At 33.2% G+C, this 288,358-nt stretch overlaps 4 protein-coding genes across 13 annotated transcripts in view; 2 read left to right on the plus strand and 2 right to left on the minus strand.

Annotated features, from left to right (window-relative positions):
• Positions 1 to 756: 756 nt before the first annotated feature.
• Positions 757 to 9,335, minus strand: LOC128867180 (jerky protein homolog-like). The gene is made up of 3 exons (XM_054108275.1): positions 9,321 to 9,335; positions 2,063 to 2,244; positions 757 to 1,231 (listed from the first exon to the last, which is right to left on the minus strand). Exons 1-3 carry the CDS (start codon positions 9,333 to 9,335, stop codon positions 757 to 759), a joined length of 672 nt encoding a protein of 223 aa, XP_053964250.1.
• A 31,611-nt stretch (positions 9,336 to 40,946) lies between these two features.
• On the plus strand, positions 40,947 to 186,084 carry LOC128866493 (probable phospholipid-transporting ATPase IA). 7 transcript variants are annotated; one of them, XM_054107290.1, is made up of 15 exons: positions 40,947 to 41,409; positions 85,143 to 85,830; positions 114,871 to 114,991; positions 120,856 to 121,039; positions 121,118 to 121,278; positions 123,343 to 123,540; positions 123,623 to 123,900; positions 128,341 to 128,453; positions 128,552 to 128,773; positions 128,855 to 129,616; positions 129,852 to 130,049; positions 130,158 to 130,763; positions 131,931 to 132,184; positions 132,263 to 132,361; positions 147,592 to 150,042. In XM_054107290.1, the coding sequence occupies exons 2-15, from the start codon at positions 85,200 to 85,202 to the stop codon at positions 147,866 to 147,868; spliced, it is 4,104 nt and encodes a 1,367-aa protein (XP_053963265.1). In that variant the 5' UTR covers positions 40,947 to 41,409; positions 85,143 to 85,199; the 3' UTR covers positions 147,869 to 150,042. The 7 variants fall into 7 exon arrangements, with proteins under 7 accessions (XP_053963265.1, XP_053963267.1, XP_053963268.1 ...); XM_054107292.1 differs by having other exon boundaries at positions 85,146 to 85,830; XM_054107293.1 differs by having other exon boundaries at positions 85,197 to 85,830.
• Positions 186,085 to 206,296: 20,212 nt separating this feature from the next.
• LOC128865921 (uncharacterized) lies at positions 206,297 to 209,148 on the minus strand. 2 transcript variants are annotated; one of them, XM_054106331.1, is made up of 2 exons: positions 208,877 to 209,148; positions 206,297 to 207,563 (listed from the first exon to the last, which is right to left on the minus strand). In XM_054106331.1, the coding sequence occupies exon 2, from the start codon at positions 207,262 to 207,264 to the stop codon at positions 206,605 to 206,607; it is 660 nt and encodes a 219-aa protein (XP_053962306.1). In that variant the 5' UTR covers positions 207,265 to 207,563; positions 208,877 to 209,148; the 3' UTR covers positions 206,297 to 206,604. Both variants share the same exon structure in this region, with proteins under 2 accessions (XP_053962306.1, XP_053962307.1).
• A 297-nt stretch (positions 209,149 to 209,445) lies between these two features.
• The window catches only part of LOC128865922 (putative fatty acyl-CoA reductase CG8303), a 79,965-nt gene continuing 1,052 nt past the window's right edge, over positions 209,446 to 288,358 (plus strand). The window contains exons 1-7 of one of the 3 annotated variants that reach the window (XM_054106333.1): positions 209,446 to 209,549; positions 212,171 to 212,280; positions 274,342 to 274,749; positions 283,353 to 283,857; positions 286,566 to 287,007; positions 287,210 to 287,467; positions 287,549 to 288,358. The exon at positions 287,549 to 288,358 is cut by the window's right edge and continues 1,052 nt beyond it. In XM_054106333.1, the coding sequence (XP_053962308.1) occupies positions 274,474 to 274,749; positions 283,353 to 283,857; positions 286,566 to 287,007; positions 287,210 to 287,467; positions 287,549 to 287,681 (1,614 nt within the window). In that variant the 5' untranslated portion in view covers positions 209,446 to 209,549; positions 212,171 to 212,280; positions 274,342 to 274,473 and the 3' untranslated portion in view covers positions 287,682 to 288,358. Of the gene's footprint in view, positions 209,550 to 212,062; positions 212,281 to 274,341; positions 274,750 to 283,352; positions 283,858 to 286,565; positions 287,008 to 287,209; positions 287,468 to 287,548 lie in introns of those variants that run through there. The other 2 variants (XM_054106334.1, XM_054106336.1) reach the window with 2 other exon arrangements.

Consider the following 288,358-nt stretch of genomic DNA (forward strand, 5'->3'; position numbering starts at 1 on the left):
TGTTGTTTTGTCTTGAAATGCTTAAATTTTATTAAAAAAAATTATTAAAAAAAATGATTAAAATTTGTGCTGAATAAAAATACAATAATAATTTTTTTGAAGCATGAAAAATTTTCAATTTTTAAACTATATTACTTTTATTTATTTAACTACTTTCTTAAAATATTTGTGGTTTTTTATATTTTTGGAATGCTAACATTTCATAATAAAGGTTTTTTGTCTCAAAATAGCCTAATTTGAATTTTATATGAACTCAAAACCAATATTTTTTTTGCAGAAATAAAAATATAAAGTAAATCCGCAAACACTTTCTAACGAAAAATATTTTATTATATTTATTTTATAGTTTTGACGAAACAGATTAGACATAATTCTTTTTTTATATTTCTAAAATGCTTTCTTTTTATATATACAGTAGACGCTCACAAATTAGAACCACTTTGGTTTTAGGGTGACTCTAATTTCTGAAAAATTCTAATTCCTGGACGTTTTTTTATTTTAATAAAACCTTAAAATTTAAGTCAATTTGCATTGAAAAACTACAATGAAATTTTGTCTTACTAAATTTTATTCATAAAAACGAGAAAACATAAGGTAACAATCCAATATACATATATGTATTTATGCGCTAAGTCAAAAAAAGGTCCAAAAAACAAAAACTCCAATTACAGTAAATATATTTTTTTTTATCAAAAATACATAAGAGATCGATAAATATACATTAAAACAGCCAAAAATTAATCAAAAACTTCGTAACTAATTTGCAGGCATGTAGTCTATTATTGCTGTTTGCTTCTTCCTTTTATTTGGTTCTGCAATAACAATCTCATTGCGAAGAGCTAGCAGATTGCTTGTGTGCTTTGCGGAAAACGATTCACTATAAGTACACCATTTTATTAAATTATTGACGCTTTCAATGGCTGTAGAAGTAGATACAACTGGTAAGACCTCCCGGTCATCAAATTCGCTGCTACCTGAAGACTCATCATCGCTATTGAGATCATGTGCAGGGTCGTCATCAAGCACATCATTGATCCATATTTCAATTTCTGGTATGCTAATGTTATTAGTTGGCTCTATTTCTGTTAAAAGTGCTTGAGCTGCCTGAAGGGCTCCATTGCAGTCTTGATCTCTTTGCAGTAGCTGTGCTAGTGGCACATTATCGTCATCACTTTCATACTGATCAGAGTCCCAGTTGTTCAACTTTGACCAGGACTTTTTATTACTCTTTCTGGAACATCATACCAAGCTTGCTTTAATAGCATGATTGCATTTCGAATTGAAAAGGAGCAATTAATTGAGAAAGAAGCATACTTCTGTAGTTTAGCTTGGTTAACTTAAGGGGTTATACGCAGCTATGAAGCAAATAAAAGACGGGTTGTCAAGGATTTATCCTGAAGAAACTTCAGAATATTTTAATTTGAAAATTTTTGGCGGTTATAAAAGCATCCTTCAAGAACGTAACAAAATTTTTTATTTATGAAAATGTTGATTATAGAGCGCGCTGCAGGCGATTTCTGGAACCTCCTTTAAAAAAAGACGATTTACGGTGTACATCGTAACTCAGGATTGGATTATCTGAAATCAAAAAACCAAACAAATTTTGTTAATGTATTAGATTATCTAGTAATTAATCGTTCGGCTAATCAAAATAGTGAATTTTCACAAAATGGCAGCTTTTAAAAGAAATGATTTCGATTTTTACGTTAAAATTTGGCCGTAAATTGATTATAAAATGGAAAATAAGTATCATATTTACAAAAGGAACGATTAATTACTAGAAAATGTATCTTTAAAGATTGAGTTAAAACGGTTGACCGATCAAACAAGCCGTTTTCGAGATATCGTGTACACCGACTTGAAAAATGCCGTTTTGAAAAAAACACGTTTAAAGTTTCAATACCTACCTTAAAACGTGCCGAGGCATCTCTACATATTTAGGTATAACTCCGAAAGTATTGCTTAGATCTACTTCAAATTTCGTGCGTATACTTTTGAATATATGTACATTACAAAAATGCAATAAAAAAAATCGATTTTTTTGAAAGTCATAACTGCGTACAACCCCTTAATAGGATTCTGATCCATTGGTTGTAAAGTTGCTGTTACATTTGGTGGAAAGAAAAATGCAATTATATTTCCATCGTCGCTTTGAAGTTTCTCAATTGGTGCATGAGCAGAGCAGTTGTCAATTAGCAAAATTGCCTTCGGAGGCAAATTATTTTCCTGAGAGAAACGAATCACCTGTGAATTGAAAATATTTTGGAATTACTGAACCTAAAAACAAAGTTTTTTCTTACCTCATGAATAAATATCTTGTGAAACCAATCATGAAAAATCCGAGATGTCATCCAAGCATTTTTTGAAAAGTTGTAATGGAGTGGATTATTGAATCCTTGGAAACTTCTTGGTTTTTTTGCTTTTCCAATTACTAATGGCATTAATTTATGTGATCCATCAGCATTTACACCAAGTAACACTGACATTCGTTCCTTCTGGATTTTATACCCGGGGGCGGTTTTCTCGAAAAGAGAGACGTATGTTTTGTCAGGTAAACAGCGGTAAAATAATCCGGTTTCATCTACATTATATATTTGTGACTCCATTAGCCCCATCTCATCGACAAAGACAAAGTATTTTTCTTACGTTTATTTGGCATTTCAACGAACGACTTTTACTTTTAAGGAAACAATGCCGAAACACGTGCACGCGAATCGAATTTCAAACAAAAACTAACAAAAACTGTACAGATAGCGACGAAAATCCAACGGCCACCAAGCGTAACATGAATAAATTTTTGAATTTTCGATTCTATTGTAATTTCAGAGCGTATTTTGTTTTTTTGTTGCAAAATAGATATAAAAAGGGGAATCCCCAATTTATTTATGTTACGCTCGAAAATTCTAATTTCAGAGCGTGTAATGTATTCAAAAAGTTGATTCTAATTTCTGGAAATTCTAATTACTAAGAGTTCTAATTTGTGAGCGTCTACTGTATATAAAACTGTTTTTGAAGAAATAATTTTATATATGAAAATAATTTTATATATGAAAATAATTTTATATAGTGTTTCATTTTTGTAAAATAAAGAACTTCTTTGTACAAATTTTATTTGGAATACATTTTTTTAACAAAATTTTTACAAACAAATTTAGTGGTTTTTTTATAAATTTTATTTTGAATAAAATTTTTTTAATGTTTTTGTTATAAATACTATTTGAATAAATTGTTTTTTTTATAATGTTTTTTATAAATTTTATTTTTAATGTTCTTTCTACAATCAATCTAAAATCAATTAAAAATTAATGGTTTTTTTATACATTTTATTTTGAAAAAACTGTTTTTATAATTTTTGTTTAACGAAATTGTTAGTTCGCTTTTTAATAAGTTTTATTATGAATACATTTTTTTCTATTACCTTTAATTTTTTTGTTTCAATAAAACTTTGTATTAGTTTACAAAGTTTACAAATTGAAAGGAACATTTTTGTAATTAAATATATTTTTTAAGAAACAGCTTTTTTACAGTACATTTTCATTGTTTTTGCCGGAACTGATTCAATTTTTTCCTAATTTTTTTGCATTTTAATTGCTCTATTATTACAAACCTTATTCAATATTGTTTACTTTTGTCTCCAAATATTTTGATTTACCTGAATCAATGGATAATTGAAAAGTTTCATGTGGCGCAATGAAGTCATCAAAGTGCCATTATTTCTAACGCAGTCCCAGCGGTACAGTAATTACATGCAGAGTGGCTGATGAAAATTGCTGAAAATCACGACAAATGACTAACGATTAGGGATTTGACGTGGCAAATTACAGTGAACAGCGTGAAAGGAAAAATGCGTATTTAATATACACACAAAACAAAGAACAAAAATTAAAAAAAAAAAAACAATTTTATAAATACATTTTTAAATCGATGCCTTAATTGGGAATCACAGAAGAAGTTCGTGTAATAGTGTGTGACCAACCATAAGCAAGAGGGCTCAGAGCAGGATAGCTGTTTATGCTATGACGTTCAAAGAGCTGCTGTATAATTATAGGCTTAGCTTGCCAACAACACAACCAATTTTCTCTACTTTCTGTGTGCGTAGCTTCTTTTGCCACAGGCATCCAGTTACAGGATGAACAGTATTTGGTTCATGAGAGCCCATTTTCTTGACTTATCTTTTCTTGACTTTCTAAACTTATATAAATTTAACAAAACAAATTATGCATTTTCCTAGAAATCTAATAAAAGTAACCACTTTATGGAATTATTCTCTGTACGACCCAATTTTCGTGCAGTCTTTTCACTTGTGCAGCAGCAAAATATTAGGCATTGGCGCTTTTAACTTTCAACTAGGCACCATTCCCGCTTGCCACACTTGCAATGATGTGCCAGCCAACCCACCAATTACAACTAATTTTACACCGCAATCGTTGGCATCCTGTTCGAAGTGATTTGCCTGCCGCAAATTCGTATTTTATTGCGATTGCTACGGTGGTTGCCAACTCTCGCACGACGTTTTCGCGCTCTTTCTGCTCTAACAGGCTTTGCCATTGTTGTTGCTACAATTGTTTTGCTATTATTTCGTTATGCCTGACTACAAACAAATTAATTCAATTTCGGATTTTATCGCGCCGCACGCATTTGAAGGTGGATGAGCGACGCCGAAAGTGGCGCTGCGGGGGATGTGGTTAGCACGGAGATGTGCATATCACTAACGCTATGGCAATCAGTCAGTTAGTCAGCCGATAAGGAAAGTGGAAAGGTTAATGTATTCAATCAGGGCAATTTGATGTTATCTGAATTGGTAAAGGCAAATCACAGGAATTGAGTTAAGCTGTGGTAAAGTGGAGAGCGCTTAAACGCGTAAGTGTGCGAGTGTGTGAGCATTTGAGTGTGTATGCATGTAGTTTCAGACAAGCCTTCCATTTGCTGTGCATTGATTGAGCTTAATTTAATTGTAAATAACAAAATTGATTTGATTATTTGCTCACCGAGATCGGTAATATGGTAGTGGGGGGCGTATACGTAATATGCATATAAGTTGATTAAATGGTCCTTTTCAGAGCGTTATTGAAATGGCGACAGAAGCATGGGTTGGCGGAAATGAAATTAACTCAGTCCTTCACCGTCCAATGCTCACATTTTATTCACCGTTGCTTGCTTTTCATGTGCCTGCTGCTTGTTCAAACACAACGGCGAACGTGCTTGGCCTACAAAATGTTTGGCTTTCAGTGGCCATTTCACATTTCACATTTGAAATTCAATTTTACTAATTTGATGATGAAACTGTCAAGCGACTTGTCACTAAGAGAAAACAGCAATAAAAATTGCCTACACCACTAAAAATTTGATTAGCAACAGCTAGAAGTGGCTGATGCTGCTTTTCAAAACTATCACATAACTATTGTAGAGCTGTAAAAGTATGTGTTAGTTGTCGCATGAAAAAAAGCTATGTATTATTAAATTTGACAGAATATAAAATTTCAATTTCCCAGCAGTCAAACTTACTAGTTCTGAATTAACTTACTACTATTTAGTTGGTCTAGCGAACGCATCTTTCATTTTATTTTTTCAAAACTAGGAAATGATATTTTCAGCATCAGTGTTAATTGTCAGCCCCTACATCAGTATTTTAGCAGTTAATGAACTAGTTCATAATAGACTTAAAAACATCTAGTCCAGTTTGGGGTATAAATCACCAGTTTGGGATGAGTTGGAAAAGTGAAATAAAATTAAAAAGTAAGCGATTCAAAATATTTAATATTTAATTTTAAATTATTTTATTTTAAATTTATTGCTAGACTTGTGAATTTAGTTTTAAAAATTACATATATCAGAATTTTATTTATTCTATAACTAAATGAAAGCAAATCAAATTATAAAAGAAAATATTATTATTAGGTATTATTAATAACCCTCCTCACTCCAAAACGGCAAGTGGACCGCAGTGCGCTTGATTTATGTAACATTTTGGTTTTGACGCTGGCCCAAGAAAAGCAGCAGTTTGTGAAGGTCTAAAAATGTTCAGATATAGAAAGAAATTCTTCAGCTTAATAAAAAGCTAGAGATATATCATTGCCAGTGATTTACAGAGAGAGGATAGTATCGTTTTCTTGGTGGGAAAAGCGGATCCGATACATCGAAAGTGCTGGAATGAGAGTTAAAATTTTGCTTAATAGTCAATCTGGTCCACTAAGCTCGTGATTTCTTCAATATGGTTTTAAAAAAGAGGTCTACGGTGCCTTGATACTGGAGGGGAAATATTAAGTTCAAATTCTGTTAGAACAAATGGGCTCGAAATCGACGCTGTGGACAGTTTAATGGGGACAGTTTATTCCCAGCATTTTTCTACGCCTAACAAGAGTTAGATGATTGTTAAACTTTATATGGGTTACGATTAGCTTCGATTAGCTATTCCAATCGAAAATAGGATAATATCAGAAATACAATAATATTTCTTTCTTTGTATACAGCCTTAATTCGTCATTTTGCTTCTGGTACCGATTTAGTTCCTCCCGAACTACTTTGATTTCTTCCTTCAAAGACCACTTCTGATGAACTATTGTAAAATCTTTGCTCATTGTCTTTCAGTGCAATATTATCATAGCTGATGTCCAACCAGATATGTGTGTTTCTTTCAAGGCACATACACATTAGACACACATACTTTTGAAGAGTAAAATTGGAGTACAAATATGAGTAGGGGTAGAAGTAGTTGTGGGAGTAAGAATAGGGAGCGGAGTGGATGTAGGACTAGACGAGCACTGAAAGAAGGTGAAAAATAACAATACAATTTTCAATTAAAATTTTTGTTTATCTTTGGTTCAAAAAGGTCTAGGTTTTATATCAAGCAAAATCAGTATGCCTATAAAAGTGGCACATATACCTTGAAAAGTTTTTTTAAGTGGAGTGGATGTAGGACTAAGAGAGCACTGAAAAAAGATAAAAATAACAAAACAAAATTTTAATTAAAATTTAAAACTTTTTTGGCTCAACAGAGTCTACATTTTATTTTAAGCAAAATCAGTAAACTTTAAAAAGTGGACAAACACCTTAAGGACTCTTTTGCAGTTATTTTTTCATGCGATTTACCAAATTTTTTAAGGGGGTAGTATGGTTAATTCGGTGTAAAACAAGCATATTTTTCGAAATTTTTTTTGTCGACACAGTTGATTTATTCAAAATTTTAAAATTACTTCATTATAAAGTCATATTTAAAGAATATTGTGTGAAATTTTCATTGATTTTTATGAAGAAATGAGTTGGTGGCAGCGAATCTTCGCGGACGTCTCATAAAAAAGTTTTATTGCGGTGTCCCTCAGAACTCATTACTGGATCAACTAAAATCAAAAAACCAAATTGATTTCATCAGCTAATAAAGTTTCGCAGGTAACAACGTCGAATTTTTTTTTACTACCCCCTTAAATCAAGCCCAGTATGATTTCTATTCTAGTAACCTTTAGTGAACTGCAACTGAAACACTACATCGAAAAAAGTTGGGTGGCTGTGTTGGTATAGTAAAACGGACTATCATCTATGTAAATAGTTTATTTCCAAACTGTTATAAAAAGATGTTATTTTATTATTGCTCTGTTAGAAAGGGCGACCTGTACGAACAATAGTGCCTGTGTATTACAATTTTCTTAAGGGGTCCCAGTGCTCTAGACCTCGAAAATTTTCAGGACATTTTTTAACAATAAAAAAAATGAAAAACGAAATTTACATTTTTTTAAGCTTTTTATTTAACTTCCTTGAACTAACTAACTTTATTTAACTAACTTAGATTTTTTTTTAATTTGAATAATTTTAAAAATGGCGCTGAAGTTGACCCTTCCGAAAAATTGGACCTGGACGGTGTTGTCCATTTAGGCTCTTATATTTATCTGAAACACAAAAACAAAAAAAAAAATTAATCAGTATGGCTGTAGCTATGAAGTCAAAAAAAAAAAAAAAAATGGCGCGGTTTTGAATTTGACACTCTAAAAATCGGGTTTTTTTCTGTTTCTTAATAAAAAAAATACGAAATTATTGAAATAATAATATGATTCTATTACGGGGGCGATAGTCATTCATGTTGTGAATAACATATTAAATATCAGACAATTCAATTGAATAGTTTTTCTTTCGTTTCGAGATAAATGAGTTTAAGGAGCACGTGTCAATGGGCAATATTGGGAATTTCCGCATGAAAATTTCACAGTATATTCTTGAGATACCAAACTTTCGAAATATCGAAAAAACAAAAAATCGAGTTTTTGAAATTTCTAGACCACCGGGTCACCTTAAAGTGACTATTCATAGCTAGGTATGCTTCTACGTTCATTCAGTTAACAGTCCATTTGATTTTCTAGAAGAAAAAAAACTGCTCTCAAACCCACTTTAATTAAAATATACACCATCAGTTTAACTCCACAAACTAACCTGATTATCTGCCAGAAGAAATATGTCGTAAGAATTGAAAAGAAAATGCAATAAAGGCTACCCCACATTGCAATTTCCACCGCAATCTAATTGGCCGAGGCGAACATAGCTGTGCGGACGTACCTACATTTTAGCAGCTGTTAACATAAAATTTTATTACCCAGACAGGAAGCGTGTAAGGCGGCGATGCCTCTTTGGAAGGCAAAGCGGTGAATGGCTGCTCTTTTGATGCAGACGATTCTATGTATAGGTACACTTGTGTGTCAATAAATTTGTTTTCACCTGCTACTCTCACCGTGCTTCTCTCCATAAAGGTGTTGGTGATGCTGATGCCAGTCGTTGATGGCCGGTTGTGTTGCTGGATAGTTTGTTCGTTGAGGGGCGCGCGAAGTAAGAGCGAATGTGTTTGCTATGAAGCTGGTCAGGTTGTGCAGAATGAGTGTGACTTGTATGTGTGTGTGTAGAATTTTACTGCAGCTATATGAAGTCATCATTCGACAGTTGGATGTGGGTTTTTGCAATGGGATGGCTATTTTCTTTAACTTTTTTCCTTTGCTCTTTTTCTTTAGAAAGAATAAATTTCTGTGGAATGTAGAGTATCTTTGGCTGAATTCTTTGCAGAAGGTGCTATTTAAATTAATATGTAAAAAATAGTAATTTTTTAAATAAAAAGGAAAATATATAGTCTTGATAGTACATAATGAGTATAGCATTTTTTGTAGAAAAAATTGAATTCAGCACTTCTAATATTCGTTTATAGTACATTGGAGTTTTCAAATTTTGGTTAAATAAATATTTATATTACGTGTAAGCCGATTTCTGATAGAAATATTATTGGCAATGTTCTATAGTAGAATTCCGCAAGGATAATTTTTGCAGAATAATTCAATATCCTAGCTTACCTGTTTAACGGTCATTGTGACTACTTTTTAAGAAAAGTCAAAAAAGTCCTTTTAAAAGGCGCATTTAGGAACTAAAATGTTATACAAAAATTTTGACAAAAATTTTCAGTGGTGGTTACCGAAGCCACAAAAGAAGTCAATAAAAGCACTTACTCATTACTCAGTTGGTCAGTAAAAACTATCCCGGAAAAATAATTGATATGCACGTGAAACTAAAGATTTTTATTTAGAAACGTTGCATACTCAGTTTCTTACTTACTCAAAAATTTAAGTTTCTAAATGACTAAAGTTTCAAAGGACTTAATTTTTAAAAAGTGGCTTTAAATATTTCTACTCAATATTTGATGTTAATATAATGAAAGAGTGATAGGCGGCTTTTCACCAGGTTGAGTATAGCATAATAATGTTCTTTGAAAATGTATCCTTAAAATATCACTGAAATTTTCAAATTAAATATTTTCAAAAAAAAAATGTTCTTTTGCTGTTTTTTAGTTGAACTTACCTTCTGTTAAATAAACTATTCTCAATTGATAGCTTTTTTCCGTTTCCTTTTTGAAAATTTAAAGTTCTTTAAAAACTAAATTAATAATAAAGGGTGGTTATGTTTCAAGGGCCGGTGTTGATTTTGAATAAAATACAATTTTTTTGGCAAATTATTGTCATTTCTCTTTATTATGATAATATTAGTATGGCTCAATTACGTATGGAACAAAATATCGGTCAAATGCCCACCGCGGCCTCGGCGGCACACCTTCATCCGATCGTCCAAATTTTCGATGACGCTGACGCATAATTGAGGTTCTATGCCGTTAATGTGCCGAATTATCTCATCCTTTAGCTCTTGAATTGTTGCTGGCTTATCGACGTACACCTTTTTCTTTCAAATAACCCCAAAGAAAGAAGTCTAACGGTGTCAAATCACATGATCTTGGCTCCCAATTGACATCGCCGCGACGTGAGATTATTCGGTCATAAAATTTTTCGCGCAAAAGAGCCATTGTTTCGATAGCTGTATGACAAGTGGCATCGTCCCGTTGAAACCATATATCGTCCACATCCATATCTTCCAATTCGGGCCATGAAAAGTTCGTTATCATCTCACGATAGCGAACACTATTCACAGTAACTGCCTGACCGGTCTCATTTTGGAAAAAATACGGCCCAATGATGCCGCCGGCATTGGTATTTCGGCAATCACTCTTGGATTATCGTTCGCCCAAATGCGGAAATTCTGCTTATTGACGAATCCACTGAGGTGAAAATGTGCCTCATCACTGAAGATGAAGTGCGCGATATGCATTTTAATTTGAACGCCCGTTTTCATAATAAGCCTGAATAACTTTAACGCGTTGCTCGATTGTGTATCTTTCCATAGTTCAAGTTGAGTTAGTCTGAAATTGAAAAATGTTAAATGAAATGCAGAAAAAACTTGAGATTTAGGTGTGGTTCACATTCAACATCGGCCCTTAAAATTTAACCACCCTTTACAATTCAAACCCATTTTTATATAAAACCTTCAGTTTCACGTGCGTATAAAATTTTTCCTGGATTACAAAAAAAATGAATTTTTGTCGTACGGTGTAATTGATCGAATTCTTGTGCTGTGCAGTTAGTTTGAATTTATTCTATTTGTTTTTTTATAATCGACCCCTCTTTTGTTTTGAAAATTCGTTCGTAATTTTATATTCTCTCAAAAAATATCGGGAATTGTTAATTTAAAAAGCGCACGTTCCACATATGTCTAAATTTTTTTTTGCTGGAATGTTGATACAACAGAGTTTGAGCGTTATCTGTGAGTTAGCTTGTTTTTGTCATTTAATATCAGTCAACCGCAGGAGTGCTCTGAGATTTTCCCTATGGCTAAAAATATCGAACAAAGAATTTGTCTTAAATTTTGTGTTTTGAACAGGATTTCGTGTGCCGAATCGTTGAAAATGTTGCAGAAATGCTATGGCGAATGTGATTTATCAAAAACACGGGTCTACGAGTGGTAAAAGGCTTTTGCAGAGGACCGAGAAATTGTGGAAGATTTGCCCCGATCTGGTCGCTCATCAACGTCTTCAATGGATGAAAACGTCGACAAAGTCAAGGAAATGGTGCTGGAAAACCATTAAGCCATCATTTAAGTTTGAGGGAGGTAGCTCGTGACTTTAGCATGTCTCACGAATCAATTCATAACATTTTACACCATCAATTGGGCATGAGACGCGTGGCTGCTCGAATCGTTCCAAGAGAGTTGAATTTCTTTCAAATGAATTCGGACTCAACGTTTATCCAGCGCATCATAACAGCTGATGAGACGTAGGTATATGAGTTTGACAAACTGAAACCCAAAAAAACCACGTCAAAGTCGGTCAAAAGTGAAAGCCATGCTACTCGTTTACTTTGATTATCCTGGTGTTGTGCACTCGGAATTCATTCCAAATGGCTCTGCGGTAAATAAAGAATATTAACTATATGGAAGTTATGCGACGTTTGAGAGAGAATGTGCTTAGGAAACGGCCCGATTTGTGGAAAGAAAACTCATTGAGCTTGCACCATGATAACGCACCGTCTCACAAGGCTCATATTGTGAACACTTTTTTTACCAAAAACTCGACAAATATCATCGAACAACCACCGTATTCACCGGATTCAGCCCTTGTGACTTTTTCCGTTTCCCAAAAGTTAAATTGCCACTCCGCGCACCACGCTTTGAGTTGATAGAGGCCATTAAGGAGAATTCGCTGAAGGAGCTGAAGAAGATCTCTTCAAACGCGTTTAAAAGTTGCTTTGATGACTGGATCGTTGGCATTGAGCCTATTTTGAAGGCGACAAAATAAATTTTGCTGATTAAACTATTATTGAAAGGGCCCAAAGTTGGAAGACATAAAATTGTTCATGAAAAAACGGCTGTTAGTGTAGGAAAACGTTGGTTTCAACTCCAATCCGCACATGATACATACTTTAGAATTGATAAACAAAATTTTCTTGAGTGACAGTGGCAAGTTTCAATCGTAAATTCTGTCATTAGTCAGCTTATCATATAAATCATTTGCTCTTGAAAGGCGAGTGCAGGCTTCAGAATCATTCTCTTTTAGTATTCACATTACATTTTTTCCCATTTTATATATATTACAAAAATAAAGCTGCATGTGTCTGTCGGTATGTTTTTATAGACTCGAAAACTGCTTACCTAGTATAGCTTAAATTCATAGCAAATATTTGTCTTAGAGTTTATTGTGCAGGTAGCAAAAAAATTCTCCCGAAAAAAGCTTTACCTAAAATTGACTCTATTGGTGGTGTAGAGGGTCGAAATTCTATAATTTTTAATCAGAGTACAAATTTCATTCATATTCATAATATACCCATACCAGCACATTAACTATGGGAGAATCAAATTTATTTTGCGGTCTTAGCAAGAGCCGGATTTGATTCAAATTCATAATATATAGACTGCGTTAAAAAAAACATGTTTTGACAATTTATACAATTCATTCTACGAGACGTGTTTTTAAAGTAAGTACCGTTTTTAAATTACGTCGCCGCAGCGCTGCGGTCGCCGTTTAGCGGATGCGCGTCGTGTAGCTCCATCTGTTGGGAAGCCACAGACGCCATTATAGAACCATCCGATCGAGTCTACATCTGTTTGCGTGATTTTAAAATGCGTCCACCTATTGAGAATCCCTCCGACTGTGAAGTGCGTGCTGTAATACGGTTTCTCTCTGCTCAAGACTTCAAATCAGTTGACATTGATCACCAAATCAGTGAAGTGTATGGTGAAAACATTATGAGTGATGGAATGGGGCGGAAATGGGTTAGGACCTTTAAAGATGCAGCACAAACAAACATGACGAGGAACGAACTGGGAGACCTTCAGTCATTACCGATGAACCGATTCAATAAGGGAAAGAGAACACATTCATTCACGATTCCGTCCTTAGCTGAAAAGTTTCCTGCTGTCTCAAGAAGTGTTCTTTACGAAATTGTGTCCGAACGTTTAAATTATTGGAAATTGTGTTCACGCTAGGTACCAATCCGATGATGACAAAGTGAAAACGATTGTGAAGCAGGCGGCAATCTTCTTTAACGGTGGCATAAAAAAGCTGGTCCCAAGATACGATAAATGCCTCAATAGTAATGGGAATTATGTAGAAAAGTAGAGTAAAGGATGGCCTTTCAAGTGAATAAATTATTTTTGGAAAAAATGTACTTGTTGTTTTTTTATGTCTAAACGGTAGTTACTTTAAGGGGTTATATACCTTGTGTTTTTCAAAAAAATCAAAATAAATTTTATTTCTTTATCGTAAAGTACAATCCCTTGAGAACATTTTCCAAAAATTTCATAGAGATCTGAGCAATAGATCGAAAGTTACAGCGTTTTAAATTGTGCGTCGTCACGTCCTGAGCGTACGGCCTCATGCGGCGCTTGAAACTTTAAACGCGATTATCTCAAAAACGTGTTTTTCCAAAAATGCTTTTGCGGTGGACGCGATTGCAAAAAAAGTATTCAACCGATTTTTATAATTTTTTTTTTAAATTGTTCGTAATTGATGTCGCCTCTTAGTGAACGATCAACTTTTTATGTATAAATTTTTATTTTGCAGATATGAATTTTTTAATGCCAATTTTAGGACTGTAGAAGTGGAGTTTTTTAAAAACATGTTCCTATTTTCACAAAAATCAAAATATTTAATATATTGATCGTTCACTAAGAAGATATAACCCTATACTAATGAAATCTTTTCGATTTTTTGATTTCAGTTGACTTGGTGGACTTGAATCGCGTCCACCGCAAGCCTCTTCCAAAAAAAGGGTCTTGGGGGAAAACGCCATAACTCCGCCATTTTTAAATATTTTTACACAAACAAAGCCTTTTTTTTTCTTTAAACATTGTAATATCCAATAATAAAAACTTTTATACAATAAAATTATTGCTACATATCTTTAAAAAAAACCCAACTCCTTAAACGCCCCGCACTAAAATAAAAATTGAAATAATTAAAATAAGTGTATATTTTATAAAATAAAAAAAATTATAAAAAATAAAAAATTGTTTTTTTTGATTATTTATAACTTTTTTTTTAATTTATAATTTTTTTTATTTTAAAATTTTTATACGATTTTTTTTTAATTAATTAAAATGTATATAATTAATTTTTTCAATAAAAATTCCATGGGCTATAAAACTGCATATCTAAAATTATCATAAAAAACAAGTTTGAAATTTTAATGGAAATTAAAAAACCGAGTTTGAAATTTTAATGGAATTAAAAAGCAAAGTTTGAAATTTTAAAGGAAATTAAAAACCAAAGTTTGAATTTTTGAGAAAATTAAAAAAAAAAAATTATTTCCATTTCCACTTAAATTTCAAACTTTTCATTCAAAACAAAATTTGAGATTTAAATGGAAATAAAAAAAAAAAATTTTTTGCATTAAAAATTAAAACTTTGTTTTTTAATTTTAGGTATGCAGTTGTTAATTTTAGTCCATTGAATTTTAGCATAATAAAGTGCAACTTTCAAGTAGCTCAAAAATTGCCTGGATTTTTGCCAATTATTTTACGTACTGTGCTGGTTCTTTTCTTCCATTAAAAAAAAAATGTGTATTCATTACGAAGAAAAAATGCCCAGACCGCCGCAAAAAACAAATTTCAAAAATACACACTATTTTGAGTTACTTGAAGCACGGACTTTATTATGCGAAATTTCAATGGGCTGCATTTTTTTAAATTCTACCTAAAAGTTCTGACATTTTAATGAAATTTTGTTGAATTTTTTTTGCAATTTGCATAAAGTTTGTGTTAAAAATTATTTATCAAATCTGGCATCACCTTTATTCACGTTATGTGGCGACTTAATTCTTACACATTCTTTTCCTTCTCTTCTTTGTTTTTTCCCCCTAACAAAATTGAATTGTTGTGAAATCATTGTCTAGCGCTTATCATTGAAATATTTGCACAGTTTGAAACTTGGATTCTTATGGTGTTTTTAGGAGAATTAACCATATCGTCATTAAAAAAATATTTCAAAAATTAATTGTCAAAACTTGTTAAAAAGTCCTAGTGTTAATGTTGCTAAAAAAGAAAATAAACCTTTTGGCCGAAAATTGGCCAATAGGCAGCACCAAAGTCGTTGTATTTCTAAACATTGTCTTTATGGCCCGATTACATTTACATGTGGAATGTATGTAAAGGGTGATTTTTTAGCTATTATGTTTTTAAACAGTTGGTTTAAACAGCTGACGCACGTTTCGTGTTTTATTTCGTAACTGTGAATGGTGAGCGCTACCGTGAAATGATATCCAACTTTTTTTTGCCCAAAATGCAAGAGCTTGACTTGCATGACATGTGGTTTCAGCAAGACGGTGTCACATGCCACACAGCACGCGTAACAATGGACTTGTTGAAAGGCGAGTTCGGTGAACATTTTATTTCACGTTCGGAACCTGTCAATTGGCCACCCACATCGTGCGATATAACGCCTTTAAATTATTTTTTGTGGGGCTATGTTAAAGCTCATGCCTATTCAGACAAGCCTGCTTCAATTAACGCGTGGGAAGTCAACATTAAAGCATTTATATGTGAGATACCGGCCGAAACATTGGAAAGAGTATGCCAAAATTGGACTAAGCGGATGGACCATTTGAAGCACAGTCGCGGTCAACATTTGCATGAAATAATCTTCAAACATTAAATTATATGTACTATCGATTTAAATAAAAAGTTCATGCATTTTTCTGAATTTTACGTGTGTTTTTTTTGAAAAACTTTCCTATAGCTCTTAAAAAATCACCCTTTATTTAGTTGTGTGCAAGAGAGTAGTTTAAACCAAAATTTGGCGCTATAGACAAGTTTTTATAAATTTATTTTATTTCGGAACATTGACACATAACATCTTTGTAACATTCGACCTGCAGTAAAAAATATTGCAATATTAAATCGAGGACACCACTATTTAAAAATAAGATAATGTTTTCCTACCACGTACCACCTGGCGGCGCTCAACAGCAGCTAAGATTCCTACCAAAAAACTGTGTCCGTTGGCGAAGAGGAGTGCTTGATGCTCTATGCTCCAAATAGGAGTTAGAGGATCGCATATATACGAATATATAGTACATATATTTCTGAATCGAATTTCAATGAAACCGACATTTCAGATCTGCCGCTTCATTTCAAAACACTACAATTTTCTGTGAATAAGTAAGTATCTTAGCTTCGAGGGTAGGCTCTTCAAGTGTGCGGCTTCAATTTAAATCCATAATTAAAATCCATTTTTCCATTCAAAAATCACATCTCTCAATGTATAGAGCGCAGCAGAGCTCACCGGGTTAAAGCGAATTTTATACGAAAAAAAAAAAACATTTACTCCATTGGCTTTTCATCCAAAAGAAAGAAAGCTGTTTGCTGATAAAATCAGCAATAGCAATGCGTCAGCGTAGCTGTTTAAAAGTTATGTCAAGTTGAAATGCGTTTATTGATTTTTAATATTGAAAAATAGAAATAGAAATGGTGCCAACGTCGTTGCAATGTGTTCGCTTTCACATCAGATCATAACGACTACGATTAAAGTCATTATTGTCGAAGACATTATTGTGCTGGCATATGAATAAAATAATCACTGTCGGTTTGCTTCAACTTTTCCAACATTTTCTAAAATATATGTGTATGTATGCATAGAATCCTTTCACTACAATGAAGTAAGTACGCGCACACGCGCATCCTAAAGACACACCCACAGGTATCCTTAACTTTATAATGATACTGGTTCACAATCATGAAATGCGCTGATTACTACAATGGCAATAACAATAACTATAAAGTGATTTTTTTTCGCACAAACACTCACACACATTCATATGTATGTATCATTCTACGTACATGTTTCCCCATTACTCAAACTGAAATGTGTAGTGCGTTGGTCGCTTGGATGAAATCATATATCTACTTGCATGTATCGTTTCTTTGAAGGTAATAGCCATTTCAGTGGTGAAAGTGTCGTAAAAGCAGTGCAGGCGCGCGGAGGCATATACAGTGAGTTGCAAAAGGGTGTAGACGATGGTTTTTTTTAATGAACCGAAAATTTAGAGACAAAATGTGAGTTTTTTAGAGGCATATAAATCAAATAAGTGAAAACAAAAAATATTTGAAATGTCCTTTCTTGGCAGTACTTCGGAAACCAGTTAAAGGGTTTTATACTTTTTATATTTTTAATTTTGTTATTTTTAATTTTTTTTATTTTAAATTTTTTTTATGTTGAATGTAGGAATTATGAATTCAAGTCAATCGAAGCAAAATTTACGAATTTGCGAGTATTTGGGTGGTCGCTACGACAGACCGGGTTTCTATACCGGCTCGACTCTAAAGCGTTTTTCTTGTTATTTTTGAAATCCGTTTAAGTCATAACACAAAATTTACTAATTATTTTGAATTGTTGCGCAACACTCTTCATATAGATCATCAAGTATACCTGGGAGATGTTTTTTGTTTTCGTTTTTTTAATAATTATTAATTTTACATTAAAAGATGTCCCCACTTTTTTTTTAGCAAAAATCGATTTTTTAGCTTCCACAAGCTATGAGAAATTGGAAAATCGAAAAATCCTTCCAGTTATACCCCGAAAAATACCCCGAGTAGCATCCCTTGTAATAAAGGCATTTTCTGTACAGCCGATTCTGTGCAACTTAGGTTGTACATCTCAAAACATTTTTTTTTTCGGTGCTCCTCCGAAGATTCATTTATCAATCGCTCAATTTTCAATATTTTGCAATAAAAGTGTTTAGAAAAAATTCCTCAAATATTGGCTTATCATATCGAAATTGCCAACAAAAACCCTTTAAAACATCCCTTTTGCACCAATTAATGTACTTCTCAAAGTATTATATTTCATATAAATACAAGGTGGCGCAAATTGGTCATCTAATTTTGTTTTAGAATAACTTTTTACTACATAAAAACAAACATTTTTTGTGAGATGGACATTTTTATTCTGAGCGATAGAAATCTTTATTTTCAATAATTTTTTAATTAAACAAAAAAAGTATTTTGAGTGAATTTTTATTTTGACCTTTACGCGCTCCATTGCTTGTCTTTTCGCATACTTAGCTGTCCAGTTGACAAGTGTCAAATACGAGTGACGTTCTACGCCATTTGCAAAAATTATAAATATTCCCATAGGATGATTAATTTTGCGCCACCTTGTGTAATGCAAATAAATATTTAAAATATACTTTAGGAGAGTCAATTCTATGTCAAAAAGCGTAAAAGTAAAATATATATATTAGAAATTAAGAAAATATTACTTTCAATAAACATTTTTGTGTAGTCCACTGTATACATATATGTACCTATACATAAGTGAATCAGCCGAGCAGGTTATTTGTACTAATAGCGCAAATGGTTCGACTCACATCAATAATGTAAGACATCATTGAATTATGGCCTCGTTTAAAAAAAGGAAAATAATATTTTACATCGAAGGCAATAAAAACCCAGTAGAAAAACTGAACATGAAACTCAACGAGGGCAGTGGTGATTACATAAGGCTCCCATTAAGGTAAGGCTTCCAGGAAGAGAGAAATTCCCAGATTAAAATTCATTTTCAATATATTGTCAACACATGCCAATGACTGACGATTTAACAGCGTGATTGAAAATAATTAAATAAATTAAATGACCATCTGTATTGGATTCCGGAGTATAATTTGGACACCTGCAGATATCTTAGCCGCTTTGCTAACGAGAACTTAATGGAAATTAATGAGGTATACCTACAAAAAATATATGATTCTTTTTGAAAATATTAACTAACAAATGACCTGCATAAGAAGTTCATCCAATGCTTTGAAACAGCGACTTGGTTAGATTTTTGCAGCTGCAAGAATATGAAGTTTTGAAGCGAACACAAATGGATTGACCTACAGTTTTAAACCGATTCCGAAGTGTAAATGGTTTTTTATGAGGAGGCAAAAATACACTCAGAGGTTTGCCATCGCCTTCAAAGTACTCCCCATCCACTGCAACGTACTTATACCAGCGTTTAATCCAGCTCTCGCAACGTTTCTCGAACTCTATTTTCAGAGTAGCCATCAGAGCTGTCTTCGATTTTTCGATTACTTCCTTTCGGCTGTTAAAACGTGTTCCCCGTAGTGGCTTTTTGTCTCGCTCAAACATAAAAAATCACATAGAGCCATTTCAGTTCAATTTAAAGGCTGTTGGATGATATTCATTTCGTTGTTGCTAAAAAATTCACAAATAGTGATGGCACTATGCGACAGTGCATTTTCATGGTGCAAAATCCACAAATTGTTTCCTCACAAAGTCTTTCTTTTCTTGGCGAATTGTTTCACGCAAAGGCCTCATAACGCCCAACTAATAGTCCTTATTAACTGTTCGAGCTTCGTGGAAAAATTTGTGGTACACAATACCGTTGAAATCCACAAAAACCTGAGCTTAATTTCCTTTTTTTACTGAAACCGACACGTTTTGTTGGTTTTATTTCATTTGGAGCTCTTCACTCTCTTCCCTGATGTTCGGATTGCATTTTGTACACATGAACCCACGTCTCGTCACTTGTAATGATGCATTTTATGAATGTTGGGTCGGCCTCAGCCTTGGAAATCATTTTTGAAACTGTAACAAATCGAAAACATGTTCAGAGGTAGATTTACTCAAAAATTTGGTAGGAATGTTAATCACAGATGAGGCAACCTGATACCTAGTGCTTGTTCCGGAAACTTTTTGATCAAGGTGGTAGTACTTGTTTTGGTCGGTTAACGAATTCTCCAAATATTAGCCATTTTTATGATCGGCCGTTGTTCCCCAAAACGGCTATTTGGCGGAATCTCGTGAACTTCAACAGAACAAAAAATTATACAAACTTTCGGACTCAGCGACTAATTTTACATTAGAATTGAATGACCTCGTTAGGTATTAGCAAACCATTGTAATTAGAAAATATTTAAATAGTTCATAAGCCCCTGTAATTTAGGCTAAATGAAGCGCGTCGTTCGAAAGAAAACACTTACGGTCATGCAAGTCTATTACTGCGACAAACTCGGTTAACTTCGGAGAGGAGCGACTACATCGTTCCGACGGTAACATTCAATAGGAATTTTGCCACTCTCTTTCCATATCAGGAGGAATGGAATAAGATATTCTCACTAAACAACTTGGACAATACAGTCTATACAGATTTAAATTGAGATATCTGTGGGTCTCCCTAATGCCTGCAGTGTTTTCCAGGCGGAAGTCTTTGCAATTTTGGAAGTTTGTAGGCTACTAATCGCAGATTTCTCTTTTAAGGGGAAATTTCGCTATTCTTTCGGATAGCTAAGCTGCAATCCATACACTGTATTCGGCTACAACAACCTCTAAGTTGGTGGAACAAATTGGGTCCCGGGACATCGGAACATTGAAGGTAACGAAAAGGCAGATGAACTGGCAAGAAGGAGATCTGCCATGAGTAACGCTCTTACATAATCGGTATTCACACCATTAGGTGAAGTCAAGAATATACATAATTTCCCAAAAATACCTCCGAATCGAATATACATAATTTCCCAAAAATACCTCCCAATCGCAGATTGTAAATGGAAAGACCAGACGAAATGCAAAATTAGCAGAACGTTATGGCCCACTTACAACCTCAAGCAATCGTAGACATTGATAAACATGAAACGACGGGACGCCTGGAGACTAACGACAGTCATAACTGGCTTTAGGTCGGTCTGAGAACAAGCAACCAAAATGAAGATCCCTTACAATCCATACTGTCACAATTGTAAACAATCGGAGCAAAAGGAAACAATCTTCCATTTCTTCTGTGAATGCCACGTCCTATGGAAAGACGGAATGTTAACCCTGGGCAAACTGCTGTCCGGGAGTCTCGAATCTGAGTCGGGCTTGGACGTCAACAATCTAATAAGGTTCTTAAACCGCACAGACCGGATATAGTCTCGGTGTAAATAACCTTTAAACAATTTGGTAACAAGGTGGTGCCACCAAAATGGTGCGGAAGCGCTAGTTGGATTCTGGATAAATCCCCATTTCAACCAACCAACCAAGCCCCCCTGAACTAACGGATAATGCTCTCCGGGATTTTTACTGGTCAGTGCAGTGGCTGCACAATCTGTACAGGCTCGGAATATGATCTAACGGCTCTTGTCAGTTCAGTGATCTGAAGAATCTCCTCAAACACCATCACACCTGTGCCTCGAATGTGATGCTATAGCGAGAAGAAGAAGGTAAATATATTGGCTTGGTACAGTTCGAAAAAAGGCACATACGCTCAGTTCAATCCAGCTGCTTCCTAGAGTAATTGAGGGAGTCTAATTAGCTACAATTCTCAGAGCTAATCGTACATGGAACTGGTGAGGGAGCTAAGGGTTCTTCTTCTGTAATAGGTGGTGATTGGTCGCCGATTTCGATATCCTTGGGAAGAGAGTTTAATGAATGTGGCAATGCACTCTCAGTGAGTGCCTTTTAAGGCTCGTCGACATATACATAGCTGAATCTACGTATCCTGGGTCTCGGCCGGGGGTTTTTATAAGCCAGTACTATAAATATTTTTTTTATTAGTGTTCAAAAAAATTGTAGCACAATTACAAACCGCGTACAGTTTTAGGGTTCTATTGACACATTGAAGTGCTGTGAACAGCGACCATTCCACAACTACAATAAAATTTAAATAGAAATACTTGTTGGAATCACCATTAACAACGTTGACAACTACATATTGACACAATGCAGTGAATGCATACGAAATCGTGCAAGCAAACAGCCGAAGCAACCACAGAACAACCAACCGCAACAGAACCGAATTCAGTACCTTCGCCACCGAACCTACACAACCCATAAAACTGGGCCTACACAGACAATTGACACATTGCGTCATTAGCAGTAGTCGACGAGCGGGTTGTGATTATTTAGATGACCAGAACAACGTTGAGGAAGTGCGAACTAGCCTGATGTGGTTTGGCTGGAAAGTGTCCTCTACAGTGTGCATGCATGTGAGAATGTGTGCGTTCACATGTTATTTCAGCTAGCGAATGTTGCAAAATTTCAGTTCATGTAAGTTTCCCTGTATGAGTGTGCGTGTGTGTGTTTGTATTTATATAATGGGGGTATTTCGCTTTTATATTAAAGTCCTTTTGGCGCAAAGGCTATTGATTTGCTGGTTTTCATGCGTTTAATGCATATTTAATGAAAAAACACAGTCACTTAGCTTTCAATGATTTCATATGAGTCTTAAATTGGATTTACATAGGTGTGTGTGTGTGTGTCTGTGGGTACCACATGTATTGGTATTCTGTTATGGCTGAGAGCATTTCGTTGTAGTGTCACGCTCGTATTAGCTTTTTTCCATTTTTTTTTGGGCTTTGTGTGAGTTCCTGTGCATTTATGGAGGTTTGGCGCTTTGGGGATGGGCAACTTGTGTTGTCCTGTTTTGTTCAAACACTCTGGCGAGATATGTAGCGAAGTTTTCAAAACTCATGGCAGCCTTATGTCATTGTTTTTACATGTCTTTCGTTGCATATTTCATGGCAAATCTGCTGTGAGTGACAGAATTGACTGTAGAGCTTTTTTGATTGACATAAAGTGCATTAATATACAAATATTTTTATGAATTGTCGACATCGCGTCGCAGAAAAAATTATTAGACATGGATTTGAGTGAAAATAAATTATATAATTTAAAAAAAAAAATCTTTCTATTATATATACATATACTACATTATGTTATATAATATAAGCCAATAATAACAAAAAAAACACTTCAGTTAAATGAAATAAATAAAAAATAATATAGGTAAATAGGAAAGTCTAATAATAAGAAGCAATTCAAAAATTATTATTGTAAAAAAAAACGGAAATACTTTTTTCCTCAAAAAAACCAAATAAAAAATTTGTAGAAAAAACAAAACAAAACAATAATTATTAAAAAACAAAAAAAAAAAATATTTATAAAAACTTAAAATTAACCAAACTTCCCTTTAGTATTAATTCATTTGATTAAATTTTAAATAATATTTCAAATAGCTCTAAATGTTGGCTGGTAGCTTTTTTCGGAAGTTATGATGGGAAGAAGAAGAGTTAAAATTTTTATTTGTAAAATTTTCTAGGTTATGTTACTTATATGCAAATAAAACGCACGTGTTAACGGTAAGCGTACTTCATTCAGACTATGACTGTAAGATATAAAAAATTATGAAAGCTATGTAAATATAATAGGGCTGCCATATATTTATTTATTTATATTGTTACTCTAGAAATATTTTTGTGTAAAGAGAAAAGTAATTCTTTTTGGAATCTTATATATAAAATAAAGTCAACTTTTTGTGTGTGTTCGCTAACCGGCCGTGTCTTTGCACCGAATTAAACCAAACTTACACACATTGTTAAGTAGGTATTGAAGATGGTTTCCGTATAGTTTGGATACCTATTGGTGGATAGGGTCTGGAGATATAGGTCAAAACGTGGACCCGGGTAACCTTCGGATGTGTATGTACAATATGGGTATCAAATGGAAGCTGTTGGTGAATGCTTTAGTTCAGAGTATTTTTCATGCCGCTCCGTGACTAGGGTCTCGAGATAGAGACCAAAACGTGGACCCTAGAATGTGTTTGTACAATATGAATATCAAATTGAAGCTGTTGGTGAATGCTTTAGTACAGAGTATTTTTCATGCCGCTCCGTGACTGGGGTCTCGAGATATAGGTCAAAACGTGGACCCGGGTAACCTTTGGTTGTGTATATACAATATGGGTATCAAATGAAAACTGTTGATAAGTGCTCTAATACGGGGTAATTTTCATACCTATTGATGACTAGGGTCTCGAAATATATGCCAAAACGTGGACCCGCCGTGTCTTTGCATCTTAGTTATTCATTTGCGTTGATTTTAAATTTAAAAACAATCTTCTTTTTTCCTGATTTTCAATTTATATTTTATATTTACTCAAAAACAGATAGAAAAACAAAAAATATTGTTTATGCCAAAGCTCTTGAATAAAAAATAAAGAAATAAATAATATGAAAACCATATCTTTTCTGTTCTAAACCATATCTATTCTATTTTAGTGTGCCTAGCGAAGCAGGCCGGGTTTGCTAGTTTTTTATAAAATAAATAATGAAAATAATTTAAAATAGTAAAAATTTGGCAAATTCAAATTAAAATATTCATATAAATGTTTTTGATTATATGGGTTTATTTGTTTTATCTTTTATTGTATTTAATGTTATCTATCCACGAGGGAGTCACACTTTGTTTTGAAATGAAATATACTTGTCTACTAAATATTTTTGCTCTAAAAATATTTATTAAATATAAAAAAGTGGGAAAGAATGTTACAAATTTCGGAACCACATATTTTGATATGAAAAACTGCCTTTCCATAGGGTTACCACACTTCTTACAAAATTAAATAGTTTTTAAGTTTCACAAATGCTTTTGCGGTGAAAATATTTTTGTTCTCAGAAAAAAAAATATCTTCTGAATAGTATTTTAATAGAAAGAATAGTAAAAATTATTAAAAAAGTAAAAATTAATCAAGTTTGCTTCTAAAATTAAATATGTTTTTGATTAAACAGATTTTTTTTTTTAAATTTAAATAAAAAGAAACAATAAATAAATAAAAAAAATTAAATTAATAAATTGATTTTTTTTATTTAAATAAAAATAAATTTAACTTAAATAAAATTACTTAAATTAATTATATTAATTAATTAAAAAAAGTAAAAAAAAATCTCTAAACATATTGAATTATCCTTCACATCTAAAGATTTATTTCCGAGAACTTGAAGAAAATGTTATTTCTTTTTGTTTTATTTATATCATAAAATATAATATATTTTGCTGTGAAAATATTTAGTAAATAAAATTTCTTTAATAAATTAATAAACATGTACAAATATGTATTAAATAAAATTTATTTAATTTTAAAATAATTTATTTAATATTTTAAGTTTCAGTTACTAAATATTTTACAGCTGAATATTATTATATTTAAGAAATAAAAAAAGAAAATAATATTTTCTTTGAATTTTTGGAAATAAATATTTCGATATGAAAGATAGTTAAATATTTTTAGAGAATTTTCTTTTTACTTTTTAAACTTATTTTTTAGAAAAATTTGTATTTTTCCAAACATAATAAAGCTGGAAGTTGGAATATTTACCTATGAAAATATTTAATTTTTAAAAGCATGCTAAATAGTGCTACTTTTCCGTAAAGAGTGATTTCATACGCAAAATTTTTTCGAAATTATAATTTTTATGTTTTTTAAATATTTTTATGTTGAGCTACTATTTTTTTAATTAAATATATGTGAAAAAATATACTTTTTAACATGTTTTTCTGAAAATAATTTTTTTTATTTAATTTTCTTTCTTTAATTATGTTTTACAAGAACTTATAACAACATGGCATATTTTTATATAATTTTTGTTTTCTTCGAAATTAAATTTTTGTATGTTTACGAAATGTTTTTATGCTGCTCTGTTTTTTTCTTATTAAATACATGTAAAAAATGAAGAAAGTTTTTGACATGTTTTTCTGGAAATAATTTTTCCTGTTCAATATTTTTTTCTAGATTTTGTTTTACAAAAAGTTATAACATCGTTTTGGCTTACTTTTATATAATTTTTTTTTTCGAAATAAAATTGTTTTGGTTTTATTAAATATTTTTATATTGCGCTGTTTTTTAAAGATATGTACTTATGTAAAAAACAAATATATTTTTTTACATGTTTTTCTTGAAATAATTTTTTTCTGTTACATATTTTTTTTTTAATTTTTTTACAAAATCCTATTCAATTCCTAAGATTAAAATAACCTCGTTTTGGTTTAATTTTATATGGGTCTTCACTAATTATATTACTTCGGGTATATTAAAAAAATATATATATATTTTTTCAAAACTTATTTTCTTATTTTAATTATTTTATAAAATATATCACTTTGTTGAAAGAAATTTAAAAAGTTATTTGAGTGAAATTATAAAATGTCCTTTGTTTTAAAAGTTAAATTGGAGTAAGCTGCTTTCGTACTTCCAAATTAACACGCGACACGTTTTGTTTAGTTTAAGCTTTGAAAATCTTAAAATCACAATATTCATCAAGCCATTGACTTTATCTTATCTTTTATTAAAAGTAACTTTTAAGCAAAGGTTTTTTATTTGCTTTACCGACGTCATCCGGTTGTCAAAAGCGCCAAAATAAATTAGCGGTTTTCAGAAGGTGCAATCTTCTGCATTCTGTATACCTGTATTCTGCTAAATGAACAAGTTTGTGTTACAAAAAACCTCTAAAGATAAATACATTACGGGAGGTTCTAGTCCAAGGGCCCGAAAATGTGGGTAATTTTATGATTTTGTTTGGGAGTACATACGTATTTTTGTTTTTAAACTTTTGTGGCATTTATTTGTCTATATTTTAAAAAGTTTACAAAAACTTTTCGAGTAAAAATAATACAAAATGGCAGCTCCAGCACTCACTGACGACGGTCGTGCGCGGCGGTGGACAGTGTGCGCGGGGCACTCTATAGCCTTGCCATGTGATCTGAAACGAAAAACCAAAAAAAAATCTTTAAGTAGATGAAATTTGGGGGGCCTTATGAATTTCCGATTTTTAAAAAACCCTTTTTAAAAAAATCAGGGGACTCTTTTTAGGATCTTTTTATATGTTTTAACGTTAAAAAAACAGTACACAATTTTTTTTTTTACAAAATACGCTTCCCGAAGGCCCCCTAAATTGAATAAGCTTTAATTTGAGCCGCCAAAAGTCGAAGTCGGTGTAGTCGGAATCGCGCCCCGCGTTTAAAAAAAGGTGTGACGCGTTTAAAGTTTGACGAAGAAAAAATCTAACTGAATACGGTATAACTCGTAAAATCACTTAGATAGGGAAATATCCTTTTGCCTACACATTTTTAAGACCTTAAGGATGAAAATAAAGCAATACAAAAAAATAATTTTTTTTGGTCGATTTTGACTAGAACCTCTCCTTAACATAAAATTAAAGGCCGAATGTATATCGAAATATTGAAGGAAATTAAGTATTGTCTCAAGACGACCTTCTTAAAAATACCATATTTCATGAATTTAAGCTAAACGTTTAATGTTCAAAACTAATATAATAAAATTTCTTGCTGTATTTTTTATCTGAATTTGCAATGGCTAGTGGTATTTAAATTTCTTAGTTTAGCAATTTTTTATATCATGCGATTTTTCCATATATCAAAAGAGCATTGCAATATAGTAAAATAAAAGTAGCATAAAATTGATCTCAACCGGCAAGAGCGGATAATGCACTTATAAGAGCGTTAAATGCTTGCTTTTGTAATGCAAATGCCACGGCAAGCGAAACTTTTGTATTCTCTCTCTCCCTATATTTGGCCTGCTCAGTCTCACACTCTGCTATTCTACCACTCTGCCAAAGAGTGCTTGACAGTGATTGTCCGTAATATTTGAGTTAGTCCGAATGGAGGTGGTGAATGAGTTGATTGTATAAGTCCAATATGTGTCGGTTGTTGGCATGGAAAAAAATAAACAAAATGGAAAGGAAAAATAAGTGGAAACAAAGCTCAAGCGCGTTCACATCGAATGCGCCAAAATAAACAAACGAATTCAAATAGAACGCATGCACAACCTCTATTAAAAAAAAGCGAACTTTTCATAAAAAGAAACAGCCAGTTTATATTTTAGGGCAATATTATTTTAAGAACGAGCTATTTAAAGGGTGAACAATTAGAGGTATCGGATTTTAAACTGAAATAAAACAATGATTTTTGTGTAGCATTTATTTTTTAGAGGTAATCCCTATCCCTAATCAAATATTGGCCATAACTGCGCTGTAATGCAGCCATCCGTAAAAACTAATTTTGAAAGACTCACTGGAGGACTTCGGTCGGTATCTCGTGAATAACTTTAGTAATATTGGCTTCCAATACCTCAATCGAAGCTGGTTTATCTACAAATCATTTAGACTTGATATACCCCCATAAATATAAGTCCAAAGGTGTGATATCACGTAATCTTGGTGGCTAATCCACAGGCCTAGACGAGATATAAACTACTCACCGAAACAACGATGGAGTAAATCCATTGCTTCACGGGCTGTATGGCAAGTAGCGACGTCTTGTTGGAACCAAATGTGGTGTAGATCAGAGGCTTCAATTTCCGGCATCAAAAAGTCGTTTATCATGGCGCGATATCGTTTGCCATTCACTGTTACATTGGTGTCAACCTCGTCTTTGAAGAAATGTTCGTCGATGATTCCTCCAGAGCAAATGGTTGTTTTCAATGGATGTAATGGCTGTTGCTGAATGGCTTTGGGTTAGGCAATTATGCTTATTGACGTAGCCATTCGTAGCGTTCGGTAGGACGGTTATGTACACCATAAGTTGGCCTGAGCGCGCGATGAACACCTCTTCTAGAACATCGATTTTTGTAAACGATCCATAAACGTTATTGTTTTTAGGAATACTGAACAAATTATGTGTTTAGTTTGACGGTTTTGCTATTGGAAGAAGTACCTCTAATCTGATCACCTTTTGTTATTTGGGAGGCTTTAATCGATTTAAAACGCTTTCCTTACTACGTCTCGTCTATCGCGAAGAAGATAATATAGGTTGATTTAATGTTTGACAGCATTTATTTGGGGTACGTTAATTCTTTTAAGATTTTTTCCAGACAATTGGTACTACAGACTTTGGCAAACGTAGTCATGATGCTATAAACTGCGTCAACAATCAGATGTATCAGAAAAGTTAGAAATTTGGGGTACCGTAAAACCAAATAATATCATTCAACAAAAAACTTTCTACCCATATCGAATCAGTGTTTGGTGTGATTTTTGGGCTGGGAAGGTCATCGGACCGTACTTCTTTGAAAATGCTATTAAAGTGAACGGGGAACTATATCGTGACATAATAACAAACTTTTTATGGCCTTAATTAGATGATATTGACTTGAACAATATGTGATTTCAACAGAACAGCAGCATTGGCACCCAGCATATGAACCAATGGCCCTATTGTGTACGAAATTCCTAGGACGTTTATCCCACGAAATTACGAGCTCGAATGGGCGCCCGGTTTTTTCGATTTGATACCATTGGACTTCTTTCTCTGGACCTACGCGCAAAGTATAGTCTATGTCAACAAGTTCGAGGCGATTGCAAAGCTAAAGAGCGATGCATATGAGAAAGAAAGCTTTGATATGCGTTTCATGTGCTGCCAGAAAAGTTGTGGTGGGTATTTCATTCGGTATTCCTTCAAAACTGATTCGGCTATGCAAAATGGCATTGAGTAACACGTCAGGCTCTGTCCAGTAGGAAAATACCTCTCTTAACTTTTTAAAACCTAGTGTGGTATGAGACAAGGTGATCTATTCTCGTGCGACCTCTTCAACTTCCTCATAGAAGAGATACTGCGGAGATCCGGTCTTCATGGAAATGACACTATTTTTTGCGCATGGGTGATGCAGTCGTTCTTGGGGTATTCGAGAGAAAGATACTTCGGAAAATCTGTTGTTCTCTTCGTGTTGGCGATAACTACTATCGCCGGATGAACCACGAGCTGTATGAGCTCTACGACGATGTGAACATAGTTAAGCGCATTAATATTCAGCGTTTGTGCTGGCTGGGCCCTGTCTAGCGTATGGATGCAGAAACTCTAACAAAGAAGGTTTTCAGATGGCAAGTTAGAGGACAAAGACGTAGAGGAAGACCATGCCTCCCATGGAAGGACCAAGTCGAGGCAACTCTATCATCGCTTGGTGTAACTAGTAATCTGGTAACGGGTTGTGATCCTTGATCGGGCCATAAGTAAGTGTGTGTTCATACATACCTAAATGCCATACATGTACCGGGAATGTTTAATTTAAACGAACCATGTGAGAACCATGAGTACCTTCCATCAGGCCAGACAGTCAATAAAGAATATTATTTTTCCGTTTTGAAGCGTTTGAGAGATACTGTACGTCGCGAACGGCCGAAAATGTGGGCAAACGATTCTTGGATTGTGCATGGTGATAACGCGCCATCGCACCGAACCTAAATTCTGCTGGATTATTTGACCAAACACCAAGTAAATACCATCGTGCAAGCACCGTATTCACCTGATATGGCCACGTGCGACTTCTTTTTGTTTCCCAAGCTAAAGTTACCACTTCGTGGAAGGAGATTTCAGTCGATAGAGGAGATCAAAGAGAATGCGACGAAGGAGTTGAAGGCCATCACTTCGTCGGCCTACCAGGCGTGCATGGAGGACTGGGTTAAACGTTAGCATATGTGTGTTGCTTCAGGCGGATCATATTTTGAAGGAGATAAAGACAATTTGCCTGAAATTTAACTCTGTTTTGTTTTATTTAAGCATCCCTGGTACTTTTTGATCATAGGGTATATGTACTTATATATATAATATAATTGGCGCGTACACCCTTTTTTGGTGTTTCGCCGAGCTCCTCCTCTTATTTGTGGCGCGCGTCTTGATGTTGTTCCCCAAATGGAGGGACCCACAGTTTCAAGCCGACTCCGAACGGCAGATATTTTTAATGAGAAGCTTTTTCATGGCAGAAATACACTCGCAGGTTTGCCATTGCCTGCCGAGGGGCGACCGCTCTTAGAAAATCTTTTTCTTCATTTTGGTCTTTCATCGAGATACGAACCTACGTTCTCTCTGAATTTCGAATGGAAGCCACACATCAATTCATTCGGCTACAGCGTTCGGAGAATAATGCAACGAAATAATATACCTTTTTTGCTGAAACTCACTCACAACTCTTCACAGATCGACAGAGATTTTTGTTCATCAGTTAGTTTGTGTGCCATAAATCTTAAATTGAGCTTAAGAAGACCTAAAGAATCGATGAAAACGTATATAAAATGTTTATATACTATACAAGGTGAAGTCCAAAATAAACAAGATTGTGCTAAAATAGAAACGATAGGAGTTTATTTATTCAAAATAGTCTCCTCTGGTCCCGTGCGCTTTTCCTTTTTCCGAATAGGTAATAGTCACAAGGAGACATATCAGGCGAATACGGTGAGTGATGGTTAAAATGAGATTTCTAGTGACAAAATCAGTCACAAGAGTGGATCGATGAGATGGTGCATCATCATGCAATAAGCGCCAGCTTCCTCCTTCGCGGTAGCGCAGAGCGAATTCGACGAATGCCATGCAACAAATGCTTTAAAATGCCAAGATAGAAAGTTGCATTGACGGTTTGGCCCATTGGCACGAACTCCTTGTGGAGAATTCCCTTGGGGTGGTAAAAACAAATAAGCAACGTCTTGATTTTTAACTTCTTCAAACGCGATTTTTTGAGTAGTGGCTCAGCTGGGTCCTTTCATTCGGCACTTTGACGCTTAGTTTCAGATTCACGCTTCATCACCCGTTACCATGTTGTAAAGGAAATTCTCATATTTTCTCGCCTTTTAAATGAGGCCTTTCGAATGTATAATTCTGAGCAATTTTTGGTCCTGATCAGTTAAAATCAGTTAAAATGCAATAAATCGATGTTTTGGTGATATTCAACTCCGTTTCCATGAATTTCAACGATGATTTCGGTTAATTTTTGATAATTTTAGGAACAATTTCGATGGAGTTTTCGGTGATTACTGATTTTGAGCGGGCCGTATGTTCATTGTCATTTATGTCCTCCATACCATCTCAGAAGCCACTCATGAACTACGATTTTAAAACAAAATTTTATATTAACTCTTTGTTTGAAACTAATTTTTGTACCGATGACACAAACATACTGACACTTTAGACGCAATAACTTCGCTTCCACTGAACCGAATGTCACCGTTTCATAATGTCATAACGTTTTTTTAAATATTAAAATTACGGTTTTTTTTGGTAGGGAGAGTGTATAGGCGTCTAACTGTTTAACTGTATGTAAAGTATATTTGCGGAAGGTTGGGCTTTTGTTGATGCAGCTTTGACATGTGAGCGCGCATAGGGGCCACATACGCGCCACAGAATGCCAGAGGAAATGGGTATGAAAACGAGCTTAATTGGTTTTCAGTGTTTTGGTACAAATATTTTTTTGATTAAGTGTGACGCCATGTAATTCTGTGTCTGAGTAATACTTGCAGATAAACTGTTTTGATTGCCAAAAATACAAAAGCAAAAGCAAAAAAATTATAAAAGTTTCCCAATGGCTTGTATGGGGGACTACTACACGCAACAGCTGTCATATCACACCAATAGTTGGGTGGATATCACTTGCAGCTTATTTTGTTGATGGGGCGCTGAAAGCCTTCGATACCCCATGGCTGCTCGCTGCTTACTTGTTGTGTGGAGGTATAAATGTATGTGTGTGCATAAGTATATGTCTGCACACTTTTGTGTGCAAATATTTAGCAACTAAGGCCTGCTTATCACTAGCGAACGCCATTGCCATATAAGTTTGTTTACCTCTCGATTGTAATACCTTTTGCGCTATTGTGATTTCCCTGTAATCTCTCTACATGCGCGAGTTTTACGCTTTCGCGCTTCCTTTCCGCGCGTCGCCTCTCACTCACACACAAACTCTTTAGTACCTTGGTTTCTATGCCGTACGCAGTTTTTCATTTTAATTATTTAACGACTCGAATTACGTTGCGCTTGATTGCAAGATTCAATATTTGTCGTCGCAAGGTATTTTTAATTACATACATACATACATGCATCCCATACATACATACGTACATACATATGTACATACTTACATACATCCCATACACGCATACATTTATAAACTTATTTTCTTCACGGTTGCGCATCAACTTTTTGTGCCTGCGCGTTGTTGCTGATTTTGTTCTATCCTTGCATGCGTTCATTGTATCGCCTGGTTACTGTAGCTCGTCTCATGTCGCTGAGTGGGCGCTTTTATCTGATGCCTCGCGCGGCATACTTAAATTGCAATTTAAGGTTATCAAATGCCAATTTAACGCAACGCAATCATGTCGAGTAGTGATGATGTGATGTAAAGCGTTTAATTGCCTGCAAAGATGGCATGAGTAAATTGTGTGAGTGTGTGTGTATGTGAGCGTGAATGCTCATTAATGCAAATTGCATGATTAAAATGTAATGTGGCAACAAAAATTATAAATCAGGAGGAAAATTGCACGCCAAAACAATGATTAAAATGAGCTCTTCGCTCAGCGCTTTTTAATTAAATTTTAGTTTCTGATTTGCAATTAATTTTTATTCACGATTCTACCTGCATCTATCAATGCGAACAATTCTATCACGGATATTATAGTAATAACAAAATCTTCCTTAATTTGTTGCTTAAATTACTTGTTATTTTTACACAAAATATTCACATATTATTTTTTTCTCTCTCTTACAGGTAAGCTCCGTAACTTTGAACTTGCAAACCTATGTGGTGGGTAGCTTATGCTATACATAGCTAGTAAATATGTATTTTGAATAAGTTACATTTTAAAGGTAAAATATTTCGGAATATGCTTTACTTATACAGGGTGGGCCAAATAAGACCTACCTATGTTAAACACAAATAACTTTTGCAATAATCATTTATTTTGGTTAATTGTTTTTATACATTGAATACATTTTATGGAAATTATGTATGAAATATTACATCAGACAAATGTCCACCATTTTTCTCGATACAAAGATTGTCTCTTTTTCACGCGTTTTCCATTATTCCACATAATGTTTCTGGTTGAAGGCTCAGTATTTCGTCTCGAATATTTTGCTTCAGCTGTCTAATAGTCTCTGGTTTATTAAGATACACTTTGTCTTTAAAATATTCCCATAAAAAGAAGTCTTGCGCAGTCAAATCTGGCGACCGAGGTGGCCAAGGGAAATCTGAATTTTTGGAAATCAGACGTTCGCCAAAAATTTCACGCAGGAGGTCCATAGTTTGCCTAGCAGTATGCGCAGTTGCTCCATCTTGTTGAAACCTCAAATTAGGATACTGATCCGCCATTGACCGCAAAAAGTTTTCAATCAATGATCTGTAAGAAGCTCCTGAAATCGATTCCGGCGTTTCATCCTCATTTTCGAAGAAATATGGACCGATAACTCTAGTGGCCATAACACCGCACCAAACAGTACATTTAGATGGGTGCAACTGATGTTGGTGTGGTGCCCTTGGATTTTCAGAGCCCCACAATCTACAGTTTTGTTTGTTGACAGAACCATTTAAATGGAAATGCGCTTCGTCTGACATCAAAACATTGTTTCACAAATCAATTTGTGTGGCTAATTGTGTAAAACGAATAGCGTATTGTAGTCGTTGTTGGTGGTCTTACGGTAGGGTTCCATAATAAATTTCCAACAATTCAATTATAACCTACAAAAAGAGAAAAATAAATATGTCAAAAAATATAAAAGTTATTTATGCTTAATATTAGTAGGTCTTATTTGGCCCGCCCTGTATATTGCAAAAAATTTCAACATCGCACAGTGCTCCAGCTCCATTCAGGCAATGGACAAATACATAAAATAAGGAGTGGTCGGAATTTGTTGAAATTTTACTTTTAAAAGGACTACATTCCGACAATTTCAAAAATGAAATCAGGTACCAATTTTGAGGTAAAATAAGGCATAATTATTGTTGGCATGCACAGCTATATTAAAAAATATGAATAAAAAGAACACGCAAAAAATAACTTAAGTTTCCCATAATTAAGAAAATGAAAATATTTATAAATTGATGCTATTCTTTTTTTTTCATTTTCAATATTTTACTTTATACTTAAATCGGAACCCCTTTATGATTTGTGTCCTTGTTTTAAGTTCTTTCCAGATGAACTCTTATTCATAAGAGTTTTAGCTTTCAAATAATACTAAAAAGCCCGAGTTCCAATGAAAATTGAAATTTGAAGGAGCTCCATGAGATTTGGTGGCTCTTAAAATATTCAGGCTGAAAAAACGCATTATATTTAGAGCTCTGGAAAGAGGGTAGATAGTCAAGGAGGAAAGGAGAAAAGTATCAGAGATAGGAAAGAATAGAGACAGAGACAGAGGTAGTTAGTCCTGTGAGAACTTTCCAGATTCTTTGGTAAGTCTGTAAATATTCTTCAGTTTTAGAGAACGAATATTACTCATTCTCACGACATCGGAACCCAAAACTCGTAGCCTTGCTCTAGCAATGGTAGGATACTCACAGAGAAAGTGTTCAGTGTTATCCGCCTCCTCCAAGTAGAACAGGAACATTGGATCCTCAATAATACCGACCATCAACCGAACGTCTTTCCTTCCAAGTTTTAGTAGAAAGTTTGACAGTTTTCTGTCTAGACTTGTCACAAAACACTTTGCAGTTCCGCAGTGTTCTAGACTGGACCATCGCCCTTTATGTAGATTGCACACAAAATTTGCTGATCCAATTCATGATTCCTGCGGAACTGATGTCAATTATTGGCTCTGGCTCTAGTGGGGGAACCGCTGATCCACGGTTGGCCAATTCATCGGCAATTTCGTTTCCTTGAACACCGGAGTGTCCTGGAACCCATATAAGTAAAAGCCTGTTCTGTCTTGGCACACAATTAAGCTTCTTCTTACATTCTTCAACAATCTTGGAGGTTTGCTTCGCGTTCTCCAAGGCCTTCAGTGCAGCCTGACTGTTACTGAAAACTCCAATCTGTTTCCCGCTCCATCTCCTCTCGATTATCCATTCGGCTACTTTTTGAATGGCAAGTTCGAATACTTTCGATTTTTGCATTTTTGTCCACTGTGCGTCGTATGCAAATTAAGCAAATTTTAATCTATGCGATTTTTGAGCGACTTCAAACTTACACTTTATTATACTGAAATTGAAAGAGCTTGGGTAGTTTCCGAAAATAGAATGTGGAAAATTTTGGACTCAAGACTAACCTTCTGGGCACAAATAAAACACGCAGCAGAGAAAGCCGCTAAGATGGCATCGCTACTCAGTAGAGGGATGGCAAACATGGGTTGGATGGGGTCCAACCCAAAAGAAAAGGGAAATAATGCACTATACCACGCTCTCCGTTCTCTTATTCGGAGCTGAACTGTGGACAAATGCGCTAAAGGTAAATCATCGATGCAAGTTCTTAGCATCGGTACAACAAATGGCGGTTGAGAGTCCAGTATCAGGCGCTTCAATACCGATTGACTTATTAGCTTTTGAGAGGAAAAAGCTATGGGCATTAAAGAAACAGAGAATGGAAGTAAGAGTTAGCAAAGCAGTAGCGCGCGAAATAAAGGATGGAACGCTAAGTCTATGGCAAGACCGCTGAATCAACGAAACACGCGGCAGATAGACGGCTAGGGTACATGGTAAAGCAGAAACTTCGGTGAAGTCAATTTTTATATTGTACAATCAAAACGCTTTCGGAGCACGCGTTCAAAATAAGGAAAAGCTATCACCTCACACGCATATACGAAGATGCTGCCGAAGATGACGCTGAACACACATTTTTCCAATGCATGCGTTGGGAACAAGAACGCCGAACGCTGGAGAATATAGTTGGCCGCAAAACCACCGAAAATGTAATCCACAAGATGCTCAGCAGCGAGGAATCGAGGGAAATCATTAGTGGGTTCGCAGAAAATATAATCCGAATGAAAAAATCGGGACCTGGACGCAGGTCCTTGACCTTGTAATGAGGTAGATGGAACGCCACTCTGAAGTAATACGAGTAATGCGACAGCAGCTTTGATGTTGGTTTAGGCATTTTATACCCCGTCGTCCCAAAAAAAAAAAATCAAAAAGTCAAAGACTGCTGGCTTGTTCTTCTATAATTTGATGCACGTTTACAAATATATATTTATTTATTTTTATTTTTTATCAAAATCTAGGTTATATGATACTATTGCAAAAACCATCTAATTCAATTTTGAAAAATATCTTGAAAATATCTAAACATTTTTAAAAAAATTCTGGGTATGCAGTTTTTGGTGCAATTCAATTTTGGTGCAATCTTGTGCGATGTTGCGCATTTTCTTGAACATAAAAAAATTTCGAGCATTCGTTATATGGCAGAAGGGCATAGTAAACTCTAAAAGAATTTTCAAAACAATAGAAGTATGCAGTATACTAAATACGGGGGAAACGAAAAGTGGGAAAGCAAGGGTGAAGGGGTGCTTCCCAAAAGGGTCCAGTGAGCTTACCTCCTGTACTTTATATTATATGTTATAAGGGAGGTAACAAACCCCCTGATTCTCCAAAATCTTACAGACCAATCAGTCTATCGTCGTTCATGTTAAAGACAAAGGAAAAACTACTCGAATACCATCTAAGAGAAGAAGTAATCTTCAAAAAACCCCTTCATAAGCTGCAATTTGCTTACCAAAAAGGGAAATCCACAGTCACAGCACTGCACACACTCGTTGTCAATATAGAAAAGGCTCTAAATCAAAAAGAAATAGCCCTATGTTCCTTTATGGACATAGAGGGAGCCTTCGACAACGCAAATTACAAATCCATGGAAACAGCACTCGAAAAAAGAGGTGCAAACCCAATATTAACACACTGGATAAGCCAAATGCTTAATCAGAGGATTATTAAAGCCTCGTTAGGCCAAGATGAACTTAATGTTACAACAGTAAAGGGATGCCCGCAAGGAGGAGTTCTTTCTCCACTGCTATGGTCCCTACTAGTTGATGACTTGGTGCAGCACCTAAACAATAAGGGATTTATAACCATTGGTTATGCAGATGACATATCTGTTATAATAAAAGGCAACCATGAAAGGACACTAACAGACTTAATGCAAAATGCCTTGAGCGCAACATGGGAATGGTGTAAAAAGGAGGGGCTATCGATCAACCCTAACAAAACCACAATAATCCCCTTCACAAGAAAAAGAAAGTTAGAGTTTCCTGCGTTGAAAATAAATGAAACAGTGATAGAACTAAAGGAAGAGGTCAAATATCTAGGTTTAACCTTAGATAAAAAACTCACTTGGGAATCACATATAAATAATATAACAAAAAAAGCCACGAAATCCTTGTGGACAACCAAACAATTACTAGGGAGATCCTGGGGCCTCAGCCCTAGTATGGCCCTCTGGATATACACCCAAATGGTTAGACCAATCATACTGTATGGGGCACTAGTATGGTGGAGCAAATCTATCCAACAAACAGCGATAACCAAACTGGGAAAAGTACAAAGGCTTGCTTGCCTATGCATCACAGGGGCTATGAGAACTACCCCAACAGCTGGCATGGAAGCACTCCTTAATCTCCCACCACTTCATATAGCAATCCAAGAGGAAGCAGCTACGCAAGCACTCATGCTACACATGAAAGAAAATTTCAAATTGGGCAACCTCACCGGTCACCTAAATATCCTAAATAAAATCAAAAACACCATAAGCATGGCTCAAGTTTCAGACCACATTGACCCAACCCTCTGTTTCACAAAAGGATACTCAGTTACCTTTCCTGAGAGGATCGAGTGGAAAACAAACCCGAAATGGATGAATGATGATTCACAAAAATGGTACTCTGATGGATCAAAAACACCTTATGGTGTAGGAGCAGGTGTAGTGGGGCCCAGAATCCACAAATCATACACTCTCACCAGGGACACCACTATCTTCCAAGCGGAACTATACGCAATAATGGAAGCAGTAAACATCATGCAACGCAGAAACCACAAGAGAGTAAAGATTAAAATACTCTCGGACAGCCAATCAGTTCTAAAAGCTTTAGATAGCTATACATACAACTCAAAAACCCTTTTAGAATGCCACAAGGCACTCAATAATCTGGCATCCAAAAACAATGCTTCATTAATTTTGGTACCGGGACATGAGGGATATGACGGCAACGAAAAGGCAGACTTTCAAGCCAAAAAAGGGGCAGATGAAAACTTCATCGGACCTAGTCCTATGTTCGGATTCAACAAAAACAACCTAAAACAAAAAGTAAAATACTGGCCCAAAACTCTATTAAATCAGCATTGGAACAATGTAGAGGGTCTTAGACACTCCAAAAAGTTCCTAAGTTTCAACGCTAAAAGAGCCAACATGGCCCTCACGTTAAACAAAAAGAGCATTCGCACTCTCACAGGCGCCCTCACGGGTCACTTCACCTGCAACAAACACTTACATAAATTAGGCATAACTAACACCAGCACCTGCAGATTCTGCTGCGAAGATGAGGAGTCTATAGAACATCTCATTATCGAATGTCCGGGGTTGACGCATAGAAGGAAAAGGTTTTTAAACAAGTTCATGCTTACAGATGAAGACCTTCAATCACTCCCTCAGAAGGAGCTGGTACATTTCATAAGCATACTTAACAGTCAATAGACAGCATAGGGTGCACAATAGATCAATATGGTCGCAGTGCTAAAGGGCCACACCTTAACCCTTTACAACCATTAATTATTAACCATTATATTATATGTATAAATTTTTCAAGTGACAATAAATTTTAAAAAAACTTATATAAAAAAATGAAATAAATAGAAAAACGCAAATCGAAAGAAACAAAAAGAAAGCGGTTTTTCTTCGAAGAAGTCTTTTTCTGGACCAACTATATTTGTAATTTTTTATTTATGGCGAACAAAAAAGAGTTTTCGGTTATGAATGTTAATAACTGTGTGCAGAGATGGTCACAATAATAGCACAGCCACTTTTTGCAAAGGTTTAGCAATTTATATAATTATATTATACTATAATATAATTTATATAAAACAACAAGAACAAACTTATTAACCGCAGCGAAAGGAGATTTAAAGTAAAAAAGAGAATCAGTGAAATCCCTTAAGTGGAAGGAATCCAAAAAGTGTTTAGAGTCGGCTTTTGTTTCGTGATCGGGGTAGGTTGAAAAATATTACTCTAGTTTTTGGAGGCGTGTGGAACTACTGTTTATACTTTGAAAATTATGTTTTTATGGATAATGGAGCAAAGTATGTTTTTAATACAATTTTTTTTTATTTAAAATTTTTTTTTAAATAAATTTCTTTATTTTCATACACACATTTACTTAAAATACTTACATTTGCTAGTCAGTGGGAGATTAACAATTGATAATGAAAATGATGTAAAGTTAGACTTCAAAACATTAAAATCTAATTAACCTCCTAATACTTAATGCTGTCAATGCATTTAGACACTCATGAAAGGTATCACAGCACTTGTCTACTGTCTAAACTTAGCTAAGACCACAACCACCACTAAAAAATATCGCATGCTACGAAAGAGAGCGAGAGGCAATATAATTGGTGTTTATTGTAAATATTTGCGCTGTGAGAGTAAAAAAATACCTGTCTATAACTAAACTATTGTGAATACTGAGATATTAGCCGAGCTGAGGCTATTTGCTAGCTATTAGAAATAGCAACAATGTGGTTGAGTTGAGTTTTCGAAGAGAATTTCAGGTTGGCCAACTAAAAGTATGAACAGAATCAAATTGCTGAGCGACAGTGAAATCGACGGAGGAAAGTTAGCTGTTAAAATTAAAATACACTGCAGTATATATACATACAAATTCTATATAAGTTCGTCGAGCATAGATTTATTTTTCGACAAAATTGATTCTGTGAACAAAAAAAAAATTAAATAAAAAAGAAAAAAAAAAAGAAAAAAAAATATTCCGCACTAGCCGAAATGCTTTGCCCATTTTATCTAAATATGATATTTAAAATTTTGAAAATTTGAATTAAACCACAAATTTGGGTATTCACCTTTTCGCTTTTGATATGCATTTTGTTTTGGTTTTGGAAATGTTGCGCTGAATATCATCATCAATTAATCGTTCGACGAAATTCGCTCATACGATTTGGTTCTGTTCATACTTTAACCTGTTCCTCGAGTCATATACTCGCACATACATACATATGTACACGTGCATATGCAGCTGAGTAGCATATAGAAATTTTATACAATTCTCTGCTAAAAGTTAATAGTATTGAAAAGTATACTCGTTGACAGCTAGCCAGCCGCCAGCGTGGGTATGCGAGTCTGACCAAATAGCCGGTTTAGCGTCACAGTACTTGCGAGTGGCTCCCCAAGCAGCTAGACTGAGTTAGTTTGTTGTGCGCTGTGAATGCGTTGAGGTGATATTTATTTTCATAGGTCCAATAGACGCGGCAAATTGGTTGACTCGGCAATCTGACGTACGATTAGCACGCGTGATTCTGTTAAGTTAAAATCTAATAGAATTGTTTTGTTAAAGGTGTGTTTTATATAAATTTTTAAAACAAAATTATGCGCGTGAAGGGAAAGAAAAAATAAATTTCATAAGAGAAGAAATAATCTGTAAGGCAAGTGAAGTCCGTGAAAATGTTAAGCGGAATGTGTGTTGGTGGCTTTATAGTCGCTTAATTGATGCAAATTTCATTTGTTAGTGCCAAATTGAAATTGAATTTTATTATATTAAAATAGCCGCCGCTAACTAAATAAGGCTATAGCGACATTCAACTGCTGTTCGTGCCCCCAGTGTAGTGAAGTGAAAAATGTAATAAATTGTTTATGCAAATCGCATGCAACTGCCCATTTTTGCAAGCAATAATTTTAATATGTGTGCAAGCGCGTTCGTTGAGCATCGAAGCATCAAAGTTACCTGGAGAGTGATTCATAAAACGTGAATTGTTGGCATTTACCTTCTAAGTGTCTCTGCGTGTTTTTGCTGTATTTTTTTTTTCAGTTTCTTTTAAACGAGTTTCTGAGCGGCAAAATTGCATGTGAAATGAGAGACGTCAGTGATTAATAACAGATGCCAAACAAGTGGAAAAATAATAAAATTATATTTGATATACACACATACATAGCACTTGATGCATTTGCGGGAAATTTTTTAAATTAAATAAAAATAATCTACCTTTGTTAACAAACACGGCGTTAAAATGTTATAACCAGAGTAGCTCTGTAGCGTTGCTGACAGACGTTAAAATACAGCTTACAATTACTTCGCGCTACTCTTTTGCACTTCACTGCCGCCGTCAGTGTATTCGCATTACACAGAGATAATTTTCAAGTTTTTATTTACTGCTCTCACTTGATTTGTGTACTTATTTATGTATTCGCAGGTAAATTATTGTGTTTTTTTTTGCTTTTATTGCGGCAATTCTCTTTTTTGTAGCGCGACCGACTTAAACTGGTCTTGTAATGCATAGTAGGTTTGAGTTTGTATTACGTCACGGTTGTTTGTTAGCGCAATGAATTTAATGTTTTTAAAAACTATTCTCACTTTATTGTAAACTGTTCCCACTTGAATGTAAACTGTTCCCAGTTGAGTGTAAATAGTTCCCAGTTGAGTGTAAACTGTTCTCACTTAAGCGTAAACTGTTCCCACGGCTCAATGGTGCACTTTCAATGCAACTGTTAGTTTAGAGTATGGCAACTTTTTATTTCGCAAATTAATAACGGGAAAATAAAAATTTTTTCTAAAAAATTCAAATAGATGCGAGTTCTCGATTGTTTCTTGCAAACTGCTTATAGTCTGCAAAGAGATCAAACAGAGTTGCGTATTTTTGCCAGCTTAGTGTGAACAGCTAGACGGCTTTTAGAATGCGTGCACTCAGTGGCTAGTATTCTGTTCGAAGCTGATGTTTTAAGTTAAAAATGTATCGATTGTTAACTCCTCCTAAGTGCATACAACTTGGCTTGGTAACCGCAAATTTCACAAGCGCAACTAAATCTTTCAGGCCTCCCCGTTTGAATCACATTTGAGTCGCGGTCAAGCGCCTAATTCTGGTTAATTCTAACAACCGTTTGAATTTTAATGTTTTAATGGTAGAAAATGTTTTAATTATTGATGATTGAAAATGAATGGATAAGGCAATGGAAGCAACTACTGATCACGTAGACTATTGACTTGAATGTTTATCGGATTCCATATAATCGTAATTATCGCAATACCCCCGATAGTCGGTTCTACCGGTTACTTCATCAATCCGGACTTTTATCCGGCCAAGAACTGTCTCTCCAGCAAAATTCATTTTAATACTTAGGGAGAATGTTTATGCAGTTACAACAACAACAAGGAAAACAATGACTTCTTTTATTATTTTTATTTTTATTTTTAAGTTTTTTTTTTTTTTTTGGTTTTGATTTTTACGGTTTTATATTTAAAAACAAACTTTTATTCACGAGTTTTTATTTATTTTTTATTTTTTAATTTTTTTATTTATAATTATTTATTTATTTATTAATTTTATTTATTTATTATTAATTTTTTTATTTATAATTTCAAATTTTTTTTTGATATTTTTGTTTGTTTTTATTTACAATTTTTTATTATATATTAGTAATTTTATTTATTTTTATATTATTATTTTTGATTTTTTATTTATTTATATTTTTTATTTATAATTTAAAATTTTTTTGGTATTTATGGTTTTTATGTTTTTTTTACAATTTTTTTTATTTATTTTTATATAGGATTTGGGTCTTACGTAATTTTTTTGTCGAAATAATTTATTAGCGCGCTAAAAATTAAATATAAATTTACTGCACATAGTAGCTGTACCGTTAATAAAAGCCTAAACTTTTTTTTTACTTCTTTTTGAAAAAAATTAGTTCTCTATGTACATATGTCTAATTTCGGTCATTCCCTTCCGATTATGAATTTTTATTTTTCGTAATTATGCAAGTATTTTCAGAGAATGTCGATTTAAAGTTGCTCCACGTGTTATTGCTTCCTTTACTTCCAATTACTTTCCACTATTTGTGCAAGCTATCCAAAAAAATGTAAGTAGCTGAGACAGTTATCACCACTCTGTACACATCGAATAAGTGTTCGTTCATTGAACTTAAGGAACGTATTTGCCACTGGCATTGAATTAGTTAAATTTTTGTCATTTCTGTCTTTCTTTCAGTTTTGGCAAAAATTGATTGTTTATTCTATGAATAAATTTCGTTGTATAAGTGAGCATAGAAATATTTCCACTTTCTTAGTAACAATCTCTGGAAATCTTCTCCGTTACGAGTTTAATATTTGTTTTTGTTTTACTTTTAAGCTCTGCTCTATATTTAACATTTTTAGATATTTAACTTATTTTCGCTAAGTAAGCAATAATTAATAATGCAAATTAGCAGTGAAGATTCAAGTTTTTATATGGAATGCGCTACGCTCATACATACGTACATTCATACATACATACATACGCATACAAGCAATCATATTTACAAACATTCTTGTTAGTACTTACGCCATGGCTGATGTTATTTTGTCACAGTAAATAGATACGCTTCATTGCTGACATCAGTTTGAGTGGTAATTATAATGTCGACATAGAAACTAAAATACATAGCAATACTCGATAGAAAATAACAATACGAAAAAATAAAAATGCGTAGCAGCAAAGCAATAGCACCGAAAATGGGATTTTAAATGGCAGAGAAGTGGGTTGGCAAGCTTCAATGTAACGAAAAGTGAATGAGCAGGTTAAGTAAATTGATTTGTATTCAAAATTATGGAAAATAGAGTGAGAGAGACCTGTCAGCGTGAAGTGATAAAGTAACAAAATTCAATGACAATAACAATCCCATTTAGATATTTTCGAATATCACTCTTTTTAATTTCTGCTGTGTAGACATAGTAAATTTTACCAAATCTGTTATTCAAAATTTTAAGTTGCTCATTTTGGAATATACCGTCATTGCCGCGGTGCATTCAGTGTGGTAACGTTTTCGACCAGTTTAGCAAAAAATTTCATATATTTACAAACATATACATGTTTTTTCCTGTTCTCATTTTATAAAAGTAATTTCAGTTTAAGTCTTATGTTTTTCATTGAATTCCTTAAAACTTCTTCGGCGAAAACTGTTCTCACAGTACAAAATAAAACTGTTCTCATTAACAGGAATCAAATTAAAAAAACTGTTCTCATTTTTTAAAACTAATTTCAGTTTCAATTTTATGTTTTTCAGTGAATTCTTAAAACTTCTTCGGCGAAAACTGTACTCACAGTAAAAATAAAACTGTTCCCATTAGAAGGATTTAAATTCCTTGATGATGGTTTTAATAGAAATTTTGTATTTAACCACTTTCGAGTGTGGCCGTGTTCATGAAAACTGTTCCCAGTTCGGTTTTTTCAATTTTTAGTCAACTGTGACAGTAGAGAATGCGAAATTAATAAAAAATGTTACAGAAAGCTATTAGAAAAACTGTTCTCACTTTTTGAACTGATTGCTAGTTAAAGCATTTGCGCTTTTCATTGGTCTGCTGCTGCTGAAATATTATATAAAATTATTTTGGAAACTGTTCCCACTTCATGAAAACTGTTCCCACTTCATAAGAATTGTACCCATTTAAATGCTTTTCCATTTTATGAAAAAAAAGAATTATCAGAGTACTTGACTGTTCCCAATTCATGACAACTGTTCTCACATAAAATTAATATAATAACTAAAAATAGGTTGTTAAATTACTTTTTCCGCACTGAAACGTTAAATAATTGAATCTCATATCTCCAATGAGATGAAACAGTTGCTCACTTAAATAAGTATACGAGTATATACATATCTGCTTTTTCACTGTGTAAGTTATGATTGATTACGAAAATGCTTGTTTCAATGTCACAGACAATATTGACTTTGCCGCCTACAACGCATACCTTCAAAATATTCTATTTAAATTTACTTTTATGTTACCGTAAATTTTAACGCGTGCATAGTTTATTTCTTGCCTATATAATTTATTTCTAATCTAAATTTTATTTCTATTTACTAAGCTTACGGTTGTTTGCTATGCATACATATACATATTTGTGTGAAAGACTTGACAGGCATATTTTTGTGGCTTGACGTCATATTTTAGGAAAATTTAAAATTTCGACCTTATTTTCTAATTTACTTTTGCAGTGTCTGCGACTGTTGCTTGTGTGCTCTTGAAAACTAACCAAGCATTTACAATAAGTGCATTCACACCCATTTCGGTATGCGGTAATGAAAGTTTTGGTCTTTTAAATATGAATTCCCTCGCGAAACAAGTTAACATCGTTTTGCTTAGTCTAATTGATTTTTTCATGCTTTCTTCTTCTGTACCCCTAAAATATATATTTAATGCTAAATAAGTAAAAACTTGAATGAACACCAAACAACTAAGGCAACTGTAAGAGGCGATCAGATTGGAGGTACTTTTTCCAATAGGGTTTTTGACAAATAGGTTTTTTTGACAGATTACGATGTTTAGCGCTGAGACCCATTTTTGGCTTAATGGCTATGTTAATAAGCAAAATTGCCGTATTTTGGCTGAAGAGCAACCCGAAGCCATTCAAGAACACCCATTACATCCATAGAAGACACCCATTTGATGCGGCCTATGGACTGAAGGAATCATCGGCCCATATTTCTTCAAAGACGAGGCTAGCACCAATGTAACAGTGAATGGCTAACGCCGCTATCGCGCCATGATGAACGCTTTTTTTGACGCCGGAAATTGAAGCGCAAGCTACAAGTATTATTCTTTGTGCGTGAAATTGTATTGTCGAAGCAATTTCGATATTTGCTATTGGCAGCCTCAAAGGAGAAGAAGAAGACAATGATGTCACTTTCTCCGAGTATCAAGAAGCAAAAAACGAGTTCTTCGTGTGAACACCCCTAACATCATTATTTTCTGCAATATTCTGCCATCTTTTAAATGATTTGAAAAATCATTTCTCGACCGTAAATTGCGACTGAGGCTATTTTTTTTAATTTTGTAAAATTTTAATATGCACTGCTTTATTTTCAGCGATTTTTTGTTATTGTTTATGATCTTCTGCTTGCTAAATTGGTTGCAAAATTTCTCGTTAAAAATATATGTATGTATATTTAATATTCTAACGACTTATTTTCCATGCCAACTGTAGACATTTGGGAATTTTTATATTTAGCTAATTTAGCTGATTAGTGTCTTTGCCAGTAAAATAAAAATTCTCAGAATTTCTACTTTAGCCAATATGCACTTAACTAATTAACAAAATTTCGCATCGATAACCGTCCGTACCTTTGTCGCGTCACACCCTTCAAGCGCTCAACAACATTTTTAAAATAAATATTGCTTGTGAAGTGAAATTGCAGTGTAAACTGTCAACAATTACGCCATCAGTGTGAACCACAGCGATTGTCTGTTGTTGTCATCAATTGCTTTTGTTGCCATTTTCAATATTATCAGCTTTATTCGCTTGCACTTGTTTCCGTGGTATTTCAGTTTATTGTTCCCCTTTTGCCACTATAAATGAGGCCCTTTGTTTTGTTCGCTCTGTTCACATGATTTTGCTGATCGCACATCTGGGAAACATAACATTATTTCTCCTCACCAGTAGTCTCTGTATCGATTGATTATATGCGCACTCTCAGACTCAGAGTTGAAGGTAGAGAGGCAAGTCACGGCGGTAATTCCCAGATTGCCTCATGCCGCGTTGCATGCATGTTGCAACAAAATCAACAACAAGAATGACGAAGTCGATCTTAACACAAATTGTGCACTCTGTTTGTTGTTCGAGTTTTTTCTTTTATTTTTGGCACATCCCTCATTGGGCCAATCTGCTGCGCGTTGCTTCAGTCGTTGCATACCCACATACAGACATACATACTGTTATATTGCCTGTATTCATATGCATCGCCTGAAGCTGTGCGGATGCTTTTGGGGCCACATGTGTTCTTTTTTTGCATGCATGTATGTGTGTTTATTTATTTCGGTTTATGTGCTCGTCTTTTTTTATATTGTCATTCGTACATTGTAACTAATGCCGATGCCTCATGACCGTCATTGTTTTATTATTGTTCGAGTTTTCATTTTCCTTAATTGTTCTCAATTCATGAGAATTTATTTTATTTAGTCATTATTATTGTGGGTAAACAAATATAACAACAATTGTGTAAATGAGGTATTAAGTTGTCATGTTCGAATTCAATTTTGGTATTCATTATCACATGCAAATATTTTCTATTTATAACTAAAATATTTTTATTTATTTGTTGGTCTTAATTTACTTTAACCAATGCCTGTCTGGCGTGTCATGTGACTCATGATGACAAATATGTTTTCAAGAAAGTGGGTAAACGTGTTTACATATAGTTGCATGATTTTGGAGTTTCTAAAAAGTAACTTAGGTATTTGGCTCCTGCAATACCGGTAAAAATAAAAGTATATACATATATTTCTATTTAATATTTATTTTACACAGAATATAAAAATTTAAATTCATTCAGTCATGTCATCTTCTTCTGGAACATCGCCATAAATAAAAATCTGAATTATATTCTGATTTTCTTCCAAATTCATTTCCTACTTTTTATATATTCATTGGTTTCCATCCACAAATGATCCTTGAATGCCTTGTTTATTGCAATGTCAAGTGTCTGGAGGTAACCAGTCATTCTTGCCGAAATCATTGTTTGATCAATCTGCCTCTCAGCAATCTGCCTGGCAGCATATATATTACATAATCAACTCACTTTTTTATAACTGCTGGCTCACCCAGGTTTTTTCACTTTTAATGAAATAAATTCCAGACACACGTTGAATCTGGTCTTTTTTACCTTTAGTATTTAAAAGTTGCGTTAATATCTTGCCATCTAGACGAATCGCCAAAATACAGGGTAACACGTGGACTAGGCCGGGTCGATTTGTGGGGATGCAAAAAAATCACCCATTATATATATATATATATAATTGGCGCGTAAACCCTTTTTGGGTGTTTGGCCGAGCTCCTCCTCGTAGTTGTGGTGTGCGCCTTGATGTTGTTCCACAAATGGAGGGAGCTACAGTTTCAAGCCGATTCCGAACGGCAGATATTTTTATGAGGAGCTTTTTCATGGCAGAAATACACTCGGAGGTTTGCCATTGCCTGCTGAGGGACGACCGCTATTAGAAAAATGTTTTTCTTAATTTTGGTGTTTCACCGAGATTCGAACCTACGTTCTCTCTGTGAATTCCGAATGGTAGCCGCGCACCAACCCATTCGGCTACGGCGGCCGCCAAATCATCAGAACATCAGACATCAGATATCAGAATTCGTTTTAGAGGTATGGTTCCTTCGGCAAAGTTTCTTATTTTGATCCCTAGAATACGATTTGCACAGAGCAATGAGCGATTTTTAAATCGACCCGCCCTAACGTGCACTATTGTAACCGGTAGAAGGAACGTAAATCGATGAAGAAGCCTTGTGGTGAACTGTCGTTTGAGCTCCTTGGGGATGTCTTATTTTACAAAAAGTTCCGAAAATCACGATAATGCTTATTTTCGGAAAAAGACGGTTCTAGGTTGTTCAATAAGTTTTGCGCTTCGATAAGAAAAACACAATTTCATAGTTTGAAATGCACTCTATTATTCAATAAAGTCTCCCTGAGCATCAATACACTTATTCCAACGAGATTACCATTTATGAATGCCATCCCTGAAGTGAGAATCTGGAAGCGCTGCAAAATACGCTTCCACAGCCGTTATGACCTCAGCATGAAAAATGATGAAAACGCTTTCCATGCATGCATTTTTTTAGGTGTGGAAACAGATAGAAGTCCCTAGGAGCCAATTCTGGTGAATACAGTGGATACTCCAGAAATTCGAACTCTAATTCATGGATTTTAACCATTGTCAAAATGTTCCTGTGAAGCGGGTCATAGTCCTGATGAAAAATATTCTTTCCTTTGCAAACTGAGTCTGTTTTTACGAATTTTTTCCTTCAGTTGGTTTAAAAGGTTACAATAATATTCAGAATTTATTGTTTTACCAGTTTGCAAGTAATCCATAAACAAAATTTCGTTCGTATTCCAAAAAACTGATGCTAACACCTTCTTGGCTGATTTCTGTATACCAACTCCTTTCGGAGCCTAAGAATCAAGCTCGCACTACTGTTTAGCCGCTTGTTTTGATTTAGGGTCATGGTGATAGACCCAAATCTCATCCATAGTGATGAATTGGCGCACAAAATCCACTTTGTCCTTTCGAAAATGCTCTAAATGTTGCTAAGAAAGTCGCATGCGAATGTGCATTGTTAGCGAATGCAGCACCCATTGTGCACACAGCTCTCTGAAACCCAATACTTCAGTCAAAATTGCTTATACCGCCCAATGAGATTCTTAGGGCTTCTACGAAATCTCTTTAAGTCACTTGACGATTTTCCAATACGATATCCTGTGTTTTTTCTACGATTTCTGTTGTTGTTGCTGTTTTTGGACGTCCTTGGCGTGGATCGTCGTCACACATTCTTCTTGCACGACACACTTTCTTTTGTACTAATTGAGTCCTTAAACACTTTCAAAGTTCGTTCATAAATTTACGTTGCTTTTAAACCTTCCAAAAAGTCACGTTTTGGCTTTATAATACGATTATAAAACCAATATTGCTGTACGGAGCCCTTGTCTGGTGGGTAAAAAGGTCTGCCCTCATTGGAATCAGTGGGGCGCTCCGTACCACTCCGTGGGCATTGTAGGAAAAACTACCGCTGCACGCTCCGCAATCAGACCAAGGTATTCGGGCTATAAGCCAGACTTAAGCTACGGACACTCTAGCATTCTCAAAATTTTGAGTTCGTCACCAGGGTGCTGGATCATTGCATAAACACGCTAGGTCCGAGTGGACCTTTTTCCACTCATATTCCCTCAAGGGATGAGTGGGAGGGGTGTAACATTTGGCGGCAAGTTGACATGTTCACAGATGTCTCGAAGTTGGACGGAAGAGTTGGTGGGGGAGTATTCTGTAAGGAGCTCCTCGTCAAGCTCAAATTCAGGCTTGCGGACCACTGTATTGTTTTCCAAGCGGAGGTAGCCGCAGTTAAGGAAGCAGATAGCCAAGCGGCAATTAGGGCCTTGGGTGCTTTGTTCGTGCGTTCGAGATTGGTCAGAGAATGTCTGGCTTCTCTCTCGATTGCATACTTCGATATCAGGCTCATTTGGGTTCCCGGTCACAGCGTTATAAAAGGAAATTCCTTGGCTGATGAGCTGGGTAGACAGGGAACTTTGGAGACGGTTTCGTCGCAAAATGAGAGGATTGGGGATCCTTTAAGAGCCTGTGGTCTGCTCCTGGAAAGATGGGCCTTGAGTCAATTCAGCGAGTGCTTGTAGTGAACGAAGACAAGACGAAGTATGTACCTCCTGTCTATCTGCACCGTATCGGTTGACACTATTGACAGTTATGATTTTGTAATAGTATGTAAACGACTTCTTTTATTTAGGAACCAGCAATAATATCGATAATAATGTCAGTCTGGAAATCCAACGGAGAATATCTTTTGCCAACAAGTGGTACTTTGGACTAAGTAGGCAATTGAGTATTAAAGTTCTCTATCGACGAATCCCGGATGCATATCGGGATCCCGAAATAGTCGGATAAATAGTTATCGCTTATATTGGCATCCCTATAAACTATTTGTACAAAAAATTTGTTGGAAACAATATTTTAAAGACATCCCCTCCACTTTATAGAATTTTTTTCTTTATTTGCTGTTCGTAATAGAATGTAAGCGATTATACAATTTAAAAGTAATAAAATTAAAAACCAAAAAAAATTGTAATACAAATTTTGAACTATATTTTAAAATAATTCGCGGTCTCTAGCTGCTTCCATGAGGAGATCCACACGTTGTATAGCGGTCCACTGCCTTACGTTCCTCAATAAAGAGAATACCGATACCTCTTTTTCGTTCAATTTTGCCCCGCAATATGAGTTGCAACAGTGCATATTTCGGGTTCCGTAGAATATAAACTTTTTCTTCGTTTGATGCTTTTGAATAGATGTTTAAATGAGCTGAATTGCTCTTTATTACTGTTTAAATCGCCGTGCCAACACAAATTTTTTTATTGTAGAATTTTTGAAAATATCACTACCACTTTCATTATCATCGTTTCCTTATCTCCCATTGGAGCAAAGAGCCTCACTAAAACTTTACTCGATTTTAAATGTCAAAATGATTGAGTGGCCTTTTATCCTTTTTTATTTTGAAAAGTGTAGAAGCTACAAGTCGGCAATAACTTCGGGATCCCGAAATTTTGTTGACCAAGTCTTTTGGGTGGTTGTTTAGCATTTGGAAAATATCACTGCTACTTTCTGCAATTTTACTTCTGTTTACATTTTCGGGATCCCGAAAACTCGAGACCACCAAACAAATTTCTGGAATTTAAAAAAATATCTCTGCGGCTTTACAGGATTTCAAATTTCTGAATTTATACTTTATCTCTTTATTTCTTCTTATTCGCTCACATCTTCAAATATATACACCGTTCATCGCAGTTTATTTGAAATTATAAATTCTCTGTGATTATAATTTCTTTTACTATTGCCAACTTGTTAATGACGTCTTAAATTGCATTGGTCAATTGCCAATTGAACCAAACGCGAAGGCTTTCAATTGGTTGGCTACAGCTCCTTATGTATGCAGTTCACTAACACAAATGAAATTTACAATACAGGTATAAGAACTCTGCGGCAAGTGTTTTCTTCTTCTATTGCTTTTATTGCTACTTGGTTCTGGTTTTTGCATTTCTTTCCAATTCTCTTTCTTCGTATGTTTTTCTTTATAAATTTTGTGTGCTGCTTTTTCGTTCTGACTCGCTTTTCGGCCTTACTGTAGTACATACATACATATATCCACATTTCACCTTCAATTATAATGTCACACACGATTGTGTCAAAGATTTACGTCATTGCCATGACAAAATTCACAAGAAAACGTTTGCTAAATTTAAATTGTTAAATAAAATTCGTTTAGAGTCGATTGAAAGTGTGGATGTATGAGAGAAGAGTGAATTCTGTTTGCTTTCTTCTTGCATTGAATGCATACAAGTAAAAATAGCATAATTGGGGCAAACTTGAAATGTTGAGAAGGTGAAGGTAAATTTCGTTAAGTCTGTGATGATGATGATGAGTTGACAAGCAGAGCGATGACAGTTTTTCGATGGCGCTGTAGTGAATGAGAGATTTACAATTTCAAAAATTAATTTAAGCAATCATGAGAAAATAATTTGAAATAATATAAAATCGGAATCTTTTCTGTAGGTGGGTATGCAATGCTGCTACTGCTAACCGATTGTATGTGAGGATTTTCACTTTTTGGAGATATCTTATTTGCACAGAAAACTTTATATTTTTGTATCGAGTCTGCTGTTTGCTGCAGTTTTAATAGTAAATGATGTAATTCACTTGAATTCAATATAACTTCACATGCTTTTCAGTCAGAATTATTATTAATAAACCTGATAAGATACAAGAAGTTCAAAAAAATAAGACTGAGCTAAAATAGAAACGACAGGAGCTTTGTTCTGATAACTTTCTTTATTCAAAATAGTCCCCTCTGGCCTCGATACATTGTTTTGCGTGATCTAAAATCTTTTCGAAAGAGTGTTTCAGGTCATTGACCGGATTTATATCCGGCCAAGGACTGTCACTCCAGCAGCAATCGCTGTACATGTATGGGGTTTTTTTTTTGCTGTTACAAAAACGTCAACAACAACACATAACTCTCTTTCCATCAAAATCCAGACAGCTTTGGTGTCAAACCTTAAATTTAAAAGAAAATCAGTTTGTTAACTTAATTCTGTTGCGTTGCAGCTGTTGGTGAAGTTAAGTTCATGGGGAAATAAGCGATAGCACTGCAAACAGACATTCTCAATATTCCTTCAATTCTGGATTTTATTATTATTATTATTTATAGGGGATATAAACAAAATACCCCTAACTTAAATAGTACATTGGCTACTAGGGCCTTCGGTGCTATTCTGGATTTTATGAAAAGCTTTTCCACTATTTTGAAATCCTTATAGCAAGAAAAGGTTAAAACACCGTCAGTCTGTTCTGTGGAAGTCTAGAAAATTTGAATATTTTGGCCTTATACGAGTACAACCAGATTTTTGCCAATGTATATGAAAACGCTTCGACACTTGTTTGATTGTGTACCCGAAAACACAATGGCTTAATTTAGGTGAGATACCATACATTAATTACAGATAGTAAAACAATTTTTTTTATTTATACCTACATTAGCCTTTTCATGGCCAAAACGAATTTATTGATTAAAATCTCATTAGCTGGCATCTAACGATGAAGTCAATAAACATGCGAGTGGTATTTATTTTTAAGATAAACACTTAGTTAAACACTAGAATGTCATTCGGGTGATACTAAAATAAAAAATATTACCCCCTAATTGATGACCAGCAGCACCGTAAGGCTTAAAGCGTTACAAAAGTCAACGAAAGTAAATAATGAACGACACCCGTGTGAGATTAACAATTAGTAAAAAGGCACCTTTGATATATTTTCATGCCCACAAAAGCAGACATTGTTCGAGGTTCAGTAAATAAGGCCATTCATTCATGCATTGCACCTTACGCACTTTCGACTCATAAGAAGAAATTCAATAAGGCGCTGTATCATTTGCTGTCGTATGCAGCCGGAATGTTAACTTAACAGTATGTTAGTTAGATTACATGAATTAAGAGTGTACGAATTTCATATGGAATTCGAAATGTAATGCTAGCTTAACAGTGTCATATTTTTATGAAATAATCACAACATTTCTTAAGTTTACCAAGAAATCTAAAATCTAGTAATTGTCACAGATAAGAGTGTTAGTAATTACGGCAAGACAGGTGCAAGTACTACAAACTAATAATCATGCTAATAAACTATATTTGCTTGATAAGGAGCTTTTTAAGTTGTTATCAAATTTCGTGTGAATTTTTTTAAAACATTCATAGAAACTCGATGAAAGCACCTGCTTAGCTTGAAAATAATGAGAAATAATTTTTCGGGCCAGCAATAGTATCAGTGGAATAAAATGACTAAATAATTGACAATATTACAACAAATCATTTTCATATAACAGCAATTGAATGATTGAAATGAAATGGAAATTAATTTATTAATCAGTAAATCAATCAAATTAAGCATGTCTAATAAAGTTAGAAATATTCAATATAGGTATGTAATTTATTCGTGGAAAATATGAAAAATTGTAATAGATATAATTCATTTCTTTAATTTAGCTTTAGCTGTTTTTAAAACTGGAAAAGGTAGAAATATCACGCATAGTTACTTAAGGCGCAATTATCATTTTTTAGTTTGAAGAAATTTCATTCAAGTCAAAAATTTATTAAGAAAAAAACCCATAAATTTCAAAGAGAACAATTCCTTAAATATCAAACATTATTCAATAAGGCTCCATTAAGGGGACAGATACCTGTAAACGGCCATATTTTCCATGATTTTCATTAAAATTATTTCAAATGAAGAAGTCAATATATTTTTTTCAAAATTGGCATATTGTTTATTTATACATACATTGCATGCAGTTTATTTGTACATTAAAATAAAATACATTTTTTTTTTTTTATTTTAATCATTTAAAATGACGGATGTACATTCAATTCTTCCTGGAAAGTCGCAGCGGGGCTTCTCAATTATGATGTGAATACAAAAAACCAAAATTTTTTTTGTTTTATTAATTTCATAATTTCTATATGAATTTAAAAAAAAGAATGGGAAAAATTAGCGGAATAAAATGCTTCAAAAAAAAAAAACAGAAAAAAAAGAATTTTGGGGCGAATTTTCCTACAAATAGTAGGAAAACTTGTAAATTCACATAGAAAGTAATATCATAAAAAATATGTGAGCAAAATTTCAGTGAGATCGGTCAATATCTTTCCGAGTTTGAGAAAAACGCGTCTAAAGTTAGAATACAACGTAACTATACCTTTCCCAGCGCTCGAACGCAAATAATAGAGTCGCCACGGTTGACGATCTATAATAGCACTGTGGAACAAATTCAGGTTAGCAAAAATTAGGTCCATTCTGAGAGTGGCGGGTGAAAATAGAGGTGAAATTAGAAGACCCATATCGCGCCGTTTTTTTATGTTAGTTCGAATTTTTTTTAATCGGCCTTCGAAGTTTGCAGTCAAATGCCGATTTTCAGTATATTGTTTCATAAGTACCACAAAAATTTTCGAAATCAATTTTTTCAAAAATTGTAATTGCTGCAAAGGTCTCTAGCAATAATTTGGCTTTTACAGATTGAAAAAATATCAATTAGTCGACGAGGTATAGCCAAAAAACCATATAAACAATTTTGCTCCGATTTCGAACTTCGAATGCCGATTAAAAAAAAATTCGAACTAACATAAAAAAACGGCGCGATACGGGTCTTCTAATTTCGCCTCTATTTTCACCCGCCACTCTCAGAATGGACCTAATTTTTGCTAACCTGAATTTGTTCCACAGTGTAGTTATAAGAAATATCTACTTAAATTTACGTTCTAAAATTTTTTTTAAATATTCTTAAATTTTTTTTCGAAATTTTACAGTTATCTGCCCCTTAAAGCTTGTTGCATATTCAATCAAGTGTCAATCACTTTCTATCTCACAATTTATTAAAATAAATAATAAATTATACGATTGAATATTAAAAATACTTAAAATATGACGATTTTGCGCTGTAAAATGATGTGCTATGCATGTTCAAACAGCTTTCAATCATTCGTACTTGGTCAAAAGATTTAGTTAAAAACTTTAGATTGTGTTTTTTTAATAATTTTGATTATTGGATATTGCAAAGAGTTCAAATATGACAACTTCGTGCTGCATTATGATGTGCTAAGCATATTCAAGCAGCTTTCAATCATTGAGCTTAGACAAGGAATTATTTAAAACGTTATAGATTGTTTTCTTTTCAATTTTAAGTATTGAATATTGCAAAGAATTAAAATGTGAGGACTTTGCGCTGTAATATGATGTGCTAAGCATATTCAAGCGGGTTTCAATCATTCCTTCGAATTACTTAAAAAATTTTGGAATGTGTTTTTGATACTGTTGAATATTGAATATAGCAGAGGATTAAAATATGACACCTTTGCGCTGTAATATGATGTGCTAAGCATGTTCAAGCAGGTTTCAATTATTCCTTCGAACTACTTAAAAAGTTTTGGAATGTGTGTTTTGTATTTTTGAATATTGAATATTGCAAAGAATTAAAAAATGACGACTTTGCGCTATAAAATGCTGTGCTGAGCATATTCAAGCCAGTTTCAATCATTCGCCATTAATAAACGAATTTGCTAAAAAATTATAGATTGAATTTTTTAATATTTTGAATATTGAATATTGCAAAGAATTAAAATTTGACCACTTTGCGCTATAAAATGCTATGAGAACCATGTTCAAGCACGGTTTCAATCATTCGCTAATTATGAAATATATTTATTTCAGTAAAAACAAGGATAAGAAGATAGTTTTACTTGAAAAGCAACCGTCAAGCATGTTCAATCATTTTATATCACACTAAATTAAGCATTATTTTTACTATATATCAGTAAGAAACCAATGCAGGAAGCTTCTAACTCATGAAATGAGTATCAAGCATGTTCAAGCAAGCATCAATCATTTTGAACTAAACATGAAATTGAGTTGCGCTATCAAAAAATTTATGTGACACAAACATACAAATATGTTTTTAAAAAATTACCTTTGCCTGACTGTCAATCAATACCAAGCATGCTTTACAAGCGATACGTAGTTACTGTTTTCAATTTTTCGGACTTCAGGACTACCTCACTTGATTTAAAATTAAATATATGAAAAGGAACTTAGTCCCGTACGAGCTATTTAAAATGTTTGTATTAAAATTTCTAAAAGTTTTCGCAAATCCCCTAAGCGTCTCTAATAACTGTCCTAGCAAAGTTTCTGCTAAACCAACTTCTGCTTTACCAGCTTCATATCCACCTGTGTTAAACGATCCAAGTTTGATTTTCTTTGGTTTTATTTTGCTTGCAATCGCATTTGGCAATGTTTTATACAATTTTATATGATTTTTTTTTTACATAGAACTTTGGGCTCCACAACAAACGCTTCACTCGAGCATAGCAAAATGAAATGTCATGTACGAAAGTTGAATGGGAGTAAAAAAGTGCAAAAACGTGACCTGCTTTAGAGTATGTGCAACGGTTTTCTGTGTATGTGTGCTTGTTTTTTTTGTTTTTGTAATATTCTTAGTTTTGCTGTAGCAAATCTCAAAGCAGAAAAGTTTTGAAAAAGTTAATGGCTGCATCGTAGAAATGAAGTTGAAAAGTTTGAAAGGGAAAGAAAGTAATAAAAAAATTAAAAAAGTGTGGTATGACAATAGAAAACTAGGCCGGCATTAAATAAGAATATTTGTTATTATTATTAAAAAAAAGTACTAAAATTTCATTTTATCTTTAATTTCTATGAATAAAATTGTTTCTATTAGCGCCGCTTTTCACTGCTAACAATATCACTGTCTAGCCACTGATCAGTCAGCCATAACCATTTGTCTACATGAATTGAGTGTCGGCATTGCCATCTGTCAATCAGCAAATTCGCCGTTTTGGTCTGACTCATGTTAGTAGATCGTCTGTCGAACACGAGCTGCATATTGAAATTAGTATATTTTTCACTTGTTTTTTGTGTTTGTGAACATTTGCATACAGTTATTTGTGTGGGATACTCGTATAATTGTTGCCATTTTATTATCACACCCATTTTGGCAACGTTTAGGGGTATTTGAAATTGTTGCAAAAATTTCAAAGATGTGGGTTTATTTCAGTAGCAGGCGGTGAATAATTTGCAACTTTGATATTTTAAAATTTTTTTTTGCAAATTTATTTTTATCGCCTTTTCAGAAATGTCGTTGTTAGAATGATCCAGTTGCATTAATATGGTTTAATTTTTTGTTTTATTTCTGAACACTTTTGGCTGCTTTCCAAATTGTTTCTACTTAACGGACTTTTTGTTATAATTTTATTTTATTTATTTATTTTTTACTTTGTGATTCACTTTGAATATTTAGCGGACGAGGAGTTCAAAAAAAAGTATAATAAAATGTAAATGCATTGTTGTTTGTGTGGAAAAACAATCTTCAAAATAGTGAAAGGAATATTAATCCTCTGCGACGCGATGAAAGTGTGGGATGTTGGGTAGGAAAAACGTAGTGCTGATGGTTTTCGGTCAAAATACAAATCTTCTTTTATGACGTCTCGTATGTTTTAAAATTTTCACTAGCGAAATAACAAACAGAATTCCATATTACTCGACTTTTTGATGATTTTACCAATTCGTGTTTCTCTTAGAACAGCGATTTTATTGCATCATTCTTCATAACCACCAAAATTGTTTCAATTTAATTTTTTTATGATTCACTCATTGCCTATCACCAGTGGCTTTGAAGTGGCACTCACACGCTTTGATAGAAGCACGCCGTCCTTCGAATAACTCATTAGCTAGGCATTCCCTCTTCGGCATGCTTCTTTTATCGCTCTTATTTTATCGGTACTTCTACTAATTGGCACTTATAGTACGCCTTTTTGGGTGTTTGGCCGAGCTCTTCCTCCAATTTGTGGGATGCGTCTGGATGTTTTCCACAAATGGGTGACCTATAGTTTTATGCCGCCTCTCAACGGCAGTTGATTTTTTATGATTGGCTTTTTCATGGCAGAAATATACTACGATGTTTGCCATTGCTTGCTGAGGTGCGACTGCTTTTCCATCTTTGAGCATTGGTGTGGAGCGAATTGTTTGCAATCGGAGAATCACACCTTCGGTTACCTCGTTCGAGTATGATACTCTGAAGTATTGCTTAGCAGAATATCATTCCTGCCCGAGCTTCACTGTTAGGTCGCCTTATTTACCTTCTCTTTTTCGTAGCTTGAAAGGTAAATCTTTAATGCATACCAATTTTCCATATAAAAACGTCGATGAGCTTCATGAGATTTGCAGCACCAATAAATGCCAACCAGTTTTCGTTTTTTCTTTTTTTTTGACGATTAGGTAAGGTTAAGAATACCTTCGCACCATATAGTAACCGTCATTACTACGGATTGGTGCCTCAACTAAAAACATTCCTCCTCTTCTCTTGGATTTTTTCCTCAACCCGTGACTGCTTCGAGTAGAGGTCGTAAACGGCGTTCTGAGAACATTTGCATACAGTTATTTGTGTGGCGGCGAATAATTGCTTACTAGCCCTGCGCAGGATCGCCTGCGGAGGCACACGCCTCTTCTTCGGATAATATCCTCAACGAAATTTGCGTCGGCAGTCCATTTTTTCACCTATCATCATTTAAATAGGGTATTAGTCTCGCTGGCAGAATGGGCTCTGAGGTCAACTTTCTTGGCTGTCATGTCCAACCGATTGTCGCAGCTCCTCCTGACACTAAGCACTAAGCAGGAGGCTGGTTGGACTGATGACGGGACACTTTCATTGGGCAATGCACATGGAAAAGTTGGGAATTTCAGACTGTGCATTCTCTGCCCAGCATGTGGAGAGGAGGATGATATGGCGGATCACTTTCTGTGCGTCTGCCCTGCCTTCTCATGAATCACGCTTGAGGTCTTAACTCCAAAATAGAATCGGAAGTCGGAGCATTGGTTTTCTCAAAGTCAGCCAACTTATCCGAATACTCCTACAGGCATGCAAAATGCTTAGGAAAAGTGGGCGGAAGAGAGATATTAACGTCTTTTCCGATAGTCAAACCGCGATCAACGCTGTGACGATGCAAATTAGTGTAGATCCAAATTAGTCAACTCCTGTAAGGAGGAGATCAAATCTCTTGGGTGTGCAAATAATATTTCACTGATCTTGGCTCCAGGACATAGGAACATAGAGGGAAGTGAAATTTGTCGATGAGTTTGCGAGGAAGGGAACTGATTTGGTATCAGAGAGCTCCTACCCGGTCATCGGCATCCCCCTGACTGTTGTTGAATTAGAGGATTTACACAAATTATTTCTGTGGAAAGCGCAGAAACGAAGTAGCTTCATTTCTTCATGTGCTATTTCGAAAGCCCCAGTACAATAGGACGCAGGATGCAGCAAGTTCTGGGGACTCCTCGCCATTTAATTTCCGAGCTCGTAGCTGTCATTGGATGATCGGCATACACGCTGAAAAGCTAGGTTTACCATTTAATATCCATTGAAGAAGCTATGGGGACTTCTCAGAAAGAGAGGCTTAAGACTGGGCACTTTCTCTGTAAATGTCCAGATTTGGCAGCTAGGCGATTAAGGCCACTGGATGCTCTATTATTCGACAGCTTGGGGCTGTGCGTCGACCGAAATCCCATCGATCTTCTCTATTAAACCAACAGCTCTGGCTGGCTGTAGACATCTTCCTGTTGGAAGTCTCATCATGGTATCAAAATAGCGCTTTAGTACAACTTGGGGAGTGCCAGAATGGTACTTCAACCATTTCACCTACCCACCTACCTGCTTTGTGTTTGGTCTTTGCTAACCCAGATAATATTTTTATCTTTATTGTCACAAGAATTATAAAGCAATTCTCTCACATTTTTACCACATCTAAAATTCATTGCGAACTTCACACTTATAAAATAAAGTACGAAACATTTTTATTGCATCTCACTTTAATGGGCGAAGTAATTTGCGCAAACCAGTCGCTAATTAAATTAAAATAAAATAAAAAAGTACGTGCCATACTCGTATATACATTTGTGTGTATGTACAAAGCTATAAAGTAAAGATTACGGAATGACAAGTTAATGTAATTTGTCGATGATATCAGCTTTGGTATGAAAAATAAATAAAAAACTTCGACTTTGAATGTGGTAAATACAGGGTTCGATTGAAAAGTAATGAGCCTTATTTTTTTTAAGCAGTTTTATTAAACCTTTTGGCTTATACAACTAATATTCTTCAAAATAGGACCCTTGAGCGTCAATACACCATGTGTAGCGGTCCTTCCATTGCAGGAAACATTTTTTAAACTCATCCGCCGGAATCGGCTGTCACAGTTTTTTGCAACGCCTCGATGGAGTCGAAACACCGGAGGGGACAGGTCTGGGCTGTAGGGAGGGTGGGGCACATACAATACATCTTCAGGTCGAAGTGCATGATACATAACTATCTCTTCTTCTTTTTAATTGGCGCGATAATCGCTTACGCGATTTTGGCCGAGTTTAACAAAGCCCCAGTCGCTTATTTCTTGTGCTAACGGGTGCCAATTGGACACACCAAGTGTCCTCCACCTGATCTTTCCAACGCGGAGGAGGCCTTCCTCTTCCTCTACTACTACCAGCTGGTAGCGCATCGAATACTTTCAGAGCCAGAGCCGACATGACCCAGCCAACGTAGCCGCTGGATCTTTTTTCGCTGGGCTATGCCTATGCTGTCATACAGCTCATCGTTCCATCGCCTGCGATATTCGCCAATGTGCAAACTATCTCCACAATTATAAAGCACCCTATTGTATGTTGGATTAACCGAAACTAAAATTACTTTTTATATGAAATGCACTCACACATTTCGCACATTTTTTTTAATCAATAGTTTAATATTGCATTAGCTTCGACCACACCTTTCTTATCTTTCACACCTTTAATTATAATGGCATTGCTCTAGTCTGCTTCTATATTCTGCCGCACGCCTTTTTCATTGCATTTATTTTCAAATTTAATCAATTCTGCTACAATAAATTCAACGGCCCTTAATCAATGCGTCCATCTAACGCCTCCCTCAGCGCGTACATTTATATATATACATATAGAGATATACACATATATGTATGTACTATATACATCTGCGGTTGTGCATATATATAATTAGCGTCGCCTTAGTGCTTCTATACAATGCCCCTTCAAAGCCAGTCGCTGGTAATTACGTTGGATTTTGAACGCAAATTAAAGACCAGAGACTCTATGTGGCCACACAACCCCACTTTTTACTTCTCTCACTGGTCAGAGTACCCATTCACTGCTTCTTGTAGATTTGGCGGATAGTGTACTTAAGTGTTACCTGCGTCAGGGGCACAGGATTTGTTGTTATTGCAATTGGTATTTATGTACGTTGCAATTGGCAAAAGCAGTTGATGTTGCTCATACGCCGCGCTGACCCGGTAATGCCACGCGCAAATCGCCAAACTGTCCTTCACCGTTATTATTGCCTATTCAGTGCTGCATACCCTAGGTAGTGCCCAGACACACACACACACAAACACATGTTCACACACACTCATGCATCGACGCGGTATTGTAGCAGTTTACTATAGTTGCATTTCAACATTCTCGCGAGTGTCGAATGACCGCCAGCAATTGCCAGTGTCAGTGTAATTTTTCTGTATTATTGATTTTTTCGTTGGCTAATTTTCTACTTTTTTAATGTTATTGGGTTTTATGCGGCCGATTGGCGCAGTTTGCTCAATACGAGTGTTTGTGCTTATGAGAGTGTGTGCGTGCTATATTTCATAAGCACGTGCGTTGTGTTTGTTTTCCTTGTGCTTTTGCAGCTCCAGGCTTGCACAGCCTTTTTTCATAAATATTCATAAATATTTCATGCTTGCACGTGTGGTTAACTCCTTTCTAATAATATTTACCCATTCATTGTTCACTATTTTACTTACGAATTGATCCTCCTTCTCACATTCTCACTTTATTTCCTTTTTCCAATTACCATTTGCCTTTATCGCTTTAATGCCTTGTTTTGATTTGTTTGACAAAAGTTTACAGCAAGGACATAGCTCGTGCTTTATTTATTATTTACCCACCTTTCTTAAATTATTATTCTTTATTATTCTTTTACCTTTTCACATACTTGGTTGTTAGTTTTGTGTTTGTTAATGACCTCTAATGACTATATTCATACTACTCAGTAATTGCTTTTGTCTCCATTTTGTTGCTACGTTGTGACGACAGTTTTGTTTATTTACAGTTGTTTTCGAATTTTATAACTCTTTGTTTTTGTTTTTTGCTACTTTCTTTCATATACCTGTGCATATAGGGTCATATGTGTGGAAATGGTGAAATCAATTGCCTCCTTTTATTGATAAATTTAGGAGCCTCTCACATAAATTCATCGATGGGTTTCTTGAGAAGTTATAAAAGTAATATTGCTATATGGTCAGCTCTATAGATAAATTTAACATGGTTGGACAGCCAGAGAAGATGGAAAGGAAAGACTGCTCTCTCAACCCCTCCCACTATTGCGGTGAACGTATGTGTGTGTATTCATGTATTTCTAATATAAATACATTTCCTCATGCAGGTGAAAGTGCTGCAGACTGGATCTCAGCATCGGTCCAATAAGAGGATAAGAAGGCGGTTTTCTTGTCTGGAGTGCTTAAAAGGATTCGGATTTACTTGGAAACTGTAGAAAGAAATTCGAAAACGTTTTTCAAATACGAATTGTTTTTTTTTGTGCTTTTTTTTCAAATACTTCATACTTTCACTTAGTTGAGCTTGAGCAAAAAGTTAGTACATTTTTTGGATTCACTGCAAATTTTGGGAGTGAAATTTTGAAATATCTCAAAAGTGTGGCAATTTTATATTAACAAGATTGTTGATAAAAAAGTTAGTTAAGTTATTAAGCAAAAAATTAGTAAACAATTTTTTTAAATTGTGAAATTAAACAATTTTTTTTCAATATTATCAAACAAAATTTTGTGATTTTACCAGATTGCAAGTGGATAATACATCATGCCGCGCTAAAAAAATTGACTACCTTTGGCCGCAAACCAATCATTGAGCCATTTTTTGGCTTTTTCGTGAGAATTGAAGCGCTGCTCGGAAAGTGCGTGGCCCATCGATCCAAGTCTGGCGAGTAAGCCGCATGCACCAGCGGTTCCCAATCGTACGTCTCCATCAATTCCCGAGTCGCTCTTGTGTGGCGGTGCATTGTCATCAAGAAAATCATCAAGAAAAGATACTTTGTAACGCCGATCGGCATATTCTGGGCGTTTTCGGTGTATAGCGCTGTTCAAATCGGCCAATTTTCGTTGGTAGCGTGCACCGTTAACTGTTTCACCTGGTTTTAATAGCTCGTACCAAATCATACCACGCTGATCCCAGAAAACACACAGCATTGCCTTGCGGCCGAAGTGATTTGGTTTGGCCGTTGTTTTTGGCTTGTGGCCGGGCGGACCATACGATCGTTTACGCTTGGGATTGGAGAAATACACCCATTTTTCATCACCCGTAACGATTCGATGCAAAAAAGACTTCCTTTTGCACCAGGAGAGCAGCATTTCACAAGTGGTTTTTCCGTAAAGGGTCCGCAAATAGTAGTTTGAAGGCACGAAATTCGACATTTTTAAGAGCGACAAAAATGCATTGTTGTATGAAACGTAACAAAAAATGAACTGAATATTGTTAACGAAAAAACAAGACATTTGGGAAGGTTTAAAAATACTCCTAGTGACATCTATGGACTAATAGGTAGATTGATAAAAAATAATATATATAAAATAATTTGAGTGTTTGTTTTTTAACTTTGAAGTTTAAAAAACTTTGTTTAATACTTTATGGCAAACAAGTTTGATTCTTCTAAGATTGGAAATTGAGAAACAAATTTATGAAATAATCAAAATATTAAAAAAAGACAAACATTTTTTTAATATTTTATCGGCAACGTTTTGGTGATAAATACTTTTTTTTGATCTAAATTAAATATTTAAATTAGAACATGATACTAAAAATTTTGGTGAAAAAAAATGAAATAATTAAAAAGTTTTACTTCTTTGAAATTTTAAATTAAGAAGTTTTTTTCTGGGAGTTGATAAACAAATTTATAAATAATTTAAATATTTAATAATTTTTGGAGTTCTAAATTTAATTTGTTTGTTAATATTTTTTCGCAAAAATTTTGTTGATTTTACTAAGATTAGGTGATAAAGAAATTTATAAATAATTTCAATATTTTTCAACTATAAAATTCAAAAAACTTTGTTAATACTTTATAGAATAAATGTTTGTGATTTTTCTAATAATAAAAAACTAATAAAATAATTAACATATTTGTTTTTTGAAATAAAAAAGTGTTTTAACATTTCATCAGCAAGCTTTTGGTGATAAACCAATTTATAAAACAAGTAAAAAAATTTTGAAACAATAAAATAAAAATTTTGTTTTTTTACAATAATATTTTATCGCAAACATTTTGATGATTTTACCAGGCTTTTTTTTTTGTTTTTTTTGTAATTGAAATATTATGCCATAATATTTTCTCTCCAAAATTTTAGTGGTACAGAAATTTGAAAAGGAATTAAAATACTTGTTTTTGAAAGTGCAAAGTTTAATATTTTCTCGAATGTATTGTATGTATAAATCAATTCAAAATATTAGCCAAATCGGATATTTTATTTAAAAGTTAAAAATGGTTTTCGAAACTTATATCCAAAAAGGGCATACTTCCTATGCTTATCTCTCTTTGGCTTTTAGACTTTGGAACAACTATAAAGAATTTCCTATAGATGCCGCCTAGATTGACGAATTAGTCGATTGACCGGCATCTGAAATCAATAAAAAGTGATAAAAGTGATACGCAAACGGCTATTGAAGACTTAGGATCGTTAACTTGAGGTTTGTGGACCGCAATTTTTCCATAACGGGGCAATGACAGATGAGCTGAGCAAGCAGGGCACACTTAAATTCATGACAGAATGCTGCTGAACTGACAGTCTTTGAATGGAAACAAATTCGGGTTGTTCAGGTAGCATAGAGCCGACTGTCGTGGGACGATTAATATAGGGTGGGCCATGTAAAATTTGCTTTTTGAATCAGCTATAAAAAAAAAAATAATCAATATATTTTCAAACTTTTTTTTTTAATTTTGAAGATTGAACATTGGCATTTATGAATGAAAAATAATATCGTTCAAATGACTGCAGTATTTCATTCGATCAACCCAATTTTTAAGCACATTTTCGATTGTTTGCGCTCCAATTTCATGAATGGCAACTTCGATTTCGTGTTTTAGAGCATCAATCGTCTCTGGATGGTTCGCATAGCATTTGTCCTTAACAGCTCCCCACAATAGTCCAACGGGCTTAAATTACAGCTCCGAGGCGGCCAATTGATATCGCAATTTCGGCTGATTATTCGGTTTTCAAAAACGGTAGCCAAAAGCTCGAGTGAAACTTTGGCAGTGTGACAAGTTGCACCGTCCTGTTGAAATCAAATGTCGTCCATGTCATCCTCTTAAATTTTTGGAAACAAAAACTCGTTGAGCATGTCACGGTAACGCTCGCCATTTACTGTAACCCTGGAAGAAGAAGAAGACTCACCACTTTGGAAATAGGTTTTCAATATTTCCCAATTTTGGGTTTTCCTTCTTTGCCTTCAAATGTATTAACTTTCCTCTGAATTCTTTGATAGTTAATTTAGACAAAATCCCCTCATGGCTCACCCTTCATAATTTATCAAAATCATTTACGTCGCACAATTCGCAGTCAAATTAATTGCCATTAAATCTTTGAAAATTGTAATCAGTATTATAAAATATTTTGTTTTGTAGTGAAAGCATTATTTAAATGACATTCAGCTGAGCTAATGAGCTTACAAAGTAAATTGTGTATGTGTGCGTGTATACAATTTAATAGTACATAATTACTGTAGGGATAGTTGAATTAATGCGCCATGGGCAAGAAAAGGGGGCGCAAAGCTAATTGTTGTTGAAAACTTGACAAACTAAGTATTCAAGGAAATTTCTTATCGTGCCTCTGTAATTAAGTACTATGTATAGTCACTTGTACGTATTGTATATATATATATGTATCTACTAATGTATGTACATGAATCACGGAAATGTTTTCAATTTTCTCATATTTATATATATATGTTTTATTATTATTTAGACAGAAAGTCTCTCATGAAATAAGAAGTGCACAACTTGAGTCTTGAGAATTTTAGTTGTAAATGTTGTGCATAATTAAATGAATGTAGCCACTAAGTAAGTATTGATGTAACTCAAAAAGTTATCGATTCATTACGAAACTTTCAGGGGTTACTGAGCCTGGTCTAAAATATTATTAAAAAAAAAGGCGGCATAAAAAATTTTAGAGTGTTTTCAAAAAGAACTAAGAACAAATTTCTTTTCAAAAATATACAACAAAAAAACGCAACTTTTTTTTCCAAAAATATTGAACAAAAGCAAAATATTTTTTCAAAAAATCATCTTTAAGTACATCTTATTCAAAAAAATAAAATAAAAAGTAAAATTTTTGGAAAAAATTGTATGAAATAAAAAGAAAACAAAAAATTGTAGGTAGTTTTTCCAAAATTACAAAATATTTAAAAAAAAAAATTATTTTTAAATACATTTTATTTTAAAAAATTAGATTTTCCAAAAATTTTATAAAATAAAAAACAAACAATTATAAAAAATTTTAGGGAATGTTTTCCAAAATAACAAACAACGAATTTTTTTTTCAAAATATACAAATTTTATTAAATAAAAAAAAATATAAAAAATTTTAGGGAGTGTTTTCCAAAATAACAAAGAATCAATTTTTTTTCAAAAATATGAATAAAAATCACAAATGTGTTTCGACAAGCATTGAAAAAAATGTTTTCAAAAAATTATTTTTTATGTTTTCATTTTATTCAACAAAAAAAATATAAAAACTTTTAGGGAGTGTTTTCCAAAATAACAAAGACTAAATTTTTTTTCAAAATATGAATCAAAATCACAAATGTGTTTCGACAAACATTAAAAAAAATGTTTTCAAAAAATTATTTTTTTTGTTTTCAAAAAAAAAAAAAAAAATAAAATGTACTTAATTATTCTGATAAATTCGAAAAAGTTATGATAAAGCTAAATTTTTTTCCAAAAATTTTATGAAATGAAAAAAAAAATGATAAAAAATTTTAGGGACTGTTTTCCAAAATAACAAAGACCGATTTTTTTTTTTAAATATGCATCAAAAACATAATTTTTGTTGCAAAACTATTGGAAAAAAATGTTAAAAAAAATTTTTTTTGAGAACTTTTTATTCTAAAAAATTAAAAAAAAAATGTATGAAAAAGTTAAATTGTTTTCCAAAAGTTTTATTAACTAAAAAAATTATAAAAAAATTTAGGGAGTATTTTCCAAAACAACAAAATATTTTTTCAAAACATTGTTTCTAAATACATTTTATTCTAAAAAATTAAAAAGAAATTTATAAAGAAGTATGAAAAGTAATTATAAAAAAGTGAAAGCATGAAATAAAAAAAAATTTTTTTTAGGGAGTTTTTCCAAAAAATAACAAATATGCATCGAAAACACAAATTTTTTCCCAAAAATATTGAACACAAAAAACAAAAGGTTTTTTCCGAAAAAAAAAAAACTTTTATATATTATAAAAGAATTATTTTGAAGCACATTTTATACTAAAAAATTAAAAAAAAAAATTATAAAAACTTAAATTTTTTTTTAAATTTTATTAAAAGAAATTATGAAAATTTTTTAAATTTTTTTTTCAAAAAATTATTTTTAATTACATTTAATTCTAAAACAATTAAAAAAGAAAACTATAATAAAATTAAATTTTTTTCCAAAAATTTTATGATATAAAAAAAAAAGATAATAAATGGTAGGTAGGTAGTGTTTTCCAAAAAATAACAAAGGACGAAAATATGCATCAAAAACAGAATTTTTTTTCCAAAAATATTGAACACAAAAAATGTTTTCAAAAAAAATTTTTTTATGTTTTCGGAATTTTTTTAAGTACATTTGATCGTAAAAAATTAAAAAAATTATGAAAAAATTAAATTTTTTTCAAAAATTTTGAGCCAAAAAATATTTGAGAGAATATTTGAGAAAGAATATATTTTTTTAAGTACATTTTATCCTAAAAAATGAAAAATAAAAATTAAAAAAATGGAAAAAATTAACTATAGATATTTCGCTTTTTTTTATTTCCACACATTTTATACTAGCAAATTAAAAAAAAAAAATTTAAAAAAAAGGAAAATATCCATATATATTTTCCATTTTTTCTCATCTCAATTTACTTCTCAAGCCTAGAAAGAAGCCAATTCTTGAAAGAATTGACTTGTCACTTGACATGAAATCGATCATCTACAAATAGTTGGAAACTATAGGATGGCGCAAAGTAGAACATCAAATTTCGTTCTTGAATAACTTTTTTCAAAAGTGTCAAATATGATTGGCGTACGACGCTGTGTGCAAAAATTATAAATCTTCCGATAGGGCGAATAATTTTGCGCCACCTTGTTTATACTGCGTCAATGAACTATGCTTTTGATAATAGAAACTATATTCGCTATCTGAAAAATTGAAAAAGTAAAATATTTTTCCCCCAAGAAACTTCTGAGGATGAGTCAAGAATAACTAAGTTTAAACAAATGACATTGAGCATGGGGTCGTTCGTAAACACGTCACTGCATCTACTCTTTATTTTAAAGTGATGTAAAATTTAATTTTAAAATCTAAACTTTTCGTAAATGGATTTTTTGTGTAATAAATATATTTTAACTGTTTGTTGGTCTCGCCCAATCTTTTTGCTAAATCGACAATGCGTTGTTTTGTGTTTACAAATGAATCATCGCCGTGAATAACGTTTTGAGCGACAAAATTATAAGCATTCAGAAATGGAAAATAACTTTTTAACGACGCACATAAAGTCATTTAAAATTTATGTACATACACGTCTGCTAATTTCAAAAAATTATTTACAAATTTTAATGCTTGAAAAATGCTTCATATCCAAAAAAAGATGGATGTTAACACGTTTTTCCACTAAGTGGAGCAGCTTCGCTGATTGCCACTTACAACGTTACACGCGGTGACGATTCAAATGTTACTGATTTCATTAAAAATTTGCATGACAATTATTAAAAGCAAAATATCTCTCTATTGTTATATACTTATGTGTTTGTATGTAAGCCGACAAAGGCTTTTTATGGTTTTGTATAATAAAAATTTATTGTGAGTCTTAAGGTTTTTACTAACCTTGCACAAATTGCTTTCTTTTAAAGCTTTAAATTACTAAATCAACATAAAGATAATTCAAAGCAATAAATTATGGCTTTTATTGAAAACACAAATTTAAAGAGAAATTTGCTCAAAAATTAATTATACTACATTTCGGAAGTTATATATTTTAATGCTTTTTGAGCTTTAGATTCTTAAAATGTTTCTGAAAGTTTAGAGGAATATTTACTAGCTTATACGTTTTATATTTTAGGTTTCGATGTCATGGGAATGAGATAAATTCATTCCCTCAAACTGGGAGATATTTTCAGATTTACCAAAGAATCTGACAAATTCTCACATGTCTAAAACTACTACTCCTATCCTATCTTTTTCCTTCAGTTATTTCTCTCCTTTTCTCCTCGACTATCTGCCCTTTCACTTTCCAGAGCTTTAATTACAATGGGCGTTTTAGCTTAAGTTTTTTAGGAGTTACCAAATTTCTTCGTGCTTCTTGGCTCGACTTTTCAAATTTCAATTTCAAACGTTTTATTTCTGTAAGATTTTTTGCTGACACTGGCAAGCTGGTTGAACGTAATGGAAATAAGTAAATATTTTTGGTCTTCCTCTGCTAGCTGAAAGATCCAAAATGTAATATTTAGTATCATCAGAAGGTGGTTTGTATGACATCTTTTAAGTAAAATTTCTTACTCTTCGAGTCATCGAGTTTTCAGGGAAGAATTTATTGAAGTTGAGCTAAAAAAGGACCTATCATGGTGTTGCCTCATTGATATTATTTTTTTTTCCTTAGACTATTTTGATAATTCAACAGTAAATGACTTTTACGCACTGCTAAAATATTACACACTGTTCACGGCTTCATTTTCGACATACAGTGACCGTGATCGCCTTAACTTAGAAACGATTTGACCACTTCGTTCTGACAAACTGCATTTTATGGGCTAATAATGTTTATTATACGCAATTTACTCAATGAAATGTATAGTCAGCATCATTAGCCTTAATGGCTATAATTGCCGGTCACACTTCCATTAGACAGACTGCACTTTGTTTTTTACTTAGACACTTTATGAGGCTTGCACTTCGATTTTTTACTTAGTGACTGAGACCATCTTGACCAACTATGGGCACAATTAGTTGCTAAGAATAATGGTGGACAAGTTTGATCATCATTCCCGCCAATAAGTGTTTCTAAGAATATTTTTTAGTTTTCATAAATATTTTTTAAGCCAACTATGTAAATTTTTTGCTTATTATTTCACAAGCCAAATACTCCTTATTTGTAGCCAAACAAAACTTGGCAGTAAAAATAATAAAATTTCTTTGTTACTTCACAAAAAAAAAACTAATTTTGTTCAAAGGAAAAGGGAAAGAAATGATTTATTTTATTTTATTGGACCAGAATGCGATCCGAAAAAATTCAAAAAGTTCCTCTTCAATGCACTAGACGTAAATGAGTGATTTTTTGTCAAACCACCCAAGTATTTTAGGCATTACCATCAATTCGTGTAAGAACTCCTTTGTAGGCTGGAGTATAATAAGAATTAAGATGAAGAAAATTTAAAAAAGAATTTAGTAGTTTTTAGATTTATTTAATGTTAAAATTAGAGTGTTTTAAAGTAAAATATCATCAATTCCTTTTAGCTTCTTTTTAAATTATATTACATTATTTTTATTCTGGAAATTCGTGTGTTTTAAAGTGAGATATCATAAGTTCCTTTTAGCTTTTTATAAAAGCTAATTTTGTTTTACTTTGTATTTTAATGCTGCAAATTAGAGTGTTTTAAAGTGAAAAATCATCAATTCCTTTTAACTTTTTTTTTAAATAATTTTTGTTTATTTTTATTTTTTATGTAGAAAATTAAATTAATTTTTTTGGTTTTTACTTTTAATGCTGAAAATTTGAGTGCTTTAAAGTAACGTTTTTTTTAAATTATTTTTTTAATATTTATTTTTAATATTGAAGACTAGAGGGTTTTAAAGTAAAATATTATCAATTAATTTCAACTTTTTTTGATAAAATTTTTTTTTCATTTTTATTTTTTTTTTCAAAATTATAGTGTTTTAAAGAGAAATGTCATAAACTCCTTTTGACTTTCTTTAAATAAATTTTTTTATGTTGAAAATTAGAGTAGTTTAAAGTAAAATATCATCGATTCTTTTCAACTTTTTTTTAAATTCATTTGTTTGGTTTTTATTTTTAATGCTGAAATAACATCAATTCCTTTTAACTTTAAATTAATTTTTTTGTTAGTAATGTTGAATGTTAGAGTACTTTAAAATAAAATATCATCAGTTATTTCAATTTGTATTATTATTTTTTTTTTTATTTTTTTTTTAATGCTCAAAATTATAGTGTTTTAAAGGGAAATATCATGAATTCTTTTTAACTTTTTTTAAATTAATTTTTTTAAATTTTTATTTGTAATGTTGAAAATTAGAGCCTATTAAAGTGATATATAATGCGTGCATTTTGAACCTTTGTATAAATAAATTTTTTTATGTTTATTCTTAATGTTGAGAATTAGAGTATTTTAAAGTGAAATATCATCGATTCCCTTTAATTTTTTTTAAATTAATTGTTTTAATATTTCTTTTTAGTGTTGAAAACTAGGGTATTTTAAAGTGAAATATCATCAATGCCTTTGAACTTTTTAAATTATTTTTTTTTTTATTTTTATATTGAAAATTACAGTGTTTTAAAGTCAATATCATCACTTCCTTCTAACTTTTTTATAATATTATATATATGCATTTATTTTGTTAGAATAAAATAAAATTAAATTAAAAAAAAAAATTTAAAAACGAAACATGTTTAGGGAAAATATTTTTGTTGTTGTAATTTTTTCAAAAATAATACTCGTTCGACCATGGCGGACGGGTGTCTTAATGCAGATAACTTAATATTTTGAAAAGGAAATGCGGAAGTTTTTTATGGGAATTATTTATTAAAATAAAATAAAAAATACAAAAAAGTGATCGAAAAAAGCTGAATAAATTAAAAGTTTGACAAAAGCACAACAATCCTTTCTATTGCTTTTTACGTTTTTACACTTCACGCCCAATGCCATTCGCCCGCTGTACAAATACCACACATACATATACGTACATACCTATGTACACTCATACATTCATATGCCTACAATATTTTTATAGTAAAGCACGTACAAATTACAGCGTTTTTATTGCTTAAGTGGTATTAATGTTGAATGAGAATGGAGGCACAAATTAATGCATGCATATTAGGGTGATTTACCAAAAAAAGGTTCAAGTTTTTCATTATAAGCAGTTTAAGACTTCCGCCAAAATATTTCGGAAAAATATGAAGATTTACGTGAATGGAATGGATTTTAAAATACAATCAAAAATGGTGTTGTTTTTTTATAAATATTAATTTTTAATACAAATTATTTTTCAAAAAATCTTGCCAGATCATACAGTAGCTTATGTTTAAAAGGTGTGCATAAAAGTGTTGAAAAATTTGGTAATGGAGTCAAGGTAATGAGATTTATCGAAGTACTTTAAATTGATCCAGCTCAAGTAAATCTTAATATTTGTCCAAAATATTTTACATACTTCTGTTAGAAAAACAGTGTGAAGAATGATGCACCCTAATATACGTATGTACATATAATATTTGCACAATAAATCTAGTCCTGTAATCTGGCATATTTGGGGGCAGGTTAGCGTGGATCCTCTATTGTCATTTAGGGCTGTTGACATCAGGTTTCAACATTTTGTACTACTAAATCTTACTACTGAAGGGCTGAGACTCAGTGACATTAGACAGGAATTTTAAAATAGCTCTTCGAACGATGGATGTGCTGGCTGCAACCTTTGCTATTTCTTTAATTGTTGCTGTTGGAAGGGCGGAATTCGATGCAATCCTAATGAGTGAAAGCTATCGCGCTTCTGCATTTGTAGTTCTTACCATATGAGGCACCTTCTTTCACTTAAAGATCCACAAAATTTGGACTTCGGTCAATCTTTTTTTTAGTAATTTAGTAGTTCGAAATCCCCTCTGTTAGGTCAAGATATCGATTTGTCCTTTTTCGCGATCTGTTAAACCTTTCTGCATTCTCATTTGTTCTCGACCAAACCGAATGAATGCTTTAAAACACAATCCCTTTTCATATCTTTAAGGGGGGGGGGGGGGGGGGGGGGGTAGGGTTTAGCGCTAAAAAAAAACACTTTTTTTTTTAATTTTTTACAGAAATATGGCTTAAGATACTTCAATAAAATCAGTTGCATGTTATTGTACATCTTTTCAATAAGTTTTTAAAAAATATTAATAATAAATTTTGACAAATAAGCCCATGACAGAGTTTTTTTGGAGATATGTTTTTCGAGAGGTGCTCTGCGGTGCCAATCGGCATTCGTCGTAGAATCATCTGAAACTAAAAAAGTCGAATTTTTCAGTTAAAGTATGACGTAATGCTCCCCCCTACATTAATAAAAATTTTTTTTTTTCATTTTTGTAGTTTTGGTGGCAAAAAAACGTAAAACGAGCATTTTTGGCGAAAAAAGTCGCCATATTTGTAAGTGAAAAACAACCTTAAAAAAAAAAAATTAAAAAAAACAGTGTAGGGGGGAGGTATTTTTGATTTAGAAAACGTGTGCCAAATTTGAAAAGAATCGGTTGAATAGTTTCGGAGTTGTGATTGGCACCGACTTTTAAGAAGTCGTTTCGGGAAAAACGCGTTTGAAAAAATGACTCTGAGAAATTATCGATGCTCCGCATTCGAGGTAGAGTGCCTACAAAGGCTATAACTTTGAGAGTTCTGCTCCGATCCACTTAAAATTTTGACACAACATTCTTGAAATGATTTACTATAAGATGAGTGAAGAAAAAAAATTTCGATTTTGTGACCCTACCCCCCCCCCTTAATGCACAAATAATGTAGACAAACTAAGCACCTCTATGCAAGTGAGCCAAAAAATCAAGCACAAGATTACAACTGCTGAATTTTTACTGCTGCTTAATACCGTTAGATAGGATAATATTTTGATGCATGTTTATTTTGGATTAAAGTACACTCTTCGCTTGAATTATCAGAAAACCTTGGATTATTAGATCAAATATGTTTGCTTTAATAACCATTTTCATCCATAAAAATTATTGCCTCCAATCAATTGAATCGGGCTGTATCCCCGATGTGTTTTCGTCAGCGACCGCTACTTGAAGGAAATCAATCGGATTTTCGTCATAGCCACTGCTATCAGTGCTTTTGCCCAAGCTATCGAAATGGGTCGATTCCCGCTTTTGGTGCGATTTCCATTAGGTTCAATAGGCTAATAAATTGCTTCTGTTCCTTTATCCATCACTTTACATTGCTGCCTAAACTGGGGGAGATTTCAGCGATAAATATTTTATTTTTCTTATTCTTTTTTCTCATCAGAAGCTGGGAAAAGCTATTGCTAATAACATAGTAGAAAGAAAATAGTTATTCTCAGGCAGACAAAGCAACAGCTATTCTTCCATGAAACCAGTACTTAGAAGCATAACGCAAGAGTTCAGCCTAAGTATTTGTAGGTTTCATATATGTATCGCTATTGTTATTGGGTATGGGAATAAGTTTCCGCGCTCGTAAAAGATGTGTCGCTGCTGATACTATTTTTTCGTATTTCAAAAATCAAATTTTTTGTATCTTGTATGAAATACAACTTGTAATGAGTGGTTTCGACGCTTCCAAAGTGGCAATTTCGACGTGAGTGATAAAGATCGCAAAGGGGCACCGAAAAAGTTCGAAGACACAAGACTACAACAGTTATTGGATGAAGACACATGTCGAACCCTTGATGATATGTCTAAAGAATTGAATGTTGACAGATCAACCGTCGGCAAACGTTTGCACGCGATGGGAATGGTCCAGAAAACAGGTAACTGGATGCCACATCAATTGAAGGAAAGAGATATCGAGAGACGTTTGGGGACGTGTGAGATGCTTCTTGAACGGCAGAAAAGAAAATGTATTCTGCATCATCTATTATGAGGCTTATCATAGCGGTAACAAGCGTCGAAAATGTTGGGGTCTGCCAGATGAACCAGATCCATCGATAGCGAAAAAAAATATTCATGCTTCAAAGGTTATGTTGTGCATCTGGTGGGATCAGAAGGGTGTCATCTATTATGAACTCCTTAAACCATCTGAAACCATCGCTGGCGATCTGGCGATCGTTACCGACTGCAGCTAATGCGTTTAAATCGAGCTCTCAAAGGAAAACGGAAATGGCCGAAATGGGACGGTAGACATGGCAAATTGATTTTCTGCATATTTAAAGGGCCCTGAATTGAGAAATATTGCCCCACCTGCCGTATTGCCCAAATATTGCACCTTCGGATTACCATCTGTTCCGATTAATGCAGTCAGCCCTTATTGGTGAGCGGTGCACTTCTTACGAGAGCATCGCAAACTGGTTCAATGAATGGATCAAGTCAAAAGAACTCGAATTTTCCGTCAGAGGAATCCGTATGCTGTCTGAAAGATAGAGTAAAGTTGTAGCTTCCAATGGCACATACTTCACATAATGCCATATATTACTTAATTGTTCAAATAATTCGTAACTTTGGCTAAGAAATGACGGATGCTTATTCCCATTTTTCTTCTCTTTCCGTTTCGATTCTCCTATTCGTTCGTTAAGTTCTCACGCTTTTTGTCGTCAACGAACCAGCTCAATTAATTATGACGCACAATTTTTCCATAAATAATGCATACGCGTAAATATATGTACACAGTTCAGATGTTCTGTAAAATTGTATAGGCTTACATAAATACGTAAACATATCATACAAACAAACAAAGGAATCCTTTATTTGAACCTCATGAATAGAAGGAGACAATATTCCAGTATTCAAGCACTCGTACTGACATACAGTGACCGACAAAAGTCTACGAACAACAAATATCTTACTCCAGTGTGAAAAACTTCACTTAACTCTAAGTAATAGTGCTTCTTAGTATTTAGTTGGCCCACCATTAGCATCAATGACAGCTTGAAACCGCTGTGGCATCGAGATGACTAAATTTGTTAACTCTGCGGAAGTTATATTGTTCTAAGCTTCTATTAGTCGTTCTTTGAGTACTGAAGTGCTTGAAATCGGATTTTTTCTAATTTTTCGATCTAAAATTTCCCAGACATGTTCAATAATATTCACATCTGGGCTTTGTGGTGATGTATTTAATTGCCTTGGAGCATGATAAAGCAGCCAATCCTTCACAATGTGTGCTGTGTGCGTTGGATCGTTATCCTGTGGAAAGACCCAACCTGGACCTTTGGAGCATGATAAAGCAGCCAATCCTTCACAATGTGTGCTGTGTGCTTTGGATCGTTATCCTGTGGTAAAACCCAACCTGGACCAAACTCCAAATCATCCACCAAAGATTTCAGATTGACTTCCAATAGTGATTTTTATTTATAACGATCCATATTAACTTGAAGAAATACTAACCTTCTTACTCCAGATGTAGCAACAGCTCCCCAAACCACTACATTGCCGCTACCATGATTCACTATTGATACCAAATTCTTCGGACTCAGTGCAGTATTTTTTTTTCTCCACACTTTTGCTCTACCATCGCTACCGAATATATTAAATTTCGACTCATCTGTAAGCAAAACTTTTTTCCAAAAATCCATTCCTTTTTCTTTGTGTGCTTTGGCGAACTACAGGCGAAGTTTACGGGGTTTTTTCAGAAATAACAGGCTTTTTTCGTGGTGTTCCACTATGAAAGCCGTTTTTGTTCAGAGCTCTTTGAATTGTTCTTGGATGAACACACATGTTGGATAAGCTTGCTATATTCTCGGCCAGTTTCGGAGCAGAAACTTTTGGATTTTAGAATCAATTTGCGAAATAGTTTGCTCGGGCGGCCACTGCGCGGCTTATTTTCGGTGGAACCACCAGTTTTTTACAATGGTCTGGGCTGTTGCACGACTTAAGTTTAAGATTTTTGAAATTTCGCCATATGATTGCTGTGCTGAATAACTAAATTTCTAACGTCAACTGATATTTCTTTTCGAGGAGCCATTGTAGATGCTTAAGTATTAAAATTGCAACTAAAATCAGTATTAGCAAAGCAACAAACATAAGAAAAGGAAAGAAATAGACAAACGGTATTTTACGGTTGTCACAACATAGGATATCAGAGTACAAGATAGGAAACCGGTTCTGTATGTACACTTTTGTCAACGCTGTTTTAGCGTTTTTTTAGCATAATTGTGTTGTTTTATGTTAAAGAATGGATTTGTTTTAGTTAAGTCGATTAGAAAAAGATTTCAAATGAAATTGCATAAACACATTTTTAAGCAAAGTGTTTGTACTTTGTAAACAGCAAAAGGGACGGGTGTATGTAGACTTCTGTCGGCCACTGTATATCTGTATCGCCATTGGCCGCGTTTATTTATTTTTGGTGACGTGCGCTGTATTTTAATATAAATAAAAAAATATATATTTACTCTACGCTTATCTAATTATGCTTGTGAAAATTAATTAATATGTAAACTGTTGGCACAGGCATAGCATATTTATGTACATAGGGGGAAGTGGCAGACGGTCTTCAAACGAATTCACTCAGAGAGTTGCCGATCCATTGTGATAACTTATGCACATAGCAAATGTATAAATATTTTTAAATGTGCCGAATAAATGTATGAATAGGCTATTTTATAATAGCAAAAAAAAGAAGTGTTTTTTAATTTTACTCTATCGTCTTTTCTTTTTATATAATATAAAAATGAATGTTTGTCTGTATGTCCTCGATGAACTCAAAAACTACTGGACCGATTATTATAAAAATTGGTACCTATAATATATATTATATATGTATTTTTCCACGGAGAAGGTTTGTAAAATATGCTCATTGCGGCCACTCGCCATCAGGTGGTGTTGCAGAGTATCAACTTCTGTCCGGTTCAACCGATTGTCATAAAAATTAGTAAGACCAAGTATTTTTACACAGAGGAAACGAATATGACATGTCTACACAATGTATCACCCTGCTAGCAAACTTCTGTAAGATCACAGAAAGCATCGACGAATTGGCGCTAAAAGTTTTCCCAAACATTGCACAAAACTACAAAAACCATCAGTGGCTCAGTATGCGCGCTATATTAGCAGCCAAAAACATCAATGTCAATACCATCAACTTCACCATTCAGCATGGAATACCCAGTGAAACGACAACATATAAGTCCATCGATACTGTTGAGAATCAAGACGCGGTTGTCAACTGTCCAATTGAATTCTTGAGTTCGCTTGATGTGCCAGGCATGCCGCCGCTCGTTCCTACATTGAAAATTGGCGTATCCATCATTCTTCTTCGAAACATAAATCCACCATGACTTTGAAACGGAACCAGACTCTCCGCCAAGAAAATTATGAACAATGTTATCGAGGCAACAATTTTGACTGGAAAATTCAAAGGTGAAGACGTACTGTTGCCATGTATCCCAATGATCCCTACAGATATGCCATTCGGATTCAAACGTTTACAGTTCCCGGTGCGACTCGCTTTCGCAATGACTATTAATAAAGCACAATGACAATCGTTACAAGTGTGTGGTTTAAATTTGTAGAATCCATGCTTCTCACATGGACAGCTCTATGTGGCTTGCTCACGTGTCGGAAAACCTTCTGATTTATTCGTCTACGCACCAGATGGAAAAACAAGAAATATTGCGTATCCCACAGCACTTCAATAAACATCGAATTGAAACTAAACTTTGTAATGTCACAACTTTTTCTAAATAAACAAAATCAATGAAATGGATGAATTGAATATTTGTGTAGTGATGTTTCTTTAAAGTTATTTTTCTTAAATTTATTTTAGTTGTTGGCGTAGCAACGCGCGCCGGGTACAGCTAGTAATCAATAAAAAAATAAAAATAAATAAATAAAAACAAAATTACAATACATTCTGGTAGAGAGGACAAAAAAAAATATGCAGTGGTTCAGAGCTGTTCATTTATTGCAAAGAAAATGGATGGCATTTTTTGTAAATAAAAGTTATATTATCAAAAAAATTTAAATATCCGTGCACAGGTACATTTATTTGAATTATGTACACCCACTCCTCCACTACTTTCACTAAAAATTCATTTACAACCTAAAGAATATCTTTTCAATGTTTTAAGTTTAATAGGAAGTCTAAGAAGTCCCTATAAAGTCAATGCAGTGATGAGCTTTGAACGAAAGATGGGTAACAACGAAGACTTTAATTGCGTTTTTCTGGAAATACGTTTTTTTCGCGCTGTTGAACATAATTAAAAAAGTAATCAAGATATCAACTTAAAATTTTGCAGGGATATTCTCTAATATATTGATCTTTGCATGTATCGCAAATTTTATATTAATTATCACTAAAAATATTGTTTCGATCAATTTGTTTATAATAAAAGTGCAATTTTCTTTAAAAATTAAAATTTTAAATTTCTTTATCACTTGGAAATTAAATTTTTTTGGTTAAAAATAGATTACTGTAAACCATAATAACATATTTTACTGAAAATTTTTGGTATCTATGATTTCAGTTGATTACAAGAGGTTGTACATTTCACGCGCAAATTAAAGGAGCCACGTTTGAGTAGCTGTAGAGCCGCCATTGTTTTTTTTTTTTGTATTTAAAAAAATTTTTGTATATTCATTAAGCATGAATATTAATATTTAATTTATTTTAAGATAATAAATTTTCTCAGTTTTTCGTAAAATCTTATTAAAAAACTCGATGTCTGGAGGAGCTGCCTTCCTTAATTTAAGAAGACAATTTGTAACAAAAACCAACTACAGCGTAAAACGACTTGACAACTTATTTCGTGTGCTTAGATAAACTTAAAATTTTTGAAAAAATTGTATACAGATTTTTACTAAGCTCTGAGCCACATTGCGTGTAAGGTGAATTTTTAATGGAGGTCAAAGTTCCCATCTTTTCTACATTCTTAGGGTAAATCGGTATAGGAAAATAGGTGATACTCACATTTTAGATATATCACGCGTAACAGTTTTATGTAAAAAGCAATGGAACACATTTTTGTGGGACATTTTAACCCTCTAACTGCTCAATAAATGGGTGTTTTTCTGCAAAAAAATACTTATAACAGAAGGGTATAACGGGTTAAAATGTACTATACAAATATTTACCGTAAAATTCTAATCGAAGTCTCTCAGCACATTAAAGCTCTAAAATCAACCTAAATGCAAGAAATAAGTAAAAAGGAAAAGTGTGTTTATGGATTAATTTCGTTTGTTGGAAAATTGGTCAAGGCTCTTTGAACAGGTGGTACGAGTAGTAATAGAGCAAAAATAACAAGAGCAATGTGTTTTGTTTTTGTTGTTGGCCCCTAGAATGTCAAATTCGATAAACGAATTTTAACAGTTTAGAGTAATTTAAAAAAATAAAATTGACTATTTAAAGACCAAATAAATAAAAAAATTAAATGAGCTGCTCTGTTACTACTGTAGTACCTACCTACTATACTACCTGTTCAAAATGCCTTGGTTTTGATCACAATATGAAAATAAATGAAAAATTTATAATATGTTAAAGAAAATATTTCACCGCATTAGTAGAGTAGTTTTTTCACGCACATCGATTATAGCAGAAAATGCGTTTAAATATAATATACATTTAATAAGGAGAGTGGAGAGCCTTCTCAGTATCAAATTTTTCTGATGCCTATAAAATACTGGTAACAATGCGGACCCCGTGGTCTATGTAAGATCTATTCAGATCAACCAGATTACTTAACCTAACCTAATTATCATTCAGAGGTCCCCAAAGAGACTTGAAGTGTAACTTGGTTCAAAAATTATGACACTTCGAAAATTGACCTCATTGTTCGACCATTTCAAGCAGGTAATGCTGACCGTCTTGTCAATGATATTGGTGCGATAGGATACATATACTTTTACATGCATACATACATGCATTCTGTCCTATGATTTCTGCAATCAATTTTCTAAACACCTTACTTCTTAGTTTCAGAAAGACTTTCGCTTCTTTTCTGTTCGGTGAGATTGTTCTTAATAATCAACTCAATTTTCCTGGCAAAGTTCTTCAGCTTTAAGTGTGTTGTTGTTGTCGTAGTAGCCCATGTAGCCAACTCATTGTTTCAGCAATCACATAATTTCAAGCCTATTTATTCATCGCGCTCAATTATTTCAGTCTATGCTTATTTTTTCGTTAGTTTTAAGATAGTTACAAAGAGAGAAATGAATGTCTTAGCAAGCAGGAATCATTTTTAAATTTATTTTTTTTTTCATGATAAAGGTACCCACACTTGATATTTAAAAACATAACATTGAATATCGTGCAAGAAACTTAATTTTTTTATTTTATTATAACAGCTTCTGACTTTCTCCTCCAGCTTCAAATTTTTAAGTACATTTTTTTCGTTTCGCCTAATATTCATATTATTATAGTACTTCATGGAGTTTAAAAATTTTAATAATTGTTTGATATTTTGGTAGTATCTGTTAAAAAAATCTTTGCCAAAACTTCTAAAAATATTTTTAATATTTTTTCTCTAAGAAAAAACGTGTCTTCAATTATTTTGTAGTCATTAGCAAGAAAAACTTTGGCCAAATATCCTAAATTGGCTCTTAAGGGGTTCCGGTGGACTAGAGCTCGAAAATTTAGGGTATTTTCAGGAATTTTTTTTTAAAACAAAAAAAAAAATGAATACCGATATTTTAATTTTTTTAGCTTCTTTTACATACAAAAATAATTTTTTTTTTTTTATTTAAAAAATGGCGCTGAAGTTGACCCCGCCGAAAAATTGGACCTGGACGGAGTTGTCCAATTTGACTCTTCTATTTAACTGTATCACAAACCAAAAAAAATTGTTAATCAATATGACTGCAGCTATGTCTAGTACTAGAATACAAAAAAACAATTGACAAAATGGCGCGGTTTTGAATTTGACACTCTAAAAATCGGGGTTTTTTCGGTTTTTTTCAAAAAATACAAAATAATTGAAATAATATAATAATTCTAGCGATAGCCGTTGCTGTTTTGAACAATATAATATATTAAAATTTCAGACGGTTGAATAGATTTTGTTTTGACAACACCAGACCGAAAAAAGTCGTTTCGAGATAAATGAGTTTAAAGTTTGAGGACCGCTTTTTACCTAGTTAATAGGCTGTACTCGTAGAATCTATAATATTGGGAATTTACGCATGAAAATTTCACAGTATATTCTTAAGATACTACACTTTCGACATATCGAAAAAACAAAAAATTGAGTTTTTGAAATTTCTAAACCACCGGGGGGTCCCCTTAATAAAAGGTCTTTCAAACGTGACGCCTGGATGTCAGTAGTGAATAATTCCTAGACGGTCACTTATTTATTTCATCATCTTTGACATTTGTTAAGCAGACAGATGTAAAATTTTACGTGATTGAAATTATTGAAATTTATTATGAAAATGGTCGATATTTAAGAACAAAATGTCGCAAAATTTCTGATTTTCTTGGTGAAATGATTGCTAATTTGTTTGGTCTGAAAAGGTCGACAATGTATAGATTGGTGAAGAAATGAAAAAATGTCAAGAAACTGGTTTTGTTGAGGACCGAAAAAGGATTGGCAGACCAATAACTGGATGTTCTATTGAGAATATTGCTGCTGTAGCGCAAAGTCTTGCTGAAGAGCCGTCAGCATCGCTATTTTTATGTTCAAACTTCGCAACAATTAAAGATTCATGAATCGACTGTTTGACGCAATGAATCGACTATTTACATTTTTACACGAATTAGAAAATGAGCTGATGGGAATTTCTGTCACAAAAACCAATTTTGGGGTTATGAAACTCTTCCAGGAAACGGTGTATGCTTCCAACACTTGAAAAGAATATGTACAATGAGCTGGATTAACTTAAATTAATAAAAAATTTGGAAAAATAAAAATAAAAATATATTGTATTTTAATACTTTCTACGTTTCTCCAGTAAAACAAAATAATTACATCTAAATAAATATCGATAATAGAAAATAAAAAACTAATCGTAATCAAAGTAATGATAACCAAATTAATAAATTCAATCAAGTCAAAGGCAGGAAATAAAACCCAACAAATATTCAATAAAATATCAAAAGTAGTAAATGAAAAATGAAAAAATATGTGAAAGTCAAATAAAAATATTTATAACGAAAATGTGTTTATTTATCAAAACAGCAGTTGAACAGCAAATTTATTTACATTAAACAATCAAAAAGTATTGTTATGAAGAAATGTGGCACCATGTGAATTTGCTAAGAATTTATAAACCCTGAAGCGTTTTTTTTTTAGTACCGCAACTCTAAAAATCCCCTTTTCTCTACCAAAGCAGCTGCCCAGCGCACCAATAAAAGTTAAGTAATCAAATTGTTTACGTTCGAAGGAAATGGGAGATGAACCCGATCGCAGAAGCACTCTACCAAATGGTAACAGTGATATCAACGGCCCACACAGCATCATTAATCGTACTAGTAGTAGCAGCAGCCTCAATACCGGCAACAACAATGTTCGCAGGAACGAACAAATGGCTAACACAACGGTGGTGAGTGACGACCGCGCCACAACAAGCCGCGATGCTGCATCACAAGCCGCTCATTCAGCGCCCAATGGGAAGGAAATAAATTCGAAAGGCATTTACAGAGTTGGAAGTCGTGTCCTATATCGTGCCAATTCCATGGCCACCACTGCGTCACAGCTGCCCAAGACATGCATGCAAAATACGAATACCTGGTGTCTAAGGCAATGGTGTAAATTGAAGCGATTGGTGGGGCAAAGACGACGCGTGGCGGATACGCCGAATACGCAGGTGATTTGTCAGCTTTGCCGTAAGGTTTGTGATCGCGTCGTAGAAGTTCAAGCAACTTCGGGTGCAGAAAATCATATGGAGCCGGCAACAAATACGCCAGGTGGAGAGGACATGACGGACTTTGTGACGCGAAGAGTGCGGCCAGATTTCTTCTGCTCTGCCTGCATGGCAAAGAAGAAATGCCAAATTGAACGGGATCCGGCGTTTACCTGTAAGTGGTAGTTTAAATGTTTTGTTTTTCCATTTCACTGTAAATTAGTATTTATAAGTATTTATAATTTTTTAGAGAATTTAGGGTTAGAAGAATTTCTCAAGTTAGTGCTTGACTAACAGTAATACTTATTTAAGTATTCGAATACTAAAGTAAGCGCAGGAAATTTTTTTGAGAAAATCAGCAAACAATTTAGTCTAACTAAAGGGGTGCACTCTATATTAGCAACCTTAGTGTTTTGAAGTTTTTGGAGTTTTGTTAGAAACTTATAAGCCAGGTAGTTCAAGAGACCTGTGGCATTAATTGTTGTTGCGGTTTTTGGAATTTATCTAATAAAAGTTCTGATAATAGTTAACGAAAACGTTCTGCTCAGAAGCTGAAGGAGAGTAGCTTGCCAAATATTGAAGGTATCTGCTAACAAAATCCTCTTACATAATTGATTAAATAAAAAAATTTATAATAATGAATAATTATGTATTTTTTTATATTTTTTTATTATTATTTTTGATTAAAATAATTTAAAAAATGTCGAACTATTAATGGCAACACCTTATGTGAGAAAAAAATTCTTAATATTTTGTATTCTTATTTTTGATCGAAATAGTTAAAAAATTTATCTGACCTGTTACTGGTAACAGAAGCATGAAAAAAAAATTCTTAATATTTGGTTGTTCCTTTTGGTCACTAAAATGCCAAACATTGTGTCTTTTACTTAAGTCTTAAGCCTTGAGAAAAATGATACTAAATAAGCTTTTGAAAATGCCTTGAAATAGAAAGTTTAAGAGTTTATTAAGGGGTTAGGGGTAGTCAGAAGCCCGAAAAACGATGATTTTCAATATTTTTTTTTGCTAGTCAAATGCTTCTTTTTACAATAAAAAACGTCTCGACTTGACTGTACTAAAATTTCAACAACAAAAAAAATTAATAATTGTAAAAGTTATCGCTGTTTGTGTGGAACCCGTTGCTCCAGAAGTCTCTTGCGGTGATAATCACAAGTCTCTAAGGATAAATCGGACAAGAGAAACTAGTTTTATTAATAGATAATCCTGTGCCTGATCGAAGCTTTCTTTTTAAATTATCAATATGGCGACCTCAGGAAATATTTTTAAGATTTTCGAGAAAAAAACCGACAATTAATTGTTAAAAAAAATTGAAATTTCGGGGAGGAAAATCCTTCGACCAGGCACGAGTTTTTTATGTTTTTTAAAAGCAGTATAAATTTTATTGAAATCTGCCAAGTAGTTTTTAAGATACAGTGATCACAAGTTCAAAAAACATAGTTTTGAGAAAATCGCATTTAAAATTTTGCTATCGATTCCGGAGCGCCCGCGCGACATTTCTTAATTCTTGAATAAGTCGAAAAGTATTTGTCGGATTCACTTCAAATATTCACACAATAGTTTTAAGATATTATACTTTAAGAAAATGCAAAAAAATCCAATTTGAAAATTCTGACTACCCCAAACCCCTTAAATGTTTTGTTTAATTTTGTTTTTTTGATGTATTTACAATATAATAAATTAAATATTCTGCAAAAACAATACGACTCGCAGCACTGACGACGGAGGCCTTCTGCTGTTTACCTACAATTTTTGGTGGTATACTATTTTAAACCAAATGACGGAAAGAAAAAACTTTTTTACAGAAATTATATACCTAACCCTAATACCATGCCGATGGTCGTTCGTGTCCGACCCGTTTTTTATGAAACTACTGCACGGTACACGTTTCATACCATTTGTTTATGATGAAATATTATTAAAATAAAAATTGAAATAATCTCCTCGTATATGTTTAGTTAAAGCTTAGAAGATACCCAAAGAATTTTTTCTAATTTTCTGCTGGCGTTATATCGAAGTAATCCCACCCATATAGAAATAATCCCATCGACATGAGATTAAGGTCCCAAATGGAACGACATGCGATTAGGGCTAAAGTTTGTAATTTAAGCTTCCAAAATTTACTACCTACCTATTGAAAAAATTTATAAAAAAATAATATAACTTGGCGCTAAAACATTCTTTCGATCGCCTGTAACTTATATTATCAAACAGTTGCTTTCCCGATACCTTTCTTTTGCTCTCTGTTGACACTACTCATTTGTATATCATTTCAAGGGAATCTATACAAGGTGTTGTTACTACAGCGACTTGATTCAGCTCAAAAAAATAAACAAAAGCCATAAGAGTACTTTCGAAACCTAGTGAGCAGCATTCAAAAATGTATAGCAGCGACTCTTATACCAAATAATCCAATATACTGTACATAAATGTTCTCTGCATTTACTACTTACACCCACACAGACGCATCTTTGCATTCTGCTACAAGTATTTAACGTTAAAACGATTTGTTGTGTTTTTTCACTTTTTCTCTTGATTCACTGCTTCAAATATGTATTGTTTATTTTTCGTTGCCTAATTTTCTCTCTCCACTTAAATATTGAGTTCTCGCTCTCTCTCTTTTTCTCCCTTGCTGTTAATACTCTTGTGTTTAGTTTCTCTTCTACTTTAATTGCTCAATCTACTCTCATGCGTTGTGAAGTTGTAATTATTTTCCTGCTCTTCGATAGCATTTTGTTCGTTTTTGTTTTGCTACAGTTGTTCGCGTCCAGTTAAATAAAGTGTTTGGTTTGCGTGTTATTTGCTTAGTTTTTCGTCGCTTAAACAAATCCTATTTGTTGTCATTTCATTAACAAAATGTTTTAATTAATATTTTTTTATTGATTTAAATTTCTATTGATTTTACGTTTCTTATTAATTTTCAATTACTAATTTTCGTTTTGTTTATATTTTCGTATTTTTCTGATTTCAAATCAGGGTATTGCGTGGTAGAGTTTGAGGCTGTGGTATTATGTGTTTTATGCTGGAAGATCTATTATTGGAAATAAATCTTAGGTCATTTAAGCTCCACAGGCTTATACTTTATTATTTTTTCTCTTTATTTCAAAGCAAAAATTATACTCGAAAATGTCGTGAAAGAATCCTAAAAAAGTGCTACTCTTCCTTTGATGTTTTGTTTTAGTAATAAACTTTTTCCGAAAAGGTTGAAGCCAGCTCAAGTGAGCACTTTCGATTCGAGTAACCCTTTCTTCGAAGAATGTCTGAGGAACCACTGCTTCGAAGACCTTAACAACATAGACTTAGATTCGATGAACGGACTGCTTGGGTTTGCCTGCTTGTTTTAATGACATGTAGGGTTGGCAAAATGGAAACTGTGGTTAAACTATTTGTAAGAGCAATCGGTCGAGCCTAAACCTTCTTCCCAAAGAAACCTAGGTACACAAAGGACTTCTCTAAAGCTGGCCCGTCTCTTTACAAGCTTTCTTAACGCAAGTTACCCGAGAACTTGTTTGAATAAATTCAGCTATAATTTTTATGCAGTTTATTTAAAGTGTGGACATAAGTCACCAAAAGGCGTTTCTTTCGATCGTTTTAATTCAAGATTCCTCTCCCCCTCAAGTTGTTTTATTTCTTCTATAAGCATTCACAAGGATGATGATGCCTTCTGCATATCGAGGGGATTCATTACTTCTTCATCTTATATTTCATCCGTGGCTGACGTTTACGAGTTCTTCCTCCTGTTGTTGCGCTCTCTCAGAAGGTGTACTTCCGTTGCTCGGTACTCTTTGCATTCGAAGTTGAGAATGTAGCTCCTTTCATGATGTGATACCTAATTAATATGTGCTGCGCGCACATTTCTTGCACCCTTTCCAGTGGCTAAATTTGCTAGATGACTACCATTTCCGAATAGCCAATTAGGCTGATTCCTTAGGTCGGTTTAATTCAAGAATGATAGATTATCAGGTTTGGCCAATCTGCTATGGTGAAGAACAGAATTTTGCTAGGAACTTCGGCTACAGAGTACCCGGTATTCCGAGTACGAGTGTGTGAAATAAGCGGACAGAATTCGGCTGCCGAGCACCCGGTGATGTGGCACGTATTCACACACTCGTCCAATCAGTCGTTGTTCAGACGGCAACGAAGTAAGATGGCGAATGCTGTGTTAATTTTTTCCCGTATTTTACCAACACAATCTCAGTTTTTCGTAAACAAAATGCTGTCATGACCCCAGTGCCGTCAGGCAATCAGCTGATTCTTTCAGATTCGCTGAGAGCCGGTTAACGGTTTGATCTTGGCCACACCTTCTGAATTATTTTCACTATGGTTTTAACTTATCATCTTCGCTTAGATATATATGTAGCTCTATCGTGAACTTAGGCTGGGAAGTCGTGTAGGCCAGAATCGGACTCTCATACGAATATAAAATTATTCCTTTTGAATTTCCGGGTTCTTTCTTACAGAGAGGGGTTTTATCAGTAAGTCAAGGTTTTGTCCTGTGAAACTATTTACAATCCCTCATGTGATTGCGTAAGTAAGAACTTCTGCTTCTATTATCTCTGTCAAGCTAGTGAATCGCTTCAATTGCAACACCGATTATTGACTTAGGAAGTAGGGAATTGATTCCATAGCTTCTTCAACTTGAGAATTTCAGATTCTGGCCATATTAGATTTGAAGATTTCGTATGCGTATGAGAATATTGATATTTTCAAACAACGTAAAAATTATCTATTGAAAATTCCCTCTTATGCGCCAAGAGGTTGTATGCCACTCTAAGCCCTTCCCACGGTAGTCGGTTCTGCGTTACCGGAACGATCCGGATTTAAGTTCCGACGAAAGACTGCCACGACAGCAGCTTTCCAAACGTTTATGAGGAATGTCTACGCTGTTAAACTGCCACGACAGCAGCTTTCCAAACGTTTATGAGGAATGTCTACGCTGTTAAAACAACAAAATATCGCTCTAAGAAATATCAAATATTGCAATAAGTCAAAGTTTCGTTCTTTTTCACCACTTACTGCCCCACATAAACTTTAAGAAATGCGGCAAGTTAGCAAACGAATGGTGTCCAAAGTGTGTTCGAGACGCATTTATTGCAACACTGATCATTAATATAGAAAGAAGGTAGTAATTGAATTGAACCAGTTCATTATTCTAGAATCCTTCTTGATGAACTTGAACCACCTTATCTTCCTATATAAAGTTTGGTCCCTTTAAATTTTCAATTTTCATGAAAACCTTCTTTCGTTTTAACTCTATTGGACGTTTTACTCAACTCGCATTCATGTGATGACGTCAACACATTCTTTGTAATGAAATATTCACATTCTTGAATACGTAGCAGTGTTCTCGCAAGCGCCGACATTAATGTGTACGTATGCATGTATGTTCGTGGCTCCAACGATGTGGTTGGAAAAAGGACTCAACATGTGGTTTACAAAAGTTCCGAAGAAAATAGGTGACCAGAAAAAGCAGGAAAAAAGTGGTATGCAAATATTTCACAGTCATGCAAAGCTTCACACATACATACACACGAATACACCGAGTAATAAATGTAAACGGAGAAATACGAGTATGCAAATGAGTGTAGTGTAAGGATGCTTACATGAGCGCGTATTAAAAAGAACAAGGACTGAAGGGCTATGAAGGAGGAAAATTGCATAACTTAGAAGTCAATAAAAAAAAAAATACAAAAATTTAAAAGGCTATTAACGATGGGTGAGGGAGAGAAAGGAAAATGAAATGAAATGAAATAAAGTGGTTATTTCAGCAACTCACAAAGGATGAGTATGTGCGTATTCATATACAGTAGCGAGCATAATTAAGTACATACATACATGATAATTTTTTTATATATTTAATGTTTACAATGTTTTTTGGGTCAAACTTTTTTTGTTTACTTTTTTTTTCTTTAATGTTGTTCAATCTTCAATCGAAAACCACATAAATAAAACTTTCAAACTTTATAATATATATTACAAAATTTAACAAATTTTTGTTTAAATTTAAAAATTTTTCATTTCAAGTTTTAGAAAAATTTCGAGTGTGTAGTTTTATAGCTCATTGCATTTTTGTACAATGAAGTGCAAATTTTAAGCAGTTAAAAAATCGCTTTATACAAAATTTGAAAAAATAAATTTTGATTTATATTTGTAAAATTTTAATTTTAATTTGCAGAAAAATGTCAAGCGTGTAGTTTTATAGCTCATGGAATTTCGATATAATAATGGTTAAGTTTAATGCAGCTGAAAAATTGCCTGCATTTTTGATAATTATTTTTTTTGACGGTTCATTTCACTTTCTTCTATATAAAAAAGATTTTCTGGTGGTATATAATGTGCAAGGCCGCTTGCAAAAAAAAATAAACTAAAAAACGTAAAAGTCATGAAGTTTGAGTTTTAAAAAATTCACTTTTTATATGAGATAAACCACAAAAGCCATCACTAAAAAGATGCTTAAAAAAATTAAGAAGCATGAAATCCAATTTTTAAAAAATTTCACTTTTCATATGAGAAAAACCACAAAATCTGTCGCCAAAAAAATGCTTTAAAAAATCAACGCGATTTTTTGGTCGCTTAAAACTTTCAGTTATTATACCAAAATTTGATGAACTACAAAATAAAACTGCATATTCAAAATTTTTCAAAAAATTAAAATAAAAAATTTTAAAATTTAGATCTAATTTTGTTGAATTCTTCATAATATTATATGAAACGTGAAAGTTTGATTTATATGATGTTCGGTAAAGAATGAAGAATATTGAAAAAAAAGCCAAAAAAAAAATATAACTCGAAAAGCATTTAAATTATTAAAAACAATTTATTAATGAAATCTCAGTTACGCTCGCTCCTGTTTATACAGGGTAGTTTATCTAGTGTTTTGTGTAAAACTTAATTTCCTACGATTATAAATAAAATATACAAAGTATATATCTATGTCTATATAATTGGCTCTTACATTTTTAACTAGATGCGCGACCGATCTCCTATTATTTGTGATATTCGTCTTTTGCGTTTTGTGCCAGATTTACAGTTGGACAGACCTACAGTTTTAAGCCGACTCCAAATGGCAAGTGGCTTTTTTTATGAGGAGCTATTTCGTCACAGAAATACACTCAGAGGTTAGCCATTGCCTGTTCGCTATTAGAAAAAAAAAAATTCTTTTCAATCATTTGGTGTTTCATGTACGGAGATTCGACCCTTCGAACACTTCCGCATAGTAATCACGCACCAATCTATTCGTCTGAGACATGTACCCTTAACTGCTTCCGACAAGGGTAATAGATCACAAGGTTTGGTCATGCGAGGCAAAATTGTGCAAGTAACTTCGGTTGTTACGTAATAGGCGATTCGGCAGAATAATCCCCGCTTATTGCCCGCTCATTTCACACGTATTTTTACGCTTTTCCAATAAGTCGTTTTTCAGATGGCTACGAAGTAAAATGACCAATAGCTGCGTTGACTTGTTCTTACATCACCAGCACAATCTCAGTTTTGTCGTAAATAAATCACTGTCACATTCCCTGTTACGTTAGCAAATCAGCTGATTCTCTCAAAATCGCTTAGAGCTGGTTAATGGTCTGATGTTCTGGTTAACGGTGCTTCTAAATTCTCTCCACTGTGGCTTCTAGTTGATCAATTAACATTACCGATTTGAAATATTATTCGATTTTCGAATGTTCGTAAAATTTTCCAACTTTGTGCAAGCCATGAAGTGAACTTCGGATACATTACGGCTGTTATTTCAGCCGCCAAAGGAAAAAAAAAATCATCAATTAAATTTTCGAGGCCCACTCTGTATTTGATTTTCTCATAACACCACGTGAAATACATAAACAAAAATTAAGTCTCTGCTTTCCTGTAATTCCTTCACTAAATTCCTAGTCTGTCTTAACTTGCTTGCTCCTTTCTTTGCGTGCCCATCAATAAACGTGAGCTAAGTCAATTTGTATTCAATATTTTAAGAACGGAAGGATATATGAAAAATGTATACACAAACGCACACGTATATGCACATACATACATACACACATGCACTTTCTGAGAACGCTGTTAATATGTAGAGAAAACACACAAACGCAGCTGTAGCGCAAGGACCAGGCTCACAGCAAAAGGAGGCGAGCGAGCGAGAAGATGTAAAATTTATATGCAAACGCACCAAACCAAATGCTTCCACAATATTAAGTATATACGTACATATGTATGCAAGTATGCGTGTAGTTATAAACAAGTATTTAAAATCAAAGGAAAAAAGTCGTTTAGTAAGCAGCACAATTTCGTCATACACACAAATAATCACAAACAAACATATTTAAGTGTACACAAAGGACTCGTTTTTGCCGCGCTCGGGTGACTCGGTTGCGGTGCTTGAGTTGCCGTGTTGTCGAGCGAATGTATGCGAATAGACGCGTAAATTCCAAAAACGTAGCTGTCTAAAGTACACAGCGAGCGGTGAGCAATTTGAATATGCACGGCGCGAAGAGAGGTGGCTCAGCACAATACCCGTAACAAGGATCACAACAAGAGATAAAATTGTTTGTGCTTTTTCCATTTGCTTGCAATTCACGGTGTATGTATAACTGCGCGAAGGCAAAAGCGAACGCATATACATAGTTAGTTAACGTGTCGTTTAGCCACACATTTCTCCAGCGCATTTTCAGGCAGTACCTTTTTAGTGAGTGTCCTGTGCGGTGGCTGTCGAGCAGCAGCAATGGGTGCGCTGCTTTCACACCAAATGTTCTTGTATTTGTGCAGTGTGCTGAAAATTTTGCAAATATGCTATACAAAGTTGAATCATTTCTAAAAGTAAAATTATAAAATTAAGCGATTATTTGCAATAGCAGCTTTCCACAATTACATCACAATCTTACAAGGATAATGAGTATGCTCGCCAATCGTCTGCCGAGCCAAGTGTTTTAAGGTGCCAATGCTGCAGAGGCATACCTACATAATTGTCTGTGGTGTGGTGATAAATCAATAGCAAGGCCAAGAATGTGTCTTGGAAGTGATTAGCCTTGCAGTTGAGTTGCCAAATTGGCAAGCGGAGATTTTGCAAGTATTTTGCTGCCACAGGGAAGGTATCCGCCAAGGTGTGAGATGGTTTGGAAAATGAAAAAATTAAAGGAAAAGTGTTGAAACGTAATGAGAATTGGTTAAAAGTGAAGTGGGTACATCGTCTCGTTGCGTAGTTTTTATTTTCACTTTTGCGCCTGGGCGTAGCCACCTGCTGAGCAATTGTTCGCCTTTGCTTACATGTGAAATTACGACGCATATGTAGCCTTTTGTGAGTGCCATACATCCGGTGTAGAAGGCTATTTTTATGTCTATTTACTGCTCAAATACAATCAAAAAAAAAAAATGTGAACAGCCGGACGTTGCTGCCAAGCGCCAACAGTACCTATGAAAACAAAAATGCGATGGCCTTCCACAACAGGATATGTGCGGCTAATTGGCGCTTTTCAGGCAGCCCAGCATTTTCATACGCCGACCGACAATGCTGAGACCATTTCCTTTCTGAAGTGAACTAAAAATAGCTAAAAATATCAAAAGCCAGTTGATGGAACTAAGCTGGGCCAAGTGGTGATCAAATTATTTTACTGTAATTTTGTGGTTAAAAGAAAGGCTTATCAAGAAATTGTTTTTAAAAAATTAAGAAAAAAAATTAATAAAAAGTAAATAAAAAAGTGCAAAAGTGAATTAATAAAAAATATGTAAAAAAAAAAAAACAATTAAATAAAATAAAATAAAAAATACAATAAATTATATCTTTAAATATGATTAAAATTTAATGCACTGCAAAAATGTTGCACTTTTAAGAATATAAATTATCAAACTTGAAATACAAATTTATGGATTTGGACCGCTCAAGTTGGTCGCTGTTTCTGGTTTTTTTTTTTCATAGTGTTCGGAACAACACTTAGAAATGTGAAATTACTTAAAAAATTACCAAATATGAAATTTCAAGCCGTTTGGACTAGATTTAAAACTTTGAGACTTCAGCCCGAAATTAAGGAAATTAAAAAAATCGGTATCGGTAGTAAGAATGTGTAACACAAATCAAATAACTTGTGTTCTAAACTCTTCTAGTGGCCTCCAAATATTTAGTTTTCATATTATTATTTTATGCGCTCAAGGGCGAGCACAGTCGAGAGCTTCTGAAGATGACTTCTGATAGCGTCGAAAATATGAACAAATAAATACAATAAATGAGATAATTTAATTTAATGTTATATTGTTTATTAAAAGCCAAGAAAACAAAATTAACTTTTTTGCTTTTGTTTATTTTCTAAAGAAAATTACTATGAATTTTCAATGCATTCGAAAAAATCTGTAAATTAATCAGTGTTAAACAAATATAATTAGCGTCACTTCAGTGCTTCTATACAATGCCCTATGAAAGGCAGTCCCAAGTAATTACGCGAATTATAGAGTAGGGATTCCATGTGTACGTGCAAAAAGCGTAAACGCCAGAAGACCATTTTAAACAGGCCCCAAATTTCGTAGTGCAAAAATCTAAATTTTTATTACTTGCTAAAAATTATACACAAAATTTCAAAAATGCTCAAAGTAATCAGTCAGATAGAAGCTGGTTGGTCAAAATGCTCACTAAACAACAAAAAAAAAGTGCTAAAATACTACATTTCACTAGAGGTAGATAACTCGAACAAGGTTTGTTAGATTCTAAATCTATTTTTGTTAGTGTTCTTAATGATGTTACTGTATCCTTAATTAGGTTTGCAACCAAAAAATTTAAAATTCAACCCTCTGTAAAGAAAAATTGTGATAAAGTGATTTTCCTCCACTTTGCTCTGTGGAGTTTGTCTATTTTGTTTGGTTGCTAGAATAGCTGTTCAACTGTGTTTTTTAATTCCGAGTTTGAATTTTGAATTTAAAAAACTTTCAACACTATAATATTTTTTTAGTGCGTGAATTAGTGAATTTAGGAATTCATAAATTTTTCATTTTATAATCTTTAGAATTAATAAAATCATAACTTCATTTATTTTGTTAAATTATTTAATAGGACTATGAATAAGTTCGTGCGGTTTTACAACAGATGGCGTAACTTGATTATTATTCCATCGATCCACATTTCCAAACATTCATTGGAGAGCTACTGTCGTAAGGCACAAACGTCAGTATAAGTTTTTTATTTGAAGCGTAAACAACAATATTTTTACCACACTTGAAAATGTCGAATTTCGTGCCAAATAATGTGTTTTTGCGGGGAATTCTTCTTCATTATTTTAATATGAAGAAAAAAGCAGCCGAAAGTCATCGTATCTTGGTGGAAGTTTATGGTGAGCATGCTCTATCTGAGCGAACGTGCCAGAAGTGGTTTGCACGCTTTAAAAGTGGTGATTTTGGCTTGGAAGACGAAGAACGCGAGGGTGCGCCGCCAAAGTTCATGGATACCGAATTGGAGGAATTGCTCGATCAAGATCCGGCTCAAACGCAAGAAGAGGTTGCAAAAACTTTGGGAGTTGATCAATCAACCATTTCCAAACGTTTAAAAGCCATGGGAATGATCCGAAAGGTAGGCCATTGGGTGCCGTATGAATTGAAGCCAAGAGACGTTGAACGCCGTTTTATGGCATGCGAACAACTGCTTCAACGGCACAAAAGAAAGGGTTTTTTGCATCGAATTGTGACTGGCGATGAAAAGTGGGTCCATTACGACAATCCAAAACGTCGGGCAACGTATGGATACCCTGGCCATGCTTCAACATCGACGTCGGCGCAGAATATTCATGGCCTGAAGGTTATGCTGTGTATCTGGTGGGACCAGCTGGGTGTTGTGTATTATGAGCTACTGAAACCGAATGAAACGATTACGGGGGATGTCTACCGACGACAATTGATGCGTTTGAGCCGAGCACTGCGAGAAAAACGGCCGCAATACGCCGATAGACACGACAAAGTTATTTTGCAACATGACAATGCTCGGCCACATGTTGCACAAGTGGTCAAAACATACTTAGAAACGCTCAAATGGGATGTCCTACCCCACCCGCCGTATAGTCCAGACCTTGCGCCATCCGATTACTATCTCTTCCGATCGATGCAACATGGCCTGGCTGACCAGCACTTCCGTAATTACGATGAAGTCAAAAAATGGATCGATTCGTGGATTGCGGCAAAACCGACCGAATTTTTCACAAAGGGAATCCGTGAATTGCCAGAAAGATGGGAAAAAGTAGTAGTAAGCGATGGACAATATTTTGAATATTAAATTTGTAACCATTTTACGTCAATAAAGTTTCAAATTTCGAAAAAAAACCGCACGAACTTATTCATAGTCCTATTAAGTTATAATGATTTCTACAATATTTAATTTATGCTTTATATTTATTTTAAGAAGTGAAGTTATAGCTTTAAAAATTTATTGATGAGTTTATGATTTTCACTAATTTGCTTTTAATTTAAGTAATTTTAAGCTCTAAATTTTTTATGTGGAAAATTTTGTTTTGATTTAAAATTATTGAAATTTAATAAATTTTTTATAATTTTAAAAACTTATGTAAATTTTTATGTGGAACAATTTTTTTTTTATTTAATATTATTGAAATTAAAAAAAATTATAAGTTTCAAAACTTATTTCAATTTTCAAAAATTACAATTATTCCATATTTTTAATATAAGGTGGCGCGAAATTAATCATCCAAAGTTGTTTCTGAATAACTTTTTTTCTAAAACAAAAAAAAAAATATATATATATATCAAAAGATTGAAATCTTTATTTTCTATTATTTTTTGCTGAGCTTTCGTGGGGTCCATTCTCATGGTATGGCCTAGCTGTCTTAGCCTATATCCTGTTAAGTGATTATGTCGTATATACATATGCGTCAATTTCAAAAGTTCATTTTTTAGTTAATGTCGTATATGTGCGTCATGCCGAAAAATGAAATTGCATTTGCTATGAAATTTAAAGTTAAGCCAAAAACGAAAATTTCCCTGTTATTTTGACATCATAAAGTAAGTATGAACACTGAATTTCCTTATAATCGTTATCATAATCGTTCAGCCAACGCGCACGGTGAGTCCAATATTTGGCTGAAAACCGGTTTTGCATCCCGGTCTTCGCTTGAAATTAATTCAGCACAGTAAAACGAGCTGTCTAAGAAAAACTAATCGCTTAACAGGTTAAACTTTGATGAATCGCACAACATTTTATCCTCTTATAAGTTTGATTTTTACGCGCTCCATTGCTTTTCTGATTTTATACTTCATAGGGTGATTAATTTTGCGCCACTTTGTATTAAAATACTGAATTGAATGTATTAAATTAGAAAATATTATTAAAATTTCTAAACTGCTTGAATGAAAAAAAAAAATGTTTGTTTAGTTATTAAATTGATTAATGAAATTTGTTAAAATGTATTTAAATTTACTTAAATTTTTAAATCTCTTTAAATAAAAAAAGTAAAAAATAATTTTATTTTAATTATTATACTTTTATATGTATGTATATATGTATAATTGGCGCTTACTCCCTTTATATATTTATTTATTTATTTTTTTATTATTTTTTTTCATGTGTTTTAAGCACAATTTTTTTTAATTGAATTCATTTAATAATTTAAAAATAAATTTAATAACTAAAACATCGAAAGTATTTATTTAAAACTTATTTCAGATTTACTTAACTATTGTTCTCTGTTTTCTAATTTTTAAATTATTTAAATTCTTAAATTATAAGCCAATTAATTAGTGAATTTAAGAAAAAAATTGAAAGCATAGTTTTTAAAATTGTTAAATTAGTTAATTTTATTATTAAAACAAATTATTGATTTCAAATTTATTTTGCACATTTAAATTTAAATTTTATTAATTTTTGAAAAAACTAAAACTAAATTCATTTATTGCTTTTATTAAAACTGTTTGTTTTTTTGAAAATATTTTTTTTTTAATTATTTAATTCACTTATTTATTCGTTAAAAAAATTCATTAAAAATATTAATTAAAAATATTTTATTGTATATTTTATGTTTTGTTAAATTATTAAAATGTGTTTTCTTTTTTATTACAATTTTTTAATTATTAATCAATTAATTCCATTTATTGCATTTATCAAAATTGCTTAAATTTGAATTTTTGAAAATATAAATTGTTTATTTTTTTGTTATTAAATTAACCAATTTATTTATTAAAATGAAAAAGTATTAATCTCAGATGTTTATTTTATTTCTTCTTCAATTATAAATCTTGTTTTTTATTATTGAAAATCTATTTTAATTAGAAATCAATTCATTTCATGTATTGAATTAAAAAGTTTTTTAAATTTATATTTTTAAAATTATTAGTAAATTTTTCATCATATTTATAGCAATTAACAAAAATATTAAAAGTAAAAAAGGGGCTACACACGACTTCCAAAATAAGCAACTCATTTTTTTAAATAACAGATTTGTACAGATTAACAGATTGCACTGTATTGTTGAGTGTGAAATTTTTTTTTCTGTTATTATCAGAATTCGATATTCAGAGCTGATTGCTGGAATTAACGCACCCGGGTCCGAAGACCAAGGGAGAGCGCAACCACTGCTGTTATTAGTTGTCATCGCTTTCTTTCATATCAGAAAACAATAAGTTTACTATTCTAAAGTCTGATTATATTTATTATGTTTTTATTATTTATTAAAAAAACAACGATTTTTAGAATTCGTAAATTTTAAATTTCATTATGTTCATAATTTATGGGAACTTTTGTAGTTCAGATTTTTTTTTCTTGTTCTCGACAAGACTTGTCTTGCGTTGGCTTCGTTAATCTATTTGATTTCTAACAGGATAGGTGATTAGCCTGCCTGTAGTTCACATTACAGAAATAATAAGAATTTGAGGCTTAAAAGCCTAAATTTGAAATTTGACAATTTTTGTGTGAATGAAATGGAAGTTGCCAAGTAGAAGAAGAATAACAAAATTTTTTCGGCAAAATCAATTTATTTATTAATTTAATGTAGTCGTTCACCTTCCGCGGTTGAGTAGATTAAATTTTAAACTCCAGAAGCTTGTCGAATGAGTTTTTAGGAACAACATCCAATAGTACTAAATAAAACATACTAACAAATTTTTAATAATTATACTGTTGAATTAAAATATTTTAAATGCTTTCGTTGGTTTGAAATTTTGGTCCAAAGCGCTTTGTGTTAAAAAACAAAATTAACAGTAAAGCTGCGAATAACTACAGGCACAGGTGAACTTAGAAATAAACTAAAAATATATTTTCATTAAAAATTAATGAATGTATTTTTTTTAGAAATTACTCCAAAAGGCTTAATTAAAAAATAAAAATAACTGAAACTAATTTAAAATTCGTAAAAGCTAAAAATATTGGAAAATTCATTGCAAAAAAAAAAAACAAAATATGAAATACAACTCCTGCCGTCCAAAACAAAATGTCAAAGGTCATGCGCCACTACTCGTACACCGGAGAGGTTGGAGAGAGAGAGAGAGAGAGTGGAAAAAGTAAACGAGCGATTGGTATTAAAGAGAGTGCGAACTAGAAAACAGAAGAAGTTAGCAAAACAAGAAGAAGACGCGGAAAATAACTACACAAAAAAGTGCTTATAAAAACAAAACCCAGTGAAGCAACAATTGTGCAAAAAACGGAAAAGAAAAGAAGCGCGAATGTAATAGAAAACGTGATGAAAAAGAGAGAGAACTACTACTGTAATACATTGCGCAAAGATAGTGAGAGCAAGAACTTTTGGCAGTTTGAAAACAAAATACTACAATAATAAAAGGAAAACAAACTTGTATATATATACCAGTAGTTACGAAAAAAAGCAAAAACAAAAAAAAATTCAAAGGTTTACATCTGCTCAATCCTCAACTGCCTCGCTTACACTCTTCATCCATACAACCCCCATAAGTCAACGTACAATCGTTCAGCCTGGGTTTCGTCAAACGTAAAAGTTCCTCCGCGGAGAGTATCGCTTTTGCGACTGTTGGTGAGAGTAACTACGGTGGTGCTGAGGGTGGCGCTGGTCCTTCGTCGTCGTCATCTTGCTACGCAACGGGGCGCCGGAAAAGTAGCGCCACCGTTGCTGAAGAGGAGGCAACACGTCGTCAGAATCGTATACGCGAACGTGAACGTCAAGCGGAGGCACGTCGTCGTCGACGTGACACAATGTCCTTTCGCAATGTTTATCGGGCGCTGCGTATGCGTTTGAGCAGTAAGCAAATTCATGATTTTTCACTCTCCTAATGTTTATTTTGTGATCTACGTATGTACACCTATGTTTACCCATACATTTGTATGCATGCATTTTCCTCCGTTTTTGGACCATCATCTCCTGCGGCATTTATCAAATCTCGTGCCAACAAGTTTTTTTTTCGGTTAAAATTTGATTGTTTTGGTTTTCTCTGTTTGTTATCATTTCCTCTGAGTTGTGTCTCAATTGAGTTTTTGTTTTTTATATTTGTTGTTTGTTGTTTATGGTATCTTGGCGCTCATTTAATTCGTTTTTCGTCACGCACTTCTATTCTTTTAAGTGCTCCACAGGGTTTCAAGTTTGTGTAGTTTCGCATCTTAATTCAAAGTTTTTTTTACCACTTTGTGTGTTTGATTTGCCTGCAATGATTTATCAACTCTTAGAATTCAAATAACGTTTATGGAAATTTTTGTACTCTTCTGCCTCAATAAATTATAGAAGAAGAAGAATGGGAACCAGATCTTCTCATATCGAATTGTCTTATGGTGGGTTCCCTTTATATACGTTTAAGCTTTGGCATTTTAGAGAACATGGAGGAAGGGTGCAATTGATAATGGCCTTGGTAGGGAACTCGAGAGTGTTTTTTTCACCTTCATGAGGCACATCACATTTATTACTTTACTTGGAGCAGCTTCGGGCATACGGCATCAGAATAATATAATAATTTTTTTAACAGCAGCCGCCACTGGGAGTGCGTTTACGCCTTGAAAAAGTTTCTTGAGTAAATTTTTTCACTCGGACCGCAGTTCATAGACATACAATTGAAGAACCCCGTATATATAGGGTTTTTTAATAGGTGCGCTTCAACTTTTTTCCGATAGGGAGGGCGAACGACACAATATTTTTTATTTTTCGCTTGTCATTTGTAAACTTCATTAGTATACATTTCATCATGGAACGCTACACACTTGAGCAACGATTGCAAATCTTGCACATTTTTTATGAAAATAATCGTTCTGTTGCTGCTACTTTAAGAGCATTACGGCCATTTTACGGTCCATTTAACAAGTCATCCCGTTCGACAATCGACCGTCTAGTGAAAAAATTTGTATCTACCTTTTCGCTACATAATGTTCCGGTGCCAGAGAGAGCAAGAAGTGCACGAAGTGTTGAAAATATTGCTGCCGCCAGGGCTTCAGTTCAAGAAGACGCAAATGTGTCGCTCACACGACGTTCTCAACAATTGGGCCTTTCTATGTCGTCATTGTGGCGAATTTTGCGAAAAGATCTTGGCCTACATCCGTACAAGATCAAGCTGACACAAGAACTGAAGCCGTTTGACCATTTGAAGCGACGTCGATTCGTAAATTGGGGTGAAGATCAACTCGAAAATGATCCAGATTTTTTCCAAAAAATCATCTTCAGTGATGAAGCTCACTTTTGGCTCAATGGCTTTGTCAACAAGCAAAATATGCGTTACTGGGCAGAAAGCAATCCACACGTGATTCATGAGGCACCGTTGCATCCCGAAAAAATCACTGTTTGGTGCGGTTTACATGCCAGCGGCGTAATTGGCCCATATTTTTTCGTTGACGAGAACGATTGCCACGTTACTGTGAATGGAAATCGATACCGCGACATGATAAACGATTATTTTTGGCCGCAATTGAATGGTATGGACTTAGACGACATGTCGTTTCAACAGGACGGGGCCACAAGCCACACAGCACACGCTACAATTGATTTGTTGAAAAGTAAGTTGGATGAGCGCATTATTTCCAGAAATGGACCGTTCGAATGACCGCCGCGCTCGTGTGATTTGACGCCTCTAGACTATTTTCTTTGGGGTTATGTGAAGTCATTGGTCTACAGTAACAAGCCGGCGACGATTTGTGAGCTCAGAGCCAATATTGAACGCGAAATTGCTGGAATTTCGGCCGATTTATGCAAAAGAGTGGTCGAAAATTGGGTTCAACGATTGGACTTCGTAAAACGTGCACGCGTTGGTCATGCAAAAGAAATCGAATTTCATACTTAAATGTATATGTTCAAACTCGATAATAAAAAAAAAATTAGTTAAAAAAGTCAAACCGTTTGTGTTTTATTCAAAAAAGTTCAAAAGTTGAAGCGCTCTTACTGAAAAACCCTATATATAATATGTAGGCAAAAACGACAAGAATATTGAAAATTGCATAAATAGCTTAGCCATAGCCTTGCCACATCAAAAAAACTTAACTTAACTAAACCTATTGATCATTTGGAGTGTCGAAATTTCCCCGAACGGGCTCTGTAAAAGTTTGAGCAAAGTGTTGAAAAATCCTCTTCAACAACAAATCTCATTTTTGGCCTAACAGGTGTACCAATAAGCGAGGGGTGAGATACCGTGCACTAGACAGGACTAGTTTACTGGAGCGGCAGCCCTTGGTCAAGAAAAACCCGAGCCATTCCGGTAACGTAGAACCGGCTTCCACACAACCGCAACTGCTGCTAAAGTCCAAAACCGCAACAGGGCCCGCAAATCGCTAACCGACCAGTTTTAAATTACACTGCGCCTGTTAAGTCACCTGGAACTAGTGATATGCAGTGGACAATGAGACATACCAAATCCCTGCTATAGAGACGTGATGGCTCCTGAGGTCCCCTCCACAACGCTTACATAACGAGGCACAGAGGCTTCCTGTAAAGGATCACAACAAACTGCTCAGCAAACAGTTTCTACTAGCGTGTTACCGTTGCTTTCACCCAGTTAGATATCCACCTGAAACAGAGCCGCCTCCCAGGCGCGTCAGGAGGCACCTCTTCAACTACTCCGCCGAGATCCAGGACAAAACATACTAACAACTACTGGACAGTGTTTAGACAGAGAATTAACGACATTCATTGGGATACTCTTACCACCTTCTAAGCTCCCGACCTTCGAATGTCGTAATCGGAGTCCAACCACCACCCACAGCAGATGAAGAGCTTCAACTACCCCGAGAGACCCGCATAACTTGGGAACAATTACGTGCTTAATACTGTAGCACGATACTAACCACCATTTCACATGCCCCATAAAACCCACTCATCTAACGCCCCTCTCCCTCTGGACCAAACCTGGTGAAACAGCAAGTTTCCTGGGCCTAACGTTAGATTGCTGCTACAACAGCAACAACCAATAAGCCAAATAAGCATTACTAAGCAACAACAAATCCGCTTGTGTTTTAAGAGATCCCATTACAATCCGTGGAGTTCGCTCGCATGCCATGTTGGAAGACTATTTTCGACCGAGAACAGTTGGTCAATTAAAGGGAAATTTGTGAATCGTGTAATCTCCAAAAATGGTTCAGTCGATTTGGCATCCATGGACTTTATTTTCTGCCGTTAACTCGTTTTTTTTTTGTCGATTAACCATCAGCATTTGAGGAGCTTATTAACAATGCCGAAAAAGTCAAACTTATCAACTTTCCGGCCGACTTGTGTGGTTTAGTGGTGGTAGATTGATCCCAAAGTATAGTTCGCGGCCATCCTGCTTGCGGTAGTCATATCCAATATTCTTGGAATAAATTTCGCCCCATACAAAATCGTTAGGCCTCCATTAAAAACTTCCTTCCTTCCATTGATACCCTTTTGGTTTCATCAATCTCAAGTACTTTAAAATTTGTTATAAATTTGCTTTTCGGCTGCTTTATTTGTACCTCCCAATTTTGGGTAACTGACCCAAGTATGTCAAAACGACTTTGTAGCTAAAAAGGACATAGGAATGAAAAATAAAATCTTCAAGACTACAAAATTAAAACATTTGGCTGTTGCAAATCGGATAAAAAATAGCTGAGTTAGAATAAAATACATTTCGGCGGTAAAAAAAAGGTTTTTTATGGTGCCGAATTCCTGTCAATGTAAGCTTTAAATATAGGAAACTTTTGCAACTTTTTCTCCACCCAGCCTAATATAGATTTTCCGGCAAATGCCAAATCCTTTGCCCCACATTTCAAATAAAGATTTTCTCATTTTCATAATGACGATTTTGCGTTTCCTCAATTCATTGCCACAAATTGCATTTTCTTGTGCTGAAGGTGATTTCCGACCGCCTGCGGTGGCAAACAACCAAACACAGAAAATAAATGGCAAGGAAAATTTTGAAATACTTAAAAAAATATAAAAAGCCATGCGAAGAACTACAAACCAAGCAGAACCACGAAAATTGCAAGCCAAGCCTTTAATGGACTTCCTGCGGGCAAACGCTGTGAAGGACATGCGAAGTGTAACTACAAATGTATTCAAGAGCTAACGGTATACTCATGACATAAGTGCAGAGTGAATGGGAGTGATAAGTGCAATGCACAAAAGCTTCTAGTGGTTACTTGAAAAGCAAACTTAGAATGCTGAAAGTGCATGCTGAGTTAGGCGAAAGTGGGAGAAGATTAATGACAGTACAGATTGTGGTTTTGACAAAAGGCGGAAAATAGAAGAAAATTTAAGGTGCCGAAAAGTTTTTTGACAATAACATAGTAAATATTTAAGATTTCAAAATAATTTTTTTATGTCAAATCTCTGTAATCTATCGAGCAGCCAACCGCAATCGTTGTAAATCGAACAATAGGTAAATCTGATCCGATCATTAGAATTCGCTTCGATTAGATTGTTCTATAATTTTTTACTTAAAATTTAGTGCTAGTCTGGATGGGTCAATGTGCCGAACTGAAATATTTTTAGCGCCGCCTCTCGAGTCAATTGGAGAAAAATGATATATTTTCGCGTAAATAATATAGTATCTATTTAGTATATTTGAATATGAATCCGACCGGACCGTAAATACAGTTTTAATAAATACCTCGACTTCAGCGCCACCTATTGAACAATTATACTTCCAAAAGTTTGTTTTCTCTTTTAAATATAAAGCTCGGGAAAAAATATAGCACCCCACATTTTGACCAGCTTTGTCTATTTGTTTCTTTTTTTTGAAGTTCTTTTTTTGTTTTATAAAGTTATAGTTAACGAAAAATCATAGATATACACATCTCAAACTCATTTAATTTTAGAGCTATAAAACTGCGTACGCATTTCTTTATTCTGATTAGAAAGTTTGAAATTTTCAGGAATATTTGCACACTTTTTCTAATTTTTGTTGCAATAATAATAAAATATAAATTCAAAGTTGCTATAAAATCCCGTTGATTGGTTATACTTTTTTTCCTTCACGTTGTTGTGCAGTTTTTGCATTTAAAAAATTTATGGATGGAGAAAATACGCAAGAACTGACAGGAAAAAAATTATCAAAAATCATCGAGAATTTTGAGCTATCAGGTCAGTCCATAAGTTCGTGCGTTTTTTAAAGGTGGTTTTAAAATTAATAACAAAGATGTTTAAAGTAGTTATTAATTAATAATATATTTTCCTTCATTATTTACAATGTCTTCCCAACGTTTAGGCAAATTTTTAACTCCCCGCTCAAACAATTTTTTGTCCGTGGAACCAAAACACGCTTCGATATCCCTTTTTATAGCTTCTTTTGAGGAGTAGTTCTTGTTACTCATATGGGATTGAAGTCCACGGAAAAGGTGATAAAGGTGCAATATCCGGAAAGTATGGTGGATGCGGCATTAGCTCCCATCCGAGCTCGTTCAGCTTGCCTAATGTTTACCTTGCGGTATGAGGTCTTGAGTTGTCGTGGTGAAACAAAACTTTGCGTCTATTCACTTAATACGGTCGATTTTTTTAAGTGCCTCATTCAGGTTTGATAGCTGAATCGTTAGCAGTTATCGTCTGGTTTGGTTCCAGAAGTTCATAATAAACAAAACCGGCCATATCCCACCAAATAGACAGGAGAATCTTCTTGATGTGAAGGCCATCTCTAAGGGCCGGTTCTGGTGTTTCATCTTTATCTAATCATTGGCGTTTGCGAACAGAATTATTGTAAAGGACCTATTTTTCATCACCAGTAACAAAACGGTTCAAAAAACTTTCATTTTCAAGCCGTCGCAGCAGCTGAGAACACACATTCACTCTCTGCTGAAGGTTGGCGACGGAAAGTCTATGCGGTCCCAGCTTTGAAATTTTTCACAACTGAACCAGGTGCCTGTGAACTGTTCCATGCGATGAATTTAACCTCTGAGCTTTCATATCGACTGTCAAATTGGGCTCAGCTTCCACGAGTTCGGGCAAGGCGTCGGGAGTTAAAGACTTCAGCACGACCAGCGCGCGGGGCACCCTCCACGTCGCAGTTACCACTTCGGAATTTTGAAAACCACTTTTGCGCAGTCCTTACACTCACGGTATCCTCTCCGTGAACAGTGTTTATTTCTGCAGCAGCAGTTGTTGCATTTTTACCACTTTTATAAAAAAATACGAAATATGCCTCTTATACGCGTTCGAAAATTCCATTTTATTTTTTAACAGCACGTGCTTCTATCCGCGATTAAAGTCACTTGTTGAATGCACAATATATCAAAGAAAATATAAATAATTCCGTTATATTCCGCGAATAATTTTTTGTATGCAAAAATCGTACAAAAGTGAAATTATGAGTAAAATACGCACGAACTTATGGACTGACCTGATACTTCAAGCCGGCTGTTTCTTTGCTTATTTTCCTTGGGATATAAAACTGCATACTCACATGTTTTTATATGGTTTTTGTAATAGAATAAACTAAATATAATTAAAAATAAGAAAAAATATTTTATATTCAAAAATAAGTAAATAAATAGTCAAAACTGGTGAAAATGGTTTGGTGCTATATTTTGTACTAGTACATATGTATATATATAGTTGTGTGCACATAAATATATTCAAAGCTATGACGGAAGGACTTATTGACAAATTTTGACAATTTTTTATTTTTTTTAATTTACTTGTAGTACTTTTTTATGAAAATATAGCTCATCCTACAAAAAAAACCACACAAATTCGAGTTACAGAAATTGTGTGAATTAAAAAAAAATTTAATAAATTTTCAAAATATTTAATCTTTAAAAAAATGTTGAAAATTTCTTACATCGATCAAAAACAAAAATTGTCAAAAATTAACTGTGAGTTTTTTTTTGTGACTTGAAACTTGCACTACTAAAATTCAATGTACTACAAAACTGCATATTCAGAAAAATTTCAAAAATTCTCGTTCAAAAGTTAAAGTTTTGATGAAATTTTAAAAAACTTTGCAACAAGGCTGGAAATTTGCATTATAAGGTTTTTGTTGTGGAAAGCACCGTATTTGTATAAAAAATAATAGCGGTGTGTGATGGCAAGAAATCGTAGGGGTATGAGCTCATAGTGATTAGAGCAGGTATATAAAAAAAAAAAACAATTTAAAATTTTTATATTTTATTTAGAAATTTCTTAAACTTCTTTTGGTACGAAAAATGCCAGATGCTCTCACCTTTTTCCCATGGCAAATACAACATTTACATACATTTGCGTGCACCGGAAATGTCATTAGCAGACGAGTAGTTGTTTGGTTTACTTTTGTATGAGCAGCTGCTTTCGCTCACTAAATAAAAGCAAAAATAATAAACTTTTACAAAAATGCATAAAAATTATGCTTGTTCTCAGTTCATCCCACAAGCTGTACATATCGTAGGCACATTTATTTAAGCTTGTTGAAAATTTATATTTGTATGTCCTCCTCGGCGCAAATTTAGTGTTTTTGTATACACTACATTTTGTGTAAATTTTCCAATAATAAATCTCGGCTGGCAATAAAATACTTTTGGACTACACTTGTGTATGTCTGTGTATATATGTACCTATGTATGTATGTATTTATATATATGTGTGTGTATGCACATCATCTGTAGCGCAAATTTATTTAGTTGGCTTTTTCAACCTAAATTGCGCCATAAATCCTAGCATTTCAAGGACACGTCGGATATGAGACCACACCTTATGTCTGAAAAATGGCTATGTTACTGATGCAGAATTTACTATTTCATGATTTTCCTTATGAAAATAAATATATAAATTAAGATTAGTTAAAAAGCTTTTTTTCAATAAAATTTGGCAGTGTAACTCTGGCTCTCCAAACATTATTCGCTCATCAACGGCTATATTTATAGTATACAGGTTTCTTATTTTGTGGTAGAGCCATTTGCACTCTAGAAAAGTCACCTGCAACCTCCAATTACTGAAGTCTGTCCAGGCAATCATATTGATTTCATTCCACTTTCTGACCACCGTTCCCACTTTCTTGCTTGCTGCGCGTGGTTCGTGTGTTTCTTAATAAGTTGCCAAATATAGCATGCGCAACGGCTGCCTTGTTTCACATTAACTACTTCGCAACGCTTTGGTATTGCAAAGAACCAAGGAAGCTACTCTCACGCCAATAAAGATACACTTCTCACCGCTTTCTTTTCTAAGGCATGTAACATATAAGTACTTATATTTTGACTGCACCTCTGCAAAATTATGAAAGCACCAAATATTGACAAGGTGTGGTTATTAATTTTTTTATTTCTTAGTTTCAATTAAGTGTTTTTTTTTATATGATTCATTCTATCTATAATAAAGATCGTATTAAGCCAAGTTTAAATTTTTTTACAAGATTTATAAACAATCGACAAATTTTCATCAAAATTTCAAACGTTTTACTGAGAATTTTATAAAATTAGAAAAATTTTGATTGCGCAGTTTTACAGCTCATTCTATTTGGGTACAATAAAGGCCAAGTTATAAGTGGCTCAAAATTCTCGCTGATTTTTAATAATTTTCTTCCCTAATGGCTCCCTCACTAGGAGGCGCTCCTCTGATGCTTTCTGAGAAGGTGAGACACCTAGGTATTATCCTTGACAGCAAGCTTACGTGGAAGCCCAATATTGAGGAAAGAGTGAGGAAGGCAACAATAGCCTTGTATGGGTGCAAGGGCGCAATTGGCAAAAAATGGGGCCTTTCACCTAGAGTTGTTTTTTGGCTATATAATACTATTGTAAAGCCTATCTTGTTGTATGGGGTCATAGTCTGGTGGAACTCACTAGAGAGGACGACATTGGTCAAGAAGCTGGAGAGAGTTCAGAGGTCGGCACTCATTGGAATCAGTGGGGCGCTTCGAACGACTCCTACTCTGGCGCTCAACGCAATGTTAAATGTGGTACCCGTAGACATCGCAGGCAGAATTGCCGCTACACGTACCGCAATCAGGCTGAGGGGCTCGGGCTATAAGCTCAACCTCACTTATGGGCACTCAAGCATCCTTAGAAACTTCGAGTTCATTCCGCTGTCAACGGATCAGTGTATACCCCCGCTTAGTCCAACCGGAACCTTCTCCACTCATATTCCATCACGGGAAGAAGGGGACCGGGGGCTACACTTGGGGACAGGGTCTGGTGAACTTGTTCACGGACGGATCGAAGTTGGAAGGAAAGGTTGGCGGAGGAGTTTTCTGCGAGGAGCTCCCCATTAGATTCAAATTCAGGTTACCGGACCACTGTAGTGTGTTTCAGGCAGAGGTAGCCGCAATTAAGGGAGCAGCTGAGCGTTGGGCAAGTACACAAACTTGTAAGGTCGCGAAATCCTTCTGACCACGTGTGGACCGGGGGCGCTCGGGTGAGCTTCTGAGGTTGACAAAATATCAGCTCTCGGGTTTTCTCACAAGTCACTATGCGCCAGAAATGCATGCTGTGAGGCTTGGAATTACCTCAAGTCCCTTTTGCAATGGATGTATGGAGAATGAGGTGGAATCATCTCAGCACCTACTCCTTAGCTGCCCTGCTCTGGCGGGGCTAAGATCCAGGCATCTTGGCGCTTACTTCTTTGCTACGCCTGCTGATATAGCAGGCGCTGACATTAGAAATCTGATGAATTTCATCAGTAGCACAAAGCGGTTGACGCAAACGCAGCACAGTCATCGTTCGCATTCCATACACTCTAACCCACCCTCATAACCATCCCAGCACCACCTCTCCCCGCATCCTATCCGTCTTTCTTTCCACCTCACCTCCTTCATAATGGTATCACAAAGGACGAATCCGTTTTTCCTCGTCCAAGTGTGCTCATTCCTTGGGCAACCATACCAACCTAACCTAACCTAGTGGTATAGCGCATTTTCTCCATTTAATGAATGCATTACATTTTTTTTTACATGGAGAAAACTTATGTTACGCGAGAAAAAAATGATCAAAAATCAACAAAAATTTTGGGAGACTTCAAACTTGTACTTTATTATGTTAGAATTAAATAGGCTATAAAATTGAGCACACAAAAATATTCTACAAATTCAGAAAAAAAAAATAGAAATTTGAATGTGAATTGGATGAATGTTTGAAAAATTTGAGCAAAGTTTGAAGTTTATTATTTTTTTATTTTATAATTATTTTTTATTTTATTTGTGGTGTGCGCCTTGATGTTGTTCCACAAAATGGAGGGACCTACAGTTTTAAGCCGATTCCGAACGGCAGATATTTTTATGAGGAGCTTTTTCATGGCAGAAATACACTCGGAGGCTTGCCATTGTCTGCCGAGGGGCGACCGCTATTAGAAAACCTTAATTTTGGCGTTTCACCGAGATTCGAACCTACGTTCTTTCTCGTTCCGAATGGTAGTCACGCACCAACCCATTCGGCTACGGCGGCCAAATATTATTATTATTATTATTTATTAGAAAAAATATATAGATATTAAACCTAATTGCATACAAGAGTTCAAGCTACAATGGCCACCGAATCCAAATAAATAAGGAAGTCTTAGTATTAAAATTATATTAAATTACCCAAGTTACATTCTAGTAAAAAAATAAAAGTTCTCAAAATATTTGCATAGGATGGTGTGCTTAGCAATTTTTGATACTGATTAGTAATTAAATGTTATTGCCTAATACTCTCTAAAACCAAACAAATGTTAAATATATGATCGACGGACATAATATTGCTGCAAAAAGGGCATGTTGGTTTTGGACTTCAGGTGAGATGATGTTTGTGAGTTATATGCGTCTGCCCGATCCTTAGACGTGTAAAAATGGTTGTTTGCAGACGAGTGATATTGCTGGGGTAGAGAAGTTTATCGCGAGTCGGGTTAAGGTTGGAGTATCGATGCTGGTAATTTTTCCATTCTCTGAGTTTCTTTTGGTGGTTGGTGTTATCGTTGTATTTTCTTCAGGTCATTATAAGCGTTTGTCTCATATTGAAAAGTAGGTGCTAATCCAAAGTATTTCGCTGCAGTATCAGCTTGTTCATTACTAGGAATGCCGACAAGGCAAGGTTAACCAGAGCAAAACAATTTTTTTTCTATATTTAATGCAAAGGTCACGGATTCTGTTTATTATTATCGTATTGTATCTTGTTTTGTAGTTATTGACAATTTCCAAAAAAAAATTAAAAAAAACTTTCATTACTGGAGTTGGATTTATTTAAAACGTGCAGAGATGTTCAAGTTTAATTATTGTGGTTTTTGTTATAGAATGAAATACATTTTGGTAAAAAAATAATTGAAATTAATCTTAAAATAAATAAAATATTTCACTCACTGTATCCGTGATTTATCTTCAGTCATCTCCGTTGATGATTCTGTTTGATACAGACGTATTTTTTCGACTTGCTGTGTGCAATATTCGCTAGATTGTACAATTGCAGTGGTGGTGTATAGATGCCTAAGTTAACAATGGATCAATTTCTTGTCTATGTGCGATCTAGAGGATCAACCAACCTAACCTAAGTTAACAAAGTAGCTGGAAAAAGGTTAACTAAAAATCAGATCCAATTTGGCCTGAACTATTCTCAACTAAATTTAGTCAATAAACTTCCAAGGCAATCGCGATATTATTGTAGATAGAAATCCATTACTGCCTAGTAACTACTTTGCGTTAATCAATCGATTTGATAACCCAAGCTACCAATAAATTATTGTAATGTGCCAATGAGAAAAAAATCGTGTTGATTGGGGGACGTAAAGATGAGCTTAATTGTGAAAAAAGCTCGTATGATAAATAAGAGAGCAGTAGCACAAGTTGAGAAGGTGTAACTTTCATAGATCGTGATTATAGTTAAACATCAAAATCACAATTTCTTAAAATACCTAATTTAATTTTGTTTTACATTTCTGTCAAAAAAAAAAAAAAAATACCGACAATGGATGATTTAAAAATACAGCTTAAAGGAATTGTTGAAATAAAAAATAATAATAATAAAAATAAAAAATATTATTGAAGCGTTATTCGGCATTGGAAAGCGCAAATTCGCTGAAAAATAATAAATTGAAAAAAAAAATTTTTTTTGCACGACGAAAGCAACCTTCTCTCGGGCTATAATAATGAATGCAGTTTATTTTAAGAGCAACAGCCGAATCCTCCTAAATGACTAACTTTTACCTTACCAAAACTTAAATTTCCACGTCTCGACACCCACTTAACCCTCCCTTGCACACTTTTTAAACCCTTCGGTTGAAACCCGGGTTTGGCCTTTTTTCTACTTAGGCCAGGAGGATCTCTTTTAAAAGGTTATAATCGACAAAAAATTTAATTTTAGGAAGCTAAGTGGAAGCTCAAGTCGTTAGCTATGTTAAATTCACGTTCAAAGTCGAAAAAGTCTGACCAGATCCGGGTACCCAACGGAGGGTTAAAGGCGATACTCGTTTAAGGCTTAGAAAATGCGAGAACTGTAGTTGAATCAGAAAAATGCATTTCAAAAAGATTTTGAAATAAAGGATTGAATTATACGTTGACAAGTGTAGTACTCGTATTTCGAAATGAGCCCGCTGTGAAGGCGATAATAATGAATTTGAGTGAATAAAAAATAGTTTATGCTTTATTGCCCAATTCCCGGAACTTTTTGACAGAATATGTAATAGTATTTTCACAGAAGTATTACCGTGATCTAAAAAAACAAAAACCCATCAGAAATTTTCTTTATTGATTGGTTGCTCAAATTAGTTTTGTGAGACTTTTGAATCCTTTGACTTTATGTACCTACCACTGAATTTCCTGTAAAAATCAAACTTTTACATATAAAAGAAATAAAAACAAATATATATGTAAAATGTTTAAATATATATTAAAACATAAAAATACATACTTTACGCAGCTCAAATATGCTTTTAGTTTTATTTGTTTTTTTTAAATTAACATTTTTGCATTTTTCTCTTTCTAGATGATGAGGACCTCACAACTTCGGCGGCAGCGGTCGATGATACGGATAGACGAGTCATATTCTTGAATCGACCACAAGTACAGAAGTTTTGCAACAATCACATATCAACTGCGAAATATAGGTGAGTTGGAGTTTCATATGCTAGAGGTGTTATATATTACATAATATTTTTGAAGCTAAATTTGTTTCATCGCTTAAGAAAAACCTTATAAATCAAAGTTCCAAAGCTTGTACAACATTTAATAAATTTTACTAAATTGCTATCAAAATTTTCAGTAGGCAGTCTTGTACTGGAGAGATTCCTTTCATATAAAGCACATATTTGAAAATTTTTTTATACAGAAAGAAGTGATCAACATCGTTTGCAAAAAATTGTCAAGAATGAACTCGATTTTTGAGCGACTTTAAATTTACACTATAATATACTATAATTAAGGTTTTAAATCGAAACATTTTCTGGGTTAGAGAACTCAACAAAATAGGAAATACTTATGACCAAGAAGTTGGAATGACAACGTCGATGATGACGAAGTAATGCTGAATACCAGCTGAAACAGCCAACAAAGAAAAAATGTGACAACATGCAATGAACAGTACTGACAGGATATATCAGGACATAATTACTTTAGGGACGATTTGAATAGGCACAGGATTTCGTTGATTTTTAAATCGAGGAGTGGTTGCATTATGCTAAACGGGCTGTATAAGAAAAACCGCTCCATCTGTATCTTAAATGAAATTTAAACAATCCAGCATTTTCTAGGCAGATGCCCCATATTAAAATCTTATCGACACGCAGCTTTTGGGAAACACTTTCTAGTGCAATCTGAAATTGTACAAATTCTGAATTCGATGATGCAGTTGGAGAAATCTTACGAGTTTTGTTATTGGTGCTTTACGACGTAGGCAATTCATTTCAGATGAATAATATTGATCTTTTTTCCGGCAAACAACTTAATATGTCAATGCTGTATGTTAATTTTAAATGTAATCTTTTTTTTTGAAATTTACTACTTTTTTATAAGCTATATAATTAATAGGAACTTCCATCTATCTATTATACTAAAACTGGAATGACTATTAAACTGCATGCCTTTAAGTTTTCTAAAGATTCTGATCAAAAAGTTGAAAATTTTGATGACGATTTTGTGGAATTTTTGTTAATAGGTCTATTTATAAGTTCGTGCGGTTTTACAACAGATGGCGTAACTTGATTATTATTCCATCGATCCACATTTCCAAACATTCATTGGAGAGCTACTGTCGTAAGGCACAAACGTCAGTATAAGTTTTTTATTTGAAGCGTAAACAACAATATTTTTACCACACTTGAAAATGTCGAATTTCGTGCCAAATAATGTGTTTTTGCGGGGAATTCTTCTTCATTATTTTAATATGAAGAAAAAAGCAGCCGAAAGTCATCGTATCTTGGTGGAAGTTTATGGTGAGCATGCTCTATCTGAGCGAACGTGCCAGAAGTGGTTTGCACGCTTTAAAAGTGGTGATTTTGGCTTGGAAGACGAAGAACGCGAGGGTGCGCCGCCAAAGTTCATGGATACCGAATTGGAGGGATTGCTCGATCAAGATCCGGCTCAAACGCAAGAAGAGGTTGCAAAAACTTTGGGAGTTGATCAATCAACCATTTCCAAACGTTTAAAAGCCATGGGAATGATCCGAAAGGTAGGCCATTGGGTGCCGTATGAATTGAAGCCAAGAGACGTTGAACGCCGTTTTATGGCATGCGAACAACTGCTTCAACGGCACAAAAGAAAGGGTTTTTTGCATCGAATTGTGACTGGCGATGAAAAGTGGGTCCATTACGACAATCCAAAACGTCGGGCAACGTATGGATACCCTGGCCATGCTTCAACATCGACATCGGCGCAGAATATTCATGGCCTGAAGGTTATGCTGTGTATCTGGTGGGACCAGCTGGGTGTTGTGTATTATGAGCTACTGAAACCGAATGAAACGATTACGGGGGATGTCTACCGACGACAATTGATGCGTTTGAGCCGAGCACTGCGAGAAAAACGGCCGCAATACGCCGATAGACACGACAAAGTTATTTTGCAACATGACAATGCTCGGCCACATGTTGCACAAGTGGTCAAAACATACTTAGAAACGCTCAAATGGGATGTCCTACCCCACCCGCCGTATAGTCCAGACCTTGCGCCATCCGATTACTATCTCTTCCGATCGATGCAACATGGCCTGGCTGACCAGCACTTCCGTAATTACGATGAAGTCAAAAAATGGATCGATTCGTGGATTGCGGCAAAACCGACCGAATTTTTCACAAAGGGAATCCGTGAATTGCCAGAAAGATGGGAAAAAGTAGTAGTAAGCGATGGACAATATTTTGAATATTAAATTTGTAACCATTTTACGTCAATAAAGTTTCAAATTTCGAAAACAACCGCACGAACTTATTCATAGTCCTATTAGTTTTGTACAAAGTTTGAAATTTTAATTTATGTATTTAGTTTTTGTTATAGAATACCTTTATACAAACAAAAATAAAAATTAAATACAAAATATATTTAGACTTTGGTAAATATTTATCGCGTTGTTGTTATTTTAAACGCTGGTGTATAGACAAAAGAAATAACAAATGAAAAAAAAATTGAAAATATTGAGGAAATTTTTTTTTAATAGGTCTATTTATAAGTTCGTGCGGTTTTACAACAGATGGCGTAACTTGATTATTATTCCATCGATCCACATTTCCAAACATTCATTGGAGAGCTACTGTCGTAAGGCACAAACGTCAGTATAAGTTTTTTATTTGAAGCGTAAACAACAATATTTTTACCACACTTGAAAATGTCGAATTTCGTGCCAAATAATGTGTTTTTGCGGGGAATTCTTCTTCATTATTTTAATATGAAGAAAAAAGCAGCCGAAAGTCATCGTATCTTGGTGGAAGTTTATGGTGAGCATGCTCTATCTGAGCGAACGTGCCAGAAGTGGTTTGCACGCTTTAAAAGTGGTGATTTTGGCTTGGAAGACGAAGAACGCGAGGGTGCGCCGCCAAAGTTCATGGATACCGAATTGGAGGAATTGCTCGATCAAGATCCGGCTCAAACGCAAGAAGAGGTTGCAAAAACTTTGGGAGTTGATCAATCAACCATTTCCAAACGTTTAAAAGCCATGGGAATGATCCGAAAGGTAGGCCATTGGGTGCCGTATGAATTGAAGCCAAGAGACGTTGAACGCCGTTTTATGGCATGCGAACAACTGCTTCAACGGCACAAAAGAAAGGGTTTTTTGCATCGAATTGTGACTGGCGATGAAAAGTGGGTCCATTACGACAATCCAAAACGTCGGGCAACGTATGGATACCCTGGCCATGCTTCAACATCGACGTCGGCGCAGAATATTCATGGCCTGAAGGTTATGCTGTGTATCTGGTGGGACCAGCTGGGTGTTGTGTATTATGAGCTACTGAAACCGAATGAAACGATTACGGGGGATGTCTACCGACGACAATTGATGCGTTTGAGCCGAGCACTGCGAGAAAAACGGCCGCAATACGCCGATAGACACGACAAAGTTATTTTGCAACATGACAATGCTCGGCCACATGTTGCACAAGTGGTCAAAACATACTTAGAAACGCTCAAATGGGATGTCCTACCCCACCCGCCGTATAGTCCAGACCTTGCGCCATCCGATTACTATCTCTTCCGATCGATGCAACATGGCCTGGCTGACCAGCACTTCCGTAATTACGATGAAGTCAAAAAATGGATCGATTCGTGGATTGCGGCAAAACCGACCGAATTTTTCACAAAGGGAATCCGTGAATTGCCAGAAAGATGGGAAAAAGTAGTAGTAAGCGATGGACAATATTTTGAATATTAAATTTGTAACCATTTTACGTCAATAAAGTTTCAAATTTCGAAAAAAAACTGCACGAACTTATTCATAGTCCTATTAATTTTTGTTTTTTCTTCAAAGTTTAGAAATTTGATATATGTTGTTTTAGTTGTACAATGCACTATACCTTTATAAAAATATATAAAAAAAATAACAAAAAAAAAAAACAAAAAAAAAGAAAATAAGGTTAAAACTTGGTAAATCGTCGAGCTCCTATTATTTTATACACTAGCATAAAAAAATATTACATAAATAAATAAATTTTTAAAAACTTTGTTTAAAGTCAGTTGAAAAAAATTTCTGAAGCCATTTATTACAAGAATAAGTTGCATTGAAGCAACAGATTGTCGTAAAATTAATTGTTTCTTCAATATGCAGGAAATTAAATTACTCTTTAAATATGAAGGAGCGCAACTTCTTTATTTTATAATATTCCCTAGTCCCTTTCATTGGGGAAGGATTTTTACGTGGCGGGTCCCAAATCCAGCGCACAACCAGATATCCTGGAATGCTTCGCCATCTCACATTAGCTCGTCTTCAAACGGATATTCGGGAGCTACACAGAGGATACTTGGGCAAAGCCCGAAAGTTGTGAGATGCTTGAACCATATGCAGAAGAATCGTCCTGGGAACTCCCAAGTGAACGGCAAAAACGCGTTAGCGGTTATCGTACCAATCACGAAGAAGAGAAGTCTGTTTAGATATCAAAATTTTTATTTCCACCAATAAATATAAAAGGTTTCTTAATAGGAATGTTTTGCCGACGTCTGCCAAATTTGTTGTTCATTACTCAGACACTGATACTAAATCAGGCCAAAGTTATGAAACCAATAGCTTTTTGGCCCAAATTGAACGATACGCGTGTGGATGACACAGGATGGCGCTGAGAATGGAAAATCGTGAGCTTTTTCTTGCGAGGTTTTCTGAAGGTTTAGAATTATGCCAATAACTCGCAATCGACTATTTTGCATTCAAGTCAACTGAAACGAGGTCAACGCTTAATGCAGCCGGCTCTATGCAGCGGAGACAATGAACATTTGATCTCTGCGATCCCGGTTTCTAGCAGTCGTGTACGACTAAGTATGTCACTATGTCATAAGGATATATTGCAGTTTTTTGAATAAAAAAGAATTTCGTTAATATCTCTCACACGGTTTATTATTCCATTTCGATCCGCCTTTAATAGAAACCCTATACTAAAATGCTACTTTTCTGCTTAAAATATTACTATTAGTGCATCTTTGACAATTAATGAAAACATGGTTGTATACTCGTATGTGAAATACCTATAAATGTCTCTACAAAACGAAAAAAAAAAAAATTTCGATATTTTCTCTAATTTTCTTAAAAATTTCCTAAGTCTTAGTCGAGTAGGAACTTAATTTTGTTAAAATAAGTTTTTGCGCTTTGTTTTTAATTTTTATTCAACTTTGAATAGCGAATCAAAGTAATCGTAAATTACAAGCAATATTCTCTAACTTAACGACATTTGCGTGACCGGCCACTTGCTAATTGGGCAAAGTCACTATTCAATGTTATCTCCATCTCCAGTATATCAGCTTCATATGTGAAATTCCGTGAAATTACAAACAAGGTGTGTTTTTTTTCTAAGAATCAAATGAGTTAATTATAGTAATATTTTACATAGCTACCTACTTACATCTCATGCATGGCATAGTTAAAGTTGTATGCGTTGACCACCCGCACAGTGTAAAAAAGTAACTTTTGTTTTCAAGTCCAACTGCCAGTGACCTCAGTACCACCCATATTTTTCAATAAATAATCTATAATTGTTAATGAACTTGCGTGAACTTCCGTGCGTCGATTTATATGTAGTATTTTTAAAATACAATACAACTTTTTCCTGCTTCCTGACGTATGAATAACTAATCGGCTTGAGTTGTACTTAAATACAGTAATAAAATATTTATGAACTGTATTGCTTTTCTAGTAAGGTTGTGGGAATTTGCTATTTTAATATGGTATTTCCCTAAATTTTTAATTTATATTTAATTTGTCATAATTACTTATTGCTGAAACATTTTTTACTACTGCTTTGCCACTATTTGCTCACTTTTTTCCGCCTTTTTCTCTTTACAGTTTTATAAGCTTTTTACCATCGTTCCTTTTTGAACAATTTAGACGTTATTCGAATTGTTTTTTCCTATTAATTGCATTACTACAACAAATTCCTGATGTCTCGCCGACGGGTCGTTATACAACATTGGTACCATTAATATTTATTTTATCGGTGAGCGGCATTAAAGAGATCGTCGAGGACATAGTGAGTATACGTGGAAGGAAAAATAAAAATATTTATAATTTTATAATTTTTGCTTTTTCTTTTACTTTACTTTTCTAGAAACGTCATCGTGCCGATAATGAAATCAATCATCGAATGGTGGAAGTGTTACGCGATGGCGCTTGGACATCGGTACGATGGCGGGATATCGGTGTGGGTGATATTGTAAAAATACCAAATAATATATTCTTTCCCGCTGATATAATGCTGCTGTCATCGAGGTGAGAATTTTCTATTAATTTTTGAAAAATATATTTATGTATTGCTTGAGCTTAGAATGAAAGTGAGTGGATTACGATTTGAGCACATATAGGCTTACAAGGCAAGTGGTGGTGAAATATCTGTGTGGTTGAAAACAAATTCTCTCGAGCTTCATTTGAAATTGCCTGAAGGCGATATTTTAAACAAATATAATTGGAAAATTTTGAAAATTTCCAGGCTCGAGCTGACCAGGGTTTTTATCCGGCCAAGGACCGTCAGTTCAGCCGCATTCCCCGTACATGTATGAGGAATATTTTTACTGCTGCAAAAACAATAAAAACAAAATATTCTTGAGGTATTACTTGAAACTTACATGTTGTCGTATTCAAATAGGGTTACCAATATTTTTTTTTCTGATGCCGAAATACAGGAATTGCATATAGATATTTATTTAAACACACGTTTATGTTCGTTCCTTGACTAGCAAACATTTTGTTTGTAAAAATAATTTTTTGTGAGAAGGGTTACCATCGATGATTTGAAATGTAGCAATTGATAATGAATTGGACAAATATTATATTAAGATAGTGCGGATATAGAGAAGCTTAAATTCGGCTTTACATTCTATAGGGTTGCCATGTATACTTTTTTATTAAAATAAATGGGTCTCGCAAATTATATTTCTTGTCTTTTGCACACATATTTATTGTGCGGTCGCCGTAGCCGAATCGGTTGGTGCGTGATTACCATTCGGAATTCACAGAGAGAACGTTGGTTCGAATCTCGGTGAAACGAAAATTAATAAAAAAAAGCATTTTTCTAATAGCGGTCGCCCCTAGGCAGGCAATGGCAAACCTCCGAGTGTATTTCTGCCATGAAAAAGCTCCTCATAAAAAAATATCTGCCGTTCGGAGTTGGCTTGAAACTGTAGGTCCCTCCATTTGTGGAACAACATCAAGACGCACACCACAAATAGGAGGAGGAGCTCGGCCAGGCACCCAAAAAAGGTGTACGCGCCAATTATATACATATATATATACAGATTTGTGAGCAATGCAATTTTTGTGTAGGGTTGCCATATATTTTGTCATGTTTTAATATATCTTTACTGTTACTCAGAAATGAGGTACTGTAGAATTTAAAAATTAGCTTCTTCGAAAAGTACAGACCAATTTTCAAACTATTTTATTACTACTTTGGTGGTAACACTTCGAGAATAGCAAAGCGCTTTAGTTGGGAGTCGCCTCTATTCCACTTAGTTCTTCATATTTATTCCTAAAAATAGCTAATGGATATACCAAAGAGAGTCTCGAAAGCCATAGAAGGCAAATAATATATTTTATGCTGGATCTAAAATTCCGTCATGAAATTTTTTCTCTCCATAAAAAGTTATTTATCAGTTTTAAAGAAAAACTTCGAGCTTACATTCAAATAAAGAAATAAAAAAAATATGTAAAAATAAAACAAGAAAAAATAAAAGAAAGAAAATTAATGAAAAAAAATATAAAAATAAAGGGGAAAACTACATAAATAAAAGAAAAAATTTCCAAATTAAAAAAAAAATTTAAGAAAAATGTTCACCAAAAATAATATGTAATTTTTTTTAATTTGTATCGAAAAGTACGGCAAAAGTTCTTTATGTATATAAGTAAGTTCCATATAAATCTTTCTTTTGTTTTACTTTTTCTGATTTGACTCGTAACTCAAAAAATAAGATCTGAATAAGAAAATCAAAACTTTGAACCTCTATTTCTCCGCAATCAGGCAATATTTGCTCCCTGTCTTTGACACATTTTTTTACGGCAGAAATTTTTAACACATTTTATGAAAAGTGAAACGCTCAAGGCTTTAGGCGGTTACACTTCATATATGTTGATCCCGAAAGGCATTTAGACAAATTCTACTGCTGGCTAGAGAGAGATGAGATAGCAGAAAACTCGGTTGCACAGCCAGTGAATTGGTGCTAGTCTTACCCATTTCGACTGTAGCTCTCCAAAAGTTTACCTTGCTCATTTTTTAGAACTCAATTATCGGCTATTACAAACATAATTTCACGTACTTAATTTTAAATTTTCCAATCGTAGTGAGCCGCAAGCGATGTGTTTTATAGAAACTGCGAATTTGGATGGTGAAACAAATTTGAAGATACGCCAAGGTGTGCCGGCAACAGCGAAATGTCTGGAAACCAAAGATCTACTCCAGTTAGATGGCACCGTCGAATGTGAGCTGCCTAATCGTCATTTATACGAATTCAATGGTGTACTCAAGGAGAATAATAAGCCGTAAGAATTCTGATTTAATAAATTTATATTTTTTAGTAATGTTTATTTTTATTTTGCTCCTCTTCTCTTGCTATCTTTTTAGCACCGTTGCGCTCGGTCCCGATCAGATATTGCAACGCGGCGCCGTTTTACGCAACACCGCCTGGATATTTGGCGTCGTCATCTATACCGGACACGATACGAAACTTATGAAAAACTCTACCTCAGCACCGTTAAAACGTTCAACCGTTGATACCGTAACGAATACACAGATATTAATGTTATTCGTTATTTTGGTTGTTTTGTCATTGACCAGTGCGATATTAAACTTTTTCTGGACGCGCGACAATGCGAAAATGTTTTGGTATTTGGGCATAAACGGTGAGTGTGAGGAGTTTTCTATCTTTTAATGAATGGAATTAATTTGAAGTTGAAATAATTAGGTTCGCTTGAAGAGCGAAATTTTACTTGCGTTTTAATGTATAAAATATGTTTTTTTTTACATCCTAGGGGTATTCACGAAAATTATTTTTTGCGCGAGTTGTCATTAATAGTTGGCTTACGAAGAAGTTTTGCTAAATTTTTTATGTTTATTTAATCCTCATTTTTTTCGGCTTCAAATGAACTTTAATAGAGATTTCCACATTCTCTTAAGCTGGTAAAATAAAATGAAATTATAATTTTTTGTATCAATTGCCGTATTCAAGGAAATGTATAATTGACCATTTTTATAGCTTTTGGGACTTCAGCTTGATGCATTTGCTAAAGAACAAAAACCAAAAACAAAAAGAATGTTTCATGAGATTACTTTATTTCAACATTTTCTGGGATTAGAATAGGTTTATCGCTGCATTTTTTTAACAACGAATTGAAGACATTTTTAGAAATGCTCTGGGGTATTTCTCCTAGCAAGGTTCTATGGATCTACACGGCTATGATAAGACCTGTCATCACCTATGCATCAGTCGTCTGGATGAGTAGACTGTCTCTCGTGGGAGTCAGGAGAACCGTATCGAGACTACAACACACTGTGATCATCTGTTGCACCTGAGCTTTTCCGACTACTTCAGGCCCGGCATTAGATGCTCTGATTGGTTTGCCACCACTGATGCTTTCATCCAAGGAGAGGCCTTGAAGGCCATCTGCAGGCTGAAGCTGCACTTTGCTCTTGGAATTCATGTATCTGTGTTTCAAGCGGAGGTGTATGAAGTTCAAGAAGCGATGAACTTTGGTGTGGAAAACCGATGGAGAGGCAGATCTATATGTGTCTGCAGCGACAGCCAAGCTGCGCTTATGGCCTTAAACAGCCCCCAACCACATCAGGGGTAGTCGAGTCTTGTAAATCTAGGCTGAACTATGTCGGTAGACATAATAGCCTTATGCTAACATGGGTCCCGGGACACGTGGGTATAGTGCGTAACGAGACCTCTGACTCCTTAGCAGAGATGGGCTCTGAGGCCAACTTCTTCGGCCCATAGCCCACTCTCTTCTGCGGCCATCAAAGCCACGGTTAGCAAATGGGTTACTACAACCCTCAAGCGAGCTGGGCAGGCTGAGAGAGGCTGCAGATGGACTAAACTGATGTTACCTGTCATGTCCGATCGACTTTCGCAAACCCTTTTGTCATTAAGCAGAAGGGAGTGCAGACAGCTAGTTGGACTGATGACGGGTCACTTTCTGTGGGCGAAGCACAAATAAAGATGTACATTACTCAAAATCCTTTTTTTTCTTATTTATTACAAAAGCTATTCCACAACAAAATTATGTGATTAATTTTGCGCCACCTTGTATTTGCGAATTTTTGTGAATGGCAACCGTTTTATATTACTTGAGATTTGGTTATAGTACATTAAAATGTGGTGTTATAAGTATTAAACTGGTCTAAATTTTTTTTTTTTTGTATCCTTGTTCACTCTGCTCGGGTCTCGACAAGACTCTACCATCGTTCACGGTTGTGGGACGTTGTTTTTGTGCCGTCCCACTTGCCATCGGCATCTTCTAGTTCACGCAACATCAACCTTTTCCAAGTGATATTTGGCCGACCGCGACTTCTGCTCCCTTGCGGGTTCCATTCCAGTGCCATTCTCGTGATGCTATTGTATGTGGTGGTTTTCTAAGCCTGGGACCTATCTATCGCCACATCTAAAGTGAATTTATTACAGTATGGTGTTTTAGGGTTGCCAACTGTAATCTTTTTGTTATAAACGTTTCATAAACGATTGTATTCGATTTGTGCACTCATCCGCCGCCTTGCAAATTTGTTGGCTTATTACACATATAAATAAATAAATAAATACACATGCTCGAGTTTTGGGTGCTGCGTACAAATTCATGTTCTTTGTTATATTTTAATTTTATGATGTATCCAGTGTTCCCATAAAAGTTGGCTCAACGCTACAGTAGCGACCCGGAGTTCTATCCAGCCGGTGACTCTCATTTTAGTAGCGTTCTCAAAGTATTTTTGGGGAGTGTTTTATGCTGGCACAACAACTGGCTTGTTTTACAATAAATTATGAATCTCTGACTTCGGTCAGTAGGTATTAAACACCTGGGAAATTTCTGTTATGTTAATAGCAAGGCATTTAATTTTAAATATGGTTTGGGCAAAAAGAAACCCATTATTTTGTAGGTAGATGGCTGTAGTGATCGATATCTCATAAAGTATCGATTAAACAATTTAAAAGTTTATGCTCGTTCTCAATATGGCATTTCACATTCAAAAAATTCTTTTGCTATTTTTTGTTTGTTCCATTCAGTAGTTAGTTCCATGGTGTGGGTGTTAGCAATGGAAGTCAACAAAGAGAAAATTCGGTATATTTTAGAGATTTTCTTGGATAAGGGCGAAAATGCAAGCCAGGTCGCTAAAATTATGAATGGTGTTTATGGTGCCGATACTGCAACAGCTAATTAAGTGCAATTTTGGTTTTGTCGATTCCGTTCAGGCATTTTTGACGCCAAAAAGTGTCAAAAATGTCGATAAAATCACAGAAATAATCGAAGTGGATCGGCATGATAGTAGTCGTAGTACCGCCTAGCAGCTAAAAATCGACCATAAAACAGTTTTAAACCATTTGCTTAAGGGGTTAAGGGTAGTCAGAGGCCCAAAAAAATTATGATTTTGAATAATTTTTGTTTTGCTAGTCAGCTGCTTTATTTTACAAAAATAAAAATATAGCATTAATACATCATGTTTCGACTTGACTTAAGCAAAATTAAAAAAAAATAATAATAATTGTAAAAGTTATCGCTGTTTGTGTGGAGCCCGTTCCTCCAGAAGTCCCTTGTGGTGATCATCACAAGTCCTTGGAGATTCATCTAAAATCAATCGGACAAGATGCATTAGTTGTATTAATAGATTATCTTGTGCCTTCGATCCGTCACGAGTTTTTTTTTTAATCTGGCAATTTTTTTTTTTTTGTACCTGCCATTTTATTGAAATCTGCCAAGCGGTTTTAAATTACACTGATCGCAGGTTCAAAAACATAGTTTTGAGAAAAACGCATTTAAAGTTTTGCTATCGATGTTGCTTGCGGCTGTTGCTACTTGCTACTTACCTCGAACGCTCCGGAGCGCTCGAGCCCCCTTTGCTAATTGTTGAATAACTCGAAAAGTATTTTCGGATTCACTTCAAATTTTCACACAATATTTTTAAGACGTTATGCTTTAAGAAAATGAAGTTTTTTGAAAATTCTGACTACCCCTATCCCCATAAAAATTGTACGCAAAAATAATGGAATCTTTTTCCCAAACAATATTTTTTTCGCCATTTGAATAGGTTACTTCTGGCTTCCAACTCGTCATCACCTCTTATGATTTTCATCTAACTCAAATGATTCCTTTAACTCCAGTAATTCTTCTTCTAATCAATTTGAAGCAATCTTTTTTTTTTCTTTGAAAAAAATTTTTCTTTGAAAATATGGTCAAATATGCAAAAACAACCTCTGGGCGTGTTTACCTCTTTGAGGGTTAAGATTAGCTAACTTTTCATTTTTTCTAAGTGAAAATATTGAAATCATAGAAAGAAATGCAACCATACTTTTGTATATCACATTTAAGAAGAACCTAGTCGATGACCCACCCTTTATTAAGATTGTATAACTTTTTACTTTCAAGGAATTAAAATCAGGAAAATCATGAAAGATATGCAACCATATTTTTTAATATCATTTTTAAGAAGAACCTAGCCGATAACACACCCTTTAATAGGATTATATAACGTTTAACTTTGGAAACATTAAAATTAAGCAAATCATTAGAAGATATGCAAACATATTTTTGTATAGCATTTTTAAGAAGAACCTAGCCGATGCCCCACCCAAGTTTCAACTTTATATGCTTCCAGGCAAAATACGATTTAAATTAGTTTTATAGAGAAATTTCGGTAAAACTCTGGTTTTTTTATTCAGGCATTGGCACATTGCCACAGAAATCTACATAGTTTTGCACACAAATTCTTTTCTTCAAATTTTTTCTAAATTTAACTAAATCGTAATTTTAAATTGTGCTTTTAATATAAGAAAGGAAATTTGTTTCACTTAAAAAAATGTTCAGTGATTTCAATGATAATGGATTTCTCTTTCCCCAGACTAACATTTTCAGCTTTTTTTCAAAAACAACAAACAGTGGGTTCTAAAGAATTAATATCTCTCAATAATCTCTCTATCGATAATCGCTCTATTTTTAATATACGTTTTTTTTCTACTAAATTAACCTTTCTTATATTCGTGAATATCTCTATTACACTGAAGTTGACTTCATAAATTTGCTCCAAAAGCTCTCAGCATGTTTTGCTCATATTCTAATACTCTTTCTTCATTACAGAGGATATCAAAAGTAAAAACGCTGGCTATAATCTGCTGACATTCTTTATTCTTTACAACAATCTCATCCCGATATCCTTGCAAGTGACGCTGGAGTTAGTGCGTTTCCTACAGGTAAGATGATTTTTGTTTTTGAGCGTTTTTGAAGAATTTTGTGTGTACTTTTCCAAAACATTGTATTCATATAATATTCTTTTATTCCATAACTTTAGGCCATCTTCATCAATTTCGACATAAATATGTACTATGCGGAAACGGATACACCGGCTATGGCGCGCACTTCAAACCTCAACGAAGAGCTGGGTATGGTGAAGTATATATTCTCCGATAAGACTGGCACACTCACGCGTAATGTTATGGTTTTCAAGAAGTGTTCGGTAGCGCGTTATATGTACGAACCGGGCAACACGCCTGAAGAATCGACTATTGTACAGGTGCGTCTTTAATCACCAAATACACCTCTTAATCATACTAATAAGGCATAGATCAACACCTGTAACTCTTTTCTCACACAGAATCTACTCGGCAATCACAATACCGCTCCCGTTATCAAGGAATTCCTCACGCTACTCGCCGTTTGTCACACTGTCATACCCGAAAAATTCGACGATGGCACCATTATCTATCATGCTGCCAGTCCCGATGAGCGCGCCATTATCGAAGGTGCACGCATGTTCGGCTATATCTTCGAATCACGCACACCACACTATGTTGAGATAAATGCGCTCGGCACCATCGAACGCTACGAAATACTCAATGTGCTGGAATTCACCTCGACGCGTAAACGTATGTCGGCAATAGTGCGCACGCCAACCGGTGAGATCAAACTTTACTGCAAGGGTGCCGATACGGTGATCTATGAGCGTCTCGCACCCGATGGTCAGATGTATCGCGATACTACGTTGCATCATCTGGAGGAATTCGCTTCGGAGGGTCTACGCACGCTCTGCTGTGCCGTCTCGGTGATACCCGAAGATGTGTACAATGAATGGAAGGAAACGTATCACAAAGCGTCGACGGCGTTGCAGTATCGTGAACGCAAAGTAGAGGATGCCTCGAATTTGATTGAGAACAATTTGATATTATTGGGTGCGACGGCGATTGAGGATAAACTGCAAGAGGGTGTGCCCGAGACGATAGCCTCACTGTTGGATGCAGGAATTTATATATGGGTGTTAACGGGCGATAAGCAAGAGACAGCGATAAATATTGGTTACTCATGCAAACTCATCTCGCACTCGATGGACATCATTATACTCAATGAGGGAAGCTTGGATGTAAGTTGAGCTGTAGTAAAACGAATCTAATACTCAGATAGCTAATATAGAAATTTAATTTTCGAATTGAGTACTTTCCACTGAAGCCTGTAAGCTGAGAGATATTTGATGGGACATGAAAAAATCAGTTTAAAGCTTTTTCGAACAATCTGTACTCATTAAAACGAATCCGATTTACTTGCTTCAGTTACATCTTTTCTTGCTTTAATATTTAGTTTTAACACCTATTTTTCAGGCCACCCGCGATATTATCCACCGCCATGTGGACGAGCTGAAGAGCTCCGACATGAAGGAGTGCAATGTAGCGCTTGTGATCGATGGCCAAACACTGAAGTATGCATTAAGCTGTGATCTGAAGCAGGAATTTCTAGAACTTTGCTTGGTGTGTCGGGTGGTGATTTGTTGTCGCGTTTCGCCAATGCAAAAGGCGGAGGTAAAGTCATTAAATGCTTTTAGGTCTATTAAGTCTTTCAAATTCTTGCAAACAAATTCACGAAACCTCTCTTTTTGTTGTTGTGTTTTTCTTCCATTCTCCGTATAGATCGTTGAATGCGTTACACACGCTACGGGTGCCGTTACACTCGCCATCGGTGATGGCGCCAACGACGTGGCTATGATACAAAAATCCCATGTTGGCGTTGGCATTTCAGGTGTTGAAGGCTTACAGGCAGCTTGTGCCTCCGATTATTCCATTGCACAATTTCGCTATTTGAAACGTTTGCTGTTGGTACACGGCGCTTGGAATTATAGTCGCATCACAAAATTAATTCTATACAGTTTCTATAAGAATGTGTGCTTGTATGTGATTGAGTTGTGGTTCGCCATCTATTCTGGTTGGTCGGGACAAATTCTCTTCGAACGTTGGACTATAGGTTTGTATAATGTTATGTTTACCGCTTTGCCGCCCTTCGCTTTGGGTCTCTTCGATAAGGTCTGTTCGGCGGAAACGATGCTAAAATATCCTCAACTATATAAGCCATCACAAGATGCTAAACTCTTTAATGTGAAAGTGTTCTGGGTGTGGATACTCAATGCGCTGTCACATTCGGTGTGGCTGTTTTGGTTGCCGATGTTGATAATGAGAGAATCGGTATGGTCTGATGGCAAGACGAGTGACTACTTGGTGTTGGGCAATATAGTGTATACGGTGAGTGGGCGGGAGGTGCAAAAGGTGAAATGGGGAGAATTTTTAAAGCAAAAATGTTGCGATATTAAATTTTTGTTTTTGAATTGGTCCAGTTGGAAATTGTAAAATATATTTAGAAATGAATTTTTTTTTATTTTGGAATATTGGTTTTTTACTTAAAAAATTATTTTTATTTAATTTTCAAATTAAAAAATTATTTTCATTTAATAAGTTTTATTTAATACTATAATTTTTAAAGTTAAAAGGTGGAATGGTGAAAATTTTAAAGCAAAAATGTTGCGATATTAAATTTTTGTTTTTGAATTGGTAATTGGATTCCGTTGGGAATTGTAAAACATTTTTAGAAATCGAAAGTTTTTATTTTGGAATATTGTTTTTTTACTCAAAAATTAGTTTTACTTAATAATTTTTTATTTATTCCTATAACTATGAAAGCTCCTTCAAATTGTTTGGTCGACTCAAATAAATTCTATTATTTCATTTAATATTTTATTATACTATATATCGGGTGTTCTTTTAGCTGCATGAGCACTATCGATATCTGCATATAACTATGATTTCATAGCTGAGATTGCCAAACTATGTTCACATTTCTGTGCAGTAAAGCTTGGCTAGTCATCAAGAATCTTTTAAACCAGAACAAATTTACCAAAATTGGAAATTTACATAGAAAAAAAAATAAATCTTTTTGCGAATTTTATTGAGCGCAGTGTTGAAGAACACGCCGAGAGCTGGATTCCTTGTCGTTCTCAACTTATTGGGCTTTGTTCTTCAACTACGTGGAAATATTTACCTAAGGATCTTGGCTTACGGACCAATAAAATATAGCTTGTACAAAAAGTGAAACGAAATGACCTTTGTTTGCGTCCCGTTTTTACTAATTGGGCTCATTTAGTTTTATTGGAAAATGTAGTCAAAAATTGAACTGATCGAATGCAGCATATAACTCGTGGACGCGGCGGACTCGTAATTCAAAAAATAAATGCCATGCAACAATTTCCAGATTATAAAAAAACACTTCATTCCAACAATATTTGTGATTTATTTTATCATTTTAGGCTCTCAAGCCCTTAAAAAAACACCAGATATATTGTTTTATTTTAGAAATTTATTGCAATTTTTTTTTGTTTTGCAAAATTTCTAACACTCCTCTCTTATCTACATCAGTATGTCGTCGTAACAGTTTGTTTCAAAGCCGGTCTCATCACCAACTCCTGGACATGGATGACGCATGCCTCCATTTGGGGTTCAATCGTTATGTGGTTCATTTTCATGGTGATCTACAGTAATTTCTGGCCCACCATTATGTTGGCACCAATTTTCTTGGGCATGGATCGCATGGTTTTCTCAACGTTCGTTTTCTGGCTGGGTCTTCTGCTCATTCCCATCACGACGCTGTTGCCCGATGTGCTCTTCACAATGTGAGTTGAATTTATTCAAATAATAAAATATAAAAAAATGTATTCAAATAATAAATAATTTTTTTTTTCGTTAAACAGCGTACATAATACTGTATTCAAGTCACTCACAGAGGCTGTACGTGAGTCGGAGATACGTCGCTATGATCCAGAAAATGTGATACGAGAATCGAAGACATCGTAAGTAGCGATTGATTGAAATATTTTCTTATGAGAGAAAAAGAAAAAAAAAATAAAAGAAAAATTGGTTGATCATTTTTTTGAAGGCAAATGTGTGGTTCGCGCGTGTTTTTGCAAGTGGTGGTATAAAGAAAGTGTTATAGGTGATTAAGGCTCTTTTTGTTTTCAAAAATAGTTAATACATTTTATTAAATTTTTTGACCAAAATATTTCACGAAATATTTGACTTGTTCTCGTTATTACCTATAAATAAGGTCGAAAATCGTAAAAAAGAGGAAGTTTCTAAAGAGTTTGAAAGGTGAATAGAGAGTGTTTGGTCCTCTAAGATTTTTTATGTGTTTAAAATGCTCTTCATAATTTCAAAAAACAAAAAAAGTGACCAAGTCAATTCGTACGATATAAATTTGCTCCCAAAACTAGTCAATATGGCATTATCGTGCACAAATATGTAGCGAGTTGTCGATTACAACTCAAAAATTTTAATTTTTTGAACTAATTAGGGCAGCATTTAGTTTTCTTTAAGAAAATAATTGTCAAAAATGCTTTTTAATTTTTTAAAATATTTTAGGGTAAGTTGTCGATTACAACTTAAAGCTTTTAATTTATTGAACTATTTAGGGCAATATTTACATAGTTTCTTTAAGAAAATAATTGTTAAAATGTTTTTTAATTTTTTAAATATTTTCCAAAATAATTTTGAAAAAATATTTTTTTCCAAAAATACTGATAAGAGAAATGTATTTATTGTATTTACTTTTTTTGTGTGATGTAAATGCGAATTGTACATTGTGCCACCAAAAACTGCCGCGCTCCACACTTTGCCTTCCTTTGGTATTTACCGGCTGGGCGCAATGCCGAAATAAAATTTTGTTTTTTGTTGGTTTTTTTTTCAATACCTCACTAAAAATTTAATTTTGAATTGTTCTGCATACTAGTTGACACACATTTTTTTATTATTAAAGACCAATAAATAATATTTAAAATAAAAACCTAGACGAGTGTGAAAATATCTACCAATTAAGCTGAACCAACAAAAGTTGTGCCACTATTTTTTGGTTGTTTTTTGATTTTGCGCAACTTTTAGGCATACAATATTGCTTATTTTTAGAACATCAAAGAATTAAAAAGAAATGCCTTATTGCTTTTTTCGTTTAGCTTCGTTCTAAGTTCCTAAACACCGCAATAGCAGTAGTGCGGCTCTTACCTATTAATTTCACACCTTACCCAGCATTTGTTTGGTGGAAATTTTAAAGTTATAGAATAGTGTTAGTGTAAATATTTGATAGGTTTATGTAGTTTTATTTAATGTTTTTGGAAATTAAAGTTTCGTTACAGTTTCTTTATGACTTAGAGTTTTTTCTGGGAACATTTTTACCCGCTAACAAAAATGTGTTTGTTGTATTTTTTGTACAGTGCCCTTTGTTTGCTTTAATAGATTTTTGTTACTTTGTTTTAGATATTAAAAAAAAGAAGTTTTAGCTCCAAAATTCACTAATTTTTAACTTGTTTGGTTTTAATGAGCACAGCTTAGCTCCTTCCTCTTACACCGCTAATCATATTACCGTTATTGCTAATGTATGTATGTATACCTGCTTGCTTTCTTTACTTAATTTACTCGCTTAATTTTGTTTTTGCTTTTAAATGAAATTGTGGGTTGCTTACTTTCTATTACTTGCTGAGCAAACTTATTGTTGTTTTTATATTATATTGGACAAGCTTGTGGAATGGGGTACTTTCTTTAACTTAAAAATGAAATTATTTTTATCGATACAAAAAAAACAAAAAGACAACAAACAACCAATCTATGTAGCTAAAGGTATAATGAAAGGCAATGAATGTTCCTAAGTAATAATAATACTATTGTAATATACTTATATATGCAAATAGTACGAACAAACAGAAATAAACAATAAAAGACAATTTCTCAAATAACTAAAAAACGATACTCAAAAAATTATAAATAAATGAAAAATAAAAAAATAATAAAAAAATAATAAAAAAATATATAGAAAAATGTATAATACTATAAAATAGCAAAAATTGCTTACTTTGAAAAAAAAAATGTTTAGGACTACAAAAAATGTATTAAACAGAAATATTGGATTTAAATTTTTAAATAAGAAAAAAATTTATAATGAAAGAATTATACAAATGAATAGCAGTAAACGAAATAAATTAAATAACATAATAACTAAAAAAACTAACTGACTACCACTATACAAAATTATTAACCCATACAATTATAAATAAAGAAAAAAGAGATTAATGTACGAAAAATCAATAACAATAAAATATGTGCAAAATACGAATTAAACTAAATCATATACATAAGTAATACATAATAATTTAAAAAAAATTTACTAGCACTATAAAAATTGATTAAACCAAAAAAATTTAAATAAGTAAAAGATTAATCATAAAAAATTAATTGCAATAAAAAAAGTAAAATAAATTACTTAATAATCATAAAAAACTATCACTATAAAAAAATTATTAACCCATAAAACTATAAATAAACAAAAAAAAAAAACAAAAAATAAATAAATAAAAATAAATTATATGCATAATAATTGTTAAAATAAACTATATAAATAATACACAACTAAAAAAATTTACTAGCACTATAAAAACATTTTTTAACTAAAAAAATGTTGAATATCTAAAAAATTAATTATAAAAAAAATTATAAGAAAAAATAAGAATAAAAAAATAAAATAAATTTCATAATAACTTAAAAACATAACTAACTAGCACTATACAAAATTATTAGCTCACAAAATTATAAATAAGCGAATAAGTTATAGGTTATGTTTGACAGCCGCATCGCACATAGAGACAACGATGCCACTTAGACCACGAAATGGGTTCGTTGTGAGCCGCGGAGACTGGGCTACATTTCCCTTTCCATAGTGAAGCATCCTGAGCTTTTGACAAAAGGTTGTTGATACCTAAAATGTATAGATGATCTATATTTGTTAAGAAGTAGGATCTTAAATATCGATTCCTGCTTCTGGCTAGAGCTGGGCATGTGTCAAAAAGATGTTGAATTGTTACCAACTCCTCATTTCTGCAGCTACAGCAGAAATCTTGCGTGCAAAGGCTCAATCTCCTTGCATGATTTCCTATAAGACAATGTCCTGTGAGTATACTCAATTTTATAATATTCTTGGAAAGACGTAAATTTAGCCTTGGCCATATTTGTCCAGCAATTTCACAGGTATTGGCATCAATCCATATTTAATTTACAGCATTGATTGGTGCGTCCATAACAAGAAGCTTACAAGTTGCGGTCGAAGCCCCTATAAAATAACTTATGCTTAGCATACAGGTACCTTCTCCTGCAAGTTGGTCAGCTCTACAGTTTCCTGGTATATCTCTGTGGCCTAGGATTCAGAATAAGATAATACGCTACTGTTCAGCCACCCCATTAAGAAATTGGCGACAATGTAAGACACTCATTGATATTATTTGGAATGCATCCAGAGTCCGTAGGGCAGCTTGGTTGTCTTATAGAATGCAGATATCTGTTGATAATATTTTGTTTATCTCTAACCATTTTAAGACTTCTTGAAAAACACTACAGTGATCCGGTAGGATTCACTGATAGAAAGTTCATCGCAATATAACCCTGATCCTACACCGGTGTCCATTTTAGATCCGTCCGTGTAGATCTTAACGGGTGTGTTGGGTGGGTGTTGGATAATCACAATCACTGGGTATATCCGTATAGGTGTCAAAGATGGTTGAATGTCCATGTGTGACAGTTTTCCATTGTGAGCTCGATTTGAGCCTTAAAGCGGAAGAAGCCGCTGAGTATTTGCAGAAGAGATCTACGGGTGGCAGATGTAGCATGATGTCCAAAGCCATGGATGGCATGGTTTTCATGACCCTACATATTGCTAATTCTGCTGATATCTGCACCTTATTCGATAAATTAGAATCGGTTTTTTTCTGCATAGCACACCACCAGACAACATTTCCATATAGAATAATGGATCTGACGACAGCAGTATAAAGCCAAAGTTATAGCAAAATTATTAATTTATAATTGTTTTTTGAAAAACCAAAAAAATTGAGTATATGCACAATGTTCATTAAAGTAAACTATATAAGTTATACATAACTAAAAAACATTTAGTAAGAGTATACAAAAATTGGGTAAAACAAAAAAAATTTAAATAAGAAAAAAATTCATAATAAAAAAATAAAATAAATAACATAAATAAACAATATGAAAAATAAAATAAATTACATAATAACTAAAAAACAAAACTGGCTAGCATAATAAAAAAGTATTAACCGATAAAATTATAAATATATGAAAAGTAAAAATAAGTAAAAAATAAGTAAAAAATTAATAAAAATTATAATTATTAAATATATACAATAAATAAATAAAAAGTATAATATAATTATAAATAAGTAAATTAATTAATTGCTTCGCTAAAAGATAAATAAAAAATTGAAATCAATGAATATCGAACCAAATTAAAATTAATATACAAACCGACAAAATTTGCAAGTGAAATATAAAAGCAGCCTTATTATTAAAAACTAAAGTTGTTTTCATGAGTCTTTACGAAAATAACACTTCTATAAAAACAATTCTATTTCTATTAAAATATATATAAAAAATTTTAATTTAATAAAGTTTTTAAATTTATATTAATTTTTAAGAATCTTTGAAAAATTTATACATTTTATTTTAAAACTAATTTAAAATTTTTTCAATATTACATAGTGATATATAAATGAATTAAAACGAAAGATGAATTAAAACAAAAAAAGAATTTAAATGGGGAAATACACACATATTTGAAACCTTCAGACATATTTTAAAATTTAGTGAGCTCTTTTGGTCCATTAAAAGCCTTACTTAAGCATAAAAAGTAAAATTATTCCAAACACTTGTAGTAAATATACGTACACAGTTTTGAAAATAAATATTGTAAGTGGTTCAACAAATAAAACTGTTTATTAAAAAAAAACGACAAAAAAAGCGAAAATTTTTTTTATCAATTATGTGAAAAGTAATTGAAAATTCAAAAAAGCAAAAAAAAAGAAGAAAAACCAAAAAAAAATTTTATCAGTTATGTGAAAAGTAATTGAAAATTCAAAAAGAAAAAAACCGAAATAAGTTTTATTAATACAATTATTGCTTAAAACCAAATACTTATTAAGAGTTAAATTAAAAATTATATTTTTTAAGATATTTTTATTTTTTTTTTTTTAATTATATTTAGTTATCTCATTTTGCAATGAAAATTCATTATTTTTTCTACTCAAAATTGTACTAATAATGGTTTCGTGGGCAATATAATACGAATATTATAAAGAAAAAAACTTAGTATAGTCACATGGTTGCCTTAACACAAATACGCACATTCAATGCTTAAAGCACAAATTAAAAAACGAAAAACAAAAAAACGATTCATGGAAATTCTTTGCAGGCTACAAATCAAAAAAGAAAGTTTAAAATATTCACAAGCGTGAAATAATAATACAATTATTCTTACACCTAAAACAGAAGCACTGGCTGCCAGGACCTTCGGCTCGAAGTTTAAAATGTCTTAGCTTAGGTTAATTTAGACTGAGGCGGGCTGAGTTTGTTTAGGTCACGCGGCATGCATGAATAGCGAATATGCCCAAGGAGTCAAATGCTTTGCTTTTGGTTGAAATATTAGAAAGAAAATAATTGTATTTTAAGCAGCGCTCTACATATGCATATGTATACATGAGCGTAAAAATATATATATGTACATATGTATATAAAATATGCAAATATTACTTACCTGAAAACAACTAGAAATTATTTTAGTAATTTTAATGATTCTAACATTTTTAGTGATTTTAGTGTTTATTGAATAGTATTTTTTATTAGTACTACAACCATTGTTTTGCCATGCAAAATAAGCCAATTTGATTTTTTAGCAAATAAAAAAGCAACTGTATACAAAAAACCTGTAATAGCAAATATTTTTCATAATTTCATTTGTTTTATGTATAATTCATGTGTGTTTGTTTTAAAATTACAAATATTGTTTTTTTTTTACTATTCAAGAGTAAAGCGTGTCCCATTGTTCATTGTACTTGTTATGCTAATGCAGCTTTTTATCCATCTACCAGTTTAGATCTATTTCAAAAGTCGCTACAAGAGCTATTATAATTGGCATCATTACACAGAAAAATATATTATATATTAAATGAAGGCATTTTCATAGCTGATAAAATACTTACTATTTCGTTTGTTGGCGGCCGCCGTAGTCGAATGGGTTAGTCCGTGGCTACCATTCGGAATTCACATATTGAACGTCGGTTTGAATCTCGGTGAAACACCAAAATTAAGAAAGAGATTTTTCTAATAGCGGTCGCCTCTCGGCAGGCAATGGCAAACCTCCTAGTGTATTTCTGCCATGAAACAACTCCTCATAAAAAATAATTAATTTATAATTGTTTTTTGAAAAACCAAAAAAATTGAGTATATGCACAATGTTCATTAAAGTAAACTATATAAGTTATACATAACTAAAAAACATTTAGTAAGAGTATAAAAAAATTGGGTAAAACAAAAAAAATTTAAATAAGAAAAAAATTCATAATAAAAAAATAAAATAAATAACATAAATAAACAATATGAAAAATAAAATAAATTACATAATAACTAAAAAACAAAACTGGCTAGCATAATAAAAAAGTATTAACCGATAAAATTATAAATATATGAAAAGTAAAAATAAGTAAAAAATAAGTAAAAAATGAATAAAAATTATAATTATTAAATATATACAATAAATAAATAAAAAGTATAATATAATTATAAATAAGTAAATTAATTAATTGCTTCACTAAAAGATAAATAAAAAATTGAAATCAATGAATATCGAACCAAATTAAATTTAATATACAAACCGACAAAATTTGCAAGTGAAATATAAAAGCAGCCTTATTATTAAAAGCTAAAGTTGTTTTCATGAGTCTTTACGAAAATAACATTTCTATAAAAACAATTCTATTTCTATTAAAATATATATAAAAAATTTTTATTTAATAAAGTTTTTAAATTTATATTAATTTTTAAGAATCTTTGAAAAATTTATACATTTTATTTTAAAACTAATTTAAAATTTGTTCAATATTACATAGTGATATATAAATGAATTAAAACGAAAGATGAATTAAAACAAAAAAAGAATTTAAATGGGGAAATACACACATATTTGAAACCTTCAGACATATTTTAAAATTTAGTGAGCTCTTTTGGTCCATTAAAAGCCTTACTTAAGCATAAAAAGTAAAATTATTCCAAACACTTGTAGTAAATATGCGTACACAGTTTTGAAAATAAATATTGTAAGTGGTTCAACAAATAAAACTGTTTATTAAAAAAAAACGACAAAAAAAGCGAAAATTTTTTTTATCAATTATGTGAAAAGTAATTGAAAATTCAAAAAAGCAAAAAAAAAGAAGAAAAACCAAAAAAAAATTTTATCAGTTATGTGAAAAGTAATTGAAAATTCAAAAAGAAAAAAACCGAAATAAGGTTTATTAATACAATTATTGCTTATCTGCCGTTCGGAGTCGACTTGAAACCGTAGGTCCCTCAATTTGTGGAACAACATCAAGACGCACACCACAAATAGGAGGAGAAGCTCGGCCAGACACCCAAAAAGGGTGTACGCGCCAATTATATATATTCACTGACCGACAAAAGTCTACATACACTGGATTCACTGGATTGAAAGTTCAAAAACTTTACTAAAAAATGTGTTTACACAGTTTTATTTGAAAGCATTTTCTTATCATTATAAACTTAAAAAAATCCATACATTAACATAAAATAGCAAAGCTATGGCAAAAAAACCTAAAACCAACGTTGACAAAAGTCTACTTACAGTACATAAATATCTTACTCCAGTGTGAAAAACTTCACTTAACTCTAAGTAATAGTGCTTCTTAGTATTTAGTTGGTCCACCATTAGCATCAATTACTGCTTGAAGCCGTCGTGGCATAGAGGTGACTAAATTTGTTAACTCTGCAGAAGTTATTTTGTTTCCAGCTTCTATTAGTCGTTCTTTGAGTACTAAAGCGCTTGAAATCGGATTTTTTTTAATTTTTCGATCTAAACTTTCCCAGACATGTTCAATAAATAATCAAATCTGAGCTTTGTGGTGGTGCATTTAATTGGCTTGGAGCATGGTAAAGCAGCCAATCCTTCACAATGTGTGCTGTGTGCTTTGGATCGTTATCCTGTTGAAAGACCCAACCTGGGCCAAGCTCCAAATCATCCACCGAAGATTCAGATATAACGATCTATATTACCTTCAATAAATACTAATTTTCCAACTCCAGATGCATCAACAGCTCCCCAAACCATTACATTACCGCCACCATGCTTCACTGTTGATACCAAATTCTTCGGACTGCACTGTATTTTTTTCCTCCACACTTTTGCTCTTCCATCGCTACCGAATATATTAAACTTCCACTCATCTGTAAACAAAATTGTTTGCCAAAAATCCATCCCCTTTTCCCTGTGAGCTTTGGCGAAGGGTGAAGTTTACGGGTTTTTTCAGAAATAAGAGGCTTTTTTCGTGGTGTTCTACTATGAAAGCCGTTTTTTTTCAGAGCTCTGAATTCAAAGCTTTGAATTGTTCTTGGATGAAGACACTTATTGGATGAGCTTGCTATTTCGTCGGCCAATTTCGGAGCGGAAACTTTTGGATTTTTGTCCACTTCTTTTAGAATCAATCTGATGTCTCTGCGGGGTAGTTTGCTCGGGCGGCCACTGACGGCATATTTTCGGTGGAACCACCATTTTTAAAGTTTTTTACAATGGTCTGGACTGTTGTGCGATTTAAGTTTAAGATTTTTGAAATTTCGCCATATGATTTGTTTCTTTCCTGTGCTGAATAACTAAATTTCTAACGTCAACGTAGAAAAAGATTTCAAATGAAATTGCATAAACACATTTTTAAGCAAAGTGTTTGTACTTTGTAAACAACGAAAGGGAGGGGTGTATGTGGACTTCTGTCGGCCACTGTAGATATTTCGTTTGTTTTTACTTTCGTTCGATGTATTAGTTACATATATTATATAAAGGGTGTTTTTTTTAGAGGTTAGGTTTTCAAGATGAAATAAAACGTATATAATTTAATGTTATGGCCAAGAATTTAGCTTTATTATAAAGATAAGGGTTTGCCATTATGTTTTCAAAATGATTTCGGGCAAGTGGCCGCCGCGGCTGGCTCGAATAAATTCCAGCCGAGAGGCCCAATTTTCGACCACTTTTTGCAGCAATTGGGGCCGTATGTCAGCAATAACGCGCCGAATATTCTCTTCCAAGACATCAATCGTCTCGGGCTTATCTGCGTAGACAAGCGACTTCACATAGCCCCACAAGAAATAGTCCAGCGGTGTTATATCGCTCGATCTCGGAGGCCACGCCACAGGTCCACGGCGCGAGATAATGCGCTCACCAAAAGTTTCCTTCAATAAATCGATTGTTGCGTTGTCTGTATGGCATGTAGCGCCGTCTTGTTGGAACCAAAGGTCGTCCACATCAACATCGTCCAATTCAGGCACGAAAAAGTCATTAATCATGGCCGGCTTCATTTTTAAAGAAATATGGACCAATGATTCCCTCTGCCCATAGAGCACACCAAACAATGACTTTTTGAGGATGTAACGGCGTCTCAGCAATGGCTTGTGGATTATGTTCACTCCAAATGCGACAATTTTGCTTATTGACATACCCATTCAACCAAAAGTGAGCTTCATCGCTGAACGATTATGTCGACCGAATATTGGACGCAGCGCGCGATGCGTCGCGCGAACCGAACCATTATTTTCGTAATAAATTTGCACGATTTGCAAACGTTGTTCAGGTGTAAGTCTATTCATTATGAAATGGCAAACCAAACTGAGCATAAATCAAGTGACAGCTGTCAAAAAGACCATCTACGAAAAAAGTAGGGCCAACTTGAAAACCTAACCTCTAAAAAAACACCCTTTATATATAATATTCTTAAACCCCGTGTGCGGCGTAGGACCGAAATTAGTTACATACAGAATTAATTTCTTATGCTTAACAACTTTTATTACTCAAATGCCTTAAAAATGTGAAGATAATATTTAAGACAATTAATTTTTAATCCAACTTGGATTTCATTGAGATCATTAATTATGTATTGTACAAAGGATACGGCATTTATTCTTAATTTACGCGTACATCCCTTGTTGGGTATTTGGCCCTCAAATGCGAGGACCTACTTACACTTATATGCCGCCACTTTCGAACCGCCTTGGTTTCTTAAAAGAACTTTTAAAAATCGCGGAAAAAATATCGAGCTTCCATTAAATATATTTATTACTTCTGCTTTATTTAGCTTGGCTGCGTTTAGGTATCTTGTTTTGATATCTTTCAGTACCGGACATCTTACTAAGAAGTGCTGCATATCTTGCACTAAAGTGCATTTATTTGGGAAAGCCACTAAGCTGCAAAAAGTCGGTAGTTTAGTTTCCTTCAGAGTTATTGGTATTTAAAAGAATATTGCACTGTTCCATCTTTAGATATTTAGTCAATTCCTTTTGCATTCCTTATAAGAAGTTTTGCCAAGGTAGATATGCATGTATGCCCTGCCTAGAGCGACTGAAAAAAAACTCGTCTCTATTATTTGATGCTTCATGTGGGTTTCGTCAGACCGACTACTTTATAAAAACAAAAAAGATTTTCTTAAATATGAAAATCTTATAAATCTTAAAACTTCAGTGCCTTTCTCTCATCTCAATAATCAATAAAGTAAGCTTTACTTACCGAGCAGATTAAAATATTCCTAACTTAAAATTTCCATTTAAGTCATTTCGTTTTCTCAACTGTCTGTCAAAGAAAAAATTTGCAAGTTTCAAAGCTGTAGTAAATAAAAATTATCTAGCCTTTAAAGACGTGCATCGGTCCTAGAATTGAAAAAACATACCATTTAGCAGAGTACCATTTTTGCGCTTGAGTTAACTCCAGCAATTCAACTCAATACCAACAGCTCGTTGTGTCTCCCCATTTTCACCTTTCAACAATGAAGCAAAATTAAAATATATACGAATTTTTTTATATTTTTATTTGCTTAAACAATTTGCTTAAACTCTTTCATAATTTTATTTAGTTTATAATGCAATTAAGTATTTGGGTGCTTCCCAACTAGCACTAAAACGCCGTTTTGATAGTTAAGTTATTGGAATTGAAGAATTTTATTGTGGCGAACTGCTTGATTGCCTAAAATATTCGAAATAAAGGTTAATAAATTTTTTTTTTTTAATTTTGTTTTAAAGCTGCTTATATAATAGTAGAAAAAGAATTCAATGCAAAGAGTATTAATACAGTAAAACCTGGTTAAGCACCCCTCATAAAAATCTTAACTACCCGAGGCATTCAACCGAATCCGCTTAAGTAGCTCGAAAGGCTTAGAATAAAACTTTCGACTCTGTTAAATGCAAGCAAACCAATTTGGAAAATTTATTAAAAGCTTTCATTTTACTGCTTACGAGTATTTTATGAGTAATAAATCTTTCAAAAGTAGTTCAAGAATTTTAAAAATGCAACAAGATGTCTCTGCTCTTTCTTATATTCGATTTCAAATGGAAGCGAGGATAAATAATTAGTCCGCTGAATTAGAATATGAGAATAAAAAAATTTGGGTATCAAAGCTATTAGTGCAGTATAGCGGATTAGGTACTTAAGTGAAATCTTCAAGAGCCTTATACTAATTTTATTTGAAATCTCTTCAAATACTTATGCCGAGTTCCACGGAAAGCATTACTCTATCTTTATAAGGTAAGGTGTGCAGTGAAGCGAGTAAGGTTCTTAGAATAAAAATTTTGTATGAAAGTTTATGAAATATGCAGAGCTCCGCTAAAAGCAAGTATCTCAAAAGGTTGTGCAGTTAAGTGAGTATGAGTTTTAAATGAAATTTTATTTAAAGGTAATAAAAGTTTCGCTAAAAGTTTGCATTTAAATGAGATGTGCAGTAAAGTGTAGTGCAGCGAAAAATGTTCTTCAAATAGAAATTTTGTATGCAATTTTATGAAACATGTAGAGCTTCACTTCGCTGAGATGCGCAGTTAAGTGAGTAAAAGCCTTAAATGAAATTTTACAAATATAAAAGATATAATTTTGCTAAAAGTCGCTTGTACTAGATATAAAATATAGGCAGTGAAGGTAGTAAGGCAGTTAAGCGAGTTAGACTAATTTTGTTTGATATTTTATGAAATATTTTGATTTTTTCTAAAAGTTTGCATTTAAATTAGATGTACTGTTAAGCGAGTAAGTTATTTAAAGCGCTAATTTTGTATGAAATTTGATGAAACCAGTGGAATTCAGCTAAAATTTCATATAAATTCACTGCGCACTCAAATGCAGTTAAATGAGTAAAGCACTTAAGGGAGATTTTTTTTAAAAGGTATACTCCGTTGAAAATCAGGTTTTTTACATAAAAATCTATATTTAATAAAGACAGTTATGGAAGCACATCACTCAAAAAACTAATTTTGTGTGGCTTTTTATGAAATATGTGAATGTAAGGCTTCGTTAAAGGTTCCGCTGGCATATAAATGTGATGTGCACTAAAGTGCATTTAAAAGAGTAAAGTACTTAAAAGGCTAATTTTATATGGAATTTGTTAGAAAAATATTGAGCTTCGCTAGAAGTTATTGTCTTATTGAGATGTGCACTAAAGTGCATTTGTTTGGGTAAGCCACTTTAGCGTAAAAGTTGGTAACTGCGAAAATTTTTTTTAATTAAAATTTTTTTTTTCAAATTTAAAAAAAAAAATTGTTAGATTTAAAAACAAAAATTTATTTTTTTTTATTTTTTAAGTAAGGTTTTTAACACATCAAGGGATTGAAACTGTAGTACTCACCACTCAGCATATTTTAAATAGATTTTTATTTTCTTTAAGATTTATTGATATTTAAAGATTATTGCATTGTTCCATGTTTAGATGTTTAGTCAATTAAATATATTAAGCTAGTTTTCTATAATTAAGCTTTGCTTAGAGAAAAAGGCATTCATGTTTAGAAAAAAATATATAATATATTTATAATTCTATTAGCAAAATCCATAAAAAATGAAGCACTACATAGCTTTTCTCTTTATGAACAAGTCTGTAGATCTATCCAACTTACACCACTCTTGTGTAACAAAATTTTATTTTCTTCGCATTATTATATTTTTCGCGAAGATTGCATTGAAATAGAAAAAGAAATGTTTAATGCCTTGTTTAAGTACTAGACAAAAAATATGAACAAACACAATTTTGTTAAAAAACAACTATAAAACTTGTAAAAAATTCAGACTCAGATATATGAAAAAATAAAAAAAACAAAAACAAATATACATTTATGGTTTTGTTAGAAAAAATTAGTTCGTTTGAATGTAATAATTTATTAGAATAAAAGATTTTGCAAACTTTAGAGTTAACTACAAAAATTCACTCACTATCTTTCCATGTCTCTCTGTCAACTCAAAACTTACTTTTCCTACACTCAAACTGGCGTAATACAAAATTTAGTTATACACATCTACATGTATGAACACTTGCATACTTACATAATAGGACTATGAATAAGTTCGTGCGGTTTTTTTTCGAAATTTGAAACTTTATTGACGTAAAATGGTTACAAATTTAATATTCAAAATATTGTCCATCGCTTACTACTACTTTTTCCCATCTTTCTGGCAATTCACGGATTCCCTTTGTGAAAAATTCGGTCGGTTTTGCCGCAATCCACGAATCGATCCATTTTTTGACTTCATCGTAATTACGGAAGTGCTGGTCAGCCAGGCCATGTTGCATCGATCGGAAGAGATAGTAATCGGATGGCGCAAGGTCTGGACTATACAGCGGGTGGGGTAGGACATCCCATTTGAGCGTTTCTAAGTATGTTTTGACCACTTGTGCAACATGTGGCCGAGCATTGTCATGTTGCAAAATAACTTTGTCGTGTCTATCGGCGTATTGCGGCCGTTTTTCTCGCAGTGCTCGGCTCAAACGCATCAATTGTCGTCGGTAGACATCCCCCGTAATCGTTTCATTCGGTTTCAGTAGCTCATAATACACAACACCCAGCTGGTCCCACCAGATACACAGCATAACCTTCAGGCCATGAATATTCTGCGCCGACGTCGATGTTGAAGCATGGCCAGGGTATCCATACGTTGCCCGACGTTTTGGATTGTCGTAATGGACCCACTTTTCATCGCCAGTCACAATTCGATGCAAAAAACCCTTTCTTTTGTGCCGTTGAAGCAGTTGTTCGCATGCCATAAAACGGCGTTCAACGTCTCTTGGCTTCAATTCATACGGCACCCAATGGCCTACCTTTCGGATCATTCCCATGGCTTTTAAACGTTTGGAAATGGTTGATTGATCAACTCCCAAAGTTTTTGCAACCTCTTCTTGCGTTTGAGCCGGATCTTGATCGAGCAATTCCTCCAATTCGGTATCCATGAACTTTGGCGGCGCACCCTCGCGTTCTTCGTCTTCCAAGCCAAAATCACCACTTTTAAAGCGTGCAAACCACTTCTGGCACGTTCGCTCAGATAGAGCATGCTCACCATAAACTTCCACCAAGATACGATGACTTTCGGCTGCTTTTTTCTTCATATTAAAATAATGAAGAAGAATTCCCCGCAAAAACACATTATTTGGCACGAAATTCGACATTTTCAAGTGTGGTAAAAATATTGTTGTTTACGCTTCAAATAAAAAACTTATACTGACGTTTGTGCCTTACGACAGTAGCTCTCCAATGAATGTTTGGAAATGTGGATCGATGGAATAATAATCAAGTTACGCCATCTGTTGTAAAACCGCACGAACTTATAAATAGACCTATTACATACATATGACTGTATATATGTGTACGTTTGGTTTTCTTCTTTTGTAATTGTATAAGTACATTTGTATGTATTTGCCGTTTATTTATTTGCCACTCACTTTTCTTTTCTTTTATTTTCCCACTTTTGTACGCTTTCCCCTCACCGCGTGTTTGTGTCCGCTACGATTAAACAAAAAAATGTAATCGAAATAATGAAAAATTTTGAAATGCAAAATTATGTGCTAAAATTTTGCATCACAACAACAACTTCGAATTAACTAACAAACAAAAATCAACTCCACTCTGGACCACTGCAACGGGAATCCTGTAACTTCTCACTCTCATCGCATTCGCCTAGCAGCTTATCAGTTACCGTAACCGCTTGGCGTCGCATTACATCCGTAGAAGCGTTTCGTCGACGTCCAAATCATACAACTCGCCAACAAAACCAACAACAACAACCTGCGGAAGTGTTACAGGAACATAATTACCATAAAAAAGGCAACGCGGCCAATCAAGTGGCAGGTAAACGCAGTTCAGTCATCACTGTAGAGAATTTAGAAACTGATGATGAGCAGCAATGTAAAAGTGATAATACGGCATCAGCTTCCACGACAATGACAACATTGCATATTTAGGGTGAGGAAATTTGGGGACTAAAGGAGAAAAAATATTAATAAAAGAAAGCAAAAATTGAGACCAAAGGATGTAAAGGATGTAGAGGTTGCAAGTGGGAGACAAAAAGAAGAACAGAAAGACCAACAACAAAGTGTTGTGCAGAAGCAAACAAAAAAGAAAAAACACTTGTCAAATATAAATAAGCGCAGCTGTTTTTATAACTTTTGTGGTTGGTAGTTAGAGGAATTGTTAGTAGTTACTAAAATATAGTCAGAGGGTATATATATACATATAGGTGGCCAATATAAATGTTTTTAGTAAGAATTTGTAATAAGTGTGATTGTTAAATGTTTATTGTTGTATATCAAAAGCTTTATGGTTTATATTTTATATAAAAAAAATTAAATTTTATATATCTAAATATGTAAATTTTTTTGTAGCTATACAGCTGTACTTAATTTAATTTTTTCTTTTGTGATTATTATTAAATTATATACTAAAGGCTATATTGGTGAAAATATGCCACAGACGCTCGTCCACCGGAGTGAACGACAGTACTTGCCGACAAAGTCTCTCTCCCACAACAAATCCGAAACCGAGTTTGCGCTCCTTTACATGGCAGCTGTAGTAGACGTCGCAAGGTCCTATGGTTTTCTTGCCCTGCCCCGTCCATAGCAATGATGTCAGCCTTTACTCTCACGAGGGCATCAACCAGCCGGGCAGAGGCACCTTCCCCATTAAGGGACCGCACATTCCAGGTGCATGCCCTCAAAACATAGTGCTTAGTTCGTTCGCAGGGGTCGCCATCAGTAAAGGTAGTTCTCATCCGAGGCTTTGTAAATCTTTTCATTGGGGGGGGATTTTTAAGTGGCGGGTCCCAAACCCAGCGCACAACCAGCTATCCTGCAATGCCTCGCCTTCTCACGTTAGCTTACTCCCGAACAGGTGTTCGGAAGCTACCCAGAGGATACGTGGGTAATACCGGACGTTGTGAGCTGCTTGTGCCATATGCAGAAGAATCGTCCTGGCCACTCCCAAGTGAATGGCGGTCAGTAACTTTCCCCACTTGCGTGGACTTCTACACATTGAACCATCCTCCTTTAGGCCCGTTTACCCAACTAATGAATGTGAGGGATGTGAAAAAACCCTGCAAAAAAAAAACTACATAGATGTTTGGGACAAACATTTTTTTTTTTTCGACATAGTCAAGGAGACTTATAAGCTTAGACTTATACACTTTGTCTAACGCTGTTCTGTTTTGTTGATCCCTTTAGAATAATACGATTTGTCCTAATCTGACAAGTAGCCATTGTTTTCTATAATCGAATCTTTTTTCCGCCCGCCATTTCTTCAAATTGAGGCGCAAGTAGTAGTTCGAGTCATCTGTGAGTGCCAAGTTGGTATAATAAGAGAGATGTGAAACGAGTTAATACCTTATTTCTATTAATTGAGCGACCATAACCGTTGAGGCGAGAGCTGATGCGTTGTCGTATTGGAAAAGAAAAATCACTTGACTTTCTTCATTGAAACGCATGCCAAATATAACTTGGTGTGTGTTCTTCCAAGAGATGTTACTATGTAACTAAACATAACCTCGATATGTGCCAGTAGTGCAATCTCTCTGACTTTGCGCGAACTTTTCAAATGACCCTCGTAAGTAGCGTGTTGCCGTGGGTTATCCAGCTCAGTAGCGCGAACAATTCCACTTGGAACGCTGTTTGGTAGCTCTGATGTAAGACTTCTGTTTTTTCAGTACGAAGAAACATAAACTATTTGTTACATTCTTCCACAAGAAGTGTCGAAAATGCGTTCGGGATACGCCGAACCAGATTCAGATGATTACTTCACTTAAAAAAAATAGAGACTCGGATTTTAACGATTGAATCTGATTACATGCGGATGTATTCTATACAATATTTGCTGTTTGGAAGATGACAGACTTGAAAATTAAGCATGAATAGAAAATGAAGGAACTACAAATAAATATAATAAAAATTTTCAACTGAAAATCCGGAGCTAATCAATTAAAATATTATCAACTTTCCGTCAGAGCTTTCGCCTAAGAGCTAGCATTAAAATTTTTTGCAAAAAAACCTCCTTCAACATGGAATTTAGCTCTAAAATAAAAGATTTTTAATACATTCACTTGCCCGTGCTGCCGTTTATAAAAGGATGCGCTGCCAAACGAATGGTAAAACGAATAAAACGGATTCTAAATTGAATCAGATCTCTATCAAAATCGCGTCTTGAGTGCAACATTTGTATCCGGATCTCAATCACTGACCATTGAAGCAAGCTAAATTGAGCTTTACTAAACGAACCAAAAAACTGTTTCTTACTTTAAAGTGCACTTTAGCGCTTTTCGTTTTCTCAAGTGTCTGATGAAGTGGCTGGTTTGCTAGTCTAATGCAAAAATCCACCTCTTTGTTCAACTATTGTATTTTCAAGGCTGGTAATGCCGGTGAGCAAAATTGGTTGCGATAATTTATTTCACTTTTCTTTACTTGACTTTAAACTTAACCACAAATTTTAAAGTGCACTTTAATTAATCCTTAATATAACAGGCCAAGCTTTGAGAGCGCAAAAATATGTTTATCGGCATTTAAAAGTGAGCTTTAATGCTGGAGGTTAGTTGAGAAAGCAACTATTGAAGTATTTTCTAACTTTCTATTTAATTTTTATTTTTATTTTATTTATTAAGTCAGTTGTGATTTGTACCTCAATGTGGGATAAAGTTTTTATAGCTGTTAATTCACACATCTACGTACCTTAAATGTATGACATTCCATTTACAAGTAAAAAATAGCAGCTACAATAACGATTTTCAAGTTGTAAGAGTTTCCAAAACTAACTTTAATGGAATTACAATTTTATGCTTTTGGTTTTTTAGTTTTTATTCATGAGCAGCGAAAATGGTGACTTTAAGTCTTGGATGGTTTAAGAACTTAACTTAGAAACGAATTAACGTCGCCATTAATTTATATTATATTTTTTTTACTTTTAATGTTCATATTTGTACAAAAATATTCAAGTGAAATTGCACCAAAATTTCCTTAAATTTCATGAATTTATTCAAACCTACTTGTGTGCCATAAAATTAGCACATTTGAATATACAAATACAACATGTATATAAATAAATAACTAAAAAATGTATAACAATAAAAAAATAAGTAAGAAGAACAAAAAATAATAATTACAAATAAGAAATACAAAAATATTTATGATTTCACGAGATCGCTCCGATGCCGTCCTGAACTAATGAAAAAGTTAAAAACAAAAAAAAAAAAACAATTAAAATCATGATAATATAAAATTATTCTATTCTATTTGGTTAACAAATTTTCTACAAAAAGAAAATATTTTTCAATAGGAAATATTTTTCATAGAAGCATAAACTAAAGTCTTTACAAAAATGTTCAAGATTAAACTCTTTTCTGGTTGCCTGTTGCACTGCTTCTACCAGCCTCTATTTTGTATGTGATTTTGTGTATGAAATAGTTGCCGTTTTCGATTCACCCCTTCTCTGCTCATCAAGCCACTTTGAGTTTAGTCGCTCAGCTGTCAGGCAATTTACTTAGATCAGTGCTTCCAAACATAAGTAGGAATGGTTTTCTTTTTTAATATTTTGTATACTTTAGGCGCAATGCTTTGCAATTGAGTGACTAACAGTTTAATCGACGTGTTGGGAATTCTACGATGAGATCAAACCGGAACGCTTTGAAAAGCTTTATATCATTCTTGCAACAGTTTGTCAAAACGAAAATAATGCAGTGCTGCCCAATCATAAGCAAATACTGTATTCAAGGGAAATTTTTTTGTTTTATTCACTACTCACTTGGGGTTGGAGAATCGAAATCAGCTATGTAGTATATTCGTGCCATTAAATTCAATAAATTTCAGGCGTCCCAAGTAATTTTGGAAATAATAGTTATTTTATTCCTTTACTATGCCAAATATGTCTTCATACTGACATTTGAATCACTAGGCTCCGAAACATAGAATTAAATTTTTTAAATCTAATGGCAACACTACAGTTTTAAAAGCACCACTTTCTGGAAACTGTCAATATTATCATTGAAAATAAAAAAATGTATTCTGACTAATGCCAATTCTACTAAAAAAAATTTTTTTTTCACAAAATGTTTTTTTGTGTGAAAAGTTTAAAAACATTTTTTTGTGTGAAAAATTCTATAGGTTTTTGTAAAAAAAATTTTTATATACATACTTTGTTATAGTTGTATTTATTTATTTCGAAATATATAAAAAAACTTGGCATCAGCATAACTTGGAAATTTTCAGATAGATGATATTCCCTGATTAGTCGGCAAAGTTATACTGCACAGTCAAGAATTATTAGGTAACCAGTTAATATTGTGAATAATCTTATACTATTTCTTTCTAAGCTATTTATATCCTTTTCAACGAGGGTGTGACTATAATTTTTTTCTGATTTAGACTCCCACCGCTCGTTTGAGTATCTTTGGTACCTTGAAAAGGTATAAAAAACTGAGTGCAAAACCACGCCCTGCTCAGGTTTTGAAGTTTGTATTATTCAAGTTTATCCAGACTTAGTTTAGTTTTAAAAATAGTGAAGCACTTCAGTTAATTAAACTACATTTTGGTAAGCATTTAGAAAAGTTTAAAAAATGTTTGTAATACCTTTTCAAATGTAATGAATTAAGTAATTAAAAATAACCAGTGACTCCCAGTGCTAATTCTTTTACTTCAAACCACATTTTTTGTGGAAAATAATGCATGAATATAATAATAAATTAATACAATACATTTTCAGTAATCAATTATCCACCTAAAGCTTAAAGCACCAAAAGAAAAAATGAGAACGGCTCTTAACTTTTTTCTCTAAAACTAAACAGAAACAACTGCAAAAAAATTCTAATAAAACATAAAATGAGCAAAAACAATAAGAATGAAATTTATTAAATTTAAATGTACCTAATTTGTTTGCATAAGAGTTATTTCATAAAAAACGTATGTGTAAAATTAGTGTTTACTGTATTTTTAAGGCAATAAAAAACGATAAGATGGGGAAAATAAAAATACAAATTTAGAAGTGATTAACTACTAACTCTGTGTATAAAAGAACATCTAATATACATATATACTCTAAGCTGTATGTAAATTTTTTCAAGGCAATAAAAGCATAAGCAAATACTAACTCTTTATATACACACACATATATACATAGATATATGCTACATATACATAAGCATAAAATGAGGGTAACGAGGAAATCAGTGAAATTGTCAACTAAATCAATCAAATCAATTAATATTTAATGCTCACTCTATGACTTGCTCAACTTTTTTACAAAAATATCATATATTCGAAATTGCATAAGAATCGAGTGCAAAACTTGATAAGTACACACATACATACATAAGTATCGCTAAGGTTAGTAAATCTTTACACTGACAACGAAGTATCAACATATACCTACATAGCACATAATATACAACTTAAATATTGTACATAGACATACTTTACATAAACATAACTGTGATAGTTAAAAATTTGATTGTAGTACACTCCAGTGAAAGTTAAAAAAAAGGCCTAAAATTGTAGCCTAGCAAGTTAATAGACCTGCTCACTTAGTATACAAAAAATGTATGCATTTTCGATACAATTTTTTTATCTCAAGGCTATTTCCTCGAATTCTGCGGATAGAAAATAATCGTTTCGGTATTGAAAACAAAAGAACACAAAGATAATCGGTAATTTTGCTTTCAAACCGAATTGGAATGCAGGGGATAAGATAAGATGGGGCAAATAAAAATACAAATTTATTGGAGACCAGAATCAGCCTTATTGCGAACTCCATGTGAAAAAAATTCTACAAATAAATTACAATGTAATATAAAAAAATAAGGAAATTAAAAATTCTCATAAATTAAACCATGCAGCAAAAATCAACTTTTTTTGTTAATCTGGAACAATTGAGAAATTACAAATTCGCGTAAATTACACCATGCGATAAAAATCAACTTTTTTTGCTACCCAGCAAAATTTTATATGCACGTGAAACTACAGATAATAAAAATTGAGAAATTAAAAATTCTCATAAATTACACCAAGCTACAAAATTGAACTTTTTTGTTACCCAGGAAAAATTTCATATGACTGTGAAACTACAGATAATAAAAATAGAGAAATTAAAAATTCTCATAAACTACACCATGCGACAAAAATGATTTTTTTTTGGTTAATCTGGAAAAATTTCATATGCACGTGAAACTACAAATAATAAAAATAAATAAATTAAAAATTCTCATAAATTACACCATGCGACAAAAATGAACTTTTTTTGGTACCCAGGAAAAATGTCATATGCACGTAAAACTACAGATAATAAAGATAGAGAAATTAAAAATTCTCATAAATTAAACCATGCGACAAAAATGAACTTTTTTTGTTACCCAGGAAAAGTTGCATATGCATGTGAAACCATAGATTTTGAACTCGTTTTGTTTTTTTATTACAATAATATAAATTTTGAAAGGACTAAATTTTCAAAGAATTATTTTAAATACTTATACTCACTCTATGATATTAATATGAATATAAAATGGAAGTTGAAAAGTGACCCACAATTTTTTTTTTAGCTGGTTACCCCCTGCGTCGTTTGATATCCATACTGATATCATGGAGTTTGTTGAAACCATTTTTTTCTTTAATTTAGTCCTTCCAAACTTTAAGTTCCTTTAAAAAATTTAATTGATGGGAAAATGAGAAACTGAATATGCAGCATTCCTACAGTGCTACATATTCGTTTAAACGCATTGCATTTTTTTCGTTTACTTTAGAACTGTTTTAAGATTACAACAATAACAACAACAAATATTCTTCCAAACTATTCGTTTAGGTAACAGTAAACCATCGTTGCATTTGTTTCTTATCTATTGCTTTTTGTTGTAACATAACGGGTCTCTATTTAAAATTATGCTTAAAAATGCTACATATTCGTATAAACGCATAGTTTGTTAAAGACTGCAGTAGTGAAGTTAAAAGTGATTAACTTGTGAATATTGTTTGTAACTGAATATTTTGGTAAATTCTTACAATGTTTTTACACATTCATTCAAATTTCTTAGTTAAATTAAATTTTTTAACCTAATTTTTTCAGATTTTCTAAAATGCCTAAGGCAAAATACTTAAATGATGAGGAACGGGTATTGGTCAGTGTTTACCATGAGGAGGGCTATTCCAATCGTGAAATTGGACGAAAAATTGGAAGATCGGAAGGAGTTGTGCGTGCTTTCTTAAAGAATTGCTCCTTAAGCCAATTTCGAGACTCTCTTGGCACATGGATGGAAGCGTTGTCTTGCTGAAAAATGCTGTCTTCGTCCATTTTTTCATCTAAAAATGTGATGAGGGCATCTTCTAACATATCGGTGTACGTTTTTGAGTTCATTTTTGACGGCACAAAGCACAGTTGAGCCTTGCCAGCTGACGAAAATGCTGCCCACACCACAACACTGCCACCACCAAAGTCACACTTCGACATGCGTACATTATTTTTTTGTAGATCATACCAATAACATGAGTGTGAGTCAGGGCCATCTAAATTGAACTTCTTCTCGTCCGAAAACACAACTTTCATCCATTCCGTAGTCCAATGAATGTGTTTACGGGCAAATTCCAAACGAGCTTTTTTTGATGTTCCTTTAACATTGGCTTAGACTTTGGTTTTTTCCATTTTATATTTTCATCACTTCGTAAAATGTGTAAAGTGTGTTTTGCCGTTACAGGAAGACCCAATTTATTTATTATTTGTGTGCAATTCAAAAAATTTTTCGTAGCCTCATACTTTATTTTGTTTTTGTCACGCTGTGACAATTTTGTGTTGCCTCTTGTTGCTTTCTTTATTCCATAATTGCCTGCTTTCTTTAAGAAAGCACGCACAACTCCTTCCGATCTTCCAATTTTTCGTCCAATTTCACGATTGGAATAGCCCTCCTCATGGTAAACACTGACCAATACCCGTTCCTCATCATTTAAGTATTTTGCCTTAGGCATTTTAGAAAATCTGAAAAAATTAGGTTAAAAAATTTAATTTAACTAAGAAATTTGAATGAATGTGTAAAAACATTGTAAGAATTTACCAAAATATTCAGTTACAAACAATATTCACAAGTTAATCACTTTTAACTTCACTACTGCAGTCTTTAACAAACTATGCGTTTATACGAATATGTAGCATTTTTAAGCATAATTTTAAATAGAGACCCGTTATGTTACAACAAAAAGCAATAGATAAGAAACAAATGCAACGATGGTTTACTGTTACCTAAACGAATAGTTTGGAAGAATATTTGTTGTTGTTATTGTTGTAATCTTAAAACAGTTCTAAAGTAAACGAAAAAAATGCAATGCGTTTAAACGAATATGTAGCACTGTATATAAAATTTATGGTTTCACGGAGGTACATATGAAATTTGTTTAGGATAACAAAAATAGTTGATTTTTGTCGCACGGTGAATGTATTAAAATTTCCAATTTTTTGTTTTTTTTTTGTTGTTTTGTATTATATTGTAGTTGATGTGAATAGTTTCTCCTCTGATAGTTCGCGATAAGGCCGATTCAATACAAAAACAAGTAAAAATTTATTGTTTTTCGGCAATTGGGGTTATCGTGAATTGCATGTGAAAATATCATTCCCGTAAATTGAAATCCACAAAAAATAAAAATAAAATAAAATAAAAATAGAAAAATACATATAATATAAAATAAATAAATAATATAAAATAATAATAATAAAATAAAAATAAATAAAAAGAAAATACATTAAAAAATTAATAAAAATTAAAAAAAAAATAAAATGGGAACATTTTTCACATGTACTTCACGATAAGCTCAAATGCAAGGTGACGCAAAATTAGTTATCCAATTTTTTCTCCGACTAACAATTTTATGAAATAAAAAACAAACATGATTTTGACTGACGGAAATATTTATTTTGACTTTTACTTGATCCATTACTTGTCTGTTGGCTGTTATACGGCAGCTGTCTTCTTCACAAGTGTCAAATATGACTGTTGGACGACGGAATTTGCAAGAATTATAAATTTTCCAATAGCGTGACAAATTTTGCGCCACTTTGTATATATGGGCATTTTCACAAAAAGGTCAACCACGAGTGCAAAACTCAAACTGTTCCTGAGAACTTTTTGTTGATGAATAATAAATCTCAAATGTGTTTACTTTATAAATATAAAAGAATTTTTCTTTTCTTTTAATTTTGAGCCGAAATATACAACGAATATTCAAAATTTACAAAAATCTAACTCTTTTGACCAAATATACCAACTTTTTTCCTTGTAATATTCCCTTATTCAAAGCAATACTATGATGTTTTTATAATTTAAAAATCTTCTACTGATAGTAACATAATGTTTAACAAGCAGAGAGAGTTAGTGGAGATCGATTAACGGTAGTTTTTTTTTTATTACTTCTGCTTATATTCATATGTCGCGTCCGTTACCGAAAAATAGCATTTATTGTTCTCATTAGTGCAAAAAGTGTTGAAGTATAAAATGCTTTCAGACTTTAAGCAAATAACTTATTTCACTTAAGAAAATTAGCCATTGACTCTCGACAAAAACGATTAATAAAATTTATTGGTGTTGTCGCGTCCGTTACCGCGAACCTTAAATTTTAAATAAAGTCTTAGAGATTGCACAAGATTAAAATTTTATAGATGGCAAAAACGGCAAAAGAAACAAGAAAAGCAATAACAACGAAATATAGAGAGATAATGAAAGAAAGCGTCGAGAAATGGCATGAAGACAAGAAGAAAGAAGCTAAACGAAAGCAAGAGTACCGAAAAAGATTATCACAAAAAATGAAAAGTGATAGCAATTTATTAGAAAAGAAGAAAGAAAAGGACCGTGTTACATCAGTTTGCTGCGACGTTATGAATGAAAAGTGCATGGCTAATATTTGTAGCAGCTGTGTACGCGATATTAAAGACGATCTAGTTCCAATACAGTTTATTAATCAATTTGATACGCAAATCAAATGGAAACAGTGGAGAAAAGTAGACGATCGCATAACTTTAAACTACACTATTGGTCCTTTAAGCGACTTAATTCATGATGTAGAGATTCCGTTACCAGCTTTTAAAATGCATTGTTTTATTAAACGCCACCAACAAAATTACTTTGAAATTAAAAAGAAAAATTTAGCACCTAATGAAATTGTTATTCAAGTTGATTTTGCTGAAAATTATCGCTTGACATGTCAAAATGAAATTCAAGATGCCCACTTTAGTTATTCCCAAGCAACAGTGTTTACGTGCGTAGCTTGGGTTCTTGGTGAAATCAAGTCCTATTCTGTTATCAGTGATAGATTGACTCACAGTAAATTCGACGTTTACTGCTTTATTTCCAAAATTATCAATATCTTACAAAACCAGTACAAAGGAGTTACCAGCATTTATATTTTCTCTGATGGAAGCACTTCCCAATTCAAATATAAATTTATTCTTTCTAGTATTCCAAGACTTGCAGCTGAATTTCATTGCGGTATCTTAGAGTGGAATTTTTTCGCCACTTCACATTTTGTATATCTCTGGAACACAAATTGATAGTTTTTCTAATCAACTGTCAGAATTATGGCAAAATGTTCCAAATATCAAAGGAGTTAAAAGTATGCATTGGTTTTCATATTTCGACAGTAAATATATTGAAGTTGCTCGGACGGTCTATTCATTAAAGAAAATAATTAAAATAGACCATCCTAAAAACTAATAACTTTCTTCTTCATTTTTTAAGTCGTTTTTACTGTAATATTTCTTGAGTTTTTATTTTCAATAAAATAGAAGTGTTATAATGAAAAAATTCTATTTCTTAGCTCATGGAAAATTTTGTCGCGTCCGCTATGTCGCGTCCGTATTTCTTCTATACTCAATTAAAAAAAACGAAGAGAAAATTATGATATTTCATAAACCTACGAATAACAGTCATCTGTTCGCATTTATTAACATATATATTGTATATATATAAAAATCCTTTATTTGCTGAATTTTGTATATTTCTGAATGCGCCTCAAAAAAACTTATATTTTTTGTCGCGTCCGTATGACTTTATAATTGCTTATAACTACGTACTTATTTGTAAAAGATCTTTCCCGTATATATTAAAATCTAGCACTCCGTCAGCCCTTTAAAACAATATCAATATATATAAACTTTTACTTTGTCTTCATTGTTTTGGACGCACTTAAAAGCGTACAAATGTCGCGTCCGTTACCGTGAAAATGCCCATATACAAATTTGTAAATATTCCACGTAAATAAATAATTCCCTTAAATTAATAAAATGAAACTGTATTCCCTTTAGCCCCTTCCATTCGAAAATTTCTAAGGTATATTTTTTTTCTCAGAAATTACCGCAAATCTAAATGCAGAATTCAATTTACAATTATTGGTCCATTATTACCACTTCTTGTAGTTCAAATTTCAGAGTTCTATTTTTAAAGACTTTTCATATGCTTATACATTGTGTCTCAGAGGGATTCAACTATCTCAATTCTAAATCTGTACTACAATAAAACTGCACGATCTCCATGTCTATGCATTGGCAATATTAAAAAAATTTAGGGAGTGCGGCAAAGTATATTTGTGTAAACATTATTTGTCAGTTTTTCTGTTTCAATATGCTAATATTGTTGTTGCTGTAACAGTTTACGTTGCTTAATATTCGGATTGAACAGGAGTAGTTTTCTGAGCAGATTCTGGGTTAGTTTTTATTCTGAACATTTTTTTTCCTAGTTCACTCCTCTCGGGAGCATAGGGCCTCGACAAGACTCCTCCATCGTACACGGTTCTGTGCTATTATTGTTTTTGCACCATCCCATAAGATGTCGGCATCTGCTAGTGGGCGGCGCAACATCGATCTTCTCCAAGTGTTTTTTGATCGATCGCGACCTCTGCTCCCTTGCGGGTTCCAGTCCAGTGCCATTTGCGTGATGCTATCTGGTGGTTTTCTCAACGTGTGACTTATCCATCGCCACTTTCTCCATTTGATTTGCCTCATTCGTTAATCTCCACAGTTTAAACATGACATCTACAGTCTCATAAAGCACCAAACGCAAAGTGATCTTCTACGCGAGTGAAGTAACTATAACCATCTCTACTCCTTAGTTAATCCTAAGCGTGTAAAATCAGGTGTTAGTGAGTCAATCCCAACGAATCCCATACACACGCCTTCGGCTAGGCCACACAATACTTACACTCTCCCATATACTTTAAGGCGTTGCACCTAATCTATGCTCTTTTTGCAACTCCACTCTGAGTATAAATCACTTTCTGTCTTCATGCGTTGAAATATTTGTAAAAATTGAAAATAACATTTTTTTCCAAAATGATCCAAATATTTCTAAAAATTCATAAAATCAAAATTCTTAATTAAAAAAAAAATAAACAGTTTTTTCAGAAAGTTGCTCAAGTAAAGGTCGTATCTTTGTTAATTCTTTAAATGGCGGTAGCTTCCAAATATTTTTACAGACTCAAAAAATAACTTTAACTCTTATTTGGAGTATAGGGCGATGGCACTAGCTCCCAAAATTTCTAAACACTGAAAAAATGGTGGAGGAAAAAATCCGCAAAAAATTGTTTTTTTGTTATTCTTTAAGGAGCTCTATTGTAGATGATAGAGTGAGACCATTTAAGAGTTGGCTTGTGGGCTAACTTTGCTTATAAATATAAATGCTGATGTTACCTGGAACTAGCTTTCTTCCTAGCATCAAATTTTTTAGGTCAAAACTAGTAAAATTGCGTATCGTTTCACAATAGTTGGATCGCTTTGAGTCATACTGTATGTTTGTACCTTTATTTTTTAAAATGTATAATTAAAAACAAAATTATTTGGTAATTAAAGTATGAATATTAAGTTCGGAAAATACTTTTGCATAAAACGCACAAAAAAATGAAAGTATATTAATAAAAACAGCATCACTAAGCAAATACTGCGTCGCAATTACATAGCATATACTTACATACACTGAAGCTATAGGGTTGTGAGCTTCTCAAAACTGAAGGAAAAAATCAAGAAAATTACAACAAAAAAATAAGAAAAAAACTTTTTTTCATAAATTTAGCCATACATAATACAATATGCCGCTATTTGTAACTAAACTACTTTATGAGAATATATGTATATGTTATATTCGTAAATGTTATATGTTTCAGTAAAATTATTATGTTTTGATGTTATAATTAGCGATAATGATTAATATAAAGAGTTTCCAGTGAAAACTTAAGCGCTCAAATGTTTGTGTTTAGAAATTAAATAGCTCCCATGCGAGATAATTCTTACATATAAATATAATATAAGTATATACCCGTGTATTTATAAGTAAAATATAACACCCAACTGAGAGTGGTCTCCAAATCAATAGTGTATTTACCGACGTCTAAGAAGTGTAGCATCCACATGCCATACCAATCAGAGTAGGTTTAGTTCAGGTATCTCCTCTCCGACTAGTGTTGAACAATGGAAAACTTTCCTTGCTAGAATTCCACTATTTCTACATGACAAATATTTTTCAAGTGAAAAATTCCCTCATATACTTGCACTGCCCGCTGAGGGAGATATTAACTAAAATTTTTTTTGTAATTTTTATTGTTTCTACAATTTTTCATCGTTCAAGTGCTGCAACTCGTTTGATCTTCTTCGTTTGTTTTTTATAACAATAAAACTCCATTCTCACTACTCGCTCTTGCCTTTATCCACTGCAATGGCATCACAAGAGAAGAATTTCATTTCTCGTTCAAGTTGGCCCTCTTACACGGCAAAACCGTTCAGCCAAATCTATTCTAACGACCCTTTGTTTCTCTCTGGAGTCATAGGAAATAATAACAATTCTAACTGTTAGAAGGCTAATATAGTTAGTAGTTGAAACTTAAGTACTTAAATATATTCGCTAAGGCTAAAGAGAAATGTGAGAAGTTTACTTAGAAGGATGTTAACAGTGCAGTTAGTCAGTTTCTTGTACTTTCTTTCCTTTAGGCAAGGATAGATAAGGCGACCGTTATATATAGAACTCGATCCTCTTTTTGCAATGTCCCGCGTACAAAGTTCAGTCGGTTTCTAAAGGCTATCAAACATTTTTAAAAATTGTATACTTCGTTGTTGTTGTAGCAGCATAAGCATAAATATTCCCCATACATGTTTGGGAAGTGCTGGTGGAGTGACAGTCCTTGACCGTAGTCAGTCCTTAGTACCATAGAATCGACTGCTGTGTGTACTGTGGCTAGAAAGTGTCGGTCCCAGACAGTGAAGGCTTAAATTGGCTTCAATAACTTTTACATTTCGAAAAGTTTTATAAACTCCTCCTGTAGGCACATTGTCTATAAGCATTCTCACGGTAGGCGATAATAGGCAGAAATTTAGCCAAAGTAGATATGGTAGTGGTTCACTAATCTCCAGATAAATTTGGAGCCATCCGTTTCTATAGTTTTTGATCTTTCTTATTTTAAAAGTTCATAGAGTTGGTGGTTCAAACTTGAATTTTATTTTCTCTTCGAGACTAAAAAGTCATGTAATGTATACAAATCGTTTTTTTAGTTTACGGTACACAAAATAGTCATCCAGAAAGTAGTTTTTTTTTTTGTTTGCTTAATCCCCCTTTATTGGTTATTTGACTGCACTCCTCCTCTAATTTGTGGCCTGCGTCTTGATGTTGTTCCACAAATGGAGTGATCTAAAGAACTTTTATGAAGAACTTTTTCATGGCAGAACTCCACCTGGAGGTTTGCCATTGCCTGCCACTATTATTTCTATAATTTTTCTGTTTCGTGCGTACAGGGGGTTTCGAACTCGGGCACTACGGAGTGGTAGACATGCAAAAACTCATTCGGCTACGTTGGCCCCACTATATTTACATAAAAATTTGGACACGTTCTAACAATTATTGAATCTCTGAAACAAATGCCTGCCGAGTATTTCAGCGCTGCGGCTCAAAAAAGACGGACTCCGATCGAGTAAGCTGTGAGTTCTTCTAATCAGTTTCATATCACATGAACTTCTCTATATGTAGATATCTTTACTGCATATATACCGCCTCAGGAAATTATTCAATGTTCAAGTTACTATGATGGGTTTTCCAGCCTCTCAGATAAGATTCGATTTATTTGAGTCATCAATTGTTATGAATTGGGCGCGCGCGCTTTTTCACTGCTATTCCAGCCTCTATGCTTCCGAATGATGGTATGAGCAAGAAGAAATCTTGCAAGTATTTGTGAATGGAAGTTGTGATTTATAAATAAAGTTTGATCTGTATGTGGATTTCTAAATGTTTTGTTGTAAATGAAGATGTAGTTTTTTATTTCCATCCATCTTGCAGAGGTGTCGCATGCAGGTGATTGCGCATTGAGGTTCATAGAAAAGACTTTAAAAAATTTTATTCACGAGTCAAAAATGTAAAAACTCTTAGATATCTAAGCAAGCGAGTTGAAAGCATACCTAAATTGTATTATTTGTAGTAGAGCTCTCAAATTGTTTCGCACATTACCGAACAGTCCGGCCAAATGAGCACGAGTGCTCGCACAGCTGTTCAATGCTCATTACTAGAACATTTTCGAGCATGGTTTCGAATATATCGAGCTTTTTTGAGTAATTTGATCAATAATTTTGATTTATACTTTTTTTCAGTTTTCAAATTAGTCAAATTATTTATACACAGTGCGAGCGTCTTTGGAAAACTAAATAAATGCTGTTAAATAAAATTGACAATTTTTTGTTTAACGGCTGAAAATGTTCAAAAACTCGAAAATTTCGAACAAAAATTTGACCAGTTGAGCAATGACCGAATTTCGAGCGAGTAACGAGCTACTAGCCCTGCTTGATACCCGGATTCGGGGCTCTAATTTGTAGTCGCAAGCGAATTGTTAGAATTTTGCTTGAGTCCTTCTCGTGTGCAGAAAAGCAAGTGACAGCGAATTCTCATGTGAGAATCCAGGTTGATCGAAAATTTTAAAATTGTCTTTGTCATAATATCCGAGCCTTTAAAAATTTTGAGCCATGTACGAATGTAGTTGTAAGTGAGCAACTCTCAGTTAGTTAGTGAGTAACTCTCTGAGTTCCACTTTGCCCACACTAATTTAATTGCAACCTTCACTAATTCCGTCCCAATGAGTTTTGAATGCCAATTTATGTCAAGTAATATACTTATACTTACATATGCGGTTATAGCTCTGCATATGCATGTGTATTTAGAATAATGATTCTATTAAAAGCAATCAATTCTAATCAAGTCTTCTCAACTGTGGTCAATTAGCGTACTGTCGCCTAGGTCAAAGGGTCTTCTAAACTTTATGCAAATATTTTATGCACTTTATATACAAACATACATATACAATCATACGCATGTAGAAATATAATATTTTTGACCATGCATACCTACAGTGCATATAGTCACTGCAAACATTCCATGTACTATACCATAAGCGAGTAAATATATTTTGTAAGTTTTTCTTGCTTTACTGCTGTCTACTATACCATTTTACACTAAATTATAAGTACTTATTCTACTTTAATGACTCTAATGTACTTAATTTTATGTACGCTATTATGTACCGACTTTGTGAGCAAATATAATTGCAAAAATATATTTCGTAAAAGTTTTATGCCATGGCGAATTAAGTTTGCAATCAACGAATTGACATTTGTACCTCAATATGTTGTTAATTTTTACATACTTACAAACAGATATGGATATGTATTTTATTTACAATATTTGTGTAATATACGTACTTCCATTTATCGACATATGCACGATTATTTACTAACGTAAATGTGTATGAATTTACTTGAATAAGATTTAAGATTTTGTTAACAATAAAAGTAAAATATTTTTTTTCGCTTTTGAATGTACAAAACATTGATGTGTGTATTTTTGGGAAATTTTTAATGTCAAAATATGAAGAGGCAAGCGTAAAGGAAAATAAATTAATTAATAAATAAATAAAAATAAGTAATAAAAATAAATAAATCGATATAAATAAAATAATAAATAAATAAATAAATAAAAATAAATAATAAAAATAAATAATAAAAATAAATCATTAAAAATAAATAGATAGAAATGAGTAAATAAAGATAAATAAAGTAAATAAATAAAACTACAAAAATTAAAAAAAAAAACCAAAATATTTGATCAAAATAAGAAAAAATGGGAAAAATATTTATTGAAAGAAAATGGAAAAGTGCATAAATTATAAATATGAATAAATTTGCATAGAAAATAAATAAAAAATAATAATAATATACTGGGCACTTCGATGGGGAAAATAGAGCCAAAATATTCTATAATAATAAAACAAAAAGTATATATGTATATATAAATCTAATTTTTTTTAATGAGAATACCCACACATATTTCTTCGGTAGTTCTCATACACACTCCACGACAAAATGACGGCACACCAACATTTTGAATAGTTTTACCTTTTGATACATAAAATGTTGTATAATAAAATAATATAATAAATAAAAAATAAAATGACGAAAATGGGATTTATAATTAGCTTATAATTAAAATAAATGTATTCAATTTTTGTAAAAAGTGCAAAAATAAGAATTTGTAATAAATGCTACATTTAACAAAATTTTAATATAAAAACAATTATAAAAATATGAAATGCGAAATAAAATGGGTCAAATAAAAAAAGATTACAAAATTCTAATTATTTTTGAAAAATTACTATAAAAACAACTATCAAAAGATGAAATAAAAAATAAAGTGAGGAAAATAAAATTTACAATTTTTTGCAATTAAACTAGATTACATTTTATAAAAAATATAAAAATAACAATTTGTAATGCAATTTATAAAAAAAAATTAAAAAAATTAAATTGAAATCTTTGGCACTGATGTTAAGAAGCGACCACCTTGGCTTCTTGGCACCACAAGATCTACTCAGATTTCTTTGGTCGTAGAGGTCGAGTAGATTTAAAGAAAATTAAAAAGAGGATACGAGTGTGTCTGAGTGCTGTACTTCCTATTCTGTCCCGACAAACAAAAAGGAAATAAAAAATTGAAATCAAAAAAGTTAATACTAAAAAAAGCTATAAAACGATGAAATGACAAATAAAATGAAATTTTTATACTTTTTTACAATTAAAGTAAATTAATTATTTTTTTATAAAAACTGCAAAAATAACACTTTGTGATAAAATACATATTTATAAAAAGCAATTTTTATTATTTTGAAAAAAATATATACAGGCACTGTTTGTGGCCAAATAAGACCTACTAATCCATAGATTCAGGTCCATAGTTTGCCTAGCAGTATGCGCAGTTGCTTGTTGAAACTTGTTGAAACCTCAAATTAGGATACTGTTCCGCCATTGACCGCAAAAAGTTTTCAATCAATGTTCTGTAAGAAGCTCCTGAAATCGATTACGGCGATTCATCTTCATTTTCGAAGAAATATGGACCGATAACTCTAGTAGCTATAACAGCGCACCAAACAGTACATTTAGATGGGTGCAACTGATGTTGGTGTGTTGCCCTTGGATTTTCAGAGCCCCACAATCTACAGTTTTGTTTGTTGACATAACCATTTAAATGGAAATGCGCTTCATCCGACACCAAAACATTATTTAAAAAATCATCATGTGGCTAGTTGTGTAAAACGAATAGCGTATTGTAGTCGTTGTTGGTGGTCTTGCGGTAGGGTTCCATAATAAATTTCCAACAATTCAATTATAACCTACCAAAAGAGAAAAATAAATATGTCAAAAAATAAAAAAAAGTAATTTGTGCTTAACATTAGTAGGTCTTATTTGGCCCAAACTGTATAATTAATATAAATATAAATATAAATATAAATATAAATTTAAATATAAATATAAATAATAAAAATTCAAAAATAACTTTTTATAAAATCTTTACATAAAAATTATTTAATCAAGGCAAAAGTGATAATAAAAAAATTTAAGTAATATATTTTTTATAAAACTATGGTTTAAATATGAATTACTGAATATCTGACCAAAGGCCGATTTTCTTTACTTTTGATATAATAATTTATATACTAAAAAGACAAAATGAAAAATAAATTGAAAAAAACATATTAGTTTTCGAAAACGTAATGAAATATAATTGTAAAAAACTTCCGCATCTTTGCCCTCCCGTATTTAGAAAACAAGTTTTATACGTATAACTTATTTTAAAGATTTATCCCAGAGAAGGAAAGAAATACGAATTGGATACAGAGAACATTTTCTCCTTTACAAATATCAGCTTTGGTTTTTTCTTTTGTTTGTTTTGTTTAGAAAAATTTGAAAAACCGAACAGAGAACATTTTCTCGTTTACAAATATGAGCTTCGGTTTGGTTTTTCATTTGTTTGATTTGTAAGAAAATAAAATTATTAGTTAAAAAAAGAAATTTGCTAAAAATTTAAATATATGTACATATAAGTAGATATAACTGAGTCATACATCTCTTATTAGCTGTTTAGCCGAGCTCTTTCTCCTACATATACATATGTATGTGGTGTGCCTATTGATGTTGTTGCACAAATGAACCCACAGTTTTCAGCCGCCGCCGAACGGCAGATGGCTTTCTATGAGTAACCGTTTCATCCACAAATATTCTCGGAAGTTTGCCTTTGGTTGCTGAGAGATGAGAGGCAATAGAAACAACTGTTTCTATCATTTGGTGTTTCATGTCCACCCGGGCTCTACCGAGTAGTTGTCCCACACAAACCCATTCGGTTACTGCGGTCGAAAAACTCGCATGGGAGCCTCAAATTTTACCTCATCGGAGTACTGCTTTCTTATACGGGTATTTTCGACATCCAATACGTATACTCTCATTTCGCTCACTTTTTAGTGCCGATCGAGCGTTAATAGTAGTCTACTTATATGGGTACTCAGATTTCACGCGCTCTAAATAACACTAACACAAATTTAAATTCTTATTTATTTTCATATTTCTTGTGCTGGGATCGCACTGATTTTTAAAAATGCACCTTAATAGAATTTTTGTTGTTGTTTTAGGAATTTGCTAATGTAATATATTTGTATATGAGAAACTGATTTGTAAAAATGTGCGTTATAGAATATTTTTGTTTTTAAGAATCTACTAATGTTTTTATATAAAAAGAACGGCAACTGCAATTTGTTGTTTATTCAAATGTTTAGTTTTGCAACTTATTTTTAGCACGTTTGTGTAAATGTAGCCCCTGTAAAATTTTAATTTTCTTTTCTAGCTAAAAAGTTATGTTAGAATAAATTTTTGGAATGTTTTGCTATTTCTTACACAAATTATGTATGTAGTTACCTGTTGTTTGCACCAGCAAGACTTTTTTCTTAAAATTAGATCCACCAAGAAACTCAATAACACTAAAATTAACACCCACAATAACCAATAAGCAATAATTGACAATAAAAAGAATTTAAACAACGTAAATACTTAAAAAAATAAACACAAAAATAACAAATTTAAATATTCTAAAAAATTTGCAAATATTTTGGCATCATTGCAGCACAATGTATGCACTGGGATCGATAGTTCGGTGTAAGTAAATCAATAATTAAAAAAAAATCAAAAAACCAAAAAAATCAAATGAGTAGCTAAATATACCAAAAAAAAAAAGAAAACAAAAATTCAATCGAACACTTAACTGCACAATTCACATCATTTCAATGGCGGTCATCTCACTTAATTACTGCTTATCAAATTACACACATTGGTAATCATTCCAAAATATGTCACAAATAAGACAACAACAAAAACAAAACAACTCACTACTACCACTCAACACATTAAATGCTCAAATACTGAGAAAATACCCAAATTATCCAATTTTCAAATTAGCTGCATATGGAATGCAAGACTTTGCTAAAAAAAGTCTACAATCAATGGGACAAAATGACACAGAAAATTGCTGTTGCAAGTGGACATTGTGAGTTACCACACGACTCGGTTGACTGATTGACCATGAACGCACTAAATCTAACATAGAGTAAAAAGCGGCAAAAAAAAAAAAAAAAATAATAAAATAAAAAATAAAACTACCAACAAGTGCAAGTGCACTGAATTGTATTAAATGAATGAATGAAAATGTCGCAAGTGGAGGCAATTACATATGCGATAGCGCAAACAAAACGCATCAGCGCATATACGATACTTTTTCTAGCCTCACATACACACATACATGAATGTATATGGGCACACTATTCTGGCAAATGGATGGTCAACAACTCCCCAGCTTAGTTTGTGTACATGTAGGTGTGTTTGTTGTAAATAACAGCACTGCTGTAGGGCACGTTCTCTCCCCTGGGGAGGCGCGATTGAAATCTGCATTTCTACAGCAAAACAACAATCAAGTGCATTGCAATCGTCAGCAATCTATCGCAGAGCCAATCATTGTTAACATAAATCAATGGACACACGTACATGCATACTTGCGTTTATAGTACATATACGAGTATGCATACAAATCCACACACACATGCATTCATGTCTGTGAAAAAACAGAGTAGATTTTTATTAAGATTGCTTGGAGCTGCCTTGTGGAACATAAAAATGCTTTCCGCTTAACAGTCTATCTAAAATGTATTTTGAAAAGCACACACGTACATATACACAAACAAATGCATATCGGCATATTTACATACGAGTCTACATACCTTAATAGATATACCGGAAAATACCGTACAACATGAAAACAATGTAATTTAAAAATGCATTAGTGCAGTTAGCTCCCTTGAGATTTATTTTCGAAATTGTCCATTTCTGTGAGTAGTTTAGCAAAGTAATTATTAAAATTTAGTATTTTCGTAAACTACTCATTTGATCCTTAAGGATTAGATACAAAGTATTTTAGTATATTTACTTTAGTCACATTTTATATTGTTGGTGTTGTTGCTAGCACATTGTAGACTGTGTTGACAAAGTAAATGACCTTGTGATGCACCGTCTTTTATTTATGATATAATGAAAATATCTTTTTAAAGGCATGCCAAAGGCATGTGAGTGTGAAACGAGGGCAGCTCTGAATCTTTTCTTTATGAAATACCAGATCAGGACTGCGTTTTAAAATGCGTAATTTATAACAATAATAAAAATACATTTTACATATTGCGGAAGAAAAAATAATTAAAATTTAGGAAAGCAAAAAATCGTTTTTAAGAAGTTATACTTGAAGATAATATTAGGCTTCTTTCCATCTGTGGCTAAAATATATATGTAGAATAATGATCAGGCTTTTTGATGTCAAAGCAAGATACTGCTATTCCTTTGACCAACGCCAAGACTAACATTAAATGATATAATAAAATTTTATTATATCATAAATAGCTTAAATTAAAATAAAGCGTTTTTCAAAAGACACTTCTAGATGCTAATTTAAAATAAATTAAATTAATTAAACAGAATTATGATATAAATTTTATTTTATTGGGTATGGGAATAAGTTTCCGCCCTCGTAAAAGAGCTATCGCTGCTGAAACAATTTTTGTGTTCGCTTTAGTAATCTACTGGTGATTTGAAAGTGTGTATGTGAGGTCTGGATCGCACTAGTTGACATTCGTTTGTAGCATAAAGATCCTTTTTATCTGACGTCAAAAATTACTACGTTCGTCCTGAAAAAACAGCATTTGCGTGAAGTGGTGCTTCGTTATTACCTTTTAATGAAAAGTGCAGCTGAAACGTGTCGTATATTGATCAATATTTACGGTAATCACGCTCCATCAAATACAACTTTTAAAAAGTGGTCTGTACGCTTCCAAAATGGCAATTTCGATGAGTGATAGAGATCGCGTAGGGGCACCGAAAAAATTCAGAGATACTCAAGTACAACAATTATTGGATGAAGACACATGTCGAACCCTTGATGATATGTCTAAAGAGTTGGATGTTGACAGATCAACCGTCGGTAAACGTTTACACGCGATGGTAATGGTCCAGAAAGCAGCTAACTGCGGCACTCAGTGCCATAATTGAAGGAGAGGGATAAAGAAAGAAGTTTAGTGACGTGTGAGATGTTTCTTGAACGGCAGAAAAGAAAAGATTTTCTGCATCGCATCGTTACTGGCGACAACAATAAGCGTAGATAATGTTGAAGCCTGCTAGGTGAGCCAGCGAAAAGAAATATTCATGCTTCAAAGGTTATGTTGTGCATCTGGTGGGATCAGAAGGGTGTCATCTATTATGAACTCCTTAACCATCTGAAAACATTGCTGGCGATCTGGCGATCGTTACCGACTGCAGCTAATGCGTTTGAGTCGCGCACTCAAAGTAAAAAGGAAATGGTGAGCGGTTCACTTCTTACGAGAGCATCGCGAACTGGCTCAATGAATTGATCAAGTCAAAAGAACTCCAATTTTTCGTCAGAGGAATCCGTAAGCTGCCCGAAAGGTGGAGTAAAGTTGTGACTTCCAATAGCACATACTTCAGATAATGTCATGTATTATTTAATTGTTTAAATAATTTGTAACTTTGGCTAAGAAAGAACGGACACTTATTGCCATATCCAATATTTTAAAATTTATGTCAAAGTATTTCGGAAAATGTTGAGATTTACGTGAGCTGGATCGTTTCGAATATAAAATTGAAAACGGAGAATTTTATGTACTTTATAAATAATTTGTTTTTAATGGTTTCTCCAAAGAATTACCTCAGTAGATAGAAGAGGTTAAATTTAAAAGGTTTGCATAAAAATTAATTAGAGAGATTTTTTGAGATACTTTCAAATCGGTAAATCGGTCCAGTTCAAGTAAATCTAAATATTTTTCTGAAATACTTTATCCAAGGTCTTAAAGTACAATAGATTTTATAATTCCGATGGAAAACCGGTATCGACTTTTTTGTCTGTGGAGTCATCCACCCTAATGCATTCCCATACTCACGTATGCTCGTTGTCGTGTTCACATATTTATGCAAATACTGACTGATCGGCTGATAATTTAATTAATTATTCGTTATTAATTATGCGCTCTTTATGTCTGAACCTATGTGCATATGTATACTATATATCCCCATCTTGAATGTATTATTATGTTATAAAGACCAAACAATTCGTATGCTGCATTTATGTGTTTTCATGAGAAATGTGGGTATATATCCGCGCAAGTCTAGTTGTTGGATTCTCTGTTGATTAATAGGTTTTTTAATTAATTGAAATATCTAAGTTTACATGAACTTCACAGTACGGCACTTAAAGAAACGGTGATGAAATCGAAGATACGTCGGTCTATCGACATTAGGATGGTAGAACATTTTTTTCTTCTTGATGCTATATACTAAATTTTTTGCTCTATAGCCAAAAGATCAGACACCTATTATTTTTACTTAATATTGTATTTACCCGTACGCCAATGCTTTGAAAAATATCATTGAATTTCTCTAAAAAAATGCACTTTTCCGTAAAATTGGTACAAAATTTGGTACATTTTTAAAGAAGCTATACATATAAACATTTTGTATAATGGTGCTCCACTGCGGGCTTAGATGGACGACGATTCAAATTTTGTTCACTCTATATACATATTATACAAGGTGGCGCAAAATTAATCACCCTATCGAAGAATTCATAATTTGTTCAAATGGCTTCGTACGTCAATCATATTTGACACTCGTGAGCTAGAGAGCTGCAGTATAAAAGCAGGCAAGGAATGGAGCTCGTAAATGTCGAAATAAGGATTAACATTACTAAAAAACTATTTTATTTTTGCATTTCATAAAAAGGGTAATCAAACACAAAATTGGATGATTAATTTTGCGCTACCTTATATAATACAATACATATTTCTTTTATTCCTCGATAGCAACACAAAAAAAAATGTTTTTTTATTTAGTTTAAAGTTATTCAAAAACAAAATGGGATGACTAATTTTGCGCCACCTCGTATAAATACATTTTTTTTATTCCTCGATAGCAATAAAAAAAATATTTTTTTTATTTAAAGTTGTTCGAAAACAAAATCGGATGACTAATTTTGCGCCACCTTACCTATATAATACATTTTTTTTTATTTCTCGATAATAATAAAAAAATACATATTTTTTTATTTAAAGTTATTCGAAAATAAAATTGGATGATTAATTTTGCGCCACCTTGTACTTACAAATTGATATAACTTATTCTTCCTCTTTTGATACCCAAAAAATATACTCCATACTTCATTTTAAAAAATAATAATGATAGAAACTTTTTTTTAGGGACCTTCATTTTATGTTAGCTCCAGCCACCTGTGTGCTTCGCAAAGTCCACCGACATATTTTTGATTATACGCCTCCGATGAGGGATGACGAACGTGTGATTCTGCATCAGGCGAAAGTTTGTTTGTTTGTTTTGTGTTTTTTTTTTTTTTGCTAACAGAAAATATTACCCTTTCACTTTCTTTTGCATACCGGTGGTGATATTTTTGATGCGGGCAGAAATCGTTCTGATAATAGAGTCACTCTTCGAAAACCCTTTCAGAGTTTACTTTTTTGCGCTAATGCCTCCTCTCAGTTTCAAAGGTTGAGGAGTTGATGCGTCTCTGATTTCTCCACTATTTACTAACACGAATTTCATTTGCGATTTTGTAAAGCAGGTTTTAGGACTTAGTAGAGCTTTAGGACGCAGTATTTGTATAAGGTGGCTCAAAATGACTCATCCATTTTCTTTTTTTTTTGATAAAAAAGAATGGAAATCTTTATTTTGACACCTCTCTCTCTCTCTCTTTGCCTTGCCCCTATTTGGGGTTGGCCCTCTTTGTCCTCATACGAAAGGTTCCTCTGTCCTGCGTCGGCACATCATCATTTACAAAAATTATAAATCTTCCGATAGGGAGATTATTTGTGCACCACCTTTTATTATATTAATTTGTCTTCCCGAGCAGATGTGCTGAAAAATGCTAGGTAATTTTTTTTAATATTTCCAAAAGCGGTGTATGAAAATATCGTTGTAAAATATCTCCGAAAATTCACTTCTACTTGTTTTAGATTTTTTAAACATGTTTTTTTAATTACACTATATTTTATAACAAAAGCATAGATTTCATCTGCTGTAAATCCTTGAAAGCCCTAATATTACTCTCAAATACCGTTCAAAATCTATAAAATATTTTACAAATAACTTCAAGAGCCACTCAATTAAACATACAAAATATATGTTCTATATAATTTTAATGTTTTTTTAGAAAATATATTTCACATTGAAATTGCATGAGCAACCCTAAATAATAATTATAAATTTAATAATTAAAATATTTGCATGTGTAGGGTTTTAAAGAAATAAATATTTATATATGTAATTGGTGAGTTAATTTTCTCATTATTTTTACTAATTCATAATTAATCCACTTATGTTTTTAAAAAATGTAATTATTTTTGTACTAATTTGCGTAGAACTGTTTGGAGTTAAAGTTGAAAAATTGCTTTCAATAGTCGAAGTAAATTTCTTTTATTTAAAAAGTAGAAATTTAGAATACCAGATTGTAAAGACAGTAAGTGAAACAAAAAACCGTATAGCTATTTTTGACAATGTATTTTTTATAAAGATGTTGTGCATATTTTAATAAAAGCAGCATAAATTAAAGCAGCGAAAGTTTGAAAAATTTGTACAATATAACAATCCCAAAAAATTATAAAAATTTCAAATATTTTGATAAACATTTTTTGTAGAATTTTTTCGGGTATGCAATTTTATATAATATGATTAAAATTCAAAGTTTACTAGTGGTAGACGAAAGTTGAATGAACTGCAAAACTGCATATCCGAAAAATTAAAAAGGTATGGTTAAAGTTTTGGGATTTCTTATTAAATTTTTTGTAGGCTTTGAAAATTTGTGTAAATTTGCCTCTTCGGAAGTTTTGTTTATTCTGCTTTTGTTAGAAGTTGAACAATATTTTTCTAATAAATTAACAAAACGCGCCCACTGTAAATGCCGTTAATTTTAAAAGTAGCATAAAATGTAAATTTTTAACATTTCTTCTTGGTATTTATGTAGTCCACATGGAAGATTCTTGAATAAGCACTGCAGAAATTGCTCTAAAAATTAGTTTTAGATACTTAAACTTAATAGCTGAATATTTTTGTTGCGTGAGTTGTTTAATTTGTTATCATCATAAGAAATTGTGAAAAATTATTTTTTTTTTTATTCTTAATTCGCGTTTTCTCCGAAAGATGTTGCCACTAATTTGATGAAAAATGTAAAAAAAAATTTAAAAAAAAAAGAATTTAAAAAAAAATTTTTTTCAAAACAAATTTAAATTTTTTAATAAAAAAAAATTAAAAAGTTTAAAACTAAAAAAAATTAAAAATTAAATTTATTCTTATTATTAAAAAAAAAGAATAAAAAAAGGTTAAATTTGTTTTGGGAAAATAAGGCATCAAATAGGTATGTACTTCATATACATTAATAAAAATTGAATGATTTATTTTTGTAACTTTGGGTAAGCGTTTTTATTTTGCAGCAAGAAATTACGCCATATTTGATGCCACAACAAAAATTAAAAAAAACTATGCTTTACAATTTTTGTTGAGTTAGTTTGAAAGAAATCCACAATTTGATGTTATTGTACATTTTTCTAAGAAAAAAATGGCTACTAATTCAATACCATGAAAAATGAACAAAAACAAAACCTCGCCACTTATTTAATGCCATAACAAAAATTAAAAAACAGGTTTCAAATTTTCGGTTAGTTTTTTTTTAAGGAAATGTCACTAATTTGGTATCATAACAAAAATTTAAAAAATCTAATTTTATAAAAAAAACAAAATAAAAAATTTTAATCACGTGTTTTTGTTTTTTAAATTGGTCTCTAATTTAATACCATGAAATATGAAAATAAGTAAAAAAATTTCACTATTTTGATACCATAATAAAGAAAAAAATTTAAAAAAAAATTATAACGCTTGTTTTTTCCCAAAAAAATTATGTCACTGCAAAAATTAAAAAAAAACATGGTTTAAAATTTTTGTGGAGTTTGTTTTAAAGAAATGCCAACAATTTGGTGCCATTTTTTCTAAGAAAAAATAAAAAAAAAAAATATTAAAAAAAAAGTTACTAATATTTTCCCTAAGAAAATATAAAAAAAGTTTCTAAATTTTTTTCTACTAATTCGTAATTCGTAAGATAATTACTAATTCGTTCCCTAAAAAAGAAAAAAAAAGCGTGTTCATAAGAAAAACTGGTCACTAATTTGATACCAAAACAAAAATTAAAAAAAAAATAATGGTGCCAAATTCTTGATGATTTTGTTTTTAAGAAATGCCACCAATTTTTTATACTAACAAAAACTGAAAACCGATCCTATTTTATAAAAAAGAACTAAAAAATTTTTGTTACGCGTTTTTTGGTAGCAAAAAATGACCACTAAAGCAAAAAAAGCCAAAAAATTGAATTTAATAAAACATATATTAGTTTTTTCTTTATTTTTGTGGCGTGTTCCTCAGAAAAGCTAACTATTTTAACACCAAGGCAAAAATAAAAAAAAATAATGGTTTCAAATTCTTGCTAATTTTTTTTTTCAGGAAATACCACCAATTTGTTATCATAACAAAAATTGAAACAAAAATTTAATTTTACAAAACAATATTAAACAAATCTAGTGACGCATTTTTTTAGCAAGAAATAGTCACTAATTTGATTCGATTAGATAAAAATTAAAAAAAAAACAAAATTTATTTTATAAAGTAACGTTCAAAACATTTTTATGGCATGTTCTTTCAGAAAAACGTTGTTACTCATTTGATACCATTACAAAAACTTACAAAACCAAACATGTCACATTTTCAGTTAGCTTTAAAAACTAAAAATAATTTTAGCTTTGTGAAAAAATAAGAATTAATTTTCTTGTCGGACATTTTTTTAATTTGATACCATTACCAAAACTTAAAAAACAGAAAGGGATTTTAAATTGTTGGGAAGTTTTTTTTAACAAAGAAACACCCACCGATTTGATACCATTACAAAAGGTGAGAAAAGAATTTAAAATATAAAATAAATATCTCAAATTTTTTAATGAGTTTTTGTTTTTTTTCAATAGAAAACATTCCCACTATGCAACTTTTAAACTTACCGGCATGTATGTATGAGTGTAATACCTTAAAATACATATATGTATGTATGTAGTTAGATACAATTAAATTGCATTTATTTGATGTTTTGCTAAACCAAAAACAATATTGAAGAGCATTTATTAACTCATAATTTCTGGAAACGGTGTCACTTTTTGTTCGAAACACTTGAAACGAAAACTAATTACCTCAATTGGACACTATGGCTGACAATTCAAAATTAAATTGAAGTGTTTATTTATTGAAAATTAACCAAACCAACAGAAATAAAACAACCTGAAAACCTGATCAATTTTCCTTTAACTAACAAAAAAAGCCTTGTTAATTTCGTAAACTTTTTTCCCTCACCATTTGTTTTACCACATAATCAACAACAATCAACTGCCCGCTTTATATTTTCAAAAATATACGAAACTCCAAAATTTATCAAAAAAAAAAAAAAATAATAATAAAAAACAAACAACTGCAGACTCAGTGAAACTGCAAGGCTGCTGCGTAGCGTCTTTACACGTCGTGCCAATACCAGAGTCGAAACGGAACTAGAATTGTCGCGTGAGTACAAATTCACTAAAACCTATGAAAAAATGAAAATAAAAATATTTATGGTATACTCGTATGTGCAAAGTGATGCAGTGGGTCTGCGAAGGATGATAGGTGTACACTTGGTAATTTAGGATAGCCACAGAGGGAAACAAACATAGGTATACCACATATCCATATACACACCTAAGTGTAAGTAATATGCAGGGGTGCGTGTGTAGCTGGTGGTAGACTGCTTGTAAGGGGAAAAGTACTTAGTGCACAAATATAATAAAGATAACAAGCGTACAAATAATAAATAATTTGCAATAACAGACCAAGTAGAAGGTACCAATAATATCCTATAGTAAATAAAAAAAAAACAATAATGACAAGTAATAAAAGCAAAAAAAAGCAAAAAAGTAAAAAAAAACAATAGCAAGTAATAAATAAATATTCGATTAAAGAATTGACCCGTCAGTGTGATTGTGTAATTTTTTTTACTCGTTTCAGTATACTTGAACCTACAAATGAAGAGGCTCCAAAATAAAATAAATATTTTAGTACTTCGAATTACGTTTTGCGTTTATTTCATAACTGGTTTTCGTACAGAAATTATTTGGGAAACTTACTCTGAAATAAGTAATGACAATTACTTTCTACCGGAACTCGTTTTGAAACTTCATTTTGAGGCTTAAGTGCATTAATTACACTTAGCACACGATTTCTGAATTTGATTTTGAGTTGAACGTGATACAATATTTTTTAGTTCCACAGAACATAATTTCGCGCCTATTTCGGAACTACAATTCATCTAAAGGGTGGTTAAGTTTCAAGGGCCGGTGTTGATTTTGAATAAAATAAAATTTTTTTAGGAAAGTATTGTCATTTCTCCTTATTATGATAATACTGGTATAGCTCAATTCCGTATGGAACAAAATATCGGCCAAATAGCCGTCGCGGTCTCGGCGGCACACTTCCATTCGATGATCCAAATTTTCGATGACGCTGAGGCATAATTGAGGTTCTATGCCGTTAATGTGCCAAATTATCTCATCCTTTAGCTCTTGAATTGTTGCTGGCTTATCGACGAACACCTTTTCTTTTTTTCGGCAATCACTCTTGGATTATCATTCGCCCAAATGTGGCAATTCTGCTTATTGACGAGTCCACTGAGGTGAAAATATGCCTCATCACTGAAGATGATTTGCATTTTGATTTGAACGCCCGTTTTCATAATAAACCTGAATAACTTTAACGCATTGCTCGATTATTTATCTTTCCATGGTTCAAATTGAATTAGTCTGAAATTGAAAAATGTCAAATGAAATGCAGAAAAAAACTTGACGTTTAGGTGTGGTTCACATTCAACATCGACCCTTTATATTCGGCTTCGGATGACGTTAAAATGCCCATACTTTAGGATTGTCAATTGCGTTTCACAATTAATTAAATATATTTCAAAACAGTCAGTTATAGCTCAAAATCTCTTAGACGTATTTCAGAAAGCATCAAATGTACTTCGGAAATCATGAAAAATATTTCAGGGTTGTCAATTGTATATCAGAATTCATTAAATATATTTCATAATAGCCAGTTCTGTCTCACAATTCATTAGGCGTATTTCAGATACAGGTAAAAGATACTTCAGAATGGTCAATTGTATTTCAGAACTCATTAAATATATTTCGGAATACTCAGTTATGCCTAAAAATCCATTGGACGTATTTCAGGAAGCATCAAAAGTATTTCAGAAAGCATAAAACATACTTGAGAGTTGTCAATTGTATATCAGATTTCATTAAATATATTTCAGAATAGCCAGTTATACCTCAAAATTCAAAAGGCGTATTTCAGAATCTATCAAATGTATTTCAAAAACCTTTAAACATACTTCAGAGTTATCAGCTGTATTTCGGAATGCGTAAATAAATAAAATAAAACCCATATGACATATTTCAGAAAGTTTTAAATATACTTTAGAAGGTATCTAATCCAGGCACTATTATTTTAAAATTTAAAAATATTCCCAAGTACATTTAACATGCAAGCTACTCATCCTTGAAGAAATTGTAAAGAAAGCAAACGAAAGATGACGTAATGAAGCCACCTGCAAAATCGCCCCTCAACTGTGGCCGACTTTAACCCTTTCGGTACGGAAAGCCGCTAACGGAAATACAAATTATTTTATATGTTTAATAGTTGCAATGGGTGAAATAAAAGTCTTTTGTCCCATCAAGAAGAGATAATCTCGCACCTACTGTGCCACTGTTCTGCTCTATCCAGACACAGGTTTACTATTCTGGGTGAACAATTTTTTGATGAGTTGGAAGATCTCAGTTCTACAGAAGTCAGAGATATTTTAAAATTTTTGAAAAGCACACACTGGTTTTAGGAGGGATAGGGACAAGCTTCTCACGCGGCATCACAATGGGCTATAAGCCTGAGTGTGTCTCACAGGACAACCACTTCAACCTAACCTAACCTAACCTACATTTAACATCTTCTAAAGCAAATTTCAGGCTCTCTGACGTACATTTGATACTTTCTGAAATATATTTAATACTTTCTGAAGTACATTTGAACAGTGTTAAGTATAGTTAACGCATTCTGAAGTATATTTAAAGATAATCGACACGGTAAAAAAATCTGCGGATACCTTCTTGGAATAGTTTTTGAATGTAGCTCGAAATTTAATTTAGACAAAATTTAAAATTAAGCAGAAGTTTCTTTATTATTCTCAAAATCCGGTTTCGAATCTCTTGCCTCTGTATTAAATGACTCTATTACAACATGACTCTGATACAAAGTAAGAGAAATAACACTGTGCAAACTGAAAATTGAGCAAATTCGATTTTAATAGGTGATTTTAATTAATTTGAACATTAGTAGAAAGTTAGCTAAACATTTAACTCAATTGTGCAGCAGTGAAAGAGAATATAATGAGGGCAAAATTTAGTAATATGCCAGTTGATTGAAACTCAGCTTGTTTTGAAGGTTGTGCACACAGTTCAACTTCAATTCAATTTTTCATCTCACGGAAGTCTATCACACTTCAAAAGTCAAGTCTACAGAGCAAATCAAAGACCAGTTCCGTGTGATAAGTGATTTTGATGAAATGGCAGCATATGAATACATTTTCAGAAACAAGATGTGATTTATGATTTTTCTAGCATTTTAAATAAACTTCGATCTCTATAAGTCGCCACAAAACAACATTCGAACACAACTTTTACTATTATTGATAAATTATTTATTTGGAGATATTTGTATATAATATTTCAGCAAACAAAAAAAATCTATGTATTTAAGGACATCCCTAATATTATCTATATTCTAGGAGCACAAGGGGCAAGATTGGTTCAATGAGATATCTTTGTTTCTACTCATATAGTGCACCCATCTTAATCTCTTTGGTTTGTTTTTGTTTGTGTAACCATTTCATGTACCACTAATGACCCTTTGCCGTGATTCTTTAAGCAGCCTTTCATGCCAATGTCTGTGACATAGAAAGCACAGGTTCACGGATTTTTTTCTCATAAATTATGCATTTATCAATTTCACTAACTACGATTATTAGTCAGCCAACCATTTACGAATGTTGCTAATTAGGGTTTTCCACTTCTGACTGCTTATAAAAAATCGCCTTCAGTGTAGTTCACATTTCCACACGGTTAATGTGTATGTCACTACCACAACTTTTACTAAGATTTCAGGAAAGTTGAAACAGCACAAAAGTGAAATAAATATAAACAACGCAAGCGGCTTAGGATTTTTATTGAAGCAATTTTTATTGAAACAAAGCATTAAGTTTCCATTAAAATTATTATTAAAAAGGCCCCCTTCCAACTCTCTTCTTCAAAGCCAACGCATTTTTTATTTAGTTTTATGAATTCAGCAGTCGCTGTAGAGTGGTTTTGTGGCGCTATCGGGAAATTTGTCCATCCCAGTAGTTGATAATGTATTTTTGTATGGTATTCAGGTGCACTAGTAGTTCTTAAACGAGAAAGGAAGGGTAAAGTTAGACCGAATCCTACACAAATCCGGAATAGGGCAGACATACGTGTCTCCACTTCGAATGAGGCTGTTTTTAACAAGCAGGGTATTCTCTCCTTATTAAAAACTGATATTAGGTATACTCGTTACTACTGCGAGTCTGATGCGAAGAGTTCTGGTGTTGAAGTAACATACTGGTATATACAAAAATAATTCATAAGCTCGTTGAGAATTGCTGGCATGCAAGAAATTCAAATGAATCAAAAGCATAAGTCACAAAAAGCTAGACTTAGAAAAACTTTATATATCTCTGTTATTTCTGCAACCGCTTCAGGTACGAATAGCTGTAAGTTTTGCCTGCCTGTGCATAAAACTTGGGTAAGGAAAAGCACAAAATGTGTGGAGAAATTGATTTATAAACTAATATTTGAGAAAAGTTTCATGCGGCCTATTCAAACTTTAGTTGGTTATAAACATTTTAACGCAAATAAAGCAAAATAAATTTGAGTAAAATATAAGGAAAATATACATACATCGAACTCAAGAAAGGGAGGTGGTCAGAAAATTATACAATATATTCTACACAATTCAACAGAAAACTGTTCAGCAGTTTTTACAATTATAATATAGTTCATCGAAATTCTTTTCTTATAGTTTTGAGTCGTTCGCGTACAAGACCTTCATTGTAATCGAAAAAAAAAAAATTATATATTTAATCTTTCACTCTTCTCTTCGCTCTACAAAGAGTTAACACAGACAGTCTAGTCGTTTGCTTATGATAGCTTCTTTTGAGTGAAAGCGTGTTAATATCAATGAGCTTTCTCTCGCCCAAAAAAGCTTTCATATGCAAACATATAAAAGAGTGATACTGAAAGCTACATATTTGTGGAGTGAAAGCGAGGACAAAGCTTTCACTGACAGCGTGAAAAATGTATGAAGCTTTTCAGAGCCAAGAAAACGCAATACAAGCAAAACCAAAAAACTTTATTTTCAGAAGGGAAAGTGACCATTATGCTTTGTAGATCTTGCAAAATTATAATATTTATTCACACTAAAAAACTATTAGGTGCGGAACTAAGTTCTCGCTGTTTTTTGATGAGAATACAACTTTATTCTGAAAAATGGTTACAAGTGAATCATTGAAAGTATTGCCCATCGCTGGCTACTACTTTCCCCCATCTTTCTGGTAAATCTCGTATACCGTCGTGGTAGAACTGTTCATCTTTTGAGACTATCCACGGATCAAGCTATTTTTGATGTCTTCATATGAATGGAACAGCTGGTCAGCTAGACCATGTGCCATGTGGAGAATATGGTGGGTGGGGTAGGATTTCCCATTTCAGTATTTCCAGGTAGGTTTTAACGGGTTTGGCAACGTGAGGCCGAGCGTTGTCATGCTGTAGAATCACTCTTTCATGCCTCTCCGCGTATTGCGGCCACTTCTCGCGCAGTGCTCGGCTCAATTGCATCAATTGAAGTCGATACCGATCCCCAGTGATGGTCTCGCTTGGTTTTAACAGTTCATAATAAATAACACCAACTTGGTCCCAACAAATGCATAGCATAACCTTCGCGGCGTAGAAGCATGAACGGGCAGTCCCCATGACTTTCTTTTCGTTGGATTGCTTTTTTTCGAATGAAAGAGGAAAATTAACACTTCTCGCAAATGAAGATTATTCGGCACAAAATCAGATATTTTCACAAAACCAAAAGTATTTATACCAAAACAAAATCACTAATGCGTCGAAGCAGTTCGATTATCATATGTCTAAGCTTGGTTTATGACGTTTAGGTTATGTTAAAACCGACTAGCACACACTGCTGGCGGCATCTATTGACAAACAGCGGGAACTTAGTTGCGCACCCAATATATTTTTTGATTCAATGCCAATTGTTATCGAAAAAAATTTAGAGGTGTCTAGATGAAGGAATTTGTATAAGATAGTTTAATTTTAACTTTGATTGAAGAAATCTTATGAGTCTTAGTCGTTGTTCTCAGTCTCTATAACGAAACTATTGAAAGTACATCGTCTGTGTTTTTAGAAAATTTAAAACAACTGAATTTTTAGTGTCACACAGAAAACTACACAAGTACCACATTAAAAATAATCTTATATCTCATAATCATTTTATCATAAGCTCACAATCAACATTAATCATGGTCAAACATCGAAAGCACAAGACACTCTACTTGAATATAATATAACGATTTATAATTTGATTTAGTCGATTCCAAAGAATTTTTAAATAAAAACATAATCATCAAATATTTTTTTTAACTATGAAAGCTTCTATCTACTAAGTGAAAGCTCATAAGCGAAAGCTCCACTTCATTTCTAATTGAAATAAAAAGCAAAAAAAAAAATATTTGGTTCATGAAAGTTTAAATTAAGTGAAAGCTCCACTTCAATTCAAAACTAAACAGAAATCTAAAATAATAATTTAGTTATAAAAACTCAAACTAAGTGAAAGCTCCATTTAATTTCAATTCGAATTAAAAACCTGTAAAAAATATTTTGGTTATGAGAGCTTAAAATAAGTGAAAGCTCCACTTTATTTCAAATCGAAATAAAAAGCCAAAATAGTAATATAATTTAGTTATGAAAGCTCAAACTAAGCGAAAGCTCCACTTCATGACAAAACGTAACGAAAAGCCCAAAATAAAAACTTAGTTATAAAAGCTTAAACTAAGTCAAAGCTCCAATTGAATTCAAGCCGAACTGAAATCTAAAAATTATTATTGTGTTTGTTGTTACATCTTCACTGAATTATCTTTACAGAGTAGTAACATTTTTTTGTCTACATTCTTATTATTAGTGGGAGCTTTAACTCAGTGAAAGCTATACTAAATTTTAAGATAAATTATAACGTTTGAAATAATTAGAAGTGAAGAAATCGATTTAAATTTCTCTGTTCAAATGTTAGAACCTAAATTTCGTATGCTTTTGAGAAATTTTATATTTCAAGTGCTTGGAAATCGAATATAATATTTTCGAAAGCTTACAAATTTCATGAAAATTTAATTGAAAATTTGAATTTTTTAACTTTAAAACTTCTTTAGAACCTAAATTTTGTAAGTTTCATAGAAACTTGAATTTTTATGTTTTCGAAAATCAAATGAAACATTTTCGAACGCTTGCAAATTTCATGAAAATTTAATTGAAATGTTTAATTTTTTAACTTTAAAACTTCTTAGGAACCTAAATTTCGCAAATTTCAAAGAAAATTGAATTTTTATGTTTTCGAAAATCAAAGGAAACATTTTCGAACGCTTAAAAATTTCATGAAAATTTAATTGAAAATTGGAATTTTTTAACTTTAAAACTTCTTTGGTATCACTTTATACTAATTAGAAAATATAATGAAAACAGTTACTGATATTTCTTTTATTTCCTCTCTCTCCCTCTCTCTCTCTCTACCTTTAACCAAATACTTTTAGATGGTTACGCATTCTCACAAGAGGAAGGTGGTGCAGTTCCACAATCGGTCGTTATACGCGCATACGACACGAATTTACCGAAACCGGAGGGCAATTAAGCTAATACAGAGTATTTTGCATGCAATGCAAAAACAATTATGAAGCCTGGAAACAACTATGGAGCCTGGAAACAACTATGAAGCCTGGAGACACCTTTGAAGCCTGAAAACGGAGTCAATGTGAAGCTGACTCCTCACTGGATTAGAAGTAAAAGTGCATTGAAATATATTTGAGGAATGTGTAGATAAAAGTGAAGCAAAAGGAGGATTGTGGAAAGGATTTTCTTTAGCTAAATTCACGAATTAGGGGTGAATCGAAGCTAATGAACTATCTATAAAACTGTCTGAACAATAGCATGGAAATAATACAATAACACTTAAGTAGCCAACCAGTGAACTCCATTGACTAAACGAAGCATTAAAAATAACATCAAACACAAAAAAAAAAGAAAACGGAAATCGGATTTGATTCATCGTAAATAGTATGAAATTTAAATTGAATTTCCAGCATGGCATAGAATTTCGAACAGTGTTTCAGGAATAGGATAAAAGATATTGCACTTTTAGTTCCATGATTTTGCGGAATCCTCTACGAGAACTATTTACTTTGGATCAAATTTTTTTTTTCATCTCAAAACTACAAACCATAAATGGCCAAAATCTTCAAAACCAAACTACACGATTCGAGTACGAATATTAGGCGAAAAGTATGTTGGCGAAAAACCAACAAATTAATAAACTGAGAAAAAAATTTACATTTTATTAACAAAAAAAAAAGAAAACAATATTAATAATAAAAAAGTAACAAAAACAAAAAAAAATAATAATAATAAATAACAAAAACAAAAAAGGAAATAATAACAAAAACAAACAAATTTTTGGAGCTTTAAGTTTAATTGTAAAAAAAAACTTTAAATTCTATTTACATAGACTAAGCCAAAGATGAAGAACGCATTCTATTTGTATAAAGCAAAATTATTGTAAAGTGAAAACGTCTGCTAATGAAGGCGACCTTTAAAATGGCATTATTACTACTATTATTATTATTATGATCATTATTGTATGTATTATAAACTAATATTCAATACTCGACTTTTATTATTAACCTTAATATATAACTAGCCAATTGTTTTTCTCTTAATTTGTGTATAGTAAATCTATTTGTAAAAGAACAAAAACATAATAAATCACACATAAAGACATATTTCATAAATTCATGCACTAATATTGGGCAAAATACATGCGAGTATGTAAAGAAGTGCTGATATGAGAAATGAAAATTTTAAAATCCAGCTTTCTAAAGATGTTTCAGTGTAGTGGGAAGAGGTAAACGGAGGTATAAATAACAAATAAATATATAATATAATATAATAATATTAAATATAATATAAAATAAATTTTAGAATGAAATGTCAAAAAGAAAACTAAACAAGAAAAACTGTATGCGTAGAAGTTAACAAAAAACGGATTCACCATCCGGCAAATCGTATTCTGTAAGTCGAAGCAGCGATTCATCTGCTGCTGTGTCTCCGAATAGGTTAGCATACCTTCAGGATGAAATACAGAGCATTAAAGTTTTGAATATATTTTTTGTTTATTATTTATTTATTTTGAAGAAGTCAAGAAAACATAATTCATAAAAATCATAATAACTACTAAAACTAAAGAATAATGAAAATATTACATAATTAAATTACAAACAAACATTTCACTAACTACAATAAAAGATTGAGTTCAACAGTACAGAAATTGTTTCTTAGAAACTTAGAGAAATTTAGCAAGTTAGAATCGGAGATCTCATTAAAGTGACGAAGTGCACGTTCCATAGAAGAAATATAAAGGAGGAGCATTACGAAAAATTCTGGGAAATGTAAAAAATCAATAATTTGCAGCAGATGGGGCAACCAATGTCACCTTTAAGGGGAAGCGCCACTGTGAAGGGTAAAAAAATAGTCGATTTTTGGGAATTTTTTTATGTAAGTACGAATGATAATTGGAGGATAGAAGAAAAGGCAATTTATTATATATGTATTAAACTATGTTGATGTAAATTTTTATTAAAAAATATTGAAAATTGACAAATTTATGTAAAAAAAACGTAACGAGTTAAAAAAAAATGACGTCAGCTGGTGGCAGCGATACAGCAATGAATAATCATCTGAAATCAAAAACCCAAACAATTTATTAATCTACACAATAGTAGCTATCGTTGTACGTAGCCTAATTTATATATATATATTTTTTTTTTTACAAAATGGTGGTGATTTGAATTTCGATGTGTGTTTTCACCATTTTTTTTGATTTTCAACAGGCCCAAAAAAATAGTTATTTTCAAAATTTTGAAAATCGGATACGTATAACGATAACCAATGCGATAACAAAAATTTTGAAAAAAAGAAACTTAAAATCGGTTCATTAGTGTTCGAGAAATCGTTGCCACCGTATCAAAAAAAGTCGTTGCGAAAAAAAAGCGTTTGAAATAAAGCGCTACGGGGCCGAACCGACGGCGCTCACTTAAGTGCACATAGAATCGGGAATAAAGCGAGTTTCGCTTTAAAATTTTTAACACATTTTCTTGAGTAGTTATACTAACAATTTATGCACAAAAATCTATTTTTTTGAATTTTCACTGTGGCGTTCCCCTTAAAACATTACAAACAAACGAGAAAGCAAGAATCGATTCAAACTAATTGGGCAATCTTTATTTCTAATGTGAAGAAAAGTTGAAAAGTCAATTTGTTTGTTCGCAAGCAAGCGCAGGCAAATAATATTCGATTTGTGCAAGAAAACCCACAAAATATCAATAATTTAGAAACAAATTGTTTTTTTTTTTTGTAGCAAGAAGCTTCAACGAGTCGCTACAAAAATATAGCAAACAAAACGATTTCACTATAAGATAAATTTTATTGTGATCAAAAAATGTTAACTGAAAACCGTGCCATCGCGATTGTGTTTAACCGACCGAATTTTCCGAGCCTAAATTTTCGCAATGATTTGCCTTTCCTCTTCTTTTTATACCTTTTATTCAGACCAACATGAGACGCCCTTAACCCGTTACCCGACATCTCAATTCTGATCCGAGCCTAACTTTTCGCTATGATTTGCCTTTCCACTTCTTTTCATATCTTTTATTTAGGCCAAAATGAGACGCACAACATATTTGGGTAGAGATTGGATGCCAGCACTGGCACCGTTGGCTCTTTGTTGTTACTTACTAATTACTTGATTTCAAATGCTAATAAATGCTCAACTCCATCTGCCTTGTGTTCGCATGTAAACTCTCAGTTCTAGTAACTTTCCCTCGCAGCTATACATGAAAATTCCGATTATAGACTATGTTACTACTTGGCGGCCGCCGTAGACGAATGGTTGGTGCGCGACTACCATTCGGAATGTGGAGAGAACGTCGGTTCGAATCTCGGTGAAAGACCAAAATGAAGAAAAAGTTGTTTCTAATATCGGTCGCCTAACGGCAGGCAATGTCAAACCTCCGAGTGTATTTCTGCCATGAAAAAACTCCTCATAAAAATATCTGCCGTTCGGAGTCGGCTTGAAGCTGTAGGTCCCTCCATTTGTGGAACAACATCAAGACGCACACCTCAAATAGGAGGAGGAGCTCGGCCAAACACCCAAAAAAGGTGTACGCGCCAATTATATATGTATATACTTTCAAGAGCTCCCTCCCTTTCATCTCCCATGCATCCGGAAACATCAGAGTTTAAAGCCAGAATTGAGTGCGTCGATGGCTTGCCGGTAGCATTTTTAGCAAAGACAGAGAAAAGTTACGGGATTAGGTCGCTGTGAATGAAGTAAAGTCGAGCTTGGCAAGCTGCTACAACAACAACAATATACTTGATATTTCATGTTTTCTGAGGTCATCATCTTCGGTTACAGTACTTTGTCACTTTTATTGACCTATTCAGTGCTCCTAAGTTGTTTTGGTTTATTAGCAAGAAAATTTTAAACTATATTTTTATTTTTACTTTCAGATTATTATTGCTTTCCAATATTCTTGACATCATACTCGTACGCTGGTTTTTCTAGATATTCATTTTGGTTTTTGTAATATAAAAATTTAAATATTTTTTTTATAATTTGGAGATATTAAATTAACTTTTAAATTAATAAAGTTTTTTATTATATGGAGATATTAAATTAAAAACAAAAAAATTATCGAAAAAACTTAACACATTGGTACCTTACAATTAATTGAGTGCAGCTTACAAATTATAAAAACTACTGAAAACAATTAAAATTAAAAATTTCATTAAGATAAGCTAACGCATAAATATGTATTCATTATATAAAACTTACATAGCTACAAAACGTACAACATGTATTTAGTATTATACACGAATATTTGGAAAATATACACACTTTTTGCGAAATTGCCACTTCAATGAAAAAAATCAATTCTTACAAATAATAAATTATGCTTAGACGGAACCAAAAACAGGACTTACATATAAAAACTATATGCGAAGCAGAAAATGCAGTAAAGTAGCTTTGATGTAAATTTATATCTCTAAATGTAAAGTAAAGCAGCGAAAATTTTAAATTAAAGAGCAAAATTTAATAACCTATTGAATATTGAAAACACAAAAAATTTATACGTATGAATTTGCACGAACAAATCAGCTTAGAAAGGCTTAAATCTCAAATTTAAGTTACTCTGACTTTTTGAATTTTTTTTTAAGAATCATTTTTTGCAATTTGGAAACCAGGCATCAAATAGTTGAAAGAGATTACAATTTCACAAACAAGAAAATTAAATTTTTGGTAAAAAAAGGATATGAAAAAAAAAATGTATTGAAAAAGCCTAAACACATATTTAAATTACAAAAAATTGTGTACGAATTTGCAAGATTTTTTTCGTTGTTTTTATTGAAATTAATATGTTTTCATTTTATAAATCATAATGACTAATTTAGTTGAAATGTGTTACAACTTCCTAAACAAAAGAAAAAACTTATTTTGGGAAAACAAAAAAAAACTTAAAAAAAAAAACATATTGAAATATAAACAAATATTGATATTAAAAAAAAAATGTTAATTAACATTTAATTAATTAATTTTTTCATAACATTAAATTATGCTAATTTAATAAGTAATAATTGAACCTTTTTCGAATTGAAAGAAAAAAAAAATATTAAAAAAATTTAAATTACAATGAAATAAAGAGTTTCAAGGGCCGGTGTTGATTTTGAATAAAATAGAATTTTTTTAGGAAATTATTATCATTTCTCTTTATTATGATAATATTGGTATGACTTAATTACGTATGGAACAAAATATGGGCCAAATGGCCGCCGCGGCCTCGGCGGCACACCTCCATCCGATGGTCCAAATTTTCGATGACGCTGAGGCATAATTGAGGTTCTATGCCGTTAATGTGCCAAATTATCTCATCCTTTAGCTTAGCTCTTGAATTGTTGTTGGCTTATCGACGTACACCTTTTTCTTTTAAATAACCCCAAAGAAAGAAGTCCAAAGGTGTCAAATCACATGATCTTGGCGGCCAATTGACATCGCCGCGACATGAGATTATTCGGCCATCAAATTTTTCGCGCAAAAGAGCCATTGTTTCGTTAGCTGTGTGACAAGTGGCACCGTCCTGTTGAAACCACATATCGTCCACATCCATATCTTCCAATTCGGGTCATAAAAAGTTCGTTGTCATCTCACGATAGCGAACACTATTCACAGTAACTGTCTGACCGGCCTCAATTTGGAAAAAATACGGCCCAATGATGCCGCCGGCTCATAAACAGCACCAAACTGTCACTCTTTGTGGGTGCATTGGTTTTTCGGCAATCAGTCTTGGATTATCATTCGCCCAAATGCAGCAATTCTGCTTATTGACGAATCCACTGAGGTGAAAATGTGCCTCATCACTGAAGATGATTTTCTTCGAAAATTGGTCATTCTCTGTTGATTTGAACGCCCGTTTTGGTGATAAACCTGAATAACTTTAACGCGTTGCTCGATTATGTATCTTTCCATGGTTCAAATTGAGTTGGCCTGAAATTGAAAAATGTCAAATCAAATGCATAAAAAACTTGACGTTTAGATGTAGTTCGCATTCAACATCGGCCCTTGAAATTTAACCACCCTTTATATATGCATTTAAAAATTTTGGTTGCTAATATATGATTTTTCGACTTTTTTTAACTCAAATTTTTACATTTCATAAATCAAATAGCAATTAAAATGGATAAGAATTTGTAATTAAAAAAATTTATTTGGGGCAAAAAAAAAAATATTTTCAAAAAGAAATTTAATTAACAAGAATCGTTTTAGTTGCGATTTTGGTTGCTATGGTTTTTCAAGTTTTTTATTACATCTCACATTTTTACATTTCATAAATCAAAGAGCAATTTTGTTGAAATGGATAACTTTTTCATAATAAAAAAATATTTTGGACAGAAAAAAATTAAAAAAAAGTATTGAAATAAAAACAAAAAAATGTTAATGCATTTGCACGAGTTTTCGTTGCGATTTTGATTGTTATGATTTTTAGAAATTTTTACTGAAAATCATATTTTTACATTTTATAAATCACAATGGGTAATTTAGTGTGAGTAATTTTATACATCAAAAATTAAATTTTTGCTAAAGAAATATGAAGAAAAAATTAATTTTAACTACAAAAAATTGTGTAAGCATTTTTTTTCATTTGCGATTTCAGTTGCTATGATTTTTGGAATTTTTAGCAATCAAAAAGCAATTGAGCAATTCTGTTGAAAGGGACAACAATTTCATAAATAAAAATAATTAATTTGCTTGGAAAAAAATATTTAAAAAAAATTTCAATAACGAAAAATTCTGTGTGAGCTCCCACGCTTTACTTAAAATATTGCAACGACGTTTTCATAAAAATTTTAAATACAGGCAGTCATAAATACTATAAATATATAAGCATATATGTACATATGTGTACATAGATATTAAATGTGTTTTTGTATTGCAAATGTTTACGAAAATGTTCATGTGTCGCATTTCAAATCCATTTTATTTTTTGCAAATTTTGTTTTTTAAATTTTAAATTAAATTTTTATGATTATTATTATTTATTGTGTTACATTATTATTAGGTTATTTGTGGCTTAAACTCGTTTTTTTGTAATTTCTCTTGCAAAAGTCATTTTATAAGTTCGCTATTGCAAATTAATAAAAAAAAATATTAGGCTATCAGTAAAACTTTAAATCTCGAATGCAAGTATAAAATCAATTAAATACTTTATGCGAGCTTCGTAACTCGTTCTATAACTTGACTATCATTTTTCTAGTAGCGTACAACTTTAATAAATGTATTTAAGGGAAGCAGAAAATATAAAAATTAGTAAAAAAGGTTGGAAAAAATTAGCAATTTTTTTTAAATTAATTTTAATCCAGTTTTCCAAAAACAAAATTAAGGAAAGACACAGTTTGGAAAAAATTTAGCAATTTTTAAAAACTTTAATTTCATTTCAATCCAGTTTTGTTGGTGTTGTAAAATACCCATACCGCGGTACAAAAGCAAGCAGCGCACTCTCTTAATGAAATTAGGAGGAAAAATTATGAAAACCTTTGCTGGTGTATTTATTGTACAACAAACACATATACATGCATACATACATACGTACATAACTATAGAAATAATTACACAAAATTTCTATTTCAAAAATAAAGTATAACTTTATATGTATTATAAAAGTATACGCGTTTTATTTACGTTGATTTTTGGGAATGAAACAAGTTGGGCAATAAAAAACAAACAGGAGAGAACTTAAAATAAACGTTCTATTAGACTAAACGTAAAAAATATTGTAGTTCACAAATTAATACGACAAAGCCAGTTTTTAGTAAAGACACGTCAAAATAAACTGTCAAATAAATAAGTTATTTTCATGTTTATTTCGATAACTTTTCAGCAAAGTAGCCCCATTGTATGGGAATTCAATTACAATTGAAATTTCCTTACGTTTTCTAAGAAAGTATGTCGAAAAATGCTAAAACATTAGCATGACAGCGCATTCTCAGCACTCACACACAGGTGTGCGTTATCGAAAATCGAAGCCTATCCACGTGTGCTGCTAGTCAAACCGAAAAGACACACGCGCAAACGCCCTGCATGAATACATCCGCATAACTCTCCCACTTTTAGAGCTACAAGCTTAGAATTTAGAGCTCTATTGGCTTAAAGTTTTTATTTCAAATAATTTAAGTTTCTCAATTTGAGGCGTAAGAAAAAGGCAATTAATATACTTATGTAGCAAACCAAAAGCATTTGTAGGATGTCATGTCAGCTGTATTACCCATATTTAGAAAAATAATACTTCTAATTTGGATTGACATGAAAACAGCGAAGAGATAAAAAAATGAGGAATCGAATAAAAGACTTTATTTGCATTTGCTATTTACTCACGGCTTAAAACTGTAGTCTGATCCATTGGTAGAACAACATAAAGAGGCGCAACACGAATAGGAGGAGCTCGGCGAAACACACAAAAAGGGGGTAAGCGCTAATTATTTACATATGTATATATCTACATATATTTACTAAAATTCACTTCAAAGTTAACATTTTGCAACCTGTGTAACCTTTCCAACTTTGTCTGATTTCATCACCCTCTCTGTCCACTAGTTTTTAGAGGTATTTGAAACAGGAGACTGATTCATATTCTTTTGTGAGAAGCAGGTTTGAAACTTGCATATGCACTATATAGTAAATACGAGTTTAAAACTGATAAAAAAACTGTGATCCAAAATGACAGGAATTGATGCAACTGTTAAATAGTACGCTTTTTGTATTTCGAAAATTTTCTATAAAAATCTTAGTGCTGAAAGCCGATCACATAAAAAATCAAATATACATATATACAATAGATTTCATAGAAGTTTGTTGGCAAAAATTTGTCGAACAAGGTAAAAGAGAAGTGATAAAATTATTTTCATCAGCTGAATTGTTTTATGTATAAAATTGAAGTCTATCTTCAGGGGCTACTTCTAAAGAGGTAAGCGCAACTGCTGAAAATCGCTAGGCCCCACTCACTCTGCCTGCATCAAAGCAAATAATTTACGCAGCTTTACAGTTGCACATGCACTAAATTTGCACGAATGTGTCTAGCTCAAAGCTTTTCATTTGAAATAAAGAAAGTTTTGCAAATATTTAAAAAATAAAAATAAAATTTGGAAAAAACTGATAAGTTAATTTAGTCGGAATTTTTTTTTTTGGTTTTTTATAAAATTTTAGTGACATTTTCTATAAAAAATTTTTATGCAGTTACTTTTTGCTGGTTTGCGTCTTAGCTTTTACTTGAGTGGTGTTGAGCTCTGTCGGAAAACTATTGCAAGCGGCTTGTAGCTGAGTTCTACACCTGGTACGAAACGTGTTTACTGATACACACAGGGCCAATGTGAGAAAATATGAATTTATATTTCACATACTAATATAAGTATGTGCAATGTACGCGCAGAAGAAATAGAGGCAAAGGCTAAGGCTAAAACTCCGATGGCTGGATGGCGTAGATCGGGGCACTGAACCATTTGGTATACGTTTCTGAAGAACTCAAGCAAGAGATAAATGGAATTGGAGACAAATGTTTCAGCAAACCAAGATACGGACCAGGTTGTTGAGCTAATAATAATTTTTGCATGAGGCTGCGCCACGATCTTATCAGCATTAAAGCAAGCATATAGAACCCACGAAAAAACTACAGCACCTCAACATTTTGACAAGTTTTGACTATTTATTTATCTTTTATTCAAATTCAATATTAGGTGTGCAAGTAAGTTCTCGCTGTTATTTTTGATGAAAATACAACTTTATTCTGAAAAAATTGCTACAAGTGAATCATTGAAAGTATTGCCCATCGCTGGCTACTACTTTTCCCCATCTTTCTGGTAGATCTCGTATACCGTCGTGGCAAAACTGTTCATCTTTTGAGGCTATCCACAGATCAAGCCATCTTTGATGTCTTCATATGAATGGAACTGCTGGTCAGCTAGACAGTGTGCCATCGATCGGAACAGGTGATAATAGAACGGCGCAATATCTGGAGAATATGGCGGGTGGGGTAGGATTTCCCATTTCAGTGCTTCCAGGTAGGTTTTAACGGGTTTGGCAACGTGAGGCCGAGCGTTGTGCTCTCTCGTGGGCAGTGATGCTCTCGCTTGGTTTTAACATTTCATAATAAATAACACCAACTTGGTCCCACCAAATGCATAGCATAACCTTCGCGACGTAAAAGCATGACCGGGCAGTCTCCATGATTTTATTTTCTTTGAATTGCTGTAATTAATCCATTTTTCATCACCCGTCACGATGCGATGAAGACAACCCTTCCTTTTTCGCCGCTGGAGCAGTTTTTCACAGGCGAAAAAACGACGTTCAACATCCCTTGGTTTTAACTCATAAGGAACCCAATTCCCCTGTTTCTGAATCATTCCTAAAGCGTGCAATCGCTTGGAAATGGATGGGCAAGCTCTTCTTGCATTTGACACGGATCCTCGTTGAGCAATGTCTCCAATTCAGCGTCTTCGAAGGTTTTTGACCATCCTTCTCGTGGACACGCGGACGGTCGTCAACATTAAAATCACCGTCTTTGAAGCGAAGGAACCAATTGCGGCACGTTGTTTCACTTAAAGCAGCATCTGCATAAACTTTTTGTAGCTCTCGATGATTTTTTTTTTTTTTCGAATGAAAGAGGAAAATCAACACTTCCCGCAAATGACGATTTTCGGCACAAAATCAGACATTTTCACAAAACCAAAAGTATTGATACCAAAAAAAAAATCACTAATGTGTCGAAGCAGTTCGATTATCATATGTCTAAACTTGGTTTATGACGTTTAGGTTATGCTAGAATCGACTAGCACACACTACTGCCGGCAGCTATTGACAAACAGCGGGAACTTAGTTGCGCACCTAATATTTTTTTCATAAAAACATAGTTCGATCTACCATAATTATAATATTAAAGCATGTTTCAAGCTTTGTACAAATTTTATAAAAATGCAACAAATTTTCATCAAAATTTTAAAATTTTCTATCAGAATTTTTAGAAAAATTTCGAGTACGCAGTTTTATGACCCATTAAATTTTATCATAACAAACTGCAAATGTGAAGCTGCTAGAAAATTCGGTTGATTTTTTAAAACTTCTTTTCTCAACTTTGTTCGAAAATCTTAGAGAAGGCAATTTTCGACAGAGTTTAAGAATTTTTTACACCGCAAGGACAAACAGACAATGAATTCGTACTAAGTAATCCCAAAAGTGTACAAATAAATTTTTGGAAATTTTTTCGATGAATATTTTAGGTTTCTGCATGAAATAAATTGAGTTTTACATTTTTGGGTAGTTTGGGGAGGGTTTGGAATTTGCGTAATAGCTCTGATGTATTACCGTTGATTAGAACTGCAATACAAAATTCTAAGCCGCATGTGAAAACATATAATTTTTTGATTTTAAAGTTTTTCTGAATTTGTCATAAAAGTCCCTAGTCGAGGGTGTGTTTTGATTTAATAAAAAAGATTGAAATTTGGCCTAGACAATCTCTTCAAAAATCCTTAAAGAGTATTTAACAAAAACTATGAAGGTTGATCGAAAATTGGATCCTGCAGGCGTTTTTGAACTAAATTGGTCAAGAAATCCCCACTCTGCGTTGTTTCGCATTTTCTTCATATAACAAATCTACGATTTTTTTCTTGCTTTAAATCAAGTCAGTCAGGCATACACATATGAGGTTTGCGTAGTAGTGGCTCGAAAACTTCTATTTTATAAATTTTTTTAGCCAAATCCAACAAAACAAATTTCAGCAGATTTTAATGAGATATTCAAACTTTTTAATCAGAGCTTTTAGAAAAGTTTCAAGTGCCCAGTTTTATTGCTTATTGAGTGTTCGTGCAATAATACAATACAAGTTTGAAGTGGGCCAAACATTACGTTGCTTTTTGAGAATTTTTCTTTGTTGGCGGTCTTACGTCTTTTCTCCATTTCAAAATATTTTCGAGCTTTCTTTATATGGACGAAAATGCATAACAACGTGAAGAAAATAATTATCGAAAAGCAAACGAATTTTTGGCAAAATATTAGACGAAAATGTGGTACAAAAGTGCATATGGGCATTTCCATTATGCGGCTAGGGGTAGTCAGAGGCCCGAAAAATTGATGATTTTCAAGAATTTTTTTTTGCTGGTCAAAAGCTTTATTTTTCGAAAATAAAAATATAGCATTAATACACCATGTTTCGACTTGACTTTAGCAAAAAAAAAAAAAATTAATTGTAAAAGTTATCGCTGTTTGAGTGGAGCCCGTTTCTCCAGAAGTCCCTTGCGCCGATCATCACAATTCCTTGGGAATTCATTTAAAATCAATCGGACAAAATAAATTAGTTTTATTAATAGATAATTTTAAGCCTGATCGAAGCGTTTTTTAAATTATCAATATGGCGGCCTCAGGAAATATTTTTCAGATTTTCGAGAAAAAAACCGACAATTAATTGTTTAAAAAAATCGAAATTTTTGAAAAAAAAATTCTGCGATCAGGCACAAGTTGTTTATGTTTTTCAATAGCAGTATAAGTTATATTGAAATCTACCAAGCGGTTTTTAAAATACAGTGATCACCAGTTTAAGAAACATAGTTTTGAGAAAAATGCATTTAAAGCTTTGCTATCGAGCTCGGCGCCCGAGCGCCTTTTGTTAATTGTTGAATAACCCGAAAAGTATTTATACTTTCAGAAAATGCAAAAAAATCCAATTTTTTGAAAATTCTGACTACCCCTAACCCCTTATGTCGAACGTGACCATAGTAAACCATAGATAAAAATAGTCTTCTGAATTTTTATTTTTATTTTGGCAATAGGCTGACCTTATAGTTATTAGCCATTTATTTGGTTTTATTCTGTTCAATATTTCGTTTTCCAGATAATTGAAAAATATGAAGCAATTCGCACGGGACAAAATCAGAAGTGGGTTTCGCGGCATTCAAACGCCGATATCAGCGTACGACAGGCAATGTCTCTTGAAAATGGTTTTGATTTTACCAAAAATTATTTATATATTTTTTTTTTTCAATTAAATTTTAATCACTGTTGCGCTGCTCTTTTTGGAAAGCAAAATATTATAAGTAAATTTTGTAACTATATTATGGGGGTAGTTTTGAGCGTCGATCCAAAGGTTGGTCTTGTAAATGACTGGTATCCGAGTTAATGTTAACAATCTTGAAAATTTTATAAAAACATGCTCTAACTCTTAAACATTTTAAGAAAAGTGTAAATGTAAAGAGAAAAGAAATCCAACCAGACAACATCAAACGATGAACTCTTCCACTGGGGTGAAACAAATTCTGCTTTGACTTAAAAGCAATTATTAGAAAAAATAAACCTGACAACTTCTTTTGAAGCAACTTGTACCCAAACTAGTTCCTGAGAAACTAGTTTAGAAAGCACTTTTTCGTATTCTCATTTGCAAACTTGGCTTAAGGCTTACATGAAATCTACATAAACTCAGTTGCTGTTGCCTCAAACTACTCCAATTTCTTACTGGGTGTTAATACGCAGAATACACCAAAGTTGTCAAGTGTTGTTGATGGTGGCAACAGCGCAAGCAGGATTTCTAAATCCCTTCATCTTCATCAACAACATCAGCATCATCATCATCATCAAGATACTCGAAAATCATGCAGATGAGCTGTAGCATTAATGCTAATGAAGCGCCAGCAGCGCTTCGTTGGGGAGCGCACTGTTTGTGGCATTGATGCATTCAACAATACTTCACTTTACTCCACTCACAAGATGGACCTCCAAAAAAGTAAAAAGTTTGTTTCTCCAGTTATTGTTAATGTGTCTTCGAATGTGAGTGATATAAAGGGTTTTTCAATTGGCGCGGGTCGATTTTGGCGCCCTGTGACAGCCATTTTGTTTTGGTGACATCTGTCAAATCTTTTGTTTATTATTCAGTTGTTTATGCCAAATCATCATGGCAAGTTACACGATTCAACAGCACGTTCAAATGATAAAACTTTATTATTAAAATGAGTTTTCATTAACGCAAACGTTGCGCGCATTGCGCCCATTTTTCGGTAGACGTGGTGGCCCTTCCAATTTCTTATGGCCAATATTGAACCATATGGACCTAGACGATATGTGGTTCCAGCAGGACGGCGCTACGTGCCACACAGCAAACGCCATTTTATTCCATTTCAACATCTACCCGCCCTTATTGAAAAACCCTTTACAAGTTGATTTTGCTGAAGTGTTACAATCTCAAACATAGGAAATAGAGTGTGATCCACCCGCCGGCTATTGAAGCACCGCACGGTTTGCTTTTTTGGTTTTAAATGGACGAAAATTGTACCTCAAATTTTTTTGTTGATTATAATAAAGTATGAAATTTGATGAATTTTCAGCCCAAAAAAAAAGAAATTCTTAGAGCGCTTTTTGAAAAAAGTGAAAAAAACGAAAAAATCCAATAATATAAAATATCCATATAATTAACGTTACATAAAATAAAAATATTGTATTGTGAAAATATTGACTATATTTTTTCATGTAATAATTGATAATATTTTAATATCTATTGAAAATATTGACAATTATATGCAAAAGAAAATATATATCTACGAAAAACAATAATTAAAAGATTGTTTAACTGATCATCTTTCAAAACTTTATACATCTTGCTTATGATTTAGAACTTAATACTTATTCCTAATAACTTTCCTAATAACTTATTCTTATCCTAAAGATTTAAAAAGTTTATATATAAGACATCATGCTCTTTGTTTACTTTCAAAATTCTGCATATGATTGTGATGCGCGTGGAAGCAAAACAATGCAATGCGCTGTTGACACCCGGTCGGTATCTTTAATGTTGTTGAGTGAACCTTCCTTGCATAAGATATTTTATTCTTTTAAGCAGTAAAATTTTATTTTGTTTTTTGCTATGGTGAAAAATACATGTCCTTTAAGTTTTGCAATATTCTTCGTTTGTTAAAAAAGTTGACATTCTTTATTTTATAATGGCGCGGTTATCGTATAAGAAGGCTGGAACTCACGAACAAAATCGTTATAGATTATGTTTAATTTGTTTGAAAAAGGCTCAAGTACTTATTGAAGTTAAAGGAGTGCTAAAAACAAAAATTTTAAATTTGTTGAGTGGTTACAATACAAAGGATGAGAGATTACCAGCTGTCGTGTGTGCTAATATAGTTGCAAATTGAAAGTGTATCGTTCATCTAACAATAACTGTGACGAAGAAAAATATAAATTGAAGTTACCTGATTACTGTGAATTTATGCCGCTGCAAAGAAATACTCGAAATTCTGTCATAAAAAAATGCGAATGTCGTTTATGTGAATTAGTGAGAATGCCAACAATTGTCGCAAATTTTCACAAAAATAATACTCTAAAAACAATAAAATCGACAAATAATAACAAACAATGTGAAAACTGCCTAGGTTATTTACGATCAGGACATAAGTGTACTCCTAGTATTTTAATCGCTAATGTCAAAGAGAAAATTGAAAATAATTGTAATGTAACAGAAAAAGAACAGTTAATTAGTTCATTGTTGAAGAGTGTTATAAATGAGAAAAATACCAGCACTAAAAAGAAGACGGAAGATAAAAATCTGGTTGTATTGTCACAAACTCGCGGTAAGCCGTTAATTTTGGATGTTAAACCAAAAATGACAAAAAATTCAAAAATTTCTAATGATGAGCTATATAAATTACAGAGTGATTTAAATTGCAGCAATAATACGATCTATAAGATAGCAAAAGCAGTTCGTAAAGGATCAAACAGTAATCGAATTATTGAACCACATTTGAGAAACAAAATTGTCGAAAAGAATCACAAACTAGATTCATTCTTTGAAGAACGCGATTTTCCATTTATACGTGAGAAGGCTAAAAATGTAACTCAGGAACCAGAGCGAGTTATAATTTGTAAAGATACAAAAGGTTTCATAAATTTCGTATTTGGAGAGCGTGAGCAAAACGCAGATGAACTACATTTTAAATTTGGCATCGATGGAGGAGGTGGATTCTTAAAAATATGTGTCTCATTACAGATTAAAGAAGAATCAAAAACAATGAAAATTCAAAATTCTACGAAAAAATTTAAATCTTCTGGTGTCAAAAAAGTTTTACTTCTATGTGCTGCACCTAACGTTCAAGAGAATTTTACAAATGTTAAACTCATTTGGTCAGCTTTGGACATAAATGATCTTCTCGGCACCGTTGCAACTGATCTTAAATTAGCAAACATCATCACTGGATTAATGACTCATACTAGTACACATCCATGCACATGGTGTGACGCTCAGAGTGGTAAATTAAATCTTTGTGGTAACTCTAGAAGTATTGGAAACTGTGTAAGAAATTATGAATGCTGGATTCACGAAGGTAAAAACTATAAAAAAGCCAAAAATTACAAAAATTGTGTTAATCTTCCAGTTTTTTCATCGCTTGATTCACGAAAAGAAATTTTAGACATTATTCCGCCTCCCGAGTTGCATTTGATGATTGGAGCAGTAAACACTATATTCAATGACATGATGATAAAATTTGAAGAAGTAAGTTTACTGTGGGCCAAAAATTGTCACGTTGAAAGGTCGCTAACTTACGGTTCTCCTGCCTTTGAAGGTAATCAATGCAAAAAACTTTTGGATAGTGTCGATAAACTAAGAGCTATATGTAATTTGGAGTGCCTTAAATTTGTAAAAGCTTTTGAAAATTTAAAGAAAGTTGTTGACAGTTGCTTTTCTTCAGTATTAAAGGGCACGTATCAAAATGATATCGACGAATTCCAGAAAAGCTTCCTGGATCTTGGTACTTCAGTAACTCCAAAAATTCACGCTTTGTTTCATCATGTGCCACAATTTTGTTTGAAAAACAAATGCGGATTAGGGTTTTACAGTGAACAAGCTGTAGAATCTTTGCATCATGACTTTAGTGCAAGTTGGAACAATTATAAGGTATTAAACAGTCATCCAAATTATTCTAAGCATTTGCAACGTGCTGTTTGTGAATACAATTGTCATCATATTTGAATTGGTTATGATCAAAAGTTTGTAAAAAAATAATAAAATATCAAATATATTTTATGTTCATGTAAAAATTCATAATAAAAATAATAGGTCTATTTATAAGTTCGTGCGGTTTTACAACAGATGGCGTAACTTGATTATTATTCCATCGATCCACATTTCCAAACATTCATTGGAGAGCTACTGTCGTAAGGCACAAACGTCAGTATAAGTTTTTTATTTGAAGCGTAAACAACAATATTTTTACCACACTTGAAAATGTCGAATTTCGTGCCAAATAATGTGTTTTTGCGGGGAAATCTTCTTCATTATTTTAATATGAAGAAAAAAGCAGCCGAAAGTCATCGTATCTTGGTGGAAGTTTATGGTGAGCATGCTCTATCTGAGCGAACGTGCCAGAAGTGGTTTGCACGCTTTAAAAGTGGTGATTTTGGCTTGGAAGACGAAGAACGCGAGGGTGCGCCGCCAAAGTTCATGGATACCGAATTGGAGGAATTGCTCGATCAAGATCCGGCTCAAACGCAAGAAGAGGTTGCAAAAACTTTGGGAGTTGATCAATCAACCATTTCCAAACGTTTAAAAGCCATGGGAATGATCCGAAAGGTAGGCCATTGGGTGCCGTATGAATTGAAGCCAAGAGACGTTGAACGCCGTTTTATGGCATGCGAACAACTGCTTCAACGGCACAAAAGAAAGGGTTTTTTGCATCGAATTGTGACTGGCGATGAAAAGTGGGTCCATTACGATAATCCAAAACGTCGGGCAACGTATGGATACCCTGGCCATGCTTCAACATCGACGTCGGCGCAGAATATTCATGGCCTGAAGGTTATGCTGTGTATCTGGTGGGACCAGCTGGGTGTTGTGTATTATGAGCTACTGAAACCGAATGAAACGATTACGGGGGATGTCTACCGACGACAATTGATGCGTTTGAGCCGAGCACTGCGAGAAAAACGGCCGCAATACGCCGATAGACACGACAAAGTTATTTTGCAACATGACAATGCTCGGCCACATGTTGCACAAGTGGTCAAAACATACTTAGAAACGCTCAAATGGGATGTCCTACCCCACCCGCTGTATAGTTCAGACCTTGCGCCATCCGATTACTATCTCTTCCGATCGATGCAACATGGCCTGGCTGACCAGCACTTCCGTAATTACGATGAAGTCAAAAAATGGATCGATTCGTGGATTGCGGCAAAACCGACCGAATTTTTCACAAAGGGAATCCGTGAATTGCCAGAAAGATGGGAAAAAGTAGTAGTAAGCGATGGACAATATTTTGAATATTAAATTTGTAACCATTTTACGTCAATAAAGTTTTAAATTTCGAAAAAAACCGCACGAACTTATTCATAGTCCATTACAATAACCCATTTTTACTTTATTTCATGTTAATTACTTGCTTATTTTATACTATTCCATTATCTTTCGTTTTTTTCACTTTTTACAAAAAGCGCTCTAAGAATTTCTTTTTTTTTGGGCTGAAAATTCATCAAATTTCATACTTTATTATAATCAACAAAAAAATTTGAGGTACAATTTTCGTCCATTTAAAACCAAAAAAGCAAACCGTGACCTACTAATGTACAAATTTCAGAAATAAATGAATAATAATACAGGGTGGGCCATGTAAAATTTGCTTGTTGAATCAGCAATAAAAAAAAACTAATCAATATTTTTTTAACTTTTTTTTTAATTTTGAAGATTGAACATTGTCATTTAGGAATAAAAAATAATATCGTTCAAATGACTGCCACGACTGGCTTTACAGTAGTCCATTCGATCAACCCAATTTTAAGCACATTTTCGATTGTTTGGACTCCAATTTCATGAATGGCAACTTCGATTTCGTGTTTCAATGCATCAATCGTCTCTGGATGGTTCGCACAGCATTTGTCCTTAACGGCTCTCCACAAAAAATATTCCAACGGGCTTAAGTCACAGCTCCGAGGCGGCCAATTGATACGAGTATCGGAATTTCGGCTGATTATTCGGTTTTCAAAAACGGTAGCCAAAAGTTCGAGTGTAACTTTGGCAGTGTGACCAGTTGCACCGTCCTGTTGAAACCAAATGTCGTCCATGTCATCCTCTTCAATTTTTGGAAACAACTCGTTGAGCATGTCACGGTAACGCTCGCCATTTACTGTAACCGCGGCTCCTCGCTCATTTTCGAAAAAAAAATGGCACGATGATGCCGCCAGACCAAAAACCGCACCAAACAGTGACTCGTTGTGGATGCATTTGCTTCTCTACAGTAACGTGTGGATTTTCTAAGCCCCAAATCCGACAATTTTGCTTATTGACGTAGCCACCGATGTGAAAATCAGAAAAGAAGAAGAAGACTCACCAATTTGGAAATAGGTTTTCAATATTTCCCAATATTGTTCAAGCGTATAGCGTCCCATTTCGTAAATGTCAAACCTTTAAGTAAATTATGAACACATTTGACATGTCATTTGTGTTACCATTCTCAAAAAAATTGGTGGTTCAAAAAGCAAACGCTATATGGCCCACCCTGTATTATCCACTATTATTGTACGTAATTTTATATTGTAAAAAAATCATTTCAATCCTCATTAAAATATTTAAATTTAATCCAGAAATTAAAATGTTAAGCGTTCGAAAAATGTAACCTTAAAATATTTACATAAAATTAAAAAGGAAAATTTACAAAACAATTGGATTTTTTATGCATTTTCAATTTCAGCACGAACTGACGAATAAAAAGAAAAAAATTCACCAACTTTCATAAAAACTTTTTTTTTGCTGAGCCGTCTTAATGTTCACCCGTATGTGCTTGTACTCATACACAGAGATGTAAGTATTGAAAAGAAACCACGAGGAAGGCAGATATTCGCCACCAGCTTAACCCTAGCTCGGGGTCATCCCATATGTATGCCTAAGCGGGTTTTAGAGCTTTCTTTTTACGAATATGTCTAAGTACAATATTAAAATATGTATAAGCAGCGAATAGAAAAGGAATTTCAAATCTGCCAATTTGCAAAATGGAAATAAATTATTTAAATATGCAAAACGATAAGAGGCAAAAAAGTATCGAAATTAGTTATGCGGTGAGGCGAACGATTTGCGAAATAGCGAAAACAGTAAAAAGATGAAATAACTAAATGGTTAGTGTGTGAGTGATTAAATAGAGATAAAATATAACCGCAACTAACAGCAAATTATGAAATACAAATGAGTTACTAAAGGTGTATATTTATTTTGGGAAGCGGTGAATGAGTTTTGAAAGCATTTGAAACCCATAAATACTCGCGCGAGATAGAATGCGTGAAGTTATTTAATTCGTACCAAACGTTTACGAGAGGTTGTAAAATTCTTTGTACGATTGCAGGAAATTAATAAAGTGCATTTAGATATGCGCAAAACGGGCATAGCCTTTTTAGACGATTTTAAAATAAAGTATTTAATTTTCGCTGCCAGCCCTATTCCCAGTGCTTGCAGATGATATTTTTGACATTTACCGTAATCGCTGTCAAAGGAAGTGAAAATAATCGGCAGATTTATTACTATTATATATAAGTATATAATTAAATACGTTATTGCATTGCTTTTTGCTTAATAGTTTAAACTTTTATTTAATAAAATTTATGTATTTTGGGGCTATTAATATTTTTATTGAAAATTTAAAAATCAAATATAGTCCAAAGGTATATTAATATTTCCCACCGTCATGTCATCTTTTTATATTAGCTCAGTGCGCTTTTAAGTGCGGATGCCAGAGTCAATACTTCTTCAAGTATTTACGGGTACAGACATATGAATAAGTGAACACTTCACTACACTACTTACACTAAGTCGACCAAAAGTGATTTTTCTTTGGCATGCTATTTTTTTCATTATTTCTTATTTACTTAAGTTGTAAGCTGTTCATCTGACTTTCCTTCTTGCAAGCTCACATGCCCAAATAAAAAAATTTCCTTCGGAAATTTGCAACTTTCCCTTAAACAAGTCGAGTTGTTACTCTCTCAAACAAGTTGATGTTAATGAGCAAGTATGCTGTTATTAACAGGTAAATGTAGTGGGTGCTGTTGCTATAAGCGCCGTTGTTAAGGCATCCACCTCTGTAAGTAACACTGCTGATGCTAAGTTACTTAGACTATCGAACAGATCTATGGAAAAACTCGCCATTTTTTTTTTCATTTCCAATTTTTCCAATTTCCAAACAATTATAAAGAAAATATTTTCATAGCATGAAGAAATAAATGAAAACCTTTTACTATATTAGCAAGCAAATATTAATGGTGGAGCCATCTTACCATTGCAGTTGAAAATCGCCTGCGGCTAAAATAATAAGTATTTTTATTTTTATTTATTTATTAAAAGAGTAACAATTATAAATAACTATTCCACTTAAAGAGCTAAGCACTGGCTACTATGGCCTTCGGCTATTAATTAGTATAATAAAAAATGACAGCGCGTCTTATAGCCTTAACTTACATCTAGATACATAATCACAAATCTTATTTAAATTGCATACCGTTGTCTGTTTGAGGAGTTCCGATGGTTTGATGCTTGAGAAAAAGGATGTTCTGATATTTTGTAGGGAAGGACAAGTATCTATCAGATGAAGTGTAGTAAATTCGTTGGAGCCACAAAACGGGCATGTAGGCTTCGGTGAACCGCTGAGCAGGTGGGCATGTGGCATGAGTGTGTGACCGATTCTCAGCCGAGTAAAGGTTTTTGCTTGGTGACATAATGCAGATGGAGGGTAGATATTTTTTCCCCAAAGGGGTTAAAGTTTTTATAAGGATGCTGATAAATGTTCCATTTAGTTGCTGCGTTATCTGCGGCAAGTTCTTTCGCTAGTATCTTTATGTCATTGCAAGTGATATAGTTAAATGTGTGTAGAGGTTCCTTATTCGCCTCTTTCGCTCTCTTGTCAGTTTTTTCGTTACCATTTATCCCAGAGTGCCCAGGAATCCACATAATTTTGATTTCACTTGTGTGTATTGAAATTATATTGCGGATTTTTGTTACCATCGGGGTGTCATTTGTGGGGTTTAATATAGCTTCGATTGAGGATTTGCTATCGGTGCAAATTAAGTGCTTGCTACATTTCTGGGAGGCAAAGATTACTGCTTCAAGTAACGCAGCTGCTTCAGCTGTAAATATTGAAGTGAATCTTGGCAAAATTCCGGCATAGATGGTAACACCTTCTGCGTTTGTCACTGCAAACGATGTGCAGGTGTCAGTTTTTGATCCGTCGGTAAAAATGATCTCCCAATCTTTCTTTAATGGGGAAATGGTTTCGAGGAAAATCTTGTTGTATTCGTTTGTATTAGTGGAATCTTTTAAATGTTTGGATAGATTGTTCAACATCATCGAGTTGGGAACGACCCACGGTGGATGTATTGCAGGTTCTACAAGTACTGGCTGAGCAATGATATCCAGTTTTTCGGCTTCTTTTAGAATGATGGAGATTGTTGATTCCCGGCTCTTTCTGTTTAATTTTTGAGTGCTCGAGTTGATGTGTTTAAACAAAAATCTGTTTCTACATTGAATTATCTTCAAAATACTTGTCCTTGTATTGTTGGCCACCCTTTCCGAGATGGTGGGAAGTCCAGCTTCCGCTAAGGTAACGTTTAAGGGGGAAGTGGGGAAGGCTCTGATGCTTCTCCTGACTGCAAATAATAAGTAATAATTAATAATAAATTTATTTTATTGGATAAATTAAAATAAACAAATAATTGGCTCGTAGACTTCGGTTAGCTGTTTGGCCGAGCTCCTCCTTCTATGATATTTGGCGTGCGTCTTGATGTTGTTCCACAAATGAAGGGACCTACAGTTTTAAGCCGAGTCCGAGCGGCAGATTTTTTTTGTAGAGCTTTTTCATGGCAGAAATACACTCGGAGGTTCGCAATTGCCTGCTGAGGGGCGACCGCTTAAAAATTTGGATAAATTATCGTGAATAAATAAGGAAATATTTGCTTGCTGGTGCATAAAACTAGATTTCGACGTCTTTAGATTTCATTTTCAAATGAAATTTAAGAGTGGTTGATCTAGTTTTTATTTATTTTTATTTATATTAAGAATGCTAGGCAGCAAATACACATTTGACTGAAATTGAAAAGGAGTGTTTTGAGATTTGAGAAATAATTTGGAAAATTATGGATGAAGTAGAACAGAAGGTCCAAGATCAAGTGACCTTGATGTGATAAATGCAGAATTTATACGCATATCCCTAACAATTTGAGGAAAGGTAGGATCAAACTAACACGCGAATGCGCGTTAAGTTAACCAGAACAAGAATTGAAAGTGCAAATACTTGCGGTTAGAAATATGTTATTTTACGTGAGTCAGTAATACAGTGGGGCTTATCTAACATTTGGGGTTTAAATACCTTTTTTTACTTTAGCAGCTAAAATAGCATTGGTTATATTTTAGAAAATTAGGTTAGACACTTAAAAAATTGTTTGCCTCCTTTCACAGGGGCAAAAACGAGAAAAAAGATTTAATATCGAAAAGCGATAACCGGTAACCGGTATCCGATAATCGATTTTCAGCTATTCGTGAAGCCCCATTAAGTTTAAATGTTACATCAATCGTCCGAAGATGATTCTGGAGTTGAAACATAGAATCAGAGCTTCCATTTGTGAGATAAATACCGAAACTCGTGAAAATGTGCTGTAGAACTAAGTTGACAGGCCATTTGAGTGACATTTTGTTGTACTTTTAATAGCAAGGCCTACTCCTTCAAATAAAAGAAAATTGAAAAATATTTTTGCATGCTTTATTTAGAGCCGAATTAAATTCAATTCCCAACGCTAAATTATAATGGTAACCATAACTAAAAATAAATAAAATAAATATACATAAAATACTTCCTTAAAAGCACAGCAAAGCGGCCCAAAGTGTTAGTCTTGGCCACAGTGTATGTACACATTTCTGTTAGCTTTAATGTACGTACACTGTTAAATTCACACCAAACTGTTACCTTAACATTTCCCCATAACCCAATTGAGGCATTTCTTTTAACTCCATTACTTCTGTTGCCCATAGCATAACTGCTAGTCATCACTTTTGGCCACTTGATACGTCTTTGATGTTAACCCGTTTATGAGCGAAAATTTGAAATTGAAAACCTTCGCTTCTGGTTAGCTGGTTGGTCTCAATTCCGACTTCGCCATTGCTAAGTGGACTACAACTTTGGTTTGGATTACGGCTGCGACAGCAAGTTATAATGCTGCCTAGCACCCGCCGCGTCTCTGTGACTTCACTTGACTCTGCGTTGCTCAGCACAACTCAGCTAATTTTTCGAATACCCCTACTTCTGAAGCTTTTTTGCTGTCGTTATGTATTTTGCATTTATTTATTTTTTCACAATTTAATTTTTTTATTCATTGCTTGCTTTACTACGCTGTTTTCGTTTGTTATTTATTCTGCTTTGGTGTTATGCTGCTATGGCTGTTGTATTTGCCATTGTGGTTGTTGTTTTGCTTCTTCTTGTTAGCTGCTTGCGCGTCTGCGCTTCAGTTTCGCTGATTTGAGTTTTTAATGAAACATTTCTTACAGCGATCAGTCACAATTTAGCGTGCGGTGGTTAAGGCTGCGTTTAAAGCTTAAGAAAGCGAAAATTTCAAAGCGTGAAAAAAGAGAAGAAAAAATTGGTAAAGAATTTAAAATTCAATCGAATTAGTATTCAACTTAAAGGAAGCATTCGGCTTAAAGGAAGTGTTCTCTAAAACAAATCGATTTCGAATACAAATGCAAAGTGTCTAAGCGTGTGGATTTTGATTTTTGTTGGCCCAAAAGCACAGTGTATTACCAAACTTTTCGCATGCGAGAGCAAAGCTATCGTTTATTTACTATTATATATTTCCTTCATTTCCTACTTGAACCAATCGCAAGCGCACAAATCGAAAAGAACGTAGTCGAGAACTGTAGAAAAACGTGAAAAATTAATGACAAAGAAATTATTTCATACATTTTGCTACCGAAAATATCGATTTTATTAAATAAGAAACAAAATGCAATTTGTTACATTGAATTATTACACCAGCAACTTTCTGGCGCTCTAAAAATTGGCGAATACATCGCACCGAGCAGCCTGAGAGATGAGCTGTTAATGAAGCGAACCAATTTCTGTAAAAATTTTAAATCAAACGAAACTTTAAAAATATTTTGTTCACGAGGAATTTTTATTTAAATTTTTAAGAAATTTGCAAATACTGTGTTTAAAAAAATTACTATAAACTTAAAAAAAATTTAATATTTTTTGCCTCACGTTTTGTTCAAAAATTTTACTATAATAAATTTTTAAATTCTTACTCTTAACATTTTTCACTAATTTTACATAATTTGTTTTCTTGTTTTTATTATGAAAACATTGAACTCAATTCTTAGTAGACTTTTTCATAAAGTTTTTTGTTTTTAATTTTTTCTTTAAGCTCCTAAAAATGTTACTTCAGTATTTTAATAAAACTTATATAATATATTATTATTGGTAAAAAGTTTACAACTACATTTCCCTCTTTTTTTTAGTTTTTATTCAAACTTTGTTTACCAATGTTTTGGTTTTTTTTTATTTAAACATGGAAACGCTTTTTGTGTAAGTACAAAAATGTGTGAGTGCAATTAATAAAAATGTTACCATAAATTTTGCTTTGCTTTATTAAAACAAAAAGTGACCTCAATTTAAAATAAGACTATAATTTCTTAGTAAACTTTTTCATAAAGTTTTTTGTTTTTAATTTTTTCTTTAAGCTCCTAAAAATTTTACTTCAGTATTTTAATAAAATATATATTTTGAGTAAAAAGTTTACAACAACTACATTTTCCTCTTTTTTAAATTTTTATTCAAACTATGTTTACCAATGTTTTTGGTTTATTTATTTAAACATGAAAACACTTTTTGTGTAAATACAAAAATTTGTGACGTCATTTAATAAAAATGTTACCATAAATTTTTAGTAAAGTTAAAAAAACAAAACCTTTTTTTTATTTTTGCTTTAAATGCTGGAAAATTTTACTCAAATCTCTTGTTAAAATAAATACTTTGAAAAAAATTTAACTTTAACTTATTTGGAATCGTTACTCAGTACTTTTTTTGTTATATTAAGTTTACCAAATATGTGGATTTTTATTATGAAAACACCTGTTTTGTAAAAACAAAATATGGAAAAACCTTACTATAGAATTTTAGTAAAAATTTGTCTGTAATTTAACAGTAAATTTTATTTATAGTTTTTTTGTACTGATATATTGTTTGAAAATTTTACATTTTTTATTTGTAAAAAAGTTTTGAACAAAAACATAAAAAAATTTTACTATAAAATAATTAGTAACAATTTCGCCGCAATTTTTCAGTAAATTTTATTTGTAATTTTTTTGTACTTAAATGTTGTTTGAAAATTTTACTTAACTTTTTATTTGTAAAAAAGTTTTGAACAAAAACAGAAAAATTTTACTATAAAATAATTAGTAACATTTTCGCCGCAATTTTTCAGTCAATTTTATTTATAATTTTTTTGTACTTAAATGTTGTTTGAAAATTTTACTTAAATTTTTATTACAATAAACATTTTTAGTGAAAATTTAATGCAATATGTTTTTAAACTCGCCAAATATTTTTTTCGATCATTTTACAAAATTTGTTAACTTGTTTTTACTATGAAAACAAATCTTTTGTGAAAAATGTGACTTGAATTAAAAAAAAGACATGGAAAAATTTTACTACATATAAAATAATAAGGAACAACTTTTTTTCTATAATTTTACAAAGCTTGTGGGTTTTTATTAAAAAAAGCTGTTTTGTAAGATTAATTAAAACAAAATTGTATTATAATATTTTGTTTTTTTTTAATTTTGGATTTAAATGTGTTTTGAAACTAAAAAATCAATTTTTATTACAAAATAAATTTATAGTAAAACGTTTACCAGAAATTTAAAATTTTTTTTTTCATCTTTTTATGACAATATAAGTAAAGTAAGCTAAATAAAAATTTGCTCTACCAATTTACTTCACACTTGTTTTCCACAAATTTACAATTTATTTACAATTTACAATTTACAATTTGAAAACAATTTCTTTAACACAAAAATTATGACTTTAATTTTTCACGTTCTACACACGAGCGCTATATTTGAATAAAAAATTTTTATAACAATTAAAATACCAAAACAATAAAAAGTTGAATAAAATAAATCGCAATAAACAACTCAAAGGCGGAAATATCTGCAGCTTTTTTAGTCCACCACTCAACTGCTCGCTGTTGTTGTTATTTTTTAGTATTATTTGTCATCAGAGCAACATCAGGCATCCTACACCAAGAAAAGAGAAAATAAGCCGCAACGCAGTACTCCTTCCCCTGACCGCCGACTGTCATCATACGCTGTTAGGTGAGTTTTCCCAAACTCTTTTTCTCTTCTCATTAATAAGTTTTGTTATGAATAACTACTTTTTTATTTTATTTTTGCATATTTGTTGTATTTTTCTCTTCTCCGCTGTCTTAGACCAGTTTATCTCTGCTCTTTTGGTTTTTGCTGGAAAATTCGCACGCGCTCCAACGATTTTTCTCGTCGCGTCGGCAGTTTTCCAGCCAACCGGAGCAGCAGGCGACATTGCCTAGCTTTTTTCTCTCATTTCTATTTTCTGATTACCTCTTTAAAGTTGTTTGGATTGTTTTTCTTTTTTTTTTTTTGTATTTTAGTTTGCTATGTTTCCTCCACTTCTTGCGTGGTACACTTCTCAGTTTCGTTTTTCAATTTACCACTTTGTAAGCCATGTTGTTATTCGGCCAAGTTATTTGGCCACGTTGTGGTATTGCCCATTTGTTTGGCTTTGTTGCTGTTATTATTATTATTATTTTTGTTTTTATTGTTGTTTTCGTTGTCACTTCTGTTGTCAATGTTGACTAAAACCACTTAAATTTCCATGCTGCGGTTTTGAAGGTTTATTTACAGTTCATTCATTGCACATAACCGACGGACATACCCACATATGTACCATACATACCTGCATCTATAGTAATATAAATATATTTGTTAGCGCTCATGCCAGTCTCGCAAGATCGGAAGTTCGTGAGAGCGAACAAGTTCTTTGATAAAGTGCGTTTACACTGCAGAATCGCCTCGTAAACAAAACAAACAAAAACAATGTTCTAAATTAACTCCATTGGTTAAAACCCGTTTTAATGGAAACTATTAACTTTTTGTTTACAAAAATTACAAAGATTAAAACAAAAATCTATATTCTATGTGTTGAGCAATCGTCGATACGTACACTAAACTGGTTACACAATACGACGTTTGGCAATTTTATTATTGGCTAGGAAGCAACATTCTAAATTTTTTAGTAGCTGTAGTGCCAACTCCTCAAGGCTACTACCGCATTTACCACCAGTCTAATAGCCGAGCTACTCCAAATGAAATATGAGAAATCAATACGTGATCGTAGCTGCTGAAAAATGAAAAAAAAACATAATTTTTACATAAAAATTAATATTTGCTTTATAGATCTAAATTGTGTATTCCTATTAGAATCTGAGATCATCAAACGAGCATTTCAGGTGAACTCACTTACGAGTGAACGATTGCCTCTCATAGCTGCTTACGCTTCTGTGTATAAGCATCATTTTTGATAGGAGAGCGAGTAGTGAGAAAAAGATCAGTTTTCCTCTTAGATGGGCAATGAGGAAGCACTGCCAGAAGAACCAACTCGCCAACCTCACACAAAAGTAAGAAGTGACAACGTCTATAAATCTCCTTTTCAATTAATGACAGACTAGAACCCTAAAGAAACTAATATTCTTAAATGCATTTGTTTAATTTATTTTTACTATATTTTGATTCTAAAGGCTTTTTCGCATATATTTCTCGCGAAAGAAATGAGAGTAACGCCCCAATTGAGTATTCTGTGTGATTCAGATATTGATGATAGCAACGATTGCGATAGTAACGAAAAAATAGAGTTACATTTACTAACTCTTAAGTTATTTAAATAAATGTAAAACTTCTTTAAAACTACATCTTGACTTAAGTACGCCACCTCATGTAAATTTTTCTAGAGAAATATATTTTTGCAAGAATATTATCGACTTATAGGTAGGTAGGTAGGTAGGTAGGGTGGTTGTCATAAGACACACTTAGATCTTTCGCAGGTCCATTGTGCAGAGCAGAGCTTCGTTAGTTTTAAATGGGCTATGTCCGCTACATCGGTTAGAATTGCAGCCTTCTCATAGCTAGGCCTTCACACTCACATAAAAGGTGTCTGACTGTTTCTTCTTCTTCTGTATTAAGACAGCTTCTACAGAAATCGAAGTACGGGAGTCCTAACCTTCTAGCGTGGCTGCCTATTAAACAATGACCAGTTAATACACCTATCATTTTTCTTATAGATTCTCTGTTGAATCTTAGCAAGATCTTCGAACGACCGCTGTTCCAGTTCGGCCATGTCTGTCTGCTTAGTTCGCATGTTGTGAGGTTTTGCCAGCTTGTATTTACCTTTTTGATGGTTTCCCTGTCTATAAGTAATTTACAAGTGGCTATGGGCATGGGTATCAGCACCTTATCCGGTTCGAGATCGAGCGTTGTACCGGTTCGTGCAAGTTCATCCGCCTTACAGTTTCCTACAATGTTCCTGTGGCCTGGTACCTAGATAAGGTGCTCATGTAAATCCTTTCACGAAGAAAATTCCGAGCAAGTAGTTAAGCACAATCAAATTCTTTTCCAAGACCCTAAAAATGCAATTACCAACACAGAAAGCAGCTTTGTGCATTCGAACTGTATGTACATAAATGCCTGCCACGGAAAGCATGAAATGTGCCGAATACCTTAAGGAAACTGGGCTATTATTTGCTATTTTAGTTTCTGTAGACTTTGATGCTCCCATTACGCAAATATTGCCTGCGAAGACCTTTAGTAAAATTTTCCAGGGAATAATTTTCTAGAAGATTGCAAACCTCTAGCAACCTTAGAAATGTTAATAGTAGTAGTAGGAATTCTTTATTTAATTTATAAACTCATGATTAAAAATTGATTTAATTCACAGCTCTTAAATTAATTAATAATTGAACTCTGCTAGAAGAAAATCTCTATAGTGCCAGGCTGAGTATATGAAACCAATTAGCGTTCTCCAATTTTGGACATATAGGTATATTACTTAAGCGTCGTGTAGCTTCTCTGCATTTAATTATCTCTGTCTGATTTCGTTCAGTACAGGGCACTTTCTTAAGAAGTGATACATAACTTCTTCTTCGTCTGAGTTGCATAGTATGTAAATTTTTACCGCGTTGCCATAGGCTATTGCATGCAGTTTTAACAAACCACATCTTGCTTTAAATATTGTTGTTATGTCACCTATCCGCATATCTTCTCTAAAGTATGATTCTCCTCTTGAGTGATCTAAGTGTTAATATATTCGTGTCGTGCTTGATAATGCTTTTTGTTTCGCCATGTTTAAATTTTGTAATTTCATGTTTGATAAAAGCTGGATACAGCGATATTGCCAGTCTGTAGGAGTTATATTTTCGTCAAGCTTTAGGCCGAACTCCATACCTAAGTCATTGAGTTGCTTGAGCGAAAACACGATTTGTCGTAATATGCACTGTGTAAGTTTGTGCGGGAGTCTACTGCTGTTGTATTCATAGATAGTTTTCCAAATGTAGTTCTAACGAATATAACTAGCTATCTTCTACGTTAGTTTTTAGCGTTATTGCATAATTCGGGGTGAAGTTAGGTAATTTGAAAATTCGTTTAATAAAATAACGCCGAAGTTTATTTACTTCGTCAAACAGCGTACATATAACCCCAGATTCGAGCTGCGTATGTTTGTTTGGTTCTGCACACAGCTTCAAACAGCTTCCGTTTTGCTTTATATGAAATGTATGGTTTAGCTAAGAAATTGCTTCATGTACAATTAATGTTAGCTTTTGCTAAATTATTTCAGGCTTTCCACTCAGCGCAATATTTTTCTTAGAACTGCATTGTTTTTCAAATTTCTCGGAAAAAGCGTCACAACAAACCTGTTTTGAGAAAGCTGATGGTTTGAAATATTATACAGAAATATTCCTCGTGTAATTCTATTATATAAAGTATGTTCAAATAGGTATTTCGCTCAAAGGCATTCCAATATTCTACATCTATTCCTCTTTTACAATTACTACACCGCATTCTTGTCTTTTTTGGCTGCTGCACAATGCTATCGAACGTATTATGGGGAGAATTTCAAGTTTCTGTTCATGTGCCGCGGCATTACAAAATTTTTATTATTTCTAATATTTTATTATAATTTCTTGCCGTCTTCATAACATGGGTGCATAAAGAGACCACTCCACACAATTACTTGTATTATTCATTCAAATATGTTTCTTAAGTGCTGCACATCTTCTCATCACATTAGCAAATCTGTGTAATAAAAATATTGAAAAAATTTACTCCGCAGACTGTTGACGATTTAAAAATTAAGCAAAACTTGTTTTCAAATAACCGGCAATGAGTGAATGAATATATAAAAAATCAGCTTTAATAATAACTGAAATTTTATCATCTGCAAGCAAGCAATGTTAATATTAGCGAATAAAAATTCTTCAGTCTATTTCGATACAATTACAGATATACCGTTTTTTGCTCTCTTTCCTGATAGAAAATTTGAAAATTAAATTCATAATTTTGAAATTTATTAAATGTTGAAAACCTTGGTATGAAGTTTTTTAAAATCAAATATCATGGGTCCTTTTTAATTTTTCTTTTTTTATTTATATATATATTTTTTTTGTTAGAATAAAATATACCTTTTAAACAAAATTTACTTTTTCATTTTCATCTTCTCTTGCTTTTGTGAAAAACCCTCCCCTCCGATTTTGTTCTTCCTTTTTTCATTGATAGCAGCAGAGCCCGTGCAAAATACTGCTCTAACGAAGTGCTCGTATAATACGTGCGTTTGCACATCGATTGAAGCGTCGCTACATATAGACGTACTTTAACATTAGCAATCAGATACACTGGTTCGCTATATTTATCTATCTGAATAGAGGCGACTCGAAAAGTTAATGGAATCCCACCATTAAACTTTCAGGTATTACTGAGTGTAGCATCAGCTATGAATGAACAAAATTGAGAAGGGAGTGTTTTTCACAAATGTTAAACAAAAAATTTTTGTTTTCAAAATTAAAAAAAAAATTATTTATTAAAAATTCTTTTTTTTACAGATTAAATTTATTTGAAAATTTTTTTTTCTTTTTTTTAGGATAAAATTTATTTCTAAATTATTTAAAAAAAAATTAAGAAATTCTAAATTTCTCAAACTTTTTGAAAAAAATAATTTTAAAAGAAAAAAACAAAAACAATATTTCTGAAAATTCAAAAAAAAAGTGTTCTCAAAATTTTGAAAAAAAAAATTTCATAAAAAATATTTTCGCAAACTTTTTGAAAAATCAAAACAAATAAAAAAAATTGTTTCCTGAAAACAAAACAAAAATTTCTCAAAATTTAAAAATGAAAAAAAATTTGTGGAGTCCCACCATGGGACTGTGAGGGATTAGTGAGCAGAGCTTCAGGTAATTTTATAAAAAAAAATTTAACAGAGAGTTTTTTTCGCAAATGTGAAGCAAGCAATATTTATCAAAATTAAAAAAAAAATTAAATTTATTTCAAAGTTATCTGATTTTTTTTCTAAATTTCTCAAAATTTTTGAAAAAAATTATTTTAAAAGAAAAAAAACAAACAAACATGTTCTCAAAATTCAAAAAAAAAAACATTTTCTCAAAATTTTGAAAAAAAAAATTCATAAAAAATTTATAGAAAAAATGGAAACAAACAAAAAACATTGTTTCCCGAAAACAAAAAAACAATTCTCAAAATTTAAAAATAAAAAAAAAAATTAAAGGATAACCTCATTATGGGATTAGTGAGCAGAGCTTCAGATATTTCTATAAAAAAAAATTTTAACAGAGAGTTGTTTTCGTAAATGTGAGTCAAACAATTTTTTTCAATTTTCAAAAATTTTTTTTTTTAACTAAAAAAACAAAAAAATTTATAATCTATAAATAATATATACAAATTTTATAAACAATATTTTCTGACAATTTTTATTGGAAAAACTGAAAACAAACAAAAAAATTGTTTTCTCGAAAACAAAAAAAAATTTCTCACAATTTAAATATAATATAAAAAAAAATAATGGAATCCCACTATGACACTTTCAGGGATTACAGAACAGAGTTTTAGGTATTTTTATAAAAAAATTGAACAGAAAGTTTTTTCGCAAATGTGAAGAAAACAATTTTAATTTTCTCAAATTATTCGAAAAAAACTTGACAAAAACCCAATTTCTCAAAATTAAAAAAAAAATACTCTAAATTAAAAAAAAAAATTATAAAAATATTTTCTCACAATTTTTGAAAGAAAAAGTTAAAAACAAACAAAAAAGAATATTTCTCAGAAACAAAAGAAAAATGTTCTCAAAATTTACAAGCAAAAGAAATTTTAAGTATATTTTTTCTTAAACAAGAAAAGAAATTATAAAAATGTTGAAAATAAACGAAGTTATTTGACTTTAAAAAACTATATATCAAAATTCTCAACATGCCATAAATCTCAGAAGTATTTGATTTTTTCTTAACTTTCATTTCACTTGTTATTATACTCAAGCCTTTAAATAAATAAATTTTCGCAAAAATGTGAAATCTTGTCCAAAAGGCTATGATCACTTCACATGGAATCACTCACCTAGTGATTACCCTTATTTCTCGTTTACTGGAAAAACGTCATAACTCAAAAATCGAAAATCAAGCGAAAAACGCCTTCAAAGCATTCAATTTACTAAGCCTCACTAAGTAACAGTAAAGACAAATTTATTCATAATGACTTAAGATTTTTTTGGCACAGCATAAAAGACGAGCTGGAGTAATTTCTGCATGCTTCTCTAAGCAAAAATTGCTTTTGGGTTATGACGCTCTCCCAGCGAATGAGCCTTCCTACATCCGAGTCACTCTCAAATTTTGCGCATACTTATACATAGATAATTTTTAAAATGTATTTTTTACTGCTATCTCTGATTGACCCAGAAAAAAAAATTAAAAAAACTCGAGTTTGCAGAATTCTGAGACTGCATATGGAATTTCAATTAAGCCTGCCAATTGCGCGTCACCTACCAAACGCTAATGAATGGCTTTGTTTTTTGTCTATGATTTTTTCTAGTTTCGTTTTTGCAAGTATTTCCGAATCCTCACAATAAAGCCTAGAAGAAAGCTTAATAAGACAAAAATGCGCAGGAAAAAACGCCTGCTCATTTTTTTTAATTAACACAAAACAAAATGCGAAAACATTGTTGACTGAAGCTTAGAAAAAATTACAAATAAATTAAAAATTGTATTTAAAATTAAAAAATGTGTAAAAACTGAAGCTGTGCTGTAGCCGAAAAGCTGTTTTGAATATCAATAAGCTGTAGCGACTTTGAATCGTACGATGCCGATATACCTACACGTGCATAGATACAATACGATATATGGTATGTGTGTATGTGTGTATGTATGCGTTTTTGCTAGCTGTTGTTTTGTATTTTAGTTTATTATTATATGCCAAAATGGCGGTGCCAAACTTGTCATCAAACCCAAACACTCAAACGGACATTCATTGTTATTATTATATTTCCTACCGCATATGTCTGTATGTATGTATGTATGTATTGTTTGTATAATATGTATTTTTTTAATAATATTGTATGTATATGTGTGCCCATATAACTAGTGGATCAGGCTTTGTCTACATGCCAAGTGAGAAGGAAGTTATTGTCAAAGGCACATTTTGCTCGCTTCCTTTTCTCACCTTCACAAGTCATTAGACGCTGCTAGAAAAGGTTTTAAAATTAGCATTTAATTTAGATACGCGTTGATTCTACCTCGGTGGCGTATACAAAACTGCTCAGGCAAATGTTAATTCTTAATTCGCGCGCCAACATATACTCGTAGCATATCTGTGTGAGCTATAAATAATATGGTTATTATTTAAATAAAAAATTCATTAATTTTATGAACGGTCAATACGGCTTTTAAATAGAGATTAAGTTTGTTTGAAATGAAAGTTTTTGCTAGCAAATAAGCTGAGTAGGAGATGAATAGAGGCTTTTTCTTTTAGCAGAAGCCAACATTCCCATTATTTATGTATGATGAACGATTTAATGCGCGTGGCTGCTATGGTTGATTATAATCATCAATCCTATTTTATAAGATTTCGCTGACGTCGCATGCAAAAAAAAAATGGTCAAAAAACGGTGCCATTTTTAAACGACTTCAAAACTTTTATTTTATTACAAACGGTGGCGCAATATTAATCACACTACCAGAAGATATCATAATATTTCTTGTTGCAGGTCAATCATATTGAATACTTGTGAACCAGGCAGCTGGTCCATCACTCAAAGTCATATTTTTTTATTTAGTTAAAAAGTTATTCAAAAACAATTTAGATGATTAATTTTACATCTCCTTGGCTTGTATTATTTTTCGGGCTCCAGAAATCCCGGTAACCCGAATTTTGGGGATTCAATTTTTCTGCATTTTTCCACCAATTTTTTCGCAGTTTCATGTCGCCTCCAAACGGTAGACGGGTTTTTATGAAGAGGTTTGCCATTGCCTGCCGAAGAGTGACCGAGTACACAAAAAAACTTTTTCTGTCATTTGGTGTTTCATGCCCAGAGTTTCGAACCCTGGCTTAGTGATTTGGGTCTGACTAAAAAATTAAACTTTTTTTCTAATTAAAAATAAATGAAATAAATAGAATAGGATCCACAGAATGAAATTGATATCTTTTGTATGTGTTTTATAAGAAATTCCCGCTATATAGCACATTATTTTGCAAAACCTGACATATTTGAATAAAAGCTTACCGACACGGCAAAAAAAGCTTACCTTCTGACACAAAGCTTCATAATTTCTTGCTTGGAGACGCTTTTGCGAAATTTGTAACCGACAAATTTTTCTATTTCTGAAAATAGAATAGATCAAAATTTTTAAAATTTCTGTTTATGCTACTAAAGCGCTTTTTACAACTCTCAACTCTAGTAGATCGATACTGGCCGTTCATCTGGAGCCCGCAATACCGAATTTACATCAATAACCTAGAACTCATTATTTTTCAGTTCAGTTCTTACTTTATGCATCAAAAGATTTTCTAAGGATTCCTATACTCCTTTCATTAGTCGTCTGAAGCTTTTGCATCAATTTTCCCACATTTGCTAGTTATAAAAAAATGCTGGAAACAATATTTATGATTACTGCTCACAGAGCCACGTCGAACCCCATTTATTCTGAAAGAAGTTAACCTTAAAGTTCCTTCGCAAGTTTTAATGTATTTTAGGCCTCTTGAAGCTGCTCACAGAGTCGACTTCTAGCCCATTTCTTTTGAAGGAAGTTAACCGTAAACCTACATAGAAGTTTCCACTCAAGTATCAAGGCACTTTAGGCCTCTTTTTTTGAAACCATGTAAAACAAATACGAACTTAATAAACCATTTCGTTTCTTATTCCAAAATTGGTATTCTCAATCCAGCATTTTCCTATATCGGACCAACTTTTCATCATCAAGAAAGCGATACTATCCTCTCTCAATAAATGATTAACGACCTTTCATCACCAGCTTTTTATTGATCAGATGAATTTTTTTCCAAAGCTGAACAATTTTATCGACGCTTAATAAACTCCTGTGCCTTTCTGAACACGGCAAATTTTATCAGCCAAGCGCCGTGTTCGTTCACCACTTTGCGTGTAGCATTTGGAGTGATTAAGGAAGTTGGCTTTTTTCTTATTAGAAAGGCGGGATACTTGTCAAGCAGATACAGAAACTCTTATGAATGAAATAAACGCTTGCATATTTAGTTGTGCACGCTGCTTATTGCCCTTTAACATGTAACGGTAAATGCAGCTTAGACTTAAAATTGAAAGCATGCTTACAATATTTAATAGAATTTGCCATACCTAAGGTTGAGTGTTAATTTCTTGGCTATTTGTATATTTTATGTATATACATCGATAAATTAGCATAACAGAAATGCATAGGAAAGTCTAATGCGACGATGGCATAGTTCGCCAAAGGCTAATGTAGCAGCGAACTAATTACATGAAATTGCATTCATCGTATCAAATTTTTGCAGAGGCCTTTATTTCATGTCTACGAGTAAAAGGCGGTGTTGCCAACGGAGCGCTAAACATTGCATTTGGAAAAAAGCGTTTTACCAGACTAAAAGCACTAAATTTGTTTAAATCAACTAATACTTTTTTTCATAAAAGTTTATATTTAAGACATCTGGCAGAAAACACTTGACTTTCCTTGTTGCTAAGCTCGTATTGTTCTTACTCACGTGTTGTTTTTTTACCTCCTTCGAGTAAAGGTTGTTCCATCAGTCTAATATTTTTTTATTCATTTTTTATAGTCCAAGGTATTTGGCTATTAAACACACCTTAAACGAATATCCATTATATTAGCAAAGTCCAGGTGCGTCGTTGTGAAGCTTGCTGCTGTTCTTACTGCACATTACAATATTGAAACCAACACCAAAAGGCTGGGGTATTTCGCAGTGCGACCAAAATTTCTTTGATTACGTCTAACGCTGCCATATCATTGCCTCACCTCATACCATATATCGCTATAATAACACTTAATATTCTCTTTTCACCCTAACATTTTTGTCCTCTAAAATCAGTCTAGAGTCTTAAGGTGATTACACTAAACTGACCGGGCAAAGTTAGTGCTGCAACAACGACAACAACAACAAAAGTCCATTTTATTGTTCAAGAATTTTCAAGGCTGACATTGTGGAGCACAAAATCAGCTGTTTTCTTATTTACTTTTTCTTAATTATTTTCGCTTTGCTGTACTTCACTTTAGACTTCATTAATAAATTGGAAGCCCACAGCAACTAGTCTAGAAGTAGATCGATGTGAGCAAAATTTTTATGTGAAGGAAAATATGTTTAACGGCAGATATTTTTTATGAGGAGCTTTTTCATGACATGCAGATGAGTTTAGTAGTTTACTTTACTTTACTTTAAATAATTTGTTTTAATTAATTTTTTTATTTCATTTTTTTTATTTAATTGAATTTTATTTTCTTTTATTTTTCTTGCACTTTATTTAATTTAGTTTTATTTTACAATATTTTTTTATTTATTTAATATATTTTTTTTTTTTTTGAAGTTATTTGTTTCAATTAATTTCATTTTTATTTTGTTTTATTTTTAGTGAATACATTCATTCTGTATTTAATTTAGCTTAATTATACTTTCTCTTGGGGCTCATTTTATTTATCTTGAAAAAATTTAGTGTTATTTTTTATTTTATTTATTTTACTAATATATTATTACTTGTTTTAATTTATTTCATATATTTTAATGAATTTAGTTTTTAGTTTTTTTTATTTTGATTTTATTTTAATGTAATCTAATTTTGTTTTCGATGACAGATGAACTGTCTCATTTTGATTTTATTGTCTTTCAATTTGTTTGCTTTCATTTTATTTCCTTTTATTACTTCTTGTTTTTTTGCGGGTGAAAAAGTTTAAAGTCCAAGTTTCCAGTTCTTTCCAGTTTCTTTTTATTTTTAATTTTCCTTTATTTAATTTATTTTTGTTTTTGTTCATTTAATTTAAATTTATTTTATTTATTGTAATTTTATTTTGTTTGAATCCAAATTAATTTTGTTGGTCAATTCAACTTAATTGTAGTTTTCACTGTAGTTTTTTTCTCTTTTCTAATTTAATTTTAGTTAGTTTTCCTTTATTTTAACTTGATTTAATTATAATTTTTATTTCAGTTATTTTAATTAAATTTTATGAAATCTTTATGTTTTAATCAGTTTTATTCAAGTTTATTTTTTATTTAATTTTAGTTTTTTTTTAATATCAGTTTCATTTTATATTTTAATTTAGTTTATTTTATTTCCGCTAATTTAATTCTTTATTTTATTTATTTTCATTTTTTTTTTTTAATTTAATTTTTATGTTAGTTATTTTAACATTATTTTATTTACTTTTAGCTATTATAATTTTTATTTTATTTTTGTTAAGGCACTTTAATTCAATTTTATTTTTTAGTTAGTTTTGCTTTATTTTAGCTTAATTTAATTATAATTTTTATTTCAGTTGTTTCAATTTAATTTCACTATTTTTTTATGTTTTAAACAGTTTTATTCAAGTTTCTTTTTTTTTAGTTATATTTGTTTAATATCAGTTTCATTTTAAATGTTAATTTAATTAGTTATTTCAACATTATTTTATTTATTTTTAGCTAATATATTTTAATTTCTATTTTATTTTTGTTTAGGCACTTTCATTCAATTTTATTTTTTTATTTATTTATTTAATATATTTTTATTTAACTCAAATGTTTTCATTAATTGTATTCAAATTTATTTTATATTTTATTTTAGGTTCTTAATTTAGTTTTATTTCTTATTCATTTTTACTTTACTTTGTTTCCGATTATTTAAATTAATATTAGTTTTTATTTTAATTATTTTAATTTTATATTATTTTATATTGTTTATTTTTATTTTATTTCTTCCAAATTAGCTTTATTTTATTTTATTTCTGTCAAATTAACTTTATTTTATTTTATTTTATTTAAATTTTATTTTATTTGGTTGGTTGGTTGGTTTAAGGGTGACCCCGCATCGGAGTGCCACATTTACCGCAAGTTGGGTCCGTTGTGTGGCCCTAGAGCTCATTATGTTATATGATTTCCCCACCTAACCGAGATTTTTATTGTAGATTTTGGTCAAAGATATTAATTCGTTTCGAGGATTTGATGAGAGATTCGATTCAGGTTCGAGAGTACTGAAAGATTGTCAATTGTTGGAGAGCCTAGAAGAGCGAGTCGACTTCTGGCTAGACCGGGACAACTGCACAGCAAATGTCTAATCGATACTTCCTCATCTTCGTCCTCGCAGTATCTGCACAGGTCGTTTTGAGGAACCCCGAGCCGACGTGCGTGAGTGCCCAAAAGGCAGTGGCCGGTGATACGAGATATTATATGCCTTAGTTCGTGTTTCGAAAGACTTATAAGGGTTTTTGTCTGTTTCAGGTTGTAGGATGGCCAGATTTGTCTGGTCGTAACGCAAGTAGTTTCCACTCGCCACCTCCGATCAGCAATGCTGTGAAATTCTCGATCGATGAGCATTTTACATGTTGAGAGCGGAATGTGGATTGTGGGTAAGTTACTAACATTTGATTGCGCAGCTCCATTTGATTGTCTTGCGAGCTCATCAGCTTTGCAGTTACCTTCGAATCCACTGTGGCCCGGTATCCAGATAACTTGACAGAATTCTGAACACTTATCTCGTTAAGAGATAAGAGACAGGATCGAACCACATCTGAGTGGGTATAAGAGGAGCTGAGTGCTCGAACGGCCGCTTGACTGTCGGTGAAAAAGCGGATATCCTCTAGTGATATTCTCTTTTCTAAGATAGTTTTCGCAGCATACCAGATAGCGCATACTTCCGCTTGGAATACGCTACAGTAGTCGGGTAATCTAAATGATAGATTGATGTGAGGGGAATTGGAAAAGATTCCAAATCCCACTTTGCCGTCTTGTTTTGAACCATCTGTATATATAATCAGCGGGCCATCGATTTCGGTTAGATTTGTCTTCCATTCTTCCCTAGTTGGGAGTGAACATGAGAATAGCAAAGGTGGTGATGGAAGACTTACATGATAGTCTATGTCGGAAGAGATAACAGTGTTCCTGTTCAGTATGGCCGAATGGCCAAGATACTTTTTCCATTTCGATATAGCATTCATGCGTGTCGCTGCTTTCGCTGCAATCGCTTTGCCAGCCAGATCGATAGGGAACAAGTGAAGCAACGTATTTAGAGCCTTAGTAGGTGTTGTACTTAAGCATCCTGTTATTAGGAGGCAGGCTGTTCTTTGGACTCGATCAATTGTGGCTACTCTACACCGTTTTTCGAGTGCTGTCCACCATACAACCACACCGTAGAAGAGTATCGGTTTGATGATCGAGGTGTATGTATATCCAATAAATGATCCGAGATGAAAAACCCCAGGTTTTGCCTATAGCTTTCTTACAAGTATAAAGAGCTATGAAAGCTTTTTTACATCTGTTTTCGATGTTCAATTTCCAACTCAACTTCCTATCTAGAATAACTCCTAGATATTTAGCTGAATCTGATAGAAGTAATGATTCCCTTTTAAAGTTATTGTTTGCAGTGGAGGAGATTGTTGTTTCCTATTGAAGAGAACAAGATCTGTCTTTGCTGGATTCGCATTTAGTCCGCATTCGGTGCACCATTTTGACAGAATATTGATTGAGCGTTGCATGAGCTCAGTGAGGGTATTTATTTTATTTAATTCTATTTTATTTAATTGCATTTTGCTTCATTTAATTCATTTTTATTTAATTGTACTTTGTTTTGCATAATTTAATTTAATTTTTTAGTGAATTTAATTTAATTCTTGTAAGAATCATAGCAAGCCAATTACATTTAGGTCATTCGTTTTCTTAGTATAGGTACATAATATAACATACATACCGTAGCATTTACACATGCGTTTTCTTTTTAGGACATAGGTATAAAGGTCACATAACCTTTCAATTCTACTCCTATTTAAATTTATTTTAAATTGTTGTAATTTATTCTATTTATTTCTACTTTTTATTTAAATTAAATTTTTATTTGCCCTTTATTTTATTTTATTTATTAAACTAATTCTGCTTGCACCACACATTTCTATACACTTACACCCTTTTTGGGTGTTTGGCCGAACTTCTCCTTCTATTTGTGGTGTGCGTTTTGTTGTTGTTCCACAAATGGACCAATTGCACCAATTTTGAGTTACTGCAGTATTATCATGCTTATGCAATTACATTTTTCACGTGTTTCAATTCGCTCTTGCATTTATGCATATAATAAATGTAATTAAATGGCCTCTTTACTCACTAATCCACCCATTTTGTTTTCCTCGCTTGCAAGTTCATTCCGATTAAGCAAAATCATCCGACATACTTTAGCGAACTTTAGACGTCGTGTAGCTTGCATTGTACTTGTGCTTACAACGGTTAATTATGCCAAATTCAAACAAAAAAGTAGATTCATGCGAGTTCGCCTCTGCTAAACAAATAAATAAAATGAGGGAAGTGCATTTACTGCAAGCGATTTGTGCGCTTATTTGCATAACTAATTAGTGTGAAAACCACTCTCTCACTTCAATGCCTACCTACTTACACAAGTGGATAGTGGATATAACATGCACTCACTTGCCTAACTGAATACTTCGTGTGCTTACTCTAATCGGTTCGTGTAAAAAGCATTTCGCACTAAAACTATTTGCAAGTCACACTTGCCGTTAATCGTTAACTATCTACTTAAAATGCTATTAATTTTATTTATCCGATGAGCCATGATGAATGTGTATTTTTAAACTTTTGTAACTGTAAAAAAGCTGAGCTGAGCTGCTTTGATATGCGAAGCAATTCACAAACAAATGATTATACACATATGTAAGTATGTATTTGAAAAAAATTGCCGACAATATACAGCGGAATGCGGCTTATCAGACTAAACTGGCGTGTGCTTCTAAAACCAGTCGAAGCTATTACAAGTCACAGAAACACTACCCTAGTTTGCACAAAAAAAGAGCAGAATATCTAAAAAAAGTAACACAAAATATTGATTACATCAACCAGTCCTTCAGTTCGGTGCATTGTCACTAACCGAGCAAGATGTTTCAAAAGGCAAGTTCAACCTTTAGGCAACGACTCAGATAGATGCTAATATCCTATTATTTTCATATATTTTCAGACTCTTATTAAACCTTTAATGCTAATTTTTAGTTTATCCATTTCTTCAGGATGAGTGTTTGAAAAAACTTTACTACTCAGATTCTCAAAAGTAGAAAAGAAAATGATAATTCAAGTTATAAACCAATAGCTAAATTAACAACAACTGCCATAGTTAAATTAAGGGCAAAATGTGGTAAGGTATCCAAGCTGTTATTTGCCCGAACCAGCATAGTTTTGTCACAGGACCATCTACTGTCTCATATTTCACTATTTTTAAAGAAGATTGTCATGCAAGCTTTGAGGCTGTTAGCCCAGTTGATACTGCATATATGTAGCAACTTTTGTAAGACATTTGATAAAGTCTCGCATAAAATATTGATCACTAAATTAGCGCACTTAGATTTTCATTCAAAGCTGATTGATTGGATTAGCGTTTACTTGCGCTGTTACACTTCAAAATACATTTTCCTGTTTATTTCATGCGGGCTATAGAGTTCCTCAGAGTAGTTACCTTGGCCCTCTTTTGCTTGTCATTTTCTTTCTTATCCACAAAATTTCTAATACTCGTAGAGGAATCAAAATCGCCATTTTTCGAAAAAAATCGATTGTGGAGCGAGCTGTGTGTGGTGGAGCGCCGTCTTGTTGAAACCAGAACTGCCTCATACGCTTTCGACGAATAATTGGCATCACAAAAGTGGTTATCATATCGCGATAACGCTCCTGATTGACGGTAACAGCTTGACCATATTCATTTTCGAAGAAAAACGGCCCAATAATCGTTTTCGCACTAACGCCGCACACACAGTGACTTTTTCGTCGTAAAGAGGTACCTCTTGAATTTCGTGAGGATTTTCAGTAGCGTAAATACGGCAATTTTGCTTGTTTACTGTCCCATTCAATAAGAAATGAGCCTCATCGGACATGATGATTTTGTCCCAAAATTGCTCGTCATCTTCAGCCATTTCGATGACTCTTTGGGCCCATTCCAATCGACAAGGCTTGTCCGCAGTCAACAATCTTTGCGTCAATTGAATCTTATACGGGAATAAATGCAAATCAATGCGGATAATTCGTTGTAAAGTGGTTCGAGCAATGCCCAACTGCTGAGAACGGCAATTTTAGGGTGTCCTTGGCGACGTCTCAACACTGGCCCGTACAAGAGCAATATTCTCATCCGATCGCCTTGGTCGGTTTTGATGGTTTGGATGACGGTTTGGCCTCTTTGGATTAGAAAGAGCATCACCAGTTGAAAACCTTTCGTACAAACGTTTAAAAGTGTTCTTAGAAGGCGCATTTTTCACATTATTTAATTTTGTATACGCACGTTGAGTTTTCAAAATTGACTTCTTTTGTTGAATGTAAATTTCAACAATTTTAATGATAGTCAACCGAAACTAAGGCGGTTGCCGTAGCCTTCCACATCATACAATTCAAGCAGTTTGCTGAAAAATCACGTTGATTTTTTATATTTTCCCCCTTCAAACAAAATTTCATATCAAAAAAAACAAATTTTTACATTCGCTATGTGAGAAAATCATAAGAAAAAAATTATAATAAATCAACGGAATTTTTAGTCACTTCAAGCTTGCACTTTATTACACTAAATTTTAATAAGCTATAAAACTGCATGCCAAAAATCTTTCTAAACATTATAATTAAAAGCCGTGAAATTGTGATGAAAAGTATGTAGAATTTTTCAAATTTTTGAATTAAATTTTAAAATTGGATATATGGTTTTTGTTAGATAATGCGTCAATGAGGTAATGATACAAAAAAAGGAACATTCAAAACAAAGAAAAGAAAAATAGTCAAATTTGGTCGAAATTTGATTGAACTTCCAGCATTTTGTCGCGAGGTGTAGTTGCATATTTAGTACGATTTTGGTTTTCATTGACCGAAATGAATAAATATTATTTATCATATAAATTCGCTTAAGGAGTTTCTAAGAATTCCAATTCTCTTTCGCAATTCTCTAATCCAAAACTGTTTTCTTGCTTTATAGCTCAGGGATTTCACTTCTTACTGGAAGTTTTTTTTTTTTTGTCAATTGCTTACTGTCAATGCGTCAAAAAAATAAAAAAATGCTAAATGATATATACGAAGGGTAAATTAAAAAGTCTGTGCAAAGCCAAAGAGATGCACTACTGGCACATATCAAGGTTATGTTTACTTAGTAGCATCTCTTGGAAGAGCACACACCAAGTTTCAGCCAGATCGATCGATTTGTATTTGGTTTTCGTTTGAAATAAAGAAGTCGAGTGATTTTCCTATTTCATCACGACAATGCACCAGCTCTGTCTCAGCAGTTGTGGTTGCAAAATTAATGGAAATAGGGTACCATCACATTTCACATCTCCCCTATTCTATAGACTTGGCTCCCTCGAACTAATAGTTGTTCCCCCATTTGAAGAAATGGTAAGACAGGAGGAGGCCATTCATGTCTATAACGATTTTTACAATTCAAATTCTTAAAACACTTTTATTAATTTTCCTGCAATTTCAGTTGCAAATCGAATTTCCTTATTTCGAAAAAACTAGTTTTCTTTTTTGAAACTTAAAAATCAGTTAAGATTTGTGAGTTTATGAAATTTAATTTTTATAATTAAATTTTCGAAACCATGATTATTAATTATTTTTATCATTTTGAGCGTATTCAGAGACTTGATCGATCTATTATGCCCGCTTCATGGCCGCAAAGTAAAGGGTGGTTAAATTTCAAGGGCCGATGGTGAATGGGAACCACACCTAAACGCCTAGTTTTTTTTGCATTTCATTTGGCATTTTTCAATTTCAGACTAACTCCATTTGAACCATGGAAAGATACATAATCGAACAACGCGTTAAAGTTATTCAGGCTTATTATGAAAACGGGCGTTCAAATCATGAGACACATTTTCATCTCAGTGGATTCGTCAATAAGCAGAATTGCCGCATTTGAGCGAATGATAATCCAAGAGTGATTGCCGAAAAACCAATGCACCCACAAAGAGTGACTGTTTTGTGCGGTTTATGGGCCGGCGGCATCATTGGGCCGTATTTTTTCCAAAATGAGGCCGGTCAGACAGTTACTGTAAATAGTGTTCGCTATCGTGAGATGATAACGAACTTTTTATGGCCCGAATTGGAAGATATGGATGTGGACGATATTTGGTTTCAACAGGACGGTGCCACTTGTCACACAGCTAACGAAACAATGGCTCTTTTGCGCGAAAAAATTGATGGTCGAATAATCTCACGTCGCGTCGATGTCAATTAGTCGCCAAGATCATGTGATTTGCCTCAGCGCCATCGAAAATTTTAACCATCGGATAGAGGTGTGCCGCCGAGGCCGTAGCGGTCATTTGGTCGATATTTTGTTCCATACGTAATTGTGTCATACTAATATTATCACAATAAAGAGAAATGATAGTAATTTCTTAAAAAATTGTATTTTATTTAAAATCAACACCGGCCCTTGAAACTTAACCACCCTTTATTTCTCTGAGTCCAACTTCCTCAATAAATTTTAGTACTTGTCCTAATACACTGAGTTTTATTTCCTCCTCTGGTAAAATATATTTACTCAGGTTTACCCATAACGCAATAACGGCTAATACATTTACAACCAACTTTTTGGTTAATTTAATTAGTTAAAGAAACGCGCATGTATCTAATGATATGCCCACCTCTGTGCACAGGTACGTGATTGTGGCATTCATTTCGATTTAATATGTAAATAAAATCATAGTTTTTATATCACAGCAGCGCTACAACTTGTTTAGGAAAACGTGCGTTATGAAATTCTATAATTCTTCTTTTTGAATTATGTAATATTTTGAATACAGTTTGCACTACTGCTAAGCTTTGATATTAAATCAATTATTTATTTATAAAACACGCTCCTCACGAATACAATTTCAATAAGCTTAATTTGAAAAGCATGAAGATCGTAACTGATTGGAAATGAATTGTGAAAACAACTTATGGAATTTCCGTCAGAAGGTCGTAGACCGCTTGTTAACGATCGTAGTACACGGTGGCGCAAAATTAATCACCCCATTGGAAGATTTATAATTTTTGAAAATGGCGGCGTACGTCAATCATATTTGACACTTAGGACACACAGCTGCAGTATACAAATAAGGAAGCAATGGAGCGCGTAAAGGTTGAAATGAAGGTTTCCATCACTCGAAATCTTTTTTTTTTTTTTGTATTTAAATGATGAATTTTGCGCCACCTTGTAGAGGAAGCGATATGTTATGTTCGAAAACTTACAATTTTTCAAATTAGGCAGATAAATGCGATTTTTGCGTATTACATTTTCCGAGAGTCACAAGCCTGCAATTTTCCACGACCTTATGAAATAATTTATTAAAAGCGCACGGAGTTGCTAAGCATTACAATTAGCGCTTAACGACAGCTTTCCAGGTTCCCCATATAATCAACACTCTGACCAGTAAATGCGCGGCAGGCAGAGGCTTCGAAACACTGAGCTCGAAATTGTTTACTGAGTAAATTGAAGTAATAGTAATTAACCTCAACATGCGCTATAGTTTCATATAATTACTCTGTATTCTCTCACTCCCAATTAAACTACTTAGGCTTTGGAAAATTCTTTAACTTTAATAAGTGGCCGGACTGTGAATATTTGAGACCCTCCGCTCTTGCTTTTAAGATCGCTTGAATCAATATACCGCTTAGAGGTCTATCTACTGTAAAACTGTAGACCACAAAAGCCTCATTTAGTGCACAGCCTGAATGAAATGCGTGACGGGAGGGTACTTTTATTATGGATTAGGGTGATTTAGGCATCTTGCTTACCCACGACATAAGATTCTTAATATGCTTAGGGTGCATATTGTAAATATTTCGCTTATCACATTGCATCCACGATCTTCAGCTGCTCAAGTATACTTAAAGTATATGTTCATGGTAGGACCAAAGAAGCTCGCCTCCATTTTTCAGATATCATTTGGAAACTCAAATAGATAGAATTCTCATTTGACGAACATCGTACGCTAAAGTACAGATTCAAGCCTGACATCGTTGGCTCTCTAATAGTATCAAGAAAAGCCTGGCAAAGTAGTAGAGGACCGCAAGCAGTCGCCTTGTTCAATGACATAGACGCTTAATTGTTCGAGAAAAAGGCTTTTTTTATTTCTCAATATTTTAATTTCGAAATATAAATCGGTGAGTTCCGCACATATTTAGTCTGAGAGGCAGGTCTTGATGATAGTAGCAGAGGAACAGAAGTGCATGCGGAGTATACCTGTAGGTAGAAAAGAAACTGAGTTCACTAAGGCGTCAGTTTATGTGAGAAATCAAAAACGACTGTGGTGCGTTGTCGAACTTTCTTTCCCATTTACAGCGGCAATCAGTAAGACGCGGAATAGACATGAGGCGGATTCTGAAAGCTTTCGATTATAAGACATCAAGCATCAGGCATTTCAGGTAAATATCTTCAAAGCATTAAATTTGTTTGCCCTTGGTGTGATTCGAGAACTTTGATAAGGCACGTAATGAAGCCATTTTTGAAATAAGGTATGGCTTTAGACATAAGAAATACAAAGTAAGGGACATCTACAAAAGCAGCTGTTTAGAAAAAACTTTCGTAGTCGAATGGAATTGTGTCTTTATATAATTTCATTGATCCGTTACTAGCATTCAATTGGCCCCTAGTTTCATGTCCACTGTGGACGTAAAACATAAAATGATGGAAAGTTTTTTTCTAATAGGGGTCCCTGTTCGTGCGGCCGTAACAAACCAGCGAATGCATTTTGATGACAGATCAAATGCTGAAGGTGAGTTTTACGTGCTTATAATATCGAAATTTTTGCTCCCAATGCCAAACAATTCTTAAAGTCTTCACTATACTGGGATACACTTTTGTTAAGCAAATCATATATATAATTGGCGCGTACACCCTGTTTGGGTGTTTGGCCGAGCTCTTCCTCCTATTTGTGGTGTGCGTCTTGATGTTATTCCACAAATGGAGGGACCTACAGTTTCAAGCCCACTGCGAACGGCAGATATTTTTATGAGGAGCTTTTTCATGGCAGAAATACACTCGCAGGTTTGCCATTGCCTGTCGAGGGGCGACCGCTATTAGAAAAATGTTTTTCTTAATTTTGGTGTTTTCACCGAGATTCGAACCGACGTTCTCTCTATGAATTCCGAATCGTAGTCACGCACCAACCCATTCGGCTACGGCGGCCGCCTTTGACCTTTACGCGCGGCAAATTCACGTTCTCTAGCGTTTGAGAGAGAAAGGTCAGATTTATTTAAAGCAAGAGCGTGCTGTTTGTGCACCATCTTACAGGGTGGTTCATCTAGCCTGTGAATTCTGACATTAATATTAAAATGGATATGAATAATTTTCAATGAATTTTCAAATATAAACCTTGCCATTAAAAACAGAGCGAAATTTCATTTAAAATAATTCCACATCTGGCTTTACAGTAGTCAAATCGGTCAACCCAATTTTTCTGCACTTTTTCGAGAGTCTCGGCAAATAGCGCACCAAAGGTAACTTCAATTTCATGCTTCAACTCTTGAATCGATGTGAGATGATTGTCGCAATATTTACCCTTCACCCCCAATCAGAGATAGTCCAATGGAATCATATCGAAGCGTTTAAGGGTCTTATTAATATCACCGCTTCAGAGGACTTTTCGATTTTAGAAGATCTCGAAAAAGGTTCCTTTTCCACACATTTTGAGTCGATAGAAGAGAGCAAAGAAAAAAAATTTTGGAAAAATATTTTAATTAATCAAATATTTTTTTTTGGCTTAGTTGTACAAGGTGGCGCAAAATGAATCATCCAATATTTGTGTTTTTTTCAATTAATTTTCAAATATAAACCTTGCCATTAAAAATAGAACGAAATTTCATTTAAAATAATTCCACATCTGGTTTTACAGTACCCAAATACATATCGCCGTAAAGGTAACTTCAATTTCATGCTTCAAATATTGGATCGTCTTGGGATGGTTGTTGTAACATTTATCCTTCACCCCCAACTAAAGATAGTCCAATGGAATCAAATAGGGGCTTTTAAGTGTCGCATTAACATCACCGCTCCAGAGGACAATTCGATTTTCGAAAACGCTCGAAAAAGCTACTCTCTTCAATTTACCTCTTCGAGTTACACATTTTGAGACGATAAAAGAGAGCAAAGAAAAAAAGAGTTTAAAAAATATTTTAATTAAATAAAATTTTTTTGGGAAAGTTGTATAAGGTGGCGCAAAATTAATTATCCTTTTTTTTGCTTTTTGTTAATTAATAATTTTTAATAAATAAAAAATATTTTAAGTGATGGAAATCTTTATTTTGGTTTCTCTGTTTGCATATAGCAGCTGTCAAGTTCACAAGTGCTAAATATGATTGACGCACAACGCCAGTTGCAAAGTTATAAATCTTCAGATAGTGTGATTAATTTTGCGCCCCTTTACATATTTATTTTCGGCATTATATGTGTGTATTATGAATATTTTTTGCTTTTATTGACCAATTTCCGATGCTTCTTTGACAGAATGTAAAGATGCCCTTAAAGCTTAACTTCATCTCAAAGGGACTGGACTGATCTCCGTTATCTGATACTGAAAAACTTGCTAGATAATTATGTATTTTATAATGTAAAAACCTGCTTCTATTTGGATCTCTTAGTATTTATTATTTTTGCTATTATTTATTTTAATTTTGTGCTTTGAACACTGAATTAAATTTCAATCGCATGAAATTATTGGAAATATTTAATTGATTGATAAATTTTCTGTAGTCATTAAATTATGAATATTTCAAAGCTTCTGCCAGTCACCGGTTATATGTATGTAGATAGTTATACTACATATATGCATATGTTTGTATGTATGTATATTCCTTTCCATAAAACTGCACGAAATACCTGAAATTTCGTGTCATAACGCTGACGTGTTTTATTGTTGCGGTTATTTAAAAATTCAGTGCAAGTAAGCAGAGATCAGAAACTAGAAAAAGTAAAACCAAATAAAAGAAAAAAACAGTTCAATAAAAGAACAAAAACAAAAATAAAAATTAAATAAAAAAAAATCCTATGACAACTAAGGAATCATTTTTAATGACGAACCAAATGAAAATCCATTAAAGGGCAAAAAAGCCAAGCAAATATTTTTGAACTTGTGTATGTGTGTATGCACAAACATATACATATAGTGCATATTATATGAGATAGGTAAATATGCGCAACAAAAGTACATGATAGTGCATACGATCGTAGTGAAAATTAAAAACGAATAATGAACTTTATGGACATTTTAAATCACAAAGAATTGTACATGGTTTAAAACATGACCTAGGCAATCTTTGACATTTTTAAAATTATAAACTATAGCACAAGTACTTTTTAACCAACTTGGGCAATTAATTTTTTTTTATTTATTTGTTTTATTTTTGTCATTTTCATAACTTTTTTTATGAAAATATAGTCCATTTTAGTACAAAAAACATGTAAATCCAAATTTGAAAAAATTCGGCAATTTTCACTGAAATTTCCAACTATTTAGTCAGAGAAAGTTTGAGTGCACAGTTTTAAATCATTATAGTAAAGTGCTCAAAAGTATAAATTGGCTGAAAAATCGCGTTGATTCTGGTATTTTTTTCCAGAAAATCCATTGTGCACAAAGACACGCAGTTTGAACTTGGATTTACTATATGGTTTTTACGGTAGAATGAAATATATGTTCATAAAAAAAAATTATTAAAATTAAATAAAAAAAAAATAAATGAAACAAAAAAATAAAAGAATTCAATAAGTTCATGTTTATTATTTGTTTTCCTTGTTCACTCCTCTCAGGAGCATAGGGCCTCGACAAGACTCTTCCATCGTACACGGTTCTGTGCTGTTGTTTTTCTCGGCATCAGCTAGTTCACGCAGCATCGACCTTCTCCAAGTGTTTTTTGGTCGACCGCGACCTCTTCTCCCTTGCGGGTTCCAGTCCAGTGCCATTCTCGTGATGCTATCTGGTGGTTTTCTCAACGCCGAGTAAGTCGATGTTGTAGGTCGCCAGCTCCACTGGGCTTGCCTGAATGCTTCCCTGAGAGTCCTAACATTCCATTGTGCTATTCGTGTCCTGGTACGTGTGCCAAATGTCGTCATCATGGAAGAGGTCGTATGTCAGAGGCTTTGTCTTGCGTTGGTTACGTTAATCTATGTGCGAGAGTAAGGAGTAAGGATGGAAAGGATAAATGTTTTTTTTTATTTTGTTTCTAGGAATGTTTGTAAGAGTTTGAGAACTTAGAATGATAATAATTACAAAATAGAAATATTCTTGCAATTACTTTTTTTATTTTTTTTTTATTAATATATAATCTGATAGAAAATTTCATGGCATTTCAATATGATATGGCATATGTCCGCCACGACTACGAGTTACATAGTCTATATTCCATCAGTCCAATTTTGAACTACTTTTTCCAATTTCTGAGTAACAAAACTAAATGAGCCCTATCAGCAAAAATTGATAATTTGGCTTCAATTCTTGCAAAATCTGTATTTTATAGGCCCGTAAGCCAAAATCCTTTCGTAAAATGTTGCACGTAGTCGAAGAACAAAGGCCAACAAGTTGAGAACGACACCGAATCGACATTTCGGCGTCTTCGCTACTTCTATGAGCTTCGCGAACAGATTTCTTTTTATGTTTTTAAAAATGAATTTTCACAATTTGAAAGCGTCGTTGTAGCGTTAAATGACTCATGATGGCTTACGAAACCTTACTTAACAGAAATATCAGCACAGTTTGACATTATCACCGGTCAAATCATAGCTATCGATATCAATAGTTCTCGCCACCAAAAATTAGCGCAGCAGAAAAAGGTTCATTCAACAGAAGCGTCGATTAAAATCTTATGATTGGATGGCTGATTACGAGTTTAGACAAATTAGCCGTGAATTAACCAATTCACAAAATTGCAAATCCATTAGAGTGGTTGAGTTAAAAAAAGAAACAAAAAAAAATTTTGACTTTAAAAGAATCTTATTCCGCGGGTATTTTTGGGGTCACTAATTATTGAGCTTATATCAGTTTTCTAAAGTTCATGATAACTTTAGCTAATAGGTATATCGAAAGGTTTTTGGAATATAAGGGTAATAAATTAGCATTTTTCGTGATTTTTTTAATTGTGCCAGAGAAATTTTAAGTGCATATTTAATAAAAAAGTACCCCTTTCACCTAAAACTTTTTAAATATATTTTGTCACCCTTGAATTAAATCATCTTTTAGTCCGAAAAATCTTCAAAAACTGCAAATAACTGATCCAGAAAAATATCCTGGCTAAGATATTTTCCTTTTCCACTACTATACGGACCACCCTGCGATATTCTGCATAAAGTTGATGTGTGTAACTTATCAGCTCCTCACCGCCGTACTTGAATGGGTGTCCGTGAGCTCTTTCCTGATCTTACGGTGCGTTTTTTTTTTTAACTTATTTTATCAAAGTCAGCTAACGGTATGACAATTCCGTCATCGTTGACTTCCACTACTCTGTGACTTCCACTGCCGTTACCATTCGACAAGTGACAGGAATGTACGGTTTGCTCTAGAAAACAGTCAGCAGATCGCCGTATGTATTCTCACTGGAAATCGAGCCAATCTTAGGTAAAATCTTCTATATGCCGCTAAGCTTTGTGGTAAGATTTTCTGGAGTTTTTCCTTTGAGCCACTAGTTTTCCGACCGCCCTATTTTTCCTTCGAATAGTACATCTCTACTACTTTCTTAAGATCCGGTAACATTCCTACTCGACTCATCATACCTGTTGTTTTTCAGCGTTCCCCAACTATTCCATGAAATCCCAGTCCAACAATTTAACAGCGAATTGAGTCCAAATCGGCTAAGTAGATGGAAAGTAGGCTTAACGGGTTATCAATTTAAAGTAATCAAAGTAGCAAAAATAACATCGAAAACTTTTTTTAGTAGGCAATAAACTAATTTGCTTTTCCTTTTTCGCTGGTCACTATTGAAGAAGTTGCGTATGGGCGAAATCGCTGTTTTTGTAAACTTAGAAGTCCACAACTCGGCTCATAAGGTATTCATATATGAATATGTATACCTATGTATATGTATTTGAGCGTTTAAAAAATCACTTCCATACCTTTCTGTATATGTGTCTTTCTGTGTATTCATATACACTGATACACATACATACATAGCTGTTATACATATTTATTCAATGCGTTGGCAAATATTGAATAGGCTGTTCAGCGCAAATAAAAACCAGGGCAAAACTGAACTAATGCGTATTTGTATGCAAATATTTATGAATAAAACTTAAAAATTAAAATATCAGCGATTATAAGAAAATGTATTTTTTATTGTACGCACCTGCGGATAGTATGTAAACAAAATTTATGAAAATAAAAAACCTAGAAATCAATGTTAATATGCGCCTTAATTATTGATCGCATATCAGTTTAACTAATGAAAATTTTTTCGTAGCAAAATTAAGTCGCAAATGTCAAATTAGACCAAGGCGAATACATAAAGGGCCTACAAAAATGCGAAAATAAAGCAAATTTATGTATTTATACTTATTATAGGCATTGATAAGCATACATTTTGAAATTATTTTGAACAATTCAGTGGCTTAAAAACACATAAAAAAATATTATTTTTTTATGAAAAAATTTTAAATTATTAAACCACTGAAAAGTTAAATGAAATTAAAATAATAAAAAAATTAAAACTTTGTAGCATCCATCATCAGTCTAAGAGTATTGTAGAATCAGCAAAATCAGCCTTAAATCCATTGTTCAATAGCTCCTACTTTTTCTGACAATATTCTGTCCTTATTTTGTCATTTGCCTGTCACAACTGAGTTTCGAAATTTTTCTAAGCTGCACGCAGGTCAATTTTAAATGAGTATCGGTGAACTGAAGAATTAAAAATAATCAATTTCAAATTTTTTACTCAACAACTCTTACTTTACACTGTCAATAATCTGTCAATAGGCTGTCATTAGTCTGCCACAAAAAAAGTTACAAATTTCTCTGAGCTATGCCCAAACAACTTCCAAATGTGGGTAAGGCCATTGTCACATAGAAATAAGAAACCTCAGTCCTAAATCAATTATTCAATAGTGGAAGCTGTTTATTCTGTCATTATTCTGTCAATATTTTACCATTTTCCGGTCGCAATTGCGTTTCGAAAATTTTCTAAGCTCCGCACAGCTTAATTTTAAATGGGTCTAGGAGAATTATGGATTTAAAAATAATCAATGCTTAATCCATTGTCCAGTAACTCCTACTTTATTCTGTCAGTGATCTGTCAATATTTTACCATTGGTCAGTCACAAAAGAAGTTAGAAATTTCTCTGAGCTGCGTCCAAGCTGCTTTCAAATTCGTATAAGGGTAGTGTTGAATTATGTAGATAAGTTCCAATTTTATTGTTCAATTACTCCTACTTTTTTCTGTCATTACTCAGTCAATATTTTGTCATTAGTCAGTCACAAATGAAGTTGGAAAGTTCTTTAAACTTAGATCAGGTTATATTTAAATAAGCCAAAGCAGATTGTAGAACTAAGAAAATCAGTCCCAACTCCATTTTTTAATGGCACTTACTCTATTCTAAAGGGTGGTTAAGTTTTAAGGGCCGGTGTTGATTTTTAATAAAGTACAATTCTTTTAAAAAATTATTGTCATTTCTCTTTGTTATGATAATATTGGTATGGCTCAATTACGTATGGAATGAAATATCGGCCAAATAGCCGTCACGGCCTCGGCGGCACACCTACTTCCGATGGTCCAAATTTTCGATGACGCTGAGGCATAATTGAGGTTCTATGCTCTTGAATTGTTGCTGGTTTATCGACGTACACCTTTTTCTATCAAATAACCTCAAAGAAAGAAGTCCAACGGTGTCAAATCACATGATCTTGGCGGCCAATTGGCATCGTCGCGACGCACAGTGCGGCCGATTCCCAAAAAGCTGGCCAAAAGTCGAAAGAAAAGTTTCTAGATAGAGTTTTTTTGTCTTTGGGTTGGCTACAGTAATGCCTTGAGTAGTGAAAACCGTTCATAGCAACGTCCTGTACCCTAAGTATCCTCTGTATTTTCAGTCGCAACGTGGCCTTCGTTTGAGCATCGTATTACTGTCGATGAATAGTGAAAGTTGTACACATTTGAAAGCTTTTGTAATGGAGTAAATTGAACAAAACCAAATGGAATCATCTTCGGAAGGTTAGTAAAATACGAGAAATCTTTAGTACATATCAATACCTCGACACAAAATGTTTAGCTGCAGCAATACGTAGATACATTTTTTGCAATTTTTTTTATAAAATTTGAGTTTTCAAACTGTATAGTAATACAACGCCGTCATATGCTGCTTTGAAACCTATTAAAGGTTACTCAAAAAAGTAATGGTTACTGAATCAAACAAGATTCAGCTGCTACCACTTGCTACCTTGCGACCCCGAAATCATATAAATTTACATGCATCTTGATTATGTTCTAGAATATACGCTATTTCACGTGAGGGGGTGGCCAATAGGGGTGGAAGGGGGTGGATTTTCAAAATTTTAAGATCAAATTCGTAATCAGTGACCCCGACAACCCCCGAGTAAGAAACTTTGAATCAATTACTTAATTTTTTGAGTTTTGGCCAGCTTTTCGGGAATCGGCCGCACTGTGCAACGTGAGATTATTCGGCCATCAAATTTTTCGCGCAAACGAAACATTGTTTCGTTAGCTGTGTGACAAGTGGCACCGTCCTGTTGAAACCACATATCTTCCACATCCATATCTTCCAATTCGGGCCATAAAAAGTTCGTTATCATCTCACGATAGCGAACACTATTTACAGTAACTGTCTGACCGGCCTCATTTTGGAAAAAATACGGCCCAATGATGCCGCCGGCCCATAAATCGCACCAAACAGTCTCTCTTTGTGGGTGCATTTGTTTTTCGGCAACCACTCGTGGATTATCATTCGCTCAAATGCGGCAATTCTGCTTATTGACGAATCCAGTGAGGTGAAAATGTGTCTCATCACTGAAGATGAAGTGCGCGATATGCATTTTGATTTGAACGCCCGTTTTCATAATAAGCCTGAAAAACTTTAACGCATTGCTCGATTGTGTAACTTTCCATGGTTCAAATTGAATTAACCTGAAATTGAAAAGTGCGAAATGAAATGCAGAAAAAAGCTTGACGTTTAGGTGTGCTTCACATTTAAGATCGGCCCTTGAAATTTAACCACCCTTTATTAGTCACTGTCATTAGTCAATAGTTTGTCACTGTCAGCAGTCAGTCACAAATGAAATCAAAAAGTTAGAAAATATCTAAGCTGTGCACGCTTTTAAATTAATCTGAGTGTATTATGGAATTTAGAAGACCAGCTTTAAATCTATCTGGAATATATGTAAAAACATTATTCATTACACAGTCAATACTCTATCACAGTGTCAGTAGTGACATGCCAAATAAGCCCATCGAGTAATGCATAAATTATATACAAGAAATTAAAACAAATTTAAGAATTTAAAACACTTGCAATTATTTGTAGCCAATTTACGTACATACGTACATATCCCAATCACTCAATTAGTGTCAAACTAATTGACTATTCGCGCATTCAAAGGTATCACAGTCAAGGGCGGCCAGTGAAATGACTGAGGCAAAACTCATTATAAACAAATTAGATAGTTTAGCAAAAAATAATAACCAAAAAAAACTAAAAACTTTCGAAACTATTTACTATTTCATATATATGATTCATACATACATACATATGTACATGCATATACAACATTTCAAGGAATTTTTTGAAGCAAAAACATATTCACTCCATGCCTTTGGTGAGGCCCTGAAATGCTGATGCAATGCATAAGCAAAAATAGCAGACGCTTTCTGAAGGCAAACGCAAATACGAATTGCTTGGAATTTCTCGGTGTATGGCTTAAAATCGACAAGAAAAAATCTGCAAAGATAGCTACACTGGCATTGTGCGATTGTTGTTGGGGCCTGCCACTATTGAAAGTGTGTATGGCACTCACACTCGCACTTCACGCACACGAATGAATTTTTTTTGATTTTCGGTTTTGATTACTGCAGCCTGCGGTATAGAAGAAAATCGCTGCTAGTTCTGAAATTAAAAACCCATAAATGAAATGAGACGAATATGCTAAATAAAAAAATTTGCAATTGGAGGTAGCACCAAGCATGAAGCTGGCAAATAATAACAGCCAAATAATTGCTTAATGCCGCTAAAACGAAAATTGCGCTGCGGTGGCACGTAATAAAGACGGCATACACCACACGAAACAAGTATGAGACCAACTAAATATTTAATAAATATTTTGTTTTTCATCACGACGCTATTGCTTTAGTAGATATTTGCATAATCATCTTTGTCTTATAATTTTTTCGTGTGGTGTGTTTAAAGTTAAAAAAAAAAGAAAAAATCAATTATTTATTTTTTATCTACACTGCAATTTTAAATTCTTTCATTGAAACCATTTGTTGTTTTGTGCGCATAAAAATGTATTTCAGCATTTTTTTCATTTTTTTTTTTACGAATATAATTGCGGTCATTGTTATTATGAGACTTAAGCAATTTCTTATATTTTTTATTTATTTCTCTGAACTTCTTCATGCCCCGCAGCCTTACAAAACAAATGTATGTCAGTTATGTATTGAGTTAAAAACACGATTTAGCATTTTTTTAAGAAAAATAGAAGAATAAGCGACAAAATGGTAATTATACTAGTTAACAAATGATTAATTTTTATTTTGCCCTAAAAAGCCACTATTCGATGTCATTCACTTTTACTTTCGTGTTGTTTTCGAAGTACCGCCAAATAAAGATTTTGATAAAATCAAAAACAGTGTAATAGATTGCCTTATTGGACAAATGATACACCCTTTCCGCCACAGTGTGATATTTACACTCTGATGCTGTGCCAATTTACTTCCCTATTGAAAATGGATATAAATATCATAAAAAAATCGAGGCTGTGTATGAAAAATATTTAAAATTGAGGCGATTATACGACGCTTCTAAAAAATTATTAAGAATTGAATAAATAAAATAAAAAATAAAAAAATGTATGCACAACTTTGCTTAATAAAAAAAAAAAATTTATGCACAATATTGTTTAATAAAAAAAAAATTACAATAAAAAAGTTTAAGCACAACTTAGCTTATTAAAAAACATAAAAAATGAATAAACTAAAAATAAAATAAATTATGCACAACTTTGCTTAATAAAAAATGAATAAAATAAAAGATAAAAAATTAAAATTGCTTGATAAAAATATTAAAAATTAATAAAACAAGAAATAAAAACCAAAACAATTTATGTACAACTTAATAAAAGCTTAATAAAAAATAAATAAACTAAGAAATAAAAAAAATTATGCACACCTTTGCTTAATAAAAAATAAATAAAATAAAAAAGATATGTACAACTTTTCTTCCATCGTTTTTCCATAGATGACTGCAGTGCTAAGCGCTTGTCGAGTTAGAAAGATATAAAATAAATTTTCAGGAATCCAATTTAAGAATTATTAATTTTTCATAGCAGAAACCTTCAGGGCCTTCTTCACAACAATACTGAAACCTTTTTAATTTTCGAAATGAAAAATATGATCTATAATATATTTCAGTCACCTTGGATAACTGTGGGCATAACCTTGTGTTTTTTTCATAAATTTATTTCCCGCCAAAGTTGTAAGTTTTTGTACCAAATTGAAATTTCGATTTACCGCTTCCATTTGAAGAAAACTGCGACTTAGACTCATAGAATGCTCTGAAACGCTTCAGGAACAACGATTTTGAAGACGAAGCCCGTCTTTCCGGTGGAGGGCAGGAAATTATCGAATATTCAGAATATGTGACAAACGCAAAAAATAAATTGGCAGAATCTTTGAAAGCCACTTCTAAACGTTTCAAAGCAATAGGAATGATTCAAGAGAAAGGGCAAGCAGAATTAAAGCATCTCTGAAAGGCGATTCTTTATTTTGTAAACAGTTGCTTCGAAAACAAAAATGGACATGGTTTCAAAACCGCATTGTAGCTGGCGACGAAAAATTTATTCACTAAGATAATCTGAAGCGCAGGTGATCATCTGGAAAACTACGTGTACGATCAAATCAAATGTTCATAGCGCCAAGATTATACTCGGTATCAAGTGGGGCTCACTCAGTGTGATATACTAATATAAAAAAAACATTAAAATCTAATGGAATTGTCGCAAATGAAGCATTTGAGCCCAGCACAGAGGGAAAAAGTGTCATAGTATCAAGAGAAACATGACAAAGTTATCCCCCCCTGGCCTCACGTTGTAAAACGTAAAGATATACATATTCATATATATATACATATTTATTTATTTCGGCCGCCGTAACCGAATGGGTTGGTGCGTGACTACCATTCGGAGTTCAGAGAGAACGTAGGTTCGAATCTCGGTGAAACACCAAAATGAAAAAGCTCCTCATAAAAAATATCTGCCGTTCGGGGTCGGCTGAAAACTATAGATCCCTCCATTTGTGGAACAACATCAAAACACACGCCACAAATAGGAGGAGGAGCCAAAACACCCAAAACAAGGATGTACGCGCCAATTAAAAAAAAAAAAAAAAACAAATACAGAGGTAGCCGCAATCCAAGAGGCAGCTGATTGGCTGCTCACATGCGTACTAACTGTTAAGAAAGTAAATATTTACTCCGACAGCCAAGCAGCAATAAGGGCCCTCGGATCAGTGACGGTGCATTCGAAGCTGGTCAAGGAATGCTTGACCTCACTTTCGACTGCGTACGAATTCTTTGACATAAGGCTCATCTGGGTTCCTCGTCACAGCGACGTTGCGGGAAACTGTGAGCGGATGAGCTGGCCAGACAAGGGACATGTGAGGTGATTTCCCCGCGAAGGGAGAGAATTGTGATCCCCCTGACTACCTGCGGTCTGCTCTTGGAAAGATGGGCATAGCGCCAACTCAGCGAGCGTTGGGCAAGTACAAAAACTTTTAAGGTCGCGAAATCCTTCTGACCACGTGTGGACCGGGGCGCACGGGCGAGCTTCTGAGGTTGACAAAATATCAGCTCTCGAATCTCGTGGGTTTTCTCACAGGTCACTATGCGCGAGGAATGCATGCTGTGAGACTTGAAATCATCTCGAGTCTTTTTTGCGCTGGATGTATGGAGGATGAGGTGGAATCATCTCAGCACCTTCTCCTTAGCTGTCCTGCTCTGGCGGGGCTAAGATCCAGGTATCTTGGCTCTTACTTCTTTGCTACGCCTGCTAATATAGCTGGCGCTGACAATAAAAATCTGTGGAATTTCATCAGCAGCACAAAGCGGTTGACGCAAACGCAGCATAGTTATCGTTCGTAATCCACACGCTCTTAACCATCCTAGCCCACCTCTCCCCGCCCTCTCCCTGTATCCTACCGGTCTTTCTCTTTCACCTCACCTCACCTCCTTCATAATGCTACCACAAAGGGCAAATCCATTTTTTCTTCGTCCAAGTGTGCTCATTCCTTGGGCAACTATACCAACCTAACCTAAATGTAGTGGCATAGGATGGTTGATTAAAACAAACCTATTCTAAAAACTTCACTCGGTAAACCAAAAATGGTTTTACTTAAACAATTGGACATTCAGATTTTTTCAAAATTATATTTTTACTTTTAAAGTTAAAAAAATAAACAACACTATACATTTTCGAAATATGTTAGTAAACAACTTACTTTCGTCTTGAAATTTTAAAAACACCGCCATCATTTACCCAACGCGCACTACCACTAATCACCAAAATATGCACAAAAAAACCAAGATCCCTCTTAATTGCAAATTAATTCATTGAAAAATATTTGAACAAAAAACGCAAAGGGGAAGATATTTTTATTGTAAAATGTCACTTTAACGCCACCGCGTGCGCGCTTTAAATGTCCACTCCAAATATTTCGCCCACTGATACTTGTACATTAGGGTAGTTAAAAAAAAACAATTTTTGTTTTCCTGATGGCATGCCCACAACAATTAAATACCTATTTTGTACATTTTTTATTAAAATTTGTTTTATTGGAAACGTTTTTCAGATTCTGCGGGGCTCTCTGGGTGTTTATAAAAACCAATTTAAATGATTTTTGTTTTCGTGTTCCTTTTTTTTTGTTTTGATAAATCACACAGTTCCATCGAGTTCAGCGACGAAGCTCATTTTTGGATCAATGGGCAGAATTGTCGATTTTGGAGTGAAGGTCAGCCAGAAGAATTGCAAGGGCTACCAATGTATCCAGAAAAGGTCACAGTTTGGTGCGGTTTATGGGCTGGAGGTATCATTGGACCGTACTTCTTCAAAGATGCTGCGAATCGTAACGCAACTGTGAATGGTGAGCGCTACCATGAAATGATATCCTACTTTTTTTTTGCCCAAAATGCAAGAGCTTGACTTGCATGACATGTGGTTTCAGCAAGATGGTGCCACATGCCACACAGCACGCATAACAATGGACTTGTTGAGAGGCGACGTTCGGGACCTGTCAATTGGTCACCCAGATCGTGCGATATAACGCCTTTAGACTATTTGTTGTGGGGCTATGTTAAAGCTCATGTCTATTCAGACAAGCCTGCTTCAATTAACGCATTGGAAGACAACATTAAAGCATTTATATGTGAGATACCGGCCGAAACATTGGTAAGAGTATGCCAAAATTGGATTAAGCGGATGGACCATTTGAAGCGCAGTCGCGGCCAACATTTGCATGAAATAATCGTCAAACATTAAATTATATGTACTATCGATTTAAATAAAAATTTCATGCATTTTTCTAAATTGTTTCGTGTGTTTTTTGAAAAACTTTCCTATAGCTCTTGAAAAATCACTCTTTAGTTTAAATCATAACATTGTACAGCAGTCGATTGGGTATTGGACTAAACCATTTTTTTTTGAAATATTGAGTCATAAATAAAAAAATAATTTCTCTGATTTTCCAATCAAGCCTCCAAAGTGAAGATATGCAAAGATCCTTGCCATTTTCATTATTGTTCTGTACTGCCAGTTTCGATTAATCCAGAATCCAAGGTATTTAATAATAGACAAACTTGTCTCACTCACTTTAAAATTTAAATTTCATCGTTTTTTTTTCGTTATTCAATCTGATCTCTGTTGTTTGATTCCAGTAAAGATATTTTACACATCGTATCCCTTTTATCGCTACCTACTGAATGAAGGCATAGAAAAAATAAATAAAATTATATTATTTCGTATTAAATAAATATTACATGGTACAAAATTTTACACAAATGCATTTAGCCATAGGAATTCAATCGTAATTTTAAAGCTTCCGGCGTGTCTATATTTTTCTTTTGTTTCTTTTTTTACCATAGAACAAATTTAGAAGGTAGCATAAAAAAATTTTTTTTTGGACAACCTTAGTGTACTTGCATACATACTGTATGTGAGTATGTGAATAAATTCGACCGGGAAGCGCCTATTAAATGTTACATACACATACACATACATACATATGTAGATATAGGTATGTAATTGTAGCGCGATTTTAAACCGAAAAGTTACAAAAATTTTGCTTTACAAAAATGGTAAAAAGCAATCAGCAGCAGATTTGTTGCATAATTGTGCCGAATGCGCAAAAAACAAAACTTATCAACAACAAAGGTTTGGCTTGTGCAAAATGGGTCAAGTGAGAAAATTGATATTTATTGTTTTATATAAATGACGTATTATACTCGTACTTGTATTTGTGTGAGCGCTCAACATAATAATGCAACATGACAAATTATCATTAAATTCGTGGCACAAAACAAATATAATATAATAATTGGAAAGAAGAAGAAGCAATAATGATTGATGGTATATAATATTTGCTTATACGGTCCCTTAAGAGGTTAAGCCACTGTAGCGGCGGAGAAATACATAATAGGAAGCATATTTTGAGGTTAATGGAATGAATCAAATTTCGTTTCTCGTTTTGTTGCAATTAAGATTGCGTAGTTAATATTTTTTATATGTAAGATTTTTTACTTTTTGCTAACTTTGAAAGTGGTGTAAGTAATTTTGAAGTTATTAAAAGTATAAATTTTTTTTATATAAATTTAATGCTGGAAAAAGTTAAAACTAATGTAATAACATAAATCCATATTTGTCAAAGTAATTAAATGCAAAACCTCAAATACCTCTATATAAAATAAAATACACTCACACCACTTTCAAAGGCAACGGCTCATTCAAGCATATTTAGGCATATCTAAGCATAATCTTTCCAAAAAAGTTCCCTTACAAATCTTTTTTTTCGCTAAATAGTCGACTAGCAACCATAGCCAAAAACTCACTTCAGTCTCGTTCACCAATTATGTGACTTTTTCCGCTCATTGATCAATAATGCAAAGTCATCGTCATCAGCAGTTGCTGTAGGCAAATGTCTTCGGCATTAACTAAAGGGTGATGATAATTTGATTTTACATAGCGATGTGTGCAGGAGAGCAAAAAATACAATGTAAAAAATGTATGCAAGCATGAGTCAGCAATTTTATCAATGTTCGAAATTTAACAATGCGCACGTGTAATTAAATACATAGTTAATTATATGAGGCATGACTATGAAACTTAAAAAAATATATGGTAAATACTTGTAGATATATGTAAGTGTGAGAATTTATGAGTTTTTATTCATTTCAGGTAACTAATTTTACTTTATAAATATTATGTTACTTATATTCCCTTATGACTGAATTTTGCACACTTAAATATTTATTTATTTATTTATACTTAGTTCCATAAAAAAAATTTATTTAGAATATGAATATTTAAAAAAATATTATTTCAGCATACTTTTAGCTAAATATCTTTAATGAGCCATATCTCAGCGTTTATGCATGGCATCGAATGTACGGCCATTTAAAGTAATCATTGAAACCAGTTGTTTCCCACAGAACTCTAAAATAAAGATGAAAAAGAGAAAAATCTATCAAAGTCAATGAAAGCAATTGATAATTTTTGACTGTTTATTTATTTATTTTATAATTTAATTAGTTTTTTATAAAAATATAATATAGTTCATACTACAACAAAACCAGATAAAGCAAACTTTCGAACTGTGCATAAAATTTGGCAAATTTTCTTCAAAATTTCAAAACTTGCAACTGCCAACCCGAAATTTTCCTAAAACTTTTTCTAAAAAAAATTTTTTTCAAACTTAATACTCAAAATTTAAAAAAAAATTGTTTAATTAATTAATTTTAAAATTTTTACTTTTGAACTAGTTGAAACTTGCAGTTGAAAAACTGCCTAACCGAAATTTTTCTAAAAAAAAACTTTTGCGAACTATTTACTCGAAATTTTTCTCAAAATGTTATAAAAAAATAAATTTAAAATATTTTTTTTGAAAAAAGTTTTAGAAAAATTGCGAGTAAAAAGTTTGAAAACAATTTTTTTTAGAAAAATTCGGGTAAGCAGTTTTTAAACTGCAAGTTTCAAGTAGTTCAAAGATTTCGTTGATTTTTGACAATTTTTTGAGCTGACGTTCTTGAGTATTTTCTTCCATATAACAAAAATGTAGAGTAGGCGTTAAATGATGAAAATGCACAATACCGCGACTAAAAACAAAAATTCTCTAAATTCAGTGTCTTTTTTATCTATGACGTCTATCGTCTTTATTTATGAAATTTGCACTTTAATACATCAAAACTCAATTATCTATAAAACAGCATACCCGAAATTTTTCTAGAAATTTTTATGGAAATTTGTCAAAATTACAAATTTTATACAAAGTTCGAAACTTTACTTTATATGGTTTTTGTTGTATGGACCAAATTTGCACTTTATTAAACCAAATCTTAATTATCTATAAAACGGCATACCCGAAATTTTTCTAGAAATTTTTATGGAAATTTGCCGAATTTTTACAAATTTTATATTATACAAAGTTCGAAACATTGCTTTATATGGTTTTTGTTGTAGTATGGACTAAATTTGCACTTTATTAAACCAAAACTCAATTATCTATAAAACTGCATACCCGAAATTTTTCTAAAAATTGTTATTGAAATTTGCCGAATTTTTCAAATCTTTGAACTTTGAAGAAACTTCGATTTATATGGTTTTTTTGAGAGTATGGACCAAAATTGAATTATCAATAAAATTTTTCTAGAAATTTTAATGGAAATTTTCCGAATTTTTCCAATTTTCGAACTTTGTGGAAGCTTTGCTTTATATGGTTTTTGTAATAGTATGAACCAATTTTTTATAAAAAAAAAATGTATAAAAAACGAAATAACAAAATAAATATATAAATATTATTTTTTCCAAATATCCTTCTAAGAAGCCAAGCAATCATTTGAACCAATTTCCATAGTACTTTTGCCACTCCGAAATGGATACTACCAAAATGAGCTGTTAAAAGACTTCATCAGCTTCTTCAGCCCTCGTTGAACTCGCATTTTACTGCAAAAGTTCGGGAGCAAAAATAAATCATTGAGTAGCAAATTAGAGCTGTAAGGCGTATGACCCATTAATTCGATATTTTGAGTGTTCAAAAACTCGCTGGTGTAAGTCGAGCCGTGCGAAAATAAATCATGAATTGGAGAAGAATAAATCGTTCAGGGTGTTTGGTTTTACTGAATTAAGGTTCAAGAGTTTTAAGATATTTACAAAGTCCATAAAAAAGCAGTTTCTTGTTTGCAAAAATTTGAAAATTATTGATTTACATTTTAAAAAATATGTACAAAAAAATATAAAAAATAGATTTTGAAAATATACGCAAAAAATATTGTATATTCGAAAAAAAAATAATTAAAATTTCTTAAATTTCTCAAGAAAATATTTAAGATATAAGAAATACATCCGTAAAAATTTACTATTATTACCCGCCTTCTGAAGCTCATTAGCATTTTTTCATAATTTTATGAGCGCGCAGCTTTAATCCATATCCATTTTTAGTCAAAGAAAAAAACGCTTTCGGGCTATTTCGTGCATGGCAATTCTCGTGCAAACGATACTTCTCAACCCAATGGTCGATGCTTAAAAACAACTTTATTGAAAAATTGGTGGCTGTTTTGGAGGGAAAAATCATCCGAATGAATCCACAATTCGAAGATGGGAGAAAAAGCTTCAAACAACTGGTTCTGTTGAGTATAAAAAAGGGATTGGCAGACCAAAAACATGTATTTTGAATAAAAATCTGAATTTTTACATGTTTCATTTTAAAACAACAACTAAGCGCTAATTTTGAAATACCCTTTATTTATGCTTGCTCATATTCATTGAGTGGAGTACAGAACTGTTTTGTGTATGTCGCCCTGCCTTTTAGAAGTGGCCTTATATTTCAAACTATTTATTATATTTTCGATGATTTTTCTCTATAAATTTGTCGTTATTGAATTTTAAGTTTATCGATTTACATACAAAAAATGCTTTTTTTCAATCTTCTCTTCGCACGCAACGCGTTTTTACTTTGTTTGGGTTTTTTCCTTTCATTGCTCATTTGTTCATGAACTTCAACTTGAAATGCCATTAAATTGTCTTCTGAAAGAAACCCGAAAATTTTGAAAACCGCTTTTGAAGGTCAACGCGTAATCAATGAAAATACAAACATACATAAATACATACATACACATACATAATACATGCATGATTTATACAAAGTGCAGTTGCTTTACAGCTTACAACATTTTTTCATATTTCATATAGGAGGTGTGGTTATTAAAAAACGAAACTCAGGCTGCAAAGCATGTAATTTAGGTTTCATATATATGTATACTAGCAACCCGCCCAGCTTCGCACGGTATAAAATATATACCCTATGTCACTCACTGAAAAAATGATTAAACTCGATCCAGTAGTTTTGGCTTATTCATTACTGCCCGTGGCCCGCACGCGTTAAATTTGGAGTAAAACAATTCCCCTTTCTTTATAGCATGAAGATTTCCTGCTATCTTTGGGATATCTAAATTCATACCCTACTTTTTGCATATTAACTTTTTGCATTTTTACATATGTATTTATTTTATTTTTACAACAATTACTATATTACAGAATGTCTTTATATACAACGTTCATAGCCTTCTTGTCATTAGACAATACAAACATGTTTTCTCTAGAGGTTACTCTTGAAAGAGCGACATACAGTTGGCCATGTGAAAAACAGTCAAAACTCAAATCTAAGCCTGCAACGTTGAAGGTTTGACCCTGAGATTTATTAATGATCATTGCAAAAGATGTCTTTACCGGAAATTGTAAGCGTTTAAATTGGAATGGTAGATCCGATGGTATCAGAGGGATTCGGGGAATCAATACATCTTCTCCGGTACCACATCCTGTGAGTATTGTGCACTCTATTATGAAAGTTTTCAGTGATTTTACCAGCAAACGCGTGCCATTGCAAAGTTTAGGTGAACTTAGGTTTCTTAATAAAATAACAGGACAACCTATTTTCAGCTCCATTTTGTGAGGAGGGAGTCCAGACGGGTTCAAAGAATTTAGAAATTCTGTAGGAAATTGAACAGCTTCTTCCAAATCGAGAACAGTATCGACCGAGTAGTATATTTGTAGAGTGTGTGGTTCGGCCTCTTTCCAAAAGAGTAGCGGCAATGCCGGATGACGCAACAGCTAACGCAATTTTTCCGGCAGATCTCAATTACTAATTACTGATGTAATATCTTGAAAAATATTGTTTTTAATTATATGCTGTAAAGAGCCATATACATAGATCTATATGAAAACAACAATGTATTTAAGGTATTTAATTGAATAAGGATTAATGTTGTACCCATTTGTTGAAATCGCTTCGAAAATAAGCTATTAGTTGTCGTAAAAAGTAAATGACAAAAAATGTTATTGTATGGAATCGATAGCAAACTAAACGCGCTCCGAATCAATAAAAACTATTCAAAAACTGTATTTTAATTATGTGCGATTTACTAATATAGAACATGAAAATAGCGTTTTATTTCGCTGTAAAATTGTATGTATATATAATTACATGGAATTCAGTACATACATAGATACATATGTACATACGTCCGAAATGAAATAATGCGAGCGATTCGTAAATACATATGTACATACATACGTCACCATACGATGTAATTCAACATTAATGAGGTGTGGTGAGATTATCGCTTAACGCCTGTTGCTTCATTCGGTTGACAGCGAACAAACACACAAACAGCTTTTTTTGGAGAAAGAGCTGCTTTTGTTTAAACAATTTTGGTTAAATAACAAATAAATCAATTATTTTTTTTGATGCAGAACGAAAGTAAATATTTCAAAGAAAGTTTCATTTTAATTGGTTGATTCGTTTATGATTTATGGCCGTGAAAACAAAAAATTTATGTTTTTTTGCCACATTTTGACCGATTGCCACGCCCCCTTTATATATTTCTTCACATTATATAGATATAAACCTTCCTCTTCAATCAATCTATCTTTAAAAAAAACCGCATCAAAATCCGTTGCGTAGTTTTAAAAATTTAAGCGTATAAGGGGACATAGGGACAGAAAAAGCGACTTTGTTTCATAATATGTAGTGATATGCATATGTAATTTCCCGTGGTTCCTAGCTGGAATATAGTCCCATACATATGATTATTATACTTATTATTGCCCTCCTCCTCTGATACGCTCCTTGCGAATCGCTCATTAATTCGAAACGGGGCTGGTAGTCTGATTCTGCAGACAATTACGCGTATTCCACTCAGTATTCTCAAGGTCAAGTGCAGGGGATTTCGATTATAAAAGTTGTGTGATTCATGCTGCAGAAATTCCATGATTCCAATGGTTCACATTTTCAGAAGTTGTGAAAAAATTATAAAAAAAAACAAAGAAGGAAATAGTAGACGATTCTCATGAAACTATTTTGAAGAATGTAGATGAGGAATTCAAACCCTTCTTTAAGCGAACTCTGCAAATGAAAGTAAGGATGTTTTCAAGGAAGTATTTCAAGGAAGTGTGCGCTGATATTTACACTTGCGTGAATAATAATAGCAGAGCGGCACATTGCAAAACTTTGAATATTTATTTTTTTTTTATTTAATTCTTTTTTTAGCATAGCTTATGCCACAACAAAAACCATATAAATCAAAGTTTAAAATTTAGCACAAAATTTTCAATAAATCAATAAAATATCGTAAAAATGTCAGATTTTGTAGTCAGAATTTTTTTAGAAAGAACATTTTTTCTAAAAAAACTTAATTCTATAAAAATTTCATTCTGGTGTGATATTGTGCGAAATTCAAGTGATTCAACATTTAGTTTTTGTAATTTTTTCCCTCAGAGTGTTGCGCATTTTTTCCATATAACAAACGCGCGAAATGTTTTTATATGAAGAAAATGCAGCAAAAGAGCGCCAGCAAAAAAAAAAAACAAACTTGTCAAAAATCAACGCAATTTGTAAGCCATTTCAATGTTGTACTTTTTTATACTAAAATTTAATAGTGTGTAAAACTGCATACTCAGAATTTTTCTAAAAATGTTTAGAGTTTGAATATTTTTATCGAAATTTCAGGCTTTTTATCAAAATTTTTCTAAACATTTTTACACTTTGAAAATTTTTAATCGGTTTTTATCAAAATTTAAAGCTTTTTATCCGATTTTTTTTCCAAACTGTTTCAAAATTTAAAAAAATTCAGCTTATTTTTATCAAAACTTCAAACTTTTTAATCAAAATTTTTTATTCATTTATTTATTTATGTCAATAGTACAAAGTAAGACTAAGGAAAAAACAAAAGTTGTAATTAGAAATTATAGATTGAAATTTAATGCCCTAATTCAATGCAGTAATGCAGTATAGATTTATGCCCTGCAGTTAAATTTGTTAAGTCCAGCCTTCACAGTGTTGGATAATGAGTTCCTCACTTTAACAGCGTTAATCTGTTGTGTCTGCGATATCTTACTGGTATCAACTTCTCTGTCAAGTAGGGAGGGGAGTTGAATAATGGAAGTTTGCAGATAAATATGCAATTTCTAGCAGAAAAATAACTGTTAAGGCAACAGCCCGGTAACCTTGTTCGTCGGGCAGATATATGATCATATCTACCAATCCCATATACATACCGCGTGGCATTATTAAATGTCACTTTAAGGCAAGATGTGGAGTCTAGTTTGCTGTATACCACCGCAGAGTAGGTAATGAGAGGCATAATTAGTGCCTCTGTTCCTCTGGCGTGAATGTTGCAAAGACTCTCAGGTTACGCAATGTAACATAAATATTCCGCACAACTCTATTTTTATGGTCAGCCCAGTTAAGTTTTGTGTTAAGAATAAACCCCAAATTTTATACCTTATCCGTAATGCTAAGGGAACTAGTATCTATCCACGATTTAGGGATATTTTCAACTTACACCACACTATTACATATAAGTAAGACATATGACTTTGACGTGTTCAAACATAAAGAGTTATCATTAGCCCAAACAAAAATAGCAGACAAATCACAATTAATTTGAAATTTAATTTGAAACTTGGATCTTCAACGAGACCAATACGACTGGACAAGTACAATTATGAGCATACGCATGGACATTCACATACTGATAAACGGTAAAAAACATCATTGAACAAAAGACTGAATAAAAGTGAACCAAGGATAGACCCTTGCGGAACACCAGTGTGAACGTCATGATTCAATTATTAAAGGTTTGCTCACTAGTGACATTCGATTTCTGACACTCCCTTAAAAAAGGTTGTATTTAAGAAGGTGCATAAAAAGGAAAAAATTAAATCCTTTTTGGGAAAAATGGTAGCAAAATAATATAGTATTTTGTTACTTAAATGGAAACAAACTGCGAACGGTTTAAAAAATAAATTTTAATTAATATTTGAATGTAAATAATGGTATAGATAGAAGTGATTAGCGGAAATTGCCGAGTCTAATATTAAAACAAGAAATTATTTCACATAATCCAAAAATTAATTTTGTGAATTAATTTTTTAATTTAAAACCAATAGCGAAGTTTCGCCAATGTGAAACTATTTTGTTAAAAATAAATAAATAATTGGCACGTACAATTCTGTTAGGTGTTTCGCCGAGATCCTCCTCCTATTTGTAGCGCGCGTTCCACAATTTGAAGGGCCTAAAGTTTTAAGCCGATTCCTGTAGATGTTTTTTTATGAGAAGCTCTTTCATACTGGTGCTGTGCTTTTCTAAGCCTCTCTCTGGACACTTCATCCAGCCATAGGAAGGTGGGCTCATTGGAAACAAGTTCTGCCAACTTTTTTATAATGAGGTCTGCAATGTAATCGATTGCGTCGGGACTATTCAATAATTCTCCCTGCTGTAACTCTTTAGCAAACGCTAGCTCTTTGCAAAACATGAGTTCCGTTTAAATCACCACATCATAAGAAATAAAGCTTTGTAAATTCTCCATCTCGATCTCGGATTGCGTCAAATACTCTATCATGTCCTGACTTAATGGTATGTAGGTATTCCATGTCGTACTACCATAGTCCTGAACATACCGATGAAAGCCCTTGAACGAGTTGTTGCTCGTAAGCAGTCCATTTTGAAAATGAAATGTTTTTTCTACAAATTTTACTTGTCCTCCACTTTTAGTCAAAATTTCTAGAGCTAGCAACCCAGTGTGTTGCTAAGGGAGCCGATTTGACAAGAGGGAATGAGAAAGCTGCTTACTGAGCAAACCTTTTATTATTGAATCATGTGTGTACGTATCTAGACTGAGATGTTAATTTACTGGTCTTGAACTTCTGTGTTCTGCCACCAAAGTAGCTGGCCATGAGCTTCACCGCACTGTCTTTGAAGCCGAAATAGTGTTTAAGCTTCAACCATAACAATTTGTGATCCACTGAGTCAAATGCTTTAGAAAAATCAAGTAAACAAAGTTGAGTCAAGTCTCCGTTGTCAAAACTAATTCTAATATAGTCCAGTATTTTAACCATTGCAGTCGAGCAACTGTGACTTTGTTTAAAGCCTGATTGTAGTGGAGAGAGTAGACGATTGTTCTGTACAAATGATGAAATTTGCGTGGCCATCAAGTTTTCCCAAACTTTGGAAAATATGGGCAGTATGCTGATAGGTCTATAGTCACCAGCATAAATAGCATTTGTCTCTTTTGCAACTGGGAAAACTATAGCCTTTTTCCATACTGGTGGAAATTTTTTTAGAGTTTGACTCAGAATGTTTCTAAAAATTTAGTTTTGAAAAATTTAACAAATTTTTAATAAAATTTCGAACTTTTTAATCAGATTTTTTTTTAATAAATTTTTTAAAAGTAAATGAGAATTTTTCTAAAAATGTACTTTCGAAAAATTTAACAAATTTTTAATAAAATTTGAAACTTTTTATCAAAATTTTTCAAAAGTAAATCAGATTTTTTTTTTAATTTAACAAATTTTTAATAGAATTTCAACCTTTTTAATCAGAGTTTTTCTAAAAATTTTTAATAAAATTTCAAACTTTTTAATCAGAATTATTCTAAAAAATTTTCAAAAGTAAATGAGAATTTTTCTAAAAATGTACTTTTGAAAAGTTTAACAAATTTAATAAAATTTCAAACTTTTTAATCACAATTTTTCTAAAAATTTTTCAAAGGTAAATCATAATTTTTCTAAAAATTTACATTTGAAAAATTTAGCATTTTTAATAAAACTTCAAACTTTTCATTCAGAATTTTTCTAAAAATGTTTCAAAAGTAAATGAGAATTTGTCTAAAAATTTACTTTTTTCTAAACTTTTTTTTTATGGTGTACAAAGTTTGAAACTTTAAGTTATGCGATTTTTGTAGAAGTACAAGCTATATGTTTTTAAAAAATTAAAAAAAGCTTTTTTTTTAAGTTCTAGTGCAAAAAATACTGCAAATATCGTAAAAAGATAAAGTGACGGAATTATATGAAAAAAACTGTTAGTTAATAGTACATAAATGTCCTCACTACGCACCAAACTTTTCCATCATCACGCACTGAACAGCACGCGAAATATCCGTTAAACTTTTCAGAAAAATTTGCTTAGAATAATTTAATTTATATCCATTAAACACATGACCTTAAAAAATAAAATTTTCTTTCGTCCAAAAATTTTTTTGGCTTCTACTCACAAATTTTCTTCAAATAATTAATTTTAATGTATTAAACGTTTTTTTTTAATTTTTTTGTTATTTTTTTGTTGTTTTTTTTTCTCTTTATTTCCTTTTATTTGTTATTTATTTCCTTTTATTTGTTATTTATTTCCTTTTATTTGTTATTTATTTCCTTTTATTATGCAAAGCGCGCATAGTTTTTAACGGAACTGTTTTTAATTACTCGCATTTATCTTTTACTTGTCTATATTTTGTAATTTGGCTAAGCTTCTTCTCAAATTTTTTGTCGGTGCTGCTGTCCTACAAATGAACATCAATACGCGCAAATTTTTTAATCGCTAAATTATTAATAAAACATTTTTATAAAAACGCAATTTTTTTCAATTTTTAATGTTTCTGCTTTTCATCTTGGTTTCAAATTCTTTTTTTTTCATTGTTTCATGCAGGTATGCATTTTGCATATTCATAAATAACCTAAAAACTGTTATATGCACAAGATTTGTTTTTTTTAACGCTATTCAGAAAAGGAAAAAATAAAAAATGCATTCAAATAAATATTCGCATGGCGGAAGCACTTTTCATATATTTAAATACGCAGACTACTTGATGTCTCAAGGAAAAAATGTAAACAATTTTTGTTAAAAGAAATATTTTCAAGTAAAGTGTATGCTAATCGCATACACTAGTCCAAATTTGGAGAAGTGAACACAACACGTGCGCAGCTCTTGGCTATTTCTGTCGCTGAAAAATAAAAATAAAATTAAAAATAAAACAACAAAGATCTTAAAAATATTGGTAGTTTGGTAGAAAAAGCCGAATTACTGGGAGTCCAAATCTCGGTATCAGAACTAAACTAAAATTTATAAATATTTTACTGCTAAAAACAAAAACAAAGCACTTCTCAATGAGCCTAACTGAAAGTGTCCGCCCGTGTAATGGGGCGTTTTTTAGATTTTTGAAATTCTTTCGAGATTTTTTTTGTGACGAAATTATTAAAATATTGAAGTTTTTACCATATAACAAATTTATTAAAACTTCAAATTCATGGTGTTCAGGAATCCAAAATATTTTTACTACTCAAAAAGCCTGAAAGGGGCCCCGTGTGATGAGTGTTTTTTTAGATTTTTCTTCGATTTTTTTTTTGTTTTGATTTTTTAAACTTTTTCCAGATTTTTTTTTTTGTAACGAAATTACTAATATGTGGAATTTTTACCTTCTATTACATGTAAATATATTAAAATTTCAAATGCATGATGTTCACGCATCCAAAATAATTTTTTTTTTATAAAAAATTTCAACATAACTTTTTTTTTTAAAGAAGTTATTAAATTATTTTTTAAAAAAACTTTATACACATATATTTTATAAAAGCATTATTTAATTTTAGTAAAATATATTATTATTTTTATGTCGAATTATTCTCCTTAATTCTCCGAAATCTTGTTCTCGAGTAAGTGGATCCGTGAAAGCTTGCATTGCCTTGGTAAAGGATACATCGTCTTCGGTGTTTGGTTTTACTGAATAAAGGTAGAAGATTTTCAAGATATTTACAAAGTACACAAAAAAGCAGTTTCTTGTTTGCAAAAATTTTTAAATTGTTGGATTAATTTGTAAAAAATATACACGAAAATATATAAAAAATAGATTTTAAAAATATGCGCCAACAATACATTTGAAAAAAAATAATTAAAACTTCTTAAATTTCTCAAGAAAATCTTTAAGATATAAGAAATACCACATCCTTAAAAATGTACTACTACTATCCGCCTTCTGAAGTTTTTTAGCATTTTTTCATAATTTTATGAGCGTGCAGTTTTACTCCTTATCCATTTTTAGTCAAAGAAAAAGTGTCTTTCGGATTAAATAGACGAAATCGTGCAGGGTGGTCGATCTTTAGAAACAAAAAAGTTTTTTTTAATGAATTAATTTTTTTTTAATTTGTTTTTTTATAAAATATAATTAAATTATAATGTATATGTAAAAATTGTTTTATGCTTCGGTTATATTATGCTAAAAGTAAAAACATTATTATAGACATTTTTTTGTAAAGAAATTATTTAATTTTTTTCATTAATTTTTTTTTACTACACAAACAAAAATGGTTCTTTGCTTAGGTAATGTTATACTAAATGTCAAAAATTATTATAGAAATTTTGTTTATACCTAAAAATATTTAATTAAAATTTTGTATAAAAAAATTTGTTTTACTACACATACAAAAATTGTTTTATACTTGGGTTATGTTATACGAAACGTATAAAATTATTATATATTTGTTTTTATATAATATTGTTTTTTTTTACTTTACAAACAAAATTGCTTAGGTAATGTTATACTAAAAGTAATAAAATATTGTACCAATTTGTTTTTTTAAATATTTATTGTAATTAAAATTGTTTATACATTTTTTTTTACTACACATGCAAAACTGTTTTATGCTTGTGTTATGTCATGCTAAAAAGTATAATATTTCGCGGGTGATGATGCTAAAGTATTATCATAAATAGCAGCATTTTAGACATCATTTTTTCTCAGCTTCTTTTATTATAAAATTTGCTTTTATAATATTTTTATTTTTTATACTCCCCTTTTTGCTACGAAATCTCTACTTTATTTTGCTTTCGATTACTACTAACTGCCTTACAAACTGTTATCTGTGGCATCCATATCACTTTTACCACTCACCGCAGAATTTGCAATATCCACAAGTATAACCTTCTTCACGACACTGCTATGTTAATGTTAACTAAATACATATGCGAACTGTTTTCAAAAATGTTTGCCTTCATATCAGTTTGTCATCTCATTTGCACCCTTCACTTTTTGCGGCTGACACTAGTTTGTAATATCAACGTGACCATGAACACGACTTCTTGTAAAATCAAATCTTAGTCAAGCCCATTTACATCTTCAAAAACAAAGTAGGCACATATATACCTATTTACTAAATTATATATTGTATGTATATACGCATACAGAAATACACAAAAAGTTAAATCATTAGCTTACTGAAAATATAAATTTGCATAAAAAAAATACGCAGTGAGTCGCACATATTATCACTAACTCAGGTATGAGCGCGTTTGTGCGAATATGCGTAGAAGCATCAGTTGCCAAATATACAATCCATTGCTAGCTAAGCTATCTAATTTGAATCGAACAAGCAAATTTACATTTGAAACTATTCGTAGACTTCGCATGACTACAGTGAAAAGAACCACAATGACAACAAAAACAAAAAATAAAAAATTAATAAATAAAAAAAAATATAAAGCCAATTTTGCAGAAAACGTAAATATGAATTGTGAAATCTTCTAAATTGGTTTGTTTTGCAAATACAAATATCTAGAAATATTTTTAACTCCCAGTTACTACATACTAATATAAATGATTTACATGCGAAATATTTTCCAAATACAGTTTACTATTGCGCACACAGTCTTGTAAAATTACTTAATTTCGTCAACACACAAATCGCTTCTAACTAAAGGCCTTCAAGTATTCCAAAATTCCACGCATTTCTCATATAAAACGGGTCATTGTTCTTAACACAACCAAAAATATGCATAAATAGCAGCACAAACATATTTTTACAACTTTTTTCTAACATAAATGTCAATATTTATGATACTTAAAAGTCTATATTTCCAAGGCATGCTCGAAATTGTGTGTGTCTCCAAGAACAATAACACTATGGTATGTTGACGTTATTCAACGCGCCAACCAATGAAAGACTTAAGCAACAAACTTGCTGGTGGGTGTGTGCATTCCGTGTGGGATAATTACGTGAGAGGGGAACACATTTGAGAGCGAAACAGCGAAAATATGAAAACTGTAGCCTAAAACTAAATGGCAACAAAAATAGCTTATTTGGAATATTTGCTGAGAGGGTCAGTGTAATTTAGTGGACGTTTTGTTTTTGGGTGTGCGCAGATCACCTATAAATGAGGACTTTAAAGGGGTTAAAAAAATTAAAAAATAAAAATAAACAAAATAAAAATAAAAAAAGTAAAAAGTAAAAAATATAAAAGAATAATAAAATAATATTTATTGTAGGACTTTAAAGTGGTTAAAAACATAAAAATAAAAATAAACAAAAAAAAATTAAAAAAAAATCAAAAGTAAAAAATATAAAAAAATAATAAAATAATATTTATTGTAGGACTTTAAAATGGTTAAGTAATTTTATAAAAACTAATAAGAAATATTTACTGCCAAAAATTTTACTTTACAATAAACCACAGCAGAAAAGGTAGCATTCGCGAGCAGCATTTGGCGGAAATGTGCGAAAAGCAAGCAATGAAATCTTACTAACAAAAGATGCTTAAAGTTCTTTCGAAAGGATGACCACAGAGAATTCATGCATAGGAAATTGCAAAACATTATTTGTGTCATAATATTATACTTGCATTCATACATAAGTACATTTGTACATATACACTGGCGGTCACGCATAATTTAGCACAAGATCTTTTCAAGTATTCGTATGTTTCCTTCGTTCTTATAACGGTTATTTTAAAGGAATTTTGTGTACTAAACTTGAATAAAAAATATTAATTAATTAATAAGCATTAAATGCATCGTAATACTAAACATATTTTTCAAGTAAAAACGCTTGACGTGCGTTGAAAAAGTGCATATTTTTAATTTGAATTAATAAGGGGTATCCAAATATGCAATAGGAAGAAGAGAAACCAAGCAGAACAATTGGAAGTCCCAAACAAAAAATGAAACCAAAAGAACAATCAATATTCGAGATGGCAGCGTTATCCACCGTATGAGCCTGAAAAATCGACTTAAATGTGCCTAGAAAATTATAGAAAATCTGCAACAATATCGTGAAGGGACAGTTAGTGTTGAAGCGGTACGCAAATGCCACCGGAAAGTTGGTCTTGGAGGCCGATATCTGGCAAAACAACTACTTCGCACACAAAAAATGGGAGCCAAGCAACTTGAGTGGCCAAAGACGCAAGGAAATTGGACTGCAGAGCAAAGGAGAAGTTAGATTTGTTCCAGTGAGAGTAGATTTAATTTACTACTGTGGGCAAAAAGTAAGGGGAATTTGGTTGTAAAATGAAAAATATTTATTTATTCTTGTAAATCAATTTCATCCCCTTCAAAATAATCCCCTCTCGATGAAATACACTTATGCCAACGATTTTTCCAATCCCCGAAACATGCCAAATAGCCCATTTCCGGTATAGCCATCAGCACTTTCTTCGATTCAGCTTTTATCTCCTCAATCGACTCGAAACGCGTTCCCCGGAGTGATCTCTTGAGTTTTGGGAATAGCCAGAAGAACGAGTGCAGTGTGAGACGGTGCATTATCGTGATGCAAAAACCAAGAGTTGTTGGCCCATAATTCTGGTATTTTTAGACGAATTCCTTCACCTAAACGACGCATAACGCTCAAATAATATTCCTTATTAACAGTTTGGCCAGGTGGAAGGAATTCATAGTGCACCACACCACGAAAATCGAAAAAAACTGTCATCATTACCTTTATTTTTGAACGACTTTGACGTGCTCTTTTCGGTCTGCCCTCGCCTTTAGCACGATATTCGCTTGATTGGTCGGTTGTTTCAGGGTCGTAAGCATAAATCCAAGTCTCATCTCCCGTAATGATGCATTTGAGCTTGTCCTGACAGTCTGAAAGCATTGTTTCACACACATCAACGCGATGACTTTTTTCCAAGAAGTTGAGAGTTTTCGGAACCAAACGAGATTTGACTTTTCGTTGGCCCAAATGGTCTTTCAAAATGGTTTTCACAGATCCTTCTCATATTCCGATCATATCAGTAAGGTCTTTAATAGTCAACCGACGATTTTTGAGCACTAACTCCTTCACTTTATTGACATGTTGGTCATCTGTTGACGTCGATGGTCGTCCGGAACGCTCCAAGGCAACAACACGTTCTCGACCCTTTTTGAAGTCTTTGTACCACTTATAAACATTTTTCTGCGACATGGTCGAATCACCAAATGCCTTCTGCAACATACCAAACGTTTCCGCAGCCGAAATTTCATTCCGCAAACAAAATTTGATGGCACTTCTCTGCTCAATCAAATCAGACATTGTAAAAATCGAAAAATGCACTCTTGGTCGTTTGGTAAACACAAGCGTAAATATATTACTGATAATGACATTCACTTGAAAGTTGGCCCAGATGTTATTAACAGTGCTGCCAACTCATTAAAAAAATAACTAGAGAGAAATTTTAATCCCGCGAAGTTTGACAAATAAATTCACCTTACTTCACCGCAGTAGTACATTACGCCGAGAGAAAAGAGTATTTTCCCATTGCTCTTAGGGGAAACATGTAATAATGGATACAACAAAAATAAACCACTCGACAAAGACATCGTTTTGCCTATCGTGAAGCAACACTTTGGGGAATCTAAAGTAAAAAAGTCGTATTCCAAGATGACGCCGCAGAATGTCATCGAGCCATAACTAGTTTGTGGTATTCTCAACATTTTAAATTTGGCATATGGATTGACCTGGAAACTATCCAGACTTCAACTCGTTAAAGCCACATATTATGAAACGCACAGTGGCTATTTATAAACAAAGAAATAAGATAGAGTTAAAAAATTAAGAAGAAAATGTCCGCGACGCAGAAACTTCATCTGGAGTTTTAAAATGGCTGCTGGAAGCAATTTTTGCGTCTAAAGATGAACCAACTACTGGATACTAAAAGCTAAATTTTGCGTGACCTTATTTAATATTTAATAAAAATAAATAAAAAAAAATTTGAGCAACCATTAAAAAATTAATAAAATATATGAAAAAATATTCATGATATCTCTAATCTCAATTAAGACGGTTTTCTTTAGTTACATAAAAAATTTAAAAGAATGTTTCGAAGTCAATAGTTTTCTCTCAAATTATGTAAATGTATCTGCTAAATTTATATTTATAAAAAACCATAAGATAAACCAAATACAGCCTTAGAAGACTGGGAAAATATTTTCAAATTTTAGTGCTGAGTTATGCGGAATCGTCAGTGTATGGGCATGTCTTTAAAATGTTTCTTATTGTTGTAGCAACTTGGACATCTTTGGCGTGCTAACTGTATTCCACTATTTTGTAACCACTTCACTGTAAAAAATCAACCGATGAAAAGGCAAAAAAAGCCATTTAGTTCCGGTTACGATGACGCAGCTAAAATATTTATGTGTATATACACATATATACAAGCACACACATACGCACATTGGTTTTTTTCATAAAATAATATAATATGTATTGGTACTACAGGCATTTGATTGTAATCGAAAAACGCACGCGCAGCTTCATTTGAAATGTATCAAAGTGACCTTGACACAAATACCGGTTCAACAACTGAAATAAAGAAATCATACCAAAAGACTTGTATTTAATACTCATTTGGAATACCGAAGCCATAAAGTTAACTTCATTCATTGGTGATATTTACAGGTCGCTAAAATTACACACATACTCACATATACATGTACATATGTACGTGCGTATGTATATATGCATTTGTGCGGCAAAAAGAGGCTAAGAAAATAGGGAAGTGTCGAGTGGCATTCAAAAGACTTTGTGATAATTAAACTTTTAAATTCATTGACTTAACAAAAATCTAAAAACGGGCATCAGCTTAAATTTTTATGCAGACAGAAGGGCCAAGTATTGGCGCAGCCTGTGAGATACACGCGTAGACGTGTAGAAGAGCAGAAAAATGGCGTACAAACGGAGATAACTCGAATTTGTGCTAATTTTTAACTGTGAGATTCCGGAATTTTTTTATGCAAACCCGGTATCTCGAAATTTTTTGCAGTTTATTTTGGTCAAAAAATTCAATATCCCTCTTATGCGAGACTCCAGCTGGAATATGAATTTTTGAAATTTAGTAAGAATTCAATAAATCACTGGATTTACATTTTTTTAAGGCCCTCGCCTCATTTCAAATTGTGTTTTTTGGGCGATCCTTTAAAGGCGCGTAAAACGGAAACGAATAAAGATTTTTTATTTTTGTATTTGAGTATTTTTTTTTTTTCTTAATTGGCGCGATAACCGCTTACGCGATTTTGCCCGAATTTAAGTGGTTATACGCAGTTATGAAGCATATAAAAGACGGGTTGTCAAGGATTTATCCTGAAGAAACTTCAGAATATTTTAATTTGAAAATTTTTGGCGGCTATAAAAGCATCCTTCAAGAACGTAACAAAATTTTTTATTTATGAAAATGTTGATTATAGAGCGCGCTGCAGGCGATTCTGGAACCTCCTTTAAAAAAAGACGATTTACGGTGTACATCGTAAATCAGGATTGGATTATCTGAAATCAAAAAACCAAACAAATTTTGTTAATATATTAGATTATCTAGTAATTAATCGTTCGGCTAATCAAAATAGTGAATTTTCACAAAATGGCAGCTTTTAAAAGAAATGATTTCGATTTTTACGTTAAAATTTGGCCGTAAATTGATTATAAAATGGAAAATAAGTATCAGATTTACAAAAGGAACGATTAATTACTAGAAAATGTATCTTTAAAGATTGAGTTAAAACGGTTGACCGATCAAACAAGCCGTTTTCGAGATATCGTGTACACCGACTTGAAAAATGCCGTTTTGAAAAAAAAACACGTTTAAAGTTTCAATACCTACCTTAAAACGTGCCGAGGCATCTCTACATATTTAGGTATAACTCCGAAAGTATTAGGTTAGGTTAGGTTGAAGCGGTTGTCCTGTGGGACACACTCAGGCTCATAGCCCATTGTGATGCCGCGTGGGGAGCTTGTCCCTATCTCTCCTAAAACCAGTATGTGTTTTTCAAAAATTTTAGAATATCTCTGATTTCTATGGTACTGAGGTCTTCTAGCTCATTAAAAAATTGTCTACCCAGAATAGTAAACCTGCGTCTGGATAGAGCAGGGCAGTGGCACAGTAGGTGCGAGATTGTCTCTTCCTCGTCCTCATCTAGACAGCTTCTACAGAAGTCATGTGTTTGCACACCCATCCTTTGGGCGTGTCTGCCTATTAGGCAGTGCCCCGTTATGACTGAGATCAATGTGCTAAGACTGTGTTTATTTTGGCTTAGCAGAGATTCTGTGCGTTTAGCATTTAGAGTGGGCCAAAGTTGAGGGGCGATTTTGCAGGTTGCTTCATTTCGCCATCTTTCGTTTGCTTTCTTTACAATTTCTTCAAGGATGTGTAGCTTACATGTTTGTAAGGGTATCCCTATGTCATTGTCTATGTGTTCGTCAGACAATTTAGTGCCGAGTCTTGCTAGTTCATCGGCTCTACAGTTACCCTCAATGTCGCGATGGCCAGGAACCCATGTTACCTTTAGGTGAAATGACTCAGCCATCTCGTTAAGAGATGTGCGGCATTTCATGGCTACCTTGGAGGTTGTCGACTGTTTTGTGAGGGATTTTATCGCCGCTTGGCTATCAGTGAAAATGTAGATATCATTTCCGGATATCGCATCACACTGTATCAGTGTCGCGGCTTTTATTATTGCCATCAGTTCAGCCTGAAAGACACTACTGTAGTCGGGGAGCCGAAAACTGAAGGAGATCCCCAGATGTTCAGAATATACACCTCCGCCCACCCTGCCCTCGAGCTTTGAGCCATCTGTGTAAACATGGATGGACTCGCCCGAAAGTATTGCTTAGATCTACTTCAAATTTCGTGCGTATACTTTTGAATATATGTACATTACAAAAATGCAATAAAAAATCGATTTTTTTGAAAGTCATAACTGCGTATAACCCCTTAACAAAGCGCGCCAGTCGTTTCTTCTCGTGCTAAACGGCGCCAATTGGACACACCAAGTGAAGCCAAGTCCTTCTCTACCTAATCTTTCCAACGCAAAGGAGCCCTTCCTCTTCCTCTACTACCACCAGCTGGTACCGCATCAAATACTTTCAGAGCCGGAGCGTTTTTATCCATTCGGACGACATGACCCAACCAGCGTAACCGCTGGATCTTTATTAGGTACGCTATGTCCATGTCGTCGAAAAGCTCATACAGCTCATCGTTCCATCGTCTGCGATATTCGCCGTTGCCAACGTGCAAAGGTCCAAAAATCTTACGCAGAATCGTTCACTCAGACAGTCCAAGGGACGCTTCATTGGATGTTGTCATCGTCCATTCTTCTGCGCCATACGTTAGGACGGGCATGATGAGAGTCTTGTAGAGTGTTAGTTTTATTCGTCGAGAGAGGACTTTACTGCTGAGATGCCTACTTAGTCCAAAGTACCACTTGTTGGCAAGAGAGATTCTGCATTGGATTTCAAGGCTGACATTATTATCGGTGTTAATGCTGGTTCCTTAGTATACGAAATCTTTTACAACCTCGAAATCATAACTGTCAACAGTGGCGTGGGTGCCGATAGCCGAGTGTGCGGACTGTTTATTTGATGACAAGAGGTACTTCGTTTTGTCCTCGTTCACCACCAGACCCATTCGGTTTGCTTTCTTATCAAATTTGGAGAAGGCAGAACTAACAGCGCGGTTGTTAAGGCCGAGGATGTCAATATCATCGGCATACGCCAGCAATTGTACGCTCTTATAAAATATTGTGCCTGAGCGATTAAGTTCTGCGGCTCGTACGATCCTCTCCAACATAAAGTTAAAGAAGTCACACGACAGCGAGTCACCTTGTTTGAAACCTCGTTTGGTAACAAACGGCTCGGGGAGGTCCTTCCCAATTCTGACGGCGCTACTGGTGTTGAGCAACGTCATCTTGCATAGCCGTATTAGTTTTGCGGGATACTAAATTCAGACATCGCGGCATACTCCTTTTCGTACTGTCGAATGCAGCTTTGAAGTCGAAGATTTTAGTATTTTTTTGGGACCTTTAAACTTAAAAAAAGTTTGAGAAAGAGGTTATTCATCTCTGAACGTCCGCCATTTTGTCAAATTTTATTTTTTGATAGATTAAACCATTTGAATATTAAATCGTGCTTGTTTAAGTTTTTGTTAAGGAACATCGGTAAGATGAAATTTTTTTTCGTTTTTCTTAAATTTTTTTTTTGGGCTAAAAACACTGCTACAATTCTAAAAGCTTTAGAAAGTACAGATTTTTAGATTAAAAATGTGTTGATAAGATCTAAATGCGATCTAAAATTAGTGCACATAAAACCTGCCGGCAAAAGGGCAACTTTGGAGGTAAAATTTACTTATAAATATGTATGTATGTATACTATTTCCTGCCAGATAAAAAGGTAAAATAATTATAAAAAAATTATAATTATATAAATTATAATTAAAATAATTTTATTCTTAATCCCTCCAAGACCTGTAGAAAATATTAATAAATTGTGCCGCGATTCCTATCAGCTGATCTCGGAACTTTTAATACTTAAAAACATGTAGAACCCGAAATGCCTAAGTCCCGAAATCGCGTAAACCAGCGATTCATATCAGCTGATCTTGAGATTTTGAATATTTAAAAAAATTTGGATTCCTCCTACAAGCACTTGAAAATATTAATAAATTGTCCCGCGATTCCTATCAGCTGACCTCGAAATTTTAAATACTTAAAAAAATGTGGATCCCGAAATCCCGAAGTCGCATAAACCCCACTAACTTTTCTAATACATACCTAGATAAAGCGGAACATAAAAAATAAAAGTCTTCTCTTATAGTAGAATCATTATTTAAACTTCAGTTAATTCTTAATTCTACCTGTTTTGCTTTATGTTTCTTGATGTAAAATTTGCATTAGAAGAAAATCTATTTTGCCACACATTTTAACAAATTTTATGCACAGGATATGGACTCAAGTCGCTTAGTTATTTCAAAGCGTTCAGGATAGGGTTGCCACTTTACCTCGATTGCAATAGAATTCGCCCCATTTTTGTTTGGCAGTCTTCCCACTCGTCTCCGTCGCCACTTGGGTTGACTTAGATCTGCTAAGGTTTTTTTTTGCATGCAAATGCATTCGCAAATTATTTTTTAATATCAGCAGTCCTTTGAAAATTTAAAGCGAACTCGCTCACAGAACCTTTGGGCCAAAAGAAAAACATACGTTTTAGTGATAAAATTAAAGAATATAAACTGCATTATCTCAATTCACAAGAACTAATATCCAGTTTTTTTGAAATTAAACTTCTTAGGCGTCGATGGGCGAGCAGAATGAAGAGTAAAATTTCAAGGCCATGCAACGCTTTGGGCATTTTTGTTCCGCGAGAGAGAAAAAAGGTATAACATTGAGGAAAAGGAGAGAGAGCTATACCTTATATATAACTTAGATACACTTTAGGGTATTTTTCCTGAGTTTTTGCTTGTGGTTGCTAATTTCTAGTGAGAAATAACACTGCCTACTTTTCGGCCCTTGTTTGTTGGTGCAAACTTGTAGGAAAAATATTTTTGGTGCCATCTTTTTGGTGTTATATTTCCTTGGTGCCTACTGTTTGGGGCGTTTTTTGGTCCCAATTTTTTTGGGTTCTTTTTTTTTTTGGTGTTTTCTTTTCGGCGCTTATTTCCGTTTCCTGGCTAGTGCTTGTGCGTACTATAAAGTGCTATCCATTCCGGTATTGGTATTGCCTTGGGGTAATTTGTGCCGTTGCTGGGGTCCTGGAATCGCTGCGATTGTGCGGTTAATAAACGCTCGGAGTAGTTGTTGCCACGGTTAGTGTGCGGCGTTTGCCTACACCGGTCGACCTCTCCGTTTTTTGTAAATTTTGTCTATTTGTATTCTCTGAAAATGTTGGGAATTTATTTAGATATATATTCTTTCTCTCTCTCGCTCTCTTTCTTTCTTGGGTCTCTCCCTCTTTCTTTGACTGCCTTGAAAGTTTCACTTCTGTTATGTGTACTCCGCTACACGCACTTTTTTTAATGTTGAGTTCACTCAGCATTTCCTATGAGAATTTATTGCTCTTCCAAATTTATGCGCTGATTACGAGGAAATAGTTAGTCTAGACACGGTCGCATGCATGGATTTTACAGAATTTCCTGAATGGTTTAAAGTTTTATAGGGATAATTGAAAAAGTCCACCACAATGGATATCTATGACAGCTAAGCGACTCTAGCCTAAATTGGACTAAAAGATGATAGGTTAAGATTTTTATGATCTATCGAATTTTCACAGGATATAGCATTCGCTACATAGGAAATAGAAAATGCATAATCGACCAGATCTACTATATTTCAGATTAATGGATTTACTATGCCTAGAGCCACACTGATGAGACTCAATCTATTGTTAGTGACTTATGACAGCCTTTCGCACAATACTTACAAAGAGAATTCAACGGAAAACAGCTGTGTCTGCCATCTCTGAGCAACTAGGCCAGCAGACTATCCACCAAAGGGCCTTGTTGTTATTAAGATGTTTCATTATTGAACGCATCTCATCATGGTCGAGTAGCCAGAAGCTAACTGCGTCACTAAATATTCAATGCAAGTTATAAATCACTTTGTTTTTCACACTAGCAAAAAGCAAACTCAGCTCTGAAACCCCACCCTCCACCATTCTCGTATGGCCGCTTGCTATTCATTCTAAGGAAACAAATTTACGCTAACCGAAGTCAAAGTCAAAGTCAAAGCGAATTCTTAATACAAACCTTGCCAATGTACCGGCTAACGGATACAATGAAAAGGTGTTATTAAAATTATTAAAACAAAAAAAAAAACGAAATGAATATTGCAAAAGAACAACAAGAACAATTTAGAGAAAAAAAACACTTAACTAAAAAGAATAACCTCCACACAATCAACACCTCATTCAAAGAGGAGGAAGAAGCAGAAAAATAAAATGATTTGCTCTCGCGCTACTAATTTGAACGCAAGCAAGCACTCATCAAGGCCAGGGTTGGGTGCAAACGCATGCGCACAAGGCCAGCTAGCGACAAGTTGCCGCGTCAAGCCAAAGACCTATGACTGTCGCTTTGACTATGACTGTGACTATGACTGCTGCTATCGCCAGTGCTAAGGCTTTCGTCGACACCGGCAATGTTCAAGTGCAAATGTTGCGCATGGTTTTTCCACAATTTTTGATTTTGTTTTGGCCGACGGCTTTGTGCAGTCGCCGTTTTCGTTACAGCAATATTGATGTAAAAAAAAATTAAAAATTCAATTTATGTACATATGTATATATTTTCTCGCATTTCAAGAGCAAAAAACCGAAATAAGTTACAAAACTTCGCTGTACATGAGTCATATTCCAGGTTCGCTAGAAGAATGTCGGAACCGAAAAAATTCAAAATCTCAGCTTTGAAGAACTCCATTTACTATTACTATACATATTTTCTTCTTATAAGAGAGCGTTTTTCTGGTCACGAAAAATCCCGATATCAGCTCACATTATATCGGGACCCTGAAAAATTTTTAATATCGAGTTGAAAGTACTAACAACTTGTTTACTATTGCTATACATACTTTCTTCTAAAATGAGAGTGTTTATCTAGTCCCGAAAAAAACCGAAAACAACTTTTATGATATCAGGATCCCGAAAAAAATTGAGTATCGAATTGGAAGTGTGAAAAACTGTTTTTTTACTACTATTTTCTTCTAATAAGAAATTGTTATTCTGTTCACGAAAACTCCCGAAATCAGCTTGTATTAAAATTGGGATCCCGAAAAAATTAAATATCAAATTTAAAGTAGTAAAAACTTATTTACTATTACTATACATATTTTCTTCTAATAAGAGAGCGTTTTTCTGGTCACGAAAAATCCCGATATCAGCTTACATTATATCGGGATCCTGAACAATTTTTAATATCGAGTTGAAAGTACTAACAACTTGTTTACTATTGCTATACATACTTTCTTCTAAAAAGAGAGTGTTTTTCTAGTCACGAAAAAATCCCGAAACCAACTTTTATTATATCGAGATCCCGAAAATTGTTGAATATCGAAGTGAAAGTGGTAAAAACTAGTTTATTATAAAAATTTATTAATATACAACAAAACGTTTGAATTTCCAAGAAATTCGTTTTAATTAACTTAAAGAATATTGTAAATGGATTTCATATGAAAACTGCAGATTTGCACAAATCAAATCGTTTAGTCGAACTGAATTAATTTTTTTTATTGTTAAATTTTTTATATACATTTTTACAATCAACCCAAAAATGCTAATGAATCGGCTTTTGCTTTTTATGGCTAACATTTACTCAAATATGAATTTACCCAATTTTGCCTGTTAAAAAGTAATTTAAGAACCACGAAACCGATTGCATAGCTAAAGTCTAGAAAATGGTACTAAAAAGTAAAAAAGTTAGGTTCTAAGGTGAATCCCGTGACACACCCCGGAATCCCGGAATTCCTTTGAAAATACCCCGAAATCCCGAGATAAAAATTCTTCTGGTTGGTTGGTTGAAGTGGTAATTCATCCAGAATCCAACTAGCGGTTTTGCAACATTTTGTTGTCACATCCTGGTTACCAACTTGTTTAATAGTTATTGTATATAAGACTTGACTATATCCAGTCTGTGCGGCTTAAGAATGACATTTCTGCTTCATATATAAATATACAGATAAAAAAAACCAGGTAACCAGGCTCATTTCCGCGTATTTAAGAAAAAAACTTTCTTTCAGCAAACAAGCGATGTTACAAAAGTTCCATATCAAATATTATTTTTATTTGAATAATTCCTATATATTAACGATTATCGCAGTTTTTTTTTTTTTTTGTAATAAAAAAAACACAATTTTATAATTTATTTTTTTCCTCTTACTTCTCTTTTCAGTACCTGCGTACAGAAATCCTACTGAACGTCCACTCAGTTCATCAAGTCGACTTCGCTCAATCGCTAAGTTGTTTACGTCCCGCCACTTCGAAAGCAGTCACATTGGCGCCGCCAACTAATCTCAATTACGCGATGGCTGTCATCAGCGAGCATGGCAGCAGCACTGAGGAGTTGTCGCACAAGGAACAAAATGAGAAAAACCTGAAGAATCTGAAGAATACCTCCACTGTGCCAGAGTTCTTTGCGCATAAAAATGTTTTCATCACTGGCGGCACTGGCTTTTTGGGTACTGTGCTGATTGCGGAACTCTTGGACACACATCCCGACATTGGCACCATCTACGTACTAGTCAGAGGCAAGCGCAAGTTCGATCCCAATGAACGTATCAGTCGTTTGCTGCAGAAGCCGGTAAGTGAGAAAAATAAAAAATGGTTTATTAATGACAAAAAACAGTACTCAAGCTGAAAAGACGCATAAAAAGCGTTCTACTGTCTCATCCTCCTTAAAGATGGTGGGTTTGTATCAAGAAAAATTATCTGCCAGCAATACCACAAGTGGCCTGCAGTTCCATCTATTCAGAAAGAGCTGACAAGTAGCTAGACCTTCTAATATTGCGGATACCTCGCGCTAAGCCTGAGAGGTGCAAGTTTCTAATCGATGTATTTCTGTAATTACTATGTGAAAGGGATATTGTAAATGCTTGTCGGTCAAGTAAGATTCAATCAAAGTCCATTATGGCTAAATAGTCAGATTTCCCATTCACAGGTACTCACAGAGTAAAGTAGTTCCGCATTTTCGAACAGCGATCGATTACGATTCGTTGCTCCATCTGCGAGTCATTGCGCTGATTGTCGCTTTCCACTCTTTCGTAGTACCGAAGACCCCGGATAACGTAACGTAATTTGTGCTAGGGTGGAAAATTCCAAGGCTGCCCTAGTGAATTAGTTCATGGAAATCCTGGTAAATCTCTTCTAGTTTCCTGGTAAGACTTTTCTTGTTCCACAAAAATCAAATTATCGAGCTTCAAAGTTCATCTCATACTTAAGTGATTGAAGAACTTTTTGCTTGAAATGAAAATGAAAAGTTATAGAGAGCCAAGTCAGGTGTAAACCGTCGAATACAGTACCTTTTGCTTTCTTCGAAAACCCCTTTTTTTTTGCTTGTTCTTCGCTCGGTTTTTGGTCTTCAGCATACCTTACGACTATGAGAAATGTTGAAGCGTCTCCATAGACAGTATCTCAGCTGATATCTTTGTCACTATAGTCAGGGCAAAGGGGTAATAAATGCAGTACACTGACTGGGACCTTGCAAAATGGGCATAGGGTTGATTACCTCCCTTGTAGTGGATGTACATTTGAGATTATACAATATCTAATTCATAGCCGAGTGTGTGACGTAGTGTAGTTAGATGAGAGAGATGATACCTTTCTTGTATATGGCAGGATATTTGTTGGCAAAAAGGAAATCAATAAAACAATTACACAAAAATGTTGAACTTTACTGTTTTAAGAAAATTTTCTAGATAATTAAAAATAAATTAAATAAATAAAATAAAATAGCTTTTATTGCGCAAATGTTTTATTTACTTGTGAAGTCCACATTTTTTTTAAATAAAAAAAGCAACAATTTACAGCCAAAGAAAAACAAGAACCAGACCAGGCAATTCTGATGTAGAATCGGTTGCTGAGACCAAAAATCCTCATAATTTTGTTCGGTCATGTAGTTTTCGAGATATCGCCAAATAACGGTTAACTAAACATGTTAGATTTAAAAAATTAGTAAAAAAATTCGAAAAAAATAATCGAAAAAAAAATTCGAAAAAAAATTGAAAAATAATAATTACGAAAAACAAAATAATTTTGAAAAAAAGATTTTGACAAAAGTTCCGAAAAAAAATTTTGTTTGCTTATTATTTAAAAATATGAAAGAAAATTTTTGAAAAACAATTTTGAGAAAAGAAATAGAAAAAAACAATTTTTGGAAAAAAACCAAAAAAATTTGTTTCGAAAATTTTTTGAAATAATAAGCAAACAAATTTTTTTTTTGAAACTTTTTCCAAATTTTTTTCCAACATTTGTTTCGAAAATATTCCAAAATTTTTTTAAATTATAGCAAACAAAATTTTTTTTCGAAACTTTTTTTTTTAATTTTGTTTTTTCCTAAATTTGTTTCGAAAATTTCCAAAAGGGAAATTTTACAATGCTTGTATTAAAATTTTGGAAAAAAATCGAAAAAAAAAGTTTTTTGAAAAAAAAGGAAACATTTTTTTCCAAAATTTGTTTCGAAAATTTTCTTGAATTTTTTTAAATAATAAACACACAAATTTTTTTTCGAAACTTTTTTAAAATTTTTTTCCCCAATTTTTTTTTTACAAAATTTGTTTCGAAAATTTTCTTGATTTTTGTTAAGCAAACAAATTTTTTTCGAAACTTTTTTTCAAAATCTTTTTTCAGAAATTATTTTTTTCCTCAATTTTTTTTTTTATTTTTCCGAAAAAAATTTTTTTTTTTTGCATTTTATTATGCTATGAACAATAATTCTTACAATCTTTCTACAAAAATAAGATTACACACTTTAATTGCTATATTAGCATTGAAAAACTAATTCAATATAAATTGGAAATTTTTATTTTTTGGTAAAACAAAAATAAACTATTTTTTTTACTTTTTAAATTTGTTGGAAAGATTTCATTTTAACATTTTAAAGTTGCAGTTTAAACGAAAGATTGCAAATTTAATTATCTCTAATTTTCTATGTCACACGTTTCTGAACGACCAAGGGATTTTCCAGATCTTAAACACTTTTTTCATCTATCTTTTTTTAATCCAAAATCGTTATTTGCCTATAGTGACCGATTTAACATAAAAATTAGATGATATGCTTCCCGATAAAAAAGAAAAAAAATTGGGTATGTGAATTATCAGTGAATTATACTAGAAATGTTCTTTTAAAAGAAATTTGGTCACAGCTTTTTTTGATTGATATTTATCAAACAACATAGTTTATATTTTTCTTTAAAAAAATATGGATTTCGCACGGGAGTATTTTAGGTGGATCCAACAGCTTTCTTGCTTTAAATCACTTTGGATCCAAATATAATAAATATTTTCAACTTTCCTCACCTGTGGGTTATACTGGCAACTGAAGATTTTAAATAAAAGACTTCAGCAACTAACCGGGAATAGAAAGTAAAATAAAAGAAAATTTAATTGCACCAAATTAACTAAAACTCACAAATTTTTAAATTGGCAATATATATATTAGCAGCTGCAGCCTACATATATAATTATCCCCAGTTCACATTCACATTTTCACTCAAGCATCACAAGCACCACAAACCAAGGCAAGTGCGACAATCTCTCGAATGTATAACCAAAACCACAACACACCAGCACCCAGCCGTAACCGCCCACAGTTGATACTGAAGCCAGTGAGTGACATTCAGTGAACTGCGACAACTGGCAAAAAGGGCGGATGTGGGCAAATGCGCTGAAAATTATATTAGAAATTTACAAAGAAATGAGGCACGGAAGTAAAGAGAAAATTAAAGAAAATGAAATTATTAAAGTTGGTTTGATATTTTTATTTTATTTACATTTTTTTCCTCTTGTTTATCTTTGCTACTTTTTAATTTTTTACTCTTTTTTTTTTTTGTTATTTTTTCCTATTCACTTTTCCACTTCTCTTTTCATTTGGTGACACCACCCACACGCACTCAAGTCACTGACCGTTGTCCGCTGGTGCGCTTCAATGCGAAGCATGCGCGACACGCCACCCATGCTCTGAAATTATTATATACAGCAGCAGTTAGTGGCTATAAAAATGTACATTTGTATTAAAATAATTGCACATTTAATGACATACGAAGTGCGATTTAAGTTGTTAATTAATGCGTCTACAAGACTCTTAAATGCGGTGCTGTTGTTATTATTATTGTTAGTTATTACGGTTACCTTTTTGTTGGCCTACGCAAAACAATTGCAATAAATTTATATGTAATTGCGTAATCAAGTCAAAATTTTTTAGTTTACAAGTCATTAAAAAAGTTCACAAGAAGGAAGTTGTTGCCGCCTGTTGAATGGGCTGAGTCGGTAGAAATGTGAGAAACTTCAAAAAATGTGAAGTATGTATATGAAAAAGAGCAGCTAAAATGGAATTGCTACTTAATAGCAAAAACAAAATGTAAGTAATTCACTTTAATTTGTGTGCTGTAGATACCTGAGCTCCGACTCGTAAAGCTTGTGAATTTTTTTTATTACTTCGTATGCCAGCTTCTCATATCAGATTAAATGGATTTGGGTGAGCAACAAACGAATATGGAATAATGAGAGTGAAATGAGATGTCATTTGAATGTTAAATTTATGAAAGTTATCGTCGCCGTAGCTGAATGCGTTGGTGCATGATTACCATTCGGAAGTGCGTAGTTTCAAATCTTCGTGCATAAAACAGCAAAACGATAGAAAGATTTTTTCTAATAGCGGTCGCCCCTCGGCAGACAATGGCAAACCTCCGAAGGGTGGTTAAATTTCAAGGGTCAAAGTTGAATGTGAACCACACCTAAACGTCGACACCGTTGGACTTCTTTCTTTGGGGTTATTTGAAAAAAAAGGTGTACGTCGATGAGCCAGCAACAATTCAAGAGCTAAAGGATGAGATAATTCGGCACATTAACGGCATAGAACCTCAATTATGCCTCAGCGTCATCGAAAATGTGCACCATCGGATGGAGGTGTGCCGCCGAGACCGCGGCGGCCATTTGGCCGATATTTTGCTCCATACGTAATTGAGCCATACCAATATTATCAAAATAAAGAGAAACTACAATAATTAAAAAAAAAATGTATTTTATTCAAAATCAACACCGGCCCTTGAAACTTATTCACCCTTTATTTCTGCTATGAAAATGTCCTCATAAAAAACCATCTGCCGTTCAGAGTCGGCTTGAAACTTTAGGTCTCTCCATTTGTGGAAAAACATCAAGACGCACACCATAAATAGGAGGAGGAGCTCGGCCAAATACCTAACAGAAGGTACGCGCCAATGTTTTTTTTTTCAACTTTATAACTCGAACTTCGTTGGAGAGAAAAATCAGCTGTATTTTAAAAAATATAAAGAATTGCCCTGCGTGATATTTAAAACTTTGATAATTTGAATTAATCTAAACATTTAGGGACTCATCTTTTCACTATTGAAATTTTATATTCTTTTATTTATCAACTAACTGTTGCGAATTTCAGGCACCTCTCACCACACAGATTTTCTTGAAGCTTTGCGATAAGTTTTCAATTGTTCTTTTCTCTTGTGGCGCTTATGGATGTCTGTGGTCTCCTCTCTTTCAAACTTATTCCTGACAAACGTAATGTGGAGTCCTGTAGGTGGATCTTTCTGAAACGTCTTTGCCCTTGAACTTCAATCTCACACTTTGCACTGGCAGCACTTTAAAATAAATTTACGTTTTTCAAAATCGGCAGTATTAAAGTATAAAAGAGAGTATATTTTTTTTGGCGTGAGAGCAGCGTGAAGCTAGCACCAAATTTTTGTGATGTCCTTTCTGATGGGTATAGTCAAATGAGATTCAAGCATCTCATAACCCTCCCTAAAAACAATCGGAGAATGCTCACTGGCCTTCTCATAGTTCATTGCACATTGCGCAGCCACTTGCACGGACTCCGAATATGGTTCACTTCCAGGAACTCGAACACGGCTTCCTCTCGAATATGATGCCATGACGTAAAGAAGGAGTAGACATATCAACCGGTGAAAGATTGATTTTGAGAGCGGGGTTTGTAAAACAACTTATCGAAGTACAACGTCCCCCCTTTCCAATAAATCATACATTTTGTTTGGACTCTGTATTCACACACAATTAAAACTTGTAAGCATTAATGATTATTTTTAAACTAGATTTGAAAATTAAATGGAGCCACTCTTTTTTATTTTGCTTCACTTTGTTTGAGCATCTCTAAAGAGCTGATTTGCGGCTTTACTCTACTCGAAAGTAATTTATGCACGAGATAAGATCTCTACGGATGCAGAAGAAACATAAAGGCGGACAATGGCTAAGTGTTTATAAGTTAAATTTACCTGTGTTGAATATGAATGGGTAGGAAGCAATTTCGTACAATTCAGCTACGCTGTCAAACTAATTGGCCGAATCTGACAATAGTAAATAATTCTAAAATATATGTATAAGTATAGAATTCCTTTAACTCCTATTGGAGAATAGTGCGTCAACTACGCCACCTCGCCAGCGGGTACGGTTTGGAGCAATATATCCGAGTTCTATCCACTTATGACCAAGACAGTTCATTTTAGCTTCTGTTGAGCGTCTCCAGGTGGTAAATGGTCTATCCACTCCTCGGCTGACTTGTTGGAAGGGGTTCCAACACAGGACCTGCCTTGCAATATTGTCATCACTTTTTCTAAGCGTAGTTCCTATTCACTGCTATGATTCTAAGAGCCTTGGCTGTTTTTTAAAACCCTACTTTTAGACTTTCTTATGCCCTATATTAGAAGCACAAAACCAACAATTTCAAAAGTTATAGTCAAATCGAAACACAATGACATACACGACAGCGTGAAAAGCTTTCTGATTTTTCGTTATTTTGCTGGATAATTTTTTTTCTGAATAAAATTTTTCAAATGCCAATCGTTTGATATCGATATTCTAATATTTAATGGAAATTTTATATAATATATTAAATATGCATATAAAAATATTTTTATAATTAAAATTAGGTGGCAACGCTATTTTTGTTTTTTATTAAAGCTTTTCCAAAACACTTTCAAAGTTTGATATCCATATCCTAATTTTTCATTCAGATCTGTAGTTAAGGTATATTTTCCCGATAAAACTTAGGTGGCAACGCAACATAAAAATACTTTTATATTAATTTTTAAACATTTTTCGTGTCGCGTTCACTTAAAATTTAATTAAACTATGACATACTAATATTTTTGTAATAAAAATTAGGTGGTAACGTTATTGCTGTTTTTCAATAAAACTTTCTCAAACACTTTCAAAGTTTGATATCCATATCCTAATATTTCACTGAGATCTGTATTTTATTTTTATTTTATCAATGAAAATTAGGTGGCAACGCCACACACAAATACTTTTATATTATTGTTCACTTAGAATTTAATTAAACTATGCCATACTCTTATTTTTGAAATAAAAATAGGTGGCCACGCTATAAGAAATTGCGTTTGGACTGCAGTTACCTAAATATCATTTTTGATATACAGGGTGGGCCATATAGTGTTTGCTTTTTGAACCACTATTTTTTTGAGAATGGCAACACAAATGACATGTCAAATGTGTTCATAATTTACTTAAAGGTTTGACATTTACAAAATGGGACGCTATACGCTTGAACAAAATTGGGAAATATTGAAAACCTATTTCCAAAGTGGTGAGTCTTCTTCTTCTTCCGCGGTTACAGTAAATGGCGAGTGTTACCGTGACATGCTCAACGAGTTTTTGTTTCCAAAAATTGAAGAGGATGACATGGACGACATTTTGTTTCAACAGCACGCACAGTGCGGCCGATTCCCAAAAAGCTGGCCAAAAGTCGAAAAAAAAAGTTTCTAGATAGAGTTTTTTTTGTCTTTGGGTTGGCTACAGTAATGCCTTGAGTAGTGAAAACCGTTCATAGCAACGTCCTGAACCCTAAGTATCCTCTGTATTTTCAGTCGCAACGTGGCCTTCGTTTGAGCATCGTATTACTGTCGATGAATAGTGAAAGTTGTACACATTTGAAAGATTTTGTAATGGAGTAAATTGAACAAAACCAAATGGAATCATCTTCGGAAGGTTAGTAAAATACGAGAAATTTTTAGTACATATCAATACCTCGACACAAAATTTTTAGCTGCAGCAATACGTAGATACATTTTTTGCAATTTTTTTTATAAAATTTGAGTTTTCAAACTGTATAGTAATACAACGCCTTCATATGCTGCTTTGAAACCTATTAAAGGTTACTCAAAAAAGTAATGGTTACTGAATCAAACAAGATTCAGCTGCTACCACTTGCTACCTTGCGACCCCGAAAACATATAAATTTACATGCATCTTGATTATGTTCTAGAATATACGCTATTTCACGTGAGGGGGTGGCCAATAGGGGTGGAAGGGGGTGGATTTTCAAAATTTTAAGATCAAATTCGTAATCAGCGACCCCGACAACCCCCGAGTAAGAAATTTTGAATCAATTACTTAATTTTTTGAGTTTTGGCCAGCTTTTCGGGAATCGGCCGCACTGTGGGACGGTGCAACTTGTCACACTGCCAAAGTTACACTCGAACTTTTGGCTACCGTTTTTGAATTCTGATATCAATTGGCCGCCTCGCAGCTGTGATTTAAGCCCGTTGGACTATTTTATGTGGGGAGCCGTTAAGGACAAATGCTATGCGAACCATCCAGAGACGATTGATGCTTTAAAACACGAAATCGAAGTTGCCATTCATGAAATTTAAAAATTGGGTTGATCGAATGGCCTACTGTAAAGCCAGTCGTGGCAGTCATTTGAAGGATATTATTTTTCATTCATAAATGACAATGTTCAATCTTCAAAATAAAAAAAAAAGTTTGAAAAAATATTTATTATTTTTTTTATAGCCGATTCAAAAAGCAAATTTGACATGGCCCACCCTATACATGCTGTAGATTTTTTTCTGTTTTTGTTTTTTTTTAATTATTCTTTAAATTCATAACCAAGTGGCAGAACTGTGCTGTCCAATAAAGAAAATTATATATATTTACATGTATTTTTAAGTGATGCTTTTTCGAAGGGAGGGAGAGATTTAAAGTTTTGTTGAGAGTAAATAAATCTCCGCCAGCAATAATGTGTCAAATGAAGTAAAATGAGTGTTAAAAAAATATATTAAATAATCACGACAATTTTTTTCAGATTTTGATTGTAATTCTTCATTATTCCTTTTCTTCCCCAATTCTTTATGTCCAATCACAATTTTCACAATCTACCACCGTTTTATCTTCCCACAGATCTTCCAGAAATGTAATGAGAAAACACTCGCTAAAGTTGTGCCAGTCGTCGGCGAGTTAAGCGAAGTGAATTTCGGTTTCAGCGAAATAATTCTTAACGAACTCATCGACAAGGTGAATGTGATCTATCATAGCGCAGCCACAATTAAATTCAGCTCTCCGTTACGTACGGCTATCAAAACCAATGTGACCGGCACAATGCGCACCATTGAATTGGCAAAGAAATTGAAGAATCTACACGCCTACATTTACCTCTCCACTGCCTTTTGTAACAGCAATAATCGCGGCCTAATCGTCGAAGAGGTCTACAAGTCGCAATTCGATCCATATGAAATGATGAAAATGGCTGAAGATGATGCTTATTGGGAAGATTTCACAGATGAGAAATGCAAAGAGATTATAAACGATCACCCCAACACATACACCTTCACAAAGAACCTATCGGAGAATTTGCTAATGGCGGAGATGTCTGGCTTGCCGGCGGCCATTGTGCGGCCATCGATAGGTGAGTTGAGGGAGAGATGAGATATGAAAGATGCAAGATGAGAGTGTGTAATTGTGCCAAATGCCAAAATTGATTAAGCTTTGATAAATCGGCATTAACTGGTAGGTAGATGGGAAAGCAGGTACAATTTGCGAAAACAGAAAAAATAATACGTCAATTTTTGCACTTAACAACTAATTTTTTTACGCGATTTATTTCGTAAATTTCTTCAAATTGCAAAATTTTTAACTTTTTTTTTATCTTAACTATATAACAAAAAGAAATAACTATAAAAACAGAATCTCCACTGCTAGGTTCATCAATCATACACACCACCATCATCGATATTCCGGTTGGCGATGGCGAATAATTTAACATTTAATTTACATATTAGGGAATTCAAATAAAAAGTTGGACAAATATTAATAAAGTTAGCAAAAATATATACTTAAAAAGTTACATACAAATACATAGAAAACATAAATATGTGAAAAAGTATATTGTTGTTGTTCTACGAATTTTGAATAGGAGATATCTCTTTTTAACAATAACATTTCACAAGCAAGGGTCGTTGCTCTGCATAAATATGTATTGTAGCAAATTGTTGTAAGTAAATTAGAAAAAAATTAACTGCGCTCTTCCTATATCTTATATTTTAAGCATCTTCTTCTTCTTTATTCAATGAGCGAGCTGCGCTAAATATTTTTTTCAAGTAGTAGTAGAAGTAGCCTCATATAGTGAAGTTCTTATTCACAGAGGCTTATCAGCATTCCTTATTTTGCTACCACCTCCAACAGTTAACACAAAACTTGAGTGCTTGAAAGGGCTAGTTCAAAGAGTCCGATAGATTTCTGACTTCACTCTTAGTCACACTTGAACATTTTTGCCCAAATTAAATTTAATGACTAACACTTTGAACTCCTTTTTCCATCATCCATCATCCTTTTAAGTGTACTAAGCAGTTACTAATTTGCTCGCAAGCTTCCATGGTTGAGAAAAGGCAGAGATGGTAGTCTCTGGCGTAGTATCGCTACTCTACTCTCCGTGAGAGTGACTGAATCAGCTCTTAAGTTAACGTAATTCTAGATTTTTGACTACCTTTTTAACAAACATTTTTTTGTTCTCTTTTAAATTTTCCGTTATCATACTTTTTTATATTAACATAACCTAACTTTTTATTTTTGTTTACAAATCTCCTCTATTTTGGCAGTATCTTTGTTGTTCTACAGCACAGTTACGCTCATTTTTCCACTTCAATCAGCATAATTTTTAATTCTAACTTTCTTGTCTAATTTCGTACGATGCCAAACTTTGTCTGGTCTAAAATTACTGGAGTGTTTAATCGATCAAAGGAATATTTGATCATATTTTGGAGGGCAATTTTTTTTTTTACTTTTTTTTTTTATAAGTTTACTTTTCTATTAAAAAAAACAAATATTTTGAATAATGAAAATCTATATTTTGAACTTTACGCGCTCCATTGCTTGTATGTCTACTGCGGCTGTCTAGTTCACAAGTGATTGACCACTGATGATAAGCTAATGTAATCGGAGATACAAAGCTTTGACGCGTTGCAAAGTTGATGTGAATTAAGTTAAGTCTGCACCCACTGAGTTTTTTACCATGGAACTTTTTTTTATCGCGAATAAGAAAAAATAAATTAATTCATTTGTGGCATTTAGATATGTCCATAATCTCCTTTTCAAACTGAATGCTCAACTACAAACAAAGAACATGGACCGTTCAACGGCTCTCAGCGAATTAGACGGAATCGAATCATGATTGGCTGACGCCACTTGGCATGTGACGGCGGTTTATTTATGAAAGAAGTGAGCTTGTTTGAGTCCATAATCTCCTTTTCAAACTGAATACTCAACTACTAACAAAGAACATAGACCGTTAAACGGGTCTCAGCGAATTTGAAGGCATCGAATCATGATTTGCTGACGCCACCTGGCATGTGACGCCGATTTATTTACGAAAAAAGTGAGCTTGTGTTGGTGGTATAAGAAAAAATGAATGCAGCCTCTACTAATACTACTTCGTAGCCGTCTGATTGGACGAGAGTAGGAATACGGGCAGAATTCTGCTGCCGAATCGCCGATAACATGTTAGCCGAAGTTGCTCCCACAATTTTGCCTCGGATGTTTTGTTGTTATATGGAGTTTATTTAGTGTTTTTTTAAGATGTTGCATCTCTCTAAGTTCATTCATATGTTATTGTTTTAAATTACATATCTGTATGCTGGTTTTTTAGTTGATTTTGGAAAAAGTTTAAGTTAAGATAAAGAAAACTCATTTCTGTGAAAGATTCATGCAAAGCTTAACACCCATAATAAATTTTAACTATTCAAAACCACATAAAACCGAAAGAAACATATACCACAATAGAAAAATATATTTCTTTTTTAGTTTTTTAAAGAAACCCCTTAATTATCTCGTAATAAGAAATACATACATACTTAAACACATATGGGAGTTAGACTACTTTCACAATTATAGGTGCATTTGTATCTAAAACTATTCGACTGGGTTGAAATATTTAGCTCAAATTCTTTGAGTATTAAATTCTTATTGCATTTGCCTCGATTTTCTCATGTGTGAGAATTATTAGACTGCAATATAATACGTTTTTCATAAGAAAATTGTGTGTTATTGTTATATGATACTTAATTTATCTATTTATAAATTAAATTTATTTATTTATAAATTATTTTCTCATTCCAACAGTTTACGGCACTTGGGAGCACCCACTAAAGGGTTGGGTCGGCAATGCTAATTCTGGTCATCTTGGTTACCTGGCCGGTTTCGTCAAAGGCATCTTTCGCACCATGAGCGGTAGTGCTGCCGCCATCATCGATATTATACCATGCGATTTTGTTATTAACTCTTCGCTAGTCATGGGCTGGTATGTGGGCACACGCAAAGTCGAGCAGCCCGTAGTGATACACTGCACGTCGGGCGAAGTTAATCCGCTGAGACTTCGTGAATTCTGCGTCATTATGAATTCGAGCGTAAAACGGCATCCACCGAATTATTTCGTCTGGAAGCCGAGCACAAAATTGCGCAACGGATGGCGTTATAATCTCTTCTTTTATCTCTTTCACATACTACCCGCGCTCGCGTACAGCATACCGGAAAAATTATTCGGCATCGGTATGCCACAGCATACGTAAGTGGGAAAATGGGATAGGATATTAAGATCAAATTAATTTGTAGCTTTTTGTACGCTTTACTTTTCTTATTTTTTATTATTTTTTTTTTTTTATTTTTTTATTCATTTTTACGCTTTACTTTCTTATATTTTATTAATTTTTTATTTTTCTTTTTTATTCATTTTTAAATTTTTTCGTTTTTCTTCTTTCTTTCTCTAGTGCCTACGAGTACATGCGGGTCTTCCACAAAGGCACCAAAGCGTTCGACTACTTTTTGGATAAAGATTTTCGCTATTCCTTCAAAAACGCCTTGTGCATAATATCACAAATGCATGAAAGCGATAAAAAACGTTATAACTTCGATTCTAGTCTGTGTGATTGGTCTGAATTCATAGATCGGTGTTTAATCGGTTTGCGTTGTTTCTACTTTAAGGAGGCGGTAGAGACCACAGAATGGCATCGCATCTATTGGAACTTGTTAGTATACAGTATGCGCTATTGTTGTTCTTCTTTTTTGTACTAAAATATTTGCTTCGTTTTCTCTTTGTGGCTTTACAGTTTCAATTTTATTCACTACGCTGGCTTTGTGGTGCTCTTCCTCTGTATCTTTGGCGTTTGCGCACTTCTCTTCGGCCTAACCATCGGACTCGCACTGGCGCTGGCCATTTGGGGCTTTCTGGTGTGGTTATAAGCGAAAGCAGTGCGAATTTCTAAATGAAAAAAAATTGTATTTTACAACAGTTACTTTAGCCACAAAAATCACCTCACTACATTGCTATGCTACAACAATACAAAAAAAAAACTATCATTTTAGTTTCTGATTTGATTTTTTTTACGATTATTTTTCATCAATCACGACGCTTTTAGTACTTTTTTTTTCTATATATATTTTAATTTTCTATAATTATTAAAAATAGCAATGAGTAAAAGTTATTGTTAGACGCAAGGGAAATAAAATATTATGCCTATACGCATAAGCATACATACAAATATACAAATAAAACCATTTTAAACGAAAGTATGTAGGATGATATAAAAAAAGACAATATTAATTTAATCTACTTTTGCCTAGTAAGTACTACAGAAGTTTGTAAAACGATATACTATAAGCCAACAACAAAGAATATTTTTTGTTGTATGTAAACCAAATTATATATTGTTCCGAAAATACGTTTTAAAATATTCTATAAAAGGGGAAACAAATATTTTTCAAATAACAAATGTCAAGCAAAAAAAACACAAAATCGACAAAACTCTAACATTATATTATATATGTATATATATATGTATGTATATTTGACTATTGTTTCTAGCGCGCGCTCCAAGCAGTTTAGTCAATGTTAGCATACAATTTTTAAGTTCCGAACA

The sequence above is a fragment of the Anastrepha ludens genome, chromosome 6 (assembly GCF_028408465.1).
Source record: "Anastrepha ludens isolate Willacy chromosome 6, idAnaLude1.1, whole genome shotgun sequence".
NCBI lineage: Eukaryota > Metazoa > Arthropoda > Insecta > Diptera > Tephritidae > Anastrepha > Anastrepha ludens.

Bases quoted from the DNA above. Each gene is read 5' to 3' on its own strand.
- LOC128867180 (XM_054108275.1), bottom strand. The intron at 1,232-2,062 runs GTACGCAGTTAT...ATGATGTTCCAG, and splicing joins CAGAATCCTATTAAGGGGTT to AAAGAGTAATAAAAAGTCCT.
- LOC128866493 (XM_054107290.1), top strand. From the start codon at position 85,200: ATGGGAGATGAACCCGATCGCAGAAGCACTCTACCAAATGGTAACAGT. The intron at 128,774-128,854 runs GTGCGTCTTTAA...TTTCTCACACAG, and splicing joins AAGAATCGACTATTGTACAG to AATCTACTCGGCAATCACAA. The intron at 129,617-129,851 runs GTAAGTTGAGCT...CCTATTTTTCAG, and splicing joins TCAATGAGGGAAGCTTGGAT to GCCACCCGCGATATTATCCA.
- LOC128865921 (XM_054106331.1), bottom strand. From the start codon at position 207,264: ATGATGTTGAACAATCTATCCAAACATTTAAAAGATTCCACTAATACA.